The 204,125-nt window shown below is 41.5% G+C and overlaps 10 protein-coding genes across 13 annotated transcripts; 5 read left to right on the top strand and 5 right to left on the bottom strand.

The window, feature by feature from the left end:
* The first annotated feature begins 2,419 nt into the window (after nucleotides 1-2,419).
* On the top strand, nucleotides 2,420-5,551 carry LOC146636401 (thioredoxin-like). The gene is made up of 5 exons (XM_085350804.1): nucleotides 2,420-2,454; nucleotides 3,724-3,828; nucleotides 4,161-4,226; nucleotides 4,746-4,811; nucleotides 5,380-5,551. Exons 1-5 carry the CDS (start codon nucleotides 2,431-2,433, stop codon nucleotides 5,440-5,442), a joined length of 324 nt encoding a protein of 107 aa, XP_085206930.1. The 5' UTR covers nucleotides 2,420-2,430; the 3' UTR covers nucleotides 5,443-5,551.
* Nucleotides 5,552-15,210: 9,659 nt separating this feature from the next.
* LOC146636400 (prostaglandin reductase 1-like) lies at nucleotides 15,211-19,688 on the bottom strand. Of its 2 annotated transcripts, none has more exons than XM_085350802.1 (9): nucleotides 19,628-19,688; nucleotides 18,857-18,983; nucleotides 18,712-18,757; nucleotides 18,564-18,623; nucleotides 17,746-17,913; nucleotides 17,069-17,342; nucleotides 16,832-16,937; nucleotides 15,498-15,616; nucleotides 15,211-15,396 (listed from the first exon to the last, which is right to left on the bottom strand). In XM_085350802.1, exons 2-9 carry the CDS (start codon nucleotides 18,960-18,962, stop codon nucleotides 15,286-15,288), a joined length of 990 nt encoding a protein of 329 aa, XP_085206928.1. In that variant the 5' UTR covers nucleotides 18,963-18,983; nucleotides 19,628-19,688; the 3' UTR covers nucleotides 15,211-15,285. The 2 variants fall into 2 exon arrangements, with proteins under 2 accessions (XP_085206928.1, XP_085206929.1); XM_085350803.1 differs by having other exon boundaries at nucleotides 19,608-19,674.
* A 9,333-nt stretch (nucleotides 19,689-29,021) lies between these two features.
* Nucleotides 29,022-34,914, bottom strand: LOC146636399 (prostaglandin reductase 1-like). 2 transcript variants are annotated; one of them, XM_085350801.1, is made up of 9 exons: nucleotides 34,856-34,914; nucleotides 32,299-32,447; nucleotides 32,126-32,171; nucleotides 31,934-31,993; nucleotides 31,295-31,462; nucleotides 30,687-30,960; nucleotides 30,198-30,303; nucleotides 29,732-29,850; nucleotides 29,022-29,630 (listed from the first exon to the last, which is right to left on the bottom strand). In XM_085350801.1, the coding sequence occupies exons 2-9, from the start codon at nucleotides 32,402-32,404 to the stop codon at nucleotides 29,520-29,522; spliced, it is 990 nt and encodes a 329-aa protein (XP_085206927.1). In that variant the 5' UTR covers nucleotides 32,405-32,447; nucleotides 34,856-34,914; the 3' UTR covers nucleotides 29,022-29,519. The 2 variants fall into 2 exon arrangements, with proteins under 2 accessions (XP_085206927.1, XP_085206926.1); XM_085350800.1 differs by having other exon boundaries at nucleotides 34,810-34,894.
* Nucleotides 34,915-38,052: 3,138 nt separating this feature from the next.
* haus3 (HAUS augmin-like complex, subunit 3) lies at nucleotides 38,053-42,290 on the top strand. The gene is made up of 5 exons (XM_085350321.1): nucleotides 38,053-39,084; nucleotides 39,174-39,383; nucleotides 39,838-40,070; nucleotides 40,742-41,018; nucleotides 42,063-42,290. Exons 1-5 carry the CDS (start codon nucleotides 38,092-38,094, stop codon nucleotides 42,288-42,290), a joined length of 1,941 nt encoding a protein of 646 aa, XP_085206447.1. The 5' UTR covers nucleotides 38,053-38,091.
* A 521-nt stretch (nucleotides 42,291-42,811) lies between these two features.
* poln (polymerase (DNA directed) nu) lies at nucleotides 42,812-119,197 on the top strand. Its single transcript, XM_085350799.1, has 27 exons — nucleotides 42,812-42,953; nucleotides 43,763-43,838; nucleotides 45,225-45,593; nucleotides 45,829-47,066; nucleotides 49,632-49,750; nucleotides 52,368-53,135; nucleotides 53,535-53,704; nucleotides 53,800-53,912; nucleotides 54,404-54,540; nucleotides 55,696-55,764; nucleotides 55,844-55,904; nucleotides 56,169-56,233; nucleotides 60,576-60,659; nucleotides 60,817-60,912; nucleotides 62,804-62,860; nucleotides 63,290-63,346; nucleotides 65,716-65,781; nucleotides 85,100-85,157; nucleotides 88,341-88,418; nucleotides 96,101-96,212; nucleotides 98,140-98,222; nucleotides 103,315-103,446; nucleotides 117,232-117,342; nucleotides 117,488-117,566; nucleotides 118,045-118,112; nucleotides 118,541-118,602; nucleotides 119,111-119,197. The coding sequence occupies exons 1-27, from the start codon at nucleotides 42,812-42,814 to the stop codon at nucleotides 119,195-119,197; spliced, it is 4,557 nt and encodes a 1,518-aa protein (XP_085206925.1).
* A 7,233-nt stretch (nucleotides 119,198-126,430) lies between these two features.
* Nucleotides 126,431-143,955, bottom strand: aspnat (aspartate N-acetyltransferase). 2 transcript variants are annotated; one of them, XM_085350796.1, is made up of 4 exons: nucleotides 143,652-143,955; nucleotides 142,247-142,411; nucleotides 128,295-128,647; nucleotides 126,431-126,499 (listed from the first exon to the last, which is right to left on the bottom strand). In XM_085350796.1, the coding sequence occupies exons 1-4, from the start codon at nucleotides 143,953-143,955 to the stop codon at nucleotides 126,431-126,433; spliced, it is 891 nt and encodes a 296-aa protein (XP_085206922.1). The 2 variants fall into 2 exon arrangements, with proteins under 2 accessions (XP_085206922.1, XP_085206924.1); XM_085350798.1 differs by lacking the exon at nucleotides 126,431-126,499 and having other exon boundaries at nucleotides 128,280-128,647.
* Nucleotides 143,956-159,227: 15,272 nt separating this feature from the next.
* Nucleotides 159,228-160,074, top strand: LOC146636395 (uncharacterized). Its single transcript, XM_085350795.1, has 2 exons — nucleotides 159,228-159,315; nucleotides 159,428-160,074. The coding sequence occupies exons 1-2, from the start codon at nucleotides 159,228-159,230 to the stop codon at nucleotides 160,072-160,074; spliced, it is 735 nt and encodes a 244-aa protein (XP_085206921.1).
* Nucleotides 160,075-165,561: 5,487 nt separating this feature from the next.
* Nucleotides 165,562-169,546, bottom strand: nicol1 (NELL2 interacting cell ontogeny regulator 1). The gene is made up of 3 exons (XM_085350794.1): nucleotides 169,435-169,546; nucleotides 168,456-168,544; nucleotides 165,562-165,633 (listed from the first exon to the last, which is right to left on the bottom strand). Exons 1-3 carry the CDS (start codon nucleotides 169,544-169,546, stop codon nucleotides 165,562-165,564), a joined length of 273 nt encoding a protein of 90 aa, XP_085206920.1.
* A 2,327-nt stretch (nucleotides 169,547-171,873) lies between these two features.
* nelfa (negative elongation factor complex member A) lies at nucleotides 171,874-178,975 on the top strand. Its single transcript, XM_085350793.1, has 11 exons — nucleotides 171,874-172,083; nucleotides 174,965-175,136; nucleotides 175,775-175,936; nucleotides 176,122-176,211; nucleotides 176,293-176,420; nucleotides 176,542-176,611; nucleotides 176,702-176,790; nucleotides 176,886-176,994; nucleotides 177,094-177,422; nucleotides 177,511-177,610; nucleotides 178,294-178,975. The coding sequence occupies exons 1-11, from the start codon at nucleotides 171,874-171,876 to the stop codon at nucleotides 178,476-178,478; spliced, it is 1,644 nt and encodes a 547-aa protein (XP_085206919.1). The 3' UTR covers nucleotides 178,479-178,975.
* Nucleotides 178,976-179,963: 988 nt separating this feature from the next.
* Nucleotides 179,964-196,138, bottom strand: faah2b (fatty acid amide hydrolase 2b). Its single transcript, XM_085350792.1, has 11 exons — nucleotides 195,904-196,138; nucleotides 191,795-191,877; nucleotides 191,174-191,310; nucleotides 190,584-190,793; nucleotides 189,883-190,002; nucleotides 189,198-189,333; nucleotides 185,127-185,244; nucleotides 184,907-185,026; nucleotides 182,374-182,485; nucleotides 182,048-182,236; nucleotides 179,964-180,901 (listed from the first exon to the last, which is right to left on the bottom strand). Exons 1-11 carry the CDS (start codon nucleotides 196,090-196,092, stop codon nucleotides 180,726-180,728), a joined length of 1,590 nt encoding a protein of 529 aa, XP_085206918.1. The 5' UTR covers nucleotides 196,093-196,138; the 3' UTR covers nucleotides 179,964-180,725.
* Between the last annotated feature and the right edge of the window lie 7,987 nt (nucleotides 196,139-204,125).

Below are 204,125 nucleotides of genomic sequence, written 5' to 3'. Positions count from 1 at the left end.
TAGATGTTTCTGAAACAAACTTTGGAGTGAACGGAGTTTTGTTTCAGAAAAAAGGGGGAAGGTACATGAAAGGATACATAAAAACAGAAAATGTATTAACCCGACTAACACACACACACACACACACACACACACACACACACACACACACACGTAATGAAGTAATGCAATTCATTAGGATTGGCTCATTAGGATCAAACACAATTTTAAGTAGGCAATACTGTTACCATCATCCTGTCTGGTTTAGTGAGTGGGTTGAGAACTGATACATAGACGACGGAATTAGTATTATTTTGGGGAACATGATAGCAGGGTGAACAGAATCCTGCAGCCAGAGTTTAAATGAGTGAAACTAGCAGATTTTTGTTTTGTTTTGTTTTGGGTTTCTGAAGTATGGGGAAGGTTTTACCATGGCACCAAGTTTTAGAGTTGGTATTTTTATTTTTTTATTTTTATTTTTTTCACTTATAAGAGAAATAATATTCGGTGACAAGTCCTAAGGCTTATTTTTTATTTAATTTTGTTTTAAAGCTTTATTTTTGATTTTTGATTTTATTTTGATAAAATAAATTTTGGCAGTAAGAGTGATTTAATGATTGGAGAAATCCTGAACATGATACTTGTCTGTTGTGATGAATACTTTCTCACTCTCATGATCTATAGTTGGTTGTGAATAAGATGTTTGATTTAACAGATTTGTTTTCCAGGATACAGGTTGCAGGTGGAGCAAATGAGCTTAACATGTAACTGCTGACTAACGTTTTTACACAGGGTTACAGGTTGGCGGAAGATTGTTTTAGGGAGAAGGTGTAACGTTCTTGTTCAGGTCTCAGTGGGGAGTTGACACATGGCAGAAGCTAGGTGCAAGAGGAGGGTCATTTTAATTTGTAGGTGTCGTGAGGTGCCATGACGAGACGTGAGTGAGGAAGGGCGCCTACAGGATGGAAGCGGAGGCCAGGATAGAGGCTTGAGGAGGATCAGTGATCATCTTGAGGAACAGCAGAAATGGTACAGGCGGCTGTGCTACTGAGCTTCCAGAAGACTGAGAGGAGTCTTCTTACAGCAACGTTTTAAATAAAATGAGAGATTCATCATGGACATTGAGGAAGACAACTAAGGTGTACGACGTGCTCTGCCTTAAATCTTCAGCAGCGTTGGAACATGAGAATCTGAGGGATGAAGGGAGTGTGCCAAGCTCCAGAAGTGACGGCTCGTACCACAACAGCGGTCCAGTTGAAGGGGACAGGCGAGACTTAGTTCCATTGGTCTCAATGTGCAGTAGCAGATGAGAGCTTGGTGGAGACGAGCTCATCTCTAAATAACACGGGAGGCAAAACAGAGGCAGAATAACCCTCTGACCCATGCAACGACTAACCAGTAGTCTACCTGGGAAGTTGAAGAAAGAAGAGAAGGATCGCAGAGCATCATTTCACTCAAAGAGGAGGTGGCTGAGTGGCCCGAGGAGTGAGACATTAAGAGGAATGTTGGCCTCTTCGAGGCCAAAGAGGAGGAGTGTCGGGATGAAATATTATTTTATATTCATAATCTATGTTACTATGCATAATCCTTATTATTACTGTTGCATCATTTATGATTTATCATTGTTATCATTTCATTGACACATTTATTGAAACTGGTGAGGTTATATTGAAGTCTGTATTTCAGGGGTTAGCATAAGCACATAATAATCTTTCATTGCAGGTGCAACTGTAATCATGTTATACACATATTGCATAATTAAAGGGCTGAAGCTTGGTTAAGTTAATTAATGGTTTGAAGCTACGGGCATCAATGGAGCAAAGTTCAAGCTGGAAGGATTGCTTATCTATATATATACAATTTAACAAATGTTTTCTATGATTGTTTAAGAAAGGAAATAAAGGCCGTGTGCCCTGTGCTGTGGAGTTTGCCCGGTAACAGATGAGGTAGAGGGAGGTCATGTACTTAAATTAACGACACAGACATAGCCTGTCTGGGTAAACTGATTGCAAGTGTTGTTTAAGTCTAACAAGTAGAATAAATAGATGTATCTGGAGGAACTGAAAGAGGAACTGTTCTGTTTTAGTGACGCGAGCTACTGGTCATCATAAGTATAAATATCACAACCACCTATTGTAAGGGGGGAGATGGAGCCTGATGTTTTGCAGTGCCTATCTTCACCACATATATGTGTTTTAATAAAATAATTTGTGTTGACCCACTATGGACTTTCAGTCGTATGTCTCTTCCTCAAAATTCGAACCGCGACACTCTATATACTCTAAGTACCAATACATTTGCGCTTTAGCGCATTAAAAACTCTTATTGTGTAAAATAAATACAGAGACTTCCGCTTTAACCGGGACTACTGACGGGTAACTTTAGTGTTTAAACGCGTGGGGCGTCTGCTGGCACTTTGTTCTGTCCGAGGCACGTTCATCAGCTGGTATCATGGTTCACGAAGTGAAAGATCTGGTAAGTTTGTCTTTTTTGTTGTTTTCTGTGCCTCTCTCCCTTATATGGTGAGAGGCGCATTCCTAATAAGTGAATGGATGTTTTTACGCTCCACTGTTTTGTGTCGGAGCAGCCGCGCGCAGGTGTGCCAAAACGTGATCGTCTACCAAAAAGGGATTATCCGCATTTAAACTGCTGTAAATGACTTGTTGGCCTGCAAAATATGAAATATATGTCAAAGATATCCATGAATAATATAAATTCATCTTGAGCTACAAACAACCTTCCAGTCACGCGTTAGAAGCCGCAATCGTCTCTGGTGAAGTGGCACCCTTTATTTATCTAGTTAAAAGTTCTCACTGATATTAAAATGTCTTTTTAAAGAAAGATCTGGACAAGAGGGCAGCAGAAATCGCAGCAAATATAACAATAGTTATATAAAGAAGGTTTTAATTGGCCAAAAGGAAATATACACGAAAAACTGATTTTACATATAGCACTTTAATAACCTGTTCACTAAAGTCTATTCATCAATATAAGTCAATACGTTACACATAAACCCTCGCCCCATCGAAACATTAGAAATCACCTTTTGGGAGACAATCAGTTCTTCACACAACACCTGTGCTCCACACGCGGCCATAAGTGTACACGTTGTTTAGGTAAATTTCCAGGAAAGGCAGGCAGTCTTCCCGAACCCTGTTGTAACTGATTGTATTGCATTTGTACGGAAATAAACTTTACAAAGGTCAGCGGATCACAGCATCACCAGATCAGTGACTCTTACATGCAGCCATCAAAGGCCATCCTGAGCAGGGAATCCCTCGGTTAGCAGGGCTGGACTAGTAAACTGGCATCCCGCCCTACAAAGCACCGGCAACTGCCCATCCATTAATTTTCATCACTAACACTGGATTGCACAATCAAAACTCCTAATGCAATCGGGACTTTCCCAGCCTTCCCTGCGCGCTCACGCAGCTTGCAGAACAGAATTTAGCGTGGAAGAAGTGGTTGATACAAGTGGACAAACAAAACTTATAGGATGGAGCTGAAAAGCTGAGAGAGAGAAAGAAATTGGAAATAGATGCAGCAAAACGTGTCAAGTGAACCAACATGTGAACTGTCGTGGCTGCAGCTGCACCGTCAACAGTAGCACCAGCAACAAGTATGAACAAGCCCTCAGTCAGAAGAGGCTGCTGCTGTTAGCTCTGTTGCAGTTCATTTGAGCATGTTTCAGTCTCTACCATTTACCCATCCAAAAAATCATGTCTTTTCTATTTCTCTCTGTAGGATGAGTTCCAGAAAATTCTGAATGAAGCTGGAGACAAGCTGGTGGTGGTGGACTTCACAGCCGAGTGGTGTGGCCCCTGCCAAATGATGGCCCCAATTTTTTGTGTATGTGATGTTAAATTTAAAATCACGTTATTTATTTATTTATTTTTTTAGCTTATTGCCTCATGAGCTTTTGCATGTCCAAAATTCATGAGAATCTCAAGTTTCATTCTGTCCCTCACACATTACAATAACTTTAGTCAGAGTAACCTATAGTACTGATGCTCTAGCCCCCCATTTGACATTATGCAGAGCTTCATTGTGATCCCCATGCAACTGCAGCAATGTGACAATTAAATAAGAGAACCTATTCACAAGGATGAAAACTCTTGTGATGTCGCAGAAGATGTAGTGTGCGTGCTCTCGTGTCGACTCAGTGATCTTCCCTCCTGCAGGAGATGTCACAGGAGCCTGTCAACGCAAACGTGATTTTCCTGAAGGTGGACGCGACTGATGGCAGGGTAAGCCCGTGTTTGACTTGGAAGCCAGGAGAAGCAGTAGGATTACTTCATCTGCTGCTGAACCCACTTTAGCTTCCCTTGTGTGGATTTATTTTATTTCTGTTTTCATGTCATTGCATGAAAATAAAAGTCATAGGTTTCTAGCTTAGTTAAACATTTATTTTTCTCTTGGAAGAACTCCTAGCTGACTCATGTGACCATCTGTCAGCAACTGCTTTGGTGCGGATTAAACAACACAGACTGTAATGCAACAAGCTTTCACTCTGCACAACTGGCAACACTGAAGTCTGAAGGAGAGACTGTCTGATGTAGACAGGCTCTTGGGTAACCTATAATTAATATGCATAAAAGCTGCAGAAGCCTGTGTTTTTCACAATATTTTTAATGTATTTATTTGCACATGTTTTGGCCTCTCGCCACATCTACAGCTGCCCAAGGTGGTCTGAAGCGGCCGTAGTCAGTGGCGATCAGTGTTGATGACCCGGTCAGCTCATCTGATATCGTTGCGTTGTCTTTCAGGATGTGAAGTCATTCTATAATGTCACCCGCATGCCTGCATTTCACTTTTACAAGAATAACCAGAAGGTAAGGTAAAGTGCCCTATGTAGCTGGATGGAGATGTTTAGCATGTAGTAAATTTGAGCCTGGAAACAATGAGCCTTGTGCAATGACTATTATAATCTCAGTATTATTTTCAACTGGCACATATAAGATCAATGTTGCCCTAAGGATTCCCTCTTAATCTTGCACAGAAAACCTCTAAAGGCAGATCATACATGAATCATTTAATATTTTCTAATGGCTTAAACGGCAAAGCAAATATCCTTTCCAACCAATGGAGGCAAGCTTGAAGCCATACCTCCATTCAGATTCAAGACTCAAGATTCAAGAGCTTTATTGTCAATACAGTAGTATACACAGTACACAGTGTACTGAAATGCTGTTTCACCCTAGGCTCCCCATGGTGCATTTATAAATATATAAAGGATATATGGTCTCAGGATTAAAGAAACTGAGTTAAATCACATTTAAGTCAAGGTTTGGGTTGTTAGTGATAAGCCGATTGTGTCCTATTTTACAATTCATTGAGGATAAATGGAAAATTATGTCATTTTTTACATGCCATTTTTAACTCAATGTCCTCCTCTTTCAGGTGTATGAGTTCACCGGTGCTGATGAAGCTCAACTACATCAAAAAGTGAGAGAGCTCAGATGAGATGTCCCACCAAAAACAAAATCTGCCTCACATATCTTTGATATTACTGTGTTACTCATGACAATGAAGTCTATCCCACACAGTCAATAATACATCCACATATCTTGTAACAGACCAAACAACTGTTATCTCATGTTAGACGAATGTGTTTTATTTTATTATATTTCTTTCTTGTTTGTCTGTACAAATACGTGTGTGTGTGTGTGTGTGTATATCTACACATATATTCGTATTCGTAAATGAAAATACATGTAGACGAGTATATATTGGGTTTTTTTGTTTGTTTTATTATGTCTGAAATAAATAAAGATACAAATACAAATACAAATGTCCCTGTCTTAACTGGCTGCAATATGAAACCGCTCAATACTTTTAATTCCGTTTTTAATGACAGTTTGGCTGTGATCCTGAATTACTTTGTATGTTTTGTGTTCAAAAAGTTTAATAAATGAATTATGAATGGATTGGTATTTTGTACTTTGATAAAAATGTCAGAATAGTACAAGTATGTAGCAGCATATGTTGGAGCTGGCAGTTAACAGCAGACACTATATCGCTGGTGAACGTGATGTGTTGGTTCATTAGCGCATTTTGAAAACCAGCCAACAACTGCATGATGTAGCAAAGGTTTGGGCAATTTGCAGGAAATTGGCTCACGTCTGTGGACTGCTTGCGAGAAGTTCTTGTGTTAGACCCTCCTACAGCCACTGAACTCACTTGTTCCCACTTTACACCAACAGGTTGTTGTTACTGTGCTTTTTGAGCACCAGCATTTGTGTCTTTCTTCAAATGCATGAACTGGATCTTAATTAGGTACTGGTATAATGCCAAACCAGTGGTTAAAACCGGCTTTTCAGGCTGCTGTTCTACTGTGTGTCAGTGAGCCTTTGTTTGAGCACAAGTGAGGAAGAGGACACACACACACACACACAATAAATATCAAATTAAGATTTGAGAAATGCTTTGTGTAACACACAGATAGTCTCTACTCTAAGTGTGTCTTACACAACCAGACGTGCAGCTATACAGTGATGAAGATACTCAATAGAAATTCAGTGAAATAGGAAAACATGAGTCTTGAGAACGAGGTCTGCAGCAGCTTTGGGCCATTTAACCTCACACACACAAACAAAGTCAGCACAAACACATCAGGACAACAACAGTGTGTGCAGGGAGGCAGGAAAGAGCACAAACACAACCACTGTTCAGGGAAACTTTGCCTGGATCCAGCCTAAGATTTTAATATCTCATTTAAAACATCTGAACGGTCATTTGAGTTTCAGACTGCACACAGGGACTCAGTGTGGAGCCCAATCCATGTTTTGACTTCTGCTTAAGTATCTGTACTTGTGTACAGATAAGAACGAGTCCAACATGCACCAGACAGACAGATAAACATGTATTTGTCCATTTGGTAAGAGCAGCTCTGAAGTCCTCTGTGTTAGTCTGATAAATGCAACATCTCATCTTATTATAAAATAAATGTGATCAACAGGAACCTGATTTCAGGCTGATATAATTGTCTTCATGTTTTTCTTTCAAATGTGACCTTTCTATTGAACTGGTGGGAGTCAGAATAAAGAGTCAAGAATCAGGTTCTTGAACCCTGAATAAAACTACTAAAGTCTTGCATGGCTGATTTTTTAAATACCAAATGTTTTAACATATAACAAGTATTTTTAACAAAATGTCTTAAAACAATGCCACTTGAGTATTTTTGCCTAGTTATCCAAAACAATGAGATAAATGCACCTCAGGCTGTTACTCAGGTATGTGAAACTGCTGTGTCATTGGAAGTTGTTTTTCTTGTTTAAGGGTGAGGTTGTTCCTGGATCCAGTCTACAGAAAGTATTCACACAGTTCATGATACAGAGAAAAATAAGAGTTGGTGGAACTTCCTTTTACGTTGACTACCTGAAACACACAGGTAGCAAATCACCCAAAGACCCCATCCAAAATCTTAGTAACCTAACCTGCTTCCATACAGCTGTTTTCTGTGGACTGTCTTTCACTATAGCGAGTTCTTTCTTCTCCTGCATTGTGTTGGTTTTTATACATCACATTTCATTGTCTGTGTTTACCCTGAGGTTTAAAAGACCTGTGTGTTTCACTCTGTTGCCCTTGTGAAGCACTTGTGTAACATGGATCACATTACTTAAAACATATCCCAACTTATTTGTAGCATGTCTGGAAATGTTTCTCAGCTCTGAGCGGCAGGTCACTCCTGATGTATGACTCAAAAACCAGCACATTTCAACAAACTCAGATTAACCCAGATTAAGAGCAGCTGAGTGTGTGACTTCTTGTCACAGCACAGGGCTGACAGGACTTATAAACTTATAATGTACATAAAATACACAGTGACTTAAAAGAAATCAATAAATACACAAACACTTCACCTTCCTCAGACTGCATGAGTAACTGGAACCACTCACTGTCGTCCAGTCGTTCTCTAAAAGTGAACATTAACTTTCTTAAAAGTGCTTTAAAAGTCCAAACACCCACAGCTACAAACATCTGACTGGCACTACCCCCTCTAGCTATCCTGACCACACGGGGCCAGTATATAATAGTATGCAACAAACAAACATAAACAAAATCACTTTAACTGGAAGTGAACAAAAGCAGAATTAGTGTTAAACTGTATTTGCCTGCACATAGAGCTCACATCGTTGTCTGTATATGTCATCATCATCATTTATTTGGTCAGTAGTAAAGTAACCGAGGTATTTGCCCTTTCTGAAATAGAAAATGTGTTAAACCCCTGGACTAACGAAAAAATGCTCCAAGTGGGCGATGTGCTAATTTTCAGATGGCAGGTCTACATCTAGAATCAAAATGAGCACAAACACCAACAACCAACGTGAAGCATTAAGACGAAACATAGCAATGTCAAAAAGGATCCACACATTTGGGCCACAAAATACACTCAACAAAAATATAAACGCAACACCTTTGTTACTGCTCCCATTCCCCATGGGATGGACGTAGAGACCTAAAATTCATTCCAGATACACAATATAACCATCCCTCCCAAACAGTGGTCACAAATCAGTCCAAATGTGTGGTAGTGGGCACATCTGCCATATTGAGATAATCCATCCCACCTCACAGGTGTGCCACATCAGGATGCTGATCTGACATCATGAGTAGTGCACAGGTGTACCTCAGACTGCCCACAACAAAAGGCCACCCTGGAATGTGCAGTTTTTTGCGCTATTGGGGGTCTGGGGACCCAGAACCGGTCAGTATCTGGTGTGACCACCATTTGCCTCATGCAGTGCAACACATCGTCGCATGGAGTCTATCAGATTGTCAATTGTGGCCTGTGGAATGTTGGTCCACTCCACTTCAATGGCTGTGCGAGGTTGTTGGATATTCGTGGGAACTGGTACACGCTGTCGTATACGCCGGTCAAGAACATCCCGAACATGCTCAATGGGTGACATGTCCGGTGAGTATGCTGGCCATGCAAGAACTGGGACATTCTCAGCTGCCATCTGCCCTGAACAATGTGAACCATGATTCATCCGTGAAGCGCACACCTCTCCAACGTGCCAGACGCCATCGAATGTGAGCATTTGCCCACACAAGTCTGTTACGGCGACGAGCTGGAGTCAGGTCAAGACCCCGATGAGGACGACGGGCATGCAGTTGAGCGTCCCTGAGACGGTTTCTGACAGTTTGTGCAGAAATTGTTTGGTTGTGCAAACCAATTGTTCCAGCAGCTGTCTGGGTGGCTGGTCTCAGACGATCTTGGAGGTGAACCTGCTGGATGTGGAGGTCCTGGGCTGATGTGGTTACACGAGGTCTGCGGTTGTGAGGCCGGTTGGATGTGCTGCCATATTCTCTGAAACGCCTGTGGAGACGGCTTATGGTTGAGAAATGAACATTCAATGCACGGGCGACAGATCTGGTTGACATTCCTGCTGTCAGCATGCCAGTTGCACGCTCCCTCATTGCTTGTGGCATCTGTGGCATTTTGCTGTGAGACAAAACTGCACATTCCAGGGTGGCCTTTTGTTGTGGGCAGTCTGAGGTACACCTGTGCACTACTCATGATGTCAGATCAGCATCCTGATGTGGCACACCTGTGAGGTGGGATGGATTATCTCAATATGGCAGATGTGCCCACTACCACACATTTGGACTGATTTGTGACCACTGTTTGGGAGGGATGGTTATATTGTGTATCTGGAATGAATTTTAGGTCTCTACGTCCATCCCATGGGGAATGGGAGCAGTAACAAAGGTGTTGCGTTTATATTTTTGTTGAGTGTAGATGTAAATTGACTAAAATAAGACACAAATCAGACAAAAATAGATGCAGCATGATCACAAACACACACATGTTGGCTACATATTGATGCCAAATGACTAAAATCACACGTGCAACACTTTCTACATATTTGACAACAGAAGAAAAACACAAACAAAGTTGGAATGTATTTTTAATTTAGATTTTTTTTATTTCATGCCAAATTAGATATTTTAAATATCAAGCGCCAAATCACAAAGTCTCCTCCCTGTTTGTACTGTAAGGTCAAAACCCTACAGTACTACAGAGAACCCCCAACAATCAAATGATCCCCCTCTGAGCAAGCACTAGGTGACTGTGGGGAAGAAAAACTCCCTTTAAAAGGAAGAAACTTCCAACGGAACCGGGCTCAGAAGGGGCGGCCATCCGCTGCGACCGGTTGGGGGGGATGGAAATCAAAAACGAGACGAGATGGCGTGAACTACAGTTGTTAAAATTTGGATTAGATGCTAAAATTCTGCTTCAAGATGTTAAAAGAAGCAGGGCAGCGGGGGAAGCCAGGATGTCATTTTAATCATCTCTGGCTTTAGTGAACCACCTAAAGGGTTTTCGCAGAGCTTTTCCCACCGCTGAAAAAAACCTGGAAATTTTGGACTTTTTGGGAGGACTGGGGATGACTCCGAGGCGGATTTTTAGATGTTTTATCAGAGCCTCATCAAAAGACGCATCATTTGCCATCGCAGCCTTTAACACATTGTCTGGGGAGCCAAACTCCTTGATGAGGCATTTGGCTATTTTCTTGATTAACTTTTTCCTGTTATTTGTCAGACTTGTGGTGGACTCTGTGCTGATGAGTTCAGGCCGCATCAGGTCATTCACACGGTTGATGACCACGTGTAGTTCTTTTGTAGTAGATGTGGTCCTGGCAAAAAAGTTTTGAGTTTCACGTTTTGATTTTTTGATGAGTCTCATCATGAGGATAATGGTGAGGTCATTGCAAATTTTCTCAGCATCAGAAGATGACACTGATACGGAACGCACCTCTGACAGGTCAGAGGAATCCTTGAGAACGCCTGAAACGCTGGCAGAGCATTTTTCTGGGGTCATGCTCCCAGATTTTGGTGTCTGATCAGGTACCACAGAGCATTTTTCTGGGGTCATGCTCCCAGATTTTGGTGTCTGATCAGGTTCCACAGAGCATTTTTCTGGGGTCATGCTCCCAGAATTTGGTGTTACAGGTAATGGAACAGATTCTCTTCCACTGCCATCTGAATCTGTGCTTTCCTTTGTTGGGGTCCTTGTTCTTTTAATAATGTTCTGGATGTCTTCCACAGTGACAGAGACCTTGTCCTCAATCATTTGATCTACGTCTTCGTTCTCCACCCAGAGTAAAAGTTTTTGTAAAAACTTTTCTACTGCGTCTTCTATGAGGACATAGAGGACTTCAGCAGAAAAGGGACGCTTAGAGCCATGTGCTGGCTGTGGAGTCCTGGAGATGACGGTGTTTGAGAGGGATCTACCCATTAGAGGTTTGGGGATTTGATATAGTCGATCCGTCATAAGTAGATCAAACACTTTTGCCGTTAACTTCACAGTAAAATCTCTGGTTGCCTCACTGTGTCTAATGTTTCCCACTGTTTTGTGGACGAGGAAGAGTTTTTCTTTCTTTGTTAATTTCTCAAATAACTCATTAACGTCTGATCTAATGTTGTCAAAGTCGACTGGAGAAGAACGTATGTAACGAAGCAGTGTGTTTCGTGAAGGGGCTCGATGAGCCTCTGTACTGTGGGACCCTGGGAGGCTGAAAGCCACACTTTCATCTGAGGGCACTGTTTCATACTTGTGGAACCTGCAAATGTTTTTTAGACAAACAACAAATTTCCTGTTTGCCTTTATTACTTTTCTCAGCTCTTTTTCCATTTTTTCAAATTGTTTTTTCGCAAACATGGAAAAGCGGTGTTTGCGTGCTTTGAGCCGGGAGTGAGAGGTGGATGGCAAACATCTGGAGAAGAAGTCTCTCAGCTTGTTGATAATTAATCCTGCATGAAAGGCAGGTTTGGGCAAGCTACACCTCTTACAGAGCTCTTCGCTGCTTGAACCCGTGTTCCCAAGTATCTCATTTACGATGTCAGCTGCAACCACTTCTGCTGGGGTTGGAGCTCGGATACCTTGCCTTTCTGCAGCTGGTTTTATTTCTTCTTGTTCTCTTAGAGCTGATTCGCCCGGGAGCTCAATTTCTTCCTCGTCCTTATCGGTCATCTCTCCATCTGAGCTCCTTGATGACTGGAATATTTCTAACATTTTGAGTTATTTTCCAGTGTTAGAAAATCAGCACTGCTCAGTGTTAGCCATTGTTAATCTTCAAAACTGACTAGGTTACTTTTAAACATATAACACTGTCAAAAGTGTTAATTTAACACTCAACAGTGTTGTATTTAACACTCAGAGGAGTGGACCCATATAGACACTCTCTAGTGTTAATTTAACACTGGAGATTTTGCTGTGTAATATCTTTATGTAAAAGCCTGGAGCCTTTGGGGAGTATCCGAATATTTATAACATTACACAAACCAAAGGTCTCCATCACAGTGTTCATGAAATGCTGGGTTTATCCATCTTCTGGGGCCGGCCTACAGAGGAGTGCTGAAGATTTCCCTGTGAGGGAGCTGCTGGTGAAGATCATGAGTCCTGCTTGATCAATGCAATGAGCTTCAGTGTTCCTGGTGTTTCTTAAATGAAGCCTCTTTCAGTGGGTCAACAGAACTTCTGGCACAGGACAGCTGTGATGAAAGAAAGGCAAGAAGTTTCTCCAAACCTCTGGAGCCAGGAAATCCAGCTTGGTCCTGTTGGTCTCCCTCACTAGTTTCTCTCCAGGGTTAATGTAGCTGTTGATATAATATGGACTCTATTATTAAATGAACAGAACAAATTAGACTACACTACTGAAACGTTCTGCTGCTGTTTTTAAAGTTTTCATGTTACCAGGCTGTAGAGATTTAAACAGTTTTAAATCCATTACACTCACAGTCTTCTGTTAAAATCTGAAAGGACAGCATTATATTTTTGATATTAACAGTAACTCTGGTCTTCTGCAGAGTGTGCAGATGATCTCATCGCTGTCTAAAAATGGATAAAACATAAGAAGTGCCGAATCCTTCAATAACACAGACTATTAGAGTAGCAGGTGTGTAGCATCGCTAACTAGCTAGCAACAAGCCTCCAACACAGTGCGTATGCTAGCGGCTAATCTAACTAACAAATTAACAACAGAGTGATTTTAGATGTTTTAGAACTATAAGATGATAAGCTGTGTGTCTATTTTTTATAACAGTGACATGGTTGTATTTACCTTAATTAAACGAGTCGTCAGTCGCGGTAAACCAGCAAAAGAATTCGAGCAGCCGCCGGGCTAAGTAAAAGTGTAGAGCGCAGTGTTACCAACTTAGCGACTTTGTCGCTATATTTAGCGAGTTTTCAGACCCCTTAGCGACTTTTTTTCTAAAAAAAGTTGCTAAAAAAAGACGTGAAAGCGCGTATTGCTTTTACTCTCAACAAGCAGCAGGTGCTGCAACGCAGTCAGTTCTTCTTTTACTCTTATGCTGTTTTGTGGATCACAAGGTTTAAAACTACTTATAAACACACACACACAAAGTAACTCCACCAGAGTGCCTATTTCGGGTCACTTTTGCCGGTCCAAGCCCGGGTAAAGGAGCAGGGTTGGAATTGTGACATTAAAAAAAAACAATAATTGCTAAAAGAAATTTAATTTGTAGTTCTAAATAAACTCTAAATGCATTTAGGACGTTTTTTACTCACTTTATGTCTCTTCCACGATGTTATTTCTCTCTCCAACAACATAGGTTACAATTAGATTAGCATGACCAATTATGCAAATTAGGCGATGACGTCATTTAGCGACTTCTAGCGACTTTTAGGACAACCAATAGTGATTTTCCTTACTGAGGAGTTGGCAACACTGGTAGAGGGGCGTGTTTGCGGTCACGTCCAGCGGGTGTGTGGGTGGGAGCATTACACAGTCGCTCCACCTCAAGTCACTACTGCGCAGACTCTGGCTCCAAATTTGCAAGATGGCAGCCTCCACAAGCGGGATATTTTGGCTTCATTTTTGCACAATGGGAGGAGGCGGTGCCGCATCGTCCATCTTTTCTACAGTCAATGGTTTTGATTGAGAGCTAGAGAGGAGAAGTCTATCTTATGGCCAACCACTGACTGTATCTTGGTCATATTACCCAGCAAAACCCAGTATGCAGGTTCATCTGTAACAGTCCTTGTATAACTATATCAGGCTTAGTCAATAGCGGTTGGTCTTCAGGGTTTCTACTCCACTGCCGTTATTTCATACGGGTCCACATTTCCAATGCACGGTATTTTTTGCAAGTACCATCTCTTTGCATTTGAATCTGTGTCTATAACGTCCTTTGTCTTTTTAGCTGCTTTTAAGTATGGTTTGTAGCAATCTTCCTTCCAACACGGAGGGGGGGTTGCATTCGCTGAAATGGTGCCGCACTCCCACAATGCATTGCGGCGTGACATCACCTACAAAGTCCTATACCGATACTCTGAACAAAAACATAATGTTTCATTGTATTTCATAATACAATACATAATAGAATTATATATTGTAATTGTAATAATAGAGCTTCATAATGATTACAGGACATCAGACTACTTGTTCTTCTTGCTTAATGATGCAGAATAACCATATAGAAATAAAAAACCTGAAGTTTTGCGCTATTTGAACACGTTGCCTGCCTGCAGCATTAAAGGACTCCGCAAGAGACGTCTGTTTTGCTCTAGCAGCACCTGTCCCTCTCCTCCTCTTCAGTTTGCTTCAACATAAGCTCGTCATATTCTGTGATATGATTTACTCTGTGTTTGACGAGGTAAGTGGTGTTGCCACAACACCTCACTGTGATGCCACATGCATCGCAAACCACATCTTGACTGTTTGTGGAGGTAAAATACGTCCACACATGACTCCGTTTAGGCTCAGTCACTGTTGTGAGTGCGCACGCCAGGGGCTGCGACACATTTATACAGCTGTATTTCACATATGACTATGAAAGGCGTAAGAGGAAGTAGTTCCTTCCCATTTAGACGATCCGAATGATATAGTTTCTTTTCACTGTGTTCCTGTTAATGAAAAACTACAAATTTACCCCAAAGTACTATAATATCGATATTTTAATATGAGAATAGATTCTAGAACCACACTGTTCACCACAGCAAAGTGAAAGTCTTACAGTTATCACCATTTTCTCCTTCTTAAGGAAATTTTCAAGTCTAGAGATTAAAAGTTTCACTCTTCCAATTGTGGATGGTTTGTTTCAGATGTAGCTTTAATGATTTATTACAAAGTAATGCTGTTTAGATTAGAAATCACATTTCTAAATCCCAGAGTTGCTTTAATCTTTGATATCATTGTGATTATAAAAGTAATCAGGAATTTGAAATGTTAATGTGGAATTATTGTTTTCCATAGTTATTGATTAATCCTTCATTAATTCATAGATTGTGTAATAATGGCAGTTATTAGTAATGCTGGCTCTCTTGCATTGAACTCTTCAGACTGCGACGACGGCCTTGCCGATGTTTTCTCCCTGCAGCATCCCCATAAAAGCAGCCGGCATGTTATCAAAGCCTTTTGTGACGTGCTCCCGACACTGCAGTTTGCCCTGTGGACGCACAATACACAGATCACAAATACAATACATCAAAACAGAAACACAGGTAACTGATGTTTATATCTTTATTTAAAAGAAAGGCTCACACTAACCTCTTTCACCCATGCTAACAGTCTCTTGAGGGTCTCAGGGTGCTTGTGCTCCCACCTACTTTGCAAGAATCCCTCCATCTTCAGCTCCTTAAAGATCATGGTGAAGTAGGGATACGGACCTAAAACACAGGTCGTTCAAGAGAAAAATTTAACCCATCTTTCACTCACAGAAACTACAGTTCATGTCTACAATAACCATCTGTGTGCCTCCACAGCACTTGTGGATCTTTAGCAGTGCAGCTTCTCCCTCCAGTGGAAAAAACACATTAACTCAGAAGAACTTGTTGCAGGTGTATTAAATGCATTTTGTGTTCTTCACAGTGCTGTGTGTGGGCCTTTGGGGTCCAGGCCCCCTCCAGAAAGGTCACTGTTCCCCTTCAGTCTAATACCATCTACATACCTTTATACCTGTAATTCAAATGAATTCCTAAAGTTTGGTCATGAAAGCTCTGAACACCCCAGTTGGCAACAAGAATGAGATCATTCATCAGCGTGCACAGAGCCGACTCACAAATTATCAGTAAAACTTGATCTATACAGCATGTTGTGATATTTTTATTCAAAAGTGCTTCACAACAAAAATGCTGAACATAAAAACCAGAGTCTGGGATACACTGTTTTCAGCCTTGAACAATGTACAGACAGCACGCCCTGATCACATGACCTCAGGGAGTAGCTGGTTATGTGTGTGTCATCCCGGGCCGGGGTGGTTTGTTTTAGGTTTGCCTTTTTTCACATGAGATGTAGGCTTTTGTCATTTTTAATCTTTTAATTATATTCTTAAGTGTGATTTTTAGTTCTTATAGCTTATCGCATGCTTTTATTGTGAAACCTGTTTTTAATCTGTTTCCGGGAGTCACCTTACACCAGGGGTAGGCAACTCCAGGCCTCGAGGGCCGGTGTCCTGCAGGTTTTAGATATCATCCTGTGTCAACCCACCTGAATCAAATGATTAGTTCATTACCAGCCTGTGGAGAACTTCAAGACATGTTGAGGAGGTCATTTAGCCATTTAAATCAGATGTGTTGGATCAAGGACACATCTAAAACCTGCAGGACACCGGCACTCGAGCCCTGGAGTTGCCTACCCCTGCCTTACACTTATCACTAATCATCCTTATGTGCGAGAGTTCATGTCCTGGAAGGACTCCGCCCTTGACCAATCAGGGTGAGCTTTTCGGTCACCAAAAACCAATAAGAGGGTTTTGAGAGTGTTAGACAGATGTGGTGGTCTGCCTGGTGGTCGTGTCTGTGCACTAACCCTGGTTGTTCCCTAGCAGGAACAAAACTCTCAGGAGTTTTTAAAATAAAAAGTAAGTTAGGGCAGTAACAAACCTGTCTGGGGTTGGCTGTCATTGTAGGTGGAGATACTTCCACACACAGCTATTCTTCCAAAGTTCTTCATCTGCTGCAGGACGACATCTGACGAAGGGCCTCCCACCTAAAACCAAGCAGCAGTGTCACTTACATACATCATAACATGTTGTAAGGAATGCAGTGTGAATGCAAGAGAAGAGTAGAGCAATGATTAAATATTAAATGCAAGCTTGAAACTGCACCACCACTGCTCACGTTCTCAAAGAAACAATCGTATCCTTCAGGTGAAGCCTTCCTCAGAGCCTCCTCCAGGGAACCCACAGTTTTGTAGTTGAAGACCTCATCAAATCCCAGCTCTTTGAGAAAAACCACTTTGGCATCAGAGCCCGTCGAGCCCACCACCTTACAGCCCTTGATCTTGGCGATCTGTCCCACCACGGAGCCCACCGCTCCAGCTGCAGCGTTCACCAGCAGGGTCTCACCCTTCTGGAGTCCCAACACTTCTTCTATCCCATAAACAGCCGTCAGCCTGCAGAGAGACAGAAACAGTAAATCCAGCTGTTGCCTCTTTGATTGCCATATTAATTATATCCACAAAGATCACTGCTTACAAACACTGCTTCAGCTCATTAGCAAAACATCTGGAGTTAGCCACTTACATATATTCTTAAAATAAAACTATTTTCTGCTCATTACTTACTTTGGTGTCTATTACCATGTTTAGCTGACCTCTTAAACACCTTACAAACACTTAAAAAGAATGTCTTACATCACTAAGATGAATTTCTCAAATGCTTTTAGTTTACATTTAAGATTCAGCTGATAAAACTTCACATCGATCTATCTGCTGGAAAAGTCAGAACATCCTGCCACGATTTAACATCCAATAGAAAGTGACTATGATCCATGCAGGTTACTTAAATCTGTCTTACCCGGGCATCCCGATGGCACCCAGAGCCAGAGACAGGGACACATCTTTAGGCCACTCGGACAGGATGGGAGTGAGGCCGGTCCCATCACTGAGCGTGTGGGTTCTCCACCCGCTGTCACTCACAACGTGGCTTCCCACAGGAAACGCTGGATTTTTACTCTGGATCACTCTAAAGGAAAACAGTAACATAATATTAAAAAAAAACAAAAAAGCTTTCACCTGTTTTCACTTCAGTCTGTCCTGTCACTGGGATAATTCAGTTTGCAAACAGTCAGAACACAAAATTAATCTGTGCAAATATTAATTTTGGTGGTGGGCGTCTTTGTTTCAAGTTTGTCTTTGTAACAAAGTCTTGAAGTTACCTGGTCATGAGCGTGATTTTGTGCTTTTTCACATTAATCCCGACATTTCAATCAATTTAATCTGCTCCCCAAGCAAGCATAGCAGTAGGAATCTGTGTTTCTTTTATTATCTGCATTTTTGAATCCCTGGCATAGAAAAATGATATACACTAAATGTTAAAGCAACAAAGTAAAGGTACAGTTGTCTTCTCAGATTCTTCTATGATTTCAGCTGTTAATCAGGCCAGAAAGTTTCAGTGTTTCTTTTCATGTTCAGCTTGAGACTTCACAGGAACTTTACTTATCAGAGGGTTTATGTCGCTGTGTGTATCTTTTACACAATCTCTGGTGTTTAGATTTGACTTTAAACTCCAATAAAGACTGGTTATTAACAGCAGATACAGACTGTGTCAGTAAACGTACACATCACAGCACATCATGCAAGTTTTCTGTGTGCAGGTGTGTTTGTGTTTCTTACTTGGCCACCTGACCTCCGATCATCACATCTCCCTCCTTCATGTGGGTTTTGCTGAAGGGCCTGTTGGGACCAGGGGTGTGTTACAATATGCATTTATATCAGGAGCATTAAAGTAGTTCAGTAATGAGTGACGCTGCTCTCTGATCACCTCATGTACGGGTCGACACTGAGAAACACAGCTTCCAACAGCACCTCTGCAAACAAAACTAAACTCATTTAAAGTGCTCGATGCTTAATGTTTGACAAAAACTGAAGAAGGTGCTCTCCTGTAGAGAGAAAGAAGAAAGACATACCTCCATCTTTGGGCTCAGGGAGCTCCTCCACCTTCAGCCCAAAGTCACTTTTCTTTGGGAAGCCGTCAAAGTGCTGAGTCATTACCCATGACTTAGCTTTCACCATGATTCTTCTTTTTTATGGCCGCTGTAAAGAAATATTGCCCGTCACTGTTATCAACAGACATGAAAGTGCTGAGTCATCCAGCGCTGTGCAAAATAGAGCTGAATAAAACCTGAAGTGTGACGTTCACTCTGTGACGTTTAGCTGTGGTGAGCATCAAACAACACAAATCATTTTCTAGTTTAGAGTTGATGAGTGACCTAGCTGTGGTTATAAGAACAATTCAAATGAAATGCAGACATCTTTATCACACAAACACAAACATTCACACACAAGTTCTTTGAGTGCTGGGAGTAGAAAGAGAGTGGTGTCCATTCACATACAAGTATGCACACTTAAAAACAGGAAGGATCTTTCTTTCCCAAGAAACGAAGAAAAAAGGAGAAGTCTAAAGTTTAATGCGTTTGAGTTTCAGACTTTAGAACCACAGTGAACGTATACTTTCTTTGTGTTTTAATTAAACAATGGTGAAACAATACAATGGGCCATTAAACTGTTGTATCAAATATTTTATGGTCGGTAGCGAGATAATGGCTTAGGCAAAGGCTTAAAAGTGATAACTAATCCCTGCGTCTGTTTGCTACTTCTCTTCAGCGTCACCTGATCCAGAAAAATAGTATTTAATGCATTTCACTAACAGCTCTCTACCTTCTATAGCTGGAACTCACCAGTCGCCTCTCTTCTCACAGAAATAGTAGAAGATGTGGGGTCCGTGTGGGTGGAAGTGGGCAGAGACAGGTTTGTGAAAGCTTAAAAGAAGACATGGCAGGAGACGTTCTTTTATTCCTAAATCTGATTGGCTAAAAGTATTGTGTGTCATGAATCGCTGTGTGGCAGGCAAGCAGGAGTGGTGGACCCAAAATGCAGAACTCAGACACAGAAGTGAAACTTAAGGCGCAGATTTATTGCTGGGAAAAACCTCGTACAAACTAAACTCACCAAAAGAAAACCAAAAGTCAGAACAGAGGAACCAAGGACTGAAACACTGGAAAGAAACACTAAACTGGAGCAGGAGACCAAACACTAGGAACATAGAAGCAGAACACACAGCTAGTTGAGGGTACGACACGACACTGACACAGAGAAACACAGGGCTTAAATACACAGACGGCAGAAATCAAGGGATGAGAGACAGGAGGGGAACACACCTGGGAGAAATCACAGCTGACGAGACAGGGGAAACGTAAACTGAGCACACTCACATATGACACAAACCTTCACAATAAAACAGGAAACTCAGACACATGGAACCAGACAAGACATTGAACTAACCAGACAGATTCACAAACAGATGGGGTGACACCATAGACAGAGACAGACTCAAAGGCAGACCAAATATAACACACCGAACTCAAACAATAATAATCATCATCATCATAAACTAGAAAATGATAACTAAAAGCGCTGGGTCACCGACCCAGGACCATGACATTGTGCACACCTTCTGAGCTGTGAGAGAGGGTACCCTGCCAATAAGGTTCAAGATATTTACTTTAACTTTTACATACTGTTCGGGTTAAATTTGAGCCATCTTTGAAATTTGACAGCAGTAAAAAATAGTTACATTTTTTTTATTCTGAAATTTTATGACCTTTCCTAAAGTACCAAAAGACACAAAAACACATTTTTCCTAGACATTCAGTGTGCTCTAGAATCAAATTTGACCTGTAACTATTTATGTATCTATTCAGGTCAAACACATGGAGCTACCCACTGTGGCGACTCCTTGTTAATAAGGAAGCAGATAAAAGCAGCTTTAAATCCTTTACTTAAAAACAAAACAAAACTCTGTTCTTGCCAAGTTTTGAAGTCTGTAAATCTAAATCTTCTAGTTCTAAACCACATTTTGTTGTTTTCAACAACAACAACAAAAAAAGAAATATATATCAGAGGTTTGACTTTTAATGCTCAGGGGTCCGTTCTTCGTACCTCGCTAAGTAAGTTAGCTGGATTTGATTGTTGACGATTTCGCGTGATCTTGGATCGTTCGGTTCCCCGAAGCTCATCCGCGACTTGCTGTCATAGCAACAGAGCTGCTCGGGAGCAGGTTTACTTTATGTAAACAGGATTAGATCGCGGCCACTCAGGTATGTCCGCTTCATTTATACGAAAGCAACAGCGATATTTTACCACTGTTTCACCATAAATAAATGTTATCAATGTAACTAAAGATAATGCAGCACTTGACCCTTTTATTGATTCCATACAGATACATACAGGTCATTTCCTAAAAAAAGAGAAATGTACCATTAATCATTCTATTTCATGTATTTGATTATTCCAGATGTAATTCATATTTTAGAGTACCGTAGTAATAGTAAATTACTTCGTGTAATCAAGATGAGAGACCACGGCTATAAAAGCGAAGGTGGATTTGGGAAGTCTGTCGCAGCCATGTCCTGTCCGTATACGCGAGCCACCCATTGCGGAAGGTGCAAGATTGATAAGGAGAGTCCTCAGAATTCAGCGTATATTGCGGGATAGACAGGATCCTTTAGCTCAGCGCGACAGTGTGCTCATAGAGAGATATCGATTTTCCCGTGAGGGTATTATTCACTTAACCAACTTGTTGACGAGGGGGTGCAGGACCACCACCTGTCTTTTTTTGCTCTGCCCTTTTCTTGGTTGCTGTTATGAACAAACAAACAGATTATTTCAGGGTCTCTTTCCAAGAGACGAAAAGCAGTATAAGTGATAAATATTACCATTCTGTAGAATATTCTTATATTTCACTTTTACTTGTTCCCATGTTCTAGTGGGTCCTGTTGTGGCTCTAATGTGAAAGAGGATATAATATAATATAATATAATATAATATAATATAATATAATATAATATAATATAGTGTAATATAATAAATTTACCCTACCGCCTACTGGTGTTGGCCAGAGGGGCCGATGGCGCGATATGGCAGCCTGACTTCAGTCAGTCTGCCCCAGGGCAGCTGTGGCTACAACCGTAGCTGCCTCCACTGTGAGAGTGAATGAAGAGTGGCATTGTAAAGCGCTTTGGGTGCCTTGAAAAGCGCTATATCAATCCAATCCATTATTATTATTATTATTAAATTACTTAGGAGTTTAATTTGTCAGCAACTTTCTGCCAGCCCTCTCTCCTTGCTTTTGCAGCCTTTGCAGTGTTCCCTTGCGTTCTGATTAAACTCTGAAACTCCTGAAATCCCTCACTCAAGAGTTCTTGCTCTGCTGCCGAAAAATACCGAGCGCGCTCCTTCGACATTTTCGCCGACCAATCAAAGGGTTGCCGATCAATGTTTCTACTATCGATGCGTAGCCCCTGCTAAGCCACCCAGTGATCTCACATTACTTCATCCAGCTATACTAATCGTCAACAACAGGTGTGTTCGGAGAACCGGAATAGCGAGCTCAAAGTTAGCGCGATGATTTGATCTTGGATGTTTCATTTGATCTTGGATGTAGTAAGCGAAGTACGAAGAACGGACCCCAGGGTTACAAAGCAGTGTTTCGTGAAAAAACAAAAACCCTGAGATTAAGGAAACTATGGCTTTTTGTTTTTTCCTGACAAAGATATCTCGCTTAAACCCTGTGCCAGTTACCAAGGTAACACAATCTGTGATCTTAACCTGCTCTCTGGCAGGTTTTCTTCAACAAACTCTCCCCTCCGCCTTCAGTCAATTTCAGTTTATACTGCTAATATCAGAGCACATACCAGAGCGCATTAATATGCAAAAGCTTTTGCTGAAATCCCAGATGGAAACATAAAAATGAACAAACTAAGTTTCTCCAGCTTTCTGGATGGCAAGCCAGCCATCAGTTTGGCAGCCAGTTTCACTGCACTGGGTGAAGACTAACTTTAAAGAGAAGTGTTGGTTACATGCTCTCAATAGATTTAAAAGTAGAATGGGAGGCAGAGCCTTCAGCTTTCAGGCCCCTCTTCTGTGGAAGCAGCTCCCAGTTTGGATTCAGGAGACAGACACCCTCTCTACCATCAAGATTAGACTTAAAACTTTCTTTTTTGATAAAACATACAGTTAGTCCTGGATCAGCTGACCCCGACTCCTCTGTTAGTTACGCTGCAATTCGTCAAGGCCGCTGGGGGATTTTGTCAGGACCCAGCATTTTGTGTTTATTTTTGTATTTGTGATTTCTTATATTATATTGAAAGGATGTTAAGTTCTAGTATTATTATTAGTTTGACTCAATAAGACTCAAAAAGAAGTTTATTGTCATTTCGTATGGTGTTACCCAGCCTGAAATGAAATACTGTTTCTCACCAGCCTCTACGGTGCAATAAACAATACAGTGCAATAAATAATGCAGTTTAAAAAGAATACGTTTAAAAAGAGCAGTAAAAGGCAGTAATGAATTGCAACAATAGTTATGGATAAATAACATAAAATCTAAATTCTAAAACAAACTCAAGTCACATTCATTCGGGTGGAGAGCAGCAGTCCTTTCACGGAAGGGGATGATTAAATTAGGTCGTGTGTGTATCTGGGGAGTGTATTGTATGTGCGTACGTGTGTGTGCGTGTGTAGGTAGGGAGCATTACAGTCCGTTTGTGGACCTCACAGTGTAGCTGTGTGAATGGCTGTGTGGGTGGGATGGGGGGCAGAGTCCGTTTATCATTCTCACGGCTTGTGCAATCCAGCATCCTGGTGGTTCTGCAGCTGATGGAGAACAGGCCATGCGAGGGGTGGTGGGGGTCTCTGATGATGGAGATAGCTCTGCATATGCAGCGCTGTTTGTAGATCTCCTCCAGAGATGAGAGAGGGGCACCAACAATCCTCATGGCAGTCTTAACCATCCTATTAAGTTGACGCTTCTCGTAGGACTTTCCCAGTCTTTGAGTTTAGTTTTCGCACTACTTGCTTTCGCTTTTTTTTTTTTTTTTTTTTTTTTTTTGGTATTCTTGTCGAATAAAAGGGTTTAAACCAAAACCAGCCTATAATAAACAGCTCACTTTGTTTAAACCCTTTTTTCATCTCCCTCTGTGTCAGCGCTTGGGTCCTTTTCTTCACTCTACACGCAGTCAGCGACAGATTCCCATGATGGAATGAGTGTTTCTTCTTCATGTATTTTTTTTTAAATACACCTTTGCATTTCATCATTATTTATTATTAATCTCTGGCTCTCTTCACAGGGTGTCTTGTCCAGTCTTCCTCTCATCACCCCTAAATGGCAGGGACAGATGGTTGCTCCATCCTGTACCTGGTTTTGCCAGCGGTTCCTTCCTGTTAAGAGGAAGTTTTCCTTCCCACTGTCACCCAAGTGCTCGCTCGTCTGATTAAGGGTTTCTCTGTATTATTGTAGTCTTTATGTAACGCAAAGTTAGATAAGGGCTAGTTTTATTGCAATTGGTGAGTTTACTGACTGACGCGCAGAAGAAATAGTTCTGTATGGAGCCTAGATGGTGTGAATGACGAGACCAGAGAATGCAAATTATATTTTTGAAAACCCCAAAATATATTGAATAAATGGGGGGAAAGGGGAAATGGAACAAAATAATAAATACAAAACACAAAATAAATGTACCACAATTAATTAATAAATTAATGTGATTCTCTGTGCAAGAGTCCTTTCGGTCCTTTTTTTGAAGTTTCTTTTCAAGTTCAATTTTAAGGAACTCCTCCTTAGGGTCCAGCTTCATGTAATGGGCAAAATAGGTCCGTAATCAAAAGACTGCAAACTGGGTGAAAAGAGGGGAAAAGAATGGTCCTACCGGCTCGCCATTTCAATATGAAAATGATCGATTCAGTGTGGGGGAAAAAAAACCCTGACCTGGGCCCTGTTTCAGGAAGCCGGTTTGGAAAACTCAGAGTGAAAAACGACACTCACGGTTGAGTAACCCCGAACTGTCCAACTCGGAATATTCGGTTTCAGAAAGGCTGATAACAATTAGTTCAGTCAACGCGGAGTTGCTTTAACCCCAAGTGAAGCGCGCGGACGAGGATACATAAAGCCCTGATAAGCGGAGCACAGATTAAGCGAGTCACCATGGAGACGGAGGGAAAGAAGGCGCGGTCAATGTATTTCACAGCGCTTGAGGCCGAAATTCTGATGGCAGCATATGCCGATAACATGCAAATTCCGCGGAAAAAAGTAACACAGCCACAGCTGCAAAAGCATGCATGGCAAAACATAGCCGACAGAGTCAATGCGTGAGTGTTAATTTAAACATTGATCGAGGGATTTCCACCCATTTAACACGTTATTTTATCATATGTTATTTTATTTGTTATTTTATACATTTTATTTTGTGATGTGATGTGAGCGCAGGTGCAACCCAACAGGCCCCAAACGTTCCTGGCAGCAAGTAAAAATGAAATATAAAAATATAGTCCAAACAGGTAAGGTGTAATTGTATTATGAGCCATAGTGCTTGGTCTGTTTGTCCCATGTAAATCAATTGCAGTTAGAGGCTACATTAATTTTCTTTCTGTAAGCACTTATTGAAATTATCTGAGCACATTACAAGTACATATTTGCTTACTCTGTATGCTCAAATGTGACCCGTTATAGCCAACAGAAAAAAGCGGAGGCCCGAAAAACAGGTGGGGGTCCTCCACCACCACCACTCACAGAGGCTGAGCAGTTGGCCCTCAGCCAAAACAGTGGGCGCCCTGTGGCCGAAGGCATCTCTGCGGGGACATCCTCTGAGGCAATAACCCCGCAAGACACAAGTGCCTACATAAGGGGTAAATTCAAAATAATACATGATGTGCATACATCCTTTCTTCACAGTCACCTTTGCAGTGCTACTCATTCATTTGATAAACTCTTTACCATAATGGATTATTTTGTAGTGAAGTTATTTTCCGACTGATTTTGCCTTGCCTCAGTCTTGGTTGTCTTTGAGAGCATAATGACAATGAAGTGTAAGGTGATTGGTATATTTGTTAATTGCCATTTGGTCCCTTGTAAGTTATAAGTGACCTGTATAAACCTCATATTCTATCAGTTGATGGTGATGGTGTACTGCATCTGGTGCAGCCTCCTGTTGAGCCAGACCAACATGCAGTTGTGAGTAATACTCCACAGATTATATGAGTTTACAGTAGAACAGCAATGTTGTCTATTTCTTTACTACAGGAAAATAATGAAGAAACATTGACAGCTGTTACAGAGGAGGAAGCAACAGAGACACTTTATGAGGTTTACATCTTTTAATACTTTGTGTACAGGAAATACAGGCGACCAATAAAGCCAGTTGAACAAAAAATCTGTTTATTCTTCTTTCAACATGTTGAGGTGATGGGTCAAAAGAAATGATTGTGACATATGGTGTCTCTGACTGCGCTTCCATCTTGTATGTCTGTGGGAGGGTCAGGATGTTCATGGTTTGGATCACTGCTGATGTTTGGTTCAGAAGGACAGTGTTCTCCTCTAATTGTGGCAATGTTGTGAAGAATCACACATGCCACAATAATGTCACATGCCCTTTCTGGGGTGACCCTGAGTCTTTGCAGGCACTGGAACCGGGCCTTAAGCATTCCGATAGTCATTTCAATTCTGGCTCTTGTCCTGCAATTAGCCAGATTATATCGCTGCTGTGGGCCCGGTTCAGGGTCAGGGTAAGGGGTAAGCAAATAGGGTAAACATGGATACCCCCTATCACCAAGCAAGTAGCCAGTGAACTCTCCTAAGACAGAAGGATACACTTCAGTTCAAATGTCCCTGAAGCAATTGGTCTTTATATATTTTAAAGTATTCTCAACTCACCATGTCCAAATTTTGTGCTCAGTGTACATTCACGGAATATTTGTGAGTCATGGACAGAGCCTGGCCACTTGGCTTCCACATTTGTGATAATGTTGGCAGCATCACATATGATCTTCACAGTGCAGAGAACACAAATTAGCATCCATTACTATAATGAAATAATTTGTTAGTTTGACATGCTACAGGGAACTATGTACCTGTACATTAATGCTGTGGAAAGACTTCCTGTTCACATAGTCTCCTTCATTTACTGAAGGAGCAATGATTGGAATGTGAGTGCCATCTGTACAGCCAATCACGCCTGGGAACCCTGAAAATAAATGTGCAATTTAAGTAGTAGTTCAAGTATCACCACATCATACATTAAGTTTTGGTCATCCTGATACCTGCAATTTTGTGGCATCCCTCTTTGATAAATCTTGTGGGTCTGTGACCGGGGAACACCACAGACGAGTACAGGAGACGTTTCAGTGCAACTGTAACATTCCTGACTGCCCGACAGACGGTAGCCTTGGAAACGTGCTCAGCGTCACCAATATTATACAGAAGGCTCCCGTTTGCAAGAAACCGAAGTGCAATACAAATAATATGCAATGAACTGAGAGCATGTCCGCGATGTGTCACATGCGTAATATATGGCCTGAGGATGTTATCCAAATAAATTATAGATTGTGCTGAGAAACGGTAACGTTCGCACAGAAAATCATCAGGAAATGATAAAATGTCCAAACGCGCTCTGATCACTCTCTCCCGGCGGAGAGCTCTGCAGAGAATTTGGGCTTCACGATCTACTGGCTCTTCAAGGAAGGGGCACGCCATGTCCGACACTTCCTACTGTCAGGTTTCCGACAAAGGGGCGGAGACAGTCAGGGTTAGTTGTAGTAAACCTGCTAGGGGGCAGGTTAGCTTCACGGAGTGTGTCGTCATAGTGACTCACTCAGGCTGCAGCTGAACTCGCTTTGTGAAACCGAAAACCCAGAGTTTTCGTTAACTCAGGGTATACTTACTCAGTTTTTCCACTAAACCGGCTTCCTGAAACAGGGCCCTGTAGGCCAGAAAAATGCCCATTAGCACATCAAGTTCAACAAATCATTTTTTCTGTAATTCTGTGCAACAATGTGAATCATCATCATATTTCACAAAGGTACAATGGTTAAATTATTAATCATTTTGGCTACGTAGCATAATATATACATTCCAGTAGCGTTCACTACAAACAAATACAAAAACGACAATAAAGAAACAGACAGCATCGCCGAATTCAAGGCAACACATAACAATAATCAGTCAATTGCACTTTGTTTCAAAGAAAGCCCATTTAAGTGCTTAAATAAATAAAAGTGTTCAAAAACAGCAGTTTTCGAACCGGAGTTCTGCTCGCGGTGGGAACGCACCAAATGTAGTTTTAATCGCGGAAACGATCGACTCGTTACTGACAACTAAAACGTTGTTTTTGGTAGATGTTAAGGACACTCACTGCTGAGGTGATAAGATTTTATAGACGAACTGAGGGGAGAAACGCTTTTTTTACAATGCCGTTAGCTTACAGCCAAGGGAGGCGACGAACCCGGAAGTATCCCTCCACAGCCGGTTTTCATCCTTGCCGCGACTTGGAAGGAGCAAATCAGGAGAGGGACCTCAAATCAGCTGACGTGGGTCATGTGACAGTGCGTAGTTGATATCGGTTATATTTACCTTAAAATATAAAGCATCTTGGGGTAACTGTTGTTGTGAAGAGTCTGATATAAATACCACTGAATAAAAGTAGGATGGGATCTGGCACTTTCATGTTGAAATGTGCAATAGATGTTTTAAAGCTTGAAATTTGAACCTCAACATATTTTCTGCTGCAAATCACCAAAATCAAGCTTTAAAGTTATTAAATAATTTTGAATTTTATGGGGAATAAGTTCCTAAGATAATCAGCCAAAATTTATTGAGATGCAAGTGATTTCTGGGGACACTGTAAATTAAATATTTTGCTGTACTTTGTTGATGGTCCTGACTCAGCCTCCTGCAGAGCCTTGCCCAGCTCAGAAGATGAGTTTGTGATTAAAATCTGAGTTGTAATTTGATTACTTCAATACAGATGGAAAGAAATCATTCAAACAACTATACTTTAGTGTACTTACTAACTTTTGTGCTTGCCTGTGCAGAGATGAGCTGCACACATACTGCAAAATCATATTTCAACAAGTAACGCTTTAGTGGAAAACAAGCTGGGATCTAAGTTGCTCTTGCCTTTGATATGGGAGTCCCAAGAAGCAGAACCTGCAAACATCAGATTCATACTGTATAGCAAGCCACAGAATTGTTGTTTCACAAGGAAAAAACCAAACAAAGAAAAACAAACAAAACAACAACTTTATACACAGAAAGGTCCAGTAAACACAAAGTATGCGGTTAATCATTCTGCAGTAAATAATGTGTACACGTAGCAGCCAGACATCTGCACTGATCGTAACAGAATGATGTCCTTTGACCAATTTCCTTTTTTCTTGAGTAAAATTTCATTCAGGTTTCAGTCGCTGAATGGTGAAGATGGTGGTGCTACACAAAACGTCTAAATGTAAACTACAATCACAATTTCAATGTAATATTTCAGATTTAACTAACAATTCGTTATGAACAACTGATTTCTGACTAGAAATCACATTTCTTTGAATGACTAAAGTGTACAAGAGTCGCTCGACTGCTGTTTCGATGAGTACCAATACACTAAAAAAACAAAACAAAACAAGAAAAACAAGCGAAATGTTAATGTGAAATGATTCTGTTATGGTGATTGCTCGATTCTTCATTAATTCATAGATTGTGTAATAATGGCAGTTATTAGTAACGCTGGCTCTCTTGCATTGAACTCTTCAGACTGCGACGACGGCCTTGCCGATGTTTTCTCCCCGCATCATTCCCATAAAAGCAGCCGGCATGTTTTCAAAGCCTTTTGTGACGTGCTCCCGACACTGCAATTTGCCCTGTGGACGCACAATACACACATCACAAATACAATACATCACAACAGAAACATGGGGAACTGATGTTTACATCTTTACTTAAAGGAAAGGCTCCCACTAACCTCTTTCACCCATGCTAACAGTCTCTTGAGGGTCTCAGGGTGCTTGTGCTGCCTGCTGCTTTGCATAAATCCCTCCATCTTCAGCTCCTTTATGATCATAGTGAAGTAGGGATACGGACCTAAAACACAGGTCATTAAAGAGAGAAAAATATAAAACATATTTCACAGCAAGGAAACTACAATCCATATCTAAAATAACTCTGTGTGCCTCCACAGCTTTTAAAGCACACTTCAGTAGTGCAATGTCTCCCTCTAGTGGAAAACAACAATAATACATGAGAAATTTTAATGGGTGTATTAACTGCATTTCTGATTATAAGAAGGAATTAAGCTAATTGATGAAAGCATTAGGATCTATTTGTTTTTAGAAAACATGACATCATTAACTGTCTCATAAAAAAAATAAAAAATACCACAATGACGGAGTTTTTACAACTCTCTAAAAAATGATGCCTGCTATCCTCACCTGTCTGCGGTGTACTGTCATTGTAGGTGGAGATACTTCCACACACAGCTATTCTTCCACAGTTCTTCATCTGCTCCAGGGCAACAGTTGCAAAAGAACCTCCCACCTAAAAACAACAAAAAAACAAACAAACAAAAACAAATTAAAGCTGCAAGCAGCGTTATGAGGGCCCTCGCACCCTGTCGCGTCGAGCCACGCCCAACACCTACACCCAGCATTTTCGATCTGATGTGACATTGATCGAAGTCAATGATGATTATCATTGTCCCATTAGGTGGCGCTCTAACCATTACTGACAAATCGCATATCAAACATTTCCGAACTTGACTTTCGACTCATGCCCGCGAAGTTTGGGAGACTGGACATTTTACGTTTAGGGAAACGGGGTGGTCATGGCGGCACGTGGAGTTTCAATCACTTGCCAAAAAGCGGTAATCTGCTGTCACTCAAAAACACAAAGCTTTGCAATTTAACATCACAAATGCTCACATTTTCAAACAAGCAGTCGTATCCTTCAGGTGAAGCCTTCCTCAGAGCCTCCTCCAGGGAACCCACAGTTTTGTAGTTGAAGGCCTCATCAAATCCCAGCTCTTTGAGAAAAACCACTTTGGCATCAGAGCCTGTCGAGCCCACCACCTTACAGCCCTTGATCTTGGCGATCTGTCCCACCACGGAGCCCACCGCTCCAGCTGCAGCGTTCACCAGCAGGGTCTCACCCTCCTTTAGACCCAACACGTCTTCTATCCCATAAACAGCCGTCAGTCTGCAGAGAGACGGAAACAGTAAATCCAGCTGTTGCCTCTTTGATTTCCATATTAATTATACCCACAAAAATAACTGCTTAGAAACTCTGCTTCAGCTCATCAACAGGAGAAAACATCTGGGGTTTGTCCTCTTACTGTCTTAAAAGAAGACTATTTTATGTAAATATTTCTCTATAAAATCACTCACGTCTTACTGTTACTTGTTTTTTTGATTTTAATGCTTTTATTTGGTTGCAATTTTCAACCTAATAACTGCTGGAAAAGTCAGAACATCCTGCCATGATTTAACATCCAATAGAAAATGACTTTGCAGGTTACTTAAATCTGTCTTACCCGGGCATCCCGATGGCACCCAGAGCCAGAGACAGGGACACATCTTTAGGCCACTCAGGCAGGATGGGAGTGAGGCCGGTCCCATCACTGAGCATGTGGGTTCTCCACCCACTGTCACTCACAACGTGGCTTCCCACAGGAAACGCTGGATTTTTACTCTGGATCACTCTAAAGGAAAACAACAACATAATAATCACATTAAAAAGCTTCTCATTGAGATGATAATTTGATAATGCTAGTTGCTGAAAACGCAAAATTAAACTGTAGAATACAGTTAAAGATTATAAGTCTAGAGGTTTATCAGGTATTTGTTACTCAAATACCAGACTGAGCACTGATAAGCACCTGTACAATCGGTATGTGTATTTCTGCAATATTAGTTCATGTTATCACATGTTAGCCTTTCCTCTGTGTGACATTGCTTTGTGTGGAAAACTGACTGCCGAAGCAGATGTGTTCTCAGTGCTACAAACTCAATGTCTCAACATCTGGTTTTACTCTCGAGTCAGTGAGGAATGACACAAAGTCTTTGGTCATTAGCAGCAGATGAAGGCCGCGTTCTTTTTCAGTAAACATCAGGCATGCACATCACCGAGGATAAAAGCTTTCCCCGTGTGCTGGACTGTTTGTGTTTCTTACTTGGCCACCTGAGTTCCAATCATCATATCTCCTTCCTTCATGGTAACTCTGCTGAACGGCCTGATGAAACAAGCAGTGTGTTACAATATAGTCGAATAAATTTTGAAATACATTTTCATCTGTATAAAAATGAGCTAAACGTAGCATTGCTATGAAAATGATTCAGTGTATGTGGTTCTGCTCTCTACTCACCTCATGTACGGGTCGACACTGAGAAACACAGCTTCCAGAAGCACCTCTGAAAACATAGGTACACACATTTATTTGACAAAATAAATATGTGTGTTGTTTGTGTGTGTGTGTGTGGGGGGGGGGGGGTCTTTTCTGTCCTATCAGAGAGAAAAAAAACAACAACAAAGTCCTACCTCCATCTTTGGGCTCAGGGAGCTCCTCCACCTTCAGCTCAAAGTCACTGTTTTTTGGGAAGCCGTCAAAGTGCTTAGTCATTACCCAGAACTTGGCTTGAACCATGATGCTTCTCTTGTATGGCAGCAGATATAGCTTTTAACTGCTTCTGTAAACATAAGAAGACATGAAAATCATCACCAGCCTTTTCACCACTCACAGGAAGTTCCTAAGTTTCTAAGATAATCAGCCAAAATCCATTGAGATGTGAGCGATTTTAGTGACACTGTGTAAATTAAATATTTCGCTGTACTTTGTTGATGGTCCTGACTCCCAGCCTGCTGCAGAGCCTTGCCCAGCTCAGAAGATGGGTTTGTGATTAAAATTTGAGTTGTAATTTATGTATTTTTTTGAATTTTCCTAATGTAAATTCATTAGGAATGCTTAGCATGCTCAAAAATACACACATGTACAATCATACGACTTATAAATGAACTCTTTTGTCTCATACAAAGAAACTAGTGATATGACGGCCGCGAACAAAACGGCTATTAGAGCCGGCTCTTTGAAGTGAATGACGAGAGCCATGGTTTTTTTCCCCCCTATCCTTTCTCTCACTTTTTTCGCTTCACGTCGCACGTGAGCCTTGTGTTTGGGCTGAGCAGAGGGGGGAGTTACACTCGAGGTAGCACAGGAACAGAGCAGGAGGGAGAGAGAGAGAAAGCCAGGGGCAACAACATCATCACATTAGAAAAGTATAGTAAAGAAAATGAGTTCCCCTCCTGGAAGCAACGTGAGGGATCTCATATATCTGATGTTACCAAACGAAGACGTCAGGCTTGGATAGCAGCGGCGAGACGAGCTGATATCGAGTTCTCTGCCATCATTTTTTGTTGGTGTCACATTTTCATTCTTGTAAGTTTTGCGGCGTTACGTCAACTCCAAAGCCCTATTAGACAGTTTTTGCAGAAGTCTGTGACCCCCAGCAAGACAGAACTCAATACTGAATATTTATCATTATTCAGCATGAAAAGTCTGATAGGAGTTTTCTGTCTTATAAAACTTTCTGAATCCTTTATCATCAGTTGTGGATGATAAAGGATTCAGAAAGTTTATTCATGCACTGAATCCTATGTATGCAATTCCAAGCAGGAAAACACTCTTCCAAAAAAAATCATCCCAGAGAACGTGCATCTTTGGGTTTTTTTTGTTTGTTTGTTTTTTTTGCATATTTTAATTTATATTTTATTGTGTTGTGGTTTGCAGTGTTTTGTGTTGTTTCCCTTTAAATTTGTTTAAAAGGAAAAAGCTTAAAATTTAAATAGTTAAAAGTTAAATTGTAAATAGTTGTTTTTTGTATTTTATAATTTATTTTTTACATTTTATGTGGAGTGAATAAATAAAAGCATATTTATATAATAAACATATATATAAAAAAAACATGTTTTTTTATATTAGTAATTCATTTTGTGTATAATTTTATATTGTTGTTGATAATAAATTAATTAAGCAACAAAATAACCTGAAGATCAGGTTGGGAGCCGAAGGAGGGTCTTTTTAGTGAGTCAAGCCGAAGGAGTCGGTTCTCTAAAAAGAGCCGGATTTCCCATCACTAAAAGAAACGGTTAAAGACTGATGTCAGCAGCTGGATCTCCAGTTTCGGGGGATGGGGGGAGGGTGGCGAGGACGAAGAGCTTGTATCTCCAAATCTGATTGGCTAAAAGTTTTGCTCCGCCTCTGACGCTAGTCATGCGTTGCAACGCGCGCTCTGTATGGATGTTTTGCCGCGAAAAAGCACGACTTGTTTATCTTTTTGGCGCCAAACGACTCGCTGACAGCCAATCCTTCTTCAGTGAAAATTGTATATTACTGTACTTCAGACATAGTTTGTCACATGAAAAAAAACCCAAAAAACAGCTTTTTAAAAAAAAAATCCACAGACAGGTTTTCAGTAAAAACACAAAGCATGTGGCTCTGATGATTTTTAAATATTTTATTTCACTTGGTATAAATGATCATTATTACTATTATTACGACTGTTATAGCTAAATTATTTAAAAAAAAATTCTAACAAAAGAATTTCTTAAGTATGGGAGAAAGTGTCTTTTATTATCTCATAACACCTGTTTCTTCTGACTATAAACTATCTGATACTGTCACTATCGGATTATAATTTCCCAGATATTGTTATGGGAGCAGTAATTCATTAGGAATGCACAATTTCTTAGCATGCTCAAAAACACACATGTACAGTCATACGCACACACAAAACAATGCAGGAAGCGTATCCTGCGGTTTTCAGTCTTCATAGACTTAGAAATGAACTCTTGTCTCATACATGTACTTCGTAAAACCCACTCCAGCGTCCATGTTCTTTGGCAAATAATACTGACGCAGACTAACACATTAAAAGTGAGTTGCAACTCCCTCCTGTAGCTGCACTCCTAAGTTCGCCTCTTCTACTGAAACAGTACAGCTGAGTAAATCCTATTATTCCACAAATAACGATATAAACTGGAGCCTTGCCTTACCGATGAAGTGTGTAGTGATGTGTCCTGTGTGTCGAAGCTTCGATACCTGTGTCGTGTAATCTCGGGGAAGTTTTTGTGAAGCGCGTGTCGAAGCTCGCTTTGATTACGTATGCAGTGACATTCGAGGCCTCGCGGGCAGTCCGTACCACGTGACTGATTCAGGAACTGGCTCGCCGGTTCGCGCCAGATTCGAAATAAAATGGGCAGCAAAACACAGCTGATTCCTACGGAAGCGTAGAGCTGCCACCCAGGCAAAAGAAAAATACAAGTGTATCACGTTATAACGTGAAAAGTTTATTGTTCAAACAAGATACTTTTCCTGTTTGTACAATATACTATCATGTTTGTACAATATACTTTTCACGTTTGAACAACATAATATCACGTTATTACAATATACATAATCATCACGTTCGTACAATATAGGATCACGTTCATACAATATATTGTATGAACGTGATCCTATATTGTACGATTCCCCATCACACTGTTGTGTAATTGGATTACGTACGTGCTACATAGTTACTTGAGCATTTCTTCTTCGATGGAACCAGCAAAGAAGAGATTTTTTTTAAATCTCATCTCTTCTAATAAAGTATGCATACAGTAATAAATATCACAAATGATAAGTACCATAATATAAATAAACAACACTACAGATCCTATAATCTGATTTCTATCTTTTAGTTTTTTTAAAAAGTGAAGCGCCACACACTAGTTTGTGTCATTATCCAGATGTACATAAGCATGATTACACAGTTACACAATCATACCAAAACTCTGTCCTGATAGTTTCAACTTTCTCTTTTGTATCAGACATACTGAGACGATATTCGGGATAAATAACCATGAAAACAATTTATTTATTCAGTTTAGAGGTTTACACATCACATCATTATAATCAAAGAGCCTGTTTCACATATATATAATATAGAGGGGGGGTGTTCGCTCAGGGCACCAAACAGGCTAGGACCGCCACTGAAAGAGCAGATAGGTTGGCTAAAGCAGCTGTTAAAAAAGTTGATATAGATGTACAGATACCACTGTCAGAATCTGAAGGGAAAAGTATAGTTTGGACAGAAAGTAAGAACTTCTGGCAAATGAGATAATGAAACAAAAGGGAGACATTTATATAGGGTACAAAACACAATAGAAGTTAAGAGGAGTAGTGGATTAAATAGACAGGAGGAGGTTATTATAAGTAGAATACGAACAGGTCATTGCTTTCTAAATGGTACTCTTTTTAGGATAGGGAAACATCCGACAGGGTTGTGTGATTGGTGTAATGCTATGGAGACGGTTGAACATGTGCTTATTAGTTGTAGGAAGTATGTAAGTCACAGGAGGGTGATGAGGGTTGAAATGAGTGGTGGAAGGGAACTTAGTGGTAGTTCCGGAATTAAATATCAAGTTTGGGAAGAGAACATCAAACTTTTTGAGTGTGTATGCAGTAGAGCTGTATGCCATATTGATGGCCTTAGAATGGGTAATAATATGCACTGATTCATTGTCAGCTGAGTTAATTATAGAAAATGGGAATACAAGTAGTAATCAGACCATTCTGTATGAAGTTATGTTTGCTCACCATAGAGTGTGTGAGCAGGGCAAAAGTGTAGTAATAACACACCAACTCATATAGGCATTGTGGGGGATGAAAGAGCAGATAGAATGGCTAAGGAAGCTGTTAAAAGAGTAGACATTGAGGTACAGAAACCATCATCTAAATCTGAGGGAAAGTGTATTGTTTGGAGTGAAAGTAAGAAGTTATGGAAAATGGCATGGGATAAGGAAACTAAAGGGAGACGATTGTATAGGGTACAAAATACAGTAGAAGTTAAAAGAAATACAGGAATGAATAGGCGGGAGGAGATTGTCATGTGTAGAATAAGAACAGGGCATTGTTTCCTGAATGGCACTCTTTTTAGGATGGGGAAGCGTTTAACGGGGCTGTGTAATTGGTGTGGTGTCATGGAAACAATAGAGCATATATTTCTTATCTGCAGAAGGTATGATAACCACAGGGGAATGATGAGGATAGAATTGGGAATTAGGGGGGAACTCAGGTTTGAAAAGGTGGTTGACTGGCTAGGATGTCATGAACGGAAAGGAGTGGTTCTTCGGTTTCTGAGAAGAATGGGGTTGTTTAAGAGGATTTAAAGAGCTAAGTGCAGTCTAAGTAACACCAGAGGGTGGCAGTAATGTAACTTCGATGGCTGCAAGCTGCCGTTAAACTGGAAGAAGAAGAGGAGTTGGCAACTGCTCGGTTTGGATGTTTGGCGCGAACCTATAAATGGCGAGAAGAAGACGCTAAAGACCGGAGGTTTCTTCTTTTAAAATTAAAATTGTGAGTATTTTGTTGGCAGTTTACTGTCTGGTTTGACTCAAAATGTTCAGATAACAAGCGAAATACAGCAGCCCTTTACAGGCGTACTTACGAGTGTAGCCATTCTCTAACCATCGACTAGCTAGTTAATGCACAACGGCTGGTATGCTTAGGTAGCTCGGTAGCTAGCTGTGACAGTTGTATTATCATAGCCGTCAGTGCTATCGGTGTTTTGTCTTAAGCTCATGCTTTCATTTGTTAGCTTTTAGTATTAGGTACAGGATCAGTTATATATTTTTGTAATATTGTGGATTCCTAGTCAATTCTGTGTACAAATATTTTGTATTTGTATACAAAATATTTTGTGTACAGAATTTCTTAAGTAATTGTTAAGTCCAAATTGTTTTTATGATGTCGTGGAGGTTTTTGTCATATGAATTTAGAGGTGTTGTGGGGAGCAGGTCAAAGTGACCCTGTTAAGAAGAAGAGTCAGTAGATGCCATACAATACATGTGTAAGAGAGGCAGGTATAACAGTGAAGCTGGAAGGAGCAGAGATGGTGAAGCTAACTGAACGAAGAAGAAGAAATGGCTCTGATGATGTTTTACAGGGAATGTTAAGAAATGCCATGATGAAATACTGAAGCTCTGGGGAAATCATTTCAGGGTTACGATTATGTGCATTTTGATTAGTTGTTTTTTTTTTTTTTTTGGGGGGGGGTGTCAATAATGAACTGTGTTTTCAGTTTATGTTTATGTGTTATGCAGTGTTTTGAACTGATAATGTAGCTGACCAGAAAAAAATGCACATTAACCCAAGAATATCCTTAGTCTGCAAAAGTCAGAATTATGCTTTGCTGTATATTTTCCTTGCCTCATGTGCCTTCATCTAATCTTCTTTGATCTCCATTGTGTTGCTGCATGACTGACTAGCACAGTGTTGTGGGAAACAGGTTAAACATGTTAGACGGTGGACAGTTTGTGGAGGCCCTAGGCCGCCTGGGTTATCCTGGTTCATCATCACTGAAGGCCTCAGAGTTCGACTGGCTCTTTGACTGTGCTCCGGAGAACCTTCACTTCTTGCGGTTTGTCTGTCGGACTCTCAACCAGAGCAACGTCCTCACCCCAGAGGAGGCACGTGCCTTTCAGGAGCTACAAAATTCCGGCAAACCAATTTTAGATGAAACCGCCTTGAGTGAAGTTCTTAAAACCATTGGAAATTCACATGGGAGCAGTGGTAAGATCTTGGGGTCATCCTCTTCATCATCTATGTTTGCGGCAGAGGAGACTTTCCCTATAGAGGACTTGGAGGCAGAGCTCCAGGCCCTGCGTAAAGAGAAAGAATTGAAGCAGCGACGTTATAACAAGCTGCAGGTTGTCGCCACTTCCCGTGCAGATGTTGACCTGCGACTCACTGCAGAGCTGGAGAGCACTTCATGTAAGCTCAACGAGGCCAACTCTTCTATTGGAGCTGAGAATGCTGACACCAACACACTGTTACAAACCCTAACAGATGAGGTCAGCAATCTTGCATCATATTTTCCAGTTCAGCCAGAAGCCAAACCAAAGGGAAAAGACCCTCCTGTTTCCCAGAAGCCCACTTTTCTCCTCTCTCTGCTTCCCTTGGATCCATACCTGCATCAGGAGGAGCTCAACACTAAAGCACTTGCTGCCTTCACACAGAAACATTTTTTCCAGGGCATATCAGCCATTGTTGAGAGTTCCTGTTCTGAGCGTTTCCAGGTCCTTGACCTCAGTTCTTGTGATGATGGAAAAGAGGAGGAGACTGGGCACGAGGGAGAGGAGCGGCTGGTCGATCGCAGGAGGACTGAGATGGCCAGACTTCAGTGGTCTCATATTGTTGCTCAGCACCAACTGATGCAGGCTATGGCTGAGGAGAAGAGCGTCAGGGCTGGACTAGACTGGCTGTCAGACAAGTCTTCTCATACTAAGGTAAAGTAAACATGTTGTGACTGTTTGTCTTATTAATGCTTTGTCTTCCTCTATAAAGTGCTTTCTTACATCTGTCTTTATGCTACCAGAGCATTTCCACCTCCTCCTCATTACATGTGCGTGAGGTTGTGTCCAGAAAGGAGCTGCAGGCTGTGGAAGCGGAGCTTGAAGCTCTGCTTCATGGACCAGTACCTGCTGCCCTGAGGGAGTCAGCCAGACTGCTTAATTTACCAGTAGTGAGGGGAGACCTGGCTCTGCAAGTGGCCAGGCAGGACTACTACACCTCCAGACAGAATCAGGTTAGCAGCATTTCCACTGATTATTACATTACGAGATTTTAATGTGAGATAATTCGTTCTCAGCCTGTCTCTCAGACAGGTAAGAGGTCAGGCCCAGATGTTGAAAAGCAATTATGGTGAAACTGAAAACTCATATAAACCATTAATGATATTCTTGATATCAGATCCTTGAAAACACAACATTTTTAAAAGACCATAGCCTTTAAAAATGCCCTGAACAAAACAGCTGAAACTTTAAGTTCACTTCAAAAAAAAGGCAATGGTTGTAAGCTAGCATATTCGTAAGCATCATGTAAGTGCCATGTATTTGGTCCTTTGTCTGTCAACAGACACCTGTATTGTGGAAATTGTGTAAGATTTAAGAAAGTTGTGGAGCCACCGTTCCTTGTCATTACATGTCCTTTTAGGAATTGGAATCCATCAAACTAAATCAAGTGTAACACTGTCCACCCAGGTACGAGACTACTTGCTCCGTCAGAAAGCCTGTTTTGACTTGCTCCTACTGGCTCAGGAGATGGAGTTAAGAATGTGGAAGACGTGTCAGAAGCACCTGTGTGATGTTAAAGGCAAGCTGAAAAAGGAAGGTGAAGAAGTGTCTCTCCGGATCAAGTCTCTGGCACATCCTGACCTGATAATTAACCCTAAACCCAACCCTATCATCAGCTCTAAAGATGCAGCTTTCAGCAGGTGAGAAGATTTGAACTCTATCTACTATAGGCTTTTGTTTTAGAGCTGGAATTATAGACAGAAAAAGCACGAGCCAAACACATAAATAATCATTTAAGTTCAGCCAGCTGTCGTAGTATGTTAATTTACTTTATTCTAAAATAGTTTTTATTAACAAGTTACAGTTTTACCACATGCACATTTGACTAGCTGCCCTTTCAAAAACTGGACAAACATGATTAAATGTACTTGTCGACATCAGTTCAACCTTCGTGTGTGTGTGTGTGTGTGTGTGTGTGTGTGTACAAATGTAGATCTCCAGCCTTACAGTTTTTATTTTCAAACTCTGCTAGAGTAGCTTTGCATTTTTAATGGTTCAAAATATCCTTTTATCTTTCACTGAATCTTGGTGCTGCCCCTCAGTTCATCTACTTTTAGCTCTTCCTTTGAGCCTTTTGATTAGGTCCCAACAGAAGGTTTGAGTATCAAACCTGAAACTCCATATATTTATTTATGTGTGCTTCACCCTAGCAGCTGTTAGGTGGCATTTTTCTTGTTTGCAGACAGTCAGTCAGGAGGACAGACTCACCTCAGCACTCTGCTTTTGGCTTATGACCCTTTGGATCCTTGTATAAATGCAGGCTGTATCACTTTGGAATAACTTTGTGTTATTTTCACCCTTTTTTACCCAGACTCCTTCAGATGCTTGACTATGATTCAGCCCACAGTCGATCAGAGCCTTTTCGAACATATGAAGCGTTGGACCAAGCTGCTAGTAATCTAGCAAACAACCTCCATTTGATCAAAGATGCTCTGGCTGGCGCTGGCCGTGAGCAGTGTTTCACAGCAGCTTGTCTTTATGGCGACTGTGAGTCGCTCCACAGGGCCTTGTACACTGAATTCCAGCAGCTGGTTTTGGGCCCGCAGGTACGTCTAACTGACCAGGAGCTCCTTTGCCCCAGTGCACAGGTGGGTGTGTTTCCTTTCACTTTATAGTTTGAATAGTTAACGAAGGTGACAGAGTTCACTCAGCCCTTCATGTGAGTCAGATGATTTTTAGACCTAATACTTGACACAATTGGTGAATAACCTGGTAGCACGTTGTGTTTTCTGAATTTCTTGTTAAATTTACATGTTAAATTGTAAAGAAATACAGTGGAACCCCGACTTACGAAATTAATTAGTTCCCGACTCGTAAGTCGAAGCACCCATTGCGCGTTTTGAGTGAGGCGATGCTGAACAATAGGCTATAGGCTAATTGCTAACTAGAACAACAATATGTCGTTCAAGTGGAACAGCGAAGCGCAAGTACGGAAGCCAAGGGGTTGTCACATGCTTCGGAGGGCATTGTGGGCATTGTAGGCTCAGCCAATCAGAGCCAGCGGATTTCGTTACTCGGGTATTTTGCCGTAACACGGGCAGAAATATTGCCGTCCAGTGCCTTCGTAACTTGAATTTTTGTAAATCGGGGTTCCACTCTACATTTGTTTGTTGGGCACAGAAGCACTGTGTAATAAATTGTTCACAAGAGGATCAGCTTTACTGCATGGCATGGGATTTAATATCAATGACTATTAGCTATTCATCTCTACTACATTTCAGCAGTTATAAGTTCAGCCTTCATACAAAGTGGTCTTAAAAAAATCTGTTTTAAAATGTGAATGTGCACTTTTTAATGCTGCCATAGCATTAACGATATAGGCTCTGTGACAGTGATTCTCTTAATATTTTTAATAAACCAACTAATGTAAATTTACATAAATCTTTGCTTATTGTCCCACAACTGTAGTAAGCTGCATAGATGGGTTCATATGGTATTGTGTTTCTGGCCCTGCAGCGAGGCTTATAATGTAATTCAGTATTATTATCATTATTGTTATTATAAAACAAATGATTATTTAATTAATAATACTCCAGCTACAATTACTTATGTATCTGTTATTTGTGTGGTCTGTGCTTATATCTTTGTTTCTCATTCACCCTCCATAATTTTTTATTTTATTTTTTCTCCAGGAGCTCACAGCGAAGCTCATGGAAGCAGAGTCTCAGCTGCAGAGTTTACATCAACTAATGCAAGAAATTCTGGGAGAAATTAAAACCAAGCGTTCTCAGCTGGAGCGTAATGCCCTCCTCAGGCGGGAGAGGGAATTGTACATCTACTTTCACTTGGATGCCCGACTGCTGCAGAAAATAGTTGAAGATCTGGAAAGGAAAATGTCTGCAAAGAGAGGGCAGCAGTAAAACTTCAGAGATTATTTACAGGCGGCTCAGGCACTCTCCATGCTTGAGCTGAAAAAACAAAAATGATCTTTGCTGATAATCTAGTTTCATCTTTTTGTGTTGGAGATGGAGCTGTTTATATGGGATTCATTTGAATGTGTTTAAGTCATGTAAACATTCATAAGTGAAAAGCATCCATGATTGTGTTGTTCAGTCTTGATGTTCAAAAATTCTTGTTTTTTTTCTTCGTCTCCAGTCATCAGTTAAATAAAGTGAAATACTATATTTCTGAAGTTTTGATTTTTATTATAAATGCCTTGTGATTGCTTCTCATTATTGTCAGTATACTTGGTGAAAGTTCCTGGAAAATGTTTTCTTTTTGTTTGTTTTCTGTTAAAAAAAATTTTTTAAACGCCAGTTTAAAGCTTGCCTGTTTATCACTGAAGAAGCTCTCTTCTTTGTCCTATTCAGGCATTTCATAGCTGAAGAATCAAAGCTCTGTGGGCCCAGTGGGAGAGCTAAGTTGTTCTGTTGGGGATGAGATGGAGTGGTCCAACAACAGATTGTACACAGGACCCCTGTCACGGGCAGCCCAGAAGGTCTTGGCTGCTCTGCGGGCCCAAAGTCTGCGTGGAGCCAGATGCAACCAAAACTACTCCAGCAATCGCAGACAAAGTCAGGCAGGTTAGAAGCACAGACAAGTTGAGCTTGTTGCAGTATGCCAGTGGTTCTCAAACTACAGACAGCATTGGGTCGCATGGATTAAGAGGGGAATAATATGTTCTAAACACACTGCAATAGGATTTATGAGGGGCGATCGTGGCTCAAGAGTTGGGAGTTCGCCTTGTAATCGGAAGGTTGCCGGTTCGAGCCCCCGCTTGGACAGTCTCGGTCGTTGTGTCCTCCGGTGGCGCCAGTGTCCGGCAGCCTCGCCTCTGTCAGTGCGCCCCAGGGTGGCTGTGGCTACGGCGTAGCTTGTCATCACCAGTGTGTGAATGGGTGGATGACTGGTTGTGTAAAGCGCTTTGGGGTCCTTAGGGACTAGTAAAGCGCTATACAAATACAGGCCATTTACCATTTATCCGAGGGAGAAAAATCAGCTGAAGCTTTTGTGCTGACATTCATTTCAAGTTGGGGTTGCTTTTTATTGCTGCGGAATGACAAAATCTGGAGGTGAAGGCATAGCAGGAAAAGGTTGGGAACCACTTCATTAAAAATAATAAGAGGAGAAAAAATATAGAATTTATGTATGAATTTGAAACACAAGAAAACTCAAAGAGACTGAAGTTTTGTAAAATACAACTTCTAGGAGGGCTGTTGCAAACTATTATTATAGATATCAGTGTTTTATAAGTTGCTGCTAAGTGCAGATGTGAAAAAGAATAAAGTAGGTCCCATCTCATTTAACATTTTACTGCTCAGTTTGCCTTGCATGCAAGTTATATAATGCTGTCTGTATTTAGTTCTGTGTTCTTTTGATGTGCTTGTGGTAGTGGAGATGTATAATTGCAGCCAGAGGGAGTCTTGGGCAGACAGCAGCTGGAGTCAGGAGGAGAGATGCACATATCAGTAAGTCAGATTAATGTTCAGATATCAGCTTTATCAACACCTCAACAAAATATTAAGCTGATCCTAATGATTATTACTCATCGTTATTGTGGAATACTGTGCGAAAGTCATGAGCCGCCCCTTATAAGTGGTCCTGAGCAATAGTTCTCCAAAGTTTTTCTTTGGCTGCTTTTTCACTCATTATCAGGGCAATACTTTTACTTAACTATTTTCAGAGGAATGTCTTTTAACCTCCTAGAACCTGGCGTCCACATATGTGGACATCACATTTTGGGTTATTTAGACCAAAGTACTCAATTTTGCTCTACAAGGGCCTGATATCCACTCACGAGGACATTATACTGCTACTGTTCTATTGAAATTTTAAACGAATATCCTCATATGTGGCTCTCATTTTTCTTAGAAACAAATTAGTAAAAAAAAAATCTGATAATTCTTTTATCAGACTGGGTCTCCCGATGAATGAGACCCAGTCTCATTCATCGGGTCCCAATCAGCCCAAATATCAAAGAGAAATTAAAAATGCATGCTGTGGAAGAGTTCGGGTCTTAGGATGTTAAGGCACTGACTCATTCAAGCAATATACGTCACCAAACGAACAGATGAAGCAGTGTTGTTTCTACACATAACAGACCACTTAGCAACTTAGAAAATCCATTTCCATAGACCTTAATGGATCAATGAATCCAAATGTGAAATTTTTGGTTAAATTCGTCAATATTTGTGGAGAACAACAGGAGATACAGCAGTGATTGTCTACAACCATCTGTAAGACATGATGGAGTAAAACATGATGCAGCCCTTATGGTTTGAGACTGCATTTCGGCAAGTGGTTTCGGCAATCTTATGAAAATTCGTGGAACTATGAACACAGAATAGTACCATCAGATATTGATCCACCATGTAATACCACCTGGGAAGCATCTGATTGCCAGCAGCTTCATTTTTTCAGCACGACAGTGATCTCAAACACATAAACGCTATCAGTCAGGGATTTGCCTCCCCATACACCAAACATTGACATTATTAAAGCAGTGTGGGATCATCTAAAAGCAGCCAAAAAGAGCTTTGAGTGTGCTTCAAGAAGCATGGTGATCTACTCAAGGCTACTGAAAGAAAAGACAAAAGCTTGAGAGTTAAGGATTTGATGATGAATAAAGGTGGTCATACCAAATATTGATTTTCTAAGCTCATTAGAACTATGCTGTTACCTCATATACTGTGTTGCCATGGCTGTTTGCACATAATTCAATAAATCTCTGTATTTATTTCCCATTTCTCTGGCAAAATCTAAAGAAATGATGGGTGATACAAGACTTTGACCCAGTACCCAGTACTCTGTTTAATTCAAGATAAAAGAAATTGGTTTTCCATGTTGTGGTCCAGGCCCCAGGTGTCTTCCCTTTCCACCGCTCACTATAATTCCTCCAGTGAGAGGCAGAGCTCTCAGACCTTGGCCATCTATCAGTACTCACAGACACCAGACAGCTCCCTGTCATCTCAGGCTTCCTGTTCTGCCTCCTCCTACTGGGATTTCTCTCTCCAAATGCAGACTGAAGCCTATTATCAGTACTCACAGACATATTCCCACAGAAAGTGCTCTGAACCCCCTGCTTACAAGTCCAGCCAGTCTCTGTCATTTTCTCAGCATGAGGTTCCTGAGACGCCAGCAACTTTCTGTCATGGAGACAGATATACCCTGTCCTTCCAAATACCAGAGAGGCTCTCTGAACATGAAACTACACCACGGAAAAAGTAAGAGACAAAGCAAATAAACATGCAGTTTTATTGCAGAGACTACTTATGTTTAAAGGAATCCCAAAATATATTAACACTGCTTTAGGAATTGCACTTTGATATATTAAAACTATGCAAATTCGGGTGATATTAAGAGAGACATACGTTTAGCATGTATTGACACTGTTCTGGTGCTGATGCTTGGCAGGATGGATTTTAAAAAATTGTTTGCTTATTTTCTTTTCACTTGTAGCTCAACAAAAGAAATCAGACCACCTTTCATCTTGAATATATTTCCAGACGATGAAGCTCCTGACATCATGCTTCCAACAACAGAACAATCTAATTGTCATAAAGAGGAGCCTGCTGCAGTTTGTCATCCAGTATCGTCGTGCCTTAAAATATATGAAAGGAGAGAAAGCAGGACATCAGGTGCACAGACAGAAAAGGTTGGTAAAGACAGCTGGCATATTGCCACAAAACTACAAGACACCAGAGCTCCAGGAAGTCGATTAAAATGGAAGCAGCCTCTATCTGACCCCACTGAAGCAGCCAGTGGTGGAGCAGGAGACAGAGTTGTGCTATACCAGCAGTTAGAATCTGAAACAATCAACACTGGAAGGGCACATCTACTCCCTAGTGTCTTTATTACAAGACAGGAGAACTGTTGTGATGCACATTTGCCCAAGTTGATGAGAAATATAGTTGGGAAGGAAGATGAGGTGCTGATAGCAGATACAGAACATATCACTGAGCTGGGAACCAGACAGATTTCAAACATATGCCGTGAAATTCAAAACGCAGTAAATGAAGCTGCAAGGAAAGAGAGAGAAAATCGAGATGTGAGTGCACTTCATGCAAAAGGATCTGCCTATGAAATGGAGCGAGTTGTGCCTGTGAGAACCATTGAAGACACCACAGTTAAAAGCCATTTGAACTCATTAGACATCGGAGACGATTTTGTTGACAGTGGCACTAAAAGAGAAACACGTGGGGAGAATGAAGAAAATGGTTTAGAATATATAGTCAGTGCCTCTGAAGTCAATACTGAACACTCCCTTGATACTGAGAATAAAGCAACAACAGTTGAACATGAAAATCCACAAAAGATCTCCATATCTTTAGGAAGTGGACTCCAGGATGTGAGCCACTGCTACACTGAAAAGCCTCAGAACAAGGGTCAGATTGGGACCAACACAGCAGAGAACGACCACACTCAGGAGCAGCCTGAGGCCAGGAGCGTCAGCCTCCAGGACAACAGTGCTGAAAACATAGAAAAGACAGAGGTGATGGAGGCCAAAATGGAAGCTACATTTCAGAATAAAACAATGGCAAACGCTAATCATCAGATGGCGCAGGGACAGTGTGAGACACATGATGGAAAACTTGCAGAGTTTCTCGGAATGGACACTGAAGAGGGAAAAGGGGGAGAAGACAGAGAGGCAGAGGAAGTGGCAGCTGTGGACAGTGATGTTGACAATAAATCTGCAGGTAAGTGTGTTGCTAGTGATGTTTCTGTAATATGATTATCCTGACATTGAATGGGGTTTACTTATATTGGGTTTACCACCGATTTTTACCTTCATAATGGCTAATTTGAATAGGTTAATTCAAGGTTTACGATTGTTATGCTCAAAAGAGTGGCAATCACAAGATTAGTCCAGTCAGGAACAGTATAGTCAAAAGAAGAGAGATATTTCCATTTGGGTTAATATTTGTTGTACTAAATGGAGGCAGGAGGAGCAGCAACGTAAACAGAGCACAGGAGCTGGTGTGGAGATGGCTTGTAAAGTGACTTGTAGATACACAGTAACTATACAGACTCAAACGACTGGAGAACTGGACAGGTCTTTCAGGAACTGTACTAAACTGGTTCAAAACATACGTAGAAAACAGGAAATACTTTGTATCAATAGGTAACTTCACATCTGAGCAGACAAGTATCACATGTGGAGTTCCCCAAGGTTCCATCTTGGGACCCCTTCTGTTTAACATCTACATGCTCCCACTGGCACAGATTATAAACAACAACAAAATAAACTATCACAGCTATGCAGATGACACACAAATATATATCACAATGTCACCAGGAGACCGAGGCCCTGTACAGGCTCTTGGTAAATGCATTGAGGAAATCAATGACTGGTTGTGCCACAATTTTCTCCAGCTAAACAAAAAAAAAACTGAGGTAATAGTCTTTGGCGCCAAAGAAAAACGATTACAGGTCACCAGAGAACTTCAATCTATACATCTAAAAACCACAAACCAGGCGAGAAATTTGGGTGTAGTGATGGATGCAGACCTAAACTTAGAAAAACACATTAAGACAATAACAAAGTCAGCTTACTATCACCTCAAGAATATATCAAGGATAAAAGATCTGATGTCTCAACAGGACCTGGAAAAACTAGTCCATGCATTCATCTTTAGTAGGCTTGATTACTGTAACAGCATCTTTACAGGTCTACCTAAAAAATCAGTCAGACAACTACAGCTCATTCAGAACTCTGCTGCTCGAGTCCTCACTAAGACCAAAAAAGTGGACCACATCAGTCCAGCTCTGAGGTCTTTACACTGGCTGCCTGTCCGTCAGAGGATAGACTTTAAAGTTCTGATGCTGGCCTATAAAGCTCTGAATGGTTTAGGACCAAAATACATCAGTGACCTCCTGACCCAGTATGAACCATCCAGATCCCTCAGGTCATCTGGATCCGGTCTTTTATCAGTTCCCAGAGTCAGAACCAGACACGGAGAAGCTGCATTCAGCTTTTATGCTCCTTATATCTGGAACAAACTCCCAGAAAGCCTCAGATCAGCTGAAACACTCAGTTTATTTAAATCCAGGTTGAAGACTCACCTGTTCTCAGCTGCATTTGAATAAAGCACCAAATCCACACTTTAAGCTTAAATTTCAAAACTTACATTTAACTACTGATTTTATCTACTGTTCTGATTTTATCTGTTTTGATTTTATATACTGTTGTTTGTTTGTTTGTTTGTTAATTAGTTAGTTAGTTTATTTGCTTGTTTTATTCAATTTTAAATCATGCTTTTTATTTGTTCTTGTTTTTAATGTCTCTGTAAAGCACTTTGAATCACCTTGTTGTTGAATTGTGCTATACAAATAAACTTGCCTTGCCTTGCCTTGCCTAAAGCAGCTTAAATAGCATGTCCTATTTGTTACAATCGGAAGTATAACAGAGGATTAGGTGATGTCTCAGGTGGAGTTTTGGCTAGCCTGAAATAAAACTATGCTTGATTTTTATAATCACTATCAGTGACACTGTCATATCTGTTGAATATGTTTGTTTCCCCTAAAACTCACCCCAGAGAGTGTGCGTTTAGATTTTGAAGGGCCCTGAAGAGACTATAAAGTATACGTTTGTATAACATCACACAAACAATATTTGACATGTAATTAAAACGAAAGAAGTTCATTTCTCAGTTCTATAGAGTGTCTGCCGTATGATTTAACCTGGAAAAAATGAGATTAAAATAAAACTTGGGCTGTTTTAGCTATGGTTGGATTAGAAAAAGCAACTCTAGGGGGTGCTAAAGCTCGTAAAGTTGTGTCAGACATCAGTTCCAGTGGCTCTCAGCCATTTTTCTTTCTTTGATTTGGCACTGATGACATGGCAGGGCTGAAGAGACTCAGCACTGATGGGAGACTTTGTGCCTGCTCACATTACAGCTGCATGAAGGTGCTTGAGTCTCAGCTGCAGAGACAATGCCGAGTCAAGACCCATTGTACACACGTACACACGTACACACACACACACACACACACACACACACACACACACACACACACACAGGCACAAACACTCTCGAACAAATTGGAAGTTGTGTCGTAGCAAAACGTCAGCTTGATCTTAGCTAAGATTTATAGTGTTGCCTGACCTTGTCCTATCACACACTGCTGAGGTGCCACACACACTGTGTAAGCATCCATACATGCTGCCTCAAACATGCTTACATAACAGAACTGGTTTATTGATTGAGGACTGACTTGAAAAGTGATGAACAGATGAAAAATGCTCTAACATCCTCTCCTAGGGAACTCAGAGGGAGAAAGGGCTGCTATGCCAACATTGTCCCAGGAGTGTGGGGCTAATTGGTCGTGGATTAGAGCTGCCCGTCTCAGTAGCAGCCAGCAGCAGCATGACAATGCAAAAGTAAGTTTCATAAGAGAAATGTTGCAAAATTCCAAAAACTGCTTTACATTGCAACCCTAAGTAATGCTCATAGGGCATAAATGCTGAGCTTAATTTATGCCTACTTAGCTCACATAATCAGTAAGATGGGAAGAGGACATGAAGTGTTTTGCCCATAACAAATCCGCTTTGACACTTCAGTTGGGTAGAAAGTGTACTTGCTAAGCTTTGTTGTCACTTGCAGTCTTTTACTTGTCCTTTTTCTTATACGTTTAACTGATGTGTCTTTATTTCCCCGTTTCTTCCGCTTATCTCTGCCTCTGCTTTTTTCACTGAAAAACTAAAAAGTCCTAAAATTTAAATACGTGCTTTCAGGTTAGACCAAGGCTGCTGTGTCTCTCATTTACATAGATATAAATGTAGCTAGTGTGAAATAAGAGTTTTGTCAGCAGCACTGCAGCACACAACAAGTAATGGGTCTCCACTGAGTCATAAAGACCCGACAGAGTCGTAGTCCATGATACATATTAGCTGAAAAAGGAGAGCAAACTGCAGAGAGAAAGTGCTATAAAGGGAGTAAGGGAGGTGGTTGGATGGATGCATGGAATGTGGAAGAGCTAATGAGAAGGATGCAGCAGGAGAAGGAGAGAAAAAGAGGGCAGGACTTTACTGTATTGCTACAATCAGCAGCAGACACAGCAGTCCATTCTCCCTCTCTCTTTTCACTCTCTCCATATGCATCAGTACTGGGCTATGGGCCACGGTCTGCCTGGGTTTTCTATCTATATCCTGTAGCACAGCACCCATGAGGGGGGTTCATGACTTTGTCAGCAGGAAAACGGGTTGTGTTTACAGGGAAATGAATGAAGTCTCTCCTCAGGGAGCTGAATCACAGGAATTCCTACCTCCCGGGTCGACAGCCAACAACCTGCAGAATTATGCACATAAATACAGTCACATATCATCTCTGAAAATCCTCAGAAATACCCATCTCTCTATCGCTTGTCAAGACTTCAAAGAACATTTGCACACCTGGTGCTTTTGGATAAAAAGAAAGGAGTTAAAGATATGAATAATATACATTTTTTAAAGATGCCATTAAAGTTACAGGGAGGGGAGATTGTACTTGTGGTAGATGGGACTTGGGGATCATAACAGTTTTGATGTTATGATCATTTGTACTGATATATTGAGTTCAGCGTATTCACATTGTATTTTTTTGCATTGAACTTTATAGATGTAGTTTTCAGGAATAGTTCTCGAGGCTTCTTGAAGGACATTCAAACCTCAGCATCTTTGGATGTTCTGGATGTTGGATGTTCTCAAGATGATCCCACACTGCTTCAGTAACGTTGAGGTCCAGGCTCTGGGGAAGCCAATGACTGAGTGTGTTCCGTAAATGTCAAAGTTGGGTTTGTCACTCCATAAGACCTTAGATTTTCACTATTTTCAGTCCAGTTCTTGTATACTTTGACAGACCACAAACTCTTCTCCCTGTTTTTGTTCTTTAAGAACAGCTTTTTGGCAGTTGCTCTTCCACTGAGGCCATTTCTGATGCGGCTTCAGTGACCAGTAGATGGATCAGCTGAAGGATCTCTCAGCTTCTGTGGCAGGTCTTTGCATGTCAGTATATGCCAAGTTTCCCAGCTTTTTATTATCTTGTTGGTGAAAAAAATACTATTTTTAAAAGCATTTTTCATCAGTTCCAGTGAAAAAATTGAACAAATACCTCTTTGTGACAGGCTGCAAATATCAAAAAGAGCCTAAAGATGCAGTTTCATTCTAATTTGTCCATCATGTGTAGACAAAGCTGACTCTTTATGCTTAAATTAATGATACTTGGCTTAATACACAAATAAAGAAACGTGGTCAGTTACAAGGACTAGGCTGAAAATATATGAAAAAGCAGCCAAAGAAAAACTTTGGGAGACCTTCAGAAAGCCTGGAGAACTATTGCTCAAGACCTCTTTAAAAAGTTACAAGAAAGTCTGGCTCCTTGGAAGGAAAATATAAAGAAATGAAGAGTGACACAAGTTTTGCACGGCACTATTTAAATATAGACGATAAATACTGTATATTTATTATATGTATGCTGCATGCAATTCAGCTCTGGTACATTAAACCCTTTTTAATGTAACTATTTATAGTCAAACAATCATCGTCATTCAGCCAAAGAAGCAAAGTAGAGCTGCTATTATTGTGTGTCTGTGTGTGTGTCTGCTTTTTTGACCCTGTCCCAGCTTCAGGCAGGTTTGTCAGACAGTATCGCGGCTGTGTTTCTGTCTGGGACACAGTGCTCAGGGCTGACTTTCACATCCTTCTTTCTTTGGCTTCTCTCCTCTTACCCGTTTACTTTTCAGGCCTTCTTTTTTATGCTCTCTCTCACAAACTGTGTGATCCTGCTACGTCAAAGCGCGAATGGGAATAATTAAATTACGTTTCTATTCTAAGTGCTAAAACAAATCATGTCCAACTAGAAGTTTTTATTTCATTCACTTCAGTCCTCTAAGTAGTGAAGTATTGATGTTCTGTGTAACAAAACCTGCAGGGACAGCGGGAGTCTATTTCAAGTGCCTGCTTCTTTTTTTCTGTGTCCTTTGTCGCTCTCTGCACATTATTCACCTTTTTTGTTGCTTAGACCACTAATGGAAGCACCAGAGGGAGTAGCTCGAGCTTGGTACTGGCCCCAACAATCACTGTTGCGCCTGGACAAATCCTCTTCTCAGTGCAGGAATTGACTTCAGCTGTTGTAGCACCGAAGAAAGAAAATCGAAAACTAAAAAATTCTCCAAGTCATCCTTGCATGAAACTTTCCTTCCCCCTAAAGAGGAAACGTGAAGCATGTCAGCACGAAAACACTGACCCTCCTGCCAAAATCAGCCTAAGCAGACGCCCTCCAAAATGGGAGCCTCCTCGATCCTCACAAGAGAAACCAAGGGAAGGAAGAGTTAGGGAGTCAAAGAGTGCCAGAGAACCACAGGGGAAAGCAAGTCCTTCACATGAAACAAGAGCAGCGTCTGGGGCGTGTACACATCTAGATGCCTCAAACCCAACTCAGCAAAACAGGCAGAATAAAATGGAAAAACTATCAAGGGAATTACCAGGGAAGGCTTCCATTCACCCCCCACTTTCCAAACCATGCAAACCCAAGCAAGCTTCATGTGAAACCAACCCCACCACAAGTGGGCCCAAAGGTTTCCAAAAACTAGTTAGGAACAGTGAGCCGCTGACCCAATCCAAAGCTGGCTGTCTGGCTGCAAGCTTGACATGTGACCCTAGAGTAAAGTACTCTGGAAAACTTAAACCAGATGAGAAGGTGCAGATGCTTGAGATCGCTGGGCAGGCTAAGGTGTTGGTGCTAACAATGGTGTACCAAGATGGAAGCACTCAGTTAGACGCAGAACAGGTAAGGACGCAAAATGTTTATGATCTACGCAGTCATTAGTATGAAATAACATAAATACGTTAAGATAAATTAGGATTTGTGAACTTGAGACACATTATTTCATTGCGGGTAACTTTTATTATCTTATAGATCAGGTCCTTAATGCTGATTGGCTAAAGTCTTCAAGCTCACTTCTGCATTCTCATGCACCAAACCTCAGATTGCTGAAGGTTGCATTAATTAAGAAAACCAAAACTGCATCAGTCAGCTAACGTTTACATCTTTAGCGGCTCAGAAAACTGGCTGAAGCTTGCCCTGTGCCTTTCATCACTGTGTAAACTGTATACTCTTGTTGTTTGCTTCATCATTAACTTGCAGCCCCTGTGCTCTTGTAATTCTGCTTTTTGTTCCCTGATATAGAAGCTCACTCCACCAGCGTGTGGCCTCCTCATACTAATGAAGAACGAACTGGACTGTAGCACGCCGGAGGGTGCGCTCGGCCCAAACGACACTCTGGTCTACTTAAAACTAGAACACACACCTGCATGGGCCCAACAACAAGTCCATCAGAGCCAGCAGCTCTTTACTAGGTCTGTGCTTCTATATATGTGTGTCTAATCGAGATCCACATTCGCAAGTGTTTGATACTAAAGCAGGAGTACTTAAAGGTGTGTGTGTCCCACAGAGATATGCTGCTACAGGTGCTATCGAGATGTCAACTGGTGGTGTGCTATAAATCCAAGGATTTGCTACGTACAGTTCTGCAGTTTTACAGACGAGACCTCAGCTGGAAACAAGGCATGACACAAAAATAAAAACAGTTTCCCTAAAGACCTTCACGCATGTACACCTGCTTCTAGCTGTTTATGCACAACACTGCTTTGCAAATTCATTGTCAACATCCACATTTATCAAAGACTTAAGTAATGCCCCTATCTGTTTCTTTATTCCACGTAGTCTAGTGTCAGTAAACCATCCAAGCCACAAACAGCTGGTAGAAAATTAGAGCTTTATTCAACAAACATAGTAAAAACACATTATGGAAGCAAGGCAGCGTGGCGCTGTTGGAAAATGTTTCCATTAAAGAGCAGGAGTCATGAAAAACATACACTGGACACTTAGATGCTTGCACACGACTCCTACAGCAAACATATTTGGTCATATACAATGTGAACACATCCCATATTTTATTGGTGTGACTTTATACAGTATTCATATGCCAGTCCCTGATCAGTGTGGAGGAAACCAAATGCTGCTCATTATCATGATGAGCTTTTCTCCCTATGCAGTGGCAGGCTGTCATATCCAGGACCCACAGGTGTCAGGGTGGCTGCTGGATCCCACAGACCCGTCCTCCTGCTATCAGGAGCTTCTCCATAAATACTGCAAAAGACCCCACACATTACCCGCCCTGGGTGCCCAGAAAGTAAGCTTAAGTCTAAATTGGCATTTGTTACACTTGACTGCTAAGTAATGTTTCTATAGGACAAATTCTTAGAGCTGGAAGTCTTGTAAGCAGCGTTTTTGGGACTACAGCATCTAATTATTGAAAAATTTAAGGTCCACTGGAGTGCTGCAAACCTGCTTGGATCTGGACTGAAGAAAATCCACACGCCCTATATTTATGAAGAAAGTTTGAATAGTAGAAAATAAAAACAAGGACTTTAAAACAGATCTGTGTACAACTTTTATGAAACATGAAATGAGAAACATGAACAAGCTAAAATGAGCCTGAGAGAAACTCCTTTGGACATATTCAACAAAAGCAGTTTTCTGGTAAGCTCTCTGCTCAGTGAAGAAGATATGAAGGGGGCTGAGTTATATTATGGGGCTGTTTTACTGGATGGGGTGCATTAACTCATTAAAGGTGTTATACAGTGATGCTATTGCAATCCTGGCTCCTTTTACAGTATAATAACCCACCACGTACATCTTAAACTGTAACATCAGTTTGTTCTGAGGCTGCTCGCTGTGTGTGCTGATCAATCTGAAGAGAAGAATCTGACTGTAGTACAGCACCTGTGTGTGTGTAACATAGAATAGGTCAATTCAGGACTCTGTGCGGACGTCCACGTGTCTGTCAGTTTTTTGTAACTCCATCTCGCAAGCAGACAAATCATGTTGAAAAGGGACATTAAGAATGAGTACGACGAGGGCACCTGCAAACAATTATAATCCTGTTCCTATCAAACTGAACAAAACTGCAGACTTCTGGCTATGGATTGTGGAAGGCTGATTAAGAGCCACAAAAGTGTGCGATTGCAGTGATTGCCTCAAGACGTTTGTGCCACGAAATGTCAGGTCTCGATATTTTTGCCCATTTCATTTTCACGTGAAAATTAAAAGGTCTGTTTTGTTAAATGTCGAATAGAAAAGAAGGTGATGCTAGTTATACTTTGACACCAAAGGATTTCAGCAGACAGTTGATGTTTTCATGTTTTTGGTGTTGTTTTTTTAACTGAAAAGATACTAATTTTAACTATAGAAGAAACCATGACTCACGAAGTACTTCTACACAACAAACCTGAATCATGTTCCTCCTCCCTTTTCTTTTTTCTCTCTTTGTTTGTGTCTCTCTCAGGTTTCTCAGATTATCTCAGGTCTCTGTTGGCTCTACAGGCTTAATATGAAGCTATGCTCTGAGCTACATGTAGGTAAATGCTCACATACAAACATGCACACACACACACACACCAACAGATTACCTAACTGATAATTTGTGTGTCCAGAGCCAAGGGCTGTGGCAGCTCTACTCAGATATGGAGCTGAACATGATCCCTGTTCTGGCAGGTGAGCACTGCTTTACTTTTTTCCCTCCAGACACTCAGAATTGTTTTAAAATACAACGAAATCTTCTCACAGATTCTTCACCCCACACCCTGTGAGATTTATTGTGAAAAATATCCCTGAATAAACAGAGTAAAAGCATGTAATACTGGATGACAATTAATTTTTTTATTGGGCTCTTCCAGTTTTCTATATCCACAATAAAAATCTGTCAGCTGTTGAAAGATTTGCTGTTAATGAATCAATAAATTCTTTTTCTTGTTTCAGCCATGGAGAGCCACCGCATCCATGTTGATAAGGAGGCACTAAAGAGAACTTCAGACTTGCTGGGGGTAAGATGGCAAAAAAACTCTGTGGTAAACTGAATGGTTTGACTGGTAGATCTTAAACTTTCACAGTCAGAGTTATTAATAAATAAGAAAAAGATTTCTAGAAGAAAAATAACTACTGCCAGGAGTTATTGGCCTTTGCAGTAAATGTTAATCCCCAACCAGAATACACTGATGAATCAAGATCAGTGCAAATATTTGTAAAAAGTGTGTGTTTGCATGCTGTGTTTTAAACAATTCAACCATTATTTCTGTGAGTTTGTGAAATAAGTTACAGACTAATGCAAAACTGGACATCCAACAAAACCCATTGGGCCAATGCATTAGTTAACATTCATGATATATACTGTAGATATTCTGGTTTCTTTCTTATGTTTAAAGGCTGTTGTGTGATCATACCAAATACGATACTGTATGAAAGGCTTGAAAGTCACCCCTTATATCTTTATGTTTTGCTTCCAAGGAGCCAGCCTGTCCGCTCATTTTTAAAGTGCTGTTGAGCAATAATACTGCAGGCTTTCTGAAGGTCTTTCAATTTTTTTAAAGTAGCTTTTTCACTCATTTTCAGTCAGTTTTGTTTTCTTTAACCTGTTAAATCGTTCAAGCACAAAAGGACACCTAACTCAAGGGATGAACTAGTGTTGTGCCCATACAGAAAAGATAATTTAGCAAAGACCCAGTTTTAAATGTTTTCTTTAGGCATTTTGCTGATCTTCAAAGAGCTATTAGCTGAAAATTTGGAATATCTCAGCATGGTGTGCAGCGCCTCAAAAGACGTGTCAGGCCTAAAATGCTATCTACTTCAGACGAACAGTATGTGAAAGTTATGTTGTTAAGAAATAGGAAAAATCCAACAAAAACCTGACATAGGAACCTCGGGTCCTTCAGTTGATCCATCTACTGGAAGGGAACTCATAAGAAAAGGCTGAGGTATGTCAAATTACACAAGAGCTGAAAATCAATGGTAATCTAAATTGTCATTTTTTGGTTCATTTTATCCTCCATATTTATGAAAGAAGTCAGGAGTGAGGTACAAAAGTGAGCGTCTACAGACATCAGTGTGAACATTAAATAAATCTCTGCAACTTTTTCCTATTTTCCTAACAAAATATAAATAAATAAGTTCAAGACTTTCACACAGTATTTTAATACAGGCCAAGCTTAGTGTCTGGTTGACTGGGTCAGCTTGGATTTGTCCTGAGTCACTCTGAGTTGATTGTATTTTAGTCTGGCTGCTAAAGCATAGAGCTGTTGATTGATGCTGTATCAGCAGCGATGACAGTAGCAGGATATGAGAAACAGGACAGACCTCAGGGAAAAAAAAGAAAAAACAAACAAAAAACATAAGACAAACAGAAAAATGGTATCTCGTTTCCTTCTTCTGAGCAGATTTCATGAAGTGTGGGGTGGATGTCCTCTGGGGGCCTGTCCTGTTTACACAAAGAGTAAAAAACAGTTCTGGAGATGAAATTTGAGAACTGTCACGGATGCACAAAGATGTAGATGCAGATGGCATGGACAAACACACGCACAAAGAATACACAACATAGTCAGTTTAGTTTCAACTCACAAGTCTTGCAAACAGCAGCAGGGTTGTTGTTGTTGTGGAGGCAGTCTTGATAGCTCTCTGTGTTACTATAAATAGGACGGATAGTCTGTCTCTTTCCTTTAAGAGGCTGTGCTGCAGGAAGAACGCCTCTGCAGAGACACGCACACACACGCGCTGAGGCACTCAAGTTTTTGAGGCTGTGGCAGAGTTGTGTGTAAATACATTTGTGTGCCTTTTTGTGAAATGTCTGCGTGTGCTGTCATGTGTGTCCAGACTCTGTTGTGCTGGATGTTGTTTTTATCTGAGCTGTCAAGTTCACCTGTTGAAAGACCAACCAGAAAATCCCTCCTGTCTATCAGGCTTCATCTTTCAAAACATACTCACCTGCTCTTTTGTCTCAAATTGTGTTTGAGAACAGCTCAAGAGATCGCAGTGAAAAAACTGTATACACTGTCCACGGTCCTGAAGTTGTAACCATTTAAATTTAAGTGTAATAAAACTTCAATCCAAGGCCGGAGTATTATCAGGATGCTCTCCTTACAAATACTGACAGTACCAAGATCCAGTTTTTGCCGTTGCAGCGTGTTTGTAAATCTGACCTTAAGACAGCTATGCATGAACAAATGTCTGCAAACCTCAATGAACTGAAGCAACACTGTAAAGAAGAGTGGGACAAAATTCCTCCACGATGATGTGACAAAACTGATGAAGCAATACAGAAAGTGATTACTGTAAGTTATTGCTGTTAAAGGTGGTTCTACAAACTACTGAATCATGGCATTCATTTAGTTTTTCACAGGACTGTGTGAAGGTCAGCAGTTCTTTTGTGCCTGACATTGTCCTTTATTTTCAGAAGGGCCTCGTCTGACGGCACATTCCTCTCAGCAAAGGGACTGATTTGTCTCCAGATTGATATAAAACGAAAGTATGCCATTTCACAGTTAGGTTTAATATCCATTTTCCCAATATTTTCTTTTTAACAATTCTTTTTATATAAAACAACAATTTTTTTTTCTTTTTTAACACAATTGTAGCATTTCTTTAAAAAAAAATCTCCCAAAAAACCAAAATCAAAATTAATCTGTGCGCTGATTATTGTTCTTCTCCACTCTACATATGTTTAAAAAGTCCCTTAAGCTTTCTTCCACCTTGATTTAGATGCCATCTATTTCTTCATTTCCATCAAAAAAGTCCACGTCTTGATCCACATGGTGTGAAGTGCAATAAAATATTGCCCTACAGAGCCCTGTGCCTTCTGTATGTGTGCCTTTGTGTGTCAAGCAAAGTACTAAGGGGCTCCCATCCAATATTGATGAGGCAGTCTGGTGCCTGCTCTGGGCAAGAGAAAAGTGCATATTTTGGACTTTAGGTACATGTCTGACAGCTCACCCCAATTTTTCTCCTTTCATTTTCTTTCTGTCCCTTCGTGTTAGTCTCTCGCCACACTGCTGTCCTTGATTTTGTGCCACAGTTGTTCCACTTCCCCCTACCTTTTTGTCAAGTCATGTCTCTGAACTCTCCTTCTTGTTCCAAATGCAATTTTGTGTTAAACATGTTCTCACCAGTTCATGAATAACCAGTGTTACTTCTCACATTTTCCCCCATGTACCCACACCAGTGTTTACTTCCCAGTTCAACTTTCTTTCAACTCTTCCAATTACCCATTTTTTTGTCCCATATTCCCAAATCCGTCACTCTGCTGCTCTTTCAGACTGTTGTCTCTCATTTCATCAACACATTTACCCCGATACACTCCGCCTCGTTTCCTCTCGTCTCCGTTTCTCTAACCTCATTCCCTGGTTTGTCTGTCAAGTGCTTTGTTCAGACTTGCAGTGAGCTGTGATGAGGGTGTCGTCCCCTTCATTAAAAAAACAGCTCAAAATCTTCACATTTAGCTTAAATATTGTATAAGAATGAATTTCACGCCTTTATGTCCTCATTTAAAACTTTCACGTTTATTTTTTATCACAATCGCGTTCTTCTCGGGATTCATCCTCTTTGCATCTTCAAGTTATTTAATAGTGCTTCTATCTTTCAGTCCTCTCTTCTGTCTCTCCATTTTTTCTATGCCAAGTCACTTGTTTGCCCCATTTCTGTAGCGTAGTTTCTGTTTTTCCCCCTCCTCTCTTTTTTGTGCCATTTGTTTTCCATCATTTCCTCTTTCTATGTTTCTTATGTTGCCCTGGCTTTCCTGCGGCAAGGGTTTTTTCTAAAACAGGGGTGGGGAAATCCAGGCCTCAAGGGCCAGGGTCCTGCAGGTTTTAGGCATCACATGTGTTTCCCATGGGACGGAAAGGTGTAGGAAGAAGGTCACCTAGTAAGATACAGAGTGTAATAAATGACTTCCTGTTTCACATATACAGTCATGTCAAAAAGAAACTAAGTAACCCTCTAAGATTTAGTCATTTGTAAAACCATCTTTAGCAGCAATAACTTGAAGTAACCACTCATTATGTCAGCACGGGGCCATCACAGCACTTTGATTCTTTTCTTTTTCAGCCATTCTGTTGTAGTTTTGCTGCTGTGCTTGAGATCATTCTCCTGTTATCTGTCACACATATAGCCTCACGTTTGACTCTAGAATATTTGGTATACAGAGGAGTTCATGGTGAACTCAGTGACTGCCCCTCCACCACCGTGCATGACAGTTGGTTTTCACCAAGCGTGGTGTTCAAACATCTCCGCTTTGTTTTTGTCTATCCAAAGTATGTTGTTCTAGAGGTCTGTGAACTTTGCTGACCTGATCCGTGCTGCCACGTTCTGCTGTGATTTTGTCTGTCTTTCCAACTCTGTCAGACTAAACTGAAGCAACTGGAGCAGGAAGCACACCGAGCAGCTGGACAAATATTTCTGTTGACCAGCAACACTCAGCTACGAACAGTACGTACCTTCATGTGTACATCTGGATACTGTGTGCAGTATATGGCTTTTCTGTGTCTGTGTGTGTGTATACCGTGCATATGCAAACGTTTGTATTCTTCTACGCTTTGCGTCTGCTTCATGTTTTGTGGATGTTGTGGATTTACAATGTTTGTAGATTCTGTTTGAGAAGCTGCGTCTTCATGAGCGCTGCGAAAACAAGAAGCTTCCCAAGACCATCGGCAAACAGCAGCAGTCAACATCCGAAGCTGCAGTATGACACACACGTGTATAGACACAGACAGATATTTCAGTTTGACCCTCAGTTCTCTGTGAATCCAAAAATGTCTTTAGATTAGAGACAAAGATTTATTTTTTTCATGTTTAGATGTTTCCCCTCAAACTTCAGTGCACAGTCACTGTTCTTAGTCACGTCTCTATCTCTGTACAAATATACATGAGCTGCTGCTTGGACAGATTTTATGTCCACCTTTGTACTAGCAGTCAATCACAGCTGACGACCGAATCGCGGAATAGTTTCATCGGCTAAAGCGTCGTAAGCAGCGAGCCTCCTGATTATTAGCCCGACTTTTGTTGCATGTCAGTCTTTGGTTCATTTTACCCACATTTTCTGCCTATTTGAGCTTTTGCTATCTTTTAAATAGTTTTATATGTAACAGCCCTCTTATAAAATTCATCTGTTCCCAGCTTTTAGGGCTTTAATACGTGTACCTCCTTCTTGTATGACTTTAGAATTAAAAAGAAGGTGATATATACATTATGTCATTAAAAGCTCCTTAGTTATATATAGTAGCCCTAATCTGGCCTCCTGGTGGTAGTGTGCTAACTTAATGGTGAAAATGATGTAACCCTCCCAGGAGAGAAAGTCTAATGGATTGAATGTAGACTGTTAAGGAGCAGAAGATTGACAAGCACTCAGGTCTGACCAACTTGGTATGTGGCAAAACCACTTAACTCTAAAATTTGTATATCAAATCATGAAAACAAGAAATTGCGCTCTTAAATCAAAGGACCTAACTCTTGAATACCCACCAAGAAAACTGTACTATAATACAGTGCGTGCCCAAACATATTCATAGCAGTGAATAGAGAAAAACATCTGAAATTACCACCAATAAAGATCAATGTGGACAATTTTATAGTAATTATTATTATTTGTTAATCACAATTATTTGTTAATTTTAGTGAAAAAACATTTATATTGCACTTTGATGTAAATATAACACTGCATTCCTGCTATTGTATTCATGTTTGCATCAAAATAAAATTGTTCCTTCTTGTTCACATACAATCATCTTTTTGAAGAAAAATCGAAATTTAAGCAATGTCATGATTTTACACTTTTCATACCCAGAGAACAGACAGCTGTCTTGTAAAGATTTATTTACAAGTGTGATAAAAGCAGCGATAGACTGTGGAAGAATGGACTACTGATTTAGAGAGTTGCAGCAACTGAAAAGGTTTGAAAAGGCTGAGGCATTACTGGAGAGTGCAGAGAGGCTGAGCTCGGGAGCAGGTCGGAGGCCCGGGGTGAGCAGCTGGGTATCAGTGGAGAGTGGGCAGACAGGCTAGTCACAGATAAGACTGAGAAATCCACTGGCAGTATTTGGGTGTGTGGGTGACAGAAGCTTCGGTCAAGGGAACACTGGCTGACTTTCCAAAAACAGGCAACATGCTTCAGGCAGGGAAACTGGGAGAAAAACAAAGACACAGGGTTAGAGGCAGGAACAGAGAAACAAACACTAGACTGAGTGAGCCAAGATACCACAATTGTGGACATAATGAACTGGCACATAACAACAGCCAGACCCTGTCCTTAAAAAACACAGCCACAATAAAGGGATTTACAAGAGGTGTGGAAGCAAGCTCGTGTAGGGCAGCACAGACCAGCTGAAGTCTGCATCTGAAATAACAAAGCACAGAGGAACCTGCCCCAACCCTAACAAAACTTAGCACAAAATAATATGACTACTTATACACTGTACTGCATTCCTGTTAATTAAAACCGCTTTACAGAAAATTTTGTTCATGTGCATGTCCTAGAAGCAAAATATAAAGACTTTCAATCGATTTTCTTTTGTACCTGACACGAAAGGCACAAAAATGCAGCTTTTCAGTCTTTGTCTCCTTTCTTTTTGTTGCAGTTGTTGCAGCTTCAGGACCTGCACCCTCTGCCAAAAATAATCCTGGACTACAGGCAGGTCTGGCATGTTCATTATTATTATGAATCATCATTATTATGAAAAATGAATGAATGGGAAATTCACTTCTTGAGCAGGAGCCCCTAAAAAACTAGGCGGTCACTGTTGAGCTCTGTAGAAATCAGTTTAATTTTTGTCAGTCAGAAAGGATTATCCAGGTTATGTTCATTGGCCAAAATCACAAATCATTATATGATCATTATATAATGATTATACAGTTCCACTACCAGATGAGACAAGTGGGACTTCTCTAACCAATGGGTGTGTTGTTTTGACCTTATCTGTCTTTTATACTATGATGTTTTCTTCCCAAGTTATTAAATCTGTTCTTTTTAAGATGATCATTGTTTAGCTTTACCTTTTGGGGGTTACATAAGGTATAGAGATAAAGTGTTTTATTGTAACAAATAATTGCATTGTTGTTCACAGGTTCGCAAAATCAAATCTACTTTTATTGATGGGATTTTGTCGTGCATGATGAGCAAGGTGAGTCAACTCTGTTTATACACTATTTTGCTAAAAGTATTCAGTCACATCCAAATCATTGAATTCAGGTGTTCCAATCACGTCCGTGGCCACAGGTGTATACAGTCAAGCACCCAGGCGTGCAGACTGCTTCTGCAAACATTTGTGAAACAATGTTTGTTCCTAGGAGCTCAGTGAATTCCTAAGTGATATGATGCCACCTGTGCAACTCCAGGCCTGAAATTTCCTAGCTACTAAATATTCTACAGTCAGCTGTTAGTGGTATTATAACAAAGTGGAAGTCATTGGGAATGACAGCAACTCCGTCACAAAGCATTAGGCCACATAAAATCACAGGGCCAGGGATCAGCCCTGTGCTGAGGCACATTTTGCTCAGACGTGACCAACGTTCTGCAGAGTCTTACAGACCTCTAAGCTTCATATGGCCTTCAGATTAGCTCAAAAACAGTGCACAGAGAGCTTCATGGAACGGATTTCCATGGCTGAGCAGCTGCATCCAGGCCTTATTTCACCAATGTCTTCCTGCAAGAACAGTCAAAAATTCCCGTAAGCACTCCTAAACCTTGTGGAAAGCCTTCCCAGAAGAGTTGAAGCTGCTATATCTGCAACAGGCAAAACCTTATGGGTTAGGAATGGGAAGTGACTCAATTTTATATGTGTATGAAGGCAGACGAGCAAATATTTTTGGCAGTACATCCCAAAAAAGTTGCTTGTTTTCAACGGGTCAAAGCGTTTTTAGTGGGAGAAGCATTTCATGACTCATCCAAGTTACTTTTTGGAATTTCCTTAGATGGATGATTGAACATGCATCTTTTTGCAATACAAACTTTCTACAAAATGTATAAAAGGTAAATGTACTCAGTCCACTGGCACTCTTTTTTCTTGATGTGGATTTTTTTAGACTTTTTTGTGAGACTGAAACAACAAAAACTCGAGAGTGAAACCAAAGGTTTAGAAGTTGCTGCAGGCTAGAAGGACTCCTGCAGCTCCCACAGCTTTTGTTTTCATTTGCTTACAGTTTGCTGCTGCGTCAGTGCACTAGAACAGTAATTTATGCTGCTGGACAAACCCGTGTTTTTCCTCTTCACCTTTTAAATTCAGCTGCCGGTGTGAATGTCACCATCTCTCTGAGGCTGTGACAAGATGTGGTTTCACAGCTCCTGAAACAGAGTCATCACAAGTGTGGATGAGCTCTGCTGTGCTGACTTATTAGTGAAATAGTGAAACATGTTGTCTGAGTTGGACTCTCGAAGCTGTTGGTCTGTTTTATTGCCACTGCTGTATTCATTTGGCAGAAGAGAGATGTATCTCTGTGCCTGACTGTCCCTCCACATGGGCCTCTTTCAAGCCTCGTGCATGGGAGCAGCAGCTTGTGTTTGTCAATCTGTGCTTACTCAACCGTGCAAATGAGTCTGCCTGGTGTTCTCCAAAGCTTTTTGGCTTCGGATCATCGTGATTCATTTGGCGGCATTTTGGAAAAAAGCTGGCAACAACAAATGTATACAAATTTCTACTCAGTCATAACTTGAGTATTTGTGGTTTTATAAAATAGATTTTTGTAAAGTGTAAAATGTCACAACTACGTGGACCCTGTGGCTGACACCACAACATCGAATGACGTTTTATTCGCACTTACAATAAAAAAGAAAGATTTAGGAAAACCAGAAAACACCACATCCGAAAAGAAGGCAAGAGTCAGAATGGAGCCACAGTTGAAAGACTCAGATGCCAGAGTTGGATTAGACGTAGATATAAGGAGTAAAGAAATGAGGGAAGTAAAAAAGCCACATGAGGAACTAACCTTGAGAGTGAATGTGAATAAATTCTGACAGACAAACAATGAGGCACAAGCAGTGGAGATCACTAAAAGTGAATGGGGGAAAACTAAGAATACTACAGAAGCCATACAGACAGACAGACCATGAAATAGTAGCAAAGGTCTGCTGCGTGGGACCTTAGCTACTATATGCTGTAATTATCTTGTCGTCTAATTTATTAGGTTAATAGGTTTGACAGTGTGCAGATGTTTGGGTTACATAACTACACTGCAGTCTTGAGCACTATAGTGTTGTTTTTGTTGGTGCTGTTGATGTTTTGTCCTGCTTATTGCAGCAACATAACTGGCACCCTACTCTGCAAGCAGCTTGTTCAGATTGGGCATGGCACTGTTGAAGGCGTGTGGGTCCAAACACGGGATCAGAGTGATCAGGGCAATCAAGACCGCAGCTGTTGTTTTCAGGCTGTTTTTGGCTATATGGAAACATTAGTGATAACATAGCTGACTGAAATGTTCATGTGATAATGTGTTAAATTTACAGGTTCTCCCTGTTTTTAATTCATATTTGACTCCCTTTGTCTCTTCATGTCAGAGCTACATTTCCTCTACGTGGCACCAGACCAGTGTTGTGACTGGGAGAATCTCTGCAAAACACCCAGTAAGTCAAACTTGCCTTGCATTCCTACCCATCTCTCCCAGCCTTCATTGCACTGGAATTAGTTGATACATCTTGGACTGTTAAAACACTGCAACAGGATTAAGCATCCTTGGAGGAGCTATCCATGGTTCTGAATTGGGAAAGTTTCTTTCTAAGAGTTCAAGGCACATGCATAGAATACCTAAAAGACCACATCAATGTGCATTAATAGAAACAGAAACGCTGGATTATATCTATGAGAAATTAAAATTTGGCATTTTAATGACTTACAGCGCAAAATATTTTTACATTTTTATGGAGTGAGGAAAGCCTTTTTCAGAGCTTTTTGCTTAAAGTATTTAAACAGAAATAATATTTGAAAAATCTCACGAAAGATTTGTACACACACACAAATCTTCTGCTCGTGGATTTCTAAGATCCTAACAATCTTCTCCTTTTTGTGTTCTTTATAACTAAGCTTTCATTGGCTATTTCTTTCTGGCTTTCTCCCTTGTCAGAGAAACTCCTTAAGGAAGCTGACTGCATAGTAATTACATGCTCAGTCGTGAATGCTGAGTTCTCATAGAAACAGATGTTTTGGGATTGTTGTGTAACAGCAAGCTGGAGGTTTCTATGAGCAGAGTTTTTTATGAGGTGTAGCTGAGAGACAGCAGCTCAATGTTTAAAACATGAGTGTGAATAAAGGGGCGGGTGTTGGACGCCTGGCTGATAGGGAGCATGTTGAGTTAGAATGGCTTTACAGAGTCAGAGAAATAGTCCTGCTGAAATATTCATACATCCTGGAGCAAAGAGCAGGTGAGGCACAAAGAGGAAGACTTCATTCTAAGAAGACATTCGTTTTTTTGACGGAGTTGATAATTATCATTTTCTTACTGTTATCCTCTATGGTATGAAAATTAGTTAGAAGCTATATATACCTCCCCTTTTTATCAGGCAGTCGTTGGCTTCAGTTGTCTTTGCAATATAATATTCTTGGTAGAGATATTAGAAATGTGGTCTGTGTAACTAGTAAATCAAATATGAGGCCTAGGGGCCAGAACCAATGCGTGAAATGGGCAAATTCTGTCCACTGAATGACTTTGCAAAGTGTGAAAACTGCAGCGAGTTCGTTAATTATTCAGATTTTTCATAAAATGCACTGGCATTCATTCTGTGGTGATGTCAGAGCTAATGAAAGTTAAAAGTGCTGGATCTGGATTTGTTGTTTGAATCAAAAAAATGTTAAATACTTTATGCCGAGTGTGTGAAGTGTAATGACAGTAGACTCAATCAAGTAGAAAACAGATATAAATTGTTGATTTTCCGAATGTAAGCAGTAACATCTCAATAAAGAAACTGGTGTTGTTGATGTTTTTAAACTGACTTAAATTATTATGCAGTGGTTTTCCTGGCCTAATTCACTTGTCCTGTCAGTCCACAGAGCATTTTGCCCAGCCTCTTTCTTATTGCTGAATCATGAACTCTGACCTTTACTGAGACACGTGAAGCCTCTGGTTTTTTAATGTTGTTCTGGGTTCTTTTGTGGCCTCCCGGATGAGTCATCGATGTGCTCTTAGAGTTATTTCTGGAGGCCGGACACCCCTGGGAAACTTCACCACTGTTCCAAGTTTTCTCCATGTGTGTTCACTGGAGTCTCAAAGCCTTTGAAATGGTTTTGTAACCCTTTCCATACTGATAGATGTCAGTGACTTTGTTTCTCAAGTGTTTCTCTAGATCATGGTGTGATGTGTTGCTTTTTGAGCTCTTTTAGCCTGCTTCACTTTGTCAGACTGCTTCTCTTTAAGTGATTTCTCGATTCAGCAGGTCTGCCAGTATTCAGGCCTGAGTGTGTTTAGTGAAAGTGAACCCATCTTTCCAAAAAAAAAAAAAAGTGGTTAATCACAGTTAATTCACGATTTAACAAGAGGCACAAATTAGTTTTTCACACCGTACCAGGTGGGTTTGGATAACTTTTCTCTCTTAATCAATGCAATCACCATTTAAAAACAGCATTTTTTTATTTTTCAAGTTGTCTTTGTGTAATATTAACATTTTTTGATGATCTAAAACATGTAAGTGTGATAAATATGCAAAACACCAGGAATTCAGGAAGAGAGCAAACACCTTTTCACACCACTGTTTTGTTCAGTTTCAAAGCCTGTGGTAACCTCGCTAAAAAAAAACTAAAGCCTAGCGTTTTAGGCAATTATCCAATTACAATGTAATTGGTACAAAAGTAAAGGGATACCCAGTCCTTTGTAAGATTGCACACAGATGGTGCTGAGGTCATAGATTAATGAAGAAAAAACTCAGAAAATTATAGTTGTCGCCCAGTACTCTTTGATACAGTTTTTTTTATTGAATTGATTCTTTATATTTGTAAGTACAGGTACATTAAGGTGGCATTTTGAAATAACACACACACTATCAGTATTAACAGTGAAGGTAAACACCCTCTGTTTAATAGTTTGAGCCAAATGCACTCAGTGCTTTTTCTGTAATTGTAAAGCTTTATTTCTGTAAGCCTGAGAAGTTGGGCTGGGCCATATCATACCGTTCACGGTAATACCGGTATAATGTTGGGCAACGATAAGAAAATGAAATATCGCGATAGAATATGGGTAAAATGCGCATGCGCAGTGCTTTTGTTTTCATACGCACGTGGCGGAAAAAGCATGGCGGCGACGAAGAATGAGAAGGGCGAACGAGGATCATTGAATGAAACGGATGAACCAGAGCTGGTTTGGCTTTCGTCCGTCAGATACACAACAAAGCACTATTTTTGGTAGAGCATGCTAGTGGGCTGTTGTTATTACCGTGTCTTTTGGAAAATACGGCACACTTTAAATCAACCCTTTGATTTCTCTGAAAATCGACAGTTCCCCCTTACCTTATAATCCCGTGTGCTTTATGTATGAATTCTGGTTGTGTTTACTGACCTCGAAACGATTGTATGTACACGGCGCTCGAAAATCTGTCAAATGTTTTAGTACGATTTTGCTAAGCTACGAACCCGCACCACTTGATGGATTGTCGGAGTGTTACGGCCATCGTAGGCAGGAGCCTCGCGGAGTTATACGTACTGTGCTTCAACATAAAATTACCGTATTGTGTGTATAACCTCTTTTTAAGTTTTGTGGATATTATACATGGTTATGCTGAGGACATGTTGGCCAATTCCCACTGGAAATGCCTTTTGGTTAAACTGTCAGCAAGGAATTTGCATTTACACTGTTACATTTTTATGTAGCTTTAATGCACATAAAAAACAGCTGCTTGTTTAAGTGAAAATACATTGATGGGGTTCTTTTGCACTAATAAAGTTGTGGAGTTGTAAAGTACTTTGTCTAGTGTCAATTATATCGTCAGTTATATCGTTATCGCAAATTTTCAAATGTATATCGTGATAAATATTTTTGGTCATATCGCCCTGCTCTACTGAGAAGCTGTGCTGATGGCTTTCTTTGATTAATTTAGCAGCATTTCTATGTACTGTTGAAAAGCATTTGAAAAGTCACATCATCAGTTTCAGTGGTTCATTATAAAAGCCAATTTGAAGGCTGCATATGATCGAATTGTGGGAGCGAAAATAAACTTGACGCTATGACAATGAAATAATAAATATAAATAAAAATACCTGTAATAAATAATATTATAAAACAGACAACTGCAAAAAAGTACTTCGACTTCTGTCTCGGTATGGGGAGGTCGATAGCTCATTTCAACAATACTCAGCTGTCAGGCTCCGCTGGTTCTTCTCCTGTTAGATCCTCTCCAAGCCTCAAAGACACTGAACTTTTCTAATCTCACCGGGCAAATTGTGAGCGATGTGAGCTACACATTGAATTGATTGTGCTGCTACTAAATGATATATGTGACTGTGGGCGGCTGTGGTTTATCACTGCTCTGTTCCTGCTGTTACTCAGATGTGGGATTTGGTTGAGCATCTTATTAAGCGTGTGAATGCTTGTGGTTTGTGCTGTGCGCCAGTGTGGTCTTTAGTGATTTTATTGTACTGTGATAGTAATTTGTTCCCAACAATAAATAATACAAGGCAATATGGATGTGCCCATGTTATGTGGAAGTTTAATGACCAAATGATTAAAGTACATGCCATGTATATTTACTCTTGTTTTCCTATTTCTATTGCTACAGAAATAGAGGTCATAGTGGCCTTTGCTTCATGTTGTCCTAGGTTTTTTTTTGCCATGTTTGCTTCCAAACTCTTATTGCCACAGCCAGTACATGCTAAAAATGCCCAAGGAATTGTTATGCCATGCTTTTCCCTCAGAATACTAGAAGGTTACATCTGAAGCGTGAATTGTTTTAGTATATGTTTTAATGTTTATTAATGTTACAAAAAAGATAGTGTGCTCGCCTGTTTTTTTTCTATAACCATCATCCTGAATCCAACACTGTGGCTCTAAAAGCCTGACAGACACTAGCGATACTCATCTAACAGTCATGGATGGTGGACGGTGGGCACTTCCTCCTAGAGTGCAAAATTATCCACAACATCATAAAATAATTCACTTTGACCACTAAAGGGTGTAAAAGATGGATACAGCCAACATGGAAGTGCTGGTATTCCTCTCTGATCAGTACCAGGGGGCAATACCTGTGGTTACAAACAAATGTTCTCTCTTGTAGAAGAGTATGAGAACATGGCCCTCTGCCCCGACCTCTGTAAACGCTTTTGTGATGACTTCATGGGTCATTCTAAATGTCAGAAATTTCACAGTTTGCAGTTTTGATATACCAGTGGTACTTTTTTTTAAGCGAAAACACAGTTTCCACTGGAGCACACATTAGTAAAGCTGTTCCTAAGCTACAGTGATAAAAAGACTCAGCTCAAGGCTTCAGAAACTCATGGTGAAGTAACAATGGCTACCGCCATCTTTTATACTGTTTATGGTTTGACCCAATCACAGAAGCTTATAGCAAGATATACGCCAATCTTTGAGTAATACAATAACAGCGCAGTTCAAATAGGAAATATCAGTATATTATGGTAATTTTGCACGTATTTTTTCAGCGACTCCCTTTAGGTGTCGTCACAGCATATCATCTGCCTCCATCTTACTCCATCCCTAGCATCCCCCTCTACATGTCCTCCTACATCCATGAATCCACTCTGTGGTTTTCTTGTTGCCTGGAAGCTCCATCTTCAACATCCTTTGCCCAATATATCAACTATCCCTCCTCTGCACATGTCCAAACCATCTCCGCCCTGCTTCTCTTTGTCTCCAAACTGTTCAGCCTGAGCCGTCCCTCTTTCTTTCGATGGTAGACCCCAGGTATTTAAGCTCATCCATCTTCAGTACCTTTACTCCTTGCGTCTTCACCTTTCCAATCGTCTCCTTCTCATTCATACATGTATTCTGTCTCATTTCTTGCTGATTTCCTCTTCTCTCCAGAGTATACCTCCACCTCTCCAGAATTGCTCTCACCTGCTCCCAGTGCCTGTGTACACGTCACGCTGATGGTTGAGATCAACTATCTTATACTAGTTCCTCTAGCAATGCAGATCTAAATAGTCTGGGTAACCCTATTTGATGTTACACATACAAATAGGTGCAGATATGAGTTGATATAAAATATCTTTTTCATCTTTCTTAAAATGTCAGGTAGTCTGTAGCAGAGCATGGTGATAAATTGTGCTGCTAGGTTTGAAATAAGAATCTTTCTCCATCAGAGAGCAAGAAGGAAGAAACTTCAACCCTCCAGAGTCAAACTTATTCTGGCATAATTTAAGTCAGCTCATTATTATTCTCATCATACTGGAGAGCAGAATGTGCTGGGCGTTAATTGAAGACTCGCTCAGTGATCATTAACACGTCACATCCCACTGCTTTTAGTGGAAAAAGGTTCAGCTTGTAGTTGGTGTTTAAGGTAGAAAAAGACGTTGCTCTGCCACTCTCCGCTCTGCACACACATACACGCACATATTCAAATGAGGAGCGTTGCAGAGGGGGTTTCGCTTTCATCTGTTGTGGGTTCAATCACAGTGAAGACTGTCTGCAGTAACAAAGGGGCGCCTGAATGAAAGCAGGACAGCTATGAAACTGGTGCTGAGTTTAAAGCGCAGCGAGAAGTGAGTCTTGCTGGAGAGACAAGTTGGCTCGTCTGTTTTTATCTGCTGAAAGCAAAAATATGTTTGAGCCTCAGTGCTTCTCCCGTGTCTGTGCCATGTCTTTCCTTCTCTCATTTTTTATGACTCTCCTGGTCCCCTTCTTCCTGCTCCCTTGTTGTTTAAGTATGTTTTCTTTGTCATTTATAGTCTCCAAGTGGCTCTTCTATCCACGTCTTTCTCTTTCTTGTTCTTGCTTTGCTTCTGTCTAACGCTCTTTCCCGCATGTACTCGTCCCCTTATATTAATAATTTTTAACATGGTGAAACCAAAGAAGACAAATCCCACCGCCTCCATCCCCTCCCTTACCCTTGGTCTTGCTGGTTTCAGCTCTAAGAGAGGAAACCATAGTTCTGATTGAATCTACTCTGCACTGTATCAGCTATCCTTTTGTGTCCCCTCTTCTTTTTCAAAGCCTTTTATGGGTTTTTAAAATTTATACACTCGTGGCACCCACAAATGCATCAAACATGCTCACTTACTCATGCAGATCCAGGGCAAAAGAAAGATGTAAACACTCTGTTCTGCTTCCATTTTCTATTTTTTTTCCTGTTGTTTGCTCAGAGGCTTCAAAGTAACGGTTTCTTAAATTTTAAAGTTAACATTACTTTTTTTTCGCCCCCTAACAGATTGTGCACATTTACCTCCTCATATCATAACCTAATCAATCCAGTGTCTCGGGTACAATTATATGATGCAGTCTATCTCAGTTGAGATTGATGATTCATTAGAAAAGAGCTGCATTATTGATGTTGTGTATTTGGTGTTAAGACTGTGCAGCCGTGTCTGTTCCCATAGTGCCAACTAAGTTTCCTCCAGTTTAACCTTTGTTTAAGACCGCTCTGCATTCAGTCGTTAAGTGTTTTGCACAGGCAGCTCTCTCAAGGCTGAACCAGCACTTCACTGAAGTGTGCGTGATGTTCTTTGCTGACACCAGAGTGGTTGGAAACACAAAGCCAAACATGCAGGGATACGTTTTTTTTGCATATACTACTACACACCTCTATTATTTGATTTAACTTGAAATTACAGCAGGCAGTATTGCAACCCATCCTCTTCTTTGTCTTTGTCTCTGTCTGTGCATTTAGTTAACCAACAAAAAGAGGTACCAGCAAATCATCAAACTTTGACTCCATAAAAGACTGACGGTGCATTTCCGTCACCGCACCGGGCAGGCAGACGGTATAAACACCCAAGTTTGTGAAAGCAATAACTGGGACAACGTGATGTAGGATTACGATCATGATATAGTAGGTGTATCTACCAACAATCTTGGACGAGTTTGAGTCTCAGTGACCTCGATCTCGGAGGTCAAGTTTTCTGAAAATCTTGTGAATGTGATAACTGAAGGAAGTCACCTAAAATGTTCTAATCGACATCATACGTACGTGTGTGTGCTCAAATTTTATGGAGCTTGTCAATCATCAGGGGAACTGCCAACAGTGCTCTCATCTCAGGCTGTCAGGCACTGCCATTCTGTCTGATGCCACTGATGTCTCCGAATAATGTACTAAGTAACCTTTGCCATCAGTGCCTTCACACAACAACCAGAGGCAGGATAAATCAGCAGTCTGTCAGCCTGGGGACTCCTTTCACTTTCTGGTTAGGCGCGCTGCATTTTGAACTTTTTTAGCTCATTTATTTTGTCTTCATCGTGGTTTGGTTTGGTTCAGATAAAGGTTGTGAACTAGGTGAAAATACACCAGTGTTTTCTGTTGTAGACTTGATTCTGGTTTATTTAATATTCTGAGTTTAATTGTTACAGTTTTGATCTATGTTTGTATTCCCAGGTTTGTTATCTAGCCTTAGGCTTTCTGTCCTCATTCCCGCTCCTCCTGTGTCTAGCATCCTGCAGCAGTAGCTCTCTTTGAAGTCGGTCTTGTCTCCATGTTAATTTGTCTGTTTCCCGCTCATGTTTCTGTGTGGCCTGTCCTGTCTGGTAAGTCCTGTCTCTCGCTCTCTCACCTTTGTTCTGTCTTCTGTAATCCTACTTACGGTTTATTAGCAAGAATGACCAGCTCTCACTAGGCCAGTATCAGAGAATCTAGGATTGGCAGAAGCCCAAGGTATAAGCATAAATAATCTGTGTGTGTCTCGCTCCCTCTGTTCCCTGTATTTAGTCAGTCTTCCTCTAAATGTGTTGTACTGTTTTACTTTGATAGTCTCCTGTGTTCAGCAGGTTCTGTTTTGGTTCCCTGTCTCGTTACTTAGACTATGTTCAGCTGTGTTCCCACCTGTGGTCTGTTCCCTTTTTGTCTTGTGTATTTAATGTCTGCGTGATCTCCCTCAATGTTTGTGTTCTGCCAGTCTGTCTGTTAAGTTTAGTTTCTAGTATTTTCCGATTTTTAGTTTCTTGAGTTTAGATTTCATCTCAGTGAGTCTTGCATTTTGGCTCCATTCCTGCCTGCCTCACACAGCCATTAAGACACCTCATCGTTGATCCTACATTTTGAAAAACAGCACTGTAAAAATGACTGAGACATCAAGGAAAAAAGAAAATTTGGAGATTCCAGCAATGCCAGTAAACGCCTGGAAATTAGAACAGACTGGGAGAGTAGCATGGCTTCACATGATTTTACTTGTAAACTTGCAGTCTAAGAGAAATAAACTTTATTTACCCCTCTGTCCATCACCTCAGTATCCAGTGGATGGGTCTTATTTTTAGGAGTTTGCTTTTCTCCTCATGTTGAGCAGATGGATTCTGGTGAATGTGTATTTGTTGCAGTGTCACTGTGTCTCAGCATGTTTGTGCTCGCACGTAGCAGGCATGTGTGCGCACAAACACGCCTGCGTATTTTAATGTGTGCGCGTGTTCTGCAGTGATTCATGACATCGCCACTGTGTGATTAAATTGCCCCACACGAGCGTGATTCAGTCGTCCCCATCTGTTTAACAAGGCACCGCTCCTCTGAGACTCGCACTCTGGCTCGCTGTGGGCCAGATTTACGTGCATGGAAGTGCAGGGCAAAATTTTTAGTGAACCCCTCATTCAATTTGCACCCACAATCTGTGTGTAGTTAGTGCCAGGCCACTCATAGAAGTCGAAATCACTTCATTTTGAGCTGATCACTTAAAAATCACATGCTTGTAAATTACTGCATTAACCCGATACAAAGGAATATATGGTATAACATACACAGAGCTGTAATTCCAGCTCAAGAGGTCTTTATGAACCTATTTTATTTAAAGATAAAATAAAGTGGGAAATTACAGAAGCCAGAATTAGGTGTTACGGTCCAATTAACCAATAAGAAGACACTTTAAAGGATTTCTCATACATGATTCGGATCAGTTTTTTTGTGTGAATACTGAATTTACTCTGGTATGAACCAGTTCTACTCCTAAAAGTGTGGCCTGAATGTCTAGATTCAATAAATCACTTGGATTGATTCTTGGCCATTCTTTACTGTCGCCCAGCATAATTTGCAGATGATATTTTTTTGCTCAACATCCATCTGCTTAATCACAAACCAGCTCCATATGACCGACGTCGCACCGGTCTTCTTTATGAGCACCTCCTCCTCCTCCCCACCTGGAAGCTCCATGCTTGCAGCTGCTGCCATGCAAACAGGCACAGCTTGATGACATCATCAACATGGCTATCGTGGTAGGACGGTATAGTCAAAATCTCTCGTTGGTTTGTTTACTTTTAGAGGTTTAACTAAGCGATCATTATTATATTTATTATAGTTTAATAACACAGTTCAGCTGTGCTGACAGATGCTTTAGCTACCAGTGTCATTGTGTGGTCCCTTCAGGGATCCATGCAGACTCCAGTGAAGGACCAATAGGGGCCACTTTCAGCTTCATACGCATTTACCCATTCCAGCTTAAGACATGAGGAGGAAGTGAAGAATACCAAGTCTGGGTTGTAATGTTGAATAAAAAATGATGTTGTGCACAGTGCCAGTGGTGGGAAGACAACTCAAAAATACAAACATCTGTATGATTAAGTGGCTCAATCATAGTCAATGAGCCCAGGAGGGAAAACACAGCAAAGCGTGTTGGTCTGTTTGGGAGTTGATAGTACAGATTTATTTCCTACAAGTGTGTATATGCGTGTGTGAGACCAACAAACCAGAATATTTCATGTGTGTGTTGTAGGTGTGCAGCAGTAGTATGTGTCAGTTCTGTATAATTCACACACAGTGATGTGATGAGGAAAGGAACCGACACAGCCACTTTTTAACACAGCCCTTCCTGTGCCAACGCTAATGTGTCTCCGCTGTGTTTGTGTGTCTGTGCATTTAAATGTACATACATGAGCTTGTTGTTGTATACCTGTTGTGGCTGTGCTGCTGCACGCCTGTGCTTCAGCTGTGAATTATAAACAATCTGAAGGCAGAATACATCAGAAGGAAGGTGCGAGAGCGCGCCCTCTCAGTCTGACTCCTACAGCGTCTGCTAATGAACTGCATCTCCATCCCTCGTGACACAGTAAGGGCGATAATGACTTAGACCACATGCAGAGCAGGTGTGTGTCTGTATTCACATTCTAAGTTATATTTAAGTAGCCAGATGCAGTGAAAGCTTTTCTCCATTAGGTGATGCCATCAGCGGGAGTTGCTCTCCCATCAAGTCAAATACAAAGCAACATTTCTTCATCCTGTCGTAAAATGTTTAATCAATTTCTTTGGCACACATGAATGTACTTAGGTAATTGCAGCATCTGTGTTTAATAACAGGTGCATTGTTATTTATACGTTATGATTATGTTACGTGTTTCAAGCGTAACTTTGCATAAACCATGTAAGTGTGTGTGTGTATTGATGGATGATATGTACTGACCAGAGCTGGGGAAGGTGACTGTCTATAAATACGTTTGAGGATCTCTGCCAAACTGTACAGTCAGCAGTGAGCAGACGAAGCTGACCTGGACTCTTTTATATTTTACAATTTCTCATTCATGCGCTCTCTTCAGCTGCAGTGACGCATGTACTATAGCCTTCCTGCACCTCGGCTCTGAAATTCTTTGATTCTCTCTGTCTCTGTTCGTCTTTTTCTCTTTTATCTATCTTTTATCTCCTGATCTCCGCCCCGCTCTTTTTCCTGCCTTTTCTATCTCTTTGATTTTCTGTTTTTCTATCACCTCTTTAACAGGCTCAGGTTTAACTTGCTCTTCAAGACCATCCAGTCGATTTGATTGTAAAAAAAAAAAAGCAGCATTTCTAACCACTGATATACCACAACTTTATCCTTTCAACAGCAGCTGAAAGTTAGGGGACCTAGCTGCTATCGGATATTTATATAGCGATCCTCCAGCTTCAAACGGTATCACCCTTCAAGGACCTGCAGTTCAAAAAAGCGCCCCTCGACAGCCAAACCCATCTGTTCTCTGATTGGATTGTTACATTTGTGATTGACATGACATTGGCCAATCAAATGAAAGGAAGAAAAATAGGGTCAAAATCCGTACTTGTAACTTGCAGGGTTTTTTTTTCTAAGTCCACACACAAATCTTTTTTACACATACAAATCTTTTTTACAAGTACAAAATATTTATGACCACATTTTGAGCCCATAGCACCGGGCAGGCAGACGGTATAAACACCCAAGTTTGTGAAAGCAATAACTGGGACAACGTGATGTAGGATTATGATAATGATAAAGTAGGTGTATCTACCAACAATCTTGGACGAGTTTGAGTCTCAGTGACCTCGATCTCGGAGGTCAAGTTTTCTGAAAATCTTGTGAATGTGATAACTGAAGGAAGTCACCTAAAATGTTCTAATCGACATCATACGTACGTGTGTGTGCTCAAATTTTATGGAGCTTGTCAATCATCAGGGGAACTGCCAACAGTGCTCTCATCTCAGGCTGTCAGGCACTGCCATTCTGTCTGATGCCACTGATGTCTCCGAATAATGTACTAAGTAACCTTTGCCATCAGTGCCTTCACACAACAACCAGAGGCAGGATAAATCAGCAGTCTGTCAGCCTGGGGACTCCTTTCACTTTCTGGTTAGGCGCGCTGCATTTTGAACTTTTTTAGCTCATTTATTTTGTCTTCATCGTGGTTTGGTTTGGTTCAGATAAAGGTTGTGAACTAGGTGAAAATACACCAGTGTTTTCTGTTGTAGACTTGATTCTGGTTTATTTAATATTCTGAGTTTAATTGTTACAGTTTTGATCTATGTTTGTATTCCCAGGTTTGTTATCTAGCCTTAGGCTTTCTGTCCTCATTCCCGCTCCTCCTGTGTCTAGCATCCTGCAGCAGTAGCTCTCTTTGAAGTCGGTCTTGTCTCCATGTTAATTTGTCTGTTTCCCGCTCATGTTTCTGTGTGGCCTGTCCTGTCTGGTAAGTCCTGTCTCTCGCTCTCTCACCTTTGTTCTGTCTTCTGTAATCCTACTTACGGTTTATTAGCAAGAATGACCAGCTCTCACTAGGCCAGTATCAGAGAATCTAGGATTGGCAGAAGCCCAAGGTATAAGCATAAATAATCTGTGTGTGTCTCGCTCCCTCTGTTCCCTGTATTTAGTCAGTCTTCCTCTAAATGTGTTGTACTGTTTTACTTTGATAGTCTCCTGTGTTCAGCAGGTTCTGTTTTGGTTCCCTGTCTCGTTACTTAGACTATGTTCAGCTGTGTTCCCACCTGTGGTCTGTTCCCTTTTTGTCTTGTGTATTTAATGTCTGCGTGATCTCCCTCAATGTTTGTGTTCTGCCAGTCTGTCTGTTAAGTTTAGTTTCTAGTATTTTCCGATTTTTAGTTTCTTGAGTTTAGATTTCATCTCAGTGAGTCTTGCATTTTGGCTCCATTCCTGCCTGCCTCACACAGCCATTAAGACACCTCATCGTTGATCCTACATTTTGAAAAACAGCACTGTAAAAATGACTGAGACATCAAGGAAAAAAGAAAATTTGGAGATTCCAGCAACGCCAGTAAACGCCTGGAAATTAGAACAGACTGGGAGAGTAGCATGGCTTCACATGATTTTACTTGTAAACTTGCAGTCTAAGAGAAATAAACTTTATTTACCCCTCTGTCCATCACCTCAGTATCCAGTGGATGGGTCTTATTTTTAGGAGTTTGCTTTTCTCCTCATGTTGAGCAGATGGATTCTGGTGAATGTGTATTTATTGCAGTGTCACTGTGTCTCAGCATGTTTGTGCTCGCACGTAGCAGGCATGTGTGCGCACAAACACGCCTGCGTATTTTAATGTGTGCGCGTGTTCTGCAGTGATTCATGACATCCCCACTGTGTGATTAAATTGCCCCACACGAGCGTGATTCAGTCGTCCCCATCTGTTTAACAAGGCACCGCTCCTCTGAGACTCGCACTCTGGCTCGCTGTGGGCCAGATTTACGTGCATGGAAGTGCAGGGCAAAATTTTTAGTGAACCCCTCATTCAATTTGCACCCACAATCTGTGTGTAGTTAGTGCCAGGCCACTCATAGAAGTCGAAATCACTTCATTTTGAGCTGATCACTTAAAAATCACATGCTTGTTATGTAGTAAATTACTGCATTAACCTGATACAAAGGAATATATGGTATAACATACACAGAGCTGTAATTCCAGCTCAAGAGGTCTTTATGAACCTATTTTATTTAAAGATAAAATAAAGTGGGAAATTACAGAAGCCAGAATTAGGTGTTACGGTCCAATTAACCAATAAGAAGACACTTTAAAGGATTTCTCATACATGATTCGGATCAGTTTTTTTGTGTGAATACTGAATTTACTCTGGTATGAACCAGTTCTACTCCTAAAAGTGTGGCCTGAATGTCTAGATTCAATAAATCACTTGGATTGATTCTTGGCCATTCTTTACTGTCGCCCAGCATAATTTGCAGATGATATTTTTTTGCTCAACATCCATCTGCTTAATCACAAACCAGCTCCATATGACCGACGTCGCACCGGTCTTCTTTATGAGCACCTCCTCCTCCTCCCCACCTGGAAGCTCCATGCTTGCAGCTGCTGCCATGCAAACAGGCACAGCTTGATGACATCATCAACATGGCTATCGTGGTAGGACGGTATAGTCAAAATCTCTCGTTGGTTTGTTTACTTTTAGAGGTTTAACTAAGCGATCATTATTATATTTATTATAGTTTAATAACACAGTTCAGCTGTGCTGACAGATGCTTTAGCTACCAGTGTCATTGTGTGGTCCCTTCAGGGATCCATGCAGACTCCAGTGAAGGACCAATAGGGGCCACTTTCAGCTTCATACGCATTTACCCATTCCAGCTTAAGACATGAGGAGGAAGTGAAGAATACCAAGTCTGGGTTGTAATGTTGAATAAAAAATGATGTTGTGCACAGTGCCAGTGGTGGGAAGACAACTCAAAAATACAAACATCTGTATGATTAAGTGGCTCAATCATAGTCAATGAGCCCAGGAGGGAAAACACAGCAAAGCGTGTTGGTCTGTTTGGGAGTTAATAGTACAGATTTATTTCCTACAAGTGTGTATATGCGTGTGTGAGACCAACAAACCAGAATATTTCATGTGTGTGTTGTAGGTGTGCAGCAGTAGTATGTGTCAGTTCTGTATAATTCACACACAGTGATGTGATGAGGAAAGGAACCGACACAGCCACTTTTTAACACAGCCCTTCCTGTGCCAACGCTAATGTGTCTCCGCTGTGTTTGTGTGTCTGTGCATTTAAATGTACATACATGAGCTTGTTGTTGTATACCTGTTGTGGCTGTGCTGCTGCACGCCTGTGCTTCAGCTGTGAATTATAAACAATCTGAAGGCAGAATACATCAGAAGGAAGGTGCGAGAGCGCGCCCTCTCAGTCTGACTCCTACAGCGTCTGCTAATGAACTGCATCTCCATCCCTCGTGACACAGTAAGGGCGATAATGACTTAGACCACATGCAGAGCAGGTGTGTGTCTGTATTCACATTCTAAGTTATATTTAAGTAGCCAGATGCAGTGAAAGCTTTTCTCCATTAGGTGATGCCATCAGCGGGAGTTGCTCTCCCATCAAGTCAAATACAAAGCAACATTTCTTCATCCTGTCGTAAAATGTTTAATCAATTTCTTTGGCACACATGAATGTACTTAGGTAATTGCAGCATCTGTGTTTAATAACAGGTGCATTGTTATTTATACGTTATGATTATGTTACGTGTTTCAAGCGTAACTGTGCATAAACCATGTAAGTGTGTGTGTGTATTGATGGATGATATGTACTGACCAGAGCTGGGGAAGGTGACTGTCTATAAATACGTTTGAGGATCTCTGCCAAACTGTACAGTCAGCAGTGAGCAGACGAAGCTGACCTGGACTCTTTTATATTTTACAATTTCTCATTCATGCGCTCTCTTCAGCTGCAGTGACGCATGTACTATAGCCTTCCTGCACCTCGGCTCTGAAATTCTTTGATTCTCTCTGTCTCTGTTCGTCTTTTTCTCTTTTATCTATCTTTTATCTCCTGATCTCCGCCCCGCTCTTTTTCCTGCCTTTTCTATCTCTTTGATTTTCTCTTTTGTCTTTGCTTTCTTCTGTTTTTCTATCACCTCTTTAACAGGCTCAGGTTTAACTTGCTCTTCAAGACCATCCAGTCGATTTGATTGTAAAAAAAAAAAAGCAGCATTTCTTTTGACAAAATGACAACAGCGAGAAAAGCTGTTATCGATAAATGTGACACAACAGGTGCGAATTATCAAGGATGGCTGTGGCTCAGGAGATAGAGCCAGTCATCCACCAGTCAGAAGGGCGGCGTTTTGATCTTTAACTCCTCTACTGTGGTTGTTAAAGTGTCCTTGGGCAAGATTTTGAACCCTAGATTATCCCCGAAGCATCCATTGGAGCATTTGTGTGTGTTTGATGTTAGAAAAGCTCTTCAAAGCATAGAATAAAGTGACAGAATAAAGCAGAAAAGCAGCCTTTACATTTACATTCATATGGAAATCTTCTCTGTCTGTTTGCTGTCTTTATGAGGTGTTGCACTAACAGAAAAATGAAGAAAAACTCTAAGTGCACCTTAGAAAAAAACTAGCATCTCCACTAGTTTCTGTAATTTTTATTGTGTGTGTGTTTGTGTGTTTGTGTGTGTGTTGATTTATGCTGCCATCACGGTACTATGCAATAGTGTCTGATGGGAAAGCTGAGCAGTCATACCTGACACACTGCATGTCACATCAGGACAATGTACCCACATAGCAGACACATGTTTCTAATTACTTGCACCTTTTCCCATTCACTCCAACACGAATACACACTCCAGGTCACGTATCTCGTAGCGTTTGTGTGTGTGTGTGTGTGTGTGTGTGCGTCACTGGTGTCAGCCCAGCTTCTAATGTATTCTTTCCACTGCCCACTCTCTGGCACTGCAGTCCTCCCCCCATCTCTCTCCTTACCTCTACTAAATAATTAATTAGTGGCATGAGCAGGCAGCAGTTTCTTTTTCTCTGTGTTTAACATTCGCACACGCTCATTACAGGGTCAAATCGAACACTGACTCTGACCATGACCGGAAACATGCGTTTGCTTCAGTTAGTGTGTGTTTTACTTTGCGTGCCTCCTTCTCCATCTTGTGTGTGAATGTTTTTGTGTGCTTCTGTGCAATGAGTCCTGCTCGTCCTTGATAATAACCTTTAACATCCAAGCACCCTACTTGTACACACACACACACACACACACACACACACACACACACACACACACACACACACAGACCCTGTGCTGTTTGTGCAGGTATATTTCAAAGGGTGAGTACAGTGGGATTAACAGGGATTAAAAAGGAAGTGCTGAGTCTGAACCTGCTTTTCTACTCCCTCCATTAAACTATATGTATGCATTCTGGGGAAATCATCCTGTCCTGTTTCATCCTTCTTCAGGCTAAAAAAACCCTCCTCTATCTGTGTAATTTTGCGTGTATGTGTGTGTGTGTATTGACAGTGTCTTATGTTACTCAGTGGGCGGATGCAGGGTGGGCTAAGAGCCCAGTGATAATCAGGCTCTTCCTCTTTTAAAATGTGTCTCTGAAAACTTCTGTAGTGTTGGCAGGTGAGTCAAGTTGGCGTTCAGCTTTTTTGTTATCTTAGCCAAACAAAGCAGCCAGCAGTATATAAATGCTGCGCAGGATTTCTGCAAGTCATTGAATTATAGGAATAAAAATGAGGTGGTGTGATGTGGTGCAGAGAAAGACAAGGACACTCAAGGACTCGCCTGCATTCACTGGAATATCAGGCTCCTGGTGCAGCTTTCCATCCTGCCCAACCATAAAGTTACAAATTTATATTTTAGTTATTTACAACAAGTTGCTTAATTTTTTGTGGTTTGTTGGTGCAGGTTAGGCGTCCTGGAAGCAAATCTAGGTTTAACCCTCTGAGGTCAAAGTCATCATATGTGCAAACCCCTAATCCTACTCCACAATCTAGGAGAGCAGCACCAAGTATTGCTAGCAAATGCAGTATTAAAGTAAAGCAAAAACCTAAAGTCCAAATGTATATTGAGATGATCTAAAATATAACATGTAAGTATGATTCAGATTTTGGTTATGTATTGTTTTACATGGTTTAATGCTATAATTTTCACATCATAAAATCTCTAAAAAGCTTGTGTTTCATTTACAAAATGATGTGTAGTTAGCATAAGCATGGCTATTTTGTTGGCTTCAATCTTGTTTTATGGCACAGAACTCACATTAATCAAACTGTTAATAAAATCCACATAACTGCAATGTTGGGATTAAAACTGCTATGTTGTTTGAAGTTCACGTTTTTGATACAAGTCAGCGAGCCTGTGATTTGTACGTGCTGTCCCGTCTATTGAGACCAGAAGGTTAAACACTACATTAACCAGACAGCAGGACATGCAGCACATGAATATTATGCAAATGTTTTTAGAAATGTCATCAAATGTAACTTCCAGACATCACTTTGCTTGTTACTGGTTTATTTAATAAATTACAACATCTCAGGCCATCTGACCTTCATCAGGTTAATTGCTCAACTTTTCTCCACTGTAGCATCAAAAAAATGTCAACATTTAGTTGGAGGGCTAATGAAAACACTCAGCCAGTCACATTAACATCATTGTGAGTGTGACATTAATCCTTACATCCATATAACTTTACACTCTCCAAATTCAGAACACATATCAGGCTTAGTCTTTAACAACACGGTGTCAACTGGATGCAAAAGTAACACTTGTTTGAGAAGCCAAACAGAGAAGCTACATGTAACCCTAACCCTATAAAGACATCTGCAACCATGAATTTCCTGAAGTACAGCATCCGTTAAAGGTGTGGGTATATTGGAAGTCTGAGAAACCAAATCTGAGAAACCAAGCCTAGGCTATACATTTTTTTTACAACAAGCATTTGTCACAGAAAAAAAGTCCCAAGGACCCAAATACACAGCAAAAATTTAGAGTAAAACTAAAAGCAAGAATTATTCATACTGATGCCCACAGTTCAGAAAAAGTAACTGTAGATGAACAAAAAGCTGTAAAATTCAAAACACATAGAGGTAATAAACATGGAAAGTCATAACAGATGACGCAAATGATAGCGAGATTAAGACAAAGAATAAGGCAGGACTGTTTATACACTGAAGACAAATAGAAGAGTCTAAATTAGGGGCAAGCAAGACACAGGTGAAGCTAATCAAGACAACCAACCAGGAAGTAAAACCAAGAACAAGAAACAACCTACAAGATTACACATACTACATGCAGACAAAGACGACTCATGGCAAACATGGCAGAAAACTGGAACACTAAAGCATAAAAACAACAATTAAATCAAAGCCAAAATCAAACCATTACCAGTTGGAAAGTATAACTGGCAAAATATAACCTAACAAAATATGCTCCCAGTTAGCTTTGTGGAAAATGTAGGATCCAATTTCATAGTAGCTCAATCTAAACTTGAAACTAAAAGTCTGGGAATCTTTTTGGAAGTCTGCTACTTTGATTTGGACTCTTTTTACTCTTCCTTTAAACACTTTGAAAGGAGGATTTCTGACATACTCCATAAAAACACATAACATCAAAAGTACTGCAGACTAAAGACACTACTTGTCTACCTTGTGTCTTCTTTGTAGCTTTAATAAGCATGCTCCAAGTGTCTGTAGATGTACTGTGCACTCTGACCTTTCCTTCATAGGTATAGTTAGATCATCTTATTCAGGGTTCTTCAGAGAATAACTTAGAGGAACAGGGAGACCCGGAATAATGAGACACTGTTACAGGTCTAGAGTTAACTCCATCTGACTTACACAATATGTCTTCTCCTAAACTAGAACTTCCAGGCCCTGCCAAGGCAGCCACTTCAAATCACCAGGAAGCAGTACATCCAAGGTATGACACACACACACACACACACACACACACACACACACACACACACACACACACACACACACACACACTTATTATAATAGAGAGAGAGAGCAAAAAACCCTCCCACACACCTCAGAGAGTGACAATGATGCATTGGAAGTGCAGTGCAAGTGTATGTTAGAGAGTGAGGAGGACCTCCTTTGGAGCATGCAGAATAAGCTGGAACAAGTTAAAAAAAAAACCCCCAAAGGACAATAAAGCGGCAGCAGCAAAGGCCTTCTTACCAAACTGTGTCAAATGTGTTTCCTACATGTTTGTGTACTACCCCCCTGCTGTAGCCTCTTCTTGTTTTGCTTGTTAGTTCAGGACTGCAGCTGTAGCACACTTCTGATTTCAGCCTGTGGATAATTAAAAATGCAGTTTGTTGCATTTAATTATAATAATAATCAGTTTTATGGACGTACAGCTCAGAAGTTTACATCCATTCATCGTGGGCATGAATGTCGCGGTAAATTGGGGTTTTTAATGATTTCTTTGAACTGCTCTTTTCCAGGGTGGAACGATAGTACCAGATACAACTTAAATGACTTTTAAAAAGAGTTGGGTGCACAAGTTTAAATTTATTTTGGATTTTCAGATAGCCGCATAGGGTGAAAAGAATATATACAAGCTCAAATTTATGCATACATTCTACACGGACACCTCATTAAATATCCTCTCCACGCCCACCAGACACTTTAGGTAGCCATCAAGAAGCTTCTGGCTTGATTCTGATTGGATATTTTTCACATCTCACATAAAACTTTTCTCCAGAAGGTGTTTGGGTTGTAGCTGTAGCTTGAAGGTATACCTTTGACCCTGTGGGAATTAGAGAAAATCTAAATAAATTCAAACTTGTGCACCAAGTCATTAAAGTTGTATGCTGTGCAATCATTCCACCCTGGGAAAAGAGCACTTCCAAGAAGTCATTAAAAACCCAAACGTAACATGACATTCATGCCAATGATGGGTGTTTGTGTAATTCTGCACATAGTACCAAGATCCTCAAATGAACATACCAGAATGTGAAATATTTTTCCTTCTTAGAGCGCATTTTCATTAAAACATCTCTGGATGCATTATTAAGGTTGCATTTATTACTAAAATACAAACTTGGGTTTGTATAGTGTATCATACACAGAAAACCAGTCTATCTCCGTTCTGCATGTGGTGTTGCTTTCATGATCCATATGAACACAAGCATCCACTTGGCAGTTTTAGACCTGATTATTTATATTATATGACACCGCTGCTGTCAGGCACAGCCATTGGTGCTGCACTCAGCTTTATTGCTTTATCTCTGTCCTCTCAGTGCCTTTTTTATTTCTTCCTGTGTGAGTGATTCATAGGTGCTAACATCAGCACCTCTGCTCCCCTCTCACTCAGGCTCCCAAAGGTCCTTGTCATCAAATCCTCTTCAGCCTCTGCTACATCCCTCGTATCATCCGCGCTCTTCCTCCATCACTATCCCTGCTTCCCTCCCTCTGTCATTCTCCTATCAGTTATCACTTTGTGACTTGAGGTGCGAGGTGGAGACACTAATCACAAAGGATAGCAGTGCATCAGTTTGTGTTTATGATATTTGTGTGTGTGTGTGTGTGTGCAGCTTTAGTGGGATTTTAATCACGCTGACGTGGGCCGTGATGGTTCACACAGTGTGATGGCTGTTATTGTGGTCATTTCTCCCTTACAAAGGTCAGCACTTCAGTTCAGCACAGGGCTGTGATAGCCTGGTCCTGATTGGGTTCCTCTTAAAGGTGTATTGCAGCAGCGTAACTTAACCCTTTATGAAGTCGGATACAAGTGTTTTTCTTGCTCCTTTAAATCCCCTGCTTACATTTCCTCTGAGTGTCTCTTTCTGTATACTCCACAAACTCTTCATTCAGTTTTGTTCATGGTTTTAAATGTGCCGAGAAAGATATCCCTACATTACACACTGAGATTCTACACATATATATAGTGGGTCAAATGAATTTGAATTCAATTAGCCATGGCATTTCTAACAAGAAGGGGAAGTGATAAAGCGGGCAAAGACATTTCCATTAAGCTCAGCATCTGTGTGGTTTACAGTATATTGATCATTATTTATTAAATGCCTGACATTTTGATTGCACAAAGAGTGCATAACCTTCATTAACACTCAGTGGATCAATGGTCCAGTAATGTTATAGTCACAATGGGGAAAACAGTGACTAAGACCACAAAACAGCTAAGATTGTGGCTTATCTTGCCTTTGAAATGGTCGCTTCAAAGACGGGAACCTGGTTTGCGGACGCTCATAGTCAGTTGCCATCTTCAAAGCAACTTTGGTGCATGAAGGTGACGATAAAACAGCAGCTAGACGGAGTCAGTCTGCCAGCAGTTTGGTATTAACTGGGGTCAAGTTGGCAATTACATTCAGTCTGTTTGTAATAAATCGTGAGTTTTATTTTTATTCCAGTGTGACTGAGCCATAAAAGACCTGTGAAGCAAACCAGATGGCATTCACTGAGTAGTTTTTTATTTAAAGCCAGTATTATCGCATTAAAAATATTAATAAACGACATCACAACACAGATAAGAGTAAGTTAAGAACAAGCTGTCTGTATACAGTATGCATTTAAACTTTCCTGCACTCTGATAGCAGCCACCCTGTCTCTTTTAAACAGCAATACCTAAAAAATGTTCTATGTCACATCTATGTTATATTTACATTTTTATAAATTAAGCTAGCAGTATATGAGGTCATTAAAAAGTAATTAAATTAGCTGTTTATGGGGAAATAAGAATAAACAGGGAGCAGTAAAAGTGGGATCCAGAAGAGATTTTATTTCACTTTAATTTAATTTAATAAGGGTAATTTTATACCTCCATAACAATGAACTAGCAAGCTAAATTAGTGTTGATATCCTATCATAAATGAATAAATTGCATTAAGTTGGAAAAACAATAATTAGTCATTTGAAATGTGTATTATAATTTTTTTCTTGTTAATTGGACAAGAAGTTTTGTTCACCTTCAACTTTTAATGCAAAAACCTGTTTTGAATCCAGCCTTGAGGACAAGTGACAAGAGGCTGTAACCTGTGTATAGTTATACATTTGTAGTTTGGAGTATCTCTTGCTTTACAGTAAATGATGATTTACAGAGTTATTCCTCAGCGCCTGTGTTTGGTTCTCAAAGGAAAAGAAGACGAGGTGGTGACTGTGCATCCTCGGGCCATGTTCATTCCTCAGGAGGGCTGCACGTTTCTTGCTGCAGGTGAGGAAATAGGAAGTATCAAAACATAACCTTTTTGGCTCCTCGCTTGTTCCCACAGCAGGTAGCACCACACGTTTGATTTAGAAAAGTTCTATACCAAATGCCCTTTGTGCCATAACCCCAAATTGGATTTGTGTCTCTGGCTGGAATTGAACCAGCAGCCTTTTTACTTGCCAGTGGATGTGTACACGACTACACCATGGAACGACTTGTAATTCAACCTAATTAAGTGCATGTGAAATGATATTATAGAGTCATTTGGTATCTTTATCTTCCTGTGTTTGTTTTTGATTCCAGAGATCTGTTTATTTTGGGATTCATACAGCGTATCGGATCTCTTTAAATGCACTTTGTCAGTGCAGAATAACCCAATGTTGCTTTGGACACAAAGGTATCTCCTGTACTTGTACTTAGAGTACATGAGCAGTTTAATCACTGCTCATGTTTTGACACATCATTTATTCTCGAGTCGACAGAAATTACCTGCTCAGGCATGTCTTTGCATTTACTGTCGAGCCAGACAGTAACTACGTCTAAGAGAGTGGAAGAATTGCTGCACCGTAGTAGTGCCAGCATTAGTTCTGCTTTTGTAGCCTAGCCTAGTGGGAAGAGTATGAACATCTGTTTTGACAGCAGCCCAGATTAAAATGAGATATGTGAGTAAAACAAGACTAATTAAAGCCTTTTCAGTAACACTTAGTAAAAAGAAAGGTCTCAGTAATAAATGTCAGTTGTAATAAGACTATTGTAGGTACTTACAAGATAATTGTCATACAATAGCAGCATGTATTATGTGTTAATTATGCTCGATAAGGTGTTAATTATAGCATCATAAGCCCTTGTTAGACAAAATCACTTGTTTAATTCTGTTTTATTTAAATAGCACCAAACAACAACAGTTGTCTCAAGCTACTTTATACTGTCAGGTAAAGATCCTTCAATAATACAGAGAAACCCACAACAATTCAACAACCCTTTATGAGCAGACAGTAAGCGACAGTGGGAAGGAAAAACCTCCAACAGAAACAGACTTAGAGAGGGGCAGCCATCTGCTGTGACCGGTTAGGAGTGAGGGGAGGAAGACAGGACAAAAGAGCCACAGATGAATAATAATTCATCTTTAAATGCAGAGTGTATAAACATATGCTGAGTGAAGAATAAACACTCAGTGCATCATGGGAATCCATGGGACTAGTTTTTCAGCGTCACTCTGAGATAGGATATTTCTAAATTTAGAGATATTGTGCAAATGGAAGAAAGCAGCTCTTCATATTTGTTTAATATGTGCACTGAACGACATATCCTGGTCAAAAATCACTCCAAGGCTCCTCACGGTGTGGCTGGAGACCAAGGTAAAGCTATCCAAAGTAAGCATCTGATTAGATACTGTATTTCTTGGAATTTCAGGGCAGAGTACAATAACCTCAGGTTTTTCTGAATTTAGATTCAGGAATTACCTGGCAAAAGTTCATAGACATTTTAAGAATGCAAATTAAAGGCTACTTTATTAGAATTGTTATATGCTTTATTTATGTATTTATTGGTATTCAGCTCTGTGCTTATTGACCTAAGTGTTTTTTTGTAGCTACTGCAGCTAAAGAGAGAGTCCTTCCTAGTTAAATATTTTATTATACATTAATTATACATGTTTCTTATCAGCAGGTATATAATTGCCTATCAACTAATGCATGTTGCAAAGATCTGACTCTAAAGCATTACACAAGTTTCACTGATCTTCTTTTATTTTCTGACAAACATTTGCAGCATCAGTGTTCTGACTTCAGGTCCCGTACTTCAGCTGAAGTTTCTAACTGTGAGCCCAAACAGCCCTCTTTTGCTGACATGACCTCGACTGGCATCAGAAGGTCACTCCTGGGTGCAATGGTGATGTAGCTGTGCAGGCAGATAGGGCAGAGTCGGGACACTGTCAGTCTGGGAGAGCTTTGTGGCAAGCCGGGGTGTCTGCTGGTCCTGACAGTGTGGCACACTTACATAACCAGGCAGATAAAACAGGGTTAGCATGAGGACAGCAGCAGAGTAAGAGTGAGGATCCCACACATACACAAAGAGCAGGGAGGCTCTAACACGCTCGCGCCAGCAAGCCAACACATGCCCACACCAAAACATGGACTTAGAGGCAAGATTGCCATGGAAACAACCCCTCCGAGGGAGGCCTCGCAGAGCCCCGCCACTTGCATGTCCTCTGATGTCCTTTCCAAACTGGAACTGGTACAGTGTGTGTATCCGTGTGTGTGTTTACACAGGAAAGCAACCGCTGTTCCTTTCCTGTGTCCTTATAAAAAGTTCAATGAGACGCATCAGAAGGTATCTGAATATTAATTTCTAGTCTGTAAAAGCAGTGTGTGTCTATTGATTCCTACCCCCCCCCCCCATTTCACCTAAGATAAACAAACTGTTCTTCGTACTACATTTTGAACATCCTCCCTTTCCCAAAGCAACCTGTGTGCATCTGATGTGTCATTGTTTATTTTTACATTTCTGAACTCGTTTGTTTTCTGTTGGGAGATGTCTGCTGGTGTGTGGGAGCTGCAGAGTGAGGAAGAAAGGGAGCTAGCCAAGATGAGAACAAGGCAAGCTTCCGACCCTCATCAAGCCTTCTTAAAGGCCTGCAATTAGATTGGTTTTATTTTCATTTCTTTAGCTTTCTAAGTTGATAAAAGCAATACTTTTGGCCATCCTGCAAGCGTTTCATCAGAGATTTTAATTTAGAAAAAGCCTCATTCAAATATGTTATGAAGCTTTTCAAATGGTTTGACTATCAAACAGGCAGATGAATGACAAAGTTGAAGGTAAATTAAAATGTTAATAGCAGCTGCATAATGTGCTCTTTTACAGTATCAGCAGACATTTTAGAGATCAAAGGCTGACTTTGTTCACATCTGTGTGCGGGCATGACTCATAATCTGCTAACTTAATTATAATTTAAGTTAAGTTTTTAGAGAAACAAATTCACCTTGACCTCCAAACATGGCTCATGTAGCATATTTATTAGTTCCCTGGCTTTAATTTGGCTTTAAGTCTCTGAAGCCTGTTTTTTTAAGTACAAGTGGTAAAAATTATGAAGTTTTTCATTGGTGGAACCACTGAAATTGTTTACATTTACTCCATGGTATCTTTTGAGCTTCAAAGTCAGCAGCTCAGTTTAAAAAAATCATTTATTTCTTTATCACAAACTGAAGCTGAACAGTATTAGAAGAGGACAGAGCAAAGCTGATCAGAATAAAGAAACAATGAAAGAAATAAAGTGCTGAACAGATTACAGGGAGATTACCTCTATTGATCCTGATACTGTTTTCTTTCCTGAATAAACCCTGGCTGCATTTGCACAAAAAATGTACAAAGAATATATATTTAAAAATATCAGCAGCTTTCTCTTTCTAGAATTTATTCTCAATCATGAAAAACTAATGGCACTACTACTCAGTTTCTTTTAATATGCTGTCCATATTAATGTTTAAGTCGTGTCAAGTTGTCACTAGCATGAGCTTCTTGCACTACTGGTGGGTGCAGTGCTGTAGAAACAAAACAGGGTTGAGTTAAAGAGAAGCGTTTTGTCTGTCAGGGTTATTTCTGTGTGGATCGATTCAAGGTTTCCTGACTGCAGGCCTTGGAGAACATATATAGACCACACACAGGCTAAGTCAGGATCACAGATTCACGTGTTTCATACTCTAGCTGCATATATTTCTATAATATCAGCCCAGAAACTTTCTCTTCTCCTTTCTGTTTCTCTTTATACACACACACACACACACACACACACACACACACACACACACACACACACACAAGGATCCTGGTCAGCAATATGTTTCTTAGGCTGCCAGCCATGCTTGGAGGAAGTGTGATCGAGCTCATGAAACATTAATGAGATGATATCTTTAGAAACTCCCTCGCTCATCTCAGCAGAACCAAGACTCTGTCTCTTTTCCTCCATCTTTCACCTCACTATCACCCCTCCACCCTGCTTTCTTTTCTTCATTCAACCCCCTGGAGTCTCTGCCTTTATCCATCCCTTTTAAAATTTCCTTTGCAATTTATACTCGGAGCTTGGCTAAATGGAAATCAGTGTTTGTTTGAACCCACATTGTGAGCCGAACAGTCGAGGGAGGCTATTACAAATTCCTTCCCTTCTTTGTAGGACTGAATGATTTGACCTGAAATCAGCATTACATAAACTGTCAGACTTAGCACAATAATGACAAATTTAATGCTGCTTATTTTTAATGCACTAGGATATAAAATATTCATCCTCAGAACACCATCCACATATACACCAACAGAAACCTACCGCAGCTGGTATTTTTATCCTGAGTGAATATTTTCCTCTGCCTGTTTCCAGTTTCTTTTCCCCACATTTGGTTGACTTTAATTTGATTTTGGAGCAGGGAAGCAAAGGAAAGGGATCTGTCTGGTTGGAATACCAGTAAATGTAATGTACTGCAGTGGCTTTGTCAGAGTGAATAGAAATGTGTGTTTGGGTTTCCTTGTGTGTGAGTATGTGTGACTACATCTTAAGAGGTGTTTCAATTTAGATCTACCAAACTGACAAGAGAGCAGCTGCCCTAACATGCTGATCTGTGTGTTTGTGTTTGCATCTGTGCGCATGTTGTGTACTCTTTGTGTTTGTCCGTAGTTTCAGCCTCTGGTTATCTTTCTGCTTATGAAAAGGCCTTTTCCGAAATGGGTCAGGTGTCAGAGGCCTTTTTAGTTCAGGTATTTTATTTGTTTATTTATTTGTTTATTTATTCATGTATTTGATCTGCAGTTGTACTCCCATGAAACTGTTTTCCTCTTTTGCAGTTACTCACTCCTCTCCTATCTCTATTTTATTTGCCACTTTTTTATTTTGGTTTTTTGACTAATATTAGTCTTTAAAAATATGCGTTTCACCTATTTTGGATTGCAAGTAAGAATCAGATTTATTTAAAATACTGTTTTAGCTTTTTTAAGGTTGAAGAAAACATATTTCTCTGGGTGCAGCTTATGGTCTTATAACAGAGCTGTGAGCCTGAGGTGGCCACGTTAATCCCTCCCTATGACATCATACAGAGCTACAAGTAAAATAAACAGTTTAAAACGAAGCATTTAGAGTAGACTGATGCCATCAGTGACTTATTTAAAACTTTGGCTGTGACCACGGTAGGTCGATATTAGCTTGTTCTTTAGTTCGTGAGTTCTCTTGGGAGATCAATGAGTTTAAACAGCATGAAAGTCATTCACAGTACATGGCCTTATCATTTTGGTGACACGTTCACCAAATGCCTAAATGTAATTACCATTAGATGAACTAAAATACTTTATAGTCAGTGTGACATTTAAATGTGCGCTGCCCATAGTCACATCAGGTTTTAATAACAGCATTTATGTAGAAAGTTGCGTGTCCTTTCCCTAATAGCCCACATTTACGTGGCAGAGTTTGTTCACTCTGAGGCGGATGCAGTGAAATGGATCCAAATCACGTCAATTACGCTATGACATGGAAAATAAAATCAAAGTGCCTTGTGAAATCAAATTGATGTATTCACAGGAAACCCTGTTGTTAGGGGCATTATGGAGAATTAGGGAGCAAGATACAATAGTGTAATTGCAGCATGCTTCATTACATTGTCACGTAAGAAAGTCAGCTCCCGTTGGGAGCTTTTTGACACCTGCGTACAGTAAAGTTTTAAAGTACTCGGCTGAAAAAGCTCAGGGCTGTGCTATTAAGTGGAAACTTATGCACTAAGTCACAGTGGTTTTCCAGATCAGAACAATAAAGCAGATGTTTGTAAGGAAAGTAGCTTATTCCCAGGCCGGTAATGGCAGGAATAATGGGAGAAAGATTACTTTCATCCAAAGTGCCAACACAAAATCTCTCTAGGTGCTCTTTGTGATGTTCCAGCTGGTTTTCAGCACTCACTGAATCTGGCTAAAATTAGATCGTCGGGGTCAGTAAATGTGCTGAGCGCCTCTGGATCAATTCTTTTGATTTACATGAGTAGACACTGAAAACTTTGATTGTAAATCTGGCTGCCTTGTCTGTGTTGTCTCCATAGCCTGTATATAAATGATGGATATGAGACTGTGATATGCACCTTTGGTTTGGGAAGTCTTGCTTTAAAGCCATGATTTGAACATTGTTAACCATCTTTTTGTTTTGTTATATTTTAAACCCACATGTTCTTAGTGAGGAATGGCTCTGACTGGGGGATCAGAGCCAGGTTATGTTTTATAACCTAACTTTTAAACTAGCAATTGAGGTCATAAACTCCCCAGCAAAGTGTTTACTGAAGTCAAATGTCAAGTAAGTAGCGAACTCGGACTACTGCTGTTTTATGTACTCTCTGTGGTTATGTGAGATTCATTTCAGGGAACACTTGATTATCAGAGGATAACACAATTAAAGTTAAACTTCAGGAATATCAGTCAGTCCAGTTAGTTAGAAACCATTGTGAATCTATTTCACCTGTTTTGGTGCAAATGAAAGTGACAAATCCTGCAGTGGAGAGGCAACAAGACAACACAACAACAGGCCCAGTATGTGCTTCTTTGTGCAAGGATGAACAGAATAAGGGCATGATGTCCTTTAGTAGGATCTGTGCTCACAGCCCAGAATCGTGCATCATGATTGGCTGGAACACCAGAACTGGGAGATCTGCCTCTGGTGCTTCAGTCTCAGAAGAGAGCAGGTCCACACTGAGCATGTGTGACAGACATGAAAGACTATACAGATGCCATGGTGAATGTTATGCTATTAGCACCATTATCATGTGGGTCAGTGATTGTATGGAAAGGCATATTTTGGGGGGATAGCACAGGCCTCCACATGCTAATCAACAGTAGCTTGACTTCTGTTAGATACCAGGATGAAATGCCCTGGGTTCCTCCTGGTCCAACTGGATCCAACTGGGAACCTCTATGGCACCACCCGTGGACTGTGGAGTGGCTGCTTTAACTGTGTCTTTAATCACCTTTAATCTTAGCAGTTTGACATATACATTTTGGTTTGGTGATCGAACACTGGCATCAACAGCTGGTAGAAACACGTGGCTCACAAAGACGCAGATATGTTCTACACACAGTTTTATTTTAGCTCTTATTTCTTCCTGGAAGCTCTCGCTCTTTAGACCTTGGTGTCTGTATTGATTGCTCCACTCAGGAGGGCAGGTTGGGGAACAGAAAGTAGTAGTTTTCGCACCAGTAACACTTTCCTCTGATAGAAATGTCTCAGATTAATTGTAAACAGTAAAAGGGAGTAACTTCATGTGGAGGTGGTAGGATGTTGTTACCTTCAAAAGGAAACACACTTGCTGTTTTAACCAACTGCTGGCTCTAGCTGTATATCGACTATCCAGACATGAAAGTGGTATTGATCTTCAAAACTGCCAGTGAGTGAAAAAGCCCTTTGCCCAAAATGTCAAACACTTTTTAAAATATTCACAATCTAAAGCTTTTCCTTTTGCTTTCTGTGGAGTTGTTGTGATTAGATGATGACCAAATAAGGCATGTGTTTGTGGCCTGGGATTACTCATGTTGTGGGGACACAAAGTAAATCTCCTTTCACAGACTCAACTCGTGTTTTGGGACAGAGAATTAAACCTTAAATCTGAGAAGTTTCGTTAGAGGTTGCGGTCAGAGATAAACATGGCTGTGTCTGTGTGTTTGTATGTGTGTGTCAGACTTTTGTCAGGTGGAGCTGCGTCTGTTGGCTCACCTGTCCTCTGACCCTGAGCTGCTTCGCATTTTTACCAACCCGCAGGCCGACGTCTTTACCATGCTGGCCTCTCAGTGGTGGGTCTCCATCAGTCACACACACACACACACACACACACACACACACACACACACACACACACACACACTCAGGTTCTCCCTTGATCGACTTGCCAAGGTGAGTTTTGGTCCTATACAGGGTTTCTCCTTCCCTCTCTGCCTCCCAATCTCCCTTGTTTCACTTCACATCCTAATAGTCTGGTTGCCATGACTACCATGCCAACGGCCTTTTTCTGTCTCTCTTCACTGGGCAGGACACCCGGGGCTGGTCATCCTGCTGATTACATTGTTGGGCTTTTGAAGTTTGTGTGTGTGTGAGTGTGTATTCTTACCCCTCTCTGTGAGTGTGTGTCTGTGTTGGTGCAGGTCTGTGCTGTCTCTTTGATGATGTGCATATGGTGTGTGTCATACCTACACTCCTGTCATCCATCTCAGACAGGTGTGTGTCAGAGGGCGCCGGTTAAACAGATTACCATATTAACAGCTCCACTGAGGCTTTGCAGTGTGTCTCTTTCATTATCTCTCTTTCACCTTTAAACAAATTAACTGGAGTCACCGCAGCACCGCTGGGATTACGCCACCTCGGTGTCTTTCTCTTATAGACCTCTTCCTCTTTCTATCGCATCATTAGTCTTCTGCTCATCCAGTTGTCCCTCAGCTTTTGCTGTGGTGTGTATGTATGTCTCTTGCCCCTGTTGTTGTTATGCTCTTTTCTTTTCTGTCACTCATTTTTACTTATATTTGGTCAACTTTCACCCTCGCCTCAGCCATCATTCAGCTAAAGCACAGTAATGTTCCTCTGCTTTCTCTGATTAGAGATAGCTGTTACCGGACTTTTATTTTTTGTTTTTGTCATATTACAAAATGAATTGATTGAATATCATGTGGACTTCTTCTTTAAGAGGACAACTTGCTGCTCTGCTTGTTATTTAGCCTTGCAACGAATTAAAGGCACTTATTTTTGCAGTTTTTTTTTTTTACTCAGTGCATTGATGCCACTCCAGCAGGGGGCAATGAAAATCCAGAATAGCTTTTTCTTCAGCCAGATGTCATTGGAGGATAATGCTCACTTTTGGACCTCATAGGTTGCCCCCATTTACCCCCACATGTCATTTAACAGATACATATCTGTGCATGTGTGTGTGTGCCACAGAGAGAAAACAGCAGAGAGGTATTTTAGTGTACTGTACTGTCATCATATCTAAGAAGTCACATGTCATTATGCAAGGCTGGCACTGAAGCTCACCAGACTTGTAGTGTGGGTATGTGTGGGGCACTCCCGCAACACTGATCAGCTGTGGCAGCTCCCTGTCAGCCCCTCCAGAAATGCCACTTTGCAGACGTGTCATCCCACCCAGCCTGATCCCCAGTACTACGGCTGTCTGGAAGTCACATTACATAACTGTCTGTCTTCCCCTCTCCTGCAGCCTCTGTTCTTTTCTGTATTTATGCGGCTTTAACGTCTACATCTCACACTGCGCTTCTCTTTCTTGCTCTTATAATCTGTTGCCTGATGGGCTTTTTCTCGCTTTTATCTTTGCCCTTACTCTTTCTGTCTTTTTACTTTCTCTGCCGAGTGTCACTTTGGCCATTTCTTTAAAATTGCTGCCAATAACACCTCAATCAGCTTGAACAATATTTAATCTCTGATTGGTGACAGAAATCTTACCCCACATCCCTCGTTAGTCGTAGCCATCTTTTCATTTGTAAATGTTTAATACTTGTCAGCCAAAGACTTCATTTTCTTACTTGTCTTTAAAACAAAAAGTCTTATTTTATTGTAACATCAGTTTTTCTTTAAAAGCAAGTATCACTTCGGTGTTTTCAGTCGACTTTAAATCATAACTCTTCACTTCCACAGCAGTGAAAATGGATAAAATATTAGTGAAATTTCTGTCACTAATGGAATAATGCATCTCTCGCTCTCTCTGAATCTGTCTCTCAGGAAGGGGTTGAGTGAGAAAGAGGTGACATCTGAGGACAGAGAGCATGCCAAACGCGTTGTGTACTCTGTTGTTTATGGAGCAGGTGAGTACAAACACACCTCACAGAAAAGTGGTTTTGTCAATGAATAGGACAAATGATGAGTATGTTTCCAAATGAAAGCATAACAGGTTTAAGTGTCGTTGGTTTTGAAATGCAAGCAGTTCATAGTTTAAAGAGGGTAAATGAATCAGCATTATAGATAATTTAGAGTGCTGTGCAGCACTTAAGTGAAAGAAAAACAGCAAGAAGAGTCTGCAGTTTTATTCTGTGTGGATCAACTTTGTTTTTTGAAGCCAGCTTTAAGCGGCACATGGAGGAACTGCAGTTTTTGTTATTTCTACGTTGTCTTTGTTTTCCACCTCTGAAGGTTGCTCCTTGGTGTTTACTCAGAAATGTCCAGCGATTTCTGCTGGGACATACTGTAGCTGTTTTCCTGTTCCTTTTATGTACTGAATCACAGTCCTGAATCAAGGGATGGGCGATGGAGGGAAAGATTAATATAAAAATAGACAGAAGAGAGCTGAAAGGAAGATAAATACATAAAACAGCCATGTGGCCCTTAAAGAGACTTGTTTGTGTGACTTGTGACCCATTTATGGTTCACACACAGGTGCATTTTCTTATGAACATGGACACACGTGACCACAGATCAGTGTCACAGGAGCTTGCTTGTTTGATTCTGGTGTCTGAAATATCTGCTGTTTGTATGCTTGTCATCAGGATTACACATAAACGTCTGAGCCATGAGTGTCATGAAGCTGTTGGAGAGGTGGAGCATGGACAAAGAAAGAATTGATTCTGTTTTGTTGTAGATCCAGATGACTTGGTAGAGAATATGCTCCACTGGCGTCCTGGCTCAGCATGTGTCTCTATCTGTGGATCAAGAATATTATAGATTTAACTGAAGCTACATAACCAAAAGTAGGACATGAAAGTAGGCGGCAGGTCCTGATGGAATACATGGAAAGGTTCTCAGAGCATGTGCTGACGAACTGACCGGAGTCTTCACTAAAATCTTCAACCTTTCCTTGTCATCAAACACCGTCCCGCCCTGCCTCAAAACCTCCACCATCATCCCCATCGCCAAGAAGACAGCTGTGGCCAGCCCAAATGACTACAGGCCTGTTGCACTTACGCCTGTAGTGATGAAGTGCTTTGAGAGACTGGTCTGTCAGCACATCAGGGCCGGTCTGCCTCCCACTCTGGACCCCCACCAATTTGCCTACAGGACAAATCGTTCCACCGAGGACGCTATCACCATAGCGCTCCACACTGCGCTGAGTCACCTGGAGCACCGAGGAAGCTATGTGAGAATGCTCTTTCTGGACTTCAGCTCAGCATTCAATCATATCATCCCGGAGATCCTGGTCCAGAAACTGTCTCACCTGGGACTCTCCACCCCCATCTGCCTCTGGATCAAGGACTTCCTGACAAATAGACCACAGTCTGTCAGACTCGGCCCCCACCGGTCCAGCACCATCACACTCAGCACCGGGTCTCCACAAGGATGTGTTTTGAGTCCCCTCCTGTTTACGCTCTACACATCCGACTGCTCCCCTACCCATCTCTCAAACACCATCATAAAGTTCGCGGATGACACCACAGTGGTTGGACTCATCTCAAGGGGGGATGAGTCGGACTACAGAGATGAGGTCAACAGACTGACTGAGTGGTGTTCAGTTAACAACCTCCAACTGAACACCACGAAAACTAAAGAACTTATCTTGGACTTCAGGAAGGGCAGAGCAGACCCGGCCCCACTTTACATTCACGGGAGCTGTGTGGAGAGGGTACACTCCATGAGGTTTCTGGGCGTGCAGATATCTGATGACCTCTCCTGGACTGCAAATACTACAGCGGTGGTTAAAAAGGCCCAGCAGCGTCTCCACTTTCTGAGAGTGCTCAGGAGGAACAACCTGGAGGAGAGGCTGCTGGTGACATTTTACAGAGCCACCATAGAGAGCATCCTAACGTACGGCATAACAACATGGTATGCAGGGTGCTCAGCTGCAGACAGGAAAGTACTGCAGAGGGTCATCAACACAGCCCAGAAGATCACTGGCTGCTCTCTGCCCAGCCTGGAGGTCACTGCAAACTCTCGGTACCTCAGCAGAGCTGGCAATATCATCAAGGACCACTCTCACCCCAGCAACCAACTGTTTGAACTATTACCGTCAGGCCGACGGTACAGGTCACATAAAACCAGGACAAACAGATTCAGGGATAGCTTCTTTCCCAGAGCTATCACCGTAGTAAATAAGCACAAAAACAATTGAACCTATTCCATACCGTCACTGTCATTATATTAATGCTGCTATCCTGTATATATTGTACATACTATTGTTTGAGTACTTACGATTGTTTTTTTTGTACTTTTTATATTTTACATTTATATTTATTATTGAAACTTGCACCAAGGGAGTGGCACTCCAATTTCGTTGTACTCTGTACAATGACAATAAAGGCTATTCTATTCTATTCTATTCTATTCTATTCTATTCTACAAAATATAATTGACTTTAGGACAAAGCAAAAAAAAAGAAATAATATTACTTTCAACATTGAGTAAAATAAAGTTAAACTATTTAATCTTGTTGTCACCATAACCACCTCGAGGTTGCGTTGGTCTGCAAGCCACTTTGCAACCCACCCCAGCCCCTCCCATCATTCTTTTTAGTTAAAGTCTGTCATTAATGTTGCGTGCGCTGTTCTGTACAGTGGTCTTGCTGCTGCTCTGTCTGTCTCCAGTATTCTGTGTTTGCACATGGAAAGATGATCATGTCTCACCAAACATGAAGTATGTAGTTGGAAATAACAATCTTATTCTGACTATACTGGACCTAACCGAACTACTGCTCCTATGGATTTGTTAGACAATATCACGACAATGATCTGAAACACAGAATCTGCATTTAAGATTCATGCTTTGGACTTAATATGCTTCATTAAAAAACACTCTCAATCTGATGGTTTATTGTTCTGTGGCATTTCAGTCTGAGCTGGACTCACAGCTCAAACACAGTCACTCTCAGACACGCGATACTAAATGAATCATTTTTTGTAAACTCAATAAACCCTTAACAATAACAACAATGAGAGGCACATATCAAAGCTACTCATGTGAGACATGCGTGCGGGGCAAAACATGCACGGACAAATCGCACAGGAAAAGGTTAAAGAAAAAATGCAGAGTCAGTATTAAGTGTTTGAAAGAGGGCAACAACGTGAGAGCGGGTAGTCAGATGAACAAAATATACAGTAAAGGGGAAAATGTGGCGATTTGTGCAGAGGGTAATGTAGGGGAAATGCACTGGCAAAGAGCAGGCGGGGCCGAGAGGGAAACAAGAAGAGGAATGTAAGGAGCCGCTGATCCACGCAGACAGACGGCTCTTCATGGAGGGATGTGTTGCTATGGTTACAGAATACTAAAAGAATCCTGCTCAACAAGACAATAATCGGGTCAGGGAGGAGGGGCACAGCCGTACACATACATACATAGAGTGGGGCCACAAATAAGAAGGCCACGCAATGATGCTGACAGACAAAAGGTAGGATAGACTATAGACTGTACATAAAAGATGCCAATATGGAAGCAACTTAAACCTGCATTCTTTATAATGGCCAGCAGGGGGCTTTCTAAATTAATATCTATCCAACATCCGCCTGCTAAAAACCAGGGAACCAGGGATATTTCTGAAAATACTTCCTTAAAAAACTGTTTACCTGCAATACAGGCATACCAACTCATATACATTTTAATATTGATATGAGTGCATGATGTATGTATTTGTATGTTTTATAGTATTTATGTCAATAGAAAAAAACCTAAATATATATATTCTTTCCTGCATAAATGTGCCAGTCAATGCAAATACAGACTTAATATTGAGTAAAAGTCTATTTGATTGTATTTAATTTTATTGAATTTAAAGTATCTAAATTGTGTAATTGACCAGATCCTTGTATCACACTGCTACCCAGTAAACATTCTCTCCCTGATGTGCTTTAAGTCAAAATTACTGCCTTTTATATGTTTTTGGGGTGTATTAAACCACTTTTTCAAATTTATTTCAAGGAATCCAGATTTTAAGAAATATTTCTCATTTCAATAGTCAAGCTGCAATCACAGTTGATGTTTGTCTGTGAAGGTCAGACATCCTACACATCCAACACAATAGGGCTGTGTGTTTTCTGTTACATGATTGTTGTGATTTTGAGTCCCTGCTTTAATCACTGTCACCATCACTGAAAAACACACATAGTAACTGTGTTGCCCATTAGCAAACCCTCTACACTCCTCTGCTCGGGCCCTGCTCTTGTGCTCATGCTACAGGCTGCACACCTTTAACACCTCCTGAGCAAACACATCCACACTAGGTTTTTGTGTTCTAGTCTTCATCTCGACACACAAATACTCACCTCTAAGTCTCCCAGTGATCTTTTATCTTGTCCTTTTCATCCTCCCACTCCTCAGTTTGCTCTACTTTTTTTCCTTTGCCTTTCTCCTGCCCTCTGGTCCAGTCTGTCCTCTGTTCACTTAGCTCCTCTCAACTTCTCGGCCTCAGGCCTCACCTATCTGTCGCCACCATCTTTGGTCAGGAATTCTAATAATTATAATTATCTCCACTGAGGTGAATGTGATCAGCACCACCTGTTAAACTCTCCTTGCAGAGAATACATCTTCCAAGTAATTTGCATGTGAGAGGAAATCCAAGGAAAGTGAATAATGTCACAAAGCTAATCGCTGCATGTACCAGACATTACTCAGATTATACATGCATGTATTTTACATCATGCCCAATTCAAAACATTTGAGAAATGCACACTGCATCATACACCCTAACACACCCGAGTCTCCTGACATCGTAGACTAAACACATCCTCTCAAATATCCCATCTCTCCACTGGCATGTCAGCGCCACTGCTGCCCTGCATTGCTGCCTGCCTGCATGCTCCGGGGGGGATATTTTATTCATCACTCGCCAGTTTGTGGGCAGTGATGAGCTCGCAGCCTAGACGCCTAGACGCCAAACTGTAACTTCTGCTCTCCTGCTGCTGTAATAAATCAATAATTTCATAGTTTTCTGACTGAACTGTTTGTTTCCTCCTCCCTGATACGTCTTATCACATGTAGGTCGCGAGCGTCTGTCGGGTATCTTGGGGGTTAGCAGTGAGCAGGCCAGCCAATTCCAAGATCGCTTCCTCCAGACCTACAGAGACGTCCAGGGCTTCATCCAGAGAACCATCCAGCAGAGCCACAAACAAGGTCTGTGTCCATTCACAGTCGTGTTGTATCTAATAAGAAGCTTGCCTCAAGGTTAACGAATATGTATTCCTGAAAGGAAAGAAGCTACTTCACAGAACTCAGTAGAAATATATCAAGAGTTAAAGAAAAAATTAAAAGTGTTTGCTGGTTTGTTTGCGTTTGTGTGTGTCAGTCTGATTAGGCCTGCACTTTTGACATGCATAGCAGACTTTAGGTTTCTTAAGCATCCACACCCTCTGTGGATTTGTGTGTGTTTGGCTGGAGATGAAGAGATGTGCTGGATGGGCTGGAGATGTGCTTGCATTGGCAGGAAGAAGACGAACTGCCCTGGGTCAATACTTGAAGGGGACGGGGTGGATAAGAGGGGAGGGGCTGGAGGGTCTGATGGTTAGGACGAGACCCTTTATTTATATTCTAACCAAACTGCCAGCGCAGCACACTTGAGACTTGAACACAAAATAGTGTAAAGTCTGCACTTTAACCCTGATTGCGCATAGTGCACGAGCCAAGCGTGAACAGGGGGCGGGATGCTTCAGAACAGACCCTCTGACACTCACTGACTGCTGTTTGAGCTAATCTCACCCTCCAGCCAAGGATCTAATCCCTTCTTAACTTTATCTTATGTGTGCTATAATGACTTTCCTCTCGCTAAGAAAAACACTAGCTAATTACAGAGTAAACCAGATAAATTAGCCGACATCAGTGAGAAACATTCAGCTGTGTCACTATGTCAGCTTCAGATTCTTTGTCAGGCTGTGGCCGCGCAGAAAAACAGCATTTATCTGGTCTAATAAATGTTGAAAAATAACCTCATTTTGTAGCAGACATCAAAAATTAGGTCAGACCAGTGGATGTGTTTCACGCCAGCTGCAGCGGCGCACACCTTTTTTTTTTTTCCACAAACACCAACACGCCGTTACACACAGACAGGTGCTCCATCACCCTCAGCACTGGTGACACAGCCCACTACCTGCTCATCACTTCCCCTTTCTTCTGCAATACGGGCGCCGATCGAAGCACCGTAATGGACTCATTCTTTCAGACTGCCGTGCAGAGATCGCAGTGGAAGCCTCCTCGTTCTCAGGGCCAGAGCGATGATGTGCCAAACAGGGGCTTTAATTCAGCCCATCACCATGGTGATGCTCCCATCAGGGACGGCTCTAGAAGTTATTCGCCCCACACTCTTTGTCTGTGTGTCCCTCTCTCATCCTGTCCATCAGTCTGTCTCTTTCGTTCCTTTCTCTCTTCAACCTCGCGTTTTTGATCCACGCTACAGTCTTTATGTTTCATCTTTCCCTTTTCTTCCCCTCCCTTATACCACAGCAGCAGGTTAGCTGATCGATAAAACAGCCTTCTTGAATCAATGCTAGCAGCGGCAGCATACTGTATTACACCAGAGTCCCTGGCTGTTTTAGCTGCTGTGCTGTGACTCAGGGAGCAGGGATTAATATGTGCTGTAGCCTCTCGCCTGCTCTGCACAGCTGATCTGACACTACAATGTTTTGCTCAGAAGGATGTTGACTGAGCAGAGATGAGATGAACAGAGCCACCTCATCTGCTGTCATATTTGCTGAAAAAGGGCAATACGAAGGTGAGGTCAGCATCACGGTGTCGGCGTAATTGCAGAGGGGCAAGAAAAGGAGGAGCTGTGTGGAAGTAAATGAGGGCATCAGCCAAGAAGGAACAAGGCAGAGATGAAGAAAAACCAGGGTTGTTTTGATTGTTTATGCCAAACCACAAAAATGATTCAGTCACAGCTGCATTTCTCATAATGGTTGACACTCTGTTTGACACTCTTTGCCACCACTGTGGGTAAGCCTCTGCTGTTGTTCCTCACATCATGCACTTTTTATTGAAATTCTTCAGATTCAGGGAATCACAGAGATCACAAAAAACAGTGAAGCTTTCTTAAGGCTACACTGACATAGGGAGGACTAGCTATGCAAGGATATGAAAACACTCTCATGAAGACGTCCTGTTGCGATGTCCTATTGTTCATGCACAGGTGCGTGCAGTTCTCCTGCAGACTTTTGCAGACAGTAGAACTGTGAAATACTTGTCATAAATAAAATAAAAGGAGGCTGTCGTTTCACTGCTCATTTCACATTTCATGCTCTGCACATGTAGTCTCAAATGGCTGCAACTCTCAGCTGTGCACACAGCTTTTGTTCAGTAACTACGTAACTCACAGATAAGTTTAATCCTGAAATACTACTTCACCAATATTTTGAGATTTTCAGTTTATGGTGGATGTATTTCACTGTCGCTAGATGGTTGCAACATGATAATAATATCTGATATAGATTAAAACCTACAGGGGTCTGAAATGACTGAGAAAGATTTGTGCTGTGGTGATAAAATAATTAATCCCTGAAAACCTTTCAGGGATTAATTATTTTACATGATCAAACCTTAAGATTAAGCTGAAAACATTTCAGTACATTAGGCAACATCACCACAATCAGTACCAATAAAATCTTTTCTGTTGTCAGTAAATATTACAATATTTTACATACCTAAACTGAAATAAAAATCAGATTCATATTCAGAGTCGTTTTATATATGAGTAAAGCTGTTATAGGCTGTGTTTTTATACCAACAGTTGATCACATAACAGTTTGACTGGTCACATGGAGTAATCGAGCCTACAGAGGTTTTCCCACTCTGTCTTACATAATTTATAACTTACTTTTGTGTAGCTGTCTTTGTCGTGGTCCCAGAGTTTTAACCTTTCAATGTCTTGAATTTTGTTTAGAATCAAATGTTCTGTGTCTTTTTTCACCGTGAGCTAGGGCTGTGCGATATGACCAAACTCTCATATCCCGATATAAGAATTCTATCGGCCGATAACGATATAAATCACAAAAACGTAACATTTTCTGTAAATTCTGTGAATCTGGGCAGCTCGACTTGCGGGAAGTGTTTCCAGCTACGCGTCATGTACCTGGAGTCGAGTGTTTTAACCGATGCATGAAACTCTACATTTTAGACATAAGTTGTAAAGGCCGCCGTTTTCTTTGTGAGTATTCATTACGCAGCCTGCTGCGGGGGAAAGCCTGTTCTAATGTTTGAGTCTAAGGTTTATTTTTTAGCACCTGGCGGCTCTTTTTTTACTTCTCATCCGTAAATAATCTGCTCTTTCACGTGATTCAGTTTATTTTGAAAAGTCTCAACAGGATCTTGAGCTTTATTGTGAAAGGTTTATGTGGAACATAAACAAGCGGACACGCGATGCTGTTACTGTTGTTGCTAACCACAACGCATAAAAACAGGCGCTTGTCCGTCTGTAGTGTGGTTATATTAAATATAAGAGAAAGAGAGAACTTTAAGAAATTAATATAGCCACTACAGTGACCATCAAAACGATGAAAAAATATTGCCGTAAACAGTTTATTTTGTGACACCACGAAACAAACGATAGCGTAAAATGAGACGTTTTTATATCATCATCCGATATATATCGTTATATCGAACAGCCCTACCGTGAGCCTGTGTTCTCCGTTTTTTCTTGATTGCTTTAGGTTTTGAGTTTTATTTTCTTGTTACAGTCGAGTTCTTGTCATGAATCGCTGTGCGGCAGGCAGGAGTTGGACCCAAAATGCAGGACTCACAGACTCGGGGGAGTGAACTCAAAACACAGCTTTATTTGCTGGCAGGGAAAAAACATACAAACTAAACTAAACTAAACTAAACTAAACTGGGAACAACAAACTAAAACTCACAAGGAGACACAGGGAGATCCACACAGCATGAGGGACAACGTGACACTGACTCAGAGAAACACAGGGTTTAAATACACTGGGGAGTAACGAGGGGAATGAGACACAGAAGGAGGGCACAGCTGGGAGAAATCAGGACTGACGAGACAAGCAAAGCAGGACACATTTACATAAGACACGGACCTTCAAAGTAAAACAGGAAGTATCACACAGAGACGCAAACTTGACACAGTGGAGACAGCAACTAAGAAACACAGAGACATAAACCATAAGGCAGAGGACTCTAAGAACAGGGGGGACACAGAGGGGAACTCAAACATGCAGACACAGACTTACACAGAACAGAGGGGACAGAGAAACATGAAGGGCAAGGGATCGAAACTAGAAACCATAGAATAAATCACACAAGTACAATATTACAAACATCACAAGGAACTAAAAACGCTGAGTCAGGAGACCCAGGACCGTGACAGTTCTAGATGGTGTTAATGGAGTTTGTTATTTGTTTAGTTTCCACAGGGCTCCTTTTGTTTGCTGTCTTGTGTCTCAGTCAGTAGTCTCACTGTTTTACTTCTTCTGTGTAGTTATTTAGATTTGGTTAAGCTGTTACTCGTTACCCTCCTGTGTTCAATCCTCAAGCAGTGTGTGTATAAATAATCCTGTCATTCCTTTGGTGGCTGTTATATCATCATGTGTCTGATTTTCTTTGTAGTTTGTTTTGTTACTTGCGTTTTCATGGACTTAGTGTTACTTTTGGATTATGAGTTTTGCCTTTTTATTGATGTATTTGGAACGTCAAAACTAAACTACTCCTCAAGTTAACTTTAAACATTATCTACCCTAACAGCTTTCACGTGCAGACACCCTTGCTCAGCAATTACCAGGTAAACATAATTGAAGGCTCATCCATCAGTAGATCCATTTTCTTCTGCTTATCAGGGTCGGAGTGGAGCTGGAGCCTGTCCCAGCTGAAGGCAAGAGTCCGGGTACAAAAATAAAATCTATCAGCTAGAAAAAAATGCTTCTTTAGGTGTTGGTAATGACCAATAACTGGCTAAGCTAAAACAGTAAATATTGGACTTCAGTTGATCTGTTACCCAGAAATGTATCTCAAGCAGTTTTTTACTCATGATGGGTCTTTAGGGGGGTGATTACCTTCTTAAGCACAATCAATCTGCAAAGATTGTAATAACTGAATGATTGTAACCCGATTTGAGAAAAAAAAATAAAACTAGGTACACTCCTGGTCATGCTTTGTCTCTTGGTAAAAGCTCTTAGGGGAGGTCCACATACTCCTCTGTGCAGGAAAAAAACAACAAATTAAAACGCCATGTTGCATTGTAAATGTTGGGTTTGTTAAAGAGCAGCTGTTTGCTGGCAACAAAAGGCAACAATTAAAGTAACAAATTAAAAAAAAAAACACTGTAAGTGTTGTTCATTAACCCTTAACTAGTCTGCTTGATTAGGACTGCGTGGGTTTGTGTTTGAATGGCAGAAACTCACCAGCTGTCAAACAGTTTTAGTTTAAGCATTGTTATGGTGCATGGAAGCGCAGCCTTTGTTGACTATAATGTTGATGCTGAATGGGCTCTTATAACTCATTTTTTATGTCTTTGTTATAAATATTAATTTGATTAGGAGGATGGTGATGAATTATGAAATAACACAGCATATATTTACCAGATGTTAATTATACTACAGCGTGGTTACCCAGCCGTGGATTTCTGTGATGTTGCCGTAACACTTCCAAAAGGCTGACCACAAAAACAGGCTGAACTTGAAAAACACTGGCCTGTGTCACTCTCAGTGGAAAAACACAGCCTGTTGGGAGTGAAAACAAACACATTCCAGTATGATTCACCACCATACCTGGGGATAAAGGTCACATGCATGTGTCACGGGTCAGTTCACAATGAGCAGAGTGTTAATGTTTGTTGCTATCTGTAGAGCACTTGTTTCCAGCGCATTTATGCTTGTGTGCGGGATTGTGTGTGTGCGTTCAGGGAAGAGGGTCATTCAGGTTTCATGTCCTAGCTGGATTAGCTCATAGTAAGGGATATCAGAGGGATTTGGCTGTACAGCCTGCTCCATTGTCCAGTTAGTGGAATGTTCTGGCCCACTGTGTGTAAGTGTGGCTGCTTGTGTGTGTGTTGCATACCTGCATATGATAATGTGTATTATGTACGTATCACATCAGTGCACATTCTTGCTGCCCTTTGTGTGTTCGTGTCACTTTTCTAGGAATGTGTGTGTTTCTCTTTTCTTTACGGTGCGACTCGTTTGGATGTCGGTGTTTTTGTGCGGATGGCCGTTTGCGTGTGTCTTTGTAAGCCTGCTGTTACCATAATCACCTGTAATGCTCTATCAACAAATGGCTTTTCACACAAAATCACTGGTGTTTTTTGTTTTGTTTTGTTTTCTTTGTTTTTTTATATTTTGCTGGGGTTTTATTGCCTTAAGGCATCATAAACCTGCAGAGATTTTACACAGGTGCTCAACATTGGTAACTTGTTTTACACAAGCTTGTAAGTTGAGTTGAATATGCGTATAATGAAATTTGCTATATAAATAAAATTCTCATTGTCTAACTGTAGATATTTAAAGCCTAAAATATGTTTTAATATAACTAATAAATGGTAGATGGCAGAGATTGGTGTAGCCACACTAATGGAAATTGTTTTTTATGGATGTTTGTTTTTTAAATTCGATGCTTTGATGTTAGGATTTGTTTGTAACTATTTCATAGTAAGTTTTGACAGTTAAAATTGTCAGGTATTTCCATAATCTAAATATTTTTGTGTGTGGTGTTTGATCATCTAAGCTTTGTGGCATGGTTTGTTATCCTATTGGAAGCAGCCATCAGAAGATGGTGCACTGTGGGCATAAAGGGATGGACATGGTCAGCAACAATATTCAGGTAGGTTGTGGTATTTAAATCATGATCAGTTGGTACTAAGGGGCCCAAAGATATGCCAAGAAAATATCCCAACAGGCTGAAGTGGTAATTTAAGCCTGGGTGGATCAATGCTTTCATGTTGTTTATGCTAAATTCTGATCCCACCGTCTGAATGTTGGAGCATGTTGTCCAGTTTTGGTGAGCTGGTGTGAATTGTAGCCTGTTTTAACAGGACAGGAGGGGTAACCGGTGTGGTCTTCTGCTGCTGTGGCAGTTATATGTGTTCAGACAGGATCTTCTGGATACCTGACCTGTAAAGAGTGTTTATTAGAGTTTCTCTTACCTTCCTATCACCTCAAAGCACACTGGCCATTTTCTGTTTTTCAGACCATTCTCTGTCAACACCAGAGATGGTTGTGTGGGTAAAATAAGTCAATCAGCAGTTTCTGAAATACTCAGACGAGCGTATCTGGTATCAACGATCATGCCACATTCAAAGTCATGAATGTTTGCATGCCTAAACAAAATTATTTGCTGCCATGTGATTGGCTGATTGGATATTTAAGGGAGTAAGCTGTTGTTTAATAAAGTGGTCAGTGAATTTATAATAATGGTGTTAAAATGACATTATCATACTGTAATACTAAAATAAAACACTATGTTTTAAAGTTTAGGGTTTTTTGTTTCTAGTTTTGAAACAAAGATCATTTTCTCAATAAATCTAATTTTCTTTGTACAGTTTGTTTTTTTAACACTTAATTACTGACCATAACTAACCATAATTAACCATAATTACTGACCTTAGATTATTTTAGACTAGAGTATTTCTCATAAATGGATGAAACGGTGCAGGTTTGATCATGATCACAAACCGGCCCCAGACTGTAAGACTCGGCCCTCATCTCTCCTCCACTCGCACACTGAGCACCGGCTCCCCACAGGGCTGTGCGCTGAGCCCCCTCCTGTATTCTCTCTACACCCACGAATGCAGTTCGACCCACAACAACACTCTCATCATCAAGTTTGCTGATGACACCACGGTAGTCGGACTCATCTCGAAGGGAGACGAAGCAGACTACAGAGAGGAAGTCCTGAAGCTGGCAGCCTGGTGTTCAGAAAACAACCTGGCACTGAACACTAAGAAAACCAAAGAGCTCATTGTTGACTTCAGGAGACACAGCACTGACTTGGCCCCCCTTTACATCAACGGGGAGTGTGTGGAGAGGGTCCACACCTTCCGGTTCCTTGGTGTCCTCATCTCTGCTGACATCTCCTGGACAGACAACATCTCAGCGGTCGTCAAGAAGGCCCAACAACCTGCTGCTGACCTTCTACCGCTCGTCCATTGAGAGCCTGCTAACCTACTGCATCACGGTATGGTACGGCAGCTGCACCAAGGCGGATAGAGTGAGGCTTCAGAGTGTGGTCAAGACAGCACAAAAGATCATCGGCTGCCCTCTCCCCTCCCTGATGGGCATGTATTCCTCCCACTGCCTCAGCAGAGCAGCAAACACATGCACCAATAACACAGCCCTCCCCCAATTTTTTTTCTTCGCACTTCCTCTATGGACCACCACTGTGCAATACCAATTCTATGTGCAGTAACTCAACTGTATATACACAACACTATTTATTACATATTACTTTTTTTTTTTAAAAGAACGGCTTGTATATTTGTGTATATATATATGTATATGTGTGTATATACAGTGGGGCAAAAAAGTATTTAGTCAGCCACCGATTGTGCAAGTTCCCCCACCTAAAATGATGACAGAGGTCAGTAATTTGCACCAGAGGTACACTTCAACTGTGAGAGACAGAATGTGAAAAAAAAAATCCATGAATCCACATGGTAGGATTTGTAAAGAATTTATTCGTAAATCAGGGTGGAAAATAAGTATTTGGTCACCTCAAACAAGGAAAATCTCTGGCTCTCACAGACCTGTAACGTCTTCTGTAAGAAGCTTTTCTGTCCCCCACTCGTTACCTGTATGAATGGCACCTGTTTGAACTCATCTTCTGTATAAAAGACACCTGTCCACAGCCTCAAACAGTCAGACTCCAAACTCCGCCATGGCCAAGACCAAAGAGCTTTCGAAGGACACCAGGAAAAGTATTGTAGACCTGCACCAGACTGGGAAGAGTGAATCTACAATAGGCAAGCAGCTGGGTGTGAAAAAATCAACTGTGGGAGCAATCATCAGAAAATGGAAGACATACAAGACCACTGATAATCTCCCTCCATCTGGGGCTCCACGCAAGATCTCATCCCGTGGGGTCAAAATGATCATGAGAACGGTGAGCAAAGATCCCAGAACCACACGGGGGGACCTGGTGAATGACCTGCAGAGAGCTGGGACCAAAGTAACAAAGGTCACCATCAGTAACACACTACAACGGCAGGGAATCAAATCCCGCAGTGCCAGACGTGTTCCGCTGCTGAAGCCAGTGCATGTCCAGGCCCGTCTGAAGTTTGCCAGAGAGCACATGGATGATACAGCAGAGGATTGGGAGAATGTCATGTGGTCAGATGAAACCAAAGTAGAACTTTTTGGTATAAACCCAACTCGTCGTGTTTGGAGGACAAAGAATACTGAGTTGCATCCCAAGAACACCATACCTACTGTGAAGCATGGGGGTGGAAACATCATGCTATGGGGCTGTTTTTCTGCCAAGGGGACAGGACGACTGATCCGTGTTAAGGACAGAATGAATGGGGCCATGTATCGTGAGATTTTGAGCCAAAACCTCCTTCCATCAGTGAGAACTTTGAAGATGAAACGAGGCTGGGTCTTCCAACATGACAATGATCCAAAACACACCGCCCGGGCAACAAAGGAGTGGCTCCGTAAGAAGCATTTGAAAGTCCTGGAGTGGCCTAGCCAGTCTCCAGACCTCAACCCCATAGAAAATCTGTGGCGGGAGTTGAAAGTCCGTGTTGCTCGGCGACAGCCCCAAAACATCACTGCTCTCGAGAAGATCTGCATGGAGGAATGGGCCAAAATACCAGCTACTGTGTGTGCAAACCTGGTAAAGACCTATAGTAAACGTTTGACCTCTGTTATTGCCAACAAAGGTTATGTTACAAAGTATTGAGTTGTATTTTTGTTATTGACCAAATACTTATTTTCCACCCTGATTTACGAATAAATTCTTTACAAATCCTACCATGTGGATTCATGGATTTTTTTTTTCACATTCTGTCTCTCACAGTTGAAGTGTACCTCTGGTGCAAATTACTGACCTCTGTCATCATTTTAGGTGGGGGAACTTGCACAATCGGTGGCTGACTAAATACTTTTTTGCCCCACTGTATGTGTGTGTGTGTGTGTGTGTGTGTGTGTGTGTATATATATATATATATATATATATATATATATATATATTAGGGGTGCAACGATACACAAAATTCACGGTTCGGTTCGGTTCGATACTTTGGTGTCACGGTTCGATATTTTTTCGATACAAAAAATGTTCATGCCTTTTTAATTTGTCATTTATTAAAATTATAAATATATATTTTAACTCAAAAGTACAGTTTTTAAATTTAACCCTAACCCTTGTGCGCGTTTTTTATTTTGACAGCGAATGCGCACCTGCGGACCACTTATGTGCAGCCCTGGTTATTTAGCTCGTCATATTGCAGCCACAGAAATTCTTTTGTCCATGAAACCATAAAGCTGCACTTTCTTTTTGCCTTATAGTCTCATTTGTCATAACTTCTCCGTTTTGTGGTAAGCTTTTCTTTGGCTGTCACTTCTTCACCCCGACCTGTCTTATTTGGCTCAGCAGAACTAAAATATATATACTGCTACTTTTACACACGGACTCACATAAGCTCAGCGATTCTCTGCGCGATCAACCTCTCACATATTTAAGCTTGCTGCGGGAGATTTCACTTGTCATGTTTGCATAGTAAGCTAACGATTAATAAGACGATGTCAGAGGAATTGGTGCACAAATTATCATCACTCACAGATCAGTGCTATCATTGCAAAGTGAAAGCAAAAAAACAAGCGCAAATTCAAACGCGACTTCAATATGTCACATATTGACAGTGGCTCACCGATGCCAATGACATAATTACCCAGCTACATTTCTGAAGGAATGCAAAAGCATTGACATATATTTTTCCTACAATAGCCCGACGGGCAGGGCAGAGAGATTTTTGTAGCCCGACTGGAAAGATCGCTAGCTCCGGGACGTCGGGCTAGCGATTTTGCAAGCCCTGTATCTGATTGAGGAATCACTCATCTTTGGAAAAGAGAGTTTATTACAGAGAAATGTCTCTTTCCAAAATAAAAGCTATACTGTCCGCTTCTTCTGGGCTATATTCTCAGCAGCATAAGGAGAATCCTGTGCTAACAGCTGTCTAAATGACTCGGCTAAAGTTAGTAGCATGCTTGTTGTTTTTGTCTTTGCACTAGGATGATGTCGGCGTAAATGTGCAGTCATATTCGTTGTGTTCCCACTAGTGCTTTCAGGTTAATCTCGTTGAAATGACCTTAACGCCACAACACGGCAAATCTCCGTTAACGAGCTACCGCCGATCGCCCCGTGCATGGGGCTAGACGGCCAACACGTTAACGAGCTAACTGCGCTAACACACTAGTTCACACCAATGTAATTAAGCATTGCATGGCACATCCAACATACTGTTTTACTTTAGTCCATGACTCGCTTACCTTCAGGGTCATACGTCACATGAAAACCAAAATAATTCCAAACGCCAGATCTGAATGAGGGTGGGGGAGGTCCATCTTGCAAGTAGAGCTTAACTTCTGTCTTGCTAGCTTGCCCTGCGCTCTTCCTTCTGACTATGCTGTCTGTGTTGAGCGCTCAGTGGATCTGCGCTCGACAGTGCAGCCTAGGCGGAGTAGTCGAACACAGATTCACTGAGCGCTCAACACAGACAGCATCGTCAGAAGGAAAGTTGATAAAATAAATTACAAATGTTGTATTGTTCGATACATATGCGTACTGAACCGAAAGCACTGTATCGAACGGTTCAATATCGATACGAATATCGTTGCACCCCTAATATATAAATATATATGTGTGTGTATGTCTTTTTCCCTATGTTAATACTGTCCATATGTATATAGCACTACAGAACTGTACCCCCCCCAGCATGTTTACACTGAGTAGGAGATGCTCTGTATCTCATTGTACAACTGTATAGTGACAATAGAGGCATTCTATTCTATGTAAATTTATAGCTGTATAAACGTGGTTGTAAATGAATCTTTCAGTATAGTTGTTAAAACAGCTTTTGTTACTGGGGGGGGTTTGAAGACTCAAAGGGTTTTTTAGCTTTGAATGATAATCTGCTTCTTGACAGGTCATCGAGTGTACAGCACGCTTTAAAACCACCATTTTTGGCATTTTTCTTCGTCTGCAGGTCTGCTTGCATCCATCTGTTTGTAGATCTTGGGCTGTAAAAAGCCTTCTGTTTCTCCAGCGGGAGCTGCTCAGATTTTGATCATTTGCCTAAAGTGATGCCTCTTAAGTCAGTATTAGTTGGAGCTGATGGCTGTAAGTTTGAAAATGTGGGAGATAAAAATTGTGTGTGGAATTAGAAAGAAGGGAATTTATCAGTTCAGACTGCTCCTCATCTCTGCAGCTCTCTCTTTGAGGCTCAAAGCTTTAGGTTGTGTTGTTAGCCGCTGCTAGCATAACACATCTGCAGCTTCAACACAGCTGACACAGTTGACTTGTGAACTATGAAGTCTCTGTGATTTTACAAGGAATAAAATAAACATGAAATAAACAAAAAATATAGTTTGTTTTGGCTGCATTAACCGTTGTCAGTACAACGCTGCTACACAAAGGGAATGTTACATTTATGATTTCACACTGTGGATACCAAGTAAAGGCAACCCCAGGCCAAGGTAGCTATGTCTGTTTTTTCCTCTGTCATTTGAATGATTATACTGAGGTAACATTTTTCTAGTGTGTAAAAAACCCCCAAAAAAATAACCACCTGTAGCAACAATAACTTGAATTCATCTTTTTCTCTGTGACTTGATGGTCTCTCACATCATTCATCACCCTCCACCACCGTGCTGACAGCCGGTGGTGTTTGTGCTCATATGCTGAGCTTTTCTCCAGATGTGGTCTTTGCATCATTGTGTGTTCATGTCATTGTTCCAGGCGTCTTGTGCTGTGTTCATTTTAGAGAGAAGCTTTTTGTAGCTACACCTAAACTGAACATCCACCCTTTCAAATTGGGACCTCACCAACACATCGTCAAAACCCATTTGAAAATTAATTTTTACTATTTGGCATTTAAACCTGTGTTTTGTAGTTGATGTTTTTTTTTTTTTTACTTGGTATTATGATGTTTTATCCTCAGACAAAAACAACTGAATTTATCCACAAGGAGCAAATACAATTCTTATTCATATTAATCTTTTATCTGTACAGCACTTTGATCAACGCTTATTGTTTTTAAATGACCCTATGAATAAATACATTTACTTCACATGACTCCTGGCAGCTGGCACCATGCTTGTTTGTTTTTCTGTCATTAGATTTTTAACTTGGTGACTGAGGCCTGTAGAGTTTTGCATCTAGCTCTTGGGAGTTTTCAGTCTCTCTGAGCACTCCATGCTCTGACCTTGGGGTGAATTTGTCCATTAGAGGTGGGAATCACCATACATCCCACGATACGATATTATTGCAATTTTTAAAAATTTGAAAGTAAATTAAAACAAAATATAATTTTACATTAAATAAAAAAGTTTTAAACTTAATTAAAATAAAACATGTCTTAAATTAAAATAAGCAAACTGTCATGTTTATTGCTGCAATAAAAAAAGTTAAACACATTTGGACAGTGTCAGGATTCTTGCTCAGAAAAGGATCAACATGCTCTGAAGTCAGAGCATGTTCCAGTCCACAAAAACTTTTTTTGTAACAAAATATCGATTTCTGCTGTCCCTGTATCGATACATTATTAGCAAACAAAATATCACGATACTACACAGTATCAATTTTTCCCCCCAACCCTAATGTCCATTGTGTTAACACACACCTCCAGATCATCAGATCTTTGGTATTAAAAAAAATACTATATCTTCCAAGGAAACCAGAGCAAGTAATGTACTATTCTTAGAAAAATCATTATTAATTATTCCATTTAAATATTCATTTTTTCAATTCTTTTAGGTTATGTGCTGTCCATTATGGGTCGCAGACGGAACCTCCCCAATATCAACTCCCCAGACTGGGCCATCCGCATGCAAGCTGAGAGGCAAGCTGTCAACTTTGTGGTCCAGGGTAGGAAGACTGATAGCACTCTTTGTGTATGCTTTTCTCAGCTTCTCTTTATATTTCACATGTGAAGTAGGCTTTCAAACTGCTTCTCTGACCTGGAGGGTTTGCCTCTTGTTTGTTGTGTATGTGTTTTTATTTGTATGTACAGGTTCTGCTGCGGATCTCTGTAAGATGGCCATGATCAGAATCTTTAACCTGGTCTCCTCCTCCAGCTCGCTGTCTGCCAGGTACCACCTCTAAACATGGCACTGCTCACCAAAGATGCACAGACTACCAAAATCTCCTCTCTCCTTTGACGAGACAAAATACGCAAATGCGTGTTGGCTCTCCATACCGGACTAAATCTACACAATCAGAACTTGCTCATGTTCCATATTTATGCAGGAGATCTGACAGAGCTTGTCTTACCAAAACACACAAACGACTTGCTGTGGTTTACCAGCCAGCTACATTTGTAGAGATGAGGCATGATCCTGGATTAATGCTGGTAATGATGCCAAACAATCAGCTGGAGTAAACAAAGTTGAAGCAAAAGCCAATATATAACAAAATTACAGAGCAGTGTGCGAAGTAAACGGAGGAGTCTGCTGAAACAGTCAGATGCCTCATTCTTTATTTTTAGTAGCTTTAATAGCAACAGTGGTGTTTACTCTATGCGTGTGTGTGTGTGTGTGTGTGTGTGTGTGTGTGTGTGTGTGTGTGTAGGCTTATAGCTCAGCTCCATGATGAGCTTCTGTATGAAGTGGAGGACTCCCAGGTGCAACAGTTTGCAGGTAAAAAAAAATCATTTTATCAGCTATTGACAATTTTAAAAAAAGGTCCAGGTCAAATTTTACTTAAATAAAGGTTAGTCCAATAGCTTCAGCACACTTTTATTTCTTTAAGCAAAACTGTTTCTTAAATTAGTTTCACTTTATATGTTTCAGCCAATTGTCTGTGCCTCAGTCTCCGGGGCCGTCTCTCTGCATTAATGTATTGTACACAGGAGCCATGTCACAGTGGGGACAGTATATAACACACTGAAAATACCTGAAATGTGTAAAGTTGGTGTTTTAAACAGTGTAGTGTTTAGATCACTCTGAGATTTGAATAAAGATTTTTTTAAGTGAATTAAAATCTTGTTTCCTAAGCTTTAACATATAATTGCTATGCACCATTATTTTTTATTGTTCAAAAATAAATACAGATTTTGTTTGTGCAGCTCTGGTAAGAAGTAGCATGGAGTCGCTACAGCACATTGATCATCTGGGAGTCCATCTGAAAGTGAGTAAAAGAAGTGTAATTGAAATCAGATGGCAGTATGGTCTTGTCACATGTCAAGTGGAGTGCAGGATTGATGGGAAACTGTAGATTTTCTTGCTAGTGGACTGTGGCTTAAAGCAGTCAGTAAGCAGGTTACTGCAAACAGACTGAACTAACACACTGGGTCCTACTATTCTGAATCAAATCACTTTTTGAAAGCCCAAACAGAATAAACATGTTCCACAATAAACAAGCTCAAATTTACAAAAATGTCAGATGCTTTTCCCTTTAGTGAAAAAGTCTGACGTGAATAAATTACTGATATATTAGAAGATAAAAATTTGGCCGTTCTTTTTAAACCTTATGAAGGTTTGAGATGTAGGACACGGGTTGCCATGTTTTGATAAAAAGGAGCAGATTGTTGTTTGTTTGCTGTTGTTTTGTGGTGTTTGGTGCATGTTAAAGAAAAATGTATTTAAAAAAAAAAAAAAGAGCCAACGCCCTTCCTTTTCATCTGTGTGATTCCCAGGTGCCCCTGAAGGTGGCAGTCTCCAGTGGCAAGTCTTGGGGGTCCATGTCTGAGCTTGACGTCCCTCCAATGTTCCCCTCTCTTTGAGCGCGTCGCCTCCCTCCCTTCACCTCCTCGACGGCGACGCCTCTCTGTTGAATCTGCTTCTTCTCCCCCTCGATGAGCTCCTTTCTTCCCCTCATAGTCTCCTCTTCATCTGTACCCCTTCACTTGTCCTGTATCCTCATCACTATGGAAACCAGCCAGCTGAAGCTCCCACTTACTTTTTCTCCATCCGTATCCGGGGGCAACGGCAGGAGCCTCAGACTGGATCGCACCAGTTTGGTGTTTTTTTTTCTTGCTCTCTCTCCATCCTCCAGAAAAAGATTCCTTGTCCTCTTCCTCTCCTCCTCCTCTCCTCCTCCTCATCTCCTCCTCCGTTTTCTCACTATTTTCTTAGATGTTTTTCTGGTCGTTGCCAAGGTGAACACTTCATGTTCAAGAGAGGGCGTGATATTTATCGGTTCATAAAATTGTTTCAGGTTTAAAAAAAAAAAAAGAAGTAGTTAACCTCTTTATCTCTGTGGTGTTTTATAGAAAAGACTTCCTTGTATTTATTGTTCTTTTGCCTTTTGTGTGTGTGTGTTTAATAAACCTCACATGTTCTTGTAAATATTCCCGGTCCCACCGTTTATCTCCCATTTTCATGCATTTATTTCTGAAGCTAATTTGCATGCTACATTTTAGCAAGCTCTTCGTGGATTCGTGTTTATCGAGTCCTTTGAGGGATAAATCATACTTGGAAAAAGCATTAAAACAGAAATGAGCTGCATTTAAAACATTTTGCTGTTTTAATGCAACGAAGCTTCGATGTGTTCAGAGACACTTGTGTGTAATAAACTTCACCTCGTGTTGGCTGCATTCATGACTCAGAGCAGATGATCTAATTTTTCTCTGCTCTTCGCTCTCTGCAGATCATCTTTTATCTGCTCACTTGGCTCCAGCCCACTCGCCCCTTTTGTCTTGTTTTTTTGCCTCTCTCTCTCACACACGCACACATTCCACAAATGCTCGTATGGACACGTACATGCACGCACGTCCACCGACACCCACACTTTCCATCCGTGCAGCCGAAATGAATGCGCTCGCGCACATTCAGCGGCTTCCAGGCACACTGACCGACTTTCTTTATCTGTGGCAGCCACAGCTAGACACTTTTTATAGTGTCCTGCAATTAAGACCCTTCGAGCCTGCAAAATGTGTCTGGCAGAACCATACGCCTTGTGACAAGATCAACAAAGCCTAACCCCCCCATTATGCATTTGAAATGTCACATCACGTTGGCTGCTAATTGTAGGAGTTGTCGGGACAAAGGTGCATGTGGAACATCCAGCAGATCCAACATGAGTAGTGTCTTGTCATGCACTTAAATTCCTGTAGTTTCCCTTGTTTTTTGTTTTTATTCCAGAGGAATCAACCTTCCCTTTTCCGCTCCATTAGAGAAGTGTTTCTCACCAGGTCAGTCTGAGTAGTTCAGAGCCAGACCAAGGGACAGTGTTATGGAAATCTGCCCCTCTATTCTCTCATTGTTCTGTGGTTAAAGGGTGAAAGCCCCCCCTCCTCCTCCTCCTCCACCTCTTTGCGAGGGAAACGAAAGCCTGGTATGTGCAAATTCAAGAGGACACTCGCGCTTTTGGAGTTGTTCGAAGTACGAGGGAGGTAAAACAAACACTTCTTTGTTTTTCCAGAGTGTGTTTTATTTAGCAGTGTCAGTTGCACAGCAGACTGTGCTGGTATCCCACTTTTGCTCCACTCTGACTTGGGCTTTGACCTTTGATTTGATAGGTTAAAATGGTCGGGCATTAAATTAAAATGAAAAACGTAATTAGACTTCTTGAACGTTAATCTCTTTTCCAGGATGTAATTGAGGTTATTGAGTGTGGTCATTTAAGTGATAACTTCACCTCAGCGACCTGTGCCGTTAACAGGAGCCGATCCCGAATCCCTCTCAAGACTCCAGATGAGCTTCTCCCTCGCTGCCAGGAGGTGTGTAAGTAGAACCTGCAGTATATCCCCCACCCACCCACAGCTGACATTTATGTCACTTCAGTTCAAATATTGCTGTCTCATTTCTCTCCTCCCCTCTGCTCTCTTTGGGGGGAAAAAACAACTCCAGCACCGTGTAAAATGCATCATCATTTTAATCGATACAATATATGTACATCCATGTTTCAGTCATCATAATGCAAGAAATCCCATCTTTACATCTATACAGTGTTCCAATTGTATTCAGTATAAAAGAAAGGGTTAATAATCACAATATTAAGAGTAATCCCCATGTGGTGATGCAGAAGTCTTCCAAACGAATGGCAGAAAGGGAACTGAAAGCTAATAGATCTCAATAAATGCCACTGCAGTCTCACAGAGGTCACATGGTGTTACTGTCTTGCTCTCTCTCTCTCTCTCTGTCTATCTCATGCTCCATCTTCTCAAACTCCCTGGGAATAAATAAATATGCAAAAATCACCACACCATGCTTGGTCTAATAATGTACATTAGAATCATGTTGCAAGATTGGATTTTAACCCTCCTTCCTTCATACATGTGAACCTTCTGGGCCCCTGGTGCTGTGTACTGGCTGTTCTACTTGAAAAGGGGCCTCTTTTTCATCCCCTTCAGGTCCCTCGGGTACAAAGTTCCCTCAGATGCTGTTTAACCTCCACCCCCCTACTTCAAGTCCATCCATCTCATCCATCTACGCTCCTTCCATTTCTTTATCATGGCGGGCTTGTTGACCTGCCTGCCTCCCCACAGTGTGGCTGCATATCAGTCCCCCTGCTGTGCTTTGTGTGGTCAGTTTCCTGGCAACAGACAACAGCAATGACAAGGCTCCAGGGCAGAGAAAGCCCTCTTTGCATTACAGCAGCTTACTATAGCTAGATAGCTCCAGAGCCCCTGATGTTCATGGTCATGGCTGGTGTGTGTGCGTGCTACAAGCTAAAAGAGCTGCAGTGTTCGGGCTCGCAGTACGACAACGCCAGAGAGTTCAAGCAGACAGGAAGTCCACAATGGCGGCGCTTCTGAAAGTGGCTGCTGCTGTTTCTGTGTGACTCTTGTGAGGTAGCACAGATTAAGACACCTGCACTACTGCAGAATCAATTCTCTTATTTTAAAAATATATTTTTATATATTTTTAAATCCACAAGCATGGTTACAAAAAGGAGTAAAAATGACCCCCAGATGCTATATACAGTAAAATATACTTTACAGCTTTACAGGTAATAAATCGTAGATTAAAAAACAAAAAAGAAGCCTTTGAAAATCACTGGTAAGATACGCAGTTGAGAGCAGTGATTTCGGCGGCTGCAGCACGGTTTTAATTGATTAGCTTCGGTCGTGCTGACAGACTGTAGGAAGTGAAGTCGCAGTGCATGTTTAAATGGTGCGAGTTAATCAGAAAGTCCTTATGGTTGAATAAAAGCTCTGTTAAGAGATTTACAGAAGCAAGCATTTACAGAGTGGGACTACACAATCTTTTTTTTTTTTTGGTCCTGTCTGCTTGAACTCTTTTTTTAGCATCCATTAGCCCCTTTGTGTCATTTCCCTTTGACTTCTGTACAAATATGTAGCGGTACCCCTTTTAAAAAGCAGATCTTTGACACCCCCTATGTAAAGACACATAAAAAAAAAATAACCCCAAACATTTTACAATCAAACACCCCCTCAGGCTTCAGCATAAATGAGCGGTAATGTTACAATACTAATTGTTACAGTGTCGGGCATGTAAATATCAATGCAGCATTTCATGTTTCTTGATAAAATCCTTGCCATTGTTCTGTTCTTTTGCCTCCTTGCGTTTATTGCTTGCTTAGATGGCACATGGGCAGAAGTTTTCCAGATAATAACGAGTAAATTACAGGGCTGTGCTGAACAAAATGGAGCCGTGTGAGGAATTAAAAATGCAGCAGTTTCTGTCACCTTTGGCAAATTTCCACCTCCTAAAATAGCCTTGGGTTGTAGCATGAACTATTACATTGTATCCTGTATATATATATCTTTATGATACATACAGTTGATGATACAGGAGAAACTTTATCCATGTTCTTTATAGGAAATGGTAAAAAAAATCAAACTACCTTGTACTGTATTAGCAAAACAAGACACAGTTGTGCTACAAGTGCTTCATGTGTTCTTGGCACCCGTGGCCTCAGTCCAGAGTGAGTCCTTCAGCGCTCTCCACAGTGGAGCAAAGTCCTCACCAGAGGTAGAGAGAGAGAGAGGGAGTCCATGCTGTGGAGCTCTGTTGCCTCCTCCACCCTCCTCCACAGCTCCCCCACCCCACCCGCCGTCAATTGCCAACGTGGCACATTCCTCCCTCGCCCCTCGCCCTCCTCGTCAGGTGGAACAGTCCAGGCGACATCCATTTTCCGAGACTAAAATAAAAAAAAAAACTCCATCGGGATCGGTTAAAACCAGCAAGGATGATAGGCTGCAGTAAATAATACATAAGCAGCAGGAAGAGATGGCGGCTATTTACAATCGCACGAAAAGTCTAACGTCTAATGTTGAGAGGTTGAGTCATCTAACAAAAGACCCAATTTTCTGTTTTTTGTTATTTTACACTTTTTCTCGTTCAAAAAGCAACCAGACCAAAAAAAAAATACATAAAATGTCGGTAGTTTACATTCATGCCTTTGAATGTTCGCCCACAAAGCGGCTGAGCACGGACACGCAGCATCAGAGTAACGCAACACACCCACAGGATCTGTACATTTGTGCAGTTTTCAGGTCTATGCTCCTTTACTAGCAGATAAACTGAATGAATATTGTGACATAATCGTGACACTGGAACAGTTTTTGTACCTAGCGTGAAGTTGAAGCGGCCACTTGAGTTAAAATAAATAAATACATAAATGCTGAAGATGTGCCTCTGTTTTATCCATCAGAGAAGAGCATCAGGTGATCTTTTTGTTATTATTTTAAAGCCCTCTGAACTAAAAGAGCCTTCTCCAGCAGGAGAGGCGTCCATGCAGCATACCTTCTCAGGAAGGAAAGCTCACGCTCAAACAAATCACAGGAAAAACAAACAGAAACCAGCGGTGAGATTGGTTTTTGGATTGTACATCAGCAAAATACGTCATAGGAACGGTGCGTAACTAAATATACACTCTGATAGACGCTGCATACCGTCTACATTCTAACATTAAGTATGCTCTACCAGTTTTACACGGAGGTCAGGCTTCACAGGGTGTAGCATTCACATTAAGTAGAAAACAGACATTACTCAGACTAGAAATAAATGCATTTTAGTCAGTGCACTTTGCCTTTTACAATTCAAAGTCACCCTTCAACTACCTCAAGTCATGCAGTCCACAGCGTTTTTAAACTCCAGTGTTTGATTCCAGTGCATAAGGCCTTGGCAAAGGCATTTTGAATACCGTCCCTTTTTGTTCAGAATATGTATGAATGTGGATAATAGTTCCTCCCATAATACACGAAGGAGCTTTATAAAATTTCATCAGGCAGAAAACTGAGATTGGCAGCAGCAGAAATGGCTCAGAATCGACAGACTTCACATTCCTCCACAAGATCTAGACAGGATTTTTTTTTTATTTCGTTTTTTAACAGTCCACCTCAGGAAGGCTCAACCTCAAGCAAGTCTGATAAAGACCGGGCTGAGCCATGCAGGGAGGACCTGAATACACTGGCAGGGATAACCACTGTGTTTTCTGTCCCACTGACTGTGATATCTGATTGTACATGAGGTGAAATAAATGTTATAGTCTGATCCATAGCTTTTAGTGTTCATGCTGTAGTTTGGCTCTAACTTCTGTGTTCGGTACTCTGTGAAGTTCCCGAGAAGCTGTTGCTCCAGAAACATCACAATAAAATAAAGTGTGGCTCCCTTTTGACTCTCCAGCAACAACCAAGTTCAAAGCAGATGCATCAAGGTGGTGTGAGGCATCCTCCACGTGTCGGCCCAGTGAAAACATCTGAAAGAACTGTTTGATGCTTTCAGTGCCTTCGTGCCTCGTTTTTTTACTCTATAGTGCTTCAGTGGGATTTCTTGAATTGGCGCTATTTTAAAGATAAAAGCGTACCAGCGGCTGAGCCTCCTTTACAAGAGCGTTGTTTCTCGTGGCTCAAATTTAAGGAAGAGTTAAGGAGAAGAAGCCTTAGTGTCATCGGACCCAGCGTCCAGGGTCTTGCCTTCATTATGGGGATAATATACAAATATCCTTATATATAATCTATAATATTGTGGGGAGTGTAATTCAGAATTAGATGCAGAAGAAAACGAGTGCATGTTTCATTTTAGGCATTGAGCACAATTAAAATCTAATCATCTAACTTGTGTTTCCTTTAGTGTCAACTTAGCAGGGACTTTTTTCCCCCTTTTGCATCATCAACTTTCAAATGCTCAATGAAAATCTAGCAAATCTTACCAAAGAAGAACACACTTCGAGTCACATTCCTTCAATCCTGCTCCAATTTATGAAAGGATATACTGCTAATCGACCCCCAGCTGGTGACCGATTAATCTGATTACTTTCCAATTCTGCAAGGCTTTTAGATTCGGATACAGTGGTGAAGGTTTACAAGCACTGGCTTGTGGCTGGTATTAATTTCACGCCCTTGTCATGACAATTAAGAACGTAAACCATTACTTTAAAAGAAACAAGAGAAAATAAAATACGTCCATTTTTCCATTGTAATTCATGTGTTAGGAGTTTCTCTCCTAAAAGTTATATTTGCATTCAAAGACACATTTCATGCAAATGGTACAACTTTTTTCTTTTTTTTTTCCGAAGAAAGAAACACATATTTGTTTTCTATATGTTTATATCAAAGAAGAAGCTTATTTTCTTTTTTTTTTATATATATATGTAGTATATATATATCAATTCACTTTTTTCTACACTTTTCTAGGGCAGGCACCGTACACACACCGGGTACAGAGGCATGCCACACTTGCATTGCTTTTGCATTCTACAGTTGGTTGGCTGGCAGGCATAATGTCATCCAGGCAGTGCTGCATTTGGTGAGTGTCTGCACCAACTCTGAACACACACACACACACAGGCATTTTCTCCCTCACTCTCTGAGTCTTTTGCGTCACACCCATACAACCATACATCATGTGCAACTTAGCTCCAGCCAGTCCAGGCAGCGCCACACTGCCTAGATGACATCAGATCAGCGGGCGGGGGTCTACGGCTGATGCGACAAGCTTCAAATGGAGTAGTAAAAGCAGTGCAGCAAGGCTCCTGTGGCACATGCAGAGAGGGGCCAGGAATGGCTGGAAACTTGAGCAGGATAGGTCAAAGGTCAGCGGAGGGTTCAAATGGAGGGTGCATGGTCTAGCCCAGGGTTGCAGACAGATTCATGAATGGGAGGTAGGAGGGGAAGGAAAGCAAGGCAAGAAGGGCCAGTGCTAAGATTGTGACAATTACATCTGTATTTTTTTCCCTTTTTATATATTATGTGCTTTTTTTTGTTATGTTTTGCTTTAGGTTGGACTTTTTACAAATGGTTTAATAACATAACTGAGGCTCAGAGTATGGATGGCTGAATCTACTGGTGGTCGTACGCTCGGAGGATGGAGATGGAGAGAGGTGTTATGGGACAAACTCTGACGTTCGCTACATGAGTTTTTCAGTTTTTCAGCTGTATACACAATATAAGTACATGGAGGAAAGGGAAACACTAGTGCCAATAGATCAGATAAAATAATCAACTGCTGTTTGTGCTCAGTCATGTACTGTAGGTTTGTGAGTATTGCTTGTAGTCTTACTCAAGTTGCTCCCCAATAACCTGGATTAAGCAGGCGGAGTGTAGACTGCAGCGACTTTGTAATTGTTGTAGTTTTGACAGTAAAATTTGCATATTTAAATGAAGTTTGTTTCCTCTTCAAAGTTATAAAATTACTAATCATCAGTTAAACACTGAACTGTATCCAAAGTGTTAGAATTGACCTTGATTCAATCAGTAAACTATTTTAAAAGTACACAAAGAAAGTACTAATGTTTAGTTTCATAATACTTGATTCAGTGAGAAAGGTTCATCGCACACAGCTGAGACTCGGTCTGCTGTCAGACCAGAGCCTCGTCAAACGTACACACACATACACACGGTCACATATTCACAACACACACATAACAAGCTCTGACGTGCAGCTATATCTCATCTCGGGATCTGTCAGTGTGACACACTGCAGCGAGAAAGCGCCACCCTCCTGTCACCGCAACCAGTCAGAGACCCTCCCCACAGCTCCAGTGAGAAAAGGAGGTGATTCATCGATCCGGGAAAGAACATAGAAAAGGGGGGGTTGTTATCCAATCGGACCATCAGTGAGGAGAGTAAAGAGGAAGGTGTGTGTGAGGAAGATGCGCTGTGTTTATTCATGATGCAGGATGCACACAGCACATGTTCCAGTAACCATCCTTGCCATCTCTTCTCTCTCACTGTCGGGGTCAGTAACACACTCTCGCTGTGCTTCAATATGGTGCCTTGGAGAGGTGGCTAAAAGCCGGATCACTCGGTTTGTGTGTCTGTTCACACACCAAATCATTTTTATGAAGGAGAGTGTGTGCTAAAAACTCCCTTAACCCTTTTTTGAGGAGTCTATGTACTCCCCCCGGTCCACGCATTGCTCTATCCACCCACCCCACATAGAAAACTGCACTCTTGAGCAACTAAACATGATTTTGCTGTGGGGAGGGAAGGTTTGAGGAGAGCAGAGAAACGTAAATGAAAGGTAATGTTGATCAAAATCACATTTTCTTGATGCCAAAGGGGCTGGGGAGGGTGCTGAGATGGGGGTGCCAGTTAGATGTCTTCTGGAAAAAGCCAATTTTTCTCTCCCGCAGGTGAGAGGAAGGATTAAAGATACAAAAAATAAAAGATTATTAATAATAGAAACAAACTCTTCTTTAAAATGTCAAAGTATAATACAAAAATCAACAAAAAAAAGCATAATAGTAGTAAAAACGTTAGTGACTTAAGGGTGAAATAGTAGAAGTGTTAAGTCATACTCAAAGTTATCCCTAATGACACAAAATAAATAAAAGCTGTCAGAGGAGAGGACGTGGTCAGGGCTCTCAGGTGAAGGAGGGTCGTTGCTCTCTCTCTCTCTGTCCCTCTCTTTCTCCATCTCCAACTCTCCAGCTCTCTCTCTCCCTGTCACCTCTCACTCCTCACGAAGCTGCAGGCGATAGCGGGTATGGCGGATCTGGAAGAAGAGCCTCTCCAGCGGCGAGCGGCTCATCCCGGGTAGCCGGTAGTCTTCGCTCTGGCCCGTTCTGCGGAAACCCAGCGACTCGTACAGCTTGTGGGCGGCCAGCTTCACGGCCGTCGTGCCGAGGACCACGCCGGCGTAGTTGTTGCGCATTGCGTACTCCAGGACGCGACGACCCAGCGCCTTTGCGATGCCTTTGCCGCGGTAGCGAGAGTCCACCGACATCCGCCGCAGCTCAACCGTGTTCTCGTCCTCGTGGCCCTGCGCCGCCACGATGCCCACCACACGACCATCGAGCACTGCCACCCAGAAACAGGAACCTAACAGGAGGAAACAGGAAACAAAATCCAGTCTTACTGCGAAAGCAAGAATTATATTAGACATGATTTAGCAGCCTGTTAGCCAAGCTTCGTGTAAACACTGCAAACAGCCAACTGGGATCTCTCCAATGTTAGTGGAGCTGAACCTGCTGAGAGCAGGTGTTTGGTTTTTCTTTATTGTCTACGTTTCTTAATTTTGAGGGTTTTACTGTCTTTGTGCTAAGCCTGTCAGCCTCTCATCCTATTAAGCTCATAGCTCCATATTTTTATTCTTTCCTCTGTTAGAATAGTTGTACATTTCAAAATAATCCATTCTAGGATAGGCTATCTGCCCCTGTTTGGACCATCTTTCTTCTGATTGGCCACCCATATCAAACAGGAGGTTTGAATAGCAAGCGACCATATTTACTCTCTCTAGGTTGCTAAGAGCAGAAAACAGACTGTCTGAAACCGAGTATTTAGCTGCACATACACTGACCTCATTATTTAACATCACTGTATCCATGTATGAGAGGAAATAATTAACTTTGACATGAAGGTGAAGAACAGAGCCTGTGATGGTGATCTTTTTGTGTTTTTGGATAAAGGTGTCTCACAGTCAGCTGCTCCGGTACACTGCCATGACTTTGATCATATGTCAGACCTCTGAAATATCTCTTGCATGGAACACAAAACAAGCAGTATAACTGTCTTAAACTATTAAACAGGACATGAAAACTATAACTGGTTGCAAAATAGTTGGATGAGGCAGGAACTGATCTCAAGATGAACGTCGCCTTGCATGGCTGTTGTAATGACTTAAGGGCTCTGGGTAGAAAAACCAATGAATGGAAAATAGAAAAAAGGGGATGCAGGGAGCAGCTGAATGAGCAGGTCTGACTGGAGCTTAATAACGTTATCCACTCAGTGAGGACTGCTGATTAAAAGTGCAGGCATGACAGAGCAGTCACTTAAAGCTGACAGCATACTGGAGCAGAGACTCTGATGTCAGATAGCAATTAAAGATGAGTTTTTGGGCCAAAACACTGTCATGTTACAGATGCTTATACACTATCAGGGACTTGCTGCATCTCAGGATTAATCAGACTGATGACAGACAGACAAAGACACTCAACACACGTCCAGGCAGACAAATGAGGTTTGACCGACATAGAAAAATGTCAGCAGACAATGCTCCTCCACCACAGAACCACTAAGAGCCTGAATATCAGCCCGTTTTACCATCAATCTTTATTCCTGCTGCAGTTTGTAAACGGTTCGCTTTGATACAGAGCAATTGTTCCTTTTCCCCTCTGAAACTTTTCAGTGATAATACTTCAGGTTCAGAGGCCAGAAGGATGTGAATCATCCTGAGTGTAATTTAACATTCGTTTAAATGTTTCTGAGGTAGAAACTTGTGCTATTCATGATGTTTTAATGACACTTTTAGGAGCCTGGAAGCTTTGTGACTTTTAAACCCAACATGACAATGCATGTGCCCTTGCAGTAATCTTTCAAAGAAAAAGACTTTCTAAACCTTCTGCTGTGTTGCATACCAGTGGTCAGATAACTAACATCAGCAGCACTTATTCCATGTGCTGGCAGTGTTTCTGTGGTTTTGTACTAAAATGCCATCTGTTTGTGACAGACAAAGTAAATCTGACTGTTCTGTGACCGGCAGAGGCCGACCTGCGGACAGCAGAAATCTGCCTCCATCTGTTCACGAGCTCTGAATCCTAACTCTCTCTCTTTGTCCTTACTCTCACTTTTTATGCCGTTACACACAACATCTCCCTCTTCTCTGTTTGCTGCTCCCTCACACAGACACGCACACTAAACAGGCGGTGAAATTGACATCATGCATCAGTCCCACGTGTTCGCGAGGATTTGATGGCCCTGCAGGCTTGTGTTAAGCTGATCCAGAGGCTTCTGTTAGCGAGTCAAACAACTGTGGCAACGGGCAGCCCCCAAGTGATCCCCACTCTCCTAGTGCTGACATTATAAGCTGGAAGCCCCTCGAGTTTCCCCAAGTGTGGAGATGTTGCAGCCAAATTGGATTTAATTATCGGATATAGAAACAATGATTTGAACACTTTGCAGACTAGAAGCGATAGATCAGAGATTTTGTCTGCCTCTCTGGAAATGTGGGTCAGATGACTGTGCAGTTTGCTGATATCACAGAATATCACAGGCTATGTTGCCAAAAGTATTTGCTGAACTTGCGTGACATCTCATCCTTAATCTATAGAGTTTAATATGATGTTGGCCCATCCTTTACAGCTATAACAGTTTCAGTGCTTCTGGGAAGTCTTTCCACAAGGGTTAGGAGTGTTTATGGGAATTTTTAACCATTCTTCTATAAGCACATCTGTGAGGTCAAACAATGATTTTGGATGAGAACACGTGGCTCACAGTCTCTGTGATTCATCTCAAAGGTACAGTGTTGGGTTGAAGTCAGGACTCTGCCGGCCAGTCAAGTTCTTCCACACCACTCGCTCATCCATGTGTTTCTGGGCCTTGCTTCATGCACTGATGTGCAGCTATCTTTTACCAGGAATGGGGCATTCCCAAACTGTTCCTACTGGCATCCTGTCACAGTACCACCACTGAGCTCCTGAGAGTGAGCCATACTTTCAGAAATGTTTGTAGTAGCAGTCTGCATAGGTGCTTGATTTCATGCACTTGAGCCATGGAGGTGATTGAAACACCTGAAATCAGTGATTTGGATGTGTGAGTGAAAACCTTTGGCGATATAGTTTAATCTCTGGTTAATGAAAGTCCTATAACCCTAAAAAAAACAGTCACAGCATTATTTTCTCACGGCCACTTGGATCTGCATAACAGAGTTTTGGTGGATGATGGTTTAAGGGGCTCGTTTGTGCAGCTCACATGCAGAGTTTAAGTGATTTAGTATTAAGTACCATTAGTGTTGGATTCATCAGCTACTTTTTAAGGAAGCTTGGAGCTGATTAGTAAACTGTTAGCTCGGTGCTATTTGTCATCTAAGCTCACTTGTTTACAGAAACTAATCTTTTTAGTAAGTCGGTCACATTTGGACGCTACATGGTGAGGATGTGCGTGGATTTCTTCCTGTTTTAGGCTATTGAAGGAAAACGTAGCTCATTAGCAGGGCACATAACAGCTCCATTCACTGCTTTCTAAAGGTTGTGTGTGTGTTATTCCTCTCAGCCATGCTCACAGCCATGATTGGTAATATCTTCCTGTCTATTAGCTTGTTTCTCACTTTGATCCAGACAATCAACAGTAATTTGAATGATTTCAGTCAGAGGATAAACCAAAATGACTCTTGAGATCTTTGTAGTTTTCCTCTAGTGAGATCAGAAAGCTCCTGGTTTGAACCCTGACTGTATGCAGTTGGTTCTTTCTGGATACTCAAGACATATATGTCACAGGCTCTGTTTCCAAAGGAAACTGAGATCCTGCAACATGCTGCAAATTCTTTGATTTTCTATCACTTGGTTGTGATGAGCACAGGGAAATCTGCAGTCTTTGGCTCCAAACTGGACACTTCTGAAGCGGTGGCGGGGAGGAGGTCACTGATGAGACTGTTAGCAATGGTGTCACCCTCTAACACAATACATGTGTCTGGCAGAGAGGCCAGATCTGTCAGATATTATTGTTATCATTAATAATTTTATCATTTTATCATCTTTGCAGCATTTGTTAACAAATGGATTCCTTAAATCTGGAGTAAATAAAGTTTTTCTCATGTTATTATGGGTTAATCTGTGATTCTGAAGTGGCCGTGGATGTGCGATAGATCAAGTGTATTGCAAAAAGCGCTCTGTGTGTGGTTACATGCGGCTCGTAGTCCGAGGTCCTTCGAATGGTCATTAAGACTAGAAAAAAATGTAAATCCATCCAGTCCATGTGATCTGAAGTAAAGTGTCTCACAAACAACTGGAGAGATTGTCGTTAAAGTTTAAGTGAAAACAAATGCACGCGACAAACTGCTGAACAACAGCTGGAAATTTAATCAGGGTTGATTACAGTTTGGAGGAAATTCAGTCCAGATGTGTTGATTTAATGACTCAAATGTCTGACATATGTTTGTTTGCAGCTGGTTTAATTAGAACATGTTATTCAAAGACCAAACAGCTGAGAGGGTGCACTGTACACCCGTCCCTTTGACCTCGTCCTCATTGCAGTTTTGCTATGATATGCTGAGGGAAGCCATAGTGAAGCACTCTTTGCTGTATTAAGCTGATCAGAGGCTTTGTCTTTACTCGTCAGTACGCGCTCATGTCCTGATAAGTTATCAACTTTTTGTCCTCACCTGACACCCTCACAAGTTTAAAATGTTTTTTGAGTTTTTACGGTACTTTGGGAGTCTCGCACAGTTAAACTCACATTGGAAATGATTGAACACAGCAGCAGAATAAATTTAAAGTTTGGCATCTGGGCACTGAAATGTTGGAGGTGATGGAGGAGCTTAAAGAACAATCAGTGAACTGGGGCAGCAGAGGCACTGACCTGTCAGAGGGGAAGATGGGAAATTTTAGCCTGTTTGGTGTGGCTCATTAACTCACCGGGTGTCGTTTGGCATCTGTGACCTGAATCTGCAGGCTACGGCATAACTCAGAGGGCCTCTACTATAAATTGGTCATTTTATCCCGCAGTGTTACTTTTGTTTACCCCAAACTGTGATCTTTTCGTAAATCTAACCAAGTTTTTCTAACCAAGAAGAAAAATAGAGGTGAACCCATGGGGTCCCGCCTGAGAAACCTGCAGCTCGTAACTCCTAAGGTGGACTTTGTGGGTCCAAAAGCTGGACCGTTATCTCTACGCAACCAGTCTTAGCTGGTGTATTAAAGGACAGCTTGTTCGTAAAAGGAAGATCCGATCCTACCTGAAAAACTGGTACAAGATGAGAACATGTTGGAAACTTAGCAGTTTAAACAGACAATTTGGGAAACGTGTCCTGATGACCTGAGGAGTGTGGCGTGTACGTATGCACAAAGCAGTGCAGCCTGGTTTGACTGCCCGCCTTGGAGGCTGTGTTTTTTTAGTGCTTGTTAGCAAATCTAAGCATGCATAGTAATTACACTAAGATGGAAACACACTCCTGTGTGTGGGCAGGGTAGTAGAGCCTCTCAGAGCTTCTAGCATGGCTTTACTTCACACCCATGGTGGCTTTCTTTTAAGACAGGATGATGGCGAGCTCTCTGAGTCAAAGACTTTCCCTGTCTTAGAGTTTGGAAGGGTCATCATAAAAATATTTGAGGGCAATAGTTAACTAAAGCTGTAAATATCTGTCTTCTACACGCTTCCACTTTTCTGCTAAATATGATAAATAACAATTAATTTAGTCTTTCAAGGTATCACGAGTTAGAAAGAGGGAGTGAGTGAAGGAGGAACTCGCTTTGAGAAAAGCGTTAAGCTCTCTGATGCTCCCGCAGCTGTTTAAGAGTGGAGCGGTACTACAGTGTACCGCCTATGTTTTGGTGTGTGAGCGAGTGTGTGTAACTGGAAGGTTGTATGAATGAGGTTACTCAGTCAGAAAAAGGAGTTAGTCAAAGAGAGCAAAGAGGAACAAAAAAAGAAGAAGTCATTCAGCTGTCCTGTGTGAAAGACGCAGAGGAGGAGGAGGAAGGCGAGCATCTGAGTTAACAGTAAATGCGATGAGACTGAAAGGATCCATTATTGCTGCTAGGGCATACAAACGCAAAGGAGGGGGTCTGCCATTATTACAGGGGGAGTGGGGTGGGGGTGGGGGTCACGGAGAATACAGATGATGTCAAGATAAGAAATAGATTGAGCAGAGAGTGAAGGGTGAGAAAGGGAGCAAGAGCTCTGAGTTGTGGAAATCTTTCTCTCACAAGTAAGAATCTGATTACTGTATTCTTAATGCGGCGGATCTAATTTCTCTCAGTAGCTCAGTAGATATTAATAATCCTCCATGCATGCGCGTGGGAGTGTTAGATACTGGCTGATGCTGTGATATGAACCCTCCATTAAATTTTAAAAATTACACACATACCTACAAACTACATGAGCACATAGACAGGAATGGGCTTTATTGTGTGCAAGAAGATTGTCCTGGAGGCCTAATATGGTAAGGGCTCCGTCTAGACGCTGCCTCGCTCTGCTGGAGCTCACTCCTCTGTGAAGCGAACACCGTATTAACGCTTTTTGGGCGAAAGATCGGCGGCGGCTTGGATTTGGGCGTGTTTGCTAATTGTTTAGGCTTCTAGTGACCAAAGTATTTCTTTCTATTTCCCTGCAGAAGGCGTCTCATTGCTGCAGGGAACATTAAAGTCAATTTAAGCAACAGTGATTTATGGCTTTGGATTGAAAGTGTCGTATCGCTGCACGATTAATCCGGCCCCCCCAAACATTACATTTCGCGCTTCTGTGGGGAATGAGATCTCCCTGTGGTATTCATCAGGTGCCTATCAGACTGTGTTATACGATTATTTTTCTTCCCGACAGTTCTGGTCACATTTTGTCACTTGTAGTGCTAAAAAAACACACATATGTTGCGCTTTGTTCCACTGGGCACATTAGCATAAGTGGTCCACATATGGTTAACCCGTTATAGCCCGAATCATGAAATAAACGCCAGAAACTACATTTTTTTGAAAATGACAAATTAAAAAATATTAATTAAACATTAATTTGCACATATGAGTTTCAATTTGTAGCATTTTGCATTATGTTTATATGGTTGGGGGGGGGGGAGACCTGGGGGGTTCCAAGTTATTTTGTATATATAAAAATCCCTTAATACTGTTTTATTTTCACTTTAAAGCAAAAAGACTTAAGGCGGAGTCTCTGTAATGCACTCACACACAGATACACTGTACTCCTCAGGTCAGAGTGCATGCTGGGAGTATGGATTAACCTGTCACGCACAACCCCACACGTCAGCAGTATCTTCCTTGGCCACGGGCGACGAATGCTGAGAAGAGATGACTGTCACACAAAGGACACGGTTTCCAGATGTGCGCGTGAGCACTCATCAATGCAAAGCAGACTGATGCGCCTACGTGTGTGTTGTCACGCTTCATGAGCACACACACAGAGGAACTCATTACGCACGCCCGACTGTTCGTCTTGCCGCCTGCCTGTCCGCCAGCACGTCTCCATGTTGTTTGTACGCAAGCGTGCGAGTACGCTTCCTTTTTCTTGCACACTTGTGCTTTAATGTGTACGTGGCATCCATCAGCGTACAGCTGCTGCTCCGACTGCCCTCTCTCGATCTCTCTCTGGTTTGATTCTCGGGGTCAAAGGTCACCCGTGTGGGCTTCACGACCGAATGCAAAATGTTAATCTAACCCAGAGGTGGGCGATTAATCTTCCTGTCCGAGGGGCCACGTGAGAATCTGGGACTGTTGAGCTCAATAAGCTGAACTCAGTTCTGCTCAATATAATAATTTTTTATCTCTTTTTAACGTTACTGGAGCTCAAACCTATTACATCTACATTTATTGTTCCTTTAGAAATCGCGACCCTTAAACTGCAGACTCAGTCTTAATCTTCATGCACGTAGTCTCTCGTCTATTGATAACAGGCTCCTCTGTAATGAGCGAGTCAAGACAGCGAGAAAATACACAATGCGAAAACTAATGAAGCCGCTGACACGCCATCTAGTCTCTCTGACGAGCACCTTTGTTCGCCATTGATTTAAGCAGAATGTAAGACAAAAGCCGGAGGTAGCGAGACTGCAATCTATTATTAATGATGGGATCGACTTCCTCAAAACACTGAACCGACAAGTGGCAGATGCTCACGTGTTTTCAGCGTGCAGGAAAAATTAAAAGACAAGCGTGTATTCTCCAGGTGGTATGCGTCCAGCAGAGCCTTTAAAGGAATCGTGCTTATGATGGTACTTAAAACTAAAACATGTCCTAGTATTTAATCAGATATATATTATATTTTTTAAGTAATGTGTTATTTATGTGGGCACAAACCCTCAAACTGGTAACGGAAGGTGTAAGTTTAAGGACATCTAGCTCCAACATTAAAAGTACCAGCAAGGCTTTGAGGTGGTTTCTAAGATGTGCTGAAAATATTTTGAACCTGGGACAAAATATGTGGATAAAAGCAGTCTGAGCCCCACTCAGCTGATTATGAAATCAGAGCAGCACCAGCTCTGAGGGCAAAGAGTTTTCATGTCTGCTTCTTCTGGAGCGCAGAAATAACAGCGTGCCACCTGCACCACTGAAGGCCAAAGAGGCGTTTGCGTATTTTCAACAAGTCAAATATGGACTTTTCTAAGCGACGCTTCCCCGGTGTTGACTCGAGACATGAAAAAGCATTCACTTGTGGCAGAGATAAAATGGCATACAAGGTTGATTTAGCTTTTTTTCTGCTGTGGAAATTGTATTAATTTTTCTTTGTTTAAGTGGAGAAAAGTCTAGTTTTTAAGTTGTGAAGCAAACCTGGACGTGTGCAGTCTGAGAACAGCAGTCACACAGTGATGTAAAGGAATCAACATGATCCGATTCACTCTGTGCTCCTCTCTTTTTTCACTTTCATTTCCCACTCCCAGCAGAGTACTGCCAAGCCTTGTTATACTTGAGGCCGCTTCCTTTGAAAAAGGGAGTTCTTCCTCCCCACTGTTGCCAAGTCCATCCTCATAGAGGACTGTAGTGTTGTTGAGGTTTTCTCCCTAATATTAGGTCTCAGTCAAACAAACTTAGGGACTGATAAACTGTTTACTGTAGCCAGTAAAGAGTGTTTTTCATTTCCCTTCATGACCAAAGACATTACTTTGTGTCTGCCAGAATTCTAGATAGCCCAGCTGTTCCACCACACCTGCTCCCCTTCAGCACAGATGAAGTATATAGGAAAGGAAAAGGAGGCGTGATACAGGTGTGAGGGTGAAAAAAAAATCCCAGAAAGATTAAGGAATAGTAGAGGGAAGCATCCAAAGAAGCTCATTAAACTAAGATATCCCAGCTGATGTGCATGAAATATCCCATAGAGGTTCCTTTGTGTGTTGCAGTTTCATTTTGGGCCACAACTGGACATGACAATCACAACATGGGCTGGACGCTTCGGTTTAAAATAAAATACATGTCGCTCATACTCTTCTCAAGTGCGATACCAGTCAACAAAAACACTCCTGTTGTGGATGCAGACTGTGCAGACTACAGTAACAACCAGCTGAGCCCAAATTTATTGGGAATTTTAAAGTGATAAGGAAGCTAAACTGAAATTTGTAAAGAGCTGTGTTTGGCGCAGAGGCCATGATTGTGACTCATCTGGTCTATCTGCTGGCCAGCAAGCCCTAGATTTATCTTCCCTCCCCACACGCATAAAGTAAATGCTATACTTTACAACACCCCTCCCTCAGATGCCCCGTTGTCTCACCTCTTTCCCTCACACACTCTCTCTTATACTCTTTCTCCCTCATTCTGTCGTTCAGTCCTAAAATAAGGACAAGTACCAGCAGAGGAAGCTGCGCCCTCACCTGCAACCGAATGAGCTCAAACCTCCCCCATCCCTCTTCCACACACATGCATAAATGTATAGACACACACATACAGGGCTACAATGAGATGAGCAGGTATTTTAATGTCCGCTGCCTCGATGAGACCCTGCAGTGATCATGACGCCTCATTAAACAGCCGCTATTAATGAGCGGGTATCTCGCCTCACCAGGGAGCTTGGTTCAGTGTCTGCTCACACCCTCATTTCATTACACTTGCTTTTTAGGCTGTAAGTGGCTTTAGGATGACCTAAAGTGACACATCAAGTAACGACTAAAGAGGGGATAAATGATCCGACTGCTGCCGGGACTTTTTTAATTACTCCAAAAAGAAGTCTTTTAGCATGCTTTGACTGCTTTGGAGATCTTTGGGTTTGAGCAGTAGAAAGGCTTAATAATGGCAGCTGTAAATTGCACATTAGTGCACAAATAATAACTGTAACGAGCAATCAGTCACAAAGCTGGGTTTTGGTATCTCTTGGTGTCTCTCCAACATGTAGCAAATAATAGTCTCAGCACTAAACTTCATTATATTATAGCCCAGCTGGGTTGTTTTTACAAGTTACCAAAAGTTTTAGCTGCTACTTTTTGTTAAGAAACAAAAAAGATTTTAAACTTTCCAAAATGAAATGACTAGATGTGGTCAAAAAGAAATTTTGTCGAAAAATAAATAAAGTCAGCTTTTATTTCGCCTGTATCTGTTAAATAGTTTCTGTAGCTGGTTAGTCTTTTGTATCTGCGCTCATGCTATACGTTTCTTCCTGCTAAAAGGGAGTTTTTGCTCCCCGCTGTCACCAAGAGCTTGCCCATGTGGGACTGCCAAATTGTTGTTTTTTTTCTCTCTAATATTACAGTGCTGAACATTGGCGGGGGGGGGTCATGATCTCTGTCTAAATAAATAAATAAATGTGGGTAAATTCCCAGATGATTAAACATGCAACTATTTTGCTGGTAATACCTGAAATGAGTAAAGAAAATCAACAGCCTATTTATGCAGATAATTCATAATTTTATTGGGGGGGGGGGTTATATTGGTTGGGTGTGATTATTGAGGGGGGGTCATAACCCCCCTAACCCCCCTGGAAATTACGCCCCTGACCTTGGGGCAGCTGTTTTTCCTGATTGGTGCTATATAAATGAAACTGAATAGAGGAAACGGATTAAAATTTACATTACTTCACAGGGTTTGTTGAGTACTTTTAAATGCTGTTTTTATTTAAGCTTATAAACATTATTGTGTGTTTGAGTGCAAATCAGATAATTTTTGAAATAATCAATCAATCAATTTAATTTCAATTAAGTGGCATTTTTGTACCAGATCTGTCCAGGGTGTACCCCGGCTCTCACCCTATAACAGCTGGGTAAGATAGCCCACCACAACCCTGAATCGGATGGATGGATTGAAATAAGCCTCCAGTCTTTATTTGAGACACACGTACATATTTATCCTCTCAACCATTGTTAGCTCAATTTACTTCACAACCTGTCTGCCTGCTCTCTCACACACACACACACACACACACACACACACACACACACACACACAGCATTACAGGTCTAATGAAAGCAGTGACAGCTGGCCTTAAGAGGCTGCAGAGTGAGTGATCACAGGAAGTGAGAGTATGAATTAGTGTAGTTGTGCCATGTGGAGAGGGATATGTGTCTTCAGTCAGGAATCGCTTTTCTTTTATTACTCTGTGGACTTGGCTTATTGGAGTTTATTCCTTTTATATTTTATTTCAGTGTCACGAAGAACTCCGTGTCTTCCTGTGTTTGGCTCTATCTTTCTTCTAAAGCAGCACATCTCATACATCCCCATCATTCAAGGTGAAAAAGAAAACAAGCATTGTGAAATTCAATGCTGAGTTTCAAACTATTTGACCTCCCACATTCAGCAAACCGTCTCTCAAAACACAGAGAAGCCTCGAGCACCAGACACACACTCAACATTGTATCACTTCCTATTTGAAGTCCTCGAAGACACACACACATTATTGAACACAAAAGTCCTTATCTCATCTGTTGCAAACTCTTAAACGCTCCCTGTCAGACCCACCCACACAGACACAGCTAACTCGTTAGCTACTTGGCTCACGTAGAGAGCTACAGTCCACAGAGTTGGTGTTTGCATGGTTGTCAAGTAAACCTCAGAGATGAACTCGTGTTATTTATCTTGTGATTTATTCTTTTGCTGTTATCTGCTGCTAACAAGCTAAAATATGGCATGATCATGTTCTTTTTTGTTTTTAGACACTTTGATTATCTTATTGAAACTTTCCTTATAGGACCCAGTAGGTTGATTTGACAGTTTATTGTCCAAGTCCTTCTGAAATTCAGGGACGATAGCAATATAGGTGTTCAATAAGAAATATAGTATAATAATAACAACAACTAACCTGTTTGTTTTGTTTTTTTCATTATTCTCATTTTGTACCAGGGAAAAAAATTAATTATCTTTTTTTTTTAACTTAAATGTCTGGGGGGGGTTTTCATCCCTTAATCACTGTTTTTAAATATTAAAGCAGCAGCAAATGAAATGCAACAGATAAATATCATCCAAGTGCCATCAGAAAATGTCGTTATGTGCTTATAGTGTCGTAGCTGTCAACAAACCAACACCATGTTTGGCCAACGTTGCATTAAAGAGGGCTAATTACTGTTATACATACAGTGGGCTGTGTGCATGCTCATGTTTACTCTTAAACTCTCTTAAAGTAGCTTTGCATTATTCACAGTTTAATATAATCCTTATTTATCTTATACTTAACCTTGGTGCAGTCCCTCAGTGCACCCTCCCCCTTTAAGCCAACTTTTTTTTCATTGGCTGCCCCTCACAAACAGGTTTGAACAGCAAGTCGGTGGGCTTTTGTGCTCACAGCCAGAACTGACCCTGAGATGACCATATTAGGAATATCCCCTCTCTATGATGTCATAAGAAACCAAAGAGTGCAAATAATCAAAACTATGCAGGCTTCCTTAAATTAATACACATCCAGTTTTCATTAAGCAGTAAAGTGTGTGTTTGTATTAGAGCCCGTTCCTCTTAGAAAGAAGCTGACTTATATGATCTGTTTTCAGGGCCTTTAAGTTCAACAAGTTCCCCGTTATTGGCCAAATGTTTCCTCCTCTATATAACCACGCACCCCTACGTGCCATGCCATTCTGTACACACTTTAAACAAAGCACCACAGTGACGTCAGCGGTGCCTCTCCATCAGGACCGCGTGCTGGTACCCAGGTGTTCATCCCCGTGGGCCCATTCAGAGTGCACGGATATAATCATTAGCATTGTCCAAGAGCAGTGGTGCCTGACCCCATCTAAACCATCACAGCCCTGCAGCAATAATGGGAATGCTAAATTGCATTTGTGTATGCACTGGATTACCAAGCCAAAGGGCACAATGTCAGAGAGAAGCAGACAATGGTGGGGGGGCAATTGATGAACACCTGCTTTTTATATTTGCCACGTGGTCTGGGTTAACAGGGAATAAATGTGTCGAAGAAGTTAACAAGGCAGGGGAATGTCTGAAAAAAAGTGTGTCACACGTGTACGTGGCTGTCCGTCGGTGCTGCCCGGAGTTAAACTCCCGAGGAGAATGAATAGTCAGAGATGACACCAGAGGTGGATTGATTTTTCCAGTTAGAAGCTTTAGTGGAGGAAATGAGCCTTGCCGACACCGAGTGTACTGCAGAAAGTGTATCAGCAGTCTCCTCTGCACGATCAATAGCCCTGTGATGCCACCCCCACCCGCCCCACCCTTTACTCCCCGCCCCCTACCTCAGTGTCCAAGCAGAGCCCAGAGAGGAAGCAGAGTGGGGGAAGGAGTGGAGACAGAGATATGGGAGGAGGGGTGGGAAAGCAGGGAGACGACCTGCATATTTGATGATTTGCCTCTGCATCGCCTGAAGACTCTTAGACACAGCTGTGTTTAAAAACAGCGTTTTTGGTTTTTTGTCTTGTTAAAAGTTACAGGCCCAAACTTTTCAGTGCGCCAATGCATTTTTTTCACCCACTAACTGCGTGCTGGTGATGGTGGAGCACTGGGAACTGACAAAACCACACACATTGTGTGTGTGTGTGTGTGTGTGTGTGTGTGTGTGTGTGTGTGTGTGTGTGTGTGTGTGTGTGTGTGTGAAAACAGTGATGTGTTCCCTGCCTCTTACCTGTGGGTTTCATGTAATATGCATCTATGTCAGCCATGTCCGTGTGCAGAGCACAGTCCAGATAGTTCTGGATAACTTTCCTGCTGTAGTAGTAGCGCGCACCCATGAGAATGAGGGGTGCACAACAGGTCAGCGTGAGGGATTTGGTCATGTAAAAGCACATTACTATGGAGAAATGGAAGAAAAATAAACAAAACCTGTCAGAAGAGAAAATCACATGTTTGATTTTTGCCGGACCCGTACACACACACATACACAACAAGACATCTGTAAGCATTAATATCAGGAACAGCTGAATCAAATATTTGGATAATTTTTCACACAAACCCGCGTTCATCAGACATTTTCTGGGAGACAAAAGTTAACAGAACGACAGAGTTTGTTCTGCCTGAGGAGAGCGTATTAGTGCTGGATTCATCCAACCAGTGCAGTCCATGTTGGGAGTTATTAGTAAGATGTAACGCTGGGGGGCGCAAAGGGAGACAGAAGCAAGCAGGATGGATGCTGCGCGTAGCATGTTGCGTGCCATGCAGTAACCTAGTTGCTACTTTGTTCGCTCATTTGCACTCCAGGTGGAGCGAAACAGAAAGCGCTAAAATGCGCGGGGTAGTAAGCTTCCGCTCAGACGAGGTTTTCAGTATTCAGGATCAAATTTGGTTGGAAGGATCGAGACAAATATCCAAACAACAAAAAGAGGGGGGTATGTGAAGCAGATTTCATGCGATTTTTTATTCTTTAATGTGCGTAACCGTACATGTTGTGACGCAAGACGCGTTTACCTAAACCGGCAACATCAACAAAAAGCCAAACGAGATGTGGCGCATTGACTGCTGTGTAGGGGCGGAGGTGGTGGTGGTGACGAGGCGGCGACTGGGGGGGAGTGCGTGCGTGCGTGTTCATGTGTGTTTGTGTGTATTTGGCGGCGCGGCGGGGGAGTGCTTTTTGGGTACGTGCGCGCACCCTCTGGGCCAATCCTCAAATTCATTCAGTCATTCATTGAAGCACCGGCATGTCATCACATCGGTTAAACACATGCACCATGCCGCCTGCCATGCCTTTTGTTGGCGTGTAGGAGCAGCGTGGCCGGTGTGGCACAGTATGAGGCGGCTGCTGCTGCTGCTACTGCTGCAGCAACAACCTTTTTCTCAACTTAACTGCACATCGCCCACAGAGCCACGACAACAAAGAAGCATCAGATTTCTGCATGATTTTGAAGGCAAGTTCCTCAAAGGAATCGCTTCAGGGCGCAGACCTAATAAAAACGCGCAACAGCGACATTTACCTGCGCACATGAATCCATGTTAGAGGTTACATTTGAAGTTTTTGAGATGCGTATGACCAGAAAAAAAAGTTGGTCTGAAACACACATAAGCTGCACGGCACACGGAAGTGTGAGGGTACTTACTTGTCAGAAGAACGTATAAAAACTGGGTCTTGGGCTGCTGCCAGAGCCCCCTAAAAGCTGTGTTGGGTATCCTCTCCATAATACCCTCGTAAAAGATGCGGCGTACCTCCTTTTGATCCCCGCGCTCAAACTCGCGGATAAAAACCACGTCTTTCCTCACATCCTTGGCCTCGGCGGGGTTCAGAGGCGTGCTGGACGGAGGAGAGCTCCACAGGATCGACTCTTTTTTGGTCCCATGTATAGCATCGTGTTCATCCGCAACAATTTTAGTCTCGCAAACCATTTTGGGAGACGAACAATGCATGCAACTGGCCGCAAGAAGAAGAAGGAAAAAAAAGTGCAGTTCGGAGAGAGGGAGGGGGAAAAGAGTGGGTAGTAATGATAGTGGGGGAAAAATGGATGATTCGTGAGATTTTCTTAAAAAACAGCGAAACGATGGAGGGGGGGTAAGACGAAAGGGGGATGTTCTGCTGCAACCCTGAGCGTTTCCGAAGACCAAGACTTGCCGGTGTAAATCGAGCGGTATTTATAAGCGAGCAGGGCGGGTAGATTCGGGTTCACGGGGTTGGGGTGGTCCTCCGGCTGCACAGATTGGTAGAGGCAGTGCGCTGTTAGATGCTGATGGACGAGGGAGGAGGGAGGCTCGCTCATTCCCTCCGCATCTGAGCAGGCTTATGTATGTGTGCCAGAGAAGTGTGTATTTTGAGAAAGTGGGCCCGCGACGAGGAGGGGAGGGGGTGCGATGGCGAGATTGCGTAGAGAGGCTGCTTCTGAGCAGTTCTGTCTTCGTGCTGTCTTACAATGAGGAGGATCCCCGATTTTGTGATATACAGTGGCTGCGAGAGATGCAGCACAAAGGCGCAAGGTAAAGCGGGGGCGATGCGTAAAACAGGAGGAAATCCTAGCAGAGGGGAGAGTGCAGATCAGAGGGAGAGATGGAGGAAATAAAACTCCTGTGGGATTTATGAAGTTAAAGGGTGACTGTAGCCGCTTAAAGTAATAAATCTGTGGCAAAAAATGAAAGACTCTTAAGCTGGCGTCACCGTTGCTGTTGCGCAGATAGGAGGCTGCTGTGATAATAAAGGGATGGGGAAATGCCCTGATGTGATACGGAAGCATCAATATCCTCAGAGATTCAACAATAAAGTGTGAAATCAGCTGCCGGTCAGCCTAACGCCCGGCGGCGGCTCTCAGTGGGCTGTGTGCAGCCTCCTCTGCCGGTTGACTGACAGCTCTGCTGCACTGCAGTGATTCCTCCACAGCTTCCCTCCGCTTTGTCGCCCAGCTCCTGTCATACATCACCCCCAACATGGACATCGTGTCTCGGCTTACTGCGCATTTGTAACCTGCCATTAACCGATTTGCCGCCGAGTCGTCGCGCATCAACATCGGCGGCAGTGCCGGCTTTACGCGCGTCCGTGGCAGCTGTGATGAGGATGATGATGGTGATGCTTGGTCTGCTCCTTTGTTGTCCCCCCCACAGCACTCCCTGTGTGTGACTGCGATGGTTATTGTGCAGAATCAGCAAAAAGTTTTATTTAGGCGGTTTCTGAACAATGATTAGACTAAAAAGTGTCACCACCTATTAGAGGAGGCAAAAAACCCACTGAGAACATATGATGATGTCATACACTCTAAAAGTATAACATCCATTCCTTATATTAGTATAAACATTACTGGGCATCACCAAACTATTTCCTGGTGTCCTGCCGAGCCTTTCTCGCGCTATCATCAGTAAAAGTTGAAGCTCAGCGGACGTGGAAGATTTATTTTGGCTCTCAGCTCGCAGCTCTTTGTAGAGCCACAGTCGCATACTCAAAGCAAACTAGTTTGAACTGGATCGTCAGCGGCAACCTGCTATTGATAAAGCTGCATCCACCCCCACTCCCTCCTCTTTAAGGTGTCCCTCCTCCTCCTCTGCTGCTCTCTGGGTGGGAGGAGGAGGAGGAGGAGGAGGAGGAGGACAGGTGGATATCCTGCAGAGTCACAAAGTCTGCTCGGTCCGGACGTTTGCTCTGCAAACATGCGAGAGATGATTTTTCTTTGCACCAGCATCTCCTCTGCAGCGGCTCTCACTGTGCGGGTGGAGGATGCTCTGGGCATGCGCAGTGCTTCTCTTTTTTTTCCGCTTTTTTCCGGTAGTGCTGCCTTCAGGTGCTGTAGGCAAAGGTAGAAGTTGTAAACACAACATATGCGACACCGTCAAAGTTAAAGAACATAATAAAGATCCGTGTTTATGATCTTTATAAATCTTCTGTTTCATTTCATCCGCTCACTTTGAAGACCCACTGCAATGCAGTTTGTCTGGTTTACTGCCTGCTTTCTATTTTTTGTTTAAATATCTTCACATTAAAAATCAAGAAACACAAAAGTGCAGCAGTAAATGCTGTGTTTTGCATGCACATTAATAACTGCACTGTGCAGTCAGACCTGTAATGAGAGCAGCAGGTGTGTGCTCTGAGGGGGCTCTAATAATGCTCTCAAGACAAAGTTTTAATTGAATGTCCAAAGAAGACTTAAAGGAAATTCATCATTTCAAATAGTCTTTCCACGAGGTCAGAAGTTTAACTGAGACATCGAGCATTGATCAATGAGGTGCAGGTTACAAAGTCTTCTTTTATGAAACATTTCCAAAATGCTACAAAAAAAACAAAAATCATCCATGCATTCTTTTCTGCTTATCCCTTCAGGGTCGCGGGGGTGGGCGGAGCCTATCCCAAAAAATTTCATCCATCCATCCATCCATCCGCTTCCGCTTATCCATTTCAGGGTCGCGGGGGTGGGCGGAGCCTATCCCAAAAAATTTCAGTAGTTACAAAATTAAAACAAAATTAGCACACGATAAAATGTTCAGTTTAATCTTAAACGTGCCAGTTAGAGAGGTATGAACCCTTCTGGTTGCATTACGTGGTCCCCAGATGATGAACCCTGCAGTTTTAGTGACCTCATCACATCTCCTGTGCCATCCAACCAAAATATCAAATTTGACGACCATGCTAACAGCAGAATGGATGTTCACAGGCAATAATCCAGTAATCGAAGTAGGAATTCATATCAAAATTGAAGTTTTTAAATTGATTTTTCTGTGTGATAATTAGCACTGCTGCGTCAGAGCAGCAAGGTTCCTGGTTCTGCCTGGTATGTTCACCATGAGCTTGTGTAGGTTCTCTCTGGGTACTCCAACTTCCTGGAGATGCAAAAGCAGACGTGTTTGGACAGATGGAGTTGAACTGAAAGCAAGAAGTTTATTTAGGCTGAAGGGGGATGATCCAGTGAAGGCAAAATATCACGTGACCAGGACGTGTAGGAGTGAATAGTTGTGCACCTGTCAGTGTTAACTCTGTGATAGACTGGCAACCTATCCTGGACGTACCCGCCTCTTGCCCTATGAAAGCTGGGATAACCTCCAGCACCCTGTGACTCTGAGTAGAATAGTCATAATAAAATAGATGGATGGTGGGAATGTGAAACCTTAAACGGTTAAACTTGTTTTTAGAATCCTTGTAAAGAAATTTATCCTAAATTTATAAACCACAATTTGTGACTTTCTGCTGATGTTCTCTGAACATTTTTAGATCTAATTTTATCCAGTTGCGTTACTGTTTATATTCCCCTGTAGTGTGTGAGTGATCTGTGGGTGGGGTGTGGGTGGTGTCTATGGGCAGTCACACTGCTGTTTGTTGAACTGTCAACATAACAGATCCAGACACACAATAAAAATAGCAGCTAACAATTGTTCTTCTCAGTAAAGTTTTCACAATTATCTCACTCGGAATTAACGATTTGCACCAAGCTTCACTCTAATACAGTTTTTCAGCCCTGCATTATTTGTCATGCACAGTTGCAGCTACTGCAGATTGTATTTTCCCTGGAGTCAGCTTCACAGATGAAGGCATCACGTATGTATCCGTCCTTGTAAGTGCATGGAGGTGTCTGAAGCGCTTATCCTTAATATTTAGTCTCCTTCCTTGTGCTTAGTGTTCATGTAAAATATATGAATACATTTGTCTCTGGAAAACTACACTGAACAAAAATATAAATGCAACACCTTTGTTACTGCTCCCATTCCCCATGGGATGGACGTAGAGACCTAAAATTCATTCCAGATACACAATATAACCATCCCTCCCAAACAGTGGTCACAAATCAGTCCAAATGTGTGGTAGTGGGCACATCTGCTATATTGAGATAATCCATCCCACCTCACAGGTGTGCCACATCAGGATTCTGATCTGACATCATGAGTAGTGCACAGGTGTACCTCAGACTGCCCACAACAAAAGGCCACCCTGGAATGTGCAGTTTTGTCTCACAGCAAAATGCCACAGATGCCACAAGCAATGAGGGAGCGTGCAATTGGCATGCTGACAGCAGGAATGTCAACCAGATCTGTCGCCCGTGCATTGAATGTTCATTTCTCAACCATAAGCCGTCTCCACAGGCGTTTCCGAGAATATGGCAGCACATCCAACCGGCCTCACAACCGCAGACCTCGTGTAACCACACCAGCCCAGGACCTCCACATCCAGCAGGTTCACCTCCAAGATCGTCTGAGACCAGCCACCCAGACAGCTGCTGGAACAATTGGTTTGCACAACCAAACAATTTCTGCACAAACTGTCAGAAACCGTCTCAGGGACGCTCAACTGCATGCCCGTCGTCCTCATCGGGGTCTTGACCTGACTCCAGCTCGTCTCCGTAACAGACTTGTGTGGGCAAATGCTCACATTCGATGGCGTCTGGCACGTTGGAGAGGTGTGCGCTTCACGGATGAATCATGGTTCACATTGTTCAGGGCAGATGGCAGCTGAGAATGTCCCAGTTCTTGCATGGCCAGCATACTCACCGGACATGTCACCCATTGAGCATGTTCGGGATGTTCTTGACCGGCGTATACGACAGCGTGTACCAGTTCCCACGAATATCCAACAACCTCGCACAGCCATTGAAGTGGAGTGGACCAACATTCCACAGGCCACAATTGACAATCTGATAGACTCCATGCGACGATGTGTTGCACTGCATGAGGCAAATGGTGGTCACACCAGATACTGACCGGTTCTGGGTCCCCAGACCCCCAATAGCGCAAAAAACTGCACATTCCAGGGTGGCCTTTTGTTGTGGGCAGTCTGAGGTACACCTGTGCACTACTCATGATGTCAGATCAGCATCCTGATGTGGCACACCTGTGAGGTGGGATGGATTATCTCAATATAGCAGATGTGCCCACTACCACACATTTGGACATGATTTGTGACCACTGTTTGGGAGGGATGGTTATATTGTGTATCTGGAATGAATTTTAGGTCTCTACGTCCATCCCATGGGGAATGGGAGCAAAAACAAAAGTGTTGCGTTTATATTTTTGTTCAGTGTAGATTGTGCATTCACCTGAGCACTAACAGTGTATTTGAATGGTTCAAATACTGAATACTGGAGGTTTAGTTAATATCTCTGTTCTGTTCAGGCCCCTAACATCCTCCTCTGCCACACCAACCCTCTATGTCCTCCTCCACTGCATCCATGAATCTCCTCTGAGGTCTTCCTCATTTCCACCTTCAACACCCTTTGTTCAGTACATCCACCACCCCTCTCTCAGCCTTCCCATTCAACCCGTGCCAACCCTCTGAGACACTCATTTCTCTCTCTCCAAACAAGTTTAACATCTTCAACTAAACCAGCCTTCCTTTCACTCTTGCTGTGATTTTTCTGCCATAAATCACCCCTGAAGCTTGACTCCCAACCTGCACTTCTCTCTTTGCGGCCCATTGCTGTGCATGGTTGACTCCAGTTGTTTAGACTTTGAATGTTTTCATAGCAGATCATATTTTTGAGCCATCGACCTCTAGGTTACGGGTGCAGCACACTTCCACTGCAAAACTCTGCTACACCCACTTTTACCAGCACACTAAAAGTCCCGTTTTTTTCAACCAGGAGGAAAAACAAAGCCGTCCTCAGGGAGGTTAAAAATGCAGCTTTAGCCATTTTTTATTGTTAACATCACTTACTTATTCTAATAAGGTGATCCAGAAAATTGAGATTGCCAGACTTTTAGTCTAAGCATGTAAATGTTAGTAAAGTCAACAACAAAAGTCCTCAAAAGCTGAGAAAATTCAAAAATGTATTGAATTGTGTTGCAGAAATTTTAAGTTTTCTCTACATTTCCATCATTATTTAAAGCTTCACCTTCAGGTCAACACAAATGTCACTTTTAAAATACATTTCTGTCTTTTGCGGCTGGTGCGCTGTGCAACACAAAACAGCAACATGCTGACTGTGACCTTCAAATGCCATCGCACAATTCAGCGTTTTCATCAAAGGAACAGCATGGCTTTGCTTCAGGAACAGAGGCAACCTATGGATTAGAATTCATCTGAGGTCGAGCGCCACAGAGAGCTGAAAGCCCGAAACGTGTCGAACGATGTCTCTGCACAGCGATGTGGCTTTGAGCTCACAGCATCTGCTCTCTTCCTTAAGCTGTTTGTGCCACGAGTGAGTCTGGGTGGACTTTCAGTGGTGCAGGTAAATCTATCAGACACTGCTGCTACAAAGTGCTGCGGCTTAGATGTAAAGTGAATTCAACTTTAATGCTCGTGTTAAAGGCTTTTCTGTCAACGTTTAACGCTTCGTACGGACTCTCAGAAGTCAAACGTAGCTCGGTGTTCACTTGTAAACTATTTCCCAATCCCATATTTTATATCACTCTTATAAATAATAATAATTAGCATTCTTCTACCTTAAAGAAAAACTAACCCATCCACTTAATCAGGATATTAAACTTTGGATTAAACTATTAGACTAAATTGCTTCTGACTGGCTGAAAGTCCCACATATTGTTCCAATAATCTCGAATGTGACCTCTGAGTCTGTGCTTCCTTGCAGCTGAGGAAACCCCCTCCTCCTCCAAAGGTCGCACCATGCCGCTGCTCCTGCCGTGACCTCTGACTCCCCTTTCTTTTGGCTACTGGGTCAGACTGGCGGCACTCTTCTCACAAGTTTAAGGCTGAAGCACATTTCCCACAGAGGCCGCATCGACCATGAAACTGATAGACTTGTATGTTAAACTCTGAAATGTGAGTTTGTCAGTTTCATAAAGCCGTGCGTACACAGGCTGCTCTTTCACAGATCTTTTTAAAATTGTGTTTATGAGCCTGATTTGCTTCAAATGGATGTGAATGGACGCCTCGAGTTATTAGAGAAATTAAGACATCATGAGAGGTAAAGTGAAACTCGGCACACGCGGGGGTGAAAGAGACGCTTTTTAATGACCTTAAAATGTGCTGCTGAATGTGAGACGTAATGAAGATGGAGTGTTTATGGTTAGGTGCACACCCACGCATTTTTCACCTGCATGGTGTACCCAGGAAGGAAATCCTATAAATGTCAGAGACATTAACAGGATATAGGAAAGCCCTGATTCCAAGAATATTTCCTTATTAGTGAACCAAACAGTGCTTTAAACTAACTAAATACATTTACTCAAGTACTCTACTTAAGTACAAATTTGAGTTCTTTTCTTCTTCTAACCCATTTTCACTCCTGCTCCACACACAGTGTTTCACTTACCATTTAAATAACGTCGAGATTTCTGCACGAAAAGGTTAAAAATGTGACCTGGAGCGCTTCAGATAAAGTTTCCCAGTACTTTACTGGTCAAACTGGTAATAATCTACAGACAAAATCATCAAAAAACCAGCCACGGACACTTTTCTGCACTGATTATCTTACAACATGTGGCACTAAATGAGGGAACCTCGCTGCCACACACTCGGTTTGGTTTAGTCTTGTGTTCCGTTTTGATTAATTCATGCTTTTGTTTGAGGTTAGTGATGGCCCGCTTGAAGCTGACGCTCCGGAGCGTGTGTCGAAAAAAACAACACACTGGTTCAGAAGCACTGTGTCGAGGCTTGCTTCGTTTGGCAAAAGTCACGTGACCAGTGACGTCCGAAGCTTCATTACGCACGTAACTGCTTCGGTACCTGATTCAAACAGATATAAGGAAGTGAATCATCCACGGGATTCGTGGAGTGTGTTGATGGTGACAGATAGCGACGAGGTGATCATTCCACTGACAGATATGGAGCCAGCGAGGAAGAGAGGATGTTCTGGCGTGTGGGAATATTTTGAGTTGATTTTGCTCAATTCATTTTATCTGCCGAAGTGAAAAACTTGAAATGTCCAAAATCATGTTTTCATAATGTAAATATCATTACAGCATATGACTTTAGGAACACTTCCATGTGAATTAAAGCTGATGAAGACTACAACAATGTATTTGACACTATACGTACATGACATTGCTACAGTTTAGAAAATCATTTTGTTTATTGTTTTTAGGTGATAGTCTGCAGGACCCAGGAATACCTGCATATCTACCAGCTTGCAGTGTAGTTCCTGCACTCCACAGCCTCTTCTGTTCCATGCAAGTGGATTTTCTCCAGGGCAGGAGAAACTATTTCTAAGAAAAGAAACAGACTCAGCCAGCGCACAGTAACACTAATCCTCTTTTTAAATGTAAATAACAAAAGGGCTACCTGACATAGATCATGTTTTTACTTTGCAAGTTCTTGATTAGGGGTGGGTTTTGATTATCGCCTTTCTGATTACAATCCATGCTAAATTGAATAAAGTGATATTGATTCATTAAAATCCCGTGTCGATTTGTAAATTAACGTTATTATGCCTGAAACGCCAGCATCTCAGGTTAAACCTCACAACATGTCGTCAAACACCATGCAGCTAAAACAGTAACTGGGAGCAGGTTTACGGATTCTGCATACAAACGTGAACACAGAGCGCGGACCCGACGCGTCAGAGTCAGATTTTGATGTGTCGGCGGGTCCGCGCTGTGTTTGCCTCTTTTTTTTTCGCTGGCTTCTGCAGCTGCAGGTTTCATAACTCTCTGTTTACATCTCTAATTAAGTCTCACATGTGTCAGCTTTCTTTTAATAGATACGAAATTATGGATATATACTGTTAAATGATCAGACTTGTAATATTTCTGACTGAGGCAAAACTTTCCAGATTCCAATCAAATTGAATCGGATCCTGTATCGAATCAAAATGATTCTACAAATCAGTGACGATGCAGCCCTACTCAGCTTCCTAAGCATTTTCCCTTTCCAGTTCACAACCAATCCCACCCCTAGGTCAAAAATATGTATAGGACAATTGGCCTCATCTAATATTTTGTATGAACCTGTCCAGCTGTCCAGTGATTAAACGACAAGTAGATGGAGGCAGGACTTCACAGCAGGGGCATACTCCATAATGTGCTGTGCATTATCATATGTATATTATATATATTGCTCACTTATTGTATTTACCAACATCAAGGAGTTATGAGCAAAGAAAGGCCACACCATAGTGCATGTTTAAATAGGGAAAGTTTATTGATCAAAATGTATTACGCAGATACGCATTACATTTTTTTCAGCCCCCCAATCGAGAAAACAAAACCAATTACATGTTCAGAGCAACGGAACGGTGGCCCAATATCAGAGAGAACTCCACTCTTGAGTGAGCAGCGATGATTGAGCAGTCCGTTTTATTTTGCAGATTCAAGCTGCTCTTCAAAATTTTCACCACCAGATGTCACCGGAGAGGACTGTGTTGAAAAGCTTCGAGTAATGAACCGTTTTTCAATACAAGCTTCAGTGCTTCGGAAAGCTTCATTTGGCCATCACTATTTGAGGTGTATGTGAGATATTAACCACGCCCACGTGGGTGTGGAGAGTCTCCTCTTGGTCCGGCTGCCAGCTATTTGGAGTTGATTATTGGAGCGAGATAATTGGTGTGGGCTTGGAGGAAGACCAAGAAAGGAACTTTGAAGCGTTACTTGAGGAGTTTGTCCTACAGTTCTGTCAGAGAGGCTGTAGAAGCAGGGCTCAGTGAGCTTTGTTGAGCTTGAGCTGGAATGAATTTGGCTTTCTTATATATTTTTTATCTGCTTTGCTTATGCAGAACCAGTAATCTGGTTGGGAGACTTTTAGTTGAAAGTCATCTGAAGGAGCCACGTTTTCACCGATTCTTTTCTTTACAGAATGCTAGTGCAACATAAAGTCTGTGCTGAGGGGAAGATGATTTATCTGTGGAAGCTGTTAACCGTTCTCTTTGACAAATCTTACAGAGATCGCTCTGAAAAGGAGAAAATATCCAGTGAGCAGCAGTTCTGCCTTGTTGTTGTTAGAGGAGAATAAACAGACTGTTTCAGCTGATAAGAAGTCAGTAGTAACTCGACCACATTTTACAGCACACATATGCAGAAGAGCGTCTCTGAATGCAAATGACCTCCACAGACACTAGATCTCAGTCACGTCAACATGAACCAAACTCTCTGAGCAATGTTTCCAGCACCTTGTTGAATTTGTGCCATGAAGAATTAAAGCAGCTCAGCAGGGGAAAATGATCCCACCTGGTACTAGCAAGGTGTACCTAATAAAATTACCAGTGAAAGCAGTTTAACCTGATCTGGCTTGCAGTTTTAGTAACGTGGGTTTTAGGGGAAGGATGAATTTTTAACAAGCAAAATGATGGAAAGTTTTAATCAAGGAAGCATCCAATTAAACCGACTTTGAGGATGTTGAAGGGAGACGTGTGTCCAGGACGATTTCTCCTTAAATTCAGAGGAAATAATTCAGATTTATGCTCCCGGGACCAAGTGTCGATATTATCCACCCTGCAGAGCAAATTATCTATCCGTGCCGTACAGTATGTGCTTACAATATTGATGGAGGACAAGTTCAGTGCTCTAAACTTAGAGTGTAAAAAGGTCTGTGTGTTTCAGGCATCTGTGCGTGTGCTGGGCTCTGTGAGTGAGCTCTTACCAGAGGCCTGTCTCCCTCTTGTGGTCGCGGGTCAAAGGCTGGAGCTATGAAGTTCTTTAGGGACAAACAAGGCATTAGATCGTGTAGGAAACACAACGTTTCATTGCCAAGATGTCCTGAGAAAATCTCACACAGCTGCTCTGAATAATGACACTTTTAATTCGACCACACAGCTCAGTAAAAATTAATTCAAATAACAAAAGGCCACATAAGATGTAGTCGACTCTACTGAACCTGAAAGTTGGGAAATTCTTTTATTACAGCAATCCAAAAACACGAAACACATTAAATAAAACACATAGAAAAAATAAAATTAAAAAAATTGAACTGAAAATAAAATAAGGAGACTCAGCGAGTGAAAGCAAGTAAAAGAAAACACATGAACAACAAAAAACGTTGTTAAAAGCTGGATGTAGGAAAAAGTAACTTGTGTTTTATGTTTCTTTGTTACATGTCTTGCTGTAAAGTGAAGGCCGGCCTCACGCTTCTGTAACATTTCAGTTTCAGTCTTCAGAACAGATGCAAAAAAACTGGTCTCACTGCTTTGTGTTTTTAATACATCACTAGCGGCAAAAGTGGCTTTAGAAACAGTGAACGCTGCAGTAGCACTTGTGCTTTTCATTAGTCAGCAGAAGACTGTGGGCTGCATCTCATCACACGTTGTTAACTTGGTGCTAGCAAGCAGAAAAGGAGTTAAATTACTAAACACAAACAGCAGCTGTTGAAAGGCACTGAGGGATGAGTGTATTAAGTTCAGTTGTACTGTACGGTCAGGGCAAAGGCTCTGGCAGTGCCACACGTTTTGTTGTTTACACACTTTGCTGATTCCTTTTTTATTTAGTTTACGTTTCTATGTTATTGTAAAAAAAAAAAAAATCATTAGTTTCAAAGACTTATGAACAAAGATGGAGCAGCCAGGCAGAAGGAGAAGAACTCAGAGAAGATTCATGGATGCAGTGAAGGAGGACATGTAGAGGGTTGGTGTGGCAGAGGAGGAAGCTGATAGGGATGAGGACTGAAAACATCTTCAAACACTGGTTTCTTCCAGTGTTTCAGGAGCAACTTAGCAACAGTCTGGCCATTTTCAAGCATGATGGAGCGCCGTGTCACGATGCACAGACAGTAACTAAGAGGCCTGGACAGTAAATGGTAAGTATTTATATAGCGCTTTTCTAGTCCCTAAGGACCCCAAAGCGCTTTACATATGCAGTCATCCACCGATTCACACACGCATTCACACACTGGTGATGGCAAGCTACATTGTAGCCACAGCCACCCTGGGGCGCACTGACAGAGGCGAGGCTGCCGGACACTGGCGCCACCGGGCCCTCTGACCATCACCAGTAGGCAACGGGTGAAGTGTCTTGCCCAAGGACACAATGACCGAGACTGTCCAAGCCGGGGCTCGAACCGTCAACCTTCCGATTACAAGGCGAACTCCCAACTCTTGAGCCACGATCGCCCCTGGACAGTATCAAATTAATATTTTGGATTCATGGACAAAAAAACTTACTTGAAGGACTGATAAGGCAAGAATGGATCACCGTCAGTCACATCCCCCACCCCCCATCCTAAAAGAAAAGTATGGTGTAAAATGTCATATGTAAGAATGTGTCTGCTTGTCATGCATTTAGTTTATAACAAGCACATCTTCCTTTATGATAAATGATAATAATAAATAAACCTTTAACTTTATATATTTCAGTTGCATTTTACTCAAAATTACTGCTTCAAGCTAAATAAAGGTGAAGAATTTTTTGGGGGGGTTAGAAGGATTTGATCTTTGTGCCAATAAAAGTCTTTAAAACTTGTGAAATGTTTAAACTGTTCTTTGCTTTATAAAAATGTAGAAAACCCTCTGAATAAAAAAATGAAAGGCCAAATTTGCGACACTCCCAAAGCTTTGTTGCCATGACTGTAGAGTTTAGTGTGACACAGTAAACTGTAAAAACGCTGTGTTTTCATCAGAGAGCTGTTGCTATGATCATTATTAAAGTAATTCTTAGTGCACCCGAGAGGCTCTAAAAATCTCTAACACCTTCCAGGAATATAATTCAGACCGAAACAGCATCACTGAGTTTTCCCTCTGGAGGTGGATTAACACCTTGGTGAGCGTGTCAGCAGAAAGTGAGCAGTGCATGCTTCACACTGACACGGTTTATCTCTGAGCTGGATTTCGATCAGATCTGAGGGCGTACCTACTCTAACTCATTAAATGTAGACGAGCCGTGTAAAAGGAATTCGGCATGTTTTCACTTCAGGTTCTGAGCATCTGTTTGGTTTTTTGTTAACACTTGCACATTAAAACTGTACAGATTACGACAGCTGTATTACAGATTCTGTGGTAAGAAAAGATTCAGGAGTTTAATGAATTCTACAGAATAATAACAAAGATGGTGGGAATCTGTAGTAACCCGTACCAATCATACAGATATAGAACAAAACAACATGGAAGGTCCTAGTTCCTATTTATTTCTATATATTTAGTGGGAACATGGAATCTCATGCTGCATCTTTTGCTTTTAGAAATAAATGTCTTCCTGCCCTGTGACAGATAGAACTCCACAGCATCTTATTAACGTGGAAGTCGAAGTCTGAGCTGCTTTAATTTTTCCATCATTTTCGTGTCATCATCAGGTTGATGCTGAGTGCTCCTGTAGTCCTGATGCTCTGTGTAGATCAAACAGACAGTAACAGTGGACTGAAAGTGTAAAGCAGTTTCTCTACAACCTTCTACAAAGCTACATATCTGCACTTGACCCTCCGCGCTGTGTTAAAGCGCTTGGAGCATATTGTGTCACGTAACTTGCAAAACATGAGAAAACATTTCACTGGATGGGACATTTCCCTGTTGTAAGAAGACATCTATTATCCAAATATACTTAGCAGAACAAAGAGTAAATATTTGTTAACAATATTTGTTTCGGATTATTTGCCTCGCCCCCGGGTCTCAGTGAAAGCAGAAGAGCCGTTGAAAAAGAAGAGTCGGGAAACTTCTCATAGAAAAAAGATATTTCCTGCCACATAAAGATCAGGCGTGGATTGACTCTTCATTCTGTGCATAAATAACATTCAAAGCGTTCAACAGTCTGTCATCTTATCAAGAGTCTACAGATGTGATCAAGGTCCTGACTGTAGTCATCAAAACTAATCGTGTTTAATCTGAAACATTTCACACAGATGTCTGGAGAGATTTCAGTCAGTTTATCCGTTTATAACAGTGATCTTCTTGGGTCAAACCTGTGGGCCTTTCTGTGTGCAGTTTGCATGTTTTCCATGTGCTTTCAGCTGACTCCTAAACCTGCTTCTCTTTGATCGATGGGCTACATGTCCATGTTGTACCGCACCTATCTCCCAGTGTCTTCTGGGATAAGGTCCTGGCCCCACATAGGCATGGGACATCTTTAGCCCTCCTCCCTATTACACACATTTAGAAAATGTCCCACATTTTGTTTGACTCTCTTATCTGCAGGACAGACTTGACTGAAGTCCATCTTTTATTCACTAGATGTAAAAGAAAACCTGTCATCATGAATGACGTGTCACAAAGTCACAAGACTTGGAATACGATGAAAACACAAATAAATCTCTGGGAAAAAAAACGAAATACAGAATTTGTAACACATGTTTGTCCCACATAAGCATTCACTCTGTCCCACATTTAGCGTGTTGGGATCTTGTTGCTTTAACCCACACTGTCTGTTCTGATAGAGACAAAGTGATCTTGACATTTCTTTATTTTTTGCTGCTTGAATGATGAAGATTCTGGGTTTGAATCTGCTCCTCTCCGCGCACCTCTGCGTCCTATCAGAGTCTGAAAACGTACACGTATCATAGATAGACTCACCTCAGTGAACTGGATAGATGTCATTAGTCAAAGGTCAAGGTAACGAGTGCCAGAGCAAAGGTTCTTACAGGCTAAAAATAAACAACATATAAATTAAATATGTTCTATCAGGACCCAGTAAAAAAACCATTCAAACATATTTAGCAAAAAAAAGAAATGTAAATATTTATTTTTCCTCTCGTGTATTTGCCTTGCCCTCTGGGCTCAGCAAAGGTAAGCTGAAAGTTGGAACACCTGCAACACATCACAACATGAACAGCAACAAAAAACAGTATTATTCAGGACTTTTTCTTTAAAGTTTAGTGAGATTTATCAACACAACCAGTCTGAGGAGGCATTAATGTAAGATGTTTATGTCTACGTACTGTACTCTTGCCTTAATAAATATGCCTCCTTTACATGATGAATCAAAGTTATCATAAAGGTTATCACACCCACAAAAAAACTCAAACTAAATTAAATGGAGAAAACAAAAACACGTGAATCTAAAGCTCTGCTGCAGAGGGCTTCAGCCCACTTTCACCTCTGAGTGTCCATCTGATCAGTGTTTGAAGTTTATTGATGATGTTACTGTGTTTCTCTGCACTGCATGTGAGCACGAGGTGCAGCAGATATCTCGGAGCACTCCTTGTGACCAAAAGAGGCGTAGAAACTTTTCATTGGACGAGCTTTTCTCTAAAGTAACAGGACAAACAAATGCACGCCTCAGAAGAGTATATAACTGAAGTCAGACAGTCAGAAAACATCTAACACCTTAACTTCTGCTTCTACACAGCGACTGACACAGAGTAAAGGTGAGTGTAGTTCCTTCATTTCTCCCACTAAATCAGGTGTTAAATATTTAAAGAGCATTTGGGTGCATTTTTGTAAAGTGTTGAAGTTTCTGGGTTTTGTTTTTAGAAAATGAAGGTCCAAGACTTGTTCATGGGTTTTGCTCTTGTTGCTCTGACCAGTGCAGCACCGATAGAGGACAAAGCTGTATATGATGAAGGTAAGGGATTGTTTAAAGCAGAAATTTACTAAGGTGCAGGTCTAAACTTAGAGCTGTTTGAGTGCCTGTCATTTACTAACAGATGTCATCACTCCCACACCTTCTGATTCAGCAGAGTACAACCCTGAAGACTTCGACATAGATCCTACACAATATGAGAAACTCTTACAGAATGTGCAGAGTTACGGCAAAGTTCTGGGCATATCCTTTGACTACGGTGAGCTCCTGGGGACAGAGTTGGAGAATGAAACATTCCTGGCTGCAGGACTCGGGGTTGATGTGTCTGTTGGTGGACTCCTTGGAGATGAGGCGGCCCTGGGTGAAGGCTTTGGAGATGTGAAGTCTCTGGCCACAACCTTTGGATATGCAGAACTCCTAGACACTGAGTTGGGAAGTGACACACTTCTAGTTGCAGGACTTGGGCTTGAGATGTCTGGTGGTGCCCTGGGTGAAGATTTTGGAGATGATGACATACTTCTGGCAGCAGCTCTTGGGGATGAGCCCCTCGGCGCAACCTACGGATATGAAGAGCTCCTGGGCTCAGAGTCTGGAAATGAGACACTTCTGGCTGCCGGACTCAGGGTTGAGATGTCTGTTGGTGCACTCCTTGGAGATGAGGCGGCCCTGGCCAACGGGGAACTCCTGAATGTCAGTGAAGAAGATGAGAAACTCATGGAAATCGCTTTGGAAAACCTCAGTCTTGAAGATGTGCTGAAAGCAGCAGGTTCTGACGGTGAAATCAGACCTGATGCTGAATGAGCTGAGAGAAATGAATCCCTCGCTGCACACTGCCTGTATGTCTCAGTATACTTCTCACACTCTTCAAACTTTTTGTTTCCATCATAAAGGGAAAAGATCATAAAGCAAAATAACATTTAATCTCAAGAGAACGTAATCTGCAGTTCACCAAGTGAAGAATGTGATGCTCTGTCATGTTTTTGTAGCTTACATGTTAACATGTATGTTTATCTGCTCTTTCTCTGCAGCTCTCCAGGCTCGTGGCTTCATCGTGGTCATGATCCATATAAGGCAAATGAAGTGCATTAACTGAGGCACTGTCTCAAACATAAGGGACAGTAAAAATGTTTTGAAATGAAATAAAAATATTGGTCTCAGTTTCAAGATTAATGTTCTCTTTGTTTTTATTCTTTGTGTGTCTGTGTGTGTATATGAATCTTATTATAATACATCTCAAAAGCCTGCAGAGATTTTGCGAGCAATGTATTTTCTGTTGCTTAACTAAATTTTCATTTAATTTTCATTTATAAATTACGTGAATTTGATCAGCAGAATCAGTTTTTTACATTCCCATAACAGCATAAACATGCAGGTAAAATGTTCTTCATTCTGCATTTAGAGCTTTCGAGTAACTATTGCCTGAACCACGCAGTGAGCAAAGAACTGTTGGGTGACTTTACTTAAATAAAGTATTCAAATAAGAATAAATGTAAATATTGTAAGGCAAGAAATTACTGGGCAAAGATTTTATGCGTAGATTAATTTTTAGATTTTGTTCTATTTAGCTTTAATGTAATTTACAGACTTCAGATGCCAACAAGTTCATCTGACATGGTTTGTTTTCAATGACATGGTCTTCTTTTTTTCTTTTTTTTAATCAAGTTAATATGTTCAGGTTTAGTGAAAAAGGATATTAGTCACTGAATGAATTATTTTCCAAAAGGTAAATTATGTAATTCATTGTTTTTAACAAATTTGATTGTTTAGTTTTGATTGATTGTTTGATTGAAGCTGGGAAATGTTGAAAGAAGAACTGGACTTGTTTGTGTGTCACATGATATCTTCTAACTGGTGGACAAAGTGGCTTTCGCCAACAAAGCTGACAAACGGAAGCAGGATTTGGAGGATTTCGCAAAGAAAATGTTTTGGAAGATGTGTACTGTGGCATTTGCACAATCTAACATCTCAGTGTTGGTGTTGTTCATACATTATCAGAATAACATTGGTCCAGAATCAGTGACCCAACTGTCCAATGATGTTCATTTATTCAGTTAGCATTAGCCAAGAAGTTAGCTAATGTTATTGTAAGCTATAACTAGCAAACCAACATAAGTAACTTAAATTTGGCAAACAGCAAACCGAACCTGGCAATATAGTCATTATAATGTATAAATTAATAAAAAACAAAACCAATAGCTAACAAAGCTATGACACCACAGTGGGCACAGTGAGGCTTGATACAGATATCGGTGCAAATTAGTGCAATGAAAAGTTAGTTGTACTAGCTTTTCACTACTTTCTAAAAGTTTTTAAAGTCTTCTTTGTTTATATTGACTTTTGAAAACATTTTATGTTTAATAATATAGTGAAAATCTCATCACCAACACCGGATCCCTCGCAAACAAAACGGAGGAGCTACAATCAGAGATTTACTACATTCCCCATTTCGTGGTACATGTACAGTGACAATAAAGGGCTATTCTATTCTTCTATTCTTCTCTAAAATTGAGCCTTTCCCTCATTGTTAGTATTTCCAGGTTTATAGAGTCATAAAATAACACAATATCCCCTCTGTAGAAACTTTTCACTCTAAGATGTCAAATCATTTAAACAAGAATTTTGAGCTTGATGTTTTTAGGTTTTTAATTTGCCATCTTTTTGAGCTCTAGTCTGAATAAATATGACAAATTAGTACAACTTTCTGAGATTTGGCTTCAAAAATAATGATCTAAGTAATCATCTGGGAGAGCATCATTGTCTGTCTTTCACCTGTAGTATCATTAAGCAGAGCTGCACTTTGCTTCTTTCTTTGTCACATACATTACCTGCCTGCCTATCTATCCTCAGTGACTTTATAAAACACATAGTACATGACTGAATTATAAACCTCCATGCTTCACATTCATCCTGCCTACTGGTATGCTAAATTCTGGTATGCTAAATAAGTCCCACGGTCACGCAAGGTGAGGAAACTTTTGTGGCAAAGTCAAAGCAATGCCCAAGTATAAAAGAGGGATAAAAGCCAGAGAAAATCCAGAGGATTTTGCTTGCTTGCCCCCCGTCAAAGAATTTCAAACAGCTGGTTCAATGATTCAGGCAGCTTTTCCCGGAGCAGATAAAAGAGAGCTCTGTGGAGAGAACAAGCCAGCGAGTGAGTAAGAGCGAGAGAGGAAGAAAGTGGAGGCTGCTTGACAACAAGAAGTGAGAGTGATTCAGCGTAAACTCAGCATCCCTGCATGCCTGAAGCTCAATCACTCAAACCAGTAAAAGCCTGACGGGGTGAAGCTGCCTCAGCAGGATGTTTCAGTTGCCTGTGATTGTGTGTGCTGTGGTGCAGTATGAGAGGATTTGCCTCCATTGTGCCCTGCGGTACGCCGTGATGCCTCAGGCCTGCGACTCCTGCCAGGTGACTGCGGGCACTCCGTGAGCCAACGTAGCTCCTCGGTTTTCCTCTTTCTGTATCTTTTTACAGATTTCAGCCCATCTCATTTATAGATGAGGGGACTACAAAGTGCTGCATCACTGCGACACAGCTGGCAGTCCTTCTTTACTTAGGGCTCCTCCTGCTGGTAGAGATGTGGCACCTACAACAGTAATCCCTGTTGCAAATAAATAGAAAAAAATGTTAGTAATGTAGGAGGAGATGAAGTCAGCTAAAAAAGCACGACCTTTGGCATCTTTGAGAGCCGCATATCAGGTCATTCCATATTTAATCTTTTATCGATCTTCTACTGAGGAAAAGATCGTTTGACAAAGTCTAGACAACATCTAATACGTTTTACAGGGATATGTGTGATCCCCAAGCTCAAGTCCTCTAGCAGAGGCCTGGGTTCTGCACAGTATCATAGATGTTCCTAAAACTGCACTCCTCTTGACGGAGACCTCTGATGTTGTGCTGGGTCTGCTGGAGTTACAGCTCCTTTAATGCTCCTTTGACCACTGGAACCACTTTGGACTTTAACTTCCACATCTGCTCCAGTTCTCAGAAAGCTGATTCTGTTCATCTGGATGAAGCGTTTTCAGTAATAGAAATTTTTCGTCACGCAGCCAAATAAAATACTGAGATGAAGGCCCAAAGACTGAAATGACACAACATTTCAACTTCGTCCAGATGAACAAAATAACCTTTCTGGAGCAGCTTTACCTGGATGATTGAGAATGCTTCAAGATATCTGCCTCTGGTACGTCTCTGTTTTCTCATGCTCCTTTTTCCTGATCTTGCTGTCCGCTGGGATTGCCACAACTATCACAACTGCTTCTGCTCCTTGTCAACCACCATTATGTCTGGTTGGTTGGCCAACAGCTACTTGTCTGTCTGGAGGCTGAAGTACCTGAGGACCTTAGCCGTGTTGATCTCAGCCAGGTACATATGGGGCACAGATGTTCCTGTACTCTATCCTAGCCACTTGGTTATGTCATCCAATGAACACTGCTGCTACTATATGCCCGACTGTCTCTATGGTGTCTTTGCACAGTCTGTAACTTGGATCGGCTGTGATAGCTGTGTGCTGGCCTCTGTGGATCTGGAGCCCTCTTGGGGCTTGTTTATGTACTGTCATGGACTAGCCACTGGTAGGGTTTCTTTAGTCTGTCACTTGTACATCACATGGCAAGGCTTGATCTTGCACAATACTTCTTCATCCTTACCACCATCCCTGTCTGCTATCAGCTGCCTGAAGCACTCTTGCAGAAGCTCATCTCAGGGACACGCTTCCCGATGTATTCATGCTGGTTGTTTCATCCTGGATCATGGCACTGGCACTCCACTTTTTTGTTGCTCACAGAGCTGCAGGGTCCTGGATTTGGATGAAAGCCTCCATGCATGGAAAGGAATTTTCACATCTGGATATCTCCTCCTTTGGTTAGCTTATCATGACATCTGTGTAGCTGATGACTGCTGGACATGTGGGCTGATGGCTTGGGACCTAAAGGCACATTTTAGTGTCTTTTTTATCTTTGGTGATTTTGGGGGATTCTTCCTCTGTGTTGAACTCTGTCATTTGCTTTCCCATTCCAACCAAACAGCATTCTAGCTCCCCATTGGGCCATTTGATGGAGAACACAGAGGTGGTTCTCTACAACCACTGTGTTGGTTGATTTTCACACCATCTCTCTCTTTGGATGGCCAATGTTAAGCAAAGGGGACAACAAAAGGTGGTATATGTCAAAGAAACAGGACCCAAGGTTTCCCAGCAGAACATTGTCCAAACACCCCAGAAGAGCTGCATCACAGTTTGGTCAAATTCTTACACTTGCACATGTTCCCTCCTAACACCTCAACTTTGAGGAAAAAATGTCACCAATGGGTGCTATGATGACGAGATGATGAATGTTATTAGCTGTCAGCAGTCATACTGTTAATGCCTGACTGGTGAGCTGCATGACCAAGAAGCAATGAAAATAACTGAATGGACTGTAATTCATTAGAATACAAGCAGTAAAGGTCATTCATTGTTTTTATTTAAAGGTGCAACAATAAGACAGTGAATGGGGCTCATTGTGACATAAATACGCTGTTTATTAACAAGCAACAGTAAGACAGTTACTATTTCTACTTCCATGTTCCCTGCTGCAGGTCTGTTCACCCCTCCCTCCCCTGCTTATGACTCCTCCGTTCCACATACCCGTCTACATGTACATAATCTATACATACAATCGATATTAACAACAATAAAAGTGCTGAAAATTCATGCTACAGTGCTGTGCTAAATCAAGACCTACGAGTCCCCTTTTGCAAAGAGGTAAAAATTCATTTCTTTACAAACATTTCATTTGTAAACCTCCCAAACAATTCCTTTGAATCAGTCAATTACTGTCAGATTCCTAATAATAATTTAACTAACCGAAATCTAATGTTGAGCCGTTGAATGAACTCTGTGTGATGCTACAGTTCAATGTGTGTAAACCTTAACCTCGTACAAGACATTCAACAAGTTTACAGATACGTACCACATCCTATCCACATTATACAGTCGAAAAAGTCCAAAAATGTTTACGCTTTATAGGAGACACATGAGAGCGGCTGTCAGTGAAAACAATCTAAGTTCACAGGTGTCTGATACACCATTTCAGCGGTATAAAAGTCATCCCAGATAAGGCAGAACGAAAGCATGCCTCGTGACTTTAAATCAGAGCTTCACTGAACAGTGACATGAGAGAAAACAAAATAAAGTGCCTATTGTGTGAATATGCAAAGATGAGAGCTGCTGTACATGAGCAGAGGTTCTGGACAGAGTTGTTTTTGAAGTGTGTCGAGGTGCTGTTAGAGCGGGACGTGTCCTCAGGAGCTCAGCGCAGCGAGTTGGTGGGCATACAGTCACACAGAGCCCTCCTCTCCGTCCTCAGCACCAGCGTCTCTGTCTGCAGCAGGAAACAAACAAACAAAAAAACCACAACATTTTACTACATTAAATATCAGGTTTCTGACCTGTTGTCTTCATCAGCTGCAAAATGTTCTAAAAAAATCAAATATTAAAACGTTTCATTTAAAGCATTTGATATGTTTCTATGTTCTATTGTGAATAATTGCACAGTATCCCAGTTTACTTCGATTAGGGTTTGTATTTCCCTGTGATATTTTGATACAATTATAATTTTACAGTTTAAGTTTTAACCATAGATGCTGCCACGGGATTTTTATTACATGACAGCTTTTTCAAACCTCGCAGATTTAAACAAATATAAGCCACAACATCACGACTGCAAATAAAACATAAACATCAACATAAAAGAAAACTGAATAAAGAGGTTTAACCGAATTACAAAGAATTTCTAAGGTTTACAAAGTGCTTACTGTCCATGTCTTGCACATCGGTTTTTATTCTGCTAGTCTGTAACTCTGCAGTTCAGTAGCTTATTGGAGGCTGGAAGGAACAATAGCTTCAGGCAGTTTGTTTTGCACTTTGGCCCTCCTGAGTCTTCTTCCTGATGGCAGAGGTTTGCCTTGAGAGGAAAGATGTGCAGTGTGCTTTGTTGCTTGTTCTGTAACAGCATGCTCACACGGGCTCTGTAAGGCCCGTACTCGTATTCCCATGACCTTCATGGCTGTTTTATCCAAGCCTGCTGTTAAGTTGCCAAACCATTGCAATTCCATATTTAATAAGGACGCTCTCTAGCATCAGCAAGCTCTGAATCACTGCTGCAAGCTTGCACACAGATTATTGATGTGTATCTGCCAACAGCTAAATATTTATATGAGGACGGCTGACAGTTATTGAGTGGATTCTGATGAGCACTGGTTCATGATCAATAACTATTTTCTCTGATTTAGTGATGCTTGGAATCAGACGATTAGTTTCACACCATTTTGATGAAGTTGTTCAATCTCATCATGGTACACAGAAGAATCCACGAGTGTCAAACATAATCAGCCCGGCATGGACTCCAATCCGAGGAGGAGAGCATACATTTTGGAATTTTAAATTATATTTTAATAGGTTTTGCAGCTTCTCCTGATACTACACCAAAGTAATTAAGTAATATAAATATTTTTTAAAAAAACAAATTGCAATAAACTCTACACATTTCTGTTTTCTACAATGTGTCTACAATAAAAAACAACATGCTATTTTCAGTGAAGTAACAGAAACTTTCTGTTTTCTTTCAAACCTCACTCTGTGAGGTATCTCACTCGGTTTTCAGAGAACTGGGGTTACATTAGTAACCGAACATTTTTCTTTAATCTTACATTTATATCTTACAGTTTAAATCATGCTGACACACTTCTTTCATTACTACAGCAGCATTTCTTTATCATGTAGAAAAAACTAAGAAATACTGTTGAACTTGCCCGTCGTTATACTTTTGATGTTTCATGGTCAGGAATAATGTGTCAACGTGTAGACAGATGATCCCTGTGAGCTAACAGTTCATGTTTCAGGCTGCCCTAAACTTTCATCTTCGTCAACATTTTTAGTCTTGGCTCTGTATGAAATCAAAAAGGGATTACTCCTGATGTGGTCCTCTCAGGCACAGAGCAGCCCCGCCCACCTGCTGTTTAAACGTTTTGTTTGCGATGGGCAGCCAATCAGATACAGAGCTACTCTAGTTCTAAGAACACAGCTGAAAACATCATAATGGATGCTGCTTAATCCACAGTCATATTAATATTAGTCATATTAGGATATGTTCTCCTACAGCAACTTGTGCACAGTGTAAAGTGTCATGCCACTTTCTCTCGCTCCGTTTCCTCCAGCCTCTCTGTGCGCCTGTGTTTGACTACAGGAGTGGAGTGAGGTGCGTGGGATGTCGGGTCACCAGCTGCCGCTCAGCACTTCCTGCCATAAATAAATCGTACCAGCTCCAGCACGCTGCCTGATCGTAGACTGTTCACTAGGTTGAGCACAGTTCTGCACATCTTACACCTCCTCTCTGTCTCCAGCCTCTACCTTCCTCCTCCTTCCACTCAGCTTTAGACTCTCCTCCTAGACCTTTCCCTTCATTTCCATTTGGACCAATCCATTTACCCCCCCCCCCCCTTCCTGGCAACTGGCCATGCTGTTTGGGTCACAGTGGCTGGATCTAACTTATCTCCTTGTCTGTCAGAGTAATCGAGGGGTGCAGCGATTGTTTTCAGTCGCATTAACCTTCATTTCTTGGGTCCACACAATTAAATTATATAAACAGAGAATAAAAGTCATATCAGCTGATCCAAAAGCAGGTATGTGTGCCCTGAAATGAAATCAGTACTACAGTTCACACGTAAGCTCGGTGTGCTTGGAGTTAAAGTGTAAAATGTACAAATTCCAAAAATATTTCACAACAATCCAAACTATAGCGACAAAAAAAAAAAATCCCTATTCTTTGCAGCACAGGAATTTATAGGCACAGGTATTATGACTGCTCTTTGGCACAGTGATGGGAGTGTGTGGGTGTCTGAGGTCATTTGGAAAATGAAGCACAGCAATCTCTAAAAGCTGCGCTCCACAATTTTCATATCTAAAAACCAGGAAATAAATGAAAAAGGACTAACCCTGCGCTAAAATGCAGATGTAGACATTAACATATACTAAAACGTACCACATAATGTCACATTTACTATATAACAATATGGGAACTGATAGAAGCAGTTGCCACCCCACCACAAAGGCTCATGAAGATCAGTTATTTTATGAAATACATCAGCTGGTGCATGAATCTCTGCAGTAGTCTCTAGAATGAAAAGGAAATTAGAGAGGACTTACCCTGGCATCTAGGTTGAAAGCGGTCTTCTTTAGATCTTGCAGCGCCCTCTGCATAAACTCAAAGGCATGACAGTCCACACACGGGCGACCTGGAAACAGCAGAAATGAGTTCAGAAACAAAGGCAGCGGCGTGAGATACCAAGTTAGTACAGAGCCAGTATCACCGATACTTCTAAATGCAAATGATGTAGGTGGGAGTAGCATGCCGTGATTTATGAGGTGAATGTATCACTGATAATGATAATGTGAATGCAATTCAATGACCTCTAAATGACTGTGAATCTTGCTTTTTTCACTTTTTCATTAACACAACAGAACACACACTCATGGTTTTTCACATTTTGAGCCTGGATTTTTTTTGTATGTGTGCATGACTGGAAAGCATCAAATTAGACTCCAATTTAATGCTGATTTGGTGTGTTCTTGTGGCTGCAGACGTAAACTATAAAGTGTATTGAGTAGAAGTAGAGAATCAGTGACCTGACCCAGAGTCATCATTTACAAAAAGGAACCATAAATCTTATTAATGAGATTAGTCTGTAGCAGAAAGCGACTGACTGCTGTGCTTTGTCATCTTTGAATTGATCATTTATTTGAAGAAACAAATATTTTAAACAAATATACAGAATTTAGCTTTGTGGAAGTGTTCATCTAGATTTTTTTTCTCATCTAGCTTTTAATTTACAAACAACATAATCAAGCTTTTCTACCTGAGCATCCATGAAGACACACTTATGTATATTTTCCTTCTAACCTGCTCGGTATGTGTGCCTTTAAGCAGCAGTGGAGGCCCAGTTTCATGATCCAAGCGTACATTAATTAAGATGACCTACAATTCCCTCAACAGCACCCCTGTGAGACCTGCAGTCATTAGACTGTGGAAAGATCACCGTGGCGGACACATACTCGTCTAAAACATCTCAAAACTTGTACTCAACAGGCGGAGGGAAAAATTAATCTAATTTTTAAATCCACCTACTTTCGGCAGGGATGACAGTCCCCGTCTCATGATCCGCATCAGCTGCCCCGACACAGACGAGCTGCAGCGCCAGCAGCAGCACCACTGCCTGCACATACCCGCTGGAAGCCATGGCGACGGTGCGATCACTTACTCACCTCTGATCTGGAGAGTACAATTAGGCAAAATGTATAAATTAAAGGGCAGAAAATGTCCTACACGGCCGTCAGCCAATCAAATGAGGGGGAAAATGATGGGCTTTGTTCAGATAATGCTCCAGTTTCCAACCAGTAAATGTTTGTATGTGTTTAAAAGCTCAGCCCGCACAGAGTAATTACCGCTTATCTGACCACCTGCACGGTAACCTACCGTCAATCGGCCGATGATGGTTTGCAGATCGCCAGATGAGCGCAAGATGCCCACCGAGTACTGTTGTATGGAGATTAAATTAGTGCGCATGCGTGTTGGTTGGCTGAAATTTTCTCCAGGGGCCTCGAAAACGAGACTTCCGGTGACAGCACTTAAAAAAATAAAAGCCTTGATGGGCAGTTTACCCGTAGAGTTTATTGATGGGTAGGTCATGCATTCATTAACAGGATAACAGACAGAGAGCTCGAGAGAGCAATATTTACTTAAAAACTCAATGTAAAAAGCAGTATAGTTATTATTATTAAAGATACCTCATTTGATTACCTACATTTTAGAGATCAATACTGCATTTTGTTCCGTAAATTGAGTGCAGTATATACATACATGCACAGTTTCAGCTATAATTCCAATATTTAAAATTGTGTATTTCCATTGACCTATTTTTACATTAATATAAATCAAATACAACTACATTTTTATGATTTTCTTTTTAAAATAGGGTGCGCGATTTACAGCCACGTTGAACAAAAGCACTAAACTGAAACAGTTAGTCTGTTACTGCAGCACACTGAATCTTCATGTTTTTGACATTTACATGTTTATAGTCTGGCATTAAATGAGGCGACTATACAGTGTAAAGATATAGATACATATCCAATTAATATCCCATGTAATAAGTAAGAGCAAATAATAATTGACTATATACTTGTAAACAGCACAAATTAGTGAAGCAAGCTCATTTAAGATGTCTTTGTGGATCTAGCGAAAGTGTATATAAGGATGCCAGGAATAGCAGAGAAGTATGTGAGGGTGGTGCGAGACATGAATGATAACAGAGTGGTGGGTGTGCAGTAGGAGTGACGGATGAGTTCAAGGTGGGAGTGGGATTACATGAGGGATGGACTCTGAGCCCCTTCTTGTTTGCAGTGGTGACAACTGGGCTGACAGATGAGTTCAGGCTGGAGTCTCTGTGGACTATGATGTTTGCAGATAACACTGTGATCCATGGAGAGAGTGTGGAGCAGGTGGAAGTACGCACAGGAGAGAAGAGGAATGAAATCAAGTAAAAGCAAGGCACAATACATGTGTGTGTGGAGAGGTGAACATTTACAGATATTGAAGGTGGATGAGTTTAAATACTTGGAGTCAACCACCTAAAGCAAAAGACAAGTGCACGAGAGGGGTGAAGAAGAGAATGCAGGCGTGGTGAATTGGGTGGAGACAAGTGTCAGGATAGCAGCAAGAGTGAATGAGAAAGTTTACAAGACGGTTGTGAGACCTGCTGCGATGTATGAACAGTGGCACTGACAAAAAGATGGACTCATGATGAAATGAATCCATCAAAGGGATGGCTCAGGTTCAGCACTTTGGATCTTTAGAGAAACAAGGTTGAGATGGTTTATACATGTGCAGAGGAGGGATAGTGGATATATTAGACAAAGGATGTTGAAGAGGAAAGCCCCAGAGAAGATTCATGGATGTAGTGAGGGAGGGCTGGTGTGACGGGAAGATGTCAGGGATACGGTGGCAGGTGAACTGCTGTGGCGACTCCTAAAGGTCGCAGCCTGAAGAAAACACATTTTAAGATAAGAGGACATAATAATAATATACTTTATTCATCCTAGAGGTGGGAAAGTTTAGCACAGCAAACATATGACATCGATTAAATGGGTTGGATGTGCTGTGGTTTAACATAACAGGCTGCTTAAATGCAGTAAAAGCAGCATAGCAAATATCGGGGACCAGTGAGAAGTGTGGCTGCCAGTAGTGTAGTAAACTGTGACAGGGCAGGGTTGAAATAACCTGTTACTATGACAATACAGATGTTTCTCTGCTCGGCAGATGTGTAGCACTGTATTACATGAGGTAACAAAGACTTCCCGCATCTGCCCTTGTTTACACCTTCCTTCTTAAAACTTTATTAACCACACACTGTGTACAGTTCCACACTTAAAGGTGGATTTCACCCGGTCTCCTCACGGCTCTGCGTTCACAATTGCCCCCCACCCCGGGTTATGGGCGGGGTCCTGACTGCTGTTTTCTTAGGTAGCCTGTTAAAATGCCCGAACTCAAAACACTTCTTTTTCCAAGATGGCGTCGATGAAGGACAGCGACACCGGCCTGTGGCTTCACAACAAACTAGGATCCACGGACGAGCTCTGGACGCCTCCGAGCATCGCTTCGCTCCTCACCGTGTCGGTTATCGACAACATACGGCTATGTTTTTCGAGCTTGTCGCCGCCGGTGAAGCTGAAACTCCTGCTCGGGATGCTGCACCTTCCGCGGAGGACCGTTGACGAGGTGGGTTAGCTCGGTGTTAGCCTGGAAGGTACGATAAGTTGTTACCTCGGATACACGGCTGAGAAACGAGCCGATAATTGCGCTAGATTTTAAAAAGCACTGAGGTCCCTGTGACGGTTTAGTGGCATATTTAAAAGCCTAACAATATTAATAAACCTTTCCAGCTAACATTATGCTACCATATTTATCCGAAGGCTAACTGAAGAAGCGGCAAACTCGTTATTTCCTCGACATGCTCCCCATTTTTTCTTTTTTTAAACCCCGGCTTCAATGCACGAAACACTTTTACCCTCTAACGACAGGATGCTCCCGAGCTGACTTTACCCCTGCGCACATTTGTCTTTCCAGCGGTTGTTTACCGGCTACAGCGAGCAACGCTAGCCTAGCGGTGCTCGCACGGACATTGTGGTGGGATGGGCGGCTGAGAGCTGGCGTTAGGCTGGAGGGCGGTACTAGCTCCCGGACCCACTGATCACCTGTTCCCCCCGCAGGAAACGATACACAGCCGTCATTTGTGTGGCTTATATAGCCAGACTGTTCAATAACAAATGCAAAATTATTAAGCTAATTATTAATGGGGTTTCTTAAAACAAGCATTCAAGTGTGTTGTTTAAGTGAAATTGGCGGCTAAGCTCAGGAGTAATTTCCCGTATGCAAACCACGGAAGCTCTTGGCTGTTTTAATGCAAATATTTATTTTAATTAAGTGGTTTTGAAGGAGAGCAGCAAGTGTGAAAGGGAAGGTTTACTAGATGGTAGCGAGTCTTGCTATGATGAATGTTTTGGAACAGTGGCTCTGACAAAAACAGACAAGACCGAGCTGAAAATGTTAATATTTAGATAGAAATGAAAAGAAATCAATTGAGTTCAAGGCTGAGATGGTTTGGACATGTGCAGAGGAGGGAGAGTGGATCTATTGGAGAAAGGATGTTGAAAATGGAGCTGCCAGACAGGAGGAAAAAGAAAACGCCTCAGAAGAGATTCATGGATGTAGTGAAGGAGGACATGTAGTAGGTGTGGAGGGAGAAAAGGCGATGCTTCATAGACACAGGGCCACCAAATATTAATATTTTGTAGTTAAATGCCTTCAGCTCTTTTTAACCACCATCCTGAGATAACGTTAGCTGAGCAAACTTGCATTAAATTGGTTCAACTGTTTGAGAGCAAGCTAATGGCTCAGTCACAGGAGTAAAAGTAGTAGAGCTACCTCCTTATAGCTTAAAAAGAATTGATGTCTGCCTGGTGATTGCATGCAACAGATTATAACTTGTGGTTGCTCACAGCTTGAGGATCTTGCACTTATGACCACTTTTGATCACAAGGAAATTGCACAAGTCCCCTGATAGGAGGCCACCTTTCTGCAGACAGTCACAATCGTGCTTGGACTGACTCCAGTCACTCTTAGAGACACTGATCAAGGCTTGCAAATAAGTGCTGTCTAGCTTATAACAGACAGATTGCCAACATGCTGCCATCAGTCTGAATGACTCTTCGTCAATGAGCGCAATGCTACTGGCTGCCAGCTATTTGTGGGATACAACTGATAATGAAAGTTTAAATTTGAGGAAAAATTGCTAAATCACAATATATTTTGACGCAATATTCACCATATTGAAAAATGATAAAAAATTATGATATTGCATCGTGGGGTGTCTGGTGATGCAGAGGGTTGGTGTGACAGAAGAGGATGTTAAGGCTAGGGTACATGACAATATAGCTCATGCTGCAAACAATATCTCTGTGGCATTGTCTGCTATGGCCATAAAAGGGGAGAAACTCATGGCGTGGTCCTCATGCCCCCCTGACCTCAACCCTATTGAGAACCTTAGAGCATACTCAAGGAAAAGATCTATGAACTCAAGTTCAATGGATGCAAGAACTGCGAAGGTTCTATGAAAGAAGGGATCCCATGTTAACATGTAACTTGGTTTGTTAAGATGTTTTTGATTGAAACGGCTTTTGATTTCAGTAATGCTGCATATTGAGCAAATGACCAATTTTCAGTTCTTTACAACCAATAAAAGATTTTGAACCTGCATAATCATTTGGAACGGTGCATTTTGAGTTTACTTTTGCAAAAACATAGTTATCATTGTGAGGTTGCTCTAATGTGTGATGACTTGAATAATACTGACTGTCATTTGCATCGACTATGGAGGAAAGTCAGTGACAAATATCATTTGCAAAGTATTTTGGAACAGGGTTGATTTTGGCAACACTGAACCTATAAGTGCAGGGAGGTGGACAGACTCTAGCCTTAACTCTGTCACGTGGATATTAACATGACTGCATTTAATGGTTGGTTGAAGCTGGCGTCCTCCTCGTGTTGCATGTTGGATGGCTTCCCTTTGATAAACATCACTGCACAAAATCAGGTTTCTTTGTATCCAGTTGTTAAAGTCTTGAAATCGCAGTTATGTGAATGTTTATTCATGCTGGATTTTCCAGAGATGGAGGAGGTGTGAATTTAAAAGATGGAAAAATGGAAAATACTCGGGGATAATAACTAGTATTCAGAATACTTTTATATTATTTCAGTCACACTCTGAGGGTTTGATTAATCTGGACTTTTTTGTCTGTACAGGAGTGATTATTTATCTTACAATTTGTAAAGTGTCGGGGTGGTGTGTGTCAGGTGTGAGCTTTTTTTAAAGGAAAAGTGTGTGTCTGAAAAGTTAAAGTGATTACACACACTCATATTCAAGCTGTCCGGGAGGATATGATGCAAGTTGTTTCTTCATGTAAGCAACCGGTGTTTTCTGAACCATGAGTGCAGACCAAAAATAGATTCACAGACTCGGTTGTGTGCTGTTAACCTGTGGAACTAATGCTAAAGTAACTACAGTGTCTGTAGGTTTCACTAACACCACCTTTCTTGCCAGATGAAGGAGGCCCTGTCGGAGATAATCCAGCTGGCTACGGTGGACTCAGAGCCCTGGGTGCTGATGGTTGCAGACATCCTCAAGTCCTTCCCAGAGACCGGCTCTCTGAATCTGGACTTGGAGGAGCAGAATCCAAATGTGCAGGATATTCTCGGAGAGCTCAGGGAGAAAGGTAGTTTTATATTCATTTGCATCATTTCCAGGTGAGCGCTGATGTCTTACACATTTAAATAAATGCAAATGCATAGCTACAGTGTCTTTGCTTTAACTATATTCAGATGACTTGCGGAGCCATTCTGAGCCATGAAAACTACCCAGGTGGTTTCTGGTGTAGACGGATCTCATGTAGTACAGTGGTTTCCCCTCATGTTGTTTTATCTGTAAACTGGAAGGCAAGATGACCACAAGCAAGACTCAAAAGGTTTAAAGTGGAAGCACTTCTGCTGTTTTTTCCTGTCGCTGTATTTAGATTAGTGTTGATTGCAGAAACATAACTCCACGCTTTTATTTAAATTGTCATGTTTTGATATTTTACTTAAATATTTACTTCTATTTCATTTAAATTTAGTTCCTTAATTTTATATTAATTTTAAGTTTTTACTACTTGAGCTCTATTTAACTTATGCGAGCTGTCTTATATGTTGAATTCAATTTTTTTCAGCAGTAACAAAGGGATAAAGTATCTGTTAATGAAAAACACTCGTCAGCTCAGTGAGCAGAGTCGTGTTTTATATTGCTGACCAGCCACAGACAGAGGAGCACAGTGGTCAGTGCTGCAGTTAACATCCCCACCTTTCTCTTCCTCCTCAGTGAGCGAGTGCGAGGCGTCGGCCATGCTTCCTCTGGAGTGCCAGTACCTGAATAAAAGTGCATTGACTACTCTGGTGGGACCCCTCACACCTCCCGTCAAACATTTCCAGCTGAAGAGGAAGCCCAAGAGTGCAACCCTGAGAGCAGAGCTGCTGCAGAAATGTAAGTTCATTTAATAATGGCCAATACACACCACGTCCCACAGCTATGGGGGGGAGAGACCGTGGGGTGGGGTAAAAGATGTGCATTTGTGTTCGTTTTACTGTGCCTGCCAGATTGTGAGTGTCTGGTGTTCTTCAAAAATTGATTGTCCAACTTAACACGTTTTAAACCAATTTGTTTTATAGCTACAGAGACAGCCCAGCAGCTGAAGAAGACAGCCGGAGTGCCTTTTCATGCCAAAGGGAGAGGATTGGTCAAAAAGATTGACACCACAAGTAAGTAAAAAAAAAAAAAAAAAAAAAGTCCTACTAAAAAAAGATTTAAATTATTTCACTCCATCCACGTTTGCATTACAGCTCCTCTCAAGGGGATTCCCAAAGCCCCATTCCGCAGCCCCACCACCCCCAGTATGTTCAGCCCTCCCAGTAACCGCACACCTATTGCTCCCGCACGGACGCCCCTGCGTAAGGAGCGGGGGGTCAAGGTAAGTCGTACCCAGTGTATCGTTTTTCTTACGGCTTTCATTCTTTCATCCTTGTTCTTCGCTTTCATTGAGCTCCTGCAGGATTGGAGTGACAGAGGGGTTTTTTTCTCCTATTGTTCAGCTGTTAGATATTTCAGAGCTGGATATGGTTGGAGCTGGAAGAGAAGCTAAGAGGAGGCGAAAGACTTTGGGTAAGTAAATTTACAGCCTTAGTTAGATTTTCTTGAGCAATAAAGTGTGACACTGTCGGTGCTTAACCTGTGCTTCTTTTTATGATATAGAAACCGAGGCTGGAGAGAAAGCAGCCAAAGAAGAAGCTGTGGTGGAAAACACCACACCCGACTACGCTGCTGGCCTCGTCTCCGCACAGGTATTTAACCCAACGTATATCTACTGTTCTCTGTCACACCAGCCCCCGTTTGCCTCTCTGCCATCGTAGGTTCACTCCTTTGTGTTGTTTCTCAGAAACTGGGGTCGCTGAACGAGAATCCTCTGCCGTCAACCAGCTACCTACCAGCCACACCCAGCATGGTTCCCTCCTCGTCTTACATTCCCAGCTCCGAGGCACAGCCAGGTTAGCCGCCTACCTCCCAGGGCTCAGCGCTTTCTCACTCAAACATATAAAGTAAAATTCCCTGCTCATGCGTTTCCTTCATGTCCTCCTCCTCCAAAGCCAATGCTGGTGGTTCGGGACGGGACACGCTGCAGGCGGCCCGTCAGCCAGAGGAGTCGGCGACAGCGACCACAGGTGCCAACGCCACCTTACCGGGCCAGTACAAGCAGAGACCGCCTATGTACAACGCGGGAACCACAGCAAACCCTGCAACTCCCACATCCCCCAGCACACCGGTATCCACCCCCGCCAGCAATGGACCACCAGCAGCTGCGACAGCCAGCCAGCCAGAGACCCCCACTCAGCCTCCCAGCACACCTCAGACCCCCACCCCGACAGCAGCCCCTACGCCACCACAGCCACAGCCCAAAAAGAACCTCTCACTTACGGTAAATAAACACCATTTCAAGACTTTCAAAGTCAGAGGATATTAAAACGTCAGCTAAATTATCTGTCCCCACTGTTTCCGACCGTCAGAGAGACCAGATGTACGCCGCCCAGGAGATGTTCAAGACCGCCAACAAGGTCACGAGGCCGGAGAAGGCCCTCATCCTGGGCTTCATGGCTGGATCCAGAGGTATGAGAGTTTTTAGCTGCTTGATGCAAATATAAAAAACAACAGCTTTTTCATAAATGCATATTACTTCCTCACAGAGCCTGTATCCAAAAGTACAGATTATTTATCTAGTTTACCATTTTACCAGTTTTATTTCCTGTCAGACCCGTTTTCATTCACTTCACCCTTTTTTTCCCCTTTTTTGCAAATTAGCTTTAACACAATGTGACTTTGGTCACTAGCAGATTGCTGCAGATGCATGTTTGGATGGAAGATGGAAACTTGTCTGCAAACTCTCAAAGTGCAGTAAAACTTGGAGATTGTGCACCTTTTTAAATAAAAGTTAAACCTGTTGTAGCAGTGAGGCACATCTTCTACTATGAATGTGTTTGAACAGTCTCAATTTCCAGTTTGCATTGAATTCACCCAGCACCTGCCAGCAACATTTTTCCCAACAAATGAAGGTCAATAAGGTCACTGACTGGTCTCAAGGCCTGTGTAAATCTGAATTCCCTGTAGTCATTCAGAGTTTCCCCACATTTGCTGCAGGATTTTACAGAATATGTTTCAGTTTAAATGCAGTTTTAACTACAGTAGATGTCCCTCATAATTTCTCAGCATTTATGCACATCTGACAAGGCAAAAACTTAACCAGCCTACCACTCTAACTCCACCCTTCCCTACCCCCCATCCATTCCCTGCAGAGAACCCATGCCCGGAGCAGGGGGACATCATCCAGATCAAGCTGAGCGAGCACACAGAGGTTTTGCCCAAAGCTGACGGCACTGGCAGCACCACCATGCTGGTAGACACAGTCTTCGAAATGAACTACTCCACAGGACAGTGGACCCGCCTCAAGAAATACAAACCCATCACCAACACCTCCTGAGGCGATGCGCTCGCTCAGGAATCCCCACTTCAGACGTGTTTACGCACAGTTACAAAGTATTTGCATACACATTTGGGCCAAATCGAGCACGGGGAGGGTGAAAGATTGTCAAGGAGAGAAAGGTTCTCCCTTTTGCTGCACCTCCAAAATGTGGGACTCTTTGAAGACTTGTTTTTTTGGGGGGTTGTTTCCCTTACCATTTTATTGTTTTTATGTCACTTCCGATTTCTGAATGATGCTGTTGACAGGAGAGAGATACGAGTTATTCTCACGGCAGGCACCTTTGAACATTTGTACTGAGGTACAAGCATGTCACGTGTTTAGAAAGACGAGCCGTCTGTATTTTTCTGTGCAAATGTGACGTTTGCAGCTTATTCTTCTACATTTCAGAACCAAACCATGTTTTGTGATGACACAGAAATTAACGAAGACGGTCATTGTAAAGATGAGATGAAATAAAGAAAAATAACTAGTTCTTAATGCTGTCCACCTCTGTTTTGGAGCCTTCTGGTAGATGTTTAATAATTTTTCATCCTTTTATTCCAAAAGAAGGGAAGAAAATAAAATGACAGACTCCAGCAGGTGTCTCTTTCTTACTCACTTTGACCAGTGGGGGTTTATGTGTTTAACTTATATTACACCTTTAAACACATGCTTATTAAGATATCTCCAATGAGACGGTGTGTGTCTCCAGTGTGGTTTTGTTTCAACATTTAATCTGCGTCCTTCCTGTGTCTGACTTCCTGCCCTGCTCATGAGTACCTTGATGTGGCTTCAGTCAACAATAGTTAATTTACCAACACAGGGCAGAGATCTGCATTTGAAACAAGTATAGTTGTCTTTGTGTGTGGCATGAGCATTTCTCAAAGTCTTAGCACAGCATGAATTAGGCAGCATGTGTCCTTCCACCTGAAAACTCAGATCATAACCTGGACCTAAAAACACCTGCCAACCAGTCCAAGCTTAAACTGCTTCAGAATAGTGTGAATGCACTTTTTTTTTTTTTAAATATGTGAGCACAGGTCACCACATAGGGATCAATATCCCATAAGTGATCTAATACACCAAGAGAAAAATGTTTCTGTAAATCTTGTTGCAGTGAAATGAAAATATGAAATCCGTTCACTTTCATTGTTTTTAATTAACCAACTTAATTGTTTACTGATTGTGATTCATGTCTTGAACTTGACAGAGATACTGTATTAAATCCTGTTTTATGGGATTGTCTATGTCAGTCATGTTGTTTAGTTAATTGCTGATCATTGTGCTCTGAATACAGTTATCCAGGTGGACGAGCTATTTAAAAAAAAAAAAAAATTCAGCTGAAGTGTTGCCCATTGGTCCTTACACATTTGGCCTTCTGGCCTGTGTGTTGCGCATAACAATCACCTTGAATTCTTCATTGGAATAAGTCAAACAGGGTTTTTAAAAGAAAAACAGCTGTAATATGAAACAATACTTTTTTTATTAATTAAAATGAGTTGCAACATAAAGCATGCGCCTCAGTCACTGCACTGATCTGCAACATTCATGTCATCATTAAATTAAGGCCGTTTTCCTCTACAGATGTCAGATAAGTATTCCTTCATAATCTCTATTCCACTGGTGCCTGCCATTCTGTTATTGGACCATCTAATGTCATCTCTGAAGCACTTTGGTTAACACTTTATTTCCAGTGTTTAATGCATGATCATGTCTAGCCCATACCTGATTGTCAGCTCTGTCCGTTTGCCTCTGTAGTTACGGCACAAATCATTATTTAATGTATTCAGGAGACTTCTGCTCAGGTTCACGCTGAGTGTTTGCAGAGGTCCAATCAGTTAGAGCGACAGTAACAACCTGGGTGGCTGCGAGTGTGAACATAAACAATCAAAAATGACCTTTTGAAAGTCAAAACAGTAACAATGAGTCTGCACGTACATGAGTGAAGCAGGTGGAAAAACCAGGGAAGTCTAACAGTGCGAGGCTTGTCTACACAAACACCCTGTCCTATGTCATACAGTGAATGCTCAGAGAGAGCTGATAGCCTTTCAGTTTGTTAAAGCTCAGGTTCATGGCAGTCTGTGAAAAGAGTAGATGACAAAATCATGACTGAATTCTTATTAGTGCAAAATCTTTCCTACTAAAACATTCAAAGCAACGACTCTAGCTCTCTCTGTGTACTACATCAGGCAGTACCGCTACCTCAGCCAAACCACACCTGCTCTGCAGGCTTGGTGATGACTGCTACTGTGTGAGCGTGTGCTTTTAGTTTGCTCCGGGGTCCTTCCAGCCTCCGAACGTCTTCTCCAGGTGGAGGGCCACAGCGAGGGTCAGGTGGTCCTGCAGCTTCCCTGCAACGACCTGCACGCCCAGAGGCAGACCCTCCTCACCCACACCCAGAGGGCACTGAGTCACTGGCAACCCCAGCATGTTAATTATACCTGTGTATGGAGGGGGGGGGAAAAAAAAAAAAGAAAAATGTCTTAATACGTGGAATAAATCTTTTTAACAGCAATAATCCAGAAATAGCAACTTCGAAAATGACTGTCAGACATAAGATAAATCACAGACAGTTTCCAGGATGTAAAAAGGTTTTGAAGTCTCCCACAGTTTTTTTTCAACTGAGCTTTAACCTCCTAAGACCCGAACTCTTCCACGACATGCATTTTTAATTTCTCTTTGATATTTGGTCATATTGGGGCCCGATGAATGTAAAAACAAAGAATTACCAGATTTTTTTTTTTCAACCTTAGTTTTGTTTTTAAGAAAAATGAGAGCCACATGAGGAAATTCGTTTACAACTTTGATAGAACAGTAGCAGTATAATGTCCTCGTAAGTGGATATCAGGCCCATGTAGAGCAAAATTGAGTATTTTAGTCTAAATAACCCAAAATGTGATGTCGACATATGTGGACGCCAGGTCCTAGGAGGTTAAAGGTTATTTTGCAAAGTGATGTGACTGAAAAGCACAAAGGATAACCTGCACACAGACTGCAAGAGTCCAGGTGCAAAAAACAAAACAAAACTGACCACCAAAGAGCTTTGTGTATTCCTCACTAGTACTGGTTTGGATCCTCTTGTGCCTTCAGACCTGCTTTAATTCTTCATGGCACAGATTCAACAAACATCACACAGCTGCTGCACATCCATGATGCGAGTCTCCCGTTCCAAAAAAATGCAAAGTTGCTCTACTGGTGAGTAGAGGCCATGTGAGTACAGGGAACTCACTGTTACGGTCAAAAAACAAGTCTGAGAAGATCTGTGCTTTGTGACATGGTGCACTGTGGTCATAAAGGGACATGATCAGCAACAATACTCAGGCAGGCTGTGGGGTTTAAAATCAGCTGATACTGAGGGCCCCAAAGTTATTCAAATTACTGCCAACCCATCAATTTGAAGCAGCATTCTGCTTTGAGAGTGAAACATTTTCTCCCATTTTCAGACCTTTCTTTGTAAATGATTGTGTGGGAAAGTCCCAGCAGATCAGCGGTTTCTGGATTTTAATGTCTGTGATATTAATCGTGATGTTGCTGTGCAGATGTTGGCTGTTAAAATAAGATCAGGTGAGAAGTGGAACGCCACTGACCGGTGTATGAGAAGTCGAAGGGTCTTAGGAGCGGGTGGTGGTGTTTGGGGGCCACTTTGGGGTGAGAGGGGTAAAGGAAAACACCGTCAGCACCCAACAGCTCATCCACCTCCTTCTGCAGCTTCTCCTTCATCTGGATGATGGAGGACGGTGTTTTGGACATGCGAGTCATCTCAATCAGGCCCACAGCTGAAGACGTCGGTTCACAGAAACTTTAAATGCTATTTATTCATTTATTGCTTAATCATTTTTATATATAACAGTGTTTTGTTTTTAAATTGAGAGCTACTATTGAACACTTTGGAAGTCTGTATTGCAGCCTTTACCGATAGCAGCGAGGGTGTGGTCTGATCTTCCTATCATCCACTTCAGCAGCTCCCACAGAGGCCAAGCTGGTCGTCCTGGTTCTCCCATCAACTCAGCAAACGTCTGAGGAGGCTGGGAGAAAACAAAACAAAAACAATTCAGTTCTTTTAAAGGTCATAGAAAGGACACAGACTGTATTACTTCTCCATGTTCTTTATTGCTTCCTCTCAAACATGGTTGCTATTTTCTGCTGACAGACTGTCCAAGTTGTCATCATTATCGTGCCAGTAACCTGCACCTGTGTGGCATCACTACACCAGGCTCAGGTTTAAAGTTAGTAATGATTTATTAGTCATTGAGCACCTGAAAACAGCAGAAGCCCACAGGCCACAAAAATGTTCCCGTCATGAAACCACTTCAGTCAAATATCACAAAAATGGATGTCAGGGGTAGAGAGTAGAGTAGAGTGGCTGTGTCACTAATCTTTTTTGAGTGACAGCTCTAAAATCTTTTTGGGATCCCTGCACTGCAGTGATGCCACTCTACTGCCCACTTTGTAAAGACGAGTACACTGGTCCCTCGTTTATTGCGGGAGTTACGTTCTAAAAATAACCCCCGATAGGTAAAATCCGCGAAGTAGCCAACTTTATTTTTTACAATTATTATAAATGTTTTAAGTCTGTAAAACCCCTCACTACACACTTTATACACTTTTCTCAGACAGGCATGAACATTTTCACACTTTTCTCTCTTGTTTAAACACTAAGTTCAAACCTTCTAGAAAAATAAGTCCAGTATTATAGAATGAAACCAAACACACCTGTAGTTGCCTTTGACGGTGCAAAACGTTTTGTCGCCAGTGTTGTGTTTGTTGGGGAGAAAACTTACAAACATACAGTGCAGCACTTCAGAGTCACACTGCTAGCGATCGAAGATTTATGTAAATTTGACAAGCTGAACGCATTCTGCACTGTACAGGAGACACGACATGAGATTGACTGACAATGGTCAACAGCCAATCAGGACACAGAACAATACGCAGTAAAACAAACAAACAAACAAACAAACAACAACAGCGAAGCCACAAAAGGTGAACCGTGTTATAGCGAGGGACCACTGTATAACCCAACAGGTGGGTGTGAAATGATTCACGGGTCAAGGAAAGAAGAAAAATAGTACAGCCACATAAATTTTGGGTTTTGGTTGCGAAGTTCACCTCACTGGTTCTTATGGGATTCAAAATACAGACAAGATACAAATCTGATCTGAGAAAAAGTGCAGAAACAACAAAGACTGGAAACCAGTGTTTCAATACTTAACTCCTATACTGGGCATTTTGATTTAGCTCTCTTTAACTTGGTACATTTAGATGCCTGAATGATATAGATTTGGTTTAAAGAATACCTAGTTTACCCATATTTTTGTTCTTGGACTCTACCACAACCCTTTTATGCTACAGTACTTGGAGACCAGAGCAAAACAAAAATTACTGCAACCATGTCCACTGAAGTTGCAGTGTTGCCTTTGAAAGTGTTGCTTCAAAGACTGGGACTGGGTTTGTGATCACTCATCAGCTGGTGTCTTCAATTCAATCTGTGTAGCAATATGTCAACTAACTGATAAATCAGAAGGAATTGCAAATCTGTTCCTCTCTAAATACAAACAAGTACCTCCATTGATATTTGATGTAGTTGATACAGGACGGTGATTTAACTTCAATACAGCAACCTTGCTTTTATATAAGAATAAAACTAGAATACAACCAACTGAGTTGAGTCTCATATTACAAAGAGACGGATTAAAGACGAGGCTCAACCTCTGGATGATCAGATGATCGCTGCAACTACATGCAATCAATCACTGAATGCTCTTATACTGTGCCTGAGAAGACCACATAAGGACATCCCCTTACATCACACAGAGCCAATAGTAGGAAAAGAATAAACTCCATGGCCATGTTCAGTATGAGCATCCAGCACTGTGACAGTATAAGACATAAAATAAGGAAAAGCATAGTAAGTTCACTTTAAATCAAACTGGTGATCTGCATTAAAGTAGAAAGTAGCAGTAAACTGACTGTGACTAACTCACAGCCTGGTAACAGAAACGTTTCAGATTAGCTGAAGAGAACTGCGTGGATGTAACTATGTGGGCACATAAATCTCTTCCCAAGCACATAACTCTGAGTTAGAAACAAAAACTGATCACATTGTAAAGCTTTACATTTTAATGAGGAGACTTGGTTTAATGCGAGGCGTCTGCAGGAAATCTAGATGCGGGTATTGTCCTCTGAAGTGGCAGAAACATTACTGTGTGTGTGTGTGTGTGTGTGTCGTGCACAGGCAGCTAAACAGATTAGGCGACCATTTCTGGGCAGCAGACTACAATAGGTGCTGTGACTAAGACTCAGCCTGCTTTCTCTCTTAGTGAGACGTGCCTTATTAGCTGGAAAGTCCTGGCAACAGCAAGAAACCAATGCCTGTTTCTCTCCCTTGTCTTCATCATTCACCCGCTGACTCTTTGTCTGCTGTAAAGTTAATGTTCTGGACCTACTTTGCCCTCCTTGTCAGGAAGGACCATGTAGGTGTCCCAGATCTGAAAGCTGTAGCGGAGCTCAGGGAAATGCACTTCTTGGACTTTCACTCCGAGGTCCGCCTCCAGGCGCTCGGCTACCTGTGGAAGACCACACGAGGATTTAAAGTGTAAAACAATTCCTCCTAAGTGTGTAGGAGTTCTGCAATAGACAGGGAAAAAAACCAAAAAAACAACGCACCTTTCTCTGAATGTCTACGAGCTCTTTGCTGACGGGGGTTATGAGAGGAGAGCCGCCGTCATGAGGGATGGTGAAGAACCGCAGCTTCTTTAAGTCGACCTTTGTGTTTAAGGACAACCTGTGAGCACAAGTGGAAACAATCAACAGCACTGCTGAACTACTGTAGCTAACAAACACAGTTGGGGTTTGGTTGTGTTGAGTCAGAATCTTCTGTGACAGAAATCTATACAATTCCTTGTAATTTTGGACCATTTGATAAACAAATGTGTCCATTATGCTGATGTAAATGAAACCTCGAGATCAAGTGCTGACGTTATTACAGCCCTGGTAAAACCCTGTTCGCAGGCTACCCAAAATACCTCTCTGTAGTTAAATGCCTGTATTAAGTCTCTGTGAAGGTTCTTAGTCATCCAGGTCATCGTAGTCTAAGGAGCTTGCAAAGAAAAGCGTCTGGACTTCTTTAAGTTGCTTGAAGACGTTTCACCTCTCATCCGAGAAGCTTCTTCAGTTCTAAGGTCAAATGATGGAGAGTCCCAGATTTAAACCCAGTGGGAGTTTCCCCCCACAGAGGGACAAAAGGACCCCTGATGATCCTCTAATCACCTGACCCAAGGTGTGAAAACGGGTGTGGGTCCCAATCAGCCAGAGTTTTGGGTTCCTGAGGTCAGATGGCCCAGGATGTGAGTGGGCGTTAAGGCGTCTGGGAAGGGATCTCAAAAACTGGATTATAGATGGCAGAGAGTTGGTGTCGTAAACCCCCGCCTCTGTTCAAAGATGGTCGCTCACAGTGGACATAGATGGCTTCTTTCACTCCTCTTTCAAACCATCTGTCCTCTCTGTCCAAAATGTGAACATTGGCATCCTCCAAAGAGTGTCCTTTATCCTTAAGATGCAGATGGACAGCTGAGTCTTGTCCTGTGGAGGTGGCTCTTCTGTGTTGTGCCATGCGCTTGTGAAGTGGCTGTTTGGTCTCTCCAATGTAGAGGTCTGGGCATTCCTCGCTGCACTGTACAGCATACACCACATTGTTAAGTCTGTGTTTTGGAGTTTTGTCTTTCGGGTGAACCAGTTTCTGTCTGAGCGTGTTGCTGGGTCTGAAGTACACCAGGATGTCATGCTTGGAGAAAACTCTCCTGAGTTTTTCTGATACACCGGCTACATAGGGGATGACAATGTTGTTGCGTCTGTCCTTCTTATCCTCCCTCGCTGGTGTCTGGTCTTCTTTTCTGTGCCTCTTTGCTGACTTTAAGAACGCCCATTTAGGATAGCCGCACATTTTGAGTGCTTCCTTTACATGTGTGTGTTCCTTCTTTTTTTCCTTCAGGCTTAGAGGGAACATGTTCTGCCCGGTGGTGTAGGGTCCTAATTACTCCAAGTTTGTGTTCCAGAGGGTGATGGGAGTCAAAGAGGAGGTACTGAGCTGTGTGTGTGGGCTTCCGGTAAACTTCGATGTTGAGGTTGCCGTTCTCTTCAATGTGCACAGCGCAGTCCAGGAAAGGCAAACAGTTGTCCTTTGTGTCTTCCCTGGTGAACTTGATGTTTTTATCCACAGCGTTAATGTGCGCAGTGAAGGATTCCACTTCTTGTGTCTTGATTTTGACCCAGGTGTCGTCCACATATCTGTACCAGTGGCTGGGTACTCTTCCTTTGAAAGAGCCAAGAGCCTTCCTTTCCACTTCCTCCATGTAAAGGTTGGCTACAATAGGTGACACGGGGGAGCCCATGGCACAGCCATGTTTTTGTCTGTAAAAGCCTTCGTTGTATTTGAAATATGTAGTGGTGAGGCAGAGGTCTAACAGTGTGCAGATCTGATCGGGTGTGAAGTTGGTCCTGTCCTCCAAGGAGCTGTCTTCTTGTAGTCGTTTTCTGACAGTCTCCACGGCCTCCGTGGTGGGTATGCAAGTGAAGAGAGAGACTACATCAAAGGACACCATGGTTTCATCTGGATCCAGGGTAAGTTTCTGGACCTTGTCGGTGAAGTCAGTGGAGTTCTTGATGTGGTGTGGGGTGCTCCCCACGAGAGGAGCAAGGATGGTAGCAAGGTGTTTAGCAATGTTGTAAGTGGCTGAGTTTATGCTACTGACTATGGGTCTGAGTGGGACAGCTTCCTTGTGGATTTTAGGAAGTCCGTAAATGCAGGGTATGGCATCCCCTGGGTAAAGGCGGTCAATGATTTTGTCCTTTTCAAAGTCTTGAAGGCAAGCTATAACTTTCTTTTTGTAGCTGCTTGTGGGGTCTCGCTTTAAGGCTTCGTAGGTATTGTTGTCACTGAGGAGAGTAGTGATCTTTGTATGGTAATCTGTAGTGTTTAGGACCACGGTGCATCTTCCCTTATCAGCTGGTAAAACAGTGATGTTGTGGTCTTTGCTCAGGAAAGCGACGGCCTTCTTTTCCTGTATTGTGAGGTTGGATGGAGGGACTTTGGCACTGGAGAGCGTGGCTGAGACTTTCATCCTGATTTGCTCTGCTTCTGTCTGTGATAATTTATTAATCCGTATGGCTGTTTCTGTGGCTGTGATGAGGTCCACTATGGGCAACTGTTGCGGAGAAATGGCAAAATTGAGTCCTTTGGCTAATACCCTCTTTTCAGGTTCAGTGAGATGAAAAGTTCTTCACCCATTTCTCCTGACTGTCCTCAGGTGTGTTTTCTTCTCCGAGTTGTGTAGGTTCAGAATGAGGAGTGTTTTAGAAAGCAAGGTGTGAAATTTCCTGCGTTGTCTTTCTTTTCCTTTAGAGTGTTGGGCCTGCTGAGCCTTGTCCACAAACTTGTAAACCTCTAAGATTGGAGAGCGTAGAAGGGACTCTCCACCATTTGACCTTAGAACTGAAGAAGATTCTTGGATGAGAGGTGAAACGTCTTCAAGCAACTTAAAGAAGTCCAGACGCTTTTCTTTGCAAGCTCCTTTGACCTGTATTATGTCTGGCATCTCCTGCGTTTGGCTGCACAAAAACAAAGAAAACCTCAATATTCTTTAAATTAAATCAAAATTATTCATAGTTACTGAGTTGTTTTATTTTAGGTTGTTTTCACAACAGGTGAGCCAAACTCAGAATTTTTAATAGCGAAAAGAAAATAATAAAAATCATAACAGTGACATCAAGTTGCTTTATATTGTAGGGTAAAAAGTAAAGGGGTTGGTTCTTATGTAGCAGGTTTCTAGTGGAGCACTCAAAGCGCTTTATACAAGATGCATTATTCACTCATTCACACGTAATCATACAAGCACTTTTTTAAAGTGCTGTCTATTTCTAACATTCACACTCCAATGGACGCATCGATGAGCAACTTGGGGTTCAGTATCTTGCCCAAGAATACTTTGCATGCACACTAGAACAGCCAGGGATCAAACCACCACCGTTCCACTTAGTGGATGACCTGCCTCATCTCCTGAGCTGCAGCCACTCCCTAAGCCTTAAATATTGGAAAGATACAAGAATAAGGAATTGAATATATTAGAAAGAAACCCTGACAATCACAAAACCCCATATGAGGAAGCAATTTGAGGCAGTGGGAAGGAAAATCTCCCTTTTAACAAGATATGGTTGGGGGGTGATGGGGACGAAGAAGACAAAAGACATGATGTAGTTAGTTTATCATCGTGGCCAAAATATTACATTTAAGCCAACATCCAAAATCCTCTTATGTGCGAGCAATCGTCAGTCACATAAAATGTAAGAAGTTTAGGAGAGTATAAAATGTTACTGCGTGTGGATCATTATCACATCCATGAAGCACTAAAAAAAAAATAAAAAATTAGCACTGAGATAGCTGGATGCATTTTATTGTGCAGATTAGGGATATGAAACATCTGCTATCAATTTATCAATGTGGGTGTGTCCAGTTAGCCATAATTTGATCACACGCACACACACTTTGCTTTAGAAGGTCTCCAGCCTCTTCTAAGTAAGCCCCAGTTCTTACCTTGGCACCATAAGAACTGTATTTGTGCATGAACACAGATTGCACACTGTGTCACTTATACATGTAGATAAACTAATACAAATAAATAAAAGAATTAACACATTAGCCCCGAATTACACTCAGATGAAGCAACAGCAGCAGGGCCTTACATGTCAACTCTGGGTCCGGCCATGATCTTGAGCATAGGCAGAAGGTCTTCAGCGTAGCGACACATGGGACCAGAGCTGAGGTACTCCTCCTGCCTGCCAGAGGAAGGAGGGTACTGATTCTCACAGGACACGACACCTAAAGGAAAAAGTATTTTTTCCTCTATTAGTCAGCCTTACAAACAATCTGTAAGCAAAACGCTGTCATACATGAAGATTTCAATCTGGTGCAGTGGGTAGCAGCTGCTCCTTCAAAGTTTCTGTCCACCTGATGAATGTAAAACCCAAGGCTTTGTTTCAGTCACAGCTTGTTTGCGAAGAGGGCCCAGATAACAACTAGCGTAGAAAGCTTTAATGCACATTTTAACAGCGCTGAACAGAAATCTCCTGAGACAAACCTGCCTGTTTAGCTCCTAAATGCTCCACTGTGTCCTCAGCTGGGCTTTAACTGCCACTGTGCTATGCGAGCAGTTAGCTGTAAAGTTGTGGGCAAAGCTGAAAAAGAAGCAGAGGGGAGCTGCAGGCACACATGATAATCCTCTGGAGGTTCATGTCTATGAGTGATCCCTGTCACATGTTTTTCCTCATTAACTGCTACTAACCCCCCCCCCCAAAAAAAACAAAACAAAAACAGAGCTACAACATTAGCTTATGTGGGGTTATCAGACTCACAGCCAGTGTCTTTTACCTGGAGTAGTTTTATGGCCAAATATTCCATTGAAGAAACAGGGCATACGAATGCTGCCGCCGATGTCTGAGCCCACACCGATGACTGAACCTGCCGCTCCCAGTATGCTGCCCTCTCCCCCTGAGCCCAGAGGAACAGGCGATAAACAGTGAGAGAGCAGAGATAAGTCAGTGGAAGTGGACTTTATCTGGACCATTATTGTCAATAAAAGTCCTCACAGAGTCAACAAAGTACGTTTACCTGCAGATACGAACATTTTTGTTTTTGAGGAAAAAAATGGCAACATAAAATGTATTTGTTCATTAAATGTATGAAATAAGCAGCGTTACTATTATAAAAATAAAGCAACTCGACTAACGATGGTTTGGTTGCAGATTTTACGCTTAAAATTGCCTTAAAAAAATAAAAAATAAAAAAAAAGCAGCACAGAGGTTTAGTGTAGTCTTCACACACAAAGACAGAAAGAGACATCACAAGGTTTTTAGATTTTGTACAGCTCTGCATACAAGACATCATTGAACATTTTCCACATAAAATAGCATTCAACCAGACCTGAAAGCAGGGAAAGGTAAAAATAAATAAAAGCACCACAGCCAGAGCCTCAGTAATATGATTAAAACCAGGACGACTCCTGGCAACAAAAACAGACGCAAAAAAAAAATTTAAAAAAATTCAACTTTGTCTCAACACCGGCTGCTAACCTGAGCTTCCTCCCGGTATCCTCTCCAGGTCATACGGGTTGTTGGTGATGCCATAGATGTGGTTGTGCGATTCATACCACATGCAGAGCTCGCTTGTGTTGGTGACACCCAGCGGGATGGCACCCGCTCTCTTCAGCAGGGCCACAGGTGGAGCGTCGACTGTGGCCACGATCCCTCGCCTGGAGACCAGGCCTGTAGTGAAGGGCATGCCTGCAGAAGGGAGACGTGTCACATGTGCAGAGTGGATTTGCAGTGACTAACTAGAACTAAAGACTAACAGCTCTGCTTTTCCCTCAGCATCATTTTTAACTGACGGAAAACGTTTCTGACTTCTAGTTTTCTCCTTCAGTGAACAGCAAGTCAAAAACCAGAACTGAAGTTTGAAAACTAACTACCACAGTAAAACCTTCTAAGAGGATTTACAGCGCTTAAATGCATACTTGCATACATACAGTCCAAAGTGCATGTGTGGACTGAGACATGTTAACAGTATCAAATACTGAGTAAAACTGAGGTCACCTGATGCAGGTAACCACAGTAAAGTGTCAAGTTTCACGCAGCTGACGGGAGATTAAATTTCTGGAAGTTACCCTGGAGGGCATAAGACTCTTTCACAGAAAGTGGGACTCCTAATAAAGGCAGCCGGTCCTCCAGCACTTCCTCTCCTCCAGTCTCCTCCTCAATCAGCTTATCGACCTGAGCCGCCTCCTGGAGGGCAGCAGCAAACCTGGACAGACAGAAATGCAGTTTACGTTACTGACAAATTTAGAGGGAAAAGATTTTGACCTGATGCTAGTAAAATGTCAAATTACAGCAGTGCAAACTGTGCATTGTATTGTCACTATAATTACATGTTTTCATTTGCTGAGAAAACTTCAGCACTTAAATCTTTTTTATATTTTCCTCACACTACCTTTGCACATTTACCCACAGCAAACGTGATGTGACAGAACAGACACACATCAGGCACTGCTAAGGTTAAACACCATGTTTTTATCCCAATAGTCTGATGGCATTCTTCAAGGCTGATATATTGATACATCTTCATTTTTAGTTTCATTTCTGAGTTAAAGAAAAAAAAAGCCTCACATCATCATACCCTGTGCTGGGCCAGGAAAATGTTTCTGTCTTCCTGTCAACAAAATAATCAATAACTGCAGCTCAAGAGCACACTATCAGACATCAGGGAAATAGAGATGATCGTTTCTTGCCTGTCTTTCACAACAGCATTCACAAAAGGGTTAACTTCCTGGATCCTGTCAATGTAAGCCTGCACCACCTCTACGCTGGACACCTGCAGGGACATAACATTTAGACCACGTAAGGACATGTTATGGTTCATTGCAGAAAGAATGTCACAGAACAGGAAAACAAGTCAAACTGAGGGTGAAACTTGAATATGATTTGTCCTAAAGAAAAAAAAAATTAAAAAAGGAAATAAGGTTTTGACTTCAGTGTCTTTAGGGTGGATTATAAAAGCTGCTTCAGCTTCTCTACAGCTGCAAGCCGCTTTGCAACCCACAGTTCCTCCTTTCAAGTTGTTTCTGCTACGTCTCCTGTCACTGATGCCTGCTGCTCTCCCAGGATCACAGACGCAATTTAAAAAAAAAAAAAAGAAAAAAAAAAAAGAAGGAGGAAAGCTACAGTGATGTGTCATTGAAGTCTGTAGCTGAGCACTTAATATCAACATGTTTTTTATGAGTGAGCAGTGGATGTGCCAGTGACACTCCACACTTATTGGCTAACAATTTTGATTGACAAGCTGTTAGCATTACCAGGGTAATCCTTTCCTACTCTTACAATAACCATAAACTAAAAAATGGATTTTATGTTTTGTTTTACTGAAACTAGGGCTGCTCAAATAATCGAATTTTAATCACGATTACGATCTGGGCTTTCAACGATCATTAAAAATGACTGAGCCGATTATTAGCCCCTCCCTCATGCTTTACTCTCGCGCTGCTCCATGGGGCAAATCCAGCGCACCTCTCTGCAATTCGAACACGCGTCACAACAATTAAGAGCAGCGGTCCCCAACCCCTGGGCCTTGGACCGGTACCGGTCCGTGAGTCGTTTGGTACCGGGCCGCGAGAGTTGAGGCTCAGGTGTGAAATGTATGGTTTTCAGGGTTTTTAAATCGGTTTTCAGCGTTATTTTGTTATCGTTTTGATTGTTAACTCGGTTTTCCTGGGTCTTTTCACGTGTGTTATGAATAAATCATCTTTTTTTTCGGTACCGGTACTAGTTTTTTTTTTTTTTGTTGCATTTATCCGCGACACCTTAAAGGCCGGTCCGTGAAAATATTGTCGGGCATAAACCGGTCCGTGGCGCAAAAAAGGTTGGGGACCGCTGATTAAGAGGACCCGAGGGAAGCTCGGAAAGCTAAGCAGAAGTTATTTGGAGAGGAGAGTGACTGCCGTTGGTTGAAAAGAGAGGTAAAAAAAACTTCAGTGGTGTTGCACACTATTTTATATTATTTTTTAAAGTCATTGTTAACCCTTTAAAGCCGGTCAGAGCAGCACGCTCCGTTTTGCGTAACTATTGTTAAATCCCTGTAGAACCTGAACCGTGTAAGCTAGCGCAATAATTTTTTTTGCATATGAAACCGGAGGAGTTGTACTTACATCTGATGCCATCAGCTTGTCCTCGGTCACGGTTTCCTTCCACATAAAGCTTTGCAAAAATTGCATAAAAAGCGCTTGCAGCAACAAAAACATAATATTCCAGAAACACGCTTTGCCGATCTGATCAGCTGTTTGTAACACTTCCCACAATGAAACAGACATCAGCGCGAACTATCGCATGTCCACCATTTCCTGCCCGAAACCGGAAGTGACGTCATTTTCGCGGAAAATGTAGTTTTTTTACTTGAGGCCTTAAAAGCCTATACTGGTGTTTTTATAAGTCATGTTTACTTTTCTGAATAGTTTCTGGGATGCTTAGAACTCGAATTGCACTGCTGGAAATAGTTTATTTTGATGCACCTGCTGTTTTCTTTGCAAATTTGCATCATAGGATTGTTTTTTCGTTTTTCCTGCAGTATATAAAAATTGGTGTATCTCAAAAATAAAACTATGAAGACACTCAAAATAAATTTCCTGTTGTTGTAAACTATTTTTTGCAACTTTTTTGTATTTAAAGTTTTGAGGGATAAACCTCTTAAATTTCTCTAAGTAGAAATATATGTAAAAAAAACAAAAATGATTTTCAATTTTTTTGTAGTTTATTGCACTTTTTTGTAATTAATGTAGTTACTATGGACTTAATGCATACATATTATTAAAATGGGCTATAACAGTTGTATAGCAACTTGAAATGCTCCCACAAATGGCACTACAACATGTAAAAAAAATAATATAAGCTCTGGCGGACTTTGTTCTATAGTAGGTCTTAAAGGGTTAAATAAATATCGTCAAATAATCGAGATCTCAATTTCAGTGAAAATAATCGTGATTATCATTTTTGCCATAATCGAGCAGCCCTAACTGAAACTAGTAACTGAGACCAAAGGAAATTATCAGGAAATAAGGAGTTTACAGAAGTGACCTCTGTAAACGTTGTCAGGCCAGAAGTTTTCTGTAATCAGTGGAATCGCCCTCTGCTGGTCATTAGGAAGAATGCAGGTTTAAGGCATTAGCTTCATTTTTCCTGGCCAAAAGTTACATCCATCTTTTATACAGGTTATGTCCAAAACAGGGCCCTACCACCAAACATCAAGCCTTCTGTTTGATATAGTTATCCAGAGTGAATTAGATTACAATAAGATACTGTAATCTAAAAACAAAGGGGCCCTGTACAGGAAAGGTCATTCAGTAACAGCCTGTTTTTTCCCCCACCCCTCAGTAGACTTGGTGATTTCAGTGTCAGCTTTTATGCTACTGTGCGGTGGAGCAGCTGATGCAAATAGACTCAATGAGCTCATCGGGGATGATGATTCAGTCCTGGATACAGAGGAAAGCACTTAGTACTGTGGATGATGCCTCTCATCCCCTGCACACCACACTGGAGTCATACTAAAAGTATATATGTGCGCGAAAGGTGCGCGTTTCTCAAGGTGTGACCAATGAAACTGTCATTGTAAAGAGGTTTAAAGACACGTTTAATTCCCGATATCTTAATATAAGACAAAAAAGTGCAAATAACCATACATCTCAGTTTTTCTACATTATAAAGAAATGGTGCTGTAGTAAGCAGTCTTTGGGCTCAAATTATAAGAGATTACTTCTAGTAAAGTTCTAGTAGGTCATTGCCCAGACCATCGTTTAATTATAACACTGAAGATTTTTTTATTTTTTTATTTACTCAGAACAATTATGTGAAAAAACATCTTTTGTTAAATGTTTTATATTACTTAATTACTTTGGTATAATGTCACAGAAGCTGTTATCTGTTAAAAATACAAAATGCATGCCCCTCCCATTCCAGAGCCATGCAGTGCATGGCCAGATTGGAGTCTTTGCCTGACCAATTCTGGCCCCAGATCCTTATGTTTGACACCCCAGCTCTAAGGTGGATACAAGTTTAAAATTAAAAATGAACAGTCTTATTTGGGTTTTTTTGTTTGTTTGTTTTATAAATCATTGAAAACTCTCTCTCCTCTCAGGGCCCGCAGCTCACAGCAGCTTCACGGCCCAAATGGGTGTCCCGCGCCCACACTTTGGGAACCCCTGCTTCCTGCACTATTGTAGTTTTCTTTTCTTTCTTTTTTTAATGTTATCACTGAGCAGTCTTTCCTAAAGATGTTACTTTCTTTTATCTCATCCCATCTCGGAATGTCTGTCCAAAAGCTGTTAAAACATTTGTGAGTAACTCATTAATCAGCATTTACCGCTCCAGCGCCACATGAAAGCAGCACCTGCACATGCGCCATGTGTGCGTTCCAATAAAACCTAGCAACAAGTACACGATTTGTTCACCTCCAAGTTCCACACATCTGTCTGGAGCAAAGCACAGCCCGACAAAAGGCTGCTCCCATTCTGGCTGTACAGGCAGCACAGGTGTGTTGTTATTCCACAGGTGTTACTGTCTTACTGTGGGCGTGGAGACTTGGGAGCAGAAAGCAAGCGTTGGGAAACCGTCCCTGAGGAGCGGACCAAGGTGCTTCAGCTCCAGTGATTGTAAATAGAAATAAGAATGGAAATAGAAGCTAAAGAGGGGATGTAAGAAACATGACAACCCATGACCTCCAGATTTAACACCGGCTTATGTGAGTCTAAATCAAACTGACATGAAGATGGTTAAATCTACTCGCTTGGAGCAAGTGTTAAACAAACACACACCCCTCTCCTCCTCCAGCCGGGAGGTCTGACCGGGTACACACCTGTTTTCGCCGGATCTTCTTGGCGAGCTGCGTCGCCGACATAAGCAGCAGCGGGTTTCTGACGGGCGGGAGCTTCTTCCCGGACAGAGCAGGTCTCCGAGGGGAGAAGAAGCGAAAAACGATGACGAGGACCTCCGTGACCGCCTTCAACAGCCATACCTGAGCTCTTTCCAGCCGGCTCAGAGCCATGTTTCAAGCGCGTGAGAGGACGGAAGATCACCGGCTGGTCGACCGCAGTCAGAACACTTCCTAGCTTACAGCAGCCGATCTTTTTATATACATCCGCGAGACAAGTTAGCGACAGTTAGGTCGCCACCGGAAATGAAGCGGTTGCTTTCAAAACAAAATCATGACCTCATTTTAAAGGGCCAAAATACTCCAGTACTAAAGTCAGTTTTTGGAATTTACTCAGATTTCCATCTTATGCTGCTTAATACAATATTCCACTACTTTCCAAACAGTAAAGAGAAAAATGCATAATATTTCCTTCTGCTTCAGTTAGTGCTTAGTAGTTACTTTCCTGCTTGATCAAATAAGTAGTTTATGTACCTCAAGTACGACTATTCATTGGAGAGTTTTATTAGTCATTCACACTTATTTGGTGATACTTTTTGAAAACAAAACATTCATTTTTAATATATTGTTATAAAACAATATTACAAGTGTTTTCATTTTTTTAAATTCTGCACAGTGCATGTTGTTATTGACTTTTCATCACTTGTACACTGTTATTTCAGTAGAACTGTGATGTAATTATTTAACTGATAGCTTTTTACTACTGACAGTTGTCTGCATATCAGTTTTTACTTCTATTAATATTTTTTTTTAATTACCTTTTTTGTTAAACCATAATGGCGTTATTAACTAACTAGGTTAACCAAATTTTCCAGGAGCTTTTAACTGTATCTCATCATCTGCATCAGCAAACAGCATTATTTTTACTGAGTGCATTACTATGCAAAAAATGCATGAAGTGTGATAGGGTCAGAGTACTTTGAAGCAGTTGTGCGGCGGAGACGTTTTATTTTGAAAATTACTACCGGAACATAAAACAATATATTGTGGTTTACCTGTCAGTGACCTATGCCACCATTCAGGGTAATTAAAGGTAACGTTTAACTATGAGTGTAATGTAAATGTGGTTGCGTAAATTACTTGGTTGTGGCTGTTAAACTAGTGCCTGCAAAACATAGATAGCCTTCTATTTGATGTTTGCTGCCCAGTATCACTTGTTTATATGAGTTATAAGAAAATAACTTGGATTTTGTGAACAAAGTTTCTGATAAAGTATAGATACAGTATGACATCTATACTTAACAAGATGAAAATACAGTATACCAAGTACACTGCATCTTGAACTGTTCTCCATTAGTATTTAGTATCAGTACTGGAAAAGTATCAAATTTCAGGCCAATAAGATGTTTGAGTTAGTATCCAGTATGATTTGAAGGTGGGGCATCCTTTTCTGTTTGTCCTTGTAATCATATTTAAAATGACATAAACTGTAAATCTAAAACACACGTGAGTGTAAAAAGACGTAGAGGCAGGTTTATGAAGTTATTTTAAATTTTGCATGCTCAGAAATCCAGTTTTTGTTTTTGTTGCCTCACGACAATGTTTGGCGATAAGAGCTACTTTTGAGGGTAACTTTGATAACAGTGTGTTTGTATGTAATGATATGTTATTTCATGTATTTGTGCATATTACGTGTGCCAAAGTCAGGGATTAAAAGTGAGACAGTGGGATATTTTTTTGCAGTATTTCAGCATTTAGTTAGAAACCGAACCAGCATTAAGGGAGTGACGTTGTTTTTAAGTAGCAGGTAATTTCAAATGCAGCGTTTCTATCAGTTCAGCAAACATCAGCAAACACATAAACAGTTTGTGTGCAGTTTGTCTCACAGTGTGTTGCTAACTAAAGGTCCGGTTGCTGTATTTAACAGGGAGAGAAAAGCAAGAGAGCCAACTTCACTCGGAGATGGAGAAAGATAAGAAAGACAGGACAGGACAGGAGAGGACAACGGGAGGTTAGATTTAAAAGTAAGGAGTGCTCATTTAAAACTTACATGTAAGTCTTCGTGTTTTAAATCAGATATTGGGTCTGTTCAGGCGACATTATGTTTTCTCATATTGTGAAAAATGCTGCAGAACAAACCAAGGTGTTATTTAAAGGCTGCATGAAAACCATCTGCAGGTTAGTGCAGGATAAACAGGTTAGTTTGCTGCACAGTGATGGATTTAAAGTAAAGAACAGTGTGTGACTGGTACACAGTGGCTGTTAGGTTAGGTTACATCAAGTGTAGCAGAGCTCCATATGAATTTTAGCCGATTATGCTGAGATTCATTCACCAAATTCCACTTTCATATCAACTTTATACCTTCTAGAAAAAAAGGCGTAAACCGTACAGCGTCAGTGTAGAGGAGGGTGAGGTGTAGAGGATGGAAATCATCCAGGACTACTCCTGAAACATCTGCTGACATCTGGTTGAATTAACTTGTGTAAATCCACAAAGTGCAGCAGGTCAGCTGATCACAGCCTGTACACTAAGAACATCTACTGGAGCTCTCAATGGAAATTATTGTGAGTTATGATTCTTTTCCCCACATTACAACTAATTTTAAGGTTCCCCCACCACCCAAGAAACAACAACAACAACAAAAATGAAGTTAAGCAACCATCAGTCAGCAGCAGAGGGCAGCATTGTTAAACATAACGAAACCTCTTGGCTTAGCAATTGAACATGCAGAGCGCATACCAGCAAGAAAAAAAAATCCTTCTGCAATGCAGGTCAGTGGGTTAGTGGAGAATCCACAGAGTCTGTTTGAGTTTGTGTCTCACTGCACCACCGAAACTGATAAAGAGCCTCGTGTGAAGCTTTGTTTGGATTCAGCTCCACACAGACGTCTTTTATTTTGCTTTATTTCCCTGTTTTGTATTCAAAATAATCAAAATACAGGATAAAATGAATGATGATATGCTTCATTTCAAATGTCTGTAATCTGACTTCACCGCCTCCTTCTACATTACTTCAGACAAACCACTCTGATTATGTTTCATACATGCAGGCTGAAATTTTTTTCTAAAAATCTGGTAGATTTATTGAACAAATTCATATGTTTAGAGATTTAACAGGGCCACGCCTGACAGGGACTAAAAAGAGAGAGCATATTTCTCCTGTGTTGGCTTCCCTTCACCGGCTCCCTGTTAAATCCAGAATTAAAATTAATATCCTGCTCCTCACAGACAAGGTCTTGAATAATTAGGCTTAAAACTTTAGTTTTTGATAAAGCATATAGTTAGGGTTATATCAGGTAACTCGTGGAGGCTTTCCCTGATGCACTTCCTAGTCACTCACTTTTTCTCACTCTCTATGTACTTTTACACACCTCTGTCTCTTTTGTCCTGTCTCCCTCCCCTCACCACCAACCAGTGGCAATATAATCTTCTTCCTGAGCCTGGTTTTGCTGGAGGTTTCTTCCTATTAAAAATGAGTTTTTCCTTCCCACTGTTGCCAAGTGCATCCTCAAAGGGGGTTGTCTGATTGTTGGGGGTTTCTCAGTATTATTGTAGGGCCTACCTTACAATATAAAGCTCCTTGAGGCGACTGTCATTGTGATTTGGCACACAAATGCCACATTAATGCATAAAAACCAGTTTGTACTTTTACTGATGCGTCCATATTGATAACCTTTTTATTTAAGTTTTTTTTTTTACATTTTTTTGTAATTTGACATTAATGACATATGTGGAATGAACAACAAACCCCCCTAAATGCACAGCCATGCATCCATCTGCTTATCCGTTTAGGGTCGTGGGAGGCTGGAGTCTGTCCCAGCTGTCACAGGGCGAAGCAGGGTACACCCTGGATAGATTGCCAGTCTTTCACAGATTAACATGCACATATATGATTACATTTTTTAAATATTTTAATTCACAGTGATCCTAGCACTGAATAGATGACCTTTGCAACATACATCATATTTCTATTTAAAGATAAACCATAACAGCACCAAATCTTTATGTTAGTTTGTGTGTTTTTTATGTGAATTAAAAGCCTGATATGTGCATCTGCAGTGTGAGGAGGTGTGCAGGTACCATTACGGTGAAAAACATCATATTAGGGTTTGACCCTGTGCATAAAAGGAGCATGTAATCAATCATGTCCACACAATAGGTGCACCACCCTGCTGAGCTATTTATTGATCCTCTTCCACCAGGACAGACCTCCATGGTCATTTGTAAGGAGTTGAGTTCACTATAACTTCTGTTTGCCTAATTTGCATGCTTTAAAACTCTGGAGCTTTTTTGCGTGCAGACTTTGACCTACAGCCAGTTAACCCACATTATAGCTGAGACCCAGTGTGTCGCCTTCAGCGAATAAACAACACTTTCTTTCGGCAGGATGACGTGACGGTCACAGAATAAAGGCATAAATGTTCCTTGACGGGTACACCCAGTCTAAAAAAAACAAAACATAAACGTATCACAATACCAACCGAGTGGAGAAAAACAGACAACCTGATCACCTGTAAGGCGACACCTGAGGCCCAGACACAACTGCTGGGCATGTAGAGACAAGAAGGGAAAACCAGGGGAAACACACAACTGACGGCGCTAATGTCTCTGTGTAAAGCTGCAGGAAAAATGTGGCCCGCAAAGCAATTATAGTGTGTATAATTTTCCGGTTGCAGGGAGTGTAGCTTGCGGTCTTCTGTGTTTTAGGAAAAACCTTAAAGGCTTTGTTAGTGCACGCCTTCGGGGTAAAATGATATGGGGTCAGTGAACAACACAAGGAAGCCTTTGGGCGCTTTTCCATCTTCTTTCCTGTGTCTGCCGACATGAGATATCCACCAAATGCACTCTAGCTGCGGCTCATTACTGTGTCTCTCACAGTTTACACACAATGGAAACAACTCAAGCAGCGTCACCTATTACAGCATCCAACCGACAGACGCCAGCTGATAATGTTAAAGCCTCTGCTTCCGGATAAATCAGACAAAGCATCGCCCAGACGTTTAATTTTTCTAATGAGATCACAGACGTCAAATCCAGTCATCCTTCACCGGACAGTAATTTACTTTTCAGTTTGTTTTGAAAGGAGCACTTTGCTCTCATCCACTTTCCAGCACCTCCACTCAGCCCTAGAGACCAATGCAAGCTGATCTGGCTGTCCCTCGGGGTGCCAGAGCAGAGTGTCTGCAACTGTTGTGCCTCTAATGGACAATTTTCATTATTAAAATGACAAGTATTTAAAAGGTTCCCCCACATTCCTCTGCGCAGGGTCGGAAAATCTTCTGGAGATAAAGAGTCACCAATATTAGGGAAAAAAGAAAGATACAAAAATTATTTTCAATTGCATTAAAAATGCAGTGTGTGAAAATGGACAAGTCAAAGTGGTTGACACAGGAAAAAAACACAAACAAAAAAAGAAAAAGGACATTCCACCTCCCCCCCCCCCCCCCCCCCCCCACACACACACACACACACACACACTGCAATTCAATTCCAGCAGCAGATTAGAATCAAGCACAACAACATTTCCACATTTCTGCATCAACAAGTTCATAAATGCACACTCCACTGATAATGCAATGCACAGTTTACGCTTCATTCAGGGCTTTTACAAAGGTACAGATGCACATCCTGCACATATAAAACATATTCACCCAACAGAGAATCTATATCACCTTTAAAACATTCTGTAAATAAAAGAATCAGTGAAGACGTGGTGGTTGCACAGGATTTGAAACTGAAACTTTCAAAGTAACCTTTTCCTGACTGTGTTGTGTGTTCAGCATCGGTTACCACAGTGATTTAGCCAGGTAGAAAGAGAGTCACTTCTGTGACACAGAAAACTGTCTTTAAGTTCAACCTAACCTGCTAACCCATTAATTTTGCTTCCTAGTACACCCCTCTGGTTAAATAGGCTCAGCCCTACACTGAAAACAAATCCATAGACAATACAGAACGAGGTACTATTTTAAAGTGAATTCACAATAAGTAACCTGCCTTTGTTTATTAAGCCATGGTGTTTTTCTACAGGTCCTGCATTTATAAGGAATTAATTTTGGAGTAGATAGTAAATAGAAGAGTGTATTATTTACTGTATATTTTTACATGCATGTGCCATGCGGTGTTTCTTAATGCAGCTCCCCTCACCAGCTGCAGCATCTCTGTTCTCTTATCTAGCTTCACGTTTTCTTCCACAGTAGGAGGAGGGATGGGGGGAGCTGAAGTGGAATGGGCCCAGGGGGAAGGTCCCATTGTGGCAGCCCCTACCTTACCCCCTAACCCCCTCTCACCTCACTGGTCCTCCTTTGGGGACCAGCATGCAAGCACATGAAACAGCTGGTGTGCTCCAAAAAGCAATTATAAAGCCCCGGGCCCCCTGCCTGGCTGACCGGGGCAGGGGATAGTGTGGTCATTAGCACCCCCGGACGAGTTTTAACGAGAGGCCACCACAAGGACGGTTGGAGGGGAGACCCAGCAGGTTCACATCACTTATATCAGGTGGAAATTGGAATTTCAGATGAAGGAGAGGTGTGTGTTTGATCTTTTATTTACACGTTTTTTGAGGGGTAAAACAGGTAGTCCATACAGTTTTTTTTTCTTCAGTTAAAGCATAAATGGCTAAAATAAACAAATAAATAAATGAATATCAAGCCAAGTTTCTCTATGCTGTGGGGATGTTATTCAGTTGGTGAAGCTAATGAAAAGCCTGTGTATCTGAATTAGTCCTTGTTCCTGTTGTGCTCTCTGTGGATTGATTTGTCCCCTGAAGGGAACTGGAAGCTCAGGTGTTGACTGTGCTATTGATTCGCCTCCTACCAAGTGTTGTTAAAACTCTTCAGTGGGGGAGCAGAATGAAAAACCACATGAACCAGCCTCATTAAAATACATGTTTTGGCCCCTTCAGGTGACTGCAGGAAAAATTGAGTGAGAATGATTTTTCAGCCTAACGCTACATGTAACATTTATATAACGATCTAGTAAGATCTAGTGGCTCAGATAACTGTGGTCTGTAGACTGTGCCTCAGACATTTACATACTGATTTGGTTCTTTGATCGAGGTTATTGACAGCAGTCGCCTATCCATTCATCAGGAAGGACACAGTCCACAGATCACTGATTATTTAAATGTCATGCTAGCTCAAAGATGATTAACAGGCTCCAGAGGTCTGGTAAACTTAGAGCAGATCTGCAGACCTTATCAATCCATTTCATCAGGCACACAGAGTATAGCCACTGTGATATCACTCACAGGTTAGTGAAGTCCTGTAGTAAAGCTGTAAGCTTAGCATTTTTGCAGTTAGCCTCCTGGTGTGTTGAAATCAAATATGATGGAAAGACTGGTTCTGCTTTTTAGTGCTTTATGCATTTATATACTTACTCCTCAATGCCCAAGTGCGTTTTTATCTAGCATTCACATACAGCAGATATCTATAGACTGTAATGTTCATGCGGTTTACATGAACAAGTAAAGCATCTCTGGCACTACCTGCTGTGGTCATTCCTTGTGAATAAGGAAGTAGATGAAAGTAGCTTTTTATGGACTGTGCTTCTTTAAATAAGACTTGAAACTAATGACTGAGACATAAATCCATCATTAAAGTGTTTACTGATGTCACAGAGCAATAGAGCAGGGGGGTCTTCTTCTCATAGAGCCCTCCAGCCAGATGTATTGCCCCCTGCTGGCCATTACAACAAACAGAAACCTCTGCGTTTACTTCACAATTTAGACCTGGAGGATACATCACTGTTTGCTCTGCACCAAATTGCAGTGCAGTCTGCACCATAGCTGCTGAAACATTTCACCAAAAAACAAAAATGTGAACCTCAGTGGCCCTAAAAGTCGCCATCTTCTTCTCCTTATTCTTCTTCCTCTTTGGGCTGCTATCTGTAGGTTCACCACAGAACCTACAGATAGCAGATTAGGGTGTGTCTCTGTCACACCAACCCTCTGCATGTCATCCTTCTCTATATCCATTAAGCTCCTCTGTAGTCTTCCTCAAAGCATGCCTTCTTCTTCTTCTTTGTGTCGGGTGCCGTGCCTGAAGCAGCCCTTCTCATTCTGGGCTTGTCAAAACATGCAAATGGAAAGTTAGACATTTTAATCCCAGAAAAAAAAACATCTGATTGCATAGAAAGTGATAGTTTTATTTTGGTGGAGAACTGCTCAGCAGCGTGATTTGATTGTTGTTTGCTCTTCTCACATGAAATTT

The sequence above is a fragment of the Diplotaxodon limnothrissa genome, linkage group LG3 (genome assembly GCF_057381915.1).
Source record: "Diplotaxodon limnothrissa isolate DT_005_m linkage group LG3, D_limnothrissa_male_GT1.1, whole genome shotgun sequence".
NCBI lineage: Eukaryota > Metazoa > Chordata > Actinopteri > Cichliformes > Cichlidae > Diplotaxodon > Diplotaxodon limnothrissa.
Note: the sequence above shows the minus strand (reverse complement) of the source record. Positions and strands in the feature narration are given on the sequence as shown.

Coding starts and splice junctions, on each gene's coding strand:
- aspnat (XM_085350796.1), bottom strand. CDS start 143,955: ATGCATTGTTCGTCTCCCAAAATGGTTTGCGAGACTAAAATTGTTGCG. Junction 128,648..142,246: donor ATATTACATGAAACCCACAG/GTAAGAGGCAGG, acceptor TCCTCCTGTTAG/GTTCCTGTTTCTGGGTGGCA. Junction 126,500..128,294: donor ATACCCGCTATCGCCTGCAG/CTTCGTGAGGAG, acceptor TGCCTTGCTTTC/CTTCCCCTCCTACCTCCCAT.
- poln (XM_085350799.1), top strand. CDS start 42,812: ATGGAGTGGTCCAACAACAGATTGTACACAGGACCCCTGTCACGGGCA. Junction 54,541..55,695: donor CCGCCCTGGGTGCCCAGAAA/GTAAGCTTAAGT, acceptor TGTCTCTCTCAG/GTTTCTCAGATTATCTCAGG. Junction 63,347..65,715: donor TGTCGTGCATGATGAGCAAG/GTGAGTCAACTC, acceptor TCTTCATGTCAG/AGCTACATTTCCTCTACGTG.
- haus3 (XM_085350321.1), top strand. CDS start 38,092: ATGTTAGACGGTGGACAGTTTGTGGAGGCCCTAGGCCGCCTGGGTTAT. Junction 39,085..39,173: donor ACAAGTCTTCTCATACTAAG/GTAAAGTAAACA, acceptor TTATGCTACCAG/AGCATTTCCACCTCCTCCTC. Junction 40,071..40,741: donor AAAGATGCAGCTTTCAGCAG/GTGAGAAGATTT, acceptor TTTTTTACCCAG/ACTCCTTCAGATGCTTGACT.
- LOC146636395 (XM_085350795.1), top strand. CDS start 159,228: ATGAAGGTCCAAGACTTGTTCATGGGTTTTGCTCTTGTTGCTCTGACC. Junction 159,316..159,427: donor CAAAGCTGTATATGATGAAG/GTAAGGGATTGT, acceptor CTTCTGATTCAG/CAGAGTACAACCCTGAAGAC.
- faah2b (XM_085350792.1), bottom strand. CDS start 196,092: ATGGCTCTGAGCCGGCTGGAAAGAGCTCAGGTATGGCTGTTGAAGGCG. Junction 190,003..190,583: donor GATACCGGGAGGAAGCTCAG/GTTAGCAGCCGG, acceptor CTCTGGGCTCAG/GGGGAGAGGGCAGCATACTG. Junction 180,902..182,047: donor CTTCGACTTCTCATACACCG/GTCAGTGGCGTT, acceptor CTCCATACACAG/GTATAATTAACATGCTGGGG.
- nelfa (XM_085350793.1), top strand. CDS start 171,874: ATGGCGTCGATGAAGGACAGCGACACCGGCCTGTGGCTTCACAACAAA. Junction 176,791..176,885: donor CTGGCCTCGTCTCCGCACAG/GTATTTAACCCA, acceptor GTTGTTTCTCAG/AAACTGGGGTCGCTGAACGA. Junction 176,995..177,093: donor CAGCTCCGAGGCACAGCCAG/GTTAGCCGCCTA, acceptor CCTCCTCCAAAG/CCAATGCTGGTGGTTCGGGA.
- LOC146636400 (XM_085350802.1), bottom strand. CDS start 18,962: ATGGTGAAAGCTAAGTCATGGGTAATGACTCAGCACTTTGACGGCTTC. Junction 17,914..18,563: donor ATCGGAGGTCAGGTGGCCAA/GTAAGAAACACA, acceptor GTTTTCCTTTAG/AGTGATCCAGAGTAAAAATC. Junction 15,397..15,497: donor TGTTAGCATGGGTGAAAGAG/GTTAGTGTGAGC, acceptor GTGCGTCCACAG/GGCAAACTGCAGTGTCGGGA.
- LOC146636399 (XM_085350801.1), bottom strand. CDS start 32,404: ATGGTTCAAGCCAAGTTCTGGGTAATGACTAAGCACTTTGACGGCTTC. Junction 31,994..32,125: donor AGTGTCGACCCGTACATGAG/GTGAGTAGAGAG, acceptor TTGTTTCATCAG/GCCGTTCAGCAGAGTTACCA. Junction 30,961..31,294: donor GGTGCCATCGGGATGCCCGG/GTAAGACAGATT, acceptor GTCTCTCTGCAG/ACTGACGGCTGTTTATGGGA.
- nicol1 (XM_085350794.1), bottom strand. CDS start 169,546: ATGGCTTCCAGCGGGTATGTGCAGGCAGTGGTGCTGCTGCTGGCGCTG. Junction 168,545..169,434: donor GACTGTCATCCCTGCCGAAA/GTAGGTGGATTT, acceptor TGCTGTTTCCAG/GTCGCCCGTGTGTGGACTGT. Junction 165,634..168,455: donor CTTTCAACCTAGATGCCAGG/GTAAGTCCTCTC, acceptor TTCCTGCTGCAG/ACAGAGACGCTGGTGCTGAG.
- LOC146636401 (XM_085350804.1), top strand. CDS start 2,431: ATGGTTCACGAAGTGAAAGATCTG. Junction 3,829..4,160: donor TGATGGCCCCAATTTTTTGT/GTATGTGATGTT, acceptor TCCCTCCTGCAG/GAGATGTCACAGGAGCCTGT. Junction 4,227..4,745: donor TGGACGCGACTGATGGCAGG/GTAAGCCCGTGT, acceptor GTTGTCTTTCAG/GATGTGAAGTCATTCTATAA.